This window comes from Triticum aestivum, chromosome 5B, assembly GCF_018294505.1.
Source record: "Triticum aestivum cultivar Chinese Spring chromosome 5B, IWGSC CS RefSeq v2.1, whole genome shotgun sequence".
NCBI classification, from domain to species: Eukaryota; Viridiplantae; Streptophyta; class Magnoliopsida; order Poales; family Poaceae; genus Triticum; species Triticum aestivum.
This window is the reverse complement of record NC_057807.1, coordinates 536,841,004-537,129,361: the sequence shown is the minus strand read 5'-3', so window position 1 is coordinate 537,129,361 and position 288,358 is coordinate 536,841,004. Positions and strand designations below refer to the sequence as shown.

Genomic DNA, 288,358 nt, shown 5'->3' with positions numbered 1-288,358 from the left:
TATCTATACCCCTCATCGTAAAATCCATCTAAGAACTATTTTGCATGTCCCTAGTGCCCACAAGAATATTCTTTCCGTTCATAGAATTGCCATTGATAACCATGTCTTCCTTGAGTTTCATCCTTTTTTCTTTATGATCAAGGATCAGGCCACGAAGAAAATAATCTATCGAGGTAGATGTGTTCAAGGGCTTTACCCATTGCTTCCGGAGTTTACAATATTCAATAAACGAGCTTATGGTGCCATCAAACTATCATCCACATGAGGGCACGATCGCTTAGGACATGCTTCTTTTTCTTTAGTTGCACGCTTGCTTAGAAAGAATAAGCTCCCCTTTGTTGGAGAGCGAAATATTGAAACTATTTGTGATTCTTGCCAACGAGCAAAATGTCATGAATTGTCGTACCCTATTTCTACTAGTGTTTCTACTCAACCTCTGCAATTAATCTTCTCGGATGTTCAGGGTCCTCCCCCTACTTCCGTTGGTAGCACACCTATTACGTCAGTTTCATTGATGACTCCAGTAAATTTTCTTGGATTTATCTTCTTAAGAAAAGATCCAATGTTTTCCAAGTTTTTTCAGAACTTTCAAGCATTAGTAGAACGCAAGTTTGATCGCATGATCCTTGCTATCTAATCGGAGTGGGGAGGGGAATACGAAAAGTTAAATTCCTTCTTCCAAACTCTTGGCATATCACACCACGTGTCATGTCCACATGCTCACCAACAAAACGGGTCGGCTGAACGTAAGCATCGACATATCGTTGAAGTTGGTCTCGCTCTCCTAGCTGGGGCTTCCATGCTCCTTAAGTTTTTGGATGAAGCTTTTCGCACTGTTGTGCACATCATTAACATGCTTCCTAGTCGTGTCATACAAAATGAAACTCCCATGGAACGGCTTTGAAAGGATCGATATGGTTGACTAGAGGGGGGGTGAATAGGCAACTAACAATTTTTTAGCTTTTTTTACCAAATTAAACTTTGCATCAAAGTAGGTTGTCTAGATATGCAACTAGGTGAACAACCTATATGATGCGACAACAACAAACACACGAGCAAGTAAGGGAAACAACACAAGTAAACTTGCAAAAGTAAAGGCGCGAGATAACCAAGAGTGGAGCCGGTGGAGACGAGGATGTGTTACCGAAGTTCCTTCCTTTTGAGGGGAAGTACGTCTCCGTTGGAGCGGTGTGGAGGCACGATGCTCCCCAAGAAGCCACTAGGGCCACCGTATTCTCCTCACGCCCTCACACAATGCGAGATGTCGTGATTCCACTATTGGTGCCCTTGAAGGCGGCGACCGAACCTTTACAAACAAGGTTGGGGCAATCTCCACAACAATTGGAGGCTCCCAACAACACCACGAAGCTTCACCACAATGGAGTATGGCTTCGAGGTGACCTCAACTGTCTAGGGTTCTCAAACACCCAAGAGTAACAAGATCCGCTAGGGATAAGTTGGGGGAATCGAATATCTCTTGGTGGAAGTGTAGATCGGGCCCTTGTCACCCAATCCCGAGCAAATCAACAAGTTTGATTGGCTAGGGAGAGAGATCGGGCGAAAATGGAGCTTGGAGCAACAATGGAGCTTAGAGGTGGAAGAGATAGTCAACTAGAGGTAGGAGACGCCCCTTATATAGTCATGGAAGAAATCCAACCGTTATCCACTTAGACCAGTCTGCGACATGCGGTACTACCGCTCCAGGGGCGCAGTACTACCGCAAGGCCACGCGGTACTACCGCGGGGGACCACGGTACAACCACGGCAGCTGCAGAGACTATACCATAGGCAGAACTACCGCGAGCGCGGTACTACCGCACCCACCCGCAGTACTACCGCGAGGCAGGTAAGGCAAAGTCTGGAAACGGCACGGATGAATAAAATTACATCCGTGCCTACTTCCGCGGTTAAAGAGCCGATGCAAACATCCGTCACGGTACTACCGTCTAGAAGGCGTGGTACTACCGTGTGGGTGCAGATGTAAAAAATTACATCCGCCCCTACTACCATGAAGCAACGGCACTAGGCCAAGGAACCACGGTACTACAGCTCTGGGGGAGCGGTACTACCGTGGGTACCCGGGTACTACCGCCCTTGGCATGCGGTACTACCGTGTGGGCGCGGATGTAAAAAATTACATCCGCGCCTACTACCGCGACGCAGCGGTACTTGGCCTAGGAGCCACGGTACTACGACTCTGAGGGAGCGGTACTATCGTGGGCTCCTGCGGTACTACCGCACATGGGCATGGTACTACCGCGAGTGCCTGCGGTACTACCGCTCCAGGGAGCAGTACTATCGCAAGCTCAGCAACAGTAGTCCAGACACTCACATAGAGGATAGACGGGGAGTGCTCCAAAGTGCAAGGGAAAGAAGGAGACAATGAAAGAAACGTGTACATGATGATTCCACCCAAACCTTTCCGACACGGACCCCCTCTTAATAGTACGGCTCTCCTACGACTCAAATCCACCAAAAAGAAACGTAGAATAATGCCGTCTTCATTAGTCTTCGAGGGGCACCGAATCGTCTCGTGCCTAGTGATGAAGCGTCTGAGAAACTCAAGGCACACGATTAGTCCGCAAAAGCATTGTCATCAATCACCAAAACACCTAAGGGATAAATATGCCCTTACAATCTCCCCCTTTTTGGTGGATTGATGACAATACGGGATTTGCACATAGATGAGATAATATTGAGCAAAGGCAAACCCCTCCTCTCTAGAATATAGACGGGCTCCCCCTAGATGTGTGCAATCTAGATGGATGCTTTGGACTGCATAGCACACAAACTAGGATCAACACTCCCCCTATATTTTAGAGACAAAGGCATGATAACTAACATCTAAGCAGAGCATAGCACAAAGGTAGCACAATATATCACAAGCTCGCTAAGATAGATAGAGTGCATATGTCTTACACCATATGAAGTAAAGCAACCCAAAGCAACTGAAACGAGGTTCAAACGAGAAAGCAGCAAACACACCGAACACGAACGACGACACCCGACTCGCAAATCCCTACACTCTCTCCCCCTTTGGCATCGAGACGCCAAAAAGGCAAAGAGGACACCTACACACAAGGGGTGGCTCAAGCAGGGAACTCATCCCAACGCTCCTTGTCAGACTCCTCGGTGGCAGGGATGGCCTCCTCGACGTCCTCCTCAGAATCAGTCCACCTGTAGCCTTGCTTCTCCATCCACTCGGCCTCTGGAGTGATGCGATCCTCAGAACCACCAGACACGTCCTCGCCATACAGCTGCAAGATCTTCTTGTCCCGGCGGCGACTCTCCTTAGATGCCACGTGAGTCCTGTACTGCCCCTTGGCTTGCATGCAGAAAAGAGTCTTCATCTTGTCCTTCAGCTTCTTGGCCCACGAAGGCATAGAGGAACTCTGGGAAGGCCTAGCAGCACGGCCCTCAGCAACATCCTCGGCGCCAGCATCCTCCTCATCAACAGCAGCCCTAGCAGCAGACGCCTCAGCACGAGTAGTAGTGTTGGCCCAGTTGGGCTTGACACGGAGACAGATGGGATCATGGCGAATCCAGTCTGGAGCAAGGAACTCCTCACCAGGGAACATCTTCTCCCAAGTCTTCGAGATCAGCAGAAACAGATAGGGCCCATAGATAGGCACCTTGCGGTTGAACACCGCAAACCGAAGCTCACACCACATGATGTGTGAGACATCAAGTGGCTGAGTCTGAGACAAACGAGCCTCCTCGCAAATGAGCATCATATCCACCATATAGGCATGAACCTTGTCCTTGTCACCAATGCGAGGGAACAAGGAGTTGCGGAAGATGCGATACATGATATCCAGAAAAGAGTTGAGCACCAACCCCGTCTTGCCATTGGGAAGCGCCTTCTCAACATAGTATGGCTGAAGCTTGTCCTTGTTAGCAGACTCAGGATTAGCATGGGGGCGAACACCCACGGGAGTGTTGAGCCCGTCATCAGGAACGTGGAGCAGGTCCATGAACTCCTTCCAAGTAGCAGTCATCTTACGGCCATTGGTCATCCAGGTCATCCTCGCTCCTCATCATGGTGAAAGTATACTGAGGCAAAGAACTGACAGATGAGCTCAGGGTCATAGTCAAGGTGAAAAGAGATCACATGTTCAATACCAAACTGCTCCACCAAGGTCCAGAGCTTCTCCAAAGTACTCACGATGCTTGTCCTTCCTCAGGTGATGCATTTCTATCCATTTGACATCCACATAGGTATTCTGCTTGTTCTTGATGACATCCAGATAAGTGAGAGTCTGTTGCTTGTTCCAAAACAGCTCACAACCTTTGACAGTAGCACGAGGGTTCACATACGGGTTGAGCTGCCTGAGACGGACAAACTCAGATTGGGGTATCTCGTCCATGCCCTTAGCGGGTTCCTTGTGCTTGCTAGCTGATGTCTTGACATGGCGCTTGGGGGCAGTGGAGCCCTCTGGTGCTTCACCTGGATTGCGCAGACGCTTGGAACCCGTGTCACGACTGGGATTGGAACGGCGAGAGCCACCACCTGAGACACAAAAGCAAAACACCCACGAAACGCAACAAGGATCAATGCAAAGACCACGGCAAAGCACAAGAAACACATAGAAAGTATACGTGAAAGCTGCCATGAGATAGATGTGATCCACGGTAGTACTGCCAGAGCCTGCGGTACTAAAATTTTAGTACCGCTCTAGGTCGCGGTAGTACCGTGCGAGGTCACAGTAGTACCATGGTGGGAGCGGTAGTAAAACTTTAGTGCCGCAGCGAGTGCGGTAGTATCGCGCCAGACGGGCGGTAGTACCGGACCAGCGGTAGTACCGCACCAGACGGGCGGTAGTACCGCGCCGCGTCAGATCCAAACGATAGTTCGAATCTGAAAAGAACCGCGAAACCACGGCGGTGCTACGGTGATCAAATCTAGCACAGGACAAAAGACAAGTATAATTCCTACGCAATACTACACTCCTTCATCCTACTCTTGCATAGATTGAGCCTAAGAATCTCTAGAACACACAAGTCTCCCCCAAAAACCTAGAGGCAAAGAACACAACATAAACGAGAAGGAGTTGGGGAAAGACCTTGGTCCATAGCAAGAGCATGTGGTGGGGAACGATCCCACAGGACGGAATCACAGGAGGGCAGCCGGAGGCGGAGATCCGGCGACGGACGCCAGCCCCGTTCTTGAGCGAGGGAGAGAGAGAGACGATGTGGGGGAACTGGTGAATGGGTATGGGGGAGTTAGAACTCCCCCTGCCCGTCCTTATCCCCATGCGTCTGTGACATCGCGGTAGTACCGCATGTCATCGCGGTAGTACCGCTTGGGCGGAAGTACCGCACCGAAGTGGTAGTACCTCTCTCCTAGGCGGCAGTAAAAAATTACTGCCACGTGGGGGCGGTAGTACCGTGCTCCCCTCATGCGGTAGTACCATAGCTGGCTGCGGTATTACCGTGAGCTCAAGAAAAAACAGGTTTCAACCAAAAGAAGAAGGTCTTTGCAAGGAAACTTTTAGCACAACGGACACCACAAGAACACGCACAACCCAAAGGCAGAAAGACAACAAGCAACCACCAGCGACACAACCTCTCAAAAGGAGAGGGCGGTGGCCGGAGCCACCTATATTTGAGTTAGTTGGTATGGCACCGCGAAGAATTATCCTTGGGACCATGACCAAAACTCTTCTTTGAAGCACAAGTACCATAAAAAATGGCTAACGTGAAAGAGTTGATCTATTTATGCATGATGGGGGGAGGGATAGTTCATTGAGAGAACAACACTCCCCCTATGTCCATGCCTACACCTAAACTAGACAACAAGTTGAGTGTGGTGGGGGGTGCAAGGGTTCAAGTCACATTGCTCGAATCAATGATATTTTGCTCATGCCTTAACTCGCGAAATCTTGCTTCATCCAAGGGCTTCGTGAAGATATCTGCAAGGTTATCATGAGTGTTGACATACTTGAGCTTGATCTCCCCTCGCCTAATGTGATCTCGGATGAAGTGATACCGAATCTCAATATGCTTCGTCTTGAAGTGTTGCACCGGGTTGAGAGAAATCTTGATGGCACTTTCATTATCACACCAAAGAGGCACTTTGTCACAAATGACACCGTACTTCTTTAAAGTTTGCCTCATCCATAAGAGTTGTGCACAACTACTACCGGCCGCCACATATTCCGCTTCGGTGGACGAGAGAGACACACAACTTTGCTTCTTGGAAGACCAACTCACCAAAGAGCAACCAAGAAATTGGCACCCTCCGGAGGTGGACTTCCTATCCACTTTGTCTCCAGCCCAATCGGAATCCGTATATCCTTCAAGCTTGAAGTTTGCCCCTCTTGGGTACCATAAGCCAAAGTTTGGGGTATGAGCCAAATATCGAAAGATTCGCTTGACCGCCACATAGTGACTTTCCTTCGGTGCGGCTTGAAACCGTGCACACATTCCCACACTCAACATGATATCCGGTCTAGATGCACAAAGGTAAAGCAAGGAGCCAATCATGGAGCGATATACCTTTTGATCCACCGCTTTACCATTGGGATCAATGTCAAGTTGGCACTTGGTAGGCATTGGAGTAGAAGCCGGCTTGACATCACTTAGCTTGAATCTTTTTAGCATGTCTTGAGTATATTTGGCTTGGTTGATGAAGGTTCCTTCTCTTCTTTGTTTGATATCAAAACCAAGGAAGAACTTCAACTCTCCCATCGAAGACATCTTGAACTTGGAGGTCATGAGAGCGGCAAATTCCTCATTGAAAGCTTTGTTAGGGGAACCAAAGATAATATCATCAACATATAGTTGGCATACAAACAACTCCCCTTTGACCTTCTTAGTAAAAAGAGTGGGATCGATTTGCCCCACCTCAAATCCACGATCTTGTAACAACTCGGTAAGGTGGTCATACCACGCACGTGGGGCTTGTTTAAGGCCATAGAGTGCCTTATCGAGTTGATACACATGATCCGGGAAGTAGGGGTCCTCGAACCCGGGGGGTTGCTTGACATAGACCAACTCATTAATAGGACCATTAAGAAAAGCACTTTTCACATCCATTTGTTGCAACTTAAAGTTGTGATGGGAAGCATAAGCAATCAACAAACGAATGGATTCAAGGCGAGCAACGGGAGCAAAGGTTTCACCGTAGTCGATACCCTCGACTTGGGAGTAGCCTTGTGCTACCAATCTTGCCTTGTTGCGAATGATGTTCCCATGAGCATCTTGCTTGTTCTTGAAAATCCACTTGGTTCCAATGACGTTGTGGTTCCCCGATGGCCTTGGCACCAATCTCCACACCTTGTTGTACTCGAAGTTGTTGAGTTCTTCATGCATGGCATTGAGCCAATCCGAGTCTTCGAGCGCCTCATAGACCTTTTGGGGTTCAACACAAGAGACAAACGCGTGATGTTCACAATAGTTTGCTAATTGTCTACGAGTGCTTACCCCCTTTCTTAGGCTTCCAACCACATTCTCCATGAGATGGCCTTTGGTGGTGAGTTTGGAAGCAATCTTCGCGGCACGACGCTCTAATTCCTCCTCGGATGTGGAAGGAGGAGGGTTAACTTGATTATCTTGAGCGCCGTCTTGAGCTTGTTCTTGATCTTGAGCTTCTCATGATCTTGAACTTGCTCGAGGGGAAGAACTTGACCTTGGGCATCATTTGGAGGTTCACCACCATCTTGAGATTGATCTTGCCCTTGGTCTTGTTCACGAGGTTGAGGGCCTTCACTTTGTTCTTCGGAAGCGTGTGGGTCTTGAGTAGGTGATGGCTCCACTTGAGTGGAGCATTGTCCTTCTCCTTCGGCCACAAGGGGTTCCTCAATGGGTAGAATATGACCAATACCCATTCTTCTTATGGCTTGGGGAGGAATTTCATCACCTACATCACAAGTACCACTTTGCTCCACTTGGGAGCCGTTATTTTCGTCAAACTCCACGTTACACGTCTCCTCAATGAGTCCGGTGGACTTGTTGAGAACACGGTAAGCATGAGAGTTTGTAGCATAACCAACAAATATGCCCTCATATGCTCTAGCCTCAAATTTAGACAAACGAACACCTTTCTTGAGAATGAAACACTTACACCCGAACACCCGGAAGTACTTGAGATTGGGCTTGTTGCCGGTGAGTATCTCATAAGGGGTCTTGTTCAAGCCTTTGCGGAGATAGAGCCGATTGGATGCATGACATGCGGTGTTGATGGCTTCGGCCCAAAAGTTGTATGGAGACTTGAACTCCGCCATCATGGTCCTTGCCGCATCCATCAACGTCCGGTTCTTCCTCTCCGCAACACCATTTTGTTGAGGGGTATATGGTGCAGCATATTGATGCTTGATCCCCTCATCACTAAGAAACTCATCCAAGGTGTAGTTCTTGAACTCGGTGCCGTTGTCACTTCTTATTGTCAAGATCTTTGCATTATGTTGACGTTGAGCTTCATTTGCAAAGTCGATGACGGTTTGTTGAGTCTCACTCTTCCTCTTGAAGAAGTATACCCAAGTGTATCTTGAATAATCATCCACAATCACCAAGCAATACTTTCTACCTCCAAGACTATCAAATGATGGGGGCCCAAAGAGATCCATGTGAAGGAGCTCCAAGGGTCTCTTCGAGTAGATGATGGTCGTGGGAGGGTGAGCCTTCTCATGAAGCTTTCCTTCAATACAAGCACTGCAAGCACGGTCTTTGGCAAAACTAACATTTGTTAGTCCACGGACATGGTCCCCCTTGAGAAGACTTTGCAAAGATCTCATATTGACGTGGGCTAAACGGCGATGCCAAAGCCATCCCACGTCAACTTTAGCCATTAGGCATGTCGCGGTCTTAGTGGGTCGCTCCGAAAAGTTTATCACATAGAGACCGTTCTCGACATGCCCAACAAAGGCTACTTTAAGAGTCTTGCTCCACAAGAGGGCCACGGTATCAATGTCAAAGAAAGTGGCAAAGCCCATGAGTGCAAGTTGACGAACGGAAAGTAAATTGTATGCAAGGGACTCAACAAGCATGACTTTCTCGATCGTTAGATCATGAGAAATGACAACCTTGCCAAGACCCAATACCTTAGAATGTGAGGCATCACCCCACTCGACATTGGTGGGCATAGATGGAATCTTTTGCACGTCCACCACCAAGTCCTTGCTTCCGGTCATATGATTTGTTGCTCCACTATCGAGCAACCATGATCCCCCACCGGAAGCAAACACCTACAAGAGATCAATGCTTGGTTTTAGGTACCCATTTAGTAATGGGTCCTTTGATGTTAGTAACAAGGGTCTTAGGAACCCAAATAGACCATTCAATATACTCATAAGGAGAACCAACAAATTTAGCATAAACATGTCCATCACTAGCACGGCACAACACATATGACAGGTTAAAGTCGCCGGCTTTGTTGGAGGAGATGGTTTTGCCCTTTTTGACATCAACCCCTTCACTTTTTCCTTCTTCTCCTTAGGAGCACCCTCTCCCTCTTTCACAAAAGTTTGCTTGAGAGGAGGAGGATGAAGGGTCTTGTCGTTCTTCTTCTTGTTCTTGGACTTGGGGGCAAACCCAATTCCCTTCTTGGCCACAACTTCCTTTCGATTACTCAAAAGGTCGTTGAGGTTATTCTCACCTTGAATGCAAGTCACAAGGCCTTTCTCAAGTTGATCCTTCAACTTGGCATTCTCCTCCACAAGATGCACATGCTCACAACACGGGTTAGTAGCATATGCATTATCAATTAATACCATATGAGGGAAGGTGGCCTTTTCCTTGGTTAGCTTAACTTGGAGTTGAGCATGAGACTCCTTGAGGTTAGCATGAGCACCCTTCAAGACCTTGTGGGCCTTGTCAAGTATCTCAAACTCCTCCTTGAGTCTAGCATGATCAAGCCCAAGTTTAGCCTTCTCGGAAGTTAGTACACGAGACACGACAAGAGCATGATCAAGATCTTTCTTTAACTTAGCATGGTCATCGTTGTGTGACTCCTCAAGAGTCAAACGATGCCCACGCTCTTCTCAAGAGCATTAGAGAGATCCGATATCTCATCGGCATAGTCACGACTATGACCTTCCATCTTAGAGATGGTTTCTTCGTGAGCCTCGATCATGTCATTGGCCTCACCAAGTTGTTCCAAGAGAGCAACAAAGTGCTTCTTGGATTTGCCCTTGAGCTTACTCATAAAAGACTCAAATTCATTCACTTCCTCATTAGACCCATCATGCATTAATGCAATCCTCCAAGGAGGGATTAGTAATGATGGTGGTTTTGATGTTGGGGGTTACCTTGTTGGAAGCTTTAGCCATGAGGCACTTGGCGGTGATGTTCTCGTTGGGTGAATCAAAGAGAGACACCCGGGGAGTGGTAGCAATGGCAACGGACGCCATGGCCGTTGCTTCTCCATTTTCATCATCATCATCATACTCATTGTATTCTTCTTGAACCACCAACCCACGAGTAGGAGTCTTCTTGGTGAAGTTGTTCTTGTTGGGGAAGGACTTGGCTTTGTCTTTTCGGATGAACTTGCCACCATTGTCTTCCCGCTTCTCGTAAGGACAATCCGCAACAAAGTGACTCACATTGCCACAGTTGAAGCAAGTTCTAACTCGTTGCTTGCCCTTGAAGCCACTTGAGTTGTTCTTGTTGAAGTTGGGTCTTGTATTCTTCTTGCTCCAAAATTGTCTTGAAGCAAGAGCCATGTGCTCATGATAATCATATTTGGTGTCTTCGGGGTTGCTCTCCTCATCTTCCTCTTCTTCCTCTTCTTCCACACTAACCTTGGCCTTCAAAGCAAGGTTGGGCTTCTTTGCCCTTTGAGAACGGAGCACCGCATTGTCGGCGGTCTTGTCCAAGATGCTCATTGCAACGAACTCATCCAACACTTCACTCGAGGTCATGGAGTGGAAGTCCGGTCTTTGACGAATGACGGAGGACATGGCCTTGTTGTAGGGCATCATGGCCTTGAGGAACTTGCGCTTGATCCAATTGTCATCCGTGTCCTTGCTCCCATGATCTCGGAGTGAGACCGCGAGTTTGGTCACTCTTCGAAAGAGCTCACGAGGTTCTTCATCTTCTTTCATTGCAAACTCATCGGCTTCATCTTGTACCACTTCATAGTTGGAGCGTTGAATGCTAGCACTTCCTCGATAGAGAGACACAACGCATTGCCATGCGTCTTTGGCCATGGCATGAGGTCGAAGATGAGGGAGATCTTCGGGAAGGATTGCATCTTGGATGATGAAGAGAGCACTCTCATTGAATTGATTATCCACGGCTTCTCGAGGGGTGAAGTTGCTTGGGTCATGTGGATAGAAACCTTCTTCAATGATTCTCCAAAGGTTAGTATTCACATGTTTTAAATGGCGCTTGAAACGATACACCCAAGAATCAAAATCCTCATTTTTCACAATCTTAGGAGGAGGACCGGCATGATTTAAATGAGTAGAGGGAATCGGTCCTCCATAAATTGGAGGTTCCACATGGGCAAAGATGCCGGTGCCATTTCTACCACTAGTAGAAGGACTCTTTTCACTGTTAGCTTCCCCCTTGTCGGAGGTAGCATCCGTCACCTTGTTAGTGGGATCACCCACTTTCACCGGCGAGGTGGATAGTTTAAGCCCTTCAAGAAATTTAGTAAACATGCTTTCAACCTTGGTCGTCATGGAGTCTTTCAATGTGTCTAGAGCCACATTGAATTCCTCACGAGAGACCGAGGTTCCCCCATCGGCCGTAGACGAGATGGATTCACACCGGAGTGCTCCTCCGCACCGTCTGTGGTGTCAACCATACTCTTCGGACGGCAAAGTCCTTAATAAAGAGACGAGGCTCTGATACCAATTGAAAGGATCGATATGGTTGACTAGAGGGGGGGGTGAATAGGCAACTAACAATTTTTAGCTTTTCTTTACCAAATTAAACTTTGCATCAAAGTAGGTTGTCTAGATATGCAACTAGGTGGACAACCTATATGATGCGACAACAACAAGCACACGAGCAAGTAAGGGAAACAACACAAGTAAGCTTGCAAAAGTAAAGGCGCGAGATAACCAAGAGTGGAGCCGGTGGAGACGAGGATGTGTTACCGAAGTTCCTTCCTTTTGAGGGAAGTACGTCTCCGTTGGAGCGGTGTGGAGGCACAATGCTCCCCAAGAAGCCACTAGGGCCACCGTATTCTCCTCACGCCCTCACACAATGCGAGATGCCGTGATTCCACTATTGGTGCCCTTGAAGGCGGCGACCGAACCTTTACAAACAAGGTTGGGGCAATCTCCACAACAATTGGAGGCTCCCAACAACACCACGAAGCTTCACCACAATGGAGTATGGCTTCGAGGTGACCTCAACCGTCTAGGGTGCTCAAACACCCAAGAGTAACAAGATCCGCTAGGGATAAGTGGGGGGAATCGAATATCTCTTGGTGGAAGTGTAGATCGGGCCCTTGTCACCCAATCCCGAGCAAATCAACAAGTTTGATTGGCTAGGGAGAGAGATCGGGCGAAAATGGAGCTTGGAGCAACAATGGAGCTTAGAGGTGGAAGAGGTAGTCAACTAGAGGTAGGAGACGCCCCTTTTATAGTCAAGGAAGAGATCCAACCGTTATCCACTTAGACCAGCCTGCGACATGCGGTACTACCTCTCCAGGGGCGCGGTACTACCGCAAGGCCACGCGGTACTACCGCGGGGGACCACGGTACTACCGCGGCAGCTGCAGAGACTATACCATAGGCAGAACTACCGCGAGCGTGGTACTACCGCACCCACCCGCGGTACTACCGCGAGGCAGGTAAGGCAAAGTCTGGAAATGGCACGGATGAATAAAATTACATCCGTGCCTACTTCCGCGGTTAAAGAGACGATGCAAATATCCGTCACGGTACTACCGTTCACAAGGCGCGGTACTACCGTGTGGGTGCGGATGTAAAAAATTACATCCGCCCCTACTACCGTGATGCAACGGCACTAGGCCAGGGAACCACGGTACTACAGCTCTGGGGAGCGGTACTACCGTGGGCACCCGCGGTACTACCGCCCTTGGCGTGCGGTACTACCGTGTGGGCGCGGATGTAAAAAATTATATCCGCACCTACTACCGCAACGCAGTGGTACCTGGCCTAGGAGCCACGGTACTACGACTCTGAGGGAGCGGTACTACCGTGGGCTCCTGCGGTACTACCGCGCATGGGCACGGTACTACCGCGAGTGCCTGCAGTACTACCGCTCCAGGGAGCAGTACTACCGCAAGCTCAGCAACAGTAGTCCAGACACTCACATAGAGGATAGACGAGGAGTGCTCCAAAGTGCAAGGGAAAGGAGGAGACAATGAAAGAAACGTGTACGTGATGATTCCACCGGAACCTTTCCGAGGCGGACCCCCTCTTAATAGTACGGCTCTCCTACGACTCAAATCCACCAAAAAGAAATGTAGAACAATGCCGTCTTCAATAGTCTTCGAGGGGCACCGAATCGTCTCGTGCCTAGTGATGAAGTGTCTGAGAAACCCAAGGCACACGATTAGTCCGCAAAAGCATTGTCATCAATCACCAAAACACCTAAGGGATAAATATGCCCTTATAGGCTTCTCCACATCAAACCATACTATAAGTCTCTTCGCGTTTTTGGTTATGCTTGCTGGCCCAATTTCCATCCCTACAATAATAGGAAGCTTATGTTCCGATCAAAACAATGCGTTTTTCTTGGGTATAGTGACCAGCACAAAGGTGTTAAATGCCTTGATATCGCCACCGATTGTGTCTACATATCCCATGATGTTGTCTTCGACAAGACAGAATTCCCTTTTTCTGATCTACATCCCAATGCCGGAGCCCTTCACTAGTAGAAAACGACCCATTTGTCCCGGTTCCAGAGGCCCATGAACCCCGGTTTTGGAATGGGGACTAAAGGATCAGGACTAAAGCCCACCACCTTTAGTCCCAATTTGCTTACGAACCGGGACTGACGGTGCTCCACCTGGCCGTTGCGGCGAGCCCAGGCAGGAGGGCCTTTAGTCCCGGTTGGTAACACCAACCGGGACCAAATGGCATCCACGCTTCAGCAGCACAAGGGCTGGGTTTTTTTTCGAGGGGGTGGGGGTGGGGGTTTTGGAGGGTTAATTTAGGTGTTTCATATATTGTGTTAGCTACCTAATAGAGAGAAGTGACATATCTTATCTCCATGCTTGATCGACGCTAGCTGCCATACGTATAGAGAGAAATCGACATGCTAGCTAATAAGCAAATGAAGGAACCATTAAGTACACAAGATCTTCATGAACATATACAGATAGAAGTGATCGACCTCTCTTTCTCCGCGAGATTGGTCGAACAACAAGTTTCTATACATCTATTTGACACTACTAGCTACATATATACAATATAAGATCTCTTATAAACCCTAACATCTAAGGTCTATATCAACTTCCACAAGGTATTCTTCGTCTCTATTTATGACGTGGTCAAGAAAGAATCTCGTCAATTCCTCTTGAATTTCTCATATGCGATCATGTGGTAGGAGTTCATCCTGCATCTCCCACATCTAATTTAAAGAAGTGGGTCAATACATGTATATGAATGAAACTCAACACAAATGATGGTAATAAAATAAAATTGTGAATTTTTTGTTTACGTACATCAAAATCTTCTTTAGAGTTGCCCCGCTTAGAGGTGGTTGAGTTGTAGATGAACTCGTAAACGTAGTATCCACAAAAATCATTCCCGGCTTCCTGCCACAAGCACTTTACGTGAAATAGATTTCAATCAAACTGATAATCAAGCATGCTTAATGGTTTTGATGAAACTATCTAGAATCAATGGGATATGCACGGAACTAGCTAGTAGCACTTACTTTCGGGTGTTTAAATCGCAGCTCCTTCGACAGTGCCAGAACAATGGTGGTGAACTTTTTCCAAACCCTGCCATATAAAGAGAATAATTACTTGATATCAGGAAATGAACAAATTTGCCAATATGGTGCGATAATGATCGATTGAACTTATTTCTGGAGCATATCAGTCATGTTCGCATACTCCTGGGGAATTTTTCGTCTAGAGTCTAAGACAGTTACTATTCCTCGTTCAAGCTTAATCTCTAGCAGAACAAAGTGAAAGATGCACACACGTGCATTACTCATCAATTACATTACTATAATTAACCTCGAGTAAGGGAAACCGAATATGCACAAGACAGTAACACTCACTTGAAGTTGTAAGGAAAGAGTATTGTATCTTTGTTTTGATTTTTAAGCAACGATTGTAGCATGTTGTCCTCGGTCTCTTTGACATTGTGTTTGACCGTCCATTCATGTATGATCTTTGGGTTAATGAACACAATGTCATAGATATCTGCTTTTTTGCTTTCGACGATCTTCAACCTGCATAATATAGTGAGAATAATTATATATACATGCAATGAAAGAGTTGAGCTATATATAGAGACTTAATTACAGAAGTAGTACTTACAGACAATATCAAGTCACGAGTGTTTTGTCGAGGGCCTTTTGATTGTATAACTGGAATAACTCGTCAAATTCAATATTCAAAATATCCATTCCAATGAGGTCGTGCTCCTCTTTAATTCTCATCGTAAAAGTATGCCTCCCAGACTGCTTACATCTTTCCATGTACCATTCATGGAGTCTTCGCATCATCATTGTTAGAGGAGGATGATCAGGTTGATGAGAGGCTGCCCGTACTGGAATCTGAATTTGTCCACCTCCATTATTTCAATGGGTACATAATCGGGCAGGTAATCAGCAAGATTGGTACCGGGCACCATCCCTAGATGATTAGCGATGATATCGCTAGACACCTTGAGCGGGGGGCACATTTGCTTTGCCTGTTTGCCGAGCTGGGGAATTTTTCCCACTTCTTCATTCTGCTAACCTTGCATCACTGCAAGTACTTCCCGACAGCTCTGCTTCCTTATATGCCTTTTTAATAGTGCGCACATAGTTGGAATCCGGCAGAGGTGGTAGTGGTCACTTCAGGGCATCGATAGTCCGCTTCACTTTCACTGGATCTACCATTTCCTTCGGGGGTGGAGGTTTCCATGCAAAAAAGTCCCTCACTTGGGCACGAATGATGTCATCGTTTTCCTTGTCGGTTCTCTCATAAGGCAACTTTTCCGGAGCCTTGAGAGATGGAACATATTTGAATTGCTTCCCTCTTCTGCTTGTACTACTGCTTGCTGCTGGAGCGGCGACCTCTCTCTTCCGCCATTGCTGACGCGGCGGAGTCGGCTGACGCGCTGGAGGAGGCGGAGTGCTCCGAGCACCGGAGGAGGCGGAGTGCCACTACTGCAGGATGCTACTAACGCGACACTATGATCAGAGACCCTTTGACGAAATGCATTAATCACAAATGGTGGTGTAAAAAAACCGTCAAAAAAGGTGCAAAACATTTGCGATGATGGATGCATAAAACACGGTTCAGATTTTAGTTCCATGTGTGATGTACGTCATACGGTTCAGTGCAATTAACTGTTTACGATGAGGAGCAACAAAATAAACGGGTAGCCAGATGAAGATGTGTGCGATAAACATCATACGGTTCACTAGGATGAACTGTTTGTGATTAGGCAACACAAAACAAACGGTCAGCCAAATAAAGGTGTGTGCGATATACAGCATGCGGTTCACGCGGATGAACTATTTGTGTTGAGACAAGAGAACATAAATGATTCAATATAACAAGATGTGTGTGATACGCGGCAAACGAATCTGTAATCAGAAATGTGTGCGAAGACCGATAATAACACAGACGATTGCTGCTAATAAGACGTGTGTGTTGTGCGATGGGATTGCATACAGAACAACAACATATATATACACACACACACTTATAAGGACATGGTTGCATAACCAAATTAAACATTCAATTACATAGGTGGCTACTACAACCATGGCATTTGCACACACCAAAGTAAACTATTACATGCATAATTTCATAGGTGGCTACTACACACATGACACTTCCACACACCAATAAAACTATATATTACATGCATGATTAAGTAGCATAAATGATCATCTGATCATCATCTACTTCTTGTGACGCTTGCTCTGCTTGTGGCTCGATCCTGGCTCGTCGATTTGGGTAATGAGACACTTCCTCATGTCAACGATCCACATGTGCATCTCGTAGCATGTGTGCACGCTCTTGGTCGCAAACCTGAGGTGAGGTTCATCCAGTCGCCGCATCCAGGCCCTGTGCCAGGATATGACACTTGTTCTCTAGGCTTCCTGCTTCATCTTTTCGTAGTAGGGGTCGATGATGGCCGAGGCGAGTTTGACCAGGGAGTCATTCATGCTGCCCTAGACCCTGTAGTGGTCACGGATTTCGACAAGGTTCTAACAGGCCAAGCCCGTAACACTGAGCGCTTTTACATCGTCGGTGGTCGCCACCGTGGCAAACTTGTAGTCGGTGTTGTTGACAAACCTGTTGAAACGGTCGCAAGGCTCTCTGGCCATGAAGTAGTGGTAGATGAGGACATGATGGAGCATGCACAACTGGACGACGGCACCTTCTAATCTATGTCGGGACTACCGGCGGTGTACTGGAGGTTGATGCCGACCACCTTGTACTTGTCTCCAGCAAGTAACTGCTTAACGATGTTGATGTAGTCGTCCAGCATGGCTGGGTCGATGGTGTACACCACCAAGAGATCTGTTTCCCTCGCGTGGGTCTCCACTATTTGCTCGCCGAACTCCGTTGGAGCACCGCTAGACATCCCCTCTCTATGTGTCGTCGTGGGTGTGCTTGTTGTGTTGTGGGGCGCGATCGAAAGGTTGAAGAGACTATGGTTATAAGGCCACGGGAATTAAATGGGAGGCCGGATGGCCTGTCCTGATGGCACTTCTAATTTGCAGTGCGTAACTCCATCGTGCCGCACGTAACTGCATCGCATGGCAACCCGCGCGGCGCAACCGCATGCATATGGGGCCCCTGACATGATCGTACGCAGGTCCAACCGCTAGTAGAGCGCACGCGGAGGGACGCGAGCAGAGCACTCCGCGGTCACCTCAACGACAAGCAACCATATATATGCATATAGCAGTTGAACACGCAAGAAAAAGATGTCCACAACCCGAGCGCGCCGACGGACGCGAGGAGAGCGCGCCGACGGACACAGGGAGAGCGCGTCGCGGCGCCTAACGGCGAGCAGAGTGCACCGTGGCGCCTAACGGTTGAATTGTTTGTATAGATTAAGCACGCCTGCTTAATCTATGAATGAAATCTATGCTTAATTACTGAATTGTAGTTGCAAAAATTAGATAGTGCTAGTGATTTATAGCTGCATATTTTGACCAATCGCCATTGGAACCGCTGGATGTCCTCTCTATAGGTATCGTCGTGGATGTTCTTATTGTGTCGTGCACCAGCCCCAAACACTGGCATCACAACTTATAAATTGACGGATGGAGTACTAGTTACAGTGATGCATATAGTTAAGCAAAGGGATCACACATGTCTGTATTGAGTGGAACGAGAATGCAATAGCACAATAAGAATTAAGGGGGCAAGAAGAAAGATGCATCCATCAACATACGACCTCCTCCTCCTCAACTCAGTACGCCGGGCTACCGACCAGCGGCTAAGGAGCGCCGACTTTTATGGCGAGGTTAAGGTGCTTCTCAACAAAGGCATCCAAGGCTTCCAGCCGGTTGAAGAAGGCCAACGTTGTAGCGTCCTCACTGTCCTTGTAGATAGCTTTGTACACGATTTGCTCGTACACGTGGATGTGTAGGTTGACGAACTCTTGCAGGGCGAGGCGCAGGGACACCAGTGCTTGTCGGCGGGAAGTCGCAGGGCCACCAGTGCTTGAAAGAGGTTCCGACCATGGAGGTCGATTAGGGTGGCAGGCAATGAGGAGCCCGGGCGCGCGGGCTGGAGGAGTACGGCGATGTCGTCCGCGAGCTTCTTGACAATGGTGAACTTGTTGGTGGTGGCAACGATCATCTGGTCCAACTGAGAGTCGTAGCTGGCGTCGACGGCGGCCATCCACCAACCGGTCGCCAACACCGTATGAAGGCGATCCTCGGTGCCATGCCGCAGGCCGGCGTCAAGGACCGTCTGGCACAACCACTGGACGCTCGCGCGCATCACCGCCATGTGTATGGAGTGAGCACTTTTGTGCTTAGTGTAGGTGCTTAGGCAAATGCTTAGGTTACTGCTACATCTTGAGCTTGCGTTGTTTTTCCTTGAAGAGGAAGGGGTGATGCAGTAATAGTAGCGTAAGTATTTCCCTCAGTTTTTGAGAACCAAGGTATCAATTCAGTAGGAGGCTCCTCAAAAGTCCCACGCACCTACACAAACAAACAAGAACTCGCAACCAACACAATAAAGGGGTTGTCAATCCCTTCACGGCCACTTGCAAAAGTGAGATCTGATGGAGATAATATGATAAGATAAATTTATTTTTGGTATTTTATAATATAGATTGGAAAAGTAAAGATGCAATAAAAGTAGATTGAAAGCTTATATGATAAAAGATAGACCCAGGGGCCATAGGTTTCACTAGTGGCTTCTCTCAAGATAGCATAAGTATTATGATAGGTGAACAAATTACTGTCAAGCAATTGATAGAAAAGCGAATAATTATGAGATTCTCTAGGCATGATCATGTATATAGGCATCACGTCCGTGACAAGTAGACCGACTCCTGCCTGCATCTACTACTATTACTCCACACATCGACCGCTATCCAGCATGCACCTAGAGTATTAAGTTCATAAAGAATAGAGTAACGCGTTAAGAAAGATGACATGATGTAGAGGGATAAACTCATGCAATATGATATAAACCCCATCTTTTTATCCTCGATGGCAACAATACAATATGTGCCTTGCTGCCCCTGCTGTCACCGGGAAAGGACACCGCAAGATTGAACCCAAAGCTAAGCACTTCTCCCATTGCAAGAAAGATCAATCTAGTAGGCCAAACCAAACTGATAATTTGAAGAGACTTGCAAAGATAACTTAATCACACATAAAAGAATTCAAAGGAGATTCAAATATTTCTCATAGATAAACTTGATCATAAACCCACAATTCATCAGATCTCGACAAACACACCGCAAAAAGAGTTACATCGAATAAATCTCCAAGAAGATCGAGGAGAACATGGTATTGAGATTCAAAGAGAGAGAAGAAGCCATCTAGCTAATAACTATGGACCCGAAGGTCTGTGGTAAACTACTCACAACTCATCGGAGAGGCTTTGGAGATGATGTAGAGGCCCTCCATGGTCGATTCCCCTTCCAGCGGAGGGCCGGCGAAGGCTCCAAGATGGGATATCGCGGATACAGAAGGTTACCGGAATTAGGTTTTTGTGGTCGCTTCTGATGTTTTTGGGGTACATGGGTATATATAGGAGGAAGAAGTAGGTCGGTGGATGCCCGAGGAGCGCACGAGACAGGGGGCGCGCCCAGTAGGGGGGGCGCCCTCCACCCTCGTGGCCGCCTCGATTGTTGCTTGACTTCCACTCCAAGTCCTGTGGATCACGTTCGTTCCAAAAATCACGCTCCCGAAGGTTTCATTCCGTTTGGACTCCGTTTGATATTCATTTTCTTTGAAACACTGAAATAGGCAAAAAAACAACAATATGGGCTGGGCCTCCGGTTAGTAGGTTAATCCCAAAAATGATATAAAAGTGTAAAGTAAAGCCCATAAACATCCAAAATGGGTAATATAATAGCATGGAACAATAAAAAATTATAGATACGTTGGAGACGTATCAAGCATCTCCAAGCTTAATTCCTGCTCGTCCTCGAGTAGGTAAATGGTAGGAACGGAATTTTTGATGTGGAATGCTACCTAGCATAATTCTCAATGTAATTTTCTTTATCGTGGCATGAATGTTCAGATCCAAATGATTCAAAATAAAAGTTCATGTTGACATAAGAAATAGTAATACTTCAAGCATATTAATCAAAGCAATCATGTCTTCTGAAAATAACATGGCTAAAGAAAGTTCATCCCTACAAAATCATATAGTTAGTTCATGCTTCATTTTCGTCACACAAAAATGCCCCCATCTTGTACATCCCCGATGACAAGACAAGCAATTGTTTTATACTTAAATAATCTCAAACTTTTTCAACTTTCATGCAATACATGAGCGTGAGCCATGGATATAGCACTATGGGTGGAAAAGAATATGATGATGGGGATTGTGTGGAGAAGACCAAAAAGGAGAAAGTCTCACATTAACGAGGATAATCAACGGGCTATGAAGATGCCCATCAATTGATGTCAACATGAGGAGTAGGGATTGCCATGCAACGGATGCACTAGAGCTATAAATGTATGAAAGCTCAACAAAAGAAACTAGTGGGTGTGCATCCAACTTGCTTTCTCACGAAGACCTAGGGTAATTTGAGGAAGACCATTGTAGGAATATACAAGCCAAGTTCTATAATGAAAATTTCCCACTAGTATATGAAAGTGACAACATATAATACTTTTTATATGAAGAACATGGTGCTACTTTGAAGCACAAGTGTGGAAATAAGATAGTAACATTGCCCCTTTTTTTATTTTCTTGTTTTGGGCTTTTTTTTCTTTGGCCTTTTTTATTTGGCTTTCTTTTTTATTTGGCCTTTCCTTTTTTTTATTTGGGGACAATGCTCTAATAATGATGATCATCACACTTCTATTTATTTACAACTCACGGATTACAACCCAAAACTAGAACAAGATATGACTCTATATGAATGCCTCTGGCGGTGTACCGGGATGAGCAATGAATCAAGAGTTACATGTATGAAAAATTATGCATGGTAGCTTTGCCACAAATACGATGTCAACTACATGATCATGCAAGGCAATATGACAATGATGATGCGTGTCATGATGATGAACAGAATGGTGGAAAGTTGCATGGCAATATATCTCGAAATGGCTATGGAAATGGCATAATAGGTAGGTATGGTGGCTGTTTTGAGGAAGATATAAGGAGGTTTATGTGTGATAGAGCGTATCGTATCAAGGGGTTTGGATGCACCGGTGAAGTTTGCACCAACTCTCAAGGTGAGAAAGGGCAATGCACGGTACCGAAGAGGCTAGCAATGATGTAAGGGTGAGAGTGTGTATAATCCATGGACTCAACATTAGTCATAAAGAACTCATATACTTATTGCAAAAATCTACAAGTCATCAAAAACCACGCACTACGCGCATGCTCCTAGGGGGATAGATTGGTAGGAAAAGACCATCGCTCGTCCCCGACCGCCACTCATAAGGATGACAATCTAAGAACACCTCATGTTTCAAATTTGTTACACAACTTTTACCATACGTGCATGCTACGGGATTTGCCAACTTAAACACAAACATTCTTTAAATTCACAATTACCCAACTAGCATGACTCTAATATCACCACCTCCATATCTCAAAACAATTATCAAGTATCAAATTGATCATAGCATCCAATTCACTTCCTATGATAGTTTTTATTATACCCAACTTGGATGGCCATCATTCTAGGACTAATTTTTTAACCATAGCAAATAACATGCTGTTCTAACAGACTCTCCAAATAATATAAGTGAAGCATGAGAGATTTAACAATTTCTACAAAATCAAGCCACCATCGTGCTCTAAAAGATTTAAGTGAAGCACTAGAGCAAAACTATCTAGCTCAAAACATAGAAGTGAAGCACATAGAGTATTCTAATAAATTCCAAACAAGTGGGTTTCTCCCAAAAGGTGTGTACAGCAAGGATGATTGTGGTAAACTGAAAAGAAAATACTAATATCATACAAGACGCTCCAAGCAAAACACATATCATGTGGCGAATAAAAATATAGCTCCAAGTAAAGTTACCGATGAACGAAGACGAAAGAGGGGATCCCGGGGCATCCCCAAGCTTAGGAATTTGGCTATTCTTGAATATCTTGGGGTGCCATGGGCATCCCCAATCTTAGTCTCTTGCCACTCCTTATTCCATAGTCCATCAAATCTTTACCCAAAACATGAAAACTTCACAACACAAAACTCAACAGGAAATCTCATAAGCTCCATTAGTGAAAGAAAGAAAAACTTCCACATAAGTTACTGTAATGAACTCATTCTTTATTTATATTGGTGTTAAACTTACTGTATTCCAACTTCTCTATGGTTCATACCCTACATACTAGCCACAGATGCATCAAAATAAGCAAACAACACACGAAAGACAGAATCTGTCAAAAACAGAACAATCTGTAGCAATCTGTAACTCTAGAATACTTCTGGCACTCTAAAAATCCTACCAAAATAGAAAGTCCTGGGCAATTTGCTTATTGATCTACATAAAAAATAATCAACACAAAATCACATTTCTGTGAATTACTAAAATTATTTTCGTACGTGCAAAGTTTCTGTTTTTCAGCAGAATCAAATTAACTATCACCATAAGTTACCCTATAGCTCCTACTTGGCACAAACACTAATTAAAACATGAAAACACATCTAAACAGAAGCTAGATGATTTATTTATTTAATAAAAGCTAGAAAAAATATTGGTTTGTCTCCCAACAAGCGCTTTTCTTTAAAGCCTTTTAGCTAGCATTGATAATTTTAATGATGATCACATGAAAGACAAGAATTGAAGCACAAAGAGAGCATCATGAAACACGTGACAAACACATCTAAGCCTAACATACTTCCTATGCGTAGGCATATTGTAAGCAAACAAATTTGCAAGGCAAGGAAAAACTAGCATATGCAAGGAAGAAGAAAGAGGCTTAGACGTGTTTTGCTTTATTTTCCTTTCTATGACCATATTTTCCTTTCTCATAATAATTACATGTAGGATCATAGGCAAATTCAACAAAATAGCTATCACATAACATATTCTCAACATGATCCACATGTATGCAAAGTTTACACTCTTCCAATATAGTGGGATTAACATTAACTAAAGTCATGACCTCTCCAAACCCACTTTTATCAAAAATATCATAAGATTGAACATACTCCAAATATGTGGGATCTAAAGTTGACACTCTTCCAAACCCACTTTAATATTATTGCAAACACTATTATCAATCTCATATTCATCATGGGACTTAAATAAATTTTTATAAGAAGAATCACCCCAATCATGATTATTGCAACAAGTAGTAGACATAGCAAAACTAGCATCCCCAAGCTTAGGGTTTTGCATCATATTAACACAATTGATATCAAGAGAATTTATAGTAAAATCATTGCAATCATGCTTTTTTTTCAAGGAGTTATCGTGAATCTCTTCATCAATTTCTTCATCATAATTTTTAGATTCATGAATTTCAAGCAAAGCTTCATAAAGATAATCTAGTGCACAAAAATCACTAGCAATTGGTTCATAATAATTGGATCTCTTAAAAATATTAGCAAGTGGATGAGGATCCATAGATCTTAGGTTCTCTGTTTAGCAATAAATAAACAACTATTCCAACCAAACGAGCAAACGAGCCATGTAAGACATCAAAGCAAACGAAGAGACTAACAGAAGAAGGGCGAATAAAACGGCAAGGGTGAAGTTGGGGAGAGGAAAATGAGAGCCAAATGTAAAATAATGTAATGCCAGGGAGATAAGTTTGTGATGGGTACTTGGCATGTCTTGACTTGAGCGAAGACCTCCCCGGCAACGGCGCCAGAAATCCTTCTTGCCATGTCTTGAGATTGTGTTGGTTTTCCTTGAAGAGGAAAGGGTAATGCAGCAATAGTAGCGTAAGTATTTCCCTCAGTTTTTGAGAACCAAGGTATCAATCCAGTAGGAGGCTCCTCAAAAGTCCCATGCACCTACACAAACAAACAAGAACTCACAACCAACACAATAAAGGGGTTGTCAATCCCTTCACGGCCACTTGCGAAAGTGAAATCTGATAGAGATAATATGATAATATAAATATATTTTTGGTATTTTATAATATAGATTGGAAAAGTAAAGATGCAAATAAAGTAGATTGAAAGCTTATATGATGAAAGATAGACCCGGGGGCCATAGGTTTCACTAGTGGCTTCTCACAAGATAGCATAAGTATTATGGTGGGAGAACAAATTACTGTCGAGCAATTGATAGAAAAGTGAATAATTATGAGATTATCTAGGCATGATCATGTATATAGGCATCACGCCCATGACAAGTAGACCGACTCTTACCTGCATCTACTACTATTACTCCGCACATCGACCGCTATCCAGCATGCATCTAGAGTATTAAGTTCATAAAGAACAGAATAACACATTAAGAAAGATGACATGATGTAGAGGGATAAACTCATGCAATATGATATAAACCCCATCTTTTTATACTCGATGGAAACAATACAATACGTGCCTTGCTGCCCCTGCTGTCACTGGGAAAAGACACCGCAAGATTGAACCCAAAGCTAAGCACTTCTCCCATTGCAAGAAAGATCAATCTAGTAGGCCAAACCAAACTGATAATTCGAAGAGACTTGCAAAGATAACTTAATCACACATAAAAGAATTCAGAGGAGATTCAAATATTTCTCATAGATAAACTTGATCATAAACCCATAATTCATCGGATCTCGACAAACACACCGCAAAAAGAGTTGCATCGAATAGATCTCCAAGAAGATCGAGGAGAACATGGTATTGAGATTCAAAGAGAGAGAAGAAGACATCTAGCTAATAACTATGGACCCGAAGGTCTGTGGTAAACTACTCACAACTCATCAGAGAGGCCTTGGAGATGATGTAGAGGCCCTCCGTGGTCGATTCCCCCTCCGGTGCAGCGTCGACGAAGGCTCCAAGATGGTATCTCGCGGATACAGAAGGTTACGGCGGTGGAATTAGGTTTTCGTGGTCACTTCTGATGTTTTCGGGGTACATGGGTATATATAGGAGGAAGAAGTAGGTCCACTACAATGAATATGTCAACTAGTGACCTTCTGTCAGTGACCCTGGAAGAATTGGTCATAGATCTATGACCATTTCAGACAAATTGGTCAAAAGCTGTTCGGGGGGCTCCAAACCCTAAACTATAATGACCATTTTGGTCAGAAAGGTCGTAATTTCCTTACACAAAATGGTCATAAAGCAGATAGCACTGGTCCGCTACCTTATTTTTAGCTGATCATGACCAATATAGATGGTCATAACCTTGTAAATTGTGGTGGGTTGCTATGACTAGGCGCCACCTCATCAGTTTTGCCTATGTGTCATGTCCATGTGGCAGTTTTTGCCCTAGGTTGTGAAGCAACCTATATTTATGTCATTCCCAAAAATCCCAAAAAAATCTCATAAATTCTTTGGGTCATATCTTCGTCAAATATGTAAAAGACCTTCCTTGCCTAGTTCAAAAATAATTCAAAAATATTCATTTTCCTATTCTTTTCAGAAAAACACTTTGTGAAGGAAGTACCACTTTGGCATGTCCAAATAGTATCCATTTTCTACAGTGCTTTCCTATGCCCAAATAACCATCCTCCACCAAATGCCAGCTCAATCCATTCATTATTTTGAGCCCAGCTTCAACATTTGTATTTATGTCCAGTGTGGTACTTTGTAAAGCAAGTACCACCTAGGCTCCTCCTTTTGAGCTGAAAATTTCTGAAGACGGTCTTCTTAGTAACTGATCATCCTCAGCCAAAACTCACGCCCATTAGCCATGTGCATTTCCCGTACCGCTAATCAAACACTTGATTGTTTATTCATGTTTGAGCATCGATCGGTCTCCTCATGAGAATCGTATGTTCTGATTTTCTTCCTAGCACCTATCAGGTGAGTGCCCAACCCACTAGACATTCCTAGGCCGCCCAGAACACATGGCAACGCCACGGTCACGCGGTGACCTCGCGGCGGGCATGCGAGTTTACGTGCTCTAGAGTTGGGGCCCTCGGCCACCGTCCAAACCTCAACGTATCACCACCAAACCATGTATTCCTGATTAAATAGGTACTTATGTAACTAGAAATGATTTAAAAAAAATAAATAGCAAACTATGAGGCAGTTGCAGTTCAAATTTGACCCGCTTCCAACTGAATCGGCGGGAATTTGTCTTTTTCACCAGAGGTGGATCAAAACTTTTGATACCCAACCATTTTGTCAGTTGTGCATTAAATATGTGCTAGTATTTTAGAAAATTGATTTGGTCCAATTTTGCAACAAATATATGGTAGGTCCTTCAAAAAAAACTCATTTCAAGCACTCGGAAAATGGAAAATGAATTTTTCATGCAAAGAAAATGAAAACTCCCTTAGGAAAAATTGTTTGGAATTTCAAGATGCACCCGTGTGCACAATATGAGATCATTTGAACAAACTATGCCATGAATGTGGCCATAAGATTGATCATTTGGCTTGAAAGCCATGAATCTTCACGCATGATAGCTCATTTCTGAGAACACTTTTTTAAAATAATTTCCGTATTACAAGTTTATTATTTTTCTTGGAAACTTGGCCACATATAATGACACAATGCGAAGTTTTTCCAATTTTTTGATTTTTTTTGAATTTTTTATGCCCATTTCAAAATGCGGTCAAAACAGCGGGAATGGCCGTTCGTAGCTAGTGGTTGAATCTTGAAATTTTTTTGGTGTTTCTCTGATTAAATAGATACTTATGTACCTAGAAATGATTTTTGAAAAAAATAAAGAGCAAACTACGAGGCAGCTGCAGTTCAAATTTGACACGCTTCCAGCTAAATCAGCGGGAATTTGTCTTTTTCACGAAAGGTGGATCGAAACTTTTTATACCTAACCATCTATACCTATACTAATTAGGCACTTCCTAGAAATTATCACCTTAATTAGAAATTAAGAGCCATTCATTTGCGTGGGGCCGAATTATTACGGTGTAGATTAACTCATATTTTAATGTACTCCACGATCAGTTTTCGAGGTTGAGAAAATAGAAAAAAACGCTTATCTCAATCATCTACAGAATAAAAAGAGCTTTTGCTCATGTGCATCAGATCCAATCTAATCCTCCATCTAAAAATAAATCATATCTATCCTCACCCGGTTCTAAAAAGAACTTTTCCGCACACGGGCACACCTATGGAGGGAACGGTTTGGTCTATTTCCATAGATTTGTTGCCGTCAAATGGAGTAGCTACTAAGGACTCGATCTGCCCCTTTCCCAATGACTCACGATACCTCCTCTTCTTTGGCCGAAAAGAATATCTCCCAAAATAAGTGCAGCACGCAAGTTTCTTTCCATCACATCTATCTGAAAATAAAACTCTAAAAATCGCTCTTGGCTCCTCTTCTTCATGTTAATCTGAAAGATCTACGCAGTACTCATGGAATCATGGGTGACTCCCGTGTTCCCTCTCTCTTATTCTTGAATTCCCAGCCGGCCGTCGCGTGCATCAGCCTCACGTACTCCCTGATCCTCGCATACACAATCTTCAAGGCCGCCGGTCGTCCCCGCGATGTTTGCTTCTCTTGATCACGATCTGGTGCATGTAAACACCATCATCACGTCGCTCCCGTCAGTGTGCTCAATGCGCTTAGACAAGTGGTAGGGAGGGACTGGAGCGGTCGAGCTAGCTGGATGGCATGCTGCTGGAGGTGCAGGACATGGACAGAGCGGCGCTGTCCTGGAGTTGGACGAGGCCAGATTTGAGACTGGGCGTACAGACTGCAGGATCCGTCCATGCAGTTCAGGGAGGCTGCATGTCTTGGTTCTTTTCTTAAGCCAATCAACTGCAGGATGGCAGAAGAACCATCGGATAGGATGGCTGCAGTATAATGAAAAAAGAGGAACAATTACAGTCTAAAGAACTAGATTGGATGGCTGCAGTATCATGAACCTACAGAAGAGTCCACCCAGTCGTCCTCTTCCAATCCTCTAATCAGTGAGGATCAGCGGATATGCACAAAACCAGCGACAAGTCATGTGTTTGGCTGTAGAAGCACATGGCGTATGGCCGTTATCCAATGAAGCACGACTGCACACCTGGTATCATCTTCTTCTTTCTCTTAAATTGCCAAAAAAAATGGTAGTCATGTTTTGTCGATATTTCGGCCTCAAAACAGGCCAGCTGCTGCTGCCAATGTCACTATCTATTCACCATCTAGCTGCTACATTTTATATCTTTATCACTCACGAATTCATGTTCAGTGCTATTGATTTTTGCCATGTTCGCATTTAGCCGAATTGGCATCAAATTTATTAATGCGGATATGCCATATGGGCATGCAGTAATAACAAATATAATGATCAATACTACTGGAAGTATTACCTATGCTTTGTGATATTTTCAGTTTATGCTGGTCAGGACTCTTTGCCTTCATGGTCATCAATCCGTTGTACAATTATTTATCAGGATGATAATTGGAATTAATTAATAGTTACTCAATCATCAACTTTGTATCTGCCTTGGGTTCTTATATTGATTTATTTGGATCAAATAAATTCTGTGGTGTCTGAATTGTATCCAGTGTATAGTATTGGGACTAGATTGTGATGTCATAAGCGTAAAAAAACTTGATACCGTGTGACGAGCAAAACATCTTCGATCTGTTAAGTTGTACTTATCAGGCAAACAGTTACGATTTTCATCTATGCTACATGCAGGGCCCTGGAGAATTGTTTTATTACTAACCTGTAGAAAAGAGTACTCCAGCATGAACGATCCGAGAGTACATAGCCGTCTAATGTACATAGCCGTCTAATGTATATAGTACTCCATCTCTCTATTCCAATGTACCGTATCTAAAATTTGGGACCTACATAGAACGATTTATTTCTCCATACTTTGTTTATGTTTGACTAAACAAATAGATTTATATTGCGAGGTTGTCTTCTTACTATGTCCACCAATGATAATAAGGTAAAGTTTTTGTTTACCTTTAAGCCATATTTCATATGCTCCAAAATATTTCAGATGGTTAACACGGAAGCTCCTTCTATCCTTGACCATTAGATTTTTCTAAAATTTTGCCCTATCTCAGACGGAAATTATCACACCTTTGCTGTATACCCCACCTTTTATCAAAAAAATATTGATTGTGGGTAGTGTCATCATAATCTTGATATTTTAGACATAAATTTGTCGATCTTCAATCGTTTGATTCGGTATGTTTGGCCTCTTTCTTTTTTTGTTAGATGCCTTAACATTTTATAGAAAACAACTTAGTTACAGAATAGTAGTTAGTTTTTCCAATAAGATCTTATTAACACGATTATATCCTCCCACAGTCCCACTGATTAGTAAAAGGAATAACTGCATGTAATTTATATGGAAATCTCAACAGTTCATGTACAGATAATATTTTTTACTCAATTAATACTATATAATTACGTTAATATTCTGGTCGGACCCCTTGCCCAGAATATTCAATACATGCGCTTCCCCCTAATATACATTCTTAAATTCCGTGGGCTGAATTATTTTTTGTGATCAGTTGCTAGAGACATTAAATTTCTTTTCAGATAAGTATACCTGTGTATACTAAGCTGATGGTGCTCAAATATGAAGTTGCTCAATGAAAACAGAACTGGAAGTCATAAGAATGTTATCTAGCATTGAAGAACATAAATACAAATTCTGTAATCAAGAACTGGTTGAGGACATATTTAAATTTCACTAATATGAATTAGGGTACATATATACTTTTATATGTACTGAAAGGCAATCTTTCAAAAGCATATGTCTGCACGAGCAGAAACTCCATGTCCTATTAATATATCGTCTTATACATGTTCCAGTTGGTGAAAAACATTAAGACATATGTGATGTTATCGTAAACTGGAAGTATCTGTGCTTTCTTCAATCAAGCCACACGTATTTTTTTTCTGAAATAAAGCGCACTTCATTCTCTTCTTAAACAGAACACAAAGGAGCCATTGGAGTTTTCGGCACTGTTCCATGATATAATATTATATCTAGGTTCTAGGAAGTGGATTTAGCAAGAAGAAAAGATTTAATAAAACTATTAATTGAAAGGAATATATATAGTCAAAAAATTGTGATGGAAAATATACATATCCTTGAGTAGACTATGTCACCTTACTATTCTTTTCTATGAATAAATTAGAACTTCCATTGACCCAGTTAGTAAATATACAAGGAACATGAGTGGACTTTTTCCTTAATTAATAGTGTGAGTATAGATCTACAAATAAGTACCAAAAACTAAGATAATATGATAAATATTGGTGTAACCTAATTTGTACACCATACATACATGTATATCAACTGATCAGAAAATTATTAAAAATATATTCCTTTTGCCACACCAAACCAATATACATTATCACATGTCATTACGTCCAGATTACATAATAGCACCTAAAATAGGCTAGCCCGTGCATCTGCACGGGTTGACGACTAGTTTTGTTAATTGTGCATTAAATATATCCTAGTATTTTAGAAAATTTATTTGGTCCAATTTTGCAACAAATATATGGTAGGTCCTTCACAAAAAAACCTCATTTCGGGCACTTGAAAAATGAAAAATGAATTTTCCGTGCAAAGAAAATGAAAACTCCCTTGGGCAACATTGTTTGGAATTCCAAGATGCACCCTTGTGCACAATATGAGATCATTTGAACAAAATATGCCATGAATGTGGCCATAAGATTGATCATTTGGCTTGAAAGCCATGAATCTTCACGCATGATAGCTCGTGTCTGAGAACACTTTTTTAAAGTAATTTCTGTATTACAAGTTTATTATTTTTTCTGGCTAGTTGGCCACATATAATGACACAATGCGAAGGTTTTCCAATTCTTTGATTTTTTTGAATTTTTTGTGCCCGTTTCAAAATGTGGTCAAAACGGCGGGAATAACCGTTCCTAGCTAGTGGTTGAATCTTGAATTTTTTTTGGTATTTCTCTGATTAAATAGATACTTATGTACCTAGAAATTATTTTTGGAAAAAATAAAAAGCAAACTACAAGGCAGCTACAGTTCAAATTTGACCCGCTTCCAATTGAATCAGCGGGAATTTGTCTTTTTCACGAGAGGTGGATCAAAACTTTTTACACCTAACCATTTGGTCAATTGTGCATTCAATATGTCCTTGTATTTTAGAAAATTGATTTGGTCCAATTTTGCAACAAATATATGGTAGGTCCTTCACAAAAAAACCTCATTTCGGGCACTCGAAAAATGAAAAATGAATTTTTCGTCCAAAGAAAATGAAAACTCCCTTAGGCAACATTGTTTGGAATTCCAAGATGCACCCTTGTTCACAATATGAGATCATTTGAACAAACTATGCCATGAATGTGGCCATAAGATTGATCATTTGGCTTGAAAGCCATGAATCTTCACGCATGATAGCTCGTTTCTGAGAACACTTTTTAAAAATAATTTCCAGATTAAAAGTTTATTACTTTTCCTGAAAACTGGGCCACGTATAATGACACAATGCGAAAGTTTTCCAATTTTTTGACTTTTTTGAATTTTTTATGTCCGTTTCAAAATGCGGTCAAAACGATGGGAATGACCGTTCCTAGCTAGTGGTTTAATCTTGAATTTTTTTTGGTGTTTCTCTGATTACGTAGATACTTATGTACCTAGTAATGAGTTTTGGAAAAAATAAAGAGCAAACTACGAGGCAACTACATTTCAAATTTGACCCGCTTCCAACTGAATCGGCGGGAATTTGTCTTTTTCATGAGAGGTGGATCAAAACTTTTTACACCCAACCATTTGGTCAATTGTGCATTAAATATGTCCTAGTATTTTAGAAAATTGATTCGGTCCAATTTTGCAACAAATATATGGTAGGTCCTTCACAAAAAACCCTCATTTCGGGCACTCGAAAAATGGAAAATGATTTTTTCATGCAAAGAAAATGAAAACTTCCTTAGGTAACATTGTTTGTCATTCAAATATGCACCCTTGTGCACATATGAGATCATTTCAAACAAATATATGGTAGGTCCTTTAAAAAAACTTATTTTGGGCACTCAACAAATGGAAAATTGATTTTTTGTGAAAATAAAATAAAAAATCCCTTTGGGAACATTGTTTGTAATTCCAAGGTGCAAACTTGTGTGAAATATGGAATCATTTGAACAAACTATGATGCATCTGTAGTTAAAATTTGACCCGCTTTGTAGTGAATCGATGAAAATCCCACCTAGTATGAAACTACCTCTAGTTCTCTGACGGAACTGTACTTAAACATTCTCATAAAAAGAGAAGGGAACTTACCGCCGGGTGTCGTGGTGCTGTGTTGGACCTCCCCGATGCTACAATGGAGCTTCGTCGGGCACCGTGGTGCTGCATTGGAGCTCTTAGCACGCCGTTGAGAGCTATAATGGAGCTTCGTGGGGGATGTCATCGGTGCTGCGTTGAAGCTTTTTCAGGCTCGGTGCTGTCATGACATATTGATGTGATTGAACGACCGCCAATGCGCAGATCGGACGGCTAGCTAGGCGGATGATTAGACAAAAATCATCTGACTGACTTGTAGTTCTTTGCTTATTATTAATCGATTAAGACCAATTTACATGGTCATAACATCATCAAAGACTATACTTCCTTCTAATTGGTCTATGGACATGTCACGCGGATCAAGCACCAGAGACCGTCGGATATTCCTAGATCCAACTGCCCACACCCCGTCACCCTCTCACCCCTCGTCCCAGCCGGAGCCTAACCACCCAAACCCTGACTCAGATCTCCTCCCACTCCAGCAGCCGCTGCCCCCTTCTCCCTCCCAGATCCAATCCAAGTCAGAGCCCCTCGCCCTCCCGCCCCTGGCCTCCATCTCCATTCCTCCGGCGGAGCTCGACCCCCACCCCCCAAGCGCCGCTGCTCCACCCTCTCCCAGATCCCCATCTCCAAGTCACCCTCTCCCTCGCTCAGATCTCGATCCGCCGTCGCCCACCATCAACGACCCTTACCATAGACGAGATCGAGCTCCTCCCTCCCTCCTGTTCTCCCCCAGCCTTATCCACTCCGAGTCAACCAACCACTCCGTCCTTGGGATTTTGTCGTGCCTCGTCTCGCCGGCTCGGCGACCACAGGAAGCCATTCCACGACCAGGATGGTGGCGTGCCCCGCCGCGACCATGTACGCGCACGACACTCCGTGCCTCCCCTTCCTCTCCTGCTATGACGCCTGGATAATTAAGCTACAGTAATCCCGTACTAATGGTGCCACGTCACCACGATTACTGTTGTTAACCTTGCGATGATTCGAAGCCATTTCAAAATTCAAATTCAAATCAATGTCAATAATAAAAGTTTTCAAAAATTCAAATAAAAATGTTCGGTTTGTACTAAATATTACATAGATAAATATGGTGTAGAAGACACAGTTTTATAAAATGCATAAATATTTTAAATTGAATTAAAACAGAAGAGAAAATAAATAAAAGAAAGAAAATACAAAAGAGACAAACAAACAAAAAAAAGGAAAAGGAACCCCCCCCCCCATCTGGGCCTCGGCCCAGCAGGCTGACGGACTGCCAGGCCGGCCGACCCCGGTCCCCCTTATCCCCCACGCGACCAAACCCTAAACCGCTACCGCCCCCACTTCCCTCGTTCCCCCACTCTCTCTCGCTCGATTCCCTTCCCATCTTCCTCGCGCCGCCACACACTCAGCGGCGAGGGCCCTCGTGCCCGAACCCCCCCTCACAACCTCTCCTCTCCAGTGCTCCCCCGCAGCTCTCCGGTGCTCCTTAGGCGGGACGCAGCTGCCAATCGTCGATGAGGCAACCACCGCGCCGGTGGTCTTCTTCTCCGCTCGTTCTGGATCGGGCACGACCCCCGTCGACGCCATGACGTCATCGTCGTCCCCGGTCGCCGGAGCCGCCCCTCGTCTACCTCCACCTCGTCGGACGCCTTCACCGACCTCCTCCCCGCTGGCGCCATCGCGCCTCACCGCCAAACTCCCCTACAACGGGGGTGAGAACCCCATCCCCCTGCTTCCCTCTCCCCATCGTCCCGCACGTCCATCGCCACGCTCAGCGCGCTGCCCGCCCCTGTTCCCCTGTCTCGCCCGTCGTTTCGTGCCTCCGCTGCCGCTACTCGCCCGTCCACAGGGCTACTACTGTGCCTGGACGTCGCGCATCGCCGCACGCCCCTTGTGCACTCCGCTGGCGCCGCCGCGCCCCTTCCCCCGCTCGCTCCATGCCCCGTGTCCGCCCCGCCCAGCACCCGCTGGCCGCCGGCCACCCGCCGACCAGGCTCCGGCCATGGCCTCGCCCATAGTCGTGGGTGCGTGTGCGTGTGTGTGGCCGGTTGTGCCCCTGACCACCGGGGCCTAGCCTCTGGATAAGAACGAAAAACAAATGAACAAAAATAAGTGTTAATTAAAATATTTAGTATGTTAATTAATTAGTTAATTAAGTAATTAGCATAATATAACCCAGTGACAGATGGGCCTCACTGTTAATTAAGCAAGTTTTCCTAAACTAATAGAGTTATGAGTCAATGACAGTGGAACCCACTTGTCAGGTTGACCAGGTCAACGGTCAATGCTGACTGGGCTGTTGACCTTGACTGGCCCCACCAGTCAGTCTTTGCTGACTGGGCAGTTGACCAAGTCAACGGGGCCTACTGGTCAGCCACACAAGTCCATCTCTGGGTACACTTCTGTGTACCCATAGCAATTTAGCATTTAATTTTTGAGTTAAAATAATTTAGGAAATGATTAAAACCTTAGAAAAATCATATAAAATAATCCGTAGCTCGGATCGAAAAACTTTCTACATGAAAGTTGCTCAGAACAACGAGACGAATCCGGATACACAGCCCGTTCGTCCGCCACACATCCCTAACCTATCAAACTCGCAACTTCCCCCCCCCCCCCCGGTTCATCTGTCTGAAAACGCGAAACACCGGGGATACTTTTCTGGATGTTTCCCCCCTTCACCGGTATCACCTACTACCGCGTTAGGGCACACCGAACACCACGTATTGTCTTGTTACGCTTTGTGATGCTTTGATTGCTCTGTTATTTATTGTGTTCCCTCTCCGTTACTTCTTTCCGATAGACCCCGAGACTGCCGGCGACCCCCAGTTCGACTACGGTGTTGGTGACTCGTCCTTCTTGCCAGAGCAACCAGGCAAGCCCCCCCCCCCTTGATCACCAGATATCGCCTATTCTCCTCTATGCTACTTGCATTAGAGTAGTGTAACATGTTACTGCTTTCTGTTAATCCTATTCTGATGCATAGCCTGACATTGTTGCTACATCTGTTGATACCTTACCTGCAATCCTAAATACTTAGTATAGGATGCTAGTTTATCATCATTGGCCCTACATTCCTGTCAGTCTGCCTTGCTATACTATTGGGCCGTGATCACTCGGGAGGTGATCACGGGTATATCCTATACTATACATACATACTATACAGATGGTGACTAAAGTCGGGTCAGCTCGTTGAGTACCCGCAAGTGATTCTGATGAGGGGGATGAAAGGACAGGTGGCTCCATCCCAGTAGAGGTGGGCCTGGGTTCACGACGGCCCCCGACTGTTACTTTGTGGCGGAGCGACAGGGCAGGTTGAGACCGCCTAGGAGAGAGGTGGGCCTGGCCCTGTTCGGCGTTCGCGGATACTTAACACGTTTAACGAGTTCTTGGTATTTGATCTGAGTCTGGCTACTGGCCTATACGCACTAACCAACTACTGGCCTATACGCATACGTAGTGTAGATCCTTGCTTGCGAGTACTTTGGATGAGTACTCACGGTTGCTTCTCTCCCTCTTTTCCCCCATTCCATTCTACCTGGTTGTCGCAACCAGATGCTGGAGCCCAGGAGCCAGACGTCATCGTCGACGACGACTCCTACTACACTGAAGGTGCCTACTACTACGTGCAGGCCACTGACGACGACCAGGAGTAGTTTAGTAGGATCCCAGGCAGGAGGCCTGCCCCTCTTTCGATCTGTATCCCAGTTTGTGCTAGCCTTCTTAAGGCAAACTTGTTTAACTTATGTCTGTACTCAGATATTGTTGCTTCCGCTGACTCGTCTATGATCGAGCACTTGTATTCGAGCCCTCGAGGCCCCTAGCTTGTATTATGATGCTTGTATGACTTATTTATGTTTTAGAGTTGTGTTGTGATATCTTCCCGTGAGTCCCTGATCTTGATCGTACACATTTGCGTGCATGATTAGTGTATGATTGAATCGGGGGCGTCACGCCTATGGTTCCTAACAGGCGCGCTCCTCTCCTCTCCTTGGGTGACATGCAGGGCTCGCAGCGGTGGTGCACTGGGTGATGAGCCTGCCGCGGTGGTCGTCGCTGTCAGCGTCCTTGGAGTTGGCGCAGGTGGGGTTGGCCAGCGTCCCCCGTCTACGTCCTCCTCCCTCTTCTCCTGCGTGACCCGGAGAGGGGACTACTCCCATGGGGAGGCCAATATCCATCTCTTTGTCTACCCCCGATTAGGATTTGCAGTTGCTTTGTTTGGTGATGAAATGGGGAACTCAGAGAGGGAGGGGCTCCTACCCCTGCACCCTGTTATTTATACTTGCATTTCAGAGAGTATTCATTTGTAATGCTTGTCTGAATAAAAATCAAAGATCCTGGAGTTTTCCATGTGTGGTTGAACTAATTGTGTCTGTCTGTTAGTTTGAGCCATTGTGCTGATAAGGTATCTGGTTATGCAGAACTGCAGATCATAGAAAAGATAGATTCAGACATGCTTGTGCTAATTAATTTTGAGAAACTTGCCAAGTGGACTAAAATCTACTACGAAGAACATGAATCACTGTGTGTTGTCGTAATTTGTTAACTCCCTTAGCTATTTTGGATGTCAGAGTGAACTGAGGAGAAAATCAACCAGAACTCAGGACAAGTATGGGCTGAGAAACCATCAAATTTCTTTCTCTTTTGTTGCCTCCACTATGTGTAGGAGTCAAGGATATCTGTTTCATAAAAGAAATCGCAGATCATCTATACACACTCCCTCCGTTCACTTTTGTAAGACTGTTTAGACATTTAAGACAACACCCAAAACAGTTCAATTTCAGCTGTCTAATACGTCTTATAAAAGTGAACAGAGGGAGTATTATAAATGCAGAATCATGTGTGGATAGGAATTATTATTACAAACTTATGTCATGCTTTGTGGCACTTGTAAGTGCATCTAGTGCCCCTTAGTGATTTTGGTGTATTGAAGACTTATAGGTTAAGAGACTGATGCGTGTGTGAGTGTACACAGGTCTATAAGTCTATGAGGAGTTTGATATTTACATAGAAAGTCGACCCCTAAAATAAAGTTCTTCGGCTGAAGACTTTGGATTTTTGAAGACTTTGTGAAGACTTTGAAAGTGAAGAAATTGGTGTGACCTTGAAGACTTGGTATTCATTCGAGGAACATGAAGCGCGAAGACTTTTGTTTTCATAGTTTCATTTTCTCTTTCTTCAGTCATAGGAAATACCGTACTGTTAAAGGGGGTCGAGGAGATACTAAGGAAAAATTTCCATGTGATGCTCAACTCAAAATCCTACACCTACCAATCCCTTCGAGTGAAGCCATTGGAAATCTCGCATAGTTCAGCCATATTCTTCAGTGACAGAGACGAAGTTCTTCTGGTCTCTAAGGAATTTGTTCTGACTGAAGAGTTAGGAATTCGCCAGTGCGGATTGCCTACCAAGTGAGGAACATGATAGCCCTGAGGAATTTGAACCTCAAATATTCCGATGGTTGCTGTGCGACGAGCCAAGTTGTCCCAAAATATTTACCCACCTAACGGTCATATCAGACAAGGGCATTTATGTCTTATCATGTCGGGCTGCTCCCTAGGCTATAAATAGCCGCCCCCTTCAACCACTAGCTGGTTGGCTGCTCCGAGAGAAACTGACACTTGTCATTTGAGAGCAACCCATCCTCCGAGGAGTTTGAGCGAAAATCATCAGGTGAGGAAAACCCAAACCCAAACCTACAAAAACCCCAAGTGATTGAGCATCACTGAAGAGATTGATCCTGCATGGATCCGACGCTTGTTTCCTTTGAAGACTGTGCTTCTTCCGGATGGTTAGGCTTCAAGGTCTAGAGCATCCGAGAGGAATTGTGGATCACCGAGTGACCGAGTTTGTGAAGGTTCGGAAGTCACCTGAAGACTTACCACGAGTGATTGGGCGAGGTCTGTGTGACCTTAGCTCAAGGAGAATACTGTGAGGACTGTGTGTCCGGGACTGGGTGTCCTCGAGTTTAAATACTCAGCTGCTCCAACCAGATGTACAACTAAGACAGCAGTTGGAACTAGTCTACCAAATCATTGTCTTCACCGAGCTTACTGGTTCTATTTCCTCAACTCTTTAAATTCCTCATGTATGTTGTTGTGTGCATGTTCATATCTATTTGAAGACTTTGACTGAAGACTTTCTCAATTTCCTCAGTTCTATTTCTTTAGTCTGATCGTCTTCTTCCTTGTGTTATCATGTGTTTATGCTTTCTGTACTCTGTGCTTGTCTTCATTTCATCATGATGACTATGGTTGTGTTCTGTTATGTTCCTTTCTGAGTACTTATTCAGCTGCAAGTATTTCTTCATTTAGGAATTTCCTCACCAGCAAATTCCTTAGTGAAGAATTCATAAAAATCGCCTATTCACCCCCCCCCCTCTAGTCGACATAACGCACTTTCAATTGGTATCAGAGCAAGGTACTCCCATGTTCTATGTGATTTTGGTTTAACCACCTAGAGTTCAAGTTATGTCGACTGCAGGATCGAGGAACGTTTCCTGCCCCATCTTTGACGGTCATGAGTATCCTTGATGGAAGGCCATGATGAAGAAGCGACTCATGGCTATGGACAGCAAACTATGGACCGTCACCAAGATTGGGCTTACCGATCTATGCAAGATGGTTGAGGCTGATGACATTCGCAAGTACACACTACTTAACCTCATAGCGAAGGATGTCATCTGCTCAAGTCTGTCCCGAAATCAGTAGGAACGTCATACATCTCAATCACGCGAAGCTAATCTGGGACCGTCTCTCTGAGGTCTATGAAGAACATCAAACTCGTCATGATCCTTGGTTTGAGGATTACAAGGAATCTCTCAAAGAGATGACATTTGAACCAGAATCATCATCGTCCACCCCCTGCCTTATGGCGAACGGTGCTAAGGTAACCGAATGCTACATATCTGAGTCTAGTGATGATGAATCTGGCGATGAATTTGGACCTAGCTATGTTAAACTTGCTTCCCTTGCCACTAAACAACAAAGAGCTTTGGAAAAAGTTCAATACATGCTAAATAAGAGCGATGATATATTGGGTGAAGAAATGGATCAGTCAAAAGCATTGGCTGAAAGTCTTCAGGGACTCCATTCCAAGTTTGACGTCCTCCAAGGTCATCATAACACTCTCTTATCTGATCACGAGAAGCTTTCTCTTGAACTTCTTCAAAGAAAGCAAGATCTTGAGAAGCTAAGAGTGTGTTATGAAGATCTTCAGAAGGAGCGCGATTCATTACTTGCTCAACAAATCAGCGCTACCCAGGAAGAATTTGTTCCTCCATGTCTTAAGTGCATTGAACGAGAATCTGCTAATTCTTCACCTGAATGTTCAAATGCTTCAGATGTTACAAATGCTTCACCTGTCTCTGCTATCACTAATTCCTCATCTGAGGACATTGCTAGTAGTACTAATGATGCAGGGCTGAAGGAATTGTACACAACAGGCATGTACAAAAACCTCAAAGGGCATCAGATTCTTTGTGATGTGCTCAAAAAGTAGATCCTCAACAGAAACCCTAGGAAAGAGGGTATTGCCTTTGAAAGGAAACTCAATGCTGATGGAATATATTGGAAGCCTGAGCAGTACCCCAAAAACTCATGGGTTGCTGCAAAGGGACCTCCAGTTGATCCATCCAACTTATCTGGCTTTACATGTGAATCTCCTCATTCTTCTGATGAGTCATTTGACTCCAACTATAAACTGTTCAAATATCAGAATAGTGAAGTATTTGCTAGATATATTGGTACTAACTGTAGGAATGGTTCTCCTATGAAGAAAATCTGGGTTCCCAAAAGTTATCTTGAAAGTCTTCAGGTGAATGTCCTCATGACACCACCTGTGAAGAACAGGAACCCCAGATCAAATTCTTCATATGGATCAAATTCCTCAAATGGATCAAAGTCCTCATATGATCATCATTGTGTTAACCCTTCTGTTTCGCAGGGTAAAGCTAAGGGCTATGAATATGCACATTATTCTTCAAATCATTATGTTCTTAAGTCCTTGAAGAATTTCACTGCTTATTCATATGCTTACCCTAACCCCTCTCATGTGAAACGAAGTGGACTAGATTCTATGCCACCTTTCTCATATAGTGCTCACAGAGTGATGAACTCTTTGCCACCCCTTCAGATGTGGGTGGTGAAGAAAAAGAACTAATCTCTTATGCAGGGTCAGGTCTCCAGTCGTGCTCAAAATGACTGAAGAGTTTGCTGGAGACCTGAGTATGCCTGAAAGGACGTAGGCTAAACATGAAGAAATGAATTTTCATTTCTCACGTCCTAATAATGTTTTATCTGTGCTATTGCTTGATGAAATTGAACTGATGATATTGATGTCATATTCTTCACTGATGAAGTATATGAGTTTGTAAGTTGCACTAATTCATTTGCAGGATGATCAGCCCAAAGCAAACGAGTGGGTCCTCGATATTGGATGTACAAATCACATGACGGGTGACAATAATCTATTGATGGATGCTCCTTTATCACCATCACATCTGAAGCATATCATCTTTGCTGACAAAAGCAAAAGTCAGGTATTGGGTCTAGGTAAGGTTGCGATCTCAAAGGATCGACACATGGACAAAGTCATGCTTGTCGAGTCCTTAGGATACAACCTCATGTCTGTCTCAATGCTTTGTGATCTTGATATGGTTGTTGTCTTTGGAAGATATCGTTGTGTTGTGATCATGGAAGCTGACCATTCCAAAGTCTTCGAAGGCTTTAGGAGAGGAGATCTGTATATTGTTGATTTCTCTACAGGACCTCAACCAACCGTGTGCTTACTTGCAAAAGCTTCAGAAGGCTGGCTATGGCATCGACGACTTGGTCATGCTGGCATGAGGAATCTGCATACGCTTGCGAAGAAGAAGCATGTCATTGGCATTGAGAATGTCAAATTCCTCAAGGATCACTTATGCGGAGCTTGTGAAGCTGGAAAGATGTCAAAGGCCAAGCATCCAGCAAAGACTGTCATGACTACCACTCGTCCATTTGAATTACTTCACATGGATCTCTTTGGTCCTAATCATTATTCTGCTGTTTCAAATGATGCATCTCTATATAGTTTTGTTATAGTTGATGACTATTCTCGTTACACATGGGTACACATTGTCACTTACAAACATGAAGTGCAGGAAGTCTTCAAACGATTTTCCTCGAGGGCTTCAACCAACTTTGGTGTGAAGATCAAGCACATCAAAACTGACAATGGGACCGAGTTCAAGAATTCCGGTCTTGACGGCTACCTTGATGAACTTGGTATTACTCATTAGTTATTTGCTCCTTATACTCCTCAGCAGAATGGCGTCGTGGAGCGCAAGAACAGAACCCTCGCTGAAATGGCTCACACTATGCTTGATGAATACAAGACGCCTTGTCGTTTGTAGATTGAGGCAATTGATACTGCGTGCCACGTCATCAATAGGGTATATCTTCACAAATTCTTCAAGAAAACTGCTTATGAACTCCTCACTGACAAAAAGCCAAATGTGAGTTATTTTAAAGTCTTCAGTGCTAAATGTTGGATTAGAGATCCTCATCACACATCTAAATTTTCACCGAAAGCACATGAAGGTTTTATGCTTGGTTATGGAAAGGACTCACGCACCTACAGAGTCTTCAACATCGTTCTTCACAAAATTGTTGAAACTGTAGATGTGCGGTTCGATGAAACTAATGGCTCGCAAAGAGAGCACCTACCTTCTGTGATAGATGAACCTACACCTGAAGATTCTATCAAGTCAAGGCTACTGAGGATGTCATTCCTATCGAAGAATCTGCTGAAGAATTCATTCCTGATCGTGATGATTACCGAGCTGGCACACCTAAAGAAAATGGTGCTGAAGAAAATGCTCCTGAAGGGAATACTGATCAAATTCCTCGAACACAACCCACTTATCCTCGCATCGCTAATGAAGTGCAAATTGAGAAGATCATTGATGACATTGAAGCACCATGTCCTCTCACTCGCTCAAAATCTTCACATTTATCTAACTTTTGTGGGCACTTTGAGCCCACTAAGGTAGATGAAGCATTTCTGGAGCCTGAGTAGATTCAGGCTATGCAAGAAGAATTACATCAGTTCGAGCTCAACAATGTCTGGGAACTGGTCAAACGTCCAGATCCTCGCAAGCACAATGTCATTGGCACAAAGTGGATCTACCACAACAAGCAAGATGAAAATGGCCTTGTGGTGAGGAATAAGGCACGACTTGTAGCTCAAGGCTACACACAAGTTGAAGGAATTGATTTCGATGAAACTTTTGCGCCTGTTGTTAGACTTGAGGCTATTCACATATTACTTGCTTACGCTAACCATCATGATATTATCTTACAACAAATGGATGTGAAAAGTGCATTCCTCAATGGTAAGATTGAGGAAGAAGTATATGTTGCTCAGCCCCCAGGTTTTGAAGATCCAAGGAATCCCGACAAAGTCTTCAGACTCAACAAGGCCCTATATGGCCTCAAGCAAGCCCCTCGGGCGTGGTATGACACTTTGAAGGAATTCTTCATGAAGAATGGCTTCAAACCCGGTTCACTCGACCCAACTCTTTTCACTAAATCTTATGATGGTGAATTGTTTGTGTGCCAAATATATGTTGATGATATTATCTTTGGCTGTACTGACCAATGTTATAGTGATGAATTTGCCTATATCATGAGTGAAGAATATCAAATGTCTATGATGGGAGAGTTGAAATTCTTTTTAGGTCTTCAAATTTGTCAACAGCGTAATGGTATATTCATATCGCAGGAGAAATACCTCAAAGAAGTATTGAGGAAATTCGGCATGCAAGATTGCAAAGGGGTCAAAATTCCAATGCCCACAAATGGCCATCTATGCACTGATGAAAATGGTCAAGACTTCGATCAAAAGGTATACCGCTCCATGATTGGCTCTTTATTGTACCTATGTGCATCTAGGCCAGATAATATGCTTAGTGTTTGCATGTGTGCCCGATTTCAAGCTACACCAAAGGAATCACACCATAAGGCTGTGAAGCATATTCTTCGATACTTAGCTCACACACCAACACTTGGATTATGGTATCCCAAGGGCTCTTCATTTGATCTCATTGGATATTCCGACTCTGACTATGCCGGTGATCGTGTGGACCGCAAGTCAACATCAGGCACTTGCCATTTCCTCGGATGATCTTTGGTCTGTTGGTCCTCGAAGAAACAGAACTGCGTATCTCTCTCCACTGCAGAAGCTGAGTACATTGCTGCCGGATCATGATGTGCTCAATTATTAAGGATGAAGCAAACACTCAAGGACTATGGCATCAACGTGAAGAATGTGCTTCTCTACTGCGACAATGAGAGTGCTATCAAAATTGCTCATAACCCGGTTCAGCACTTGAAGACAAAGCACATCCAGATTCGTCATCATTTTCTTCATGATCATGTGTTGAAGGGCGATATCTCCATCGACCACGCTAGCACTGAAGATCAGCTGGCCGATATCTTCACCTTTTATGAGAAGAGATTTAGCAAGTTGCGGTGTGAGCTAAATATCCTAGAATCTTCGAATGTTCTCTGAAATAGGACACTCATCCTAACACTTATGCTGACTTGATGACTTAGATGCGCAACACAAGAAGTAACGTTTTTCTTCAATCAATGAAGACTAACCCTCTAAGTGTGAAGAAACTAATGAAGAAATTGACTCTCAGAGCCCTACGATAATTGTACGCGGTGTCTGAAGCCAACTTTCTTATACGGTGGGTTACGCCACCACAAAACTTGAAAATCTTCAATTTGAGTTTTTCTTCGTTTTTGAAATTCCTCAAGTTTTTTCAAATTCTTCAACTTACAATGTCTTCACTATTTCCGTCGTTTGTCTTCAGTAGAATATATATATATATATATATATATATATATATATATATATATATATATATGAGTTTATGTCCTCTACAGCATTCACTTATTGCTAATTCTTCAAGTTGACTTTTTTCGCTAAGTGAATGTGATCGGACCCTTTCCCCCTCTATGTTGAACTCAATCCAATCTTTTCACAAATACTTCATGTGCGTTCTGATTTGAAACTCGTTCAAAATCTTCACTGTGTCCTTGACAGCTGAAGAAATTGCGAACGGTAACTTAAAACTTATCTTATCTAAATTTTCGACTTTGCCGCTCAATCCGTTCCGCTTCTCACGACAAATAATTATCTATTCACCCACGATCCAACACGATCGCCACCTCACAGTACGTGGGTGACACATGTCATGTGAACGGGAAAAGCCAGGGGCACGTTTGTCTGAAATCCTCGGGCGCACAGTTTTTCACTGCCACTATAAATACCCATGTCTTCTCCTCACTTCACTTTTACTCCGCTCGACCTCTCTCTCCTGCTCGAGCTTCCCAAACCCTAGCGCCGCGGCTACTTCATCATTGCCGGTGAGGAAGAGCTTCACTGCCTCGACCTCATCGCCGTCGTACTCGCGCCAGTTGCGGATTTCTTCACTCCGCCGCTGCCGTAGTCGTCTTCCTCTGCCGAGTTAGGGCGTGGAAGATCTGAATGGACAAACTTCACCTCAACACTTCTCAGTTCATCGTGTTCTTCACTTCGGGTAATTAAAAGTTACTTTTATTACCCACTTTGATTCATGTGTTTTCCTAAAAATCTTCAAAGGTGTTTATTCTTCAAATCTTCACACACTAAACACCTCACATGTTATCTGTTCTTGATTCATTTCTCTAAGCAATGATTTTCTTCAAGATTCCTCAATTGTGTGCATTTCCAAATCTGTACAACTCTGGAACCTAAGATAAAGAACACTTAGTGAAATTCTTCAAGACTCATCGGTCAAGTTCCTCAAACCTATTCTCTTTTAAAAAAATCTTCTGAGAACGCATATGACCTCTCCAAATTCCTCGCAACTATACTCTGTTCACAGGTACAAATGACCGCTGCTGAATCACTAGGTTCTCATCAACTTAACTCATTTGCAGCGTTCCTCAAAGAAAAGTTACATACATCTTCAGAAACTTCAGTTGTTACTCCTTAGCTGAAGAAAATGGCTGACAAGAAGCCACAGAAGGGAGGAAAAAGGCCTGAGGTCAACACAGCGTTTGAAATCCCTGAGGATATATATGCTGGATATTGCACTCCAGATGAGGCCATGTTTGGCAAGGAGGACAAGAATCAGCGCAAAGTAAGCATACAACAAATTGAGAGGAGATGGGCACAAGAATGGAGGGAGTACAAATATGTTACTCCCAAGTACATGAAGAAATTAGTGCTCAATCCTCCATGCTCAAGACCTCCATTGAGGCCTGGCCAACTAGCGGATCCCACCAGCCTCAAGCGCGGTGAGGACTATGCTACTGAATGGGCGCCAGGCCAAACTAGCCAAGCAAGCAAAAGAGGCAGTGAGGAAATTCAATGAAGATTCTGCTGCTGCTGCTAACGCTGCTGAGGCATCTGGCAGTAAGCCCAAGAAGGCCATGCCAAAGAAGCCTGCCCACAAATCCAGTGCTTCTCCTTCAATGCCCTCATGGCCAAGCTCCTCAGCAATGCCCTCATGGCCAGCATCTTCAAAGCCCTCACGGCCAATTCCTCAGTTTGTTCCTCCTCCTCCGACAAAGTCTTCGGCTGCTCCAACAAAATCTTCGGCACCTATGCATCTTGCCACGTGCCAAAGGACTCAAGGCTTCTCTATTGCCTCAGGAGCATCTGCAAGCTCCTCAGCTGCTCGACCTTCCTCAGCTGGTCCCTCACTGCTGAAGAAAAAGGCCACTACTAGACGAGGTATTCGACCAAGTCCTCACAAGAAGCAAGTCGCTTTCCAAGTGCCCTCTGATGATGAAGAAGCGGATGATGATGAACTTGCTGAAATCATCAGAGACAGGCAAGCAAGGGCCGCTAGAGCCAAAGGCAGCAATGTGCCACTACTTTTGGATCCCAAGTTGATCCTCGATTTCATCGACTTATGGCACAAGGACCCAGCTACACCTTTGCCGGAGATGAACCTCACTCCTGGTCAAAACCATGTTCTCACTCACTTCATTGAGGAAGAGAAATGGAAATATGAAGAAGGACGAAGGCAGAAGAAAGCGCAATACAAGAAACAGTGCTACCTCAAGGACAATGTCCTCACTCTTACCCCCGAACAACTCATTGCTGTACAAGCTGAAATCAAGCAACTGAGTGATGATTTCAATCGGTACCATGCTGATTGGAAGGGAGCAAAAGTACGTTTCGTCAATCTGACGAAGACTTTCTCTTCAACTGCCTCTGCACCAGTGCATGTTGAAATTCCTAAGGCTGAAGAATCTGCCCAGCCCACTGAAGAACATGCCAGCACCGCTGATGTCAGTATGGTTGCTGAAGAAAATGAGAGTACCAGGGCTGATGACTCCATTCCAGTCGCTGATGATATTGCCAGGGCATCCACTAGTGATGCGCCTGAGGAAAGTGAACAAGCCAGGGAAACTGCAACAGTTGTGCCTGAAGAAAATGCAACTCCTGCGCCTACACCAACTCCTATCCTTCAATCTGCTCTTTATGTGAAGAAGACCAAGGCTGCAGAACATGCAGCGATGAAGAAAAGGAAGGCATCAACTACTTCAAATTCTTCAGCTCCGAAGAAGATGAAGACGCTCATCAGTTCAATTGACAATCCAATTGATGTTGTTCTTGTCTTATCAATGCCATCAAAGGACCTCGTTCCTTATGGTGAAGAATATGAGATTCCCGAGGAATCTGATGAAGAAACTCCATCTGCTGCTTCAACAGAGCAGTGGGACGAAGAAATTGAAGTGGATGAGATCCCTTCAACCCCTGTCATTTCCTCACATGCGCCTTAGTTCACTGCCTAAGAGGCTGGTGTTGAAGAAATTGAAGATGAGGATGTGGACATGATTGGAAATTTTGGGACAGTCAATATCCAAACTCACCAATGTTCACTCCTCTCCAAGCTGTTCCTCCGTCCCCAACCACTACTGAAGTACAAGTGGGATCTGATGAACCTCGTGCAACCCCGTCTGTTCATGAAGATATTCCAGCCACTAGTGCTGATGAAACTGTGAATGAAGAAGTGATGACTCATGCTGCAACTGCGGAAGAAACTGAAATTCCTCAGCATGAGGAACCTGAAATTGCGATTCCTAAGGTGGTACTGCAAATCACTGACACTCCTCAGCCCAAGCCCAAGAATCCCTTCTCCAAGAAGCCAAAATTCAAGGTTGATGATTTCTTCGGTGAGCACGTATTCTTCACGGAATTCAACCCCTATGACAATGCTCGTCTTAGAAGAAAGAGTTTCTGGACAACCAGCCAGGCCAACTTCTATTCCTCAGTCCTTTTTGACAAGGACAAAGTCTTCGATCATGAGCACATTCCTCACGTGGACATGGAATCTATGCCATGCTTCACGCCGGTTCTCAGTATGCTTCACGATGCAGGCTTGCCGAATTTCTGCACTGACATCGTTGATTGGAATGAAGAGCTTATTCTTCAGTTCTACGCAACTTTGCATATCATAGGCGATGCTGCTGACGTTAACTCATGGGTGTTGGACTGGATGACAGAAAACACTCATTACAAGGCACCTGCTACTGAATTGCTTCGTGCCCTGCCAATTAGTCCTCCACCAGAAGGCGCTCGCTGTCTGTATGATGAACCTGAACTTACTGATCATTATATGCAAGTGCTCATGAAGCCGCTGAAGCCTGGACAACCCCAAGGGACCAAATTCCTCGTGAAGAATTTGTTGTATGCTCCAAGGACTATATATCGCATTCTGACGAAGACTATTAGCCCAATCAAAGGACATGATTCTTCAGATGAAGAAATTGTGGGGATGATGAAGAATATGCTCTTCAACATCATGCATGGGATTCCTATCAATTACCATGATTTCTTCATGAGGACTCTTGCAAATGTTGCCCTTTCACCGTTTGAGCTGAAGCCTTATGCACCATGGATCATGAGATTCCTCAGATCAAGGTCTTCACTCAACTACAAGGCTGATACACTTAACCATGGCAGCTACTTGCCCCCAATTGAAGTCCTCAAGCGGACAATTTCCTCATCCGATGAGAAGGGCAAGTCACCAGCTGTGATCGATGAAGGCATTCGTCCATTGGATGGTCAGTTCCGCAAAGCTGCATCTTATTCCACCAATGATGACTCTGCCACACATGATTCTGCTGCCAATGCTCCAAAGTCAAGTCCTCAAGCTACTGCTCCACGTGTGATGACTGACCATGAACTGCTCATAAGTCTTCACCAGAAGGTCGATCGGAATCACAAATGGGTTATGCGTCAGTTTGGCTCTATTCTTCACAACATGACTTCTACACATAATGCAGTGAAGAAAAACCACTACTACCTCCATGAAGTGTTTGTTCACACCTGGGCCATTATGTCACATCTATATGGTGAAGAAGATCTGAAGCAAATGGGCTTCAAGGAAGACTTTGACTGGTCTGCACCTCCACCGAAGAAATTCAAGAAGGTCAAGGTTCCTTCCTTGGTGGCCAGCTCTTATTATTCATCACGCACCACGGACGAGAATGAAGACTTGGATGACACTGCAGCAGGCCCTACAACGACTCAAGACCCTGACAACGTTGGCGCTCCTCCTTCATCATGATATTCTTCAGGGGCGTTAGTCCTCAGTTTCAACCCTTTTGGTCATTCGATGATAAAGGGGGAGAAATTTGAGTTAGTCTTCAAGCGGGTCTATATATGGGCGTTTTTTGCTAAGTTACAACTCTCGTTCTTCTGATGACTTTGCTGGATCGAGTTGTAATCTGAAACTCTATGGTGGCTTGATACTTTTGCTGTGTTCTTCTGCATGCTTATTCCTCATTAATGTTAATGCACGCATGCTGAATCACATCAGTCACCATATTTCATCATGCATTTCAAATTCTTCATATTATATGTCAAATGCGTGTATGAATTACAAGATATAGGGGGAGATCTCCATGATTATACTCTTCAAGCGTGCATTGGTTCAAAAGCAAATTCCTCACTATGCACATCTTCAGGGGGAGTTCTTCTATATCTTGAAATCAAATTCCTCAATATCAGTATTTACACTTCACATGTTTATCCCCGCTGAAAACTTAACCTATATTGTCATCAATCACCAAAAACGGGGAGATTGTAAGTGCATCTAGTGCCCCTTAGTGATTTTGGTGTATTGAAGACTTATAGGTTAAGAGACTGATGCATTTGTGAGTGTACACAGGTCTATAAGTCTATGAGGAGTTTGATATTTACAGAGAAAGTCGACCCCTAAAAATAAAGTTCTTTGGCTAAAACTTTGGATTTCTGAAGACTTTCTGAAGACTTTGAAAGTGAAGAAATTGGTGTGATCTTGAAGACTTGGTATTCATTTGAGGAACATGAAGTGCAAAGACTTTTCTTTTCATAGTTTCATTTTCTCTTTCTTGAGTCATAGGAAACACCATACTGTTAAAGGGGGTCGAGGAAATACTGAGGAAAAATTTCCATGTGATGCTCAACTCAAAATCCTACACCTACCAATCCCTTCGAGTGATGCCATTGGAAATCTCGCACAGTTCAGCCATATTCTTCAGTGATAGAGATGAAGTTCTTCTGGTCTCTAAGGAATTTGTTCTGACTGAAGAGTTAGGAATTCACCAATGCGGATTGCCTACCAAGTGAGGAACATGATAGCCCTGAGGAATTCGAACCTCAAATATTCCAACCGTTGCTGTGCTACGAGCCAGCTGTCCCAAGATATCTACCCACCTAACGGTCATATCAGACAAGGGCATTTATGTCTTATCATGTCAGGCTACTCCCTAGGCTATAAATAGTCGCCCCTTCAACCACTAGCTGGTTGGCTGCTCCGAGAGAAACTGACACTTGTCATTTGAGAGCAACCCAGCCTCCGAGGACTTTGAGCGAAAATCATCAAGTGAGGAAAACCCAAACCCAAACCTACAAAAACCCCAAGTGATTGAGCATCACTGAAGAGATTGATCCTGCGTGGATCCGACGCTTGTTTCCTTTGAAGACTGTGCTTCTTCCAGACGGTTAGGCATCAAGGTCTAGAGCATCCAAGAGGAATTTTGGATCGCTAAGTGACCAAGTTTGTGAAGGTTCGGAAGTCACCTGAAGACTTACCATGAGTGATTGGGCGAGGTCTGTGTGACCTTAGCTCAAGGAGAATACGGTGAGGACTGTGTGTCCGGGACTGGGTGTCCTCGAGTTTAAATACTCAGCCGCTCCAACCAGATGTACAACTGAGACAGCAGTGGGAACTGGTCTACCAAATCATTGTCTTTACCGAGCTTACTGGTTCTATTTCCTCAACTCTTTTAAATTCCTCATGTATGTTGTTGTGTGCCTGTTCATATCTGTTTGAAGACTTTGACTGAAGACTTTCTCAATTTCCTCAGTTCTATTTATTCAGTCTGATCGTCTTCTTCCTTGTGTTATCCTGTGTTTACGCTTTCTGTACTTTGTGCTTGTCTTCATTTCATCACAATGACTATGCTTGTGTTTTGTTATGTTCCTGTCTGAGTACTTATTCCGCTGCAAGTATTTCTTCATTTACGAATTTCCTCACCAGCAAATTCCTCAGTGAAGAATTCATAAAAATCGCCTATTCACCCCCCTCTAGTCGATATAACGCACTTTCAGCACTCAATCCTATCAGTGTGCCAAGCCCATATGTAGCAAAGTGTTAGGAAGTTCTGAAGAGGCATTTTTGTTTGCTTCAATCAGTAGACATGTCAAGTCCTTCTACACAATGTTGGTAAGTGCCTGATGCATACAACTTCAATCTGGAAGGAGGGGCTAATAGCATATACGTACTTACGGATGGTTGTTGCAGTTTGAAGATAGTTTCAGGGTGCAGATGTTTTAGGTTGTTAACTTGTTCCAGAGTACCAATCACTCTATATCTCTAGCCGTTCCTGATGTATGTCTCTATTTTTCTGGATACAGGAATTTTCCTTACAGTCCTGGGCGTAGTGATGTTCATCTCTGGGTTCCACTACACAAGAATAGCGTATTATGCTTACAAAGGGTACCAGGGATTCTCTTTTGCCAACATTCCTCCCATATGAAATGACCTGCTGTAGTGACGGGCACAGGCACAGCAGGCTTGAGGCAGGCGACGCCGGCGGTAATGACCTGTCGGCCCTCCATTCTTTCATTCTCGTCGCCACTTATGTTTTCTTCTTCTCCTTCTTCGCCTAACAAGACCTGCTGTGATTATCTGTCTGATTAGACGATGGGATTAGTTCTGAGATCATTCTAGTTGTGTAGTTTCGTCAGGTCAAGCGGTCGCATCCCACTTATTTGGAATCAATAATAACAAAGCAGATAATATTACATTACTTTACTGAGCTATTCTTTTTATCCTGTAGATTAAATCTCATTGTTTAAGAGGTCCTATTCTTTGCTTTTATCTATTCAACACACTCTATCATGTTGGTTTAATCAAATCCTCTACTGATGCACAGCTTGTCATGCATGTCGCATTTCCTTATTTTTGGGGAATTTTGATCAGTACCACCATTCTTTGTTTTGGGAATTTCGTTGCCATAATTATTATAGCCAACAGTTCAGACTTGATTTTGCGGGGAGCAAATCTGCATGTGCAAAGTGTGTGTGTGTGTGTGTGTGTGTGTGTGTGTGTGTGTGTGTGTGTGTGTGTGTGTGTGTGTGTGTCCAGTGTGCAAATCTGTAGTAAGTACTGAGTATACTATCTGCTTTCTTATAGTGTCTATTATCTGCTCAGTTCTCTTCTAACATATAGTTTATTCATCATACTTTTATGTGGTTGTTGTTCATGCAATAGAAAGCAACTTCAAATGCGATTTGAAAATTAATTTCCAACCAAATGAGCTATTCTTTCTTCTATATATTTTGTTGTCATTGAGTTTCTGAATTGCTTTATATTAGGATCGGGCTGAATCTTTGTGATGGCTGAGTCTTTGTGATGTTACTTTATGGTTACCAGCTCACCGGTGTACATGTTTGCTTTCTGTTGGATTCCTGGTGTGCTATGAAGCACTCTTTATACTTCCAGGGTGCATTTTTTATATGTGAGTATCTTATGTTGTTGTAAGCATTAACACAATATGTCATGTGCAGGGAGCTCCGTATTCGAGTCCCAGCCCACCCCTTGCCCTCACTCCGATCCCAAGGTACCACGCGGTTCCCGACCAGTTCATGATTTTGGCTTTTGCAGGCTCTGAATAGGTTGGCGTCCGGCTGCAGGATGAAGGCCAAAGTGATCTCCCGCGCCGGCAACTCTAGGTCAGTGCCCCAACCCGACCCCTCGCTCGTTATATGGTGTAAGTGCAATGGTACGCTAGCTATGTGGTGTAAGTATCTCCACAAGATTTCATTCAGCAAATCATCTCAGTTATCCAGTTTTGAAATATTTTGCCGATGCATCAACTCTATGTGCCAGAGTAGTAGCACTCTTTGTTTGTTGAGTAGATGTTCCTGAGCCATATAACTGCATAGCTGATAGTGTCAAACTACTCACCATATATTTATGTTCCGATATGACTGCTCTGGTCTAGTTGTGTGAACAGGAACAGGCAAGCTGATTTGCCGTTGTTTTTCTCCCCTTGAACGATCTGGTGAAGGACAAGTTGGTCCATAGGTCCTCCTGCCCTGCTATCTCTCTCTGCTGCATAGATAGGTTCAGTTTTCTTTTGTTCTCTTTCTAGTTTAAGCATGAGGATATTCCAGTGTCTATGTATTCCTCTCGTGCTCATAAGTCAGAACATGTAATCTAATTAGGGACTGCAGACTTGCTCATGTCATGTGCAAAACTTTCATGAATGTACATAAATATTTTCATGTCCAGAACCATGAATGTACATACTCGTATGAAAATCATTGACAACCTTTGTTCACTAGTTCCAACTAGTAATCCTGTATATATACGTAAGCTCCAAGCCTGATGTGCTTTAGGCATTAAATCAGTGTATATATACGATCTTCTTGATGCATGTATAACGCGACACACACATCAGGAAATCTGAATAACTTTGACATAGTTGATTTGTTATCTTGCACTGGGTTGATACTTGTCATTTTCCCTTTCCAAATATATCTCAGGCTTGCTGTTATGAGAATGTTATATGCATGGTTTCTTATTAGATCTAAAATTATGCAGCTATTTTTCATTGTTAGGAGAATGTTATATGCACGACTTCACTTGATTATATTCCTAACTTTTCTTATTTATAACACGCAGATTTTGGCCTTCATTCATCAAAAGTTGGTGTACAAGGAACTCCAGGAGAATAATCCCGAAGAAAAATCACACCCAACAATGTGTTTTAGCTCCCTGGAGTTGGCCATGTTAATATTTAGTTGTATTTTATAGTTGAATACCTGATTTATACTTCCATGATTGTAAAGTACTTTGGTTGCCGTTTAAAATTTTATGTGTTATTGGCTCTGTTTGAATCAAGTTATTTGTTGTTGCGCAAATAGAGAACTGACGTGGCGGCACCAAAACATCACACTTGGGTCCCATTTCACTAGTGGGTCCTTTAAAATGGGAAAGAAACAAAATAAAACTGACAAGTGGGACCTAATTGGATGACCTGACTAGTGGGACCTGGTTCAAAATGGATTGTAAAAAGGCCGAGGCCCAAATAAGAAATGGAAGCAAAAAGACTAAAGGCCTAGAAAGAAAAGGATGATTGTTGGTTGGCCCATGTAGTCGACCAGAATTAAAAAGAAAAAATATATAATAGATGGGCTGAATTATTGGGCTTGGCCCATATAGACACCTAATTGGACTTGGCTGATTCTTGTCAATGACCTTTTCATTTGGTTGCGATTTTGCCACGTCAGCTTGCCACGTCGGATCCGACGTGTCCTGGGCAGACAGCCAGTGACCAAAACAAAAGGTCATTGGTTCAACGACCTTTTGTTTTGGTCGTAAACGTCTACGACCTTATCCCGAAGAAGGTCGTTAATTTTAGTTTACGACGGACAACTTTTGACCATCTGTTTTTGGTCACAAAAAGGTCGCAAATGAACAACAATGACCATTCAGTGACCAATAGGGAGGGTCGCAAGTTGACATATTTCTTGTAGTGGTTGGTGGATGCGCGAGGGGCCCATGAGACAGGGGGGGCGCGCCCTCCACCCTCGTGGCCGCCTCGGTTGTTGCTTGACTTCCACTCGAAGTCCTTTGGATCACATTCGTTCCAAAAATCACGCTCCCGAAGGTTTCATTCCGTTTGGACACTGTTTGATATTCCTTTTCTTTGAAACACTGAAATAGGCAAAAAAACAGCAATACGGGATGGGCCTCCGGTTAGTAGGTTAGTCCCAAAAATGATATAAAAGTGTAAAGTAAAGCCCATAAACATCCAAAACGGGTAATATAATAGCATGGAACAATCAAAAATTATAGATACATTGGATACATATCAGTTACTCTTCCATGTCACATACATCTTGGTGGAGTGCTCAAAATGATAGAAAGAGGAACATGCACTCATCACCAAGGCAAAGTGAATGATCATACATAAGAGATAGAGAATATCATCATCCAAGCACAAGCATTAAGTATGATATGATCAAACACATGACCATACAAGTATCTCACACACATAACCATAAAGTATCAACCAAGCAAGCAAGCAAGCAAATAAGTAGCAAAAGAAGCAAAGCTCTCTCTCTCTCTTGAGGCCTATGATCTATACACTTTCTCCCCCTTTGGCAACAAGTTACCAAAAAGCTCGAAAACGCATAGTCCTATGCGGCTCTCTAAGCTTGATCTTCAGGAGGTGGCGTTGAGAGGACTCCAAGGACGAATGCATCTGTTGAAGTTGATGGAGCTGGTGGAGTTGAAACCGGAGGGGCAACTGAAGCTGTGGCTGCAGGTGCTGACGTAGTAGCTCTAGTGTATGTCACTGGCACTGCTGCAGATCTCTGTGCCCTAGGCACTCTCTGAAATACTTTTGTGGTTGCTTTCCATTTCCTTTCTCCAGCTTCTTCTTGGAGCTGCTCAACTGTTGTTTGCATTTCTATCACCTTCAAGTCAAGATCATAGAACTTTGTTTCAACAATCCTTTCCAGGCTCTTTTGATTCTGAGTCAGGGTGGCCAATCCTTTCTCGATCCTCAAAGTGGCTTGAATAAGATATCCAAGTTGATCTTGCTTTGACTTGACGAAACCCCATGAAGCCTTTTCAGGACTTGGCATCTTTACTGCCTTCTCATCTTTTGCTTTCTGCCTCTTCTCTTGAGCCTCTACTGATGTTGGATCTTCAGCATTCATGACAATTGTGTTGTCCTCCAAGTCAGGCCTCAAGGGAAGGTGCTCTTTGTCCAATAAATACACACATTTTCTCATCTTGGAGTTAATCAGCATCTGGATGTGTGGAGCATACCCACATGATCTCTTCTGATCAGCAGTTGTTCTCTTGATGGTCTCAACAATCAAACTCATCACTTTGAACTTCAGGGGCAAATCAAATAGCTAAAGCAAGTTGATGGAGTGGCCTCTCATCATCCTATGATCTCTTGATTTTGGCAACAAGGTGTGCCCCAAAATGGTGTTCATGGTGGCCAATCCTGACATCAGATAGTACACTGAGCCTAGCTTATGTGCCTCCAAGGCTTTGTCAGGTATTTCCTTGTACATGTTGTTCATGGAGTTGTGGTCTTTCTTGCGCTTAGCATAGACATCAATGTCTTCCTCAGCTTCTTCAGGGGAATTAATGAGCTTGGCCCACTCAGCAATAGACGACTGGTACCTAGTACCTTCAGACATCCAAACAATCTTGCCATCAGGGTAGAAGTGAGTTGTTGAATAGAGCTGCATAATAAGCTCATCATTCCACTTGGTCAATTTCTGACCCACAAAGGTGTTAACTCCATTGAGTTTAAAGCTCTCATGCACTCCTGGAAAATGATCTTCATTGGCATCAATGTATTTCCAGTCCACCCACTTCATGTCACACACAATGGGCTTCTTATCTAGGAGCACAGTCGCATAGAAGTCATGTTGTTCCTTTGTGTGAAACATGTAGTCCACAGCAGTTCTTCTCCTCACAGCATAGGGACCTGCTTGTCTCCATAGTCCGCGACCTGCATCCTTTCTCTCCTCCATGTTCTCAGCCACTAGATGGTTGTCATCATGCACTTGGGCTTCCTCTTCTTCTTCTTCAATCTCAGGCACTAGGGCCTTGTTCTTCTCTGTAGCAGGAATGTTTCTAGTGCTTCTCTTTGGTGCAGACTTGGAAGCTTGAGCTGGAGCTTTGGGGTAGTCTTGGGCTTTTAAGGAGCAGCCCCAGACTTGATGGCATCCCCCATCACCGTTTGAGACTTGGCAAGAGGTGCATCTTGCTCTTCCTCCCCCTCTTCTACAGAATCTCTCACAATTGATGGCTTTCCAATCACTCTGGCAATAGTTTTCCTGACCCTTTCCTTTCTTTTCTTTCCATCACCATCTTCTCTGGTCTCAAGAGTAAACTCCATAGTTTCTTGTGTTGATGCTCTAGCTTTTGACATTGGCACTCTTCTGGCAGGAGCTTTCTTCTTCATGCCTGGCTTGGTGGTGGTAGCAGCACCATATTCCTTCTTGAGCACTTTCTTCTTTGAGGTCACCTCCTCAACTTCAAAATCCTCATCCTCTGAATCTGAGGTTTTTTTCTTCCTCTCCCTTGTTGTTGCCTTAGGCAGGTTGCTGGGAGTGCTTTTGCTCCCCTCATCATAGCTGCCAGAGGGACTAGTGCCCTCACTCAAATTCACCTGCTCCTCAGACTTATTCCTGCTATCACTCTGATCAGACATTCTGGCACTGCAAGCTGACCTTGTGAATAGTTGTAGCTAAGGTAGAATGGATGAGCATCACAAAGTGTAGAATTTTTGCAAAACAATTGAGTCAAAAACTTAGTTTTAGTTTTCTACAGAAAGCATTTCGAAGCTACCGATTTGTTAAACTCGGTGACACCAAAGAAACAATCTGTGTCTAAACTAGTGATCTCAGTCAGACCGAGGCACAGTTCGCTGACACTGATATTGCTAGGGTTTCACAAAATTCTGAACTTGGTCACACCGATTTGTAAGTTTCGGTTAGACCAAAAATTACGAGTGCAATGGCCTAAGCCAAATCGGTGAGACCGATTTCCACAACTCGGTCGGTCTGAGATGAGTTCGGCGGAAACCTAACCCTAAATTTTGAACCAAAACTAATCTAAAGGAAGTTTTCTCTGGATAGATTGATCTCATACGTGGTAAGATTCATTGCATTGTCTTTTTGCTAAGAATCAGATGTAAAAGATTGAACAAAGAGTCAAAGTCATACCCTAACTCGGCGATCAGCTCGCTACGGTAGCAATGGTGGTGAAGATTTCCGTTCATGGTGACGGAGACCAGTGGTGGGAGGTCGCTAGTGACGGGAGGACAATCTGGAGACCCGAGTCGGCAGAGCAGGACACCCGCGGGTGAATAGGTTTCGAAGAAGTTTCGAAAATTTGACCCATCGGTATATATATCCTGGCCCTATTGGTGTGACCGAGTGGAACAACTCGGTGGTACCATGATGCAAAATCGCAAGCGGTTACTGCAACTCGGTGTGACTGAATGGTTATAATTGGTTGCACCGAGATTGAAAACCTAGATCAACTCAGTGAACTCGGTATGACCGAAAAGGATGAATCGGTCAGACCGAAATGCAAGAAGAGGTTTGATACGTCTCCAACGTATCTATAATTTATGAAGCATTCATGCTACTTTATTATCTGTTTTGAATGATTACGAGCTTTATTATACACTTTTATATTACTTTTGGACTAACCTACTAGCCGGAGGCCCAACCCATATTGTTGTTTTATTGCCTGTTTCAGTATTTCAAAGAAAAGGAATATCAAACGGAGTCCAAACGGAATGAAACCTTCGGGGTCATGATTTTCGGAAAGGATATGATCCGGGAGACTTGGAGTTCAAGCCAGGGAAGGTTCGAGGAAGCCAGGAGATAGGAGGGCGCACCCACCCCCTGGGCGCGCCCCTATCTCCTGGGCCCCTCGAGGCTCCCCCGACCGACTTCTTTCACCTATATAAGTCCATGTACCCTAAAACCATCGAATACGAAGATAGATCGGGAGTTCCGCCGCCACAAGCCTCTGTAGCCACCAAAAACCTCTCGGGGGCCCGTTCCAGCACCCTGCCAGAGGGGGGATCCCTCACCGATGGCCATCTTCATCATCCCGGCGCTCTCCATAACAAGGAGGGAGTAGTTCAACCTCGGGGCTGAGGGTATGTACCAGTAGCTATGTGTTTGATCTCTCTCTCTCGTGTTCTCTCTATGGCACGATCTTGATGTATCGCGATCTTTGCTATTATAGTTGGATCTTATGATGTTTCTCCCCCTCTACTCTCTTGTGATGAATTGAGTTTTCCCTTTGAAGTTATCTTATCGGATTGAGTCTTTAAGGATTTGAGAACACTTGATGTATGTGTTGCCGTGTTTATCTGTGGTGAGACAATGGGATATTCACGTGATCCACTTGATGTATGTTTTGGTGATAAACTTGCGGGGGGGTTGGCACACGTTTTCGTCTTGACTCTCCGGTACAAACTTTGGGGCACTCTTTGAAGTACTTTGTGTTGGTTGAATAAATGAATCTGAGATTGTGTGATGCATATTGTATAATCATGCCCACGGATACTTGAGGTGACAATGGAGTATCTAGGTGACATTAGGGTTTTGGTTGATTTGTGTCTTAACGTGTTATTCTAGTATGAACTCTATGATAGATTGAACGAAAAGAATAGCTCTATGTTATTTTACTACAACTCTTGAATAGATAGATCAAAAAGGATAACTTTGAGGTGGTTTCATACCCTACCATAATATCTTTGTTTGTTCTCTGCTATTGGTGGCTTTGGAGTGACTCTTTGTTGCATATTGAGGGATAGTTATATAATCTATCTATGTTATTATTGTTTAGAAAACTTGCACTAGTGAAAGTATGAACCCTAGGCCTTGTTTCTTATCATTGCAATACCGTTTGTGCTCACTTTTATCGTTAGTTGCCTTGCTGTTTTTATATTTTCAGATTACAAATACTCATATCTACCATCCATATTGCACTTGTATCACCATCTCTTCACCAAACTAGTGCACCTATACAATCTACCATTGTATTGGGTGTGTTGGGGACACAAGAGACTCTTTGTTATTTGGTTGCAGGGTTGATTGAGAGAGACCATCTTCATCCTACGCCTCCTACGGATTGATAAACCATAGGTCATCCACTTTAGGGAAATTTTCTACTGTCCTACAAACCTCTGCACTTGGAGGCCCAACAACGTCTACAAGAAGAAGGTTGTGTAGTAGATATCAAGCTCTTTTCTGGCGCCGTTGCCGGGGAGGTGAGTGCTTGAAGGTATATCCTTAGATCTTGCAATCGAATCTTTTTGTTTCTTATTTTATCACTAGTTTAGTTTATAAAATAAAACTACAAAAAAATGGAATTGAGTTTGTCTCATATGCTTCATCTTTTTAATATCTTTCGTGAGTATGATGAAAAGGAAAATTGTGCTCAAGTGCTAGAATAAGAACTACATAGAATGCTTGGCATGAAATATGTGAATGATGAGCATGATTGCAATGTTGTTAGTATGAATTCCTTGAATATCCATGATGCTAATGATATGCAAAGCCACAAGCTTGGGGATGCTATGTTTGATGAAGATGATATTTTTTGTCCCCCAAGTTTTGATGAGCAAATTTATTATGATGAAAGTATGCCTCCTATTTATGATGATTATATTAATGAAAGTGGGTTTGGAAGAGTGTCAACTTTAGGAAGTAGTGATCCCACTATTTTGGAGGATGTTGAATCTTATTGTGATGAACATGAAAGTGGATTTGGAAGAGTGTCAACTTTATTTAGTGATGATTCCACTATTTCAGAAGAGGTTCCAATTGATTATGAGAACAAATTTGCTATCTATGATGATTATTGTGATGACTTGTATGCTATTAGGAATAATGATAACCATGAAACTTGTCATCATGATTTTAGTTTCAATTGGATTATGCCTCACATGATAATTGTTGAGTTTGCTCCCACTACTATTCATGAGAAGAATTTTGCTTATGTGGAGAATAGTAAATTTTGTATGCTTGTAGATCATGAAAAGAATGCTTTAGGTGCTGGTTATATTGTTGAATTCATTCATGATTCTACTGAAAGTTATTATGAGGGAGGAACATATGCTTGTAGGAATTGCACTAATATCAAGTTCCCTCTCTATGTGTTGAAAATCTTGTAGATTTGCTTGTTTTATCTTCCTATGCTAGTTGATTGTTGTTCCCATAAGATGTTTGCTCACAAAATCCCTATGCATAGGAAGTGGGTTAGACTTAAATGTGCTAGTCACATGCTTCATGATGTTCCCGTTATGTTTCAATTCTTATCTTTTATGTGAGCATCATTGCCATCATCATGCCTAGCTAGAAAGGCATTAAAGAAAAGCGCTTGTTGCGAGGAAACCCAATTTAATTTTGTTCCTTGCTTTTTGTTCCTGTTTAGTAATAAATAATTCATCTAGCCTCTGGTTAGATGTTCTTTTATGTTTTAATTAGTGTTTGTGCCAAGTAGGACCATTGGGAAGACTTGGGTGAAGTCTTTATGATCTTGCTGTAAAAAACAGAAACTTTAGCGCTCACGAGAATAGCTGCCATTTTTTACTGAAGAGTGCTTTTAGGTTGATTCTTTTTCAAGATGATTAATAGACAAATTCCTCAGGTCCACCAATTTATTTAAGAATTGTTTGAGTTCCATAAGTATTCGAATGATACAGATTACTACAGACTGTTCTGTTTTTGACAGATTCTGTTTTCTATGTGTTGTTTGCTTATTTTGATGAATCTATGAGTAGTATCGGAGGGTATGAACCATAGATAAGTTGGAGTACAGTATATATAACACCAATATGAATTTAGAATGAGTTAACAACAGTACCTAAGTGGTGATTTATTTTCTTATACTAACGGAGCTTACGAGTTTTGTGTTAAGTTTTGTGTGGTTGAAGTTTTCAAGTTTTGGGTAAAAGATTCGATGCACTATGGAATAAGGAGTGGCAAGAGCCTAAGCTTGGGGATGCCCAAGGCACCCCAAGGTAATAGTCAAGGACAACCAAGAGCCTAAGCTTGGGGATGCCCCGGATGGCATCCCCTCTTTCATCTTTGTTCATCGGTAACTTTACTTGGAGCTATATTTTTATTCACTACATGATATGTGTTTTGCTTGGAGCATCATTTTATTTTGTTAGTATTTTCTTGCTGTTATTTAGAATAATTTTGTGTATTTAGTTTCAACAAAAATTTCAAGGATAGCCTTTACCATGCTTATTTTGCTAGTATACATGTTACTGTTTGAAAACAGAAAGTTTACCGCTGTTGCAAACATTCCCTAGAAAAGTCAGATAATGGTATAATGTTGAAACTTTTGGCATAATTATCTCTGATAAATCTTCTACAGCATAGTATTTTTCTCATAATTTTTGGAGTTAGGGAAGTATTGATACTCTTGCATTCTTTACAGACTATACTGTTTTGGCAGATTGCTGTTATGTTTGCATTGTTTGCATATGTTTGCTTGCTTAATGATTCTATTTGAGTATAGGAGTATTAAATATGCAGAGGAATTTAGTATTCAATGTTGAATAATAATTTTAGTGATTTGTTACAGTAGAAAATGATAAGGTTTTGCATTGGTTTGTACTAACCTATCTCACAAGTTCTTGTTGAGTTTGGTGTGGATGAAGCTTTTGAGAAATAGAGAAACCATGATATGAGAGGAATTAAGGAGACACAAAAGTTCAAGCTTGGGGATGACCAAGGCACCCCAAGATAATATTTCAAGAAGTCTCAAGCATCTAAGCTTGGGGATGCCCCGTTAGGCATCCCACCTTTCTTCTTCAACAACTATCGGTTAGTATCGGTTGAGCCTAAGTTTTTGCTTCTTCACATGAGTTGTGCTATCCTTGCAATGCCATTTTATTTTGTTTTGCTTGTTGTTTGAATAAAATACCAAGATCTGAAATTCTTAAATGAGAGAGATTCTTCACATAGTTACATAATTATTTAGCTACTCATAGATCTTCATTTATATCTTTTTGGAGCAGTTTGTCATTTACTCGTGTGCTTCACTTATATCCTATGAGTAAATGGTTGAATGCGTTGAATGTCATAAATCTGAAATTATATATGTCTCATTTGCTTATCCCATGGGGAGTATTGGCTTCACATCTAAGAAGTAGGAGGTTGTAAATTTATTGAAGGTTAGCAAGCATTGTATTGGTCATTTGAACAATTCATGAAAGAATATTGAAGGAAGAGAGATTCCACATATAAATATACTATCCTAGACATCCTTTATAACTGTGGGCACTCATTAAGTATGACATGCTAAAGAGTTGATGTTGGACAAGGAATACAACGTAATGGGTTGTGTTTTCTCACATCTCAGTTAAAGTATATTATCATGGATCATTCAAACATGTTGAGCTTGACTTTCCCCCTCTTGCTAGCCAAATTCTTTGCACCAAGTAGAGATACTACTTGTGCTTCCAAATATCCTTAAACCCAGTTTTGCCATGAGAATCCACTATACCTACCTATGGATTGAGTAAGATCCTTCAAATAAGTTGTCATCGGTGCAAGCAATAAAAATTGCTATCTAAATATGTATGATCTATTAGTGTGAAGAAAAAGCTTTATACGATCTTGTTATGGAAGCAATAAAAGCGACCGACTGCATAATAAAGGTCCATATACAAGTGGCAATATAAAGTGACGTTCTTTTGCATTAAGATTTTGTGCATCCAACCATAAAAGCGCATGACAACCTCTGCTTCCCTCTGCGAAGGGCCTATCTTTTACTTTATGTCTTTTACTTTATGCAAGAGTCAAGGTGATCTTCACCTTTCCCTTTTTCATTTTATCCTTTGGCAAGCACCTCGTATTGGAAAGATCCTGATATATATATATCCAATTGGATGTAAGTTAGCATGAACTATTATTGTTGACATCACCCAAAGGTGAATACGTTGGGAGGCAACACTATAAGCCCCTATCTTTCTCAGTGTCCGATTAAAACTCCATAACCATTAGTATTGCGTGAGTGTTAGCAATCATGGAAGACTACATGATAGTTGAGTATGTGGAGTTTGCTAAATCATAGCTCTAACATAGACCCTTCCTGAAAATAAGATGAATTGCAATTGTTTGATGACTAAGAATAAAGTTTGCTAGTTTTCAAGAAAGTTTATGGTCTATGCTTTAACATGTGAATAGCTTGTTACTTAATCATCAGAAGTTTTATGAGATGAACTACTGTTATGACATATAATCATGCTAGAAAAGGTGATTGAAATTATCATTGATCAAACTTGTGCACCTGCTAGCATTCACACTTCATAAATTCTTTTTTTATCATTTACCAACTCGAGGACGAGCAGGAATTAAGCTTGGGGATGGTGATATGTCTCCAACGTATCTATAATTTATGAAGCATTCATGCTATTTTATTATCTGTTTTGAATGATTATGGGCTTTATTATACACTTTTATATTACTTTTGGGACTAACCTACTAACCGGAGGCCCAGCCCATATTGTTGTTCTATTGCCTGTTTCAGTATTTTGAAGACAAGAAATATCAAACGAAGTCCAAACGGAATAAACCTTTGGGAGCGTGATTTTTGGAAAGGATATGATCTGGCAGACTTGGAGTTCAAGCCAGGGAAGGTTCGAGGAAGCCAGGAGATAGGAGGGCGTGCCCACCCCCCTGGGCGCCCCCTATCTCCTGGGCCCCTCGAGGCTCCCCCAACCGACTTCTTTCGCCTATATAAGTCCACGTACACTAAAACCATCGAATACGAAGATAGATCGGAAGTTCCGCCACCGCAAGCCTCTGTAGCCACCAAAAACCTCTCGGGAGCCCGTTCCGGCACCCTGCCGAAGGGGGGATCCCTCACCGGTGGCCATCTTCATCATTCCGGCGCTCTCCATGACAAGGAGGGAGTAGTTCACCCTCGGGGCTGAGGATATGTACCAGTAGCTATGTGTTTGATCTCTCTCTCTCTCTCTCTCTCTCTCTCGTGTTCTCTCTATGGCACGATCTTGATGTATCGCGAGCTTTGCTATTATAGTTGGATCTTATGATGTTTCTCCCCCTCTACTCTCTTGTGATGAATTGAGTTTTCCCTTTGAAGTTATCTTATCGGATTGAGTCTTTAAGGATTTGAGAACACTTGATGTATGTCTTGCCGTGTTTATCTGTGGTGACAATGGGATATTCACGTAATCCACTTGATGTATGTTTTGGTGATCAACTTGCGGGTTCCGCCCATGAACCTATGCATAGGGGTTGGCACACGTTTTCATCTTGACTCTCAAGTAGAAACTTTGGGGCACTCTTTGAAGTACTTTGTGTTGGTTGAATAGATGAATCTGAGATTGTGTGATGCATATCGTATAATCATGCCCACGGATACTTGAGGTGACAATGGAGTATCTAGGTGACATTAGGGTTTTGGTTGATTTGTGTCTTAAGGTGTTATTCTAGTATGAACTCTATGATAGACTGAACGAAAAGAATAGCTCTATGTTATTTTAGTATGAACTCTTCAATAGATAGATCAAAAAGGATAACTTTGAGGTGGTTTCGTACCCTACCATAATCTCTTCGTTTGTTCTCCGCTATTAGTGGCTTTGGAGTGACTCTTTGTTGCATATTGAGGGATTGTTATATGATCTATCTATGTTATTATTGTTGAGAGAACTTGCACTAGTGAAAGTATGAACCCTAGGCCTTGTTTCCTATCATTGCAATACCGCTTGTGCTCACTTTTATCGTTAGTTACCTTGCTGTTTTTATATTTTAAGATTACAAATACTCATATCTACCATCCATATTGCACTTGTATCACCATCTCTTCCTCGAACTAGTGCACCTATACAATCTACCATTGTATTGGGTGTGTTGGGGACACAAGGGACTCTTTGTTATTTGGTTGCAGGGTTGCTTGAGAGAGACCATCTTCATCATACGCCTCCTACGGATTGATAAACCTTAGGTCATCCACTTGAGGGAAATTTGCTACTGTCCTACAAACCTCTGCACTTGGAGGCCCAACAATGTCTACAAGAAGAAGGTTGTGTAGTATACATGAAGGTTTTGGAAGTTTAAGTCTATGACGAATCGGCGACTCTGAGTGCTCCTTGCCCAGAGGGTTCAAATCTGACTTGATCAAACTTTGTGATGTAGCATGAATAGAGTTTGAGATGAGAAAAGCATTGATATCTAGAAGAAGTTCTTAGGCATTCTTGTCCATCCTTTTGGCAAAAGAAGAAGAGCCAAACCATCAAGGCAACAAATGGATGTCCTCGAATGAGAAAAGTATGCAATCAACATGCTCACACAATAAAATGGCAAATGAAATATGTGGCAAAGCATGCACAATCACTCTAGCATCTATCAAGCAATTGGCGATGACTAGGTCATCTATATATGAGTATATTGACTTAGGAGTCAAATGAGAACATTTGATCATAGGTCATACTCATCGGTTAAGCACAAGTGGGGTTACCACTTTTACATAAAGTATCGTTGTGTTCACACCATTAGAGTTGCTTTAGCCAAATTCTTAGAGTAAAGCTCCCCTATATGTGATATCCCCCCTAAGAGGGATGAACCAACCTTGGGTTTTGTCGATTGTGACTTCATGTAGGTGTTGAAGATATGGATGCTCATTGTTGATGTAGATCATTTGGAGGAATCCATTGGAGTGAGTTGCACTTTCAATACTGCTGAAGGAAATATGCCCTAGAGGCAATAATAAAGTTATTATTTATTTCCTTATATCATGATAAATGTTCATTATTCATGCTAGAATTGTATTAACCGGAAACTTAGTACATGTGTGAATACATAGACAAAACTGAGTGTCACTAGTATGCCTCTACTTGACTAGCTCATTAATCAAATATGGTTATGTTTCCTAACCATGGACAAACAATTGTCATTTGATTAACGGGATCACATCATTAGAAGAATGATGTGATTGACTTGACCCATTCCGTTAGCTTAGCACTTGATCGTATAGTATGTTGCTATTGCTTTCTTCATGACTTATACATGTTCCTATGACTATGAGATTATGCAACTCCCGTTTATCGGAGGAACACTTTGTGTGCTACCAAACGTCACAACGTAACTGGGTGATTATAAAGGTGCTCTACAGGTGTCTCCGAAGATACATGTTGGGTTGGCGTATTTCGAGATTAGGATTTGTCACTCCGATTGTCGGAGAGGTATCTCTGGGCCCTCTCGGTAATACACATCACTTAAGCCTTGCAAGCATTGCAACTAATGAGTTAGTTGCGGGATGATGTATTACGGAACGAGTAAAGAGACTTGCCAATAACGAGATTGAACTAGGTATTGGATACCGACGATCGAACCTCGGGTAAGTAACATACCGATGACAAAGGGAACAACGTATGTTGTTACGCGGTTTGACCGATAAAGATCTTCCTAGAATATGTAGGAGCCAATATGAGCATCCAGGTTCCGCTATTGGTTATTGACCGGAAACAGTTCTAGGTGATGTCTACATAGTTCTCGAACCTGTAGGGTCCGCACGCTTAAAGTTACGATGATAGTATTATTATGAGTTTATATATTTTGATATACCGAAGGTTGTTCGGAGTCCCGGATGTGATCACGAAAATGGTCGAGACATAAAGATTGATATATTGGAAGCCTATATTTGGATAACGGAATCGTTTCGGGAGAAATCGGGATTTTTCTGGAGTACCGGGTGGTTACCGGAACCCCCCCGGGGGTTAATGGGCCTACATGGGCCATGAGGGAGAAGCGGAAGGGCCGGCCAGGGCAGGCCGCGCGCCCCCTCTCCCCTAGTCCGAATAGGACAAGGAGGGGGGGCCGCGCCCCCCTTTCCTCTTTCCCCTCCCCCCTTTCCTTCTCCACCAAGGCAAGAGGGGGGAGTCCTACTCCCGGTGGGAGTAGGGCTCCTCCAGGCACACCCCTAGGGGGCCGGCTGCACCTCCCCCTCCCTCCTTTATATACGGGGGCAGGGGGCACCTCTAGACACACAAGTTGATCTTCGTGATCGTTCCTTAGCCGTGTGCGATGCCCCCCTCCACCATATTCCACCTTGGTCATATCGTTGCAGTGTTTAGGCGAAGCCCTGCGTCGGTAGAACATCATCATCGTCACCACGCCGTCGTGCTGACGGAACTCATCCCCGACACCCTGCTGGGTTGGAGTCCGGAAATCGTGATCGAGATGAACGTGTGCTGAACATGGAGGTGTCGTACGTTCGGTGCTTGGATCGGTCGGATCGTGAAGACGTACGACTACATCAACCGTGTTGTGCTAACGCTTCCGCTTTCGGTCTACTAGGGTACGTGGACACACTCTCCCCTCTCGTTGCTATGCATCACCATGATCTTGCATGTGCGTAGGAAACTTTTGAAATTACTACGTTCCCCAACAGTGGCATCCGAGCCTAGGTTTTATGCGTTGATGTTATTTGCACGAGTAGAACACAAGTGAGTTGTGGGCGATACAAGTCATACTGCTTACCAGCATGTCATACTTTGGTTCAGCGGTATTGTTGGATGAAGCGGCCCGGACCGACATTATCCATACGCTTACGCGAGACTAGTTTTACCGCCGTGCTTCGCACACAGGTGACTAGCGGGTGTCTGTTTCTCCAACTTTAGTTGAACCGAGTGTGGCTACGCCCGGTCCTTGCGAAGGTTAAAATAGCACTAACTTGACGAACTATCATTGTGGTTTTGATGCGTAGGTAAGAACGGTTCTTTCTCGGCCCGTAGCAGCCACGTAAAATTTGCAACAACAAAGTAGAGGACGTTTAACTTGTTTTTGCAGGGCATGTTGTGATGTGATATGGTCAATACGTGATGCTATATTTTATTGTATGAGATGATCATGTTTTGTAACCGAAGTTATCGGCAATTGGCAGGAGCCATATGGTTGTCGCTTTATTGTATGAAATGCGAACGCCCTGTAATTGCTTTACTTTATCACTAAGTGGTAGCTATAGTCGTAGAAGCAATAGATGGCGTAACGACAACGATGCTACGATGAAGATCAAGGTGTCACGCCAGTGATGATGGTGATCACGACGGTGCTTCGCAGATGGAGATCACAAGCACAAGATGATGATAGCCATATCATATCACTAATATTGATTGCATGTGTTGTTTATCCTTTATGCATCTTATCTTGCTTTGATTGACGGTAGCATTTTAAGATGATCTCTCACTAAATTATCAAGAAGTGTTCTCCCTGAGTATGCACCGTTGTGAAAGTTCTTCGTGCTGAGACACCACGTGATGATCGGGTGTGATAAGCTCTACGTTCAAATACAACGGGTGCAAAACAGTTGCACATGCGAAATACTCAGGATAAACTTGACGAGCCTAGCATATACATATATGGCCTCGGAACACAGAGACCGAAAAGTCCAGCGTGAATCATATAGTAGATATGATCAACATAGTGATGTTCACCATTGAAAACTACTCCATCTCACGTGAAGATCGGACATGGTTTAGTTGATTTGGATCACGTGATCACTTAGATGACTAGAGAGATGTATGTCTAAGTGGGAGTTCTTAAGTAATATGATTAATTGAACTTTAATGTATCATGAACTTAGTCCTGGTAGTATTTTGCAAATTATGTTGTAGATCAATAGCTCGCGTTGTTGCTTCCCTATGTTTTTGCTTCCCTATATTTTTATATGTGTTCCAAGAGAAACTAAGTTGAAAAATGTTAGTAGCAATGATGCGGACTGGGTCCGTGATCTGAGGTTTATCCTCATTGCTGCATAGAAGAATTATGTCCGTGATGCACCGCTAGGTGACAAACCTATTGCATGAGCAGATGCAGACGTTATGAACGTTTGGCTAGTTCAATATGATGACTACTTGATAGTTTTGTGCACCATGCTTTATGGCTTAGAACCGGGACTACAAAAACGTTTTTGAAATGTTACGGAACATATGAGATGTTGCATGAGATGAAATTGGTATTTCAGACTCATGCCCGTGTCAAGAGGTATGAGACCTTTGACAAATACTTCGCCTAAAATATGGAGGAGAATTGCTCAACTAGTGAGCAAGTACTTAGATTGTCTGAGTACTACAATCGCTTGAATCAAGTGGGAGTTAATCTTCCAGATAAGATAGTGATTGGCAGAGTTCTCTAGTCACCATCACCAAGTTAGTATAACTTTGTGATGAACTATAGTATGCAAGGGATGACGAAAACGATTCCCGAGCTCTTCGTGATGTTGAAATCGACGAAGGTAGAAATCAAGAAAGAGCATCAAGTGTTGATGATTGAGAAGATCACTAGTTTCAAGAAAAGGGCAAAGGGAAAGAAAGGGAACTTCAAGTAGAATGACAAGCAAGTTGTCACTCCCGCGAAGAAGCCCAGAGCTGGACCAAAGCCTGAAACTGAGTGCTTACACTGCAAAGGAAATGGTCACTGGAAGCGGAAATGCCCCGAATATTTGGTGGATAAGAAGGATGGCAAAGTGAACAAGGGTATATTTGATATATAGGTTATTGATGTGTACCTTACTAGTGTTTATGGTAGCCCCTGAGTATTTGATACTTGTTCAGTTGATAAAAATTAGTAACTCGAAACAGGAGTTACAGAATAAACAAAGACTAGTTGAGGGTGAAGTGACGATGTGTGTCGGTGTCAAAACCGGCGGATCTCGGGTAGGGGGTCCCGAACTGTGCGTCTAGGCGGATGGTAACAGGAGACAAGGGACACGATGTTTTTACCCAGGTTCGGGCCCTCTCGATGGAGGTAAAACCCTACTCCTGCTTGATTAATATTGATGATATGGGTAGTACAAGAGTAGATCTACCACGAGATCGGAGTGGCTAAACCCTAGAATCTAGCCTATGGTATGATTGTTGTTCGTCCTACGGACTAAAACTCTCCGGTTTATATAGACACCGGAGAGGGCTAGGGTTACACAGAGTCGGTTACAATGGGAGGAGATCTTCATATCGTATCGCCCAACTTGCCTTCCACGCCAAGGAAAGTCCCATCCGGACACGGGACGGAGTCTTCAATCTTGTATCTTCATAGTCCGGGAGTCCGGCCAAAGGTCTTAGTCCAGCCATCTGGACACCCCCTAATCCAGGACTCCCTCAGTAGCCCCTGAACCAGGCTTCAATGACGACGAGTCCGGCGTGCAAGTTGTCTTCGGCATTGCAAGGCGGGTTCCTCCTCCGAATATTTCATAGAAGATGTTGAACACCAGGGTAGTGTCCGGCTCTGCAAAATAAGTTCCACATTCCTTCGTAGAGAGAATAATATTTGTATCAATCGGATCTGCTGACGTATTCTGTGGCGTGACATCATACCACAGCCAGGCTCTTTATTCATTTTATTGTTCCACCTCAGTGGTTTAGCGAGGCGGTTTCCTTGGCACGTCTTGTCAAAGCAGAGATCGTGTCCCCTTATTCCGGGATTCTCATCAATACGGGTGTGGGTAACCCAAGCGCGCCATTAACCGCGGCACTTGGGAGATAAGCGAGTTTTATTAGGCCGGTGGGGGGCTCGTAGTTTTAGCCGCCCATATAAGGGGATAAGAATCCGCCCTTTCCATTCACGCCTTCTTCCTCCTCTGCTTATCCGTCCCTGCGCGCTCAAGCTCCAGCGCCCAAGCCTGCACTTCCCACCTCAACCTTCTCCAACCATGTCTGGAGCGGGAGGTAGATGGATGGCCTCCTTCGTCATGGAGGGACAAATCAAAAACCTGAGGAAGGTCGGATACTTGTCTAACGACATCGCGCACCGGCTCCCAGATGCGGGGCAACTCATCCCCACCCCCAGGCCCCATGAGAGGGTTGTTTTTCTTCCCCATTTCCTCCGCGGACTGGGTTTTCCTCTTCACCCTTCGTCCGGGGGCTCATGTTCTACTACGGCCTGGACTTCCACGATCTGGCCCCGAACTTCATCCTCAATATCTCGGCATTTATCATCGTGTGCGAGGCCTTCTTCCGCATCCAGCCCCACTTTGGCCTATGGCTGAAGATCTTCAGCGTCAAGCCGAAGGTCGTGCAAGGCCGATAGGCGGAATGCGGAGGCGCCATGGTGGGCAAGATAGCCAACGTCACCTGGCTCGAGGGTGCCTTCGTGGAAACCATCAAAGTGTGGCAATTTGGGTGGTTTTATATCACCGAGCCGCGTGACCCTAAATGGGCAGCGGCTCCTGAATTTCGATCCGGCATCCCCACCCGGCTCACATCTTGGAAAGAGACGAGCCTGTCGTGGGGCAATCCGGAAGAGGTGACCGGACTCCAAACCTGCATCCGAGACCTGGTGACGAAGAAGGTCAAGCTTGTCAACGTGGTTCAGGTCATGCTCTTCCGCCGGATCCTCCCGTGTCAACGACGGGATTTCAATTTGTGGGAGTTCGACCCGGCCCGGCACCAGACTCTATCCCGGCTCTTCGAAACAAAGCACGAGGACGCCTGGAAGGTGTTTTTCAAGAGTTCCGAGGTCTCCCCTCCCGTCACCGAGGATCACGGGTTCTGCGCCAAACGGCAAGCCTCCGAAGTAAGCTTACCTTTAATCCCTTATGGGATACCCGAATTTCATAGTGTGACTTTATGTGGGATCTAAACTCCCGTTCCTTTGACAGGACTGGAAGAGGACATCCGGACAGTTCGACTGTCCGGCCCCTTTGCCCGAAGGCCCAGTAGATGCACACTTAGTGAAGCTACTGATTCCGGCATCCCACGTGGTGCCGGAGAAGAAGGCCAAGGAGAAGGCCACGGGGACCCGAAAGAGTTCCCGGCACCCAGTGTCGTCGGATTTGCCCGACGGCCCCAACGCACCCTCCGCCTCCGAAGACGAGGAGGAGGAGGAAGAAGAAGATGCCTCTCCCCCTCCAACGGGGGGAGGAAAGAAGAGAAAGGCCGCCCCAACTGGGGAAGCCGGAGGGTCCAAGAAGGGGAAGTCCCTTCTGCCGGACTACGCCCCCGACGCCGAAGACGGCGGGGAGGACTGGCCATCCAGGGTCAAGCCCCTGGCAAAATCGTAAGTGTCCGGCTACCCGAATGACTTATTGAACTCCTTTATTATTTGATAGCTTCTAACACCGAAGCTAATCATGCAGTCCGCCCAGAGCTCAGCTTGGCGATTCGTCGAGCGGATCTCTGAATTCGTTGGATGTGAATAGCGCTTCACTTCCGACGGCCTCCTCCCCTCTCCCTACAGACGATGCTGAGGTGGAGTCCCATAGGGGACAAAACCAGGAGGAGGTGGTCCTGGAAGCGCCACAAGGCGACCTTCCGGACTCCCAGCCCAAAGGGGGTAAAGCCCCGGAGGGATCTAAGTCCGGCCCTGGGCCGGACACTGCTCCGGAACCATCAGTGGTTCTAGAGCCCGACAGGCGGCGCCTTCATAAGAAGGGCAAGCCTGCGACGCCGGCGACTTCCGTCCACCCGGAGGCGCCGGAAAATTTGCTGGAGGCACTTAATGACGCCTCCATCGACGAAGAATACCGCACTATTATGAGTGTGGTGATTCAGAAGATTCAGTCCACCAAGAGCGGGCTGACGGAAGCCTGCACAAGCCTGTTAACGGGCTTTGAGGTATGTGTTCAAAAACATATATAAAAAATGTTACCGCATAGACAGTAGCCCCTGATGCTCAGTTCGGTGTTCGGAAACAAAAGCCGGACTGACGATCTCAAAAGATATACGCAGGAGTCTAATAGAAATATGTTAATATGGGAATGCAGGCTGCGCTACTGACCTCTGCCACACTGACTGCGGAGGTCAATGCCTTGAAGGAAAGCCTCGAGCGGTCCGAGAGCAAGCTCGGCCGTGCCAAGAAGCAGCTCGAGGATAAAGAGGGTACATAGTACCTCCTGTAAATGTATATAGAAATACTTGGTTGCATAATAATAACAGGACCAACGTTAATGTTGCAGGAGCCACGACCGAGGTGGCGACCCTGAAAGAGGCGGTTTCGAAGGCCGAGAAGAGTGCGGCCTTGGAGCGCACCGAGCGAGAGAAGCAGGAGGCGCGGGTGGCGGAGGTGCGGCAAGAGCTCCAGGCTCTCGTGGAAAAACACGAGAGTTTGGAGCGTGACTCGAAGACTCGAGAGTCCGAGCTTGCCTTGGCTCTTAAGAGTGCCAAGACTGCTAAGGCCGAAGCCCAGAAGGCCCTTCAGGAGATCGAGGCGATGAAGAAGATAGCGGCGGGTAAGGCATTCTTTATGCAAAGCAAAAATATAAAAGTTAATTATCTGCTACTTACCCGAATCCGGAGCTCTCGAGGAGCGTTCGCTGATCTGCCCCGTAGTGTGTATGATGCCGCCGCATACTACCGAGCCGAAGAGGGGAGCTCGATGGAAAAGGTGTTCTCGTCTCAGTATGCTGAGGCCGAACATCCGGTGCCCCTGAGCGACCAGTTGAAGCAGCTGGTTGAGCTCCACAAGGTGGCCGAACAGGCCATGAAGGGCCTCATAGCTCGGCTGTGGCCTGGAGAAGTCATGCCTGGGAGCTACTTCGATCTGGTGCGGCGGCTGGTGGACGCGTGTCCGTGGATTGAGGTCGTCAAGCGCTCTGTTTGTATTGAAGGTGCCCATCGGGCCCTTGCCCGTGCCAAGGTGCACTGGGGCAAGCTAGACGCGGAGAAGCTATTGACGGACGCACCACCGCCGGGCAAGGAGTATCGTACGCCCGAGATGTATTATAATGGCGTTCTGAAGGGTGCCCGCCGCATAGCGGATGAGTGCTCCAAAGATGTAATTCTTGAGTAAACTCGCATTTGTTATCCTGTACGCTGAAGCTTTGTTCATATGCGTTAAGCAACGCTTGTTAATATAAAATATTACCTTCTGTGCGGGCGTTTATCAAATCTGAGAGATGCAAGTCGTCAGCTTCGACCCCCATGCCACGAGTGCTGGGGTGTTCGGGGTAAACCTAAGCGCTCTTGTTCCCATTCTTGGGTCCATCTAGGGAGGCGTTCAGCACAACGAACCAGGCCGTTGGACTTATAATGCTTTATCACTCTCACTTAGCCATAGAATTCTACAATTTTAAATTTCGGCGAAGCCCCTAGTATTCGGAAGACCGAGTTCGGGGCGCTATCCACGCCTAGGCCGGATAAGTCCGGTTCCTCGCTTGAAGCGGCATAAGTCTTTAAGGACTCGAAGAAAACTCGCGAACAGCGACAGGTCTCTCGCACTATCATGACAGTCAGTTTTAGCTTTCTCTACTGAGGTGTTAACCCAGCTCTACTGGGGCACAATCGTAGTAGTTCTCCCAGCGCTACCTTAGCCAACAATGCGGAACTTAAGGTACCAAAACATGGGAGCCGGGCAAACCCAACTATTGACCAAAGACATGATTCGGAGCCGATGCATATAGTGCTATAAGTTCGGGGTGCCGCACTTGTTAGATTGTTCGGTCTTCTCACACCATGTTATGGGGTGTTGTAAGCCCCTGGTGTATTACCCGTACCAAAGTGTACGGTTGCATAGTGTCATGATTGTTCATTAAAAAAGGGCTTCTGCGAAAGCAGAATGATACACAAAATGCGGTAAGCAAGAGATGGGATTATTTGACATATTCCCCTTCAGGGGAAAGCTGCAGGATTGTAAGAGAAACAGGTATTAAACTCGTTATAGAGACCACCTGGGCTTTTGACGTGGCTTGCTTCCTCCCTGGCTATTGCATCGTCAGTTCGGCGAGAGTATTGCCGGACAGGCCTTCCGAATAGTTGGGTCCTGAAAGTGTGTGAAAAGGAAAACAGCGAAATAGGGAGCCCCTTAGTGCGGTTGAGCCGCATTCTGGGCGTGCCATTGTTGTGCCCCTCCCCTTATGCCCATGGTAACTCTAAGGCGTAATTATGTACGCGTGGTACCAGTATCGCTGTTTGACGGGGGCCGGGGTTGGGGCCGCACTGCTATGCTTGCTCGGAACGTGCCAGCCGGATTTGTTGTAGGTTACTTCGGGCTCGCTTGACGTTGTCCGGACATTTGGCACCTAGATTGGAGAACTGCCTTGAGAGGCTACTTTGTACTTCCGCTGCCAGGGCCGCCGTGTGCTCCTCCGTTCGGAGAGAGCGTTCAGTGTTTCCGTTTACCGTGATGACTCCGTGAGGTCCTGGCATCTTGAGCTGGAGATATGCGTAGTGCAGCACTGCATTGAATTTGGCAAATGCGGTTCGCCCGAGCAGGGCATGATAGCCGCTGCGGAATGGGACTATGTCGAAGATTAACTCCTCGCTCCGGAAGTTATCCGGGGATCCGAAGACCACCTCGAGTGTGACCGAGCCTGTACAGCTGGCTTCTACCCCTGGAATGACACCTTTGAAGGTTGTCTTTGTGGGTTTAATCCTTGAAGGATTGATGCCCATTTTTCGCACTGTGTCCTGGTAAAGCAGGTTCAGGCTACTGCCACCGTCCATTAGGACTCTGGTAAGGTGGAATCCATCGATAATTGGGTCTAGGACCAGTGCGGCGAATCCGCCGTGACGGATGCTGGTGGGATGGTCCCGTCGATCGAAGGTGATCGGGCAGGAGGACCATGGGTTGAACTTTGGGGCGACTGGCTCCAGCGCACAGACGTCCTTGAGAGCACGCTTCCGCTCCCTTTTGGGGATGTGGGTTGCGTATATCATATTCACCGTCCGAACTTGCGGGGGAAATCCCTTCTGTCCTTTGTTGTTCGGCGGCTGGGGCCCCTCCTCGTCATCGCTATGTAGCCCCTTGTCTCTGGTCTCGGCACTTAACTTGCCTGCCTGCTTGAACACCCAACAATCCCTGTTGGTGTGATTGGCTGGTTGTTCGGGTGTGCCGTGTATCTGGCACGAGCGATCGAGTATCCGGTCTAAGCTGGATGGGCCCTAGGGGTTTATTTTGAATGGCTTCTTCCGCTGACCCGGTTTAGAGCCTTTGAATCCGGCATTGACAGCCGTATCTTCAGTATTGTCACTGTTAATGCGGCGATTATGCTTGTTGCGATGTGACCTGCCGTTGTTATCCTTGGTATCCGAATTGCCGGGGCTCTTGGTTATGTTGTGGCTATGAGCTAGCCAGCTATCTTCTCCCGCGCAGAAGCGGGTCATGAGTGTCGTGAGGGCTGCCATAGACTTCGGCTTTTCCTGTCCTAGGTGCCGGGCAAGCCATTCGTCCGGGATGTTGTGCCTGAAGGCCGCGAGGGCCTCGGCGTCCGGACAATCGACTATTTGGTTTTTCTTGGTTAGGAACCGTGTCCAGAATTGTCTGGCCGATTCCTTTAGCTGCTGGATTATGTGTCTTAGGTCATCGGCGTCTCGCGGTCGCACATATGTGCCCTGGAAGTTGTCAAGGAATGCGGATTCTAGGTCCTCCCAACAACTAATTGACTCTGCTGGCAGGCTATTAAGCCAATGTCGAGCTGGTCCTTCAAGCTTGAGCGGGAGGTATTTGATGGCGTGTAGATCATCACCACGGGCCATTTGGATATGAAGGAGATAATCCTCGATCCATACCGCAGGATCTGTTGCGCCATCGTATGATTCGATGTTTACGGGTTTGAAGCCCTCAGGGATTTGATGATCCATTACTTCGTCTGTGAAGCATAGTGGGTGTGCGGCGCCCCTGTACTGGGCTATATCGCGACGCAGCTCGGACGAGCTTGGTCTGTTGTATTCGGCCGGGCCATACTTATTATGTCCGGCGTGACGGCTAGCGTCACGTGAAGCGGGGCGCCCATGTGATCCGTAGATCGATCTTGTTTGCCTTGCCTTATTCTCCAAGATGTCTCGCAAGTCTGTTGTGTCTCCCCGTACTCTAGTATGTTTTGAGCGGTGTCGGGGGGCGGCCTGGGTTGAGGGCCTGAAGGCCTCTCTATCGCGGCCACGGGGTGGCCGATCGGGCGCATCGTACGCTGGTGATGTAGGTTTAGTTGCTTCCTCCTCAAGTTGGGGTAGCAGCCTGCACTTCGGGTAGCTCTTGGATGGGCATTCTAGTTTATACTCTTCGGCCGCCAGGACTTCAGTCCATCTGTCGGCTAGCAAGTCTTGGTCAGCTCTAAGCTGCTGCTGTTTCTTCTTGAGGCTACTTGTCGTGGCTACGAGTCTGCGTTTGAAACGCTCTTGTTCGATGGGATCCTCTGGCACGACGAATTCGTTGTCGTCGAGGCTTGCCTCGTCTTCGGAGGGAGGCATGTAATTATCGTCCTCGTCTTATTTGTCAACCGCTCTCTCATGAGGGCTGGCTCCTTCGTCCTCCTGCACTGAATCCTGCTGGAGGGGGTTGTCCTCGGCACTGTCCAGCGTATTGTTATCTCCGGTGCCGGAATCGCTGTTTTTGCTTTGGCGGGACTTAGAGCAGCGCCGCTGACGTCGGCGCTTGGGTTGATTCTTGGAGGGATCATCCTCCATTTTCTCCTCCCCATCCCCCGCTTTAGGGGTGTCCACCATGTATATGTCATATGACGAGGTGGCTTTGTAGTTCCCTATAGGCACTGGTTCTTGATCGTCTCCTTCATCGGCGTCCATGCCGTCGATGTCTTCGGAGTCGAAGTCGAGCATGTCGGTTAAATCATCGACAGTGGCTACGAAGTGGGTGGTGGGTGGGCTACGAATTTCTTCGTCGTCCGCATCCCAACCGTGTTGGCCGTAGTCCGGCCAGGGCTCTCCTGACAAAGAGAGAGACTTTAACGAATTCAGGATGTTACCGAAAGGTGAGTGCTGAAAGACATCCGCGGCGGTGAACTCCATGACCGGAGCCCAATCGGGCTTAATCGGAAGAGGTGCGGGATTTACGGAGTCCGGACCGGAGTCCGGCACCTTGGAGTCACAGTCCTTGCAAGAGACTAGGCTGGTATCCGGCTCTATCGCCGTAGAGATTATAGTTTCCGGAGCGGCGTCCAACCGTCCGTCCCCGACTGGCGTAGTGGGCTCCAAGCTAATGGTCGGAGCGGACACCAGGGCGACGCTCTGGGCGTTGTCCGATGACAGAGCTAAATCATGCCCATCGAGACAGTGCGGCGCGCCCGATCGTGGCTCGAATCCGTTGAAGATCAAGTCCCCGCGGATGTCGGCCGTGTAGTTTAAGTTTCCAAACCTGACCTGATGGCCAGGGGCGTAGCTTTCGATCTGCTCCAGATGGTCGAACGAGTCGGCACGCGGTGCAAAGCCGCCGAATACGAAGATCTGTCTGGGGAGAAAAGTCTCATCCTGGACCGCATCGCGATTGATGAGTGAAGAAGCCAGCGGGCCTAAAGGCGACAACACAGAGGAACTCTCAATGAAAGCACCAATGTCGGTGTCAAAACCGGCGGATCTCGGGTAGGGGGTCCCGAACTGTGCGTCTAGGCGGATGGTAACAGGAGACAAGGGACACGATGTTTTTACCCAGGTTCGGGCCCTCTCGATGGAGGTAAAACCCTACTCCTGCTTGATTAATATTGATGATATGGGTAGTACAAGAGTAGATCTACCACCAGATTGGAGTGGCTAAACCCTAGAATCTAGCCTATGGTATGATTGTTGTTCGTCCTACGGACTAAAACTCTCCGGTTTATATAGACACCGGAGAGGGCTAGGGTTACACAGAGTCGGTTACAATGGGAGGAGATCTTCATATCGTATCGCCAAGCTTGCCTTCCACGCCAAGGAAAGTCCCATCCGGACACGAGACGGAGTCTTCAATCTTGTATCTTCATAGTCTGGGAGTCCAGCCAAAGGTCTTAGTCCGGCCATTCGAACACCCCCTAATCTAGGACTCCCTCAATGTGTGTTGGAAGTGGTTCCAAGATTGATATGATCATCATCGCACACTCCCTATACTTTCGGGATTAGTGTTAAACCTAAATAAATGTTATTTGGCGTTTGCGTGAGCATGAATATGATTTGATCATGTTTATTGCAATACGGTTATTCATTTAAAGTCAGAGAATAATTGTTGTTCTGTTTACATGAATAAAACCTTCAATGGTCATACACCCAATGAAAATAGTTTGTTGGATCTCGATCGTAGTGATACACATATTCATAATATTGATGCCAAAAGATGCAAAGTTGATAATGATAGTGCAACTTATTTGTGGCACTGCCGTTTGGGTCATATCGGTGTAAAGCGCATGAAGAAACTCCATGCTGATGGGTTTTTGGAATCACTTGATTATGAATCATTTGATGCTTGCGAACCGTGCCTTTTGGGCAAGATGACTAAACCTTCATTCTTCGGAACAAAGGAACGAGCTACTGATTTGTTGGAAATAATACATACCGATGTATGCAGTCCAATGAGTATTGATGCTCGTGGCGGGTATCGTTATTTTCTGACCTTCACAGGATGATTTGAGCAGAGATGAGTATATCTACTTAATGAAGCACAAGTCTGGAACATTTGAAAAGTTCAAAGAATTTCAGAGTGAAGTGGAGAATCATCGTAACCAGAAAATAAAGTTTTTGCGATTTGATCGCGGAGACAAATATTTGAGTTATGAGTTCGGTCTTCAATTAAAACAATTTGGAATAGTTTCACAGTTCACACCACCTAGAACACTATAGCGTTATGGTGTGTCCGAAAGTCGTAACCGCACTTTATTGGATATTGTGCAATCTATGATATCTCTTATCAGTTTACCACTATCGTTTTGGGGTTATGCATTAAAGACAGCTGCATTCACTTTAAATAGGGCACCATCGAAATCCGTTGAGACGACGCCTTATGAACTATGGTTTGGCAAGAAACCAAAGTTGTCGTTTCTTAAAGTTTGGGGCTGCGATGCTTATGTGAAAAAGTTTCAACCTGATAAGCTCGAACCCAAATCGGAGAAGTGCGTCTTCATAGAATACCCAAAGGAAATTGTTGGGTACACCTTCTACCACAAATCCGAAGGCAAAAGTCTTTGTTGCTAAATTCAGATCCTTTCTAGAGAAGGAGTTTCTCTCGAAAGAAGTGAGTGGGAGGAAAGTAGAACTTGATAAGGTAATTGTACCTTCTCCCTTATTGGAAAGAAGTTCATCACAGAAATTAGTTCTAGTGATTCCTACACCAATTAGTTAGGAAGTTAATGATGATGATCATGAAACTTCAGATCAAGTTGCTACCGAACCCCGTAGGTCTTCCAGAGTAAGATCCGCACTAGAGTGGTACGGTAATCATGTTCTGGAAGTCATGTTACTAGACCATGATGAACCTACGAACTATGAGGAAGTGATGATGAGCCCAGATTCCGCGAAATGGTTTGAGGCCATGAAATCTGAGATGGGATCCATGTATGAGAACAAAGTATGGACTTTGGTGGACTTGCCCGATGATCGGCAAGCCATAGAAAATAAATGGATCTTCAAGAGGAAGATGGACGTTGGTAGTAGTGTTACTATCTACAAAGCTCAACTTGTCGCGAAAGGTTTTTCAACAAGTTCAAGGTGTTGAATACGATGAGATTTTCTCACTCATAACGATGCTTAAGTCTGTCTGAATCATGTTAGCAATTGCCACATTTTATGAAATCTGGCAAATGGATGTAAAAACTGCATTCCTGAATGGATTTCTGGAAGAAGAGTTGTATATGATGCAACCAGAAGGTTTTGTCGATCCGAAAGGTGCTAACAAAATGTGCAAGCTCCAGCGATCCATCAATGGACTGGTACAAGCATCTCGGAGTAGGAATATACGCTTTGATGAGTTGATCAAAGCATATGGTTTTATGCAGACTTTTGGAAAGGCCTGCATTTACAAGAAAGTGAGTGGGAGCACTACAGCCTTTCTGATAAGTATATGTGAATGACATATTATTGATCGGAAATAATGTAGAATTTTCTGCAAAGCATAAAGAAGTGTTTGAAAGGAGTTTTTCAAAAAAAGACCTCGGTGAAGCTGCTTACACATTGAGCATCAAGATCTAAAGAGATAGATCAAGGCACTTGATAAGATTTTTCAATGAGTACATACCTTGATAAGATTTTGAAGTAGTTCAAAGTGGAACAATCAAAGAAGGAGTTCTTGCCTGTGTTGCAAGGTGTGAAGTTGAGTAAGACTCAAGACCCGACCATGGCAGAAAATAGAAAGAGAATGAAAAATCATTCCCTATGGCTCAGTCATAGGTTCTATAAAGTACGCTATGCTGTGAACCAGACTTATTGTATATCTTGCTCTGAGTTTGGCAAAGGAATACAATTTTGATCTAATAGTAGATCACTGGACAGTGATCAAGAATATCCTTAGTGAGGACTAAGGAGATGTTTCTCGATTATGGAGGTGATAAAAGAGTTCGTCGTAAAAGTTACATCGGTGCAAACTTTTACACTGATCCAGATGACTCTAAGTCGCAATCTGGATACATATTGAAAGTGGGAGCAATTAGCTAGAGTAGCTCCGTGCAGAGCATTGTAGACATAGAATATTTGCAAAATACATACGGCTCTGTATGTGACAGACCCGTTGACTAAACTTCTCTCACGAGCAAAAACATGATCATACCTTAGTACTCTTTGGGTGTTAATCACATAGCGATGTGAACTAGACTATTGACTGTAGTAAACCCTTTGGGTGTTGATCACATGACGATGTGAACTATGGGTGTCAATCACATGCAGATGTGAATATTAGTGTTAAATCACATGGTGATGTGAACTAGATTATTGAATCTAGTGCAAGTGGGAGACTGAAGGAAATATGCCCTAGAGGCAATAATAAAGTTATTATTTATTTCCTTATATCATGATAAATGTTTATTATTCATGCTAGAATTGTATTAACCGGAAACTTAGTGCATGTGTGAATACATAGACAAAACTGAGTGTCACTAGTATGCCTCTACTTGACTAGCTCATTAATCAAAGATGGTTATGTTTCCTAACCATGGACAAAGAGTTGTCATTTGATTAACGGGATCACATCATTAGAAGTATGATGTGATTGACTTGACCCATTCCGTTAGCTTAGCACTTGATCGTATAGTATGTTGCTATTGCTTTCTTCATGACTTATACATGTTCCTATGACTATGAGATTATGCAACTCCCTTTTACCGGAGGAACACTTTGTGTGCTACCAAACATCACAACGTAACTGGGTGATTATAAAGGTGCTCTACAGGTGTCTCCGAAGGTACATGTTGGGTTGGCGTATTTCGAGATTAGGATTTGTCACTCCGATTGTCGGAGAGGTATCTCTGGGCCCTCTCGGTAATACACATCACTTAAGCCTTGCAAGCATTGCAACTAATGAGTTAGTTGCGGGATGATGTATTATGGAACGAGTAAAGAGACTTGCCGATAACGAGATTGAAATAGGTATTGGATACCGACGATCGAACCTCGGGTAAGTAACATACTGATGACAAAGGGAACAAAGTATGTTATTATGTGGTTTGACCGATAAAGATCTTCGTAGAATATGTAGGAGCCAATATGAGCATCCAGGTTCCGCTATTGGTTATTGACCGGAAACAGTTCTAGGTCATGTCTACATAGTTCTCGAACCCGTAGGGTCCGCACGCTTAAAGTTACGATCACAGTTTTGTTATGAGTTTATATATTTTGATGTACCGAAGGTTGTTCGGAGTCCCGGATGTGATCACGGACATGACGAGGAGTCTCAAAATGGTCGAGACATAAAGATTGATATATTGGAAGACTATATTTGGATAACGGAATCGTTCCGGGAGAAATCGGGATTTTTCCGGAGTACCGGGGGGTTATCGGAACCCCCCCGGGGGTTAATGGGCCTACATGCGCCATGAGGGAGAAGAGGAAGGGCCGGCCAGGGCAGGCCGCGCGCCCCCTCTCCCCCTAGTCCGAATAGGACAAGTAGGGGGGCGCCCCCCTTTCCTCTTTCCCATCCCCCCTTTCCTTCTCCACCAAGGCAAGAGGGGGAGTCCTACTCCCGGTGGGAGTAGGACTCCTCCAGGCGCACCCCTAGGGGGCCAGCCGCACCTCCCCCTCCCTCCTTTATATACGGGGGCAGGGGGGCACCTCTAGACACACAAGTTGATCTTCGTGATCGTTCCTTAGCCGTGTGTGGTGCCCCCCTCCACCATATTCCACCTTGGTCATATCGTTGCAGTGTTTAGGCGAAGCCCTGCGTCGGTAGAACATCATCATCGTCACCACGCCGTCGTGCTGACAGAACTCATCCCCTACACCCTGCTGGATCGGAGTACGGGGATCATCATCGAGCTGAACGTGTGCTGAACACGGAGGTGTCGTATGTTCGGTGCTTGGATCGGTCGGATCGTGAAGACGTATGACTACATCAACCGCGTTGTGCTAACGCTTCCGCTTTCGGTCTATGAGGGTACGTGGACACACTCTCCCCTCTCCTTGCTATGCATCACCATGATCTTGCGTGTGCGTAGGAAATTTTTGAAATTACTTTCTTCCCCAACAGTGGCATCCGAGCCTAGGTTTTATGCGTTGATGTTATTTGCACGAGTAGAACACAAGTGAGTTGTGGGCGATACAAGTCATACTGCTTACCAGCATGTCATACTTCGGTTCAGCGGTATTGTTGGATGAAGCGGCCCGGACCGACATTACGCGTATGCTTACGCGAGACTGGTTTTACCACCGTGCTTCGCACACAGGTGACTAGCGGGTGTCTGTTTCTCCAACTTTAGTTGAACCGAGTGTGGCTACGCCCGATCCTTGCGAAGGTTAAAATAGCACTAACTTGACGAACTATCATTGTGGTTTTGATGCGTAGGTAAGAACGGTTCTTGCTCAGCCCGTAGCAGCCACGTAAAATTTGCAACAACAAAGTAGAGGACGTCTAACTTGTTTTTGCAGGGCATGTTGTGATGTGATATGGTCAAGACGTGATGCTATATTTTATTGTTTGAGATGATCATGTTTTGTAACCGAAGTTATCGGCAACTGGCAGGAGCCATATGGTTGTCGCTTTATTGTATGAAATGCAAACACCCTGTAATTGCTTTACTTTATCACTAAGCGGTAGCGATAGTCGTAGAAGCAATAGATGGCGTAACGACAACGATGCTATGATGAAGATCAAGGTGTCGCGCCGGTGACGATGGTGATCACGACGATGCTTCGGAGATGGAGATCACAAGCACAAGATGATGATGGCCATATCATATCACTTATATTGATTGCATGTGTTGTTTATCCTTTATGCATCTTATCTTGCTTTGATTGACGGTAGCATTTTAAGATGATCTCTCACTAAATTATCAAGAAGTGTTCTCCCAGAGTATGCACCGTTGTGAAAATTCTTCGTGCTGAGACACCACGTGATGATCGCGTGTGATAAGCTCTACGTTCAAATACAACGGGTGCAAAACAGTTGCACATGCGAAATACTCAGGATAAACTTGACGAGCCTAGCATATACAGATATGGCCTCGGAACACAGAGACTGAAAGGTCAAGCGTGAATCATATAGTAGATATGATAAACATAGTGATGTTCACCATTGAAAACTACTCCATCTGACGTGATGATCGGACATGGTTTAGTTGATTTGGATCACGTGATCACTTAGATGACTAGAGAGATGTCTGTCTAAGTGGGAGTTCTTAAGTAATATGATTAATTGAACTTTAATTTATCATGAACTTAGTCCTGGTAGTATTTTGCAAATTATGTTGTAGATCAATAGCTTGCGTTGTTGCTTCCCTATGTTTTTGCTTCCCTATATTTTTACGTGGACACACTCTCCCCTCTCGTTGCTATGCATCACCATGATCTTGCGTGTGCGTAGGAAATTTTTGAAATTACTACGTTCCCCAACAACTGCTACGTCTTGAGCTTGCGTTGGTTTTCCTTGAAGAGGAAAGGGTGATGCAGCAGTAGTAGCGTAAGTTTTTCCCTTAGTTTTTGAGAACCAAGGTATCAATCCAGTAGGAGGCTCCTCAAAAGTCCCACGCACCTACACAAACAAACAAAGAACTCGCAACCAACGCAATAAAGGAGTTGTCAATCCCTTCACGGCCACTTGCGAAAGTGAGATCTGATAGAGATAGTATGATAAGATAAATATATTTTTGGTATTTTATGATATAGATTGGAAAAGTAAAGATGCAAATAAAAGTAGATTGAAAGCTTATATGATAAAAGATAGACCCGGGGGCCATAGGTTTCACTAGAGGCTTCTCTCAAGATAGCATAAGTATTACGGTGGGTGAACAAATTACTGTCGAACAATTGATACAAAAGCGAATAATTATGAGATTATCTAGGCATGATCATGTATATAGGCATCATGTCCGCGACAAGTAGACCGACTCCTGCCTGCATCTACTACTATTACTCCACACATCGACCGCTACCCAGCATGCATCTAGAGTATTAAGTTCACAAGAACAGAGTAACGCATTTAGAAAGATGATATGATGTAGAGGGATAAACTCATGCAATATGATATAAACCCCATCTTTTTATCCTCGATGGCAACAATACAATACGTGCCTTGCTGCCCCTGCTGTCACTGGGAAAGGACACCGCAAGATTGAACCCAAAGCTAAGCGCTTCTCCCATTGCAAGAAAGATCAATCTAGTAGGCCAAACCAAACTGATAATTCAAAGAGACTTGCAAAGATAACTCAATCATACATAAAAGAATTCAGAGGAGATTCAAATATTTCTCATAGATAAACTTGATCATAAATCCACAATTCATCAGATCTCGATAAACACACCGCAAAAAGAGTTACATCGAATAGATCTCCAAGAAGATCGAGGAGAACATGGTATTGAGATCCAAAAAGAGAGAAGAAGCCATCTAGCTAATAACTATGGACCCGAAGGTCTGTGGTAAACTACTCACAACTCATCAGAGGGGCTATGGTGTTGATGTAGAAGCCCTCTCCATGGTCGATTCCCCCTCCGGCGAAGCGCTGGCGAAGGCTCCACGATGGGATCTTGCGGATACAGAAGGTTGTCGCGGTGGAATTAGGTTTTCGTGGCTTGTTCTGATGTTCTCGGGGTACGTGGGCATATATAGGAGGAAGAAGTAGGTCGGTGGCCGCCCGAGGGGCCCACGAGATAGGGGACGCGCCCTGTAGGGGTGGGCGCGCCCTCCACCCTCGTGGCCGCCTCGGCTGCTTCTTGACTTGCACTCCAAGTCCTCTAGATCACGTTCGTTCCAAAAACCACGCTCCCGAAGGTTTCATTGCATTTGGACTGCGTTTGATATTCCTTTTCTTCAAAATACTGAAATAGGCAAAAAAACATCAATACGGGTTGGGCCTCCGGTTAGTAGGTTAGTCCCAAAAATGGTATAAATGTGTAAAGTAAAGCCCATAAACATCCAAAACGGGTAATATAATAGCATGGAACAATCAAAAATTATAGATATGTTGGAGACGTATCAAATACCTACATGGGTTAGTCCCACAAGGAACAAACAAGGATATCCATAGACATATAGTGAAGCACACACACGATGATGTCCATGAAAGCATTAGATTACCTTGTCCCTTGTCTTACTAACAAGAGGGTTTGTGACTCCTTGAACTAGTGCAAGATGTGAAAGTTGTTTGCACTTGTCCTTGCCATAAATATGAGTGAAATATGTTGGCGGAGTCACACTCAAGAACTCTCTAGTTCTTATTCTTCGGGATCCACATCATCTTGATGGGAATCCTTGGGGTTGTAGGTGTACTTGATGAAGTAGAACTTGATGTAGACTTCGGAACCCACTTGACCAAGGCCTTTGGAGCATCTTCAAATGCATCAATCTCCTCTTGAACCTTGTCCTTGCCTTTTAGCTTGTGGTCTTGTGGTGGAAGATCATCTTGAGCTTGTGTCCCCTTGAAGGAAGTAGGATCATACTTGTCTTGTTGAGGAACAAACTTCATCTTGGGGTATTGATCTTCTTCCCACTCAACTCCATTGGCATTGAACTTTCGTTCAAAACCAATACCTTGATTCTTCCGATGCCTTCCTTGCTTGCGTACAATTTACTCAAATTGTTTACTTTCAGCAAGGCTCTTGTAAACTCCTTTTTCTATAATTCCCTTCAATGAGCTATTTTCTTGCTCAAGTGTAACTTGGCTAAGAGAATCATTAGTGGAATCAAGAGAACTACTAGAAGCAACAATATTGGACTTAGCGTGATTATTGTTACTACTAGAAGAAGAATCTTTCTTACTCTTGTTGCTAGATTTTACTTGTGGCATGTAAGTAGACAAGAGTAAACGCTTGGCAATGTAAGAAGAACTTTTCTTCCGAAGAGCATCATTGATGGCTTTTAAGAACCCATGTTCTTGCTCAAGATTGAGCTTCTCTAAGCGTAGCTTCTCATGAGTTTGTAAAAGTTCTCGATGATCTTCTAAAGTAGTTTCATGAGCTAACTTAAGAGTGTTTAGTTCTTTAGTTAGACGCTCAATCTTCTTCTTATCATTGTCATTGTTTCATCTTTATTAGCATGATTAATAGCATTTTCATCATAGTATTCATCACTAGAGTTGTCAACAAGTAAATCATCATCACCTAGCAAATCATCTTCATCACTATCGAAATCAACATACTTGGGGTGTGATACCTTGGGGCCTTTAGCCATGAAGCATCTTCCAATTCCTTCAATTGGTGACTCAAATATTTCATAGGAGTTGGTTGACACAAGTGCTAGACCGGCAACACCTTCATCTTGAGTATATTCGGAGTCGGAGTGATAACTTCTCTCGGAGTGGTGGTTGGAGTCGGAACCGGATACCCATTCACCAACATGAGCTTGATGTCTTTGTTTTGTGTAGATCCTTGATGACTTGTCCTTCCTTTCCGAATCCTTGCTTTTGCGAGAGGTTCTTCGTTTAGAGCGATCATCTCTACTCCTTATCTCCCTTGGAGGTGATTCTTCCCTTTTGTTTCTCCTTTTAGGTGAGTCATCTCTTCTTTTGTATGGAGTTGTACACTCACTGAAGTAGTGTCCGGGTCTTCCACAATTGTAGCAATTTCGCTCACGACTAGAAGATCTTTTGTCATTGTAGGACCCTGACTTGGAACTCCTTTCCTTTCTTCTACTCCTGTAGAATTTGTTGAAGTTCTTCACCATTAAACTCAATTCTTCATTAAAGGCACGTTTCTCACTTGATGATGTAGGAGCATCACATGAGGCTTTGTAAGCACCACTAGACTTGTTGTGAAGCTCATCTTTATCCTTGAGTGACATCTCATGAGCAACAATTCTTCCAATGACTTCGGTTGGCTTGAGATCTTTGTAATTTGGCATCATTTAAATAAAAGTGCACACGGTATCATATTTTCCATCCAAGGCTCTTAGGATCTTCTTAATGATGAATTTGCCGATCATCTCTTCACTTCCTAAGCCGGCAATCTCATTTTTGATGAGAGCAAGCCTAGAGTACATTTCAGCGGCACCTTCACCATCCTTCATTTTGAACTTGTCAAGTTGACTTTGAAGCACATCCAACTTGGATTCCTTGATGAAGTCGGTACCTTCGTGCATATCAATCAAAGTATCCCAAATTTCCTTTGCAATCTCAAGACGGCTGATTTTGTTGCATTCTTCAGGGCACAATCCGTTGAAGAGGATATCCAAGCTTGAGCAATGTATTGCACCATCTTCAATTCTTCTGCGGTAGCTTCACGATTCGGTTCTCTCCCATTGAAGAATTCACCTTGCAAACCAATACACACAACAGCCCAAACGGCGGAGTTATGTCCAAGAATATGCATTTTCATCTTATGTTTCAAATTAGCAAAATTAGTACCATCAAAGTAAGGACCTCTATGGTGGTAATTTCCCTCTCTAGACGCCATACTCTCCTAGGTTGTGAAACCAAGGCTATGATCGCCAAAGCTATGGAAATCAAGGCAAATGGAGATCAAAGCTCTGATACCACTTGTAGGATCGAAAGTATGTCTAAAGGGGGGGTGATTAGACTACTTGACCAAATAAAAACCTAGCCTTTTCCCAATTTTAATTCTTGGCAGATTTTAGCAACGTAGCACTAGTCAAGCAATCAACCTACACATGCAATTCTAAGAGTACAGTAGCGGAATGTAAATCATTGCATATGAAGGTAAAGGGGAGGAGTTTGGACGGAGCAAACACAATGTTGACACGGAGATTTTTGCCGTGGTTCTGATGGGTGGTGCTATCGTACATCGATGTTGATGGAGACTTCAACCCACGAAGGGTAACGGCTGCGCGAGTCTACAGAGGGCTCCACCCATGAAGGGTCCACGAAGAAGCAACCTTGTCTATACCACCATGGTCATCGCCCATGAAGGACTTGCCTCACTTGGGTGGATCTTCATGAAGTAGGCGATTTCCTTGCCCTTACAAACTCCTTGGTTCAACTCCACAATCTTGACGGAGGCTCCCAAGTGACACCTAACCAATCTAGGAGACGCCACTCTCCAAAAGGTAATAGATGGTGTGTTGATGATGAACTCCTTGCTCTTGTGCTTCAAATGATAGTCTCCCCAACACTCAACTCTCTCTCACAGAATTGGCTATGGTGAAAAGATGATTTGAGTGGAAAGCAACTTGGGGAAGGCTAGAGATCAAGATTCTTGTGGTTGGAATGGAATGTCTTGGTCTCAACACATGAGTAGCTGGTTCTCTCTCAGAAAATGAATGCTAGAAGTGTAGGCATGTTCTGATGGCTCTCTCCACGAATGAAGAGTGGGTGGAGGGGTATATATAGCCTCCACACAAAATCTAACCGTTACACACAGATTCCCAAACTCGGTGAGACCGAACGGTGAAACTCGGTCAGACGGATTCAGTTCAAAATGTGAATGTTAGGCTTTTCGGTGGGACTGACATAATCAACTTGATACGTCTCCAATGTATCTATAATTTTTGATTGTTCCATGCTATTATATTATCTGTTTTGGATATTTAACGGGCTTTATTATACACTTTTATACTATTTTTGGGACTAACCTATTAACCGGAGGCCCAGTCCAAATTGTTGTTTTTTGCCTATTTCAGTGTTTGGCAGAAAAGGAATATCAAACGGAGTCCAGACGGAATGTAACCTTCGGGAGAGACGTTTTTGGAACAAACGCAATCCAAGAACATGGAGTGGCCGTCAAGGAAGCAACTGCTACGTCTTGAGCTTGCGTTGGTTTTCCTTGAAGAGGAAAGGGTGATGCAGCAATAGTAGCGTAAGTATTCCCCTCAGTTTTTGATAACCGAGGTATCAATCCAGTAGGAGGCTCCTCAAAAGTCCCACGCACCTACAAACACAAACAAAGAACTCACAACCAACGCAATAAAGGGGTTGTCAATCCCTTCACGTCCACTTGCGAAAGTGAGATCTCATAGAGATAGTATGATAAGATAAATATATTTTTGGTATTTTGTGATATAGATTGGAAAAGTAAAGATGCAAATAAAAGTAGATTGAAAGCTTATATGATAAAAGATAGACCCGGGGGCCATAGGTTTCACTAGTGGCTTCTCTCAAGATAGCATAAGTATTATGGTGGGTGAACAAATTACTGTCGAGCAATTGATAGAAAAGTTAATAATTATGAGATAATCTAGGCATGATCATGTATATAGGCATCACGTCCGTGACAAGTAGACCGACTCCCGCCTGCATCTACTACTATTACTCACAACTCATCGGAGGGGCTATGGTGTTGATGTAGAATCCCTCCATGGTCGATTCCCCCTCCGACGGAGCGACGGCGAAGGCTCCAAGATGGGATCTTGTGGATACAGAAGGTTACGATGGTGGAAATAGTTTTCCGTGTTCGCCTTTTATGATCTCGGGGTACGTGGGTATATATAGGAGGAAGAAGTAGGTCGGTGGACGCCCGAGGGGCCAACGAGATAGGGGGCGCGCCCAATAGGGGTGGGCACGCCCTCCACCCTCGTGGCCGCCTCGACTACTTCTTGACTTGCAGTCCAAATCCTCTGGGTCACGTTCGTTCCAAAAATCACGCTCCCGAAGGTTTCATTCCGTTTGGACTCTGTTTGATATTCCTTTTCTTCGAAATACTCAAATAGGCAAAAAAAACAGCAATACGGGATGGGCCTCCGGTTAGTAGGTTAGTCCGAAAGATGATATAAATGTGTAAAGTAAAGCCCATAAACATCCAAAATGGGTAATACGATAGCATGGAACAATCAAAAATTATAGATACGTTGGAGACGTATCAAGCATCCCCAAGCTTACTTCCTGCTCGTCCTCGGGGTAAATGATAAAAACCGAATTTTTGATGTGGAATGCTACCTAGCATATTTCTCAATGTAATTTTCTTTATTCTGGCATGAATGTTCAAATCCAAATGATTCAAAATAAAAGTTCGTATTGATATAAGAAATAGTAATACTTCAAGCATACTAATCAAAGCAATCATGTCTTCTCAAAATAACATGGCTAAAGAAATTTCATCCCTACCAAAATCATATAGTTAGGTTCTGCTTCATTTTTGTCACACAAAAATGCTCCCAAATTATACACCCCCGATGACAAGCCAAGCAATTGTTTCATACTTAAATAATCTCAAACCTTTTCAATTTTCATGAAATACATGAGCGTGAGCCATGGATATAGCACTATGGGTGGAATAGAATATAATGATGGGGATTGTGTGGAGAAGACAAAAAAGGAGAAAGTCTCACATTAACGAGGATAATCAACGGGTTATGGAGATGCCCATCAATTGATGTCAACATGAGGAGTAGCGATTGCCATGCAACGGATGTACTAGAGCTAGAAATGTATGAAAGCTCAACAAAAGAAAACTAGTGGGTGTGCATCCAACTTGCTTGCTCACGAAGACCTAGGGCATTTTGAGGAAGCCCATCGTAGGAATATACAAGCCAAGTTCTATAATGAAAATTTTCCACTAGTATATGAAAGTGACAACATATGAGACTCTCTATATGAAGAACATGGTGCTACTTTGAAGCACAAGTGTGGAAAAATAGATAGTAACATTTCCCCCTTTTTATTTTCTTTTTTTATTTTTCTTTTTTTTTCTTTGGCCTTTCTTTTTTTTTCTTTTTTTTCTTTGGCCTTTCTTTTTTTCTTTTTGTTTGGGGACAATGCTCTAATAATGATGATCATCACACTTCTATTGATTTACATCTCATGAATTACAACTCAAAACTAGAACAACATATGACTCTATATGAATGCCTCCGGTGGTGTACCGGGATGGGCAATGAATCAAGAGTGACATGTATGAAAAATTATGCATGGTGGCTTTGCCACAAATACGTTGTCAACTACATGATCATGCAAGGCAATATGACAATAGTAATGTGTGTCATGATGATAAACGGAACGGTGGAAAGTTGCATGGCAATATATCTCGGAATGGCTATGGAAATGCCATAATAGGTAGGTATGGTGGCTGTTTTGAGGAACATATAAGGAGGTTTATGTGTGATAGAGCGTATCATATCACGGGGTTTGGATGCACCGGCGAAGTTTACACCAACTCTCATGGTGAGAAAGGGCAATGCACGGTACCGAAGAGGCTAGCAATGATGGAAAGGTGGAAGTGCGTATAATCCATGGACTCAACATTAGTCAAAAGAACTCATATACTTATTGCAAAAATATACAAATCATCAAAAACCAAGCACTATGCGCATGCTCCTAGAGGGATAGATTGGTAGGAAAAGACCATCGCTCGTCCCCGACTGCCACTCATAAGGATGCACAATATAAGAACACCTCATGTTTGAAATTTGTTACACAACTTTAACCATACATGCATGCTACGGGACTTGCTAACTTCAACACAAGCATTCTTTAAATTCAAAATCACCCAACTAGCATGACTTTAATATCACTACCTCCATATCTCAAAACAATTATCAAGTATCAAATTGATCATAGCATCCAATTCACTTCCTATGATAGTTTTTATTATACCCAACTTGGATGCCCACCATTCTAGGATCAATTTCATAACCATAGCAAATAACATGCTGTTCTAAGAGACTCTCCAAATAATATAAGTGAAGCATGAGAGACTAACAATTTCTACAAAATTAAGCCACTGCCATGCTCTAAAAGATATAAGTGAAGCACTAGAGCAAAAACTATCTAGCTCAAAAGATATAAGTGAAGCACATAGAGTATTCTAATAAATTCCAATCAAGTGGGCTTCTCCCAGAAGATGTGTACAGCAAGGATGATTGTGGAAAACTAAAAAGAAAAGACCAATATCATACAAGATGCTCCAAGAAAAACACATATCATGTGGCGAATAAAAATATAGCTCCATGTAAAGTTACCGATAAACGAAGACGAAAGAGGGGATGCCTTCCGGGGGCATCCCCAAGCTTAGGCTTTTGGCTATTATTGAATATCTTGGGGTGCCATGGGCATCCCCAAGCTTAGGCTCTTGCCACTCCTTATTCCATAGTTCATCAAATCTTTACACAAAACTTGAAAACTTCACAACACAAAACTCAACAGGAAATCTCATAAGCTCCGTTAGTGAAAGAAAGCAAAACCACCACATAAGGTGCTGTAATGAACTCATTCTTTATTTATATTGTTAAACCTACTGTATTTCAAGTTCTCTATGGTTCATACCACTTAATAGTAGCCATAGATGCATCAAAATAAGCAAACAACACACGAAAAATAGAATCTATCAAAAATAGAACAGTCTGTAGCAATCTGTAACCCTCGAATACTTCTGGAACTCTAAAAATACTACCAAAATAGGAAGTCTTGGGACATTTTGTCTATTGATCTACAGCAACAATAATCAACGCAAAATCATGTTTCTGTGAATTAACAAAACTAATTTCGTGCATGCAAAGTTTCTGTTTTTCAGCAGAATCAAATTAACTATCACCATAGGTTATCCTATAGGTTCTACTTGGCACAAACACTAATTAAAACATAAAAACACATATAAACAGATGGTAGATGCAAAAATTTATTACTAAATAGAAACAAAAACAAAAAACACAAATAAAATTTGGGTTGCCTCCCAACTAGCGCTATCGTTTAACGCCCCTTGCTAGGCATAAAAGCGAGGATAGATCTAAGTACTGCCATCTTTGGCACTCAATTCATAAGTAGCTTGCATGATAGATTCGTAAGGTAATTTAATTTTCTTTCTTGGAAAGTGCGCCATGCCTTTCCTTAACGGAAATTGGAATCTAATATTCCCTTCCTTCATATCAATAATCGCACCAATCATTCTAAGGAAAGGTCTACCAAGAATAATAGGGCAAGAAAGATTGCAATCTATATCAAGAACGATAAAATCTACGGGCACCAAATTTCTATTTGCAACAATGAGTACATCATTGATCCTTCCCATTGGCTTTTTAATGGTGGAATCCACAAGGTGCAAATTCAATGAGCAATCATCAAGATCATGGACACCTAGAATATCACATAATAAGTTTTCGGAATCATGGAAACATTAGCACCCAAATCACATAAAGCATAACACTCATGATCTTTAATTTTAATCTTTATAGTAGGTTCCCACTCATCATTGAGTTTTCTAGGTATAGAAATTTCCAAATTAAGTTTTTCATCATAAGATTGCATCAAGGCATCAACAATATGTTTGGCAAAAGCTTTATTTTAACTATAAGCATGAGGAGAATTCACAACGGATTGCAACAAGGAAATACAACCTTATAAAGAACAATTATCATAATTAAATTCCTTGAAATCCAAGATAGTGGGTTCAATTCTATTTTAAGTCTTGACCTCTCCAATCCCAATTTTACCAAATTTAGCATCAAGATCTAAAAACTCCGAATTATTGGGACGCCTTTTAAATAAAGTTGACTCATCTCCAGTCCATCATTATTAAGATTCATATTGCAAAACAAAGATCTAATAGGGGACACATCAATAACTTTAAGATCTTCATCATTACTTTCATGGAAACTAGAAGAACACGCCCTTATAAAGCAATCTTTCTTAGCACACAATCTAGCGGTTCTTTCTTTGCACTCGTCAATGGAAATTCTCATGGCTTTGAGAGACTCATTGATATCATGCTTAGGAGGAGTAGATCTAAGTTTTAGCAAATCAACATCAAGCAAAAGTCTATCAATGTTCCTAGCCAAATCATCAACTTTGAGTAATTTTTCTTCAAGCAAGGCATTAAAATTCTTTTGAGAGATCATAATTCTTTAACACTATTCTCAAAATCAGAGGGCATCTTATTAAAATTACCACAAGAATTATTGTAGGAATTTCCATAATTATTAGAGGAATTACTAGGGAACGGTCTAGGCCTAAAGTTTCCTCTATAAGCATTGTTTCCAAAACTATTCCTACCAACGAAATTCACATCCATAAATTCATTATTATTCTCAATAAAAGTAGACACAGGCATATCATTGGGATCAAGAGGAGCACTCTTAGTAGCAAACAATTTCATAAGTTCATCCATCTTTCCACTCAAAACATTAATTTCTTCTATAGCATGCACTTTTTTACTAGTATATCTTTTGGTGTGCCATTGAGAATAATTAGCCATAATATTATCGAGGAGTTTTGTAGCATCTCCTAAAGTGATTTGCATAAACGTGCCTCCCGCGGCCAAATCTAAAAGATTTCTAGAAGCAAAATTCAAGCCGGCATAAAAATTTTGTATGATCATCCATAAATTCAAACCATGAGTAGGGTAATTGCGAATCATCAATTTCATTCTTTCCCAAGATTGGGCAACATGCTCATGATCAAGTTGTTTAAAATTCATAATATTGTTCCTAAGAGTGATAATCTTAGCGGGAGGATAATACTTAGAGATAAAAGCACCTTTCCACTTGTTCCAAGAATCAATACTATTCTTAGGCAAAGATGAAAACCAAACTTTAGCACGATCTCTAAGTGAAAACGGAAATGACTTCAATTTAACAATATCATTGTCTGTATCTTTCTCCTTTTGCATCTCACACAAATCAACAAAGTTGTTTAGATGGGTAGCGGCATCTTCACTAGGAAGGCCGGTGAATTGATCTTTCATAACAAGATTCAGCAAAGCAGTATTGATTTCACAAGACTCAACATCATTAAGAGGAGCAATCGGAGTACTAAGGAAATCATTATTATTGGTATTGGAGAAATCACACAATTTGGTATTATCTTGCACCATGGCGACAAGTAAACCAACACACAAGCAAACAAAAAGGCAAGTGAAAGAGAGAGGAGAAGATTTGGAAAGAGAGGGCGAATAAAACGGCAAGGGTGAAGTGGGGAGAGGAAAACGAGAGGAAAATGGCAAATACTGTAATTGCGAGGGACATGAGTTTGTGATGGGTACTTGGTATGTCTTGACTTGAGCGAAGACCTCCCCGGGAACGGCGCCAGAAGTCCTTCTTGCTACGTCTTGATCTTGCGTTGGTTTTCCTTGAAGAGGAAAGGGTGATGCAGCAATAGTAGCGTAAGTATTTCCCTTAGTTTTTGAGAACCAAGGTATCAATCCAGTAGTAGGCTCCTCAAAAGTCCAATGCACCTACACAAACAAACAAAGAATTCGCAACCAACGCAATAAAGGGGTTGTCAATCCCTTCACGGCCACTTGCGAAAGTGAGATCTGATAGAGATAGTATGATAAGATAAATATATTTTTGGTATTTTATGATATAGATTGGAAAAGTAAAGATGCAAATAAAAGTAGATTGAAAGCTTATATGATAAAAGATAGACCCGAGGGCCATAGGTTTCACTAGTGGCTTCTCTCAAGATAGTATAAGTATTACGGTGGGTGAACAAATTACTGTCAAGCAATTGATAGAAAAGCGAATAATTATGAGATTATCTAGGCATGATCATGTATATAGGCATCACGTCTGTGACAAGTAGACCGACTCCTGCCTGCATCTACTACTATTACTCCACACATCGACCGCTATCCAGCATGCATCTAGAGTATTAAGTTCATAAGAACAGAGTAACGCATTAAGAAAGATGACATGATGTAGAGGGATAAACTCATGCAATATGATATAAACCCCTTTTTTTATCCTCGATGGCAACAATACAATACGTGCCTTGATGCCCCTGCTGTCACTGGGAAAGGACACCGCAAGATTGAACCCAAAGCTAAGAACTTCTCCCATTGCAAGAAAGATCAATCTAGTAGGCCAAACTAAACTGATAATTCGAAGAGACTTGCAAAGATAACTTAATCACACATAAAAGAATTCAAAGGAGATTCAAATATTTCTCATAGATAAACTTGATCATAAACCCACGATTCATCGGATCTCGACAAACACACCGCAAAAAGAGTTACATCAAATAGATCTCCAAGAAGATCGAGCAGAACATGGTATTGAGATCCAAAAAGAGAGAAGAAGCCATCTAGCTAATAACTATGGACCCGAAGGTCTGTGCTAAACTACTCAGAACTCATCGGAGGGGCTATGGTGTTGATGTAGAAGCCCTCCATGGTTGATTCCCCCTCCGGCGGAGCGGTGGCGAAGGCTCCAAGATGGGATCTTGCGGATACAGAAGGTTACGGTGGTGGAAATAGTTTTTCGTGGTCGCCTTTGATGATCTCGGGGTACGTGGGTATATATAGGAGGAAGAAGTAGGTCGGTGGATGTCCGAGGGGCCCACGAGATAGGGGGGCGTGCCCAGTACAGGTGGGCGCGCCCTCCACCCCTGTGGCCTCCTCGACTGCTTCTTGACTTGCACTCCAAGTCCTCTAGATCTTGTTCGTTCCAAAAATCACGCTCCTGAAGGTTTCATTCCGTTTGGACTCCGTTTGATGTTCCCTTTCTTCAAAATACTGAAATAGGCAAAAAAAAACAGCAATACGGGCTGGGCCTCCAGTTAGTAGGTTAGTCCCAAAAATGATATAAATATGTAAAGTAAAGAACATAAACATCCAAAACGGGTAATACAATAGCATGGAACAATCAAAAATTATAGATACGTTGGAGACGTATCAGCAACGAGGCGGCCACAAGGCAGGGAGGCGCGCCCCCCACCCTCATGGGCCCCTCGTGGCTCCACTGACCGACTTCTTTCGCCTATATATACTCATATACCCTGAGAACATCATAGAGCACCACGAAACCCTATTTCCACCGCCACAACCTTCTATACCCACGAGATCCCATGTTGGGGCCTTTTCCGGCGCTCCGCCGGAGGGGGAATAGATCACAGAGAGCTTCTACATCAACACCATAGCCTCTTTGATGATGTGTGAGTAGTTCACCTCAGACCTTCGGGTCCATAGTTATTAGCTAGATGCTTGTTCTCTCTCTTTGGATCTCAATACAAAGTTCTCCTCGATCTTCTTGGAGATCTATTCGATGTAATTCTTTTTGCGGTGTGTTTGTCGAGATCTGATGAGTTGTGGGTTTATGACCAAGATTGTCTATGAACAATACTTGAATCTCCTCTGAATTCTTTTATGTATGATTTGTTATCTTTGCAAGTATCTTTGAATTATTAGTTTGGTTTCGCCTACTAGATTGATCTTTCTTGCAATGGGAGAAGTGCTTAGCTTTGGGTTCAATCTTGTGGTGTCCTTTCCCAGTGACAGCAGGGGCAGCAAGGCATGTATTGTATTGTTGCCATCGAGGATAAAACGATGGGGTTTATATCATATTGCTTGAGTTTATCCCTCTACATCATGTCATCTTGCCTAATGCGTAACTCTGTTCTTATGAACTTAATACTCTAGATGCATGCTGGATAGCGGTCGATGTGTGGAGTAATATTAGTAGATGCAGAATCATTTCGATCTACTTGTCGCGGACGTGATGCCTATATACATGATCATGCCTAGATATTCTCATAACTATGCACTTTTCTATCAATTGCTCGACAGTAATTTCTTCACCCACCGTAATACTTATGCTATCTCGAGAGAAGCCACTAGTGAAACCTATGGCCCTCGGGTCTATTTTCCATCATATAAGTTTACGATCTATTTTATTTTTCAATCTTTACTTTCCAATCTATATCATAAAAATACCAAAAATATTTATCTTATTATCTCTATCAGATCTCACTTTTGCAAGTGGCCGTGAAGGGATTGACAACCCCTTTATCATGTTGGTTGCAAGGTTCTTACTTGTTTGTGCAGGTATGAGGGATTTGAGTGTAGCCTCCTACTGGATTGATACCTTGGTTCTCAAAAACTGAGGGAAATACTTACGCTACTTTGCTGCATCACCCTTTCCTCTTCAAGGGAAAACCAACGCATGCTCAAGAGGTAGCAAGAAGGATTCCTGGCGTCGTTTCTGGGGAGTCTACGCACAAGTCAAGACATACCAAGTATCCATCACAAACTCTTATCCCTCGCATTACATTGTTTTCCATTTGCCTCTCGTTTTCCTCTCCCACACTTCTAAAACGATTTTCGAAAACCTTTGCCTTTTCTTCGCATTCTTCCCGTATGTCTTTTTGTTTGTGTTTCCATGTGCCTTCTATTTGCTTGCATCTTTGCTTGCTAAAAATCTATTGATATGGATCCACTTAAAGTGTTCTAGTTGGATCATCTTCGATCTATTTGTGCTTGTGCTGAAACCCCAACTAGTTTAGTTGAGGGAAGATCTTTAGATGAGCATGCTCATTTTGTGCGTCATCGTTTGTCTGAAAAGGGGAACCTCTTATGGTATAAAATAAATAGTTTGCTATGCTATGCTTGGAATCTTTGTGAAATTTATGATTTTACTTGTTGCTCTAAGAACCCTAAAAACACCTTCCCTACCTATGTGAGTTTAATGATAATGAAATCTTATCTTCTTATGGAAAGGGTGTTTATAGTTACTATGATATCGAACAAATTAAAGAATTTGTCATTTTTAAGGGTGCTCATGAAGTTGCTTCTTTGATTGAAAAGTATGATATTACTCTCTACAAATCTGAAAATTCCGACATACTTAAATATTGCTATGAAAACTATGTTCATAATGCCTATGTTAAGGAATTTATTGAGAGAATGGCCGTTGCTTTGGAAGAAAATAATGATATGCATGAATCTATAGATAATTATGATTCCGATGATTTGATTGAAATATCCCTTGATGAACATGATGCTTGCTATTCTTGTGGCCATAATGCCAATATTTATGAAGATGAATTTGCTATAGTTCCTTATGTAAAACATGATATCATTGCTATTACACCCATACTTGATAGTTCCTTCAATGAAAAGCATGATTGCAATGATGTTAGTATAAATTCTCTTGATGTCAATTGTGCTAATAATATGCAAAACCCTAAGCTTGGGGATGCTACTTTTGTTATGTCTACTACTTGTTGCAATGATCATGATTGGGGTGATTCTTCTTATGATCTTGAAAATTTATTTAAGCCCCATGATGAATATGTGATTCATAATAATGTTTGAAATAATATTGAAAGTGGGTTTGGAAGAGTGTCAACTTTAGATCCCACATATTTGGAGAATGTTCAATCTTATGAAGTTTTTGATAAAAGTGGGTTTGGAGAGGTCATGACTTTAGTTAATGTTAATCCCACTATTTTGGAAGAGTGTCAACTTTGCATACATGTGGATCGTGTTAAGAATATGTTTTGTGATAGCTATATTGTTGAATTTTCTTATGATCCTACATGTAATTATTATGAGAGAGGAAAATATGGTTGTAGAAATTTGCATGTTACTAAATTACCTTTTGTTATGTTGAGATTGCTATTGTTTCTCTCTTCTTCCTTGCATATGGTAGTTTTTGCTTGCCTTGATAATTTGTTTGCTTATAAAATACCTATGCATAGGAAGTATGTTATACTTAAATGTGTTTGTCACATGTTTCATGATGCTCTCTCTGTGTTTCAATTATTATCTTTCCTGTGAGCATCATTGAAATCCTATGCCTAGCTAGGGCGTTAAACGATAGCGCTTGTTGGGAGGCAACCCAATTTTATTTTTGTTCTTTACATTTTGTTCTTGTTTAGTAATAAATAATTCATCTAGCCTCTGGTTAGATGTGGTTTTGTGTTTTAATTAGTGTTTGTGCCAAGTAAAACTTTTAGGATAACCTATGGTGATAGTTATTTTGATCTTGCTGAAAAACAGAAACTTTTGCACGCACTAGATTAGTTTTCATAAATCACACAAACGTGCCTTTCAGTTGATTCTTTTTGAAGAAGATTAATAAACAAATTACCTAGGACTTCCTAATGTGGTAGAATTTTTGGGGTTCCAGAAGTATTCGAGAGTTACAGATTGCTACAGACTGTTCTGTTTTTGACAAGGAGCAAGGGGGGAGGGGGCGGCCGGCCAGGGAGGAGGCGCGCCAAGGGGAGTCCTACTCCCACCGGGAGTAGGACTCCCTCCTTCCTTGTTAGATTAGGAGAAGGGGGAAAGAGGAGGGAGAGAGAGGAAGGAAAGGGGGGCGCCGCCCCCCTCTCCTTGTCCTATTCGAACTAGGGGGGAGGGGCGTGCGGCCCTGCCCTGGCCTCCTCTCCTCTTCTCCACTAAGGCCCACTATGGCCCATTAAGCCCCCGGGGGGGTCTGGTAACCTCCCGGTACTCCGGTAAAATCCCGATTTCACCCGGAACACTTCCGATATCCAAATATAGGCGTCCAATATATCAATATTCATGTCTCGACCATTTCGAGACTCCTCATCATGTCTGTGATCATATACGGGACTCTGAACAACCTTCGGTACATCTAAACTCATAAACTCATAATATAATCGTCATTGAAACTTTAAGCGTGCGGACCCTACGGGTTCAAGAACTATGTAGACATGACCGAGACACGTCACCGGTCAATAACCAATAGCGGAACCTGCATGCTCATATTGGCTCCTACATATTCTACGAAGATTGAGGGAGTCCTGGATTAGGGGGTGTCCGGATGGCCGGACTATGACCTTTGGCCGGACTCCCGGACTATGAAGATACAAGATTGAAGACTTCGTCCCGTGTCCGGATGGGACTTTCCTTGGCGTGGAAGGCAAGCTTGGCGATATGATATGAAGACTCCTCCCATTGTAACCGACTCTGTGTAACCCTAGCCCTCTCCGGTGTCTATATAAACCGGAGAGTTTTAGTCCGTAGGACGAACAACAATCATACCATAGGCTAGCTTCTAGGGTTTAGCCTCTCTGATCTCGTGGTAGATCATCTCGTGTACTACCCATATCATCAATATTAATCAAGCAGGAGTAGGGTTTTACCTCCATCGAGAGGGCCCGAACCTGGGTAAAAACATCGTGTCCCTTGTCTCTTGTTACCATCCGCCTAGACGCATAGTTCGGGACCCCCTACCTGAGATCCGCCGGTTTTGACACCGACATTGGTGCTTTCATTGAGAGTTCCTCTGTGTCGTCACTGACAGGAAGGATGCCGCACCCCGTCTTTAAAGACGGCGCTGTCGCTAAAGGAGCTTTGGCTGTCGGCCAAACTCTCCGGCTAGGCAGTTTTTTGATGACCGCCTGTTCGGCCGCCGCGCCGGCGATGACCTCTCGGGTCATGGAAAGCAATCTCCAGATCATCTCGGAACTTGCCGAGCAGTTAGATCCGATGGAGCTCTCTTCCCTAAACGAGCTCTTGGATCGCATCGCCGCCCTGGGAGTCGCTACAGATTACGGCCAGATTGGGCTTAAACCCGATCAGAGAGAGATCGACTCTCCCCAGGTCACTCACCACATTGAAGTGGTGGAAGAAAAATGCGGCGAGTCTTCGCCCATCCTAAGGACCAGATGTGTCCGGATTCCCAACCCCTCCAAGCCGGACATCCGCGGAGGGGAGGACGTCGCCCAAGCCCTGAACCTAAAGTCAGGCAGCAGGCCTGATTCATTGAATAACGTCCAAGAAAACAAGCTTCCGAATTCGGAAATTTCTTGGCCCCTGAGTCCTAGATCAGGCGAGGTTCCGGATTTAAATCCACCCGCCCACCCAAACATAAGGGATCTATCCCAAATACGGCAAGAGCCCGGGGAAATAGTACACCACTACTGGGCCAGATTCCTCCTGGTTATGAACAGGATAAAGGACTGCCATGAGAAGGACGCAATTTCATTCTTCTGTAACAACTGCACGGACATCGGAATCCTCAACACCATAAGTCGCCGCGAAATTACACGCTTCGCCGACTTGACATCCATAGTACGAAAATACTGTGCGACAGAAAGCGTTCGGAAAACCGAAACAAAATTCTGGGACAATACGACCCCGAATACAATCTCAGTCCAGAACAAAAGGTGCATTATCGCCAAGCACCTGGGCCAAACAGCAAAAAACAAAAACCCTCTATAGCGTATGGAACCGTACTGGAGGGATGGCTCAATGGACCCTGTAAAATTCATAGTACAGAGGAAGTCACACCAACCCATATCCTTAGAGCATGTTGGATACTCCGGCAGGTGGGTAGAAGTGGCGAGGAGCTCCTAAACCCAGAATCTGCAGAACACCACCCCAGAAACGCCAGTACGGTGTCAACAATCTTCAAGACTTTCGCATCAAACAATGTGAGGAAACGAACGCTCCGCAGCCTTACCGAAGTCTACCAAGTAGCAACAATAAACCCATGGAGTGACACGGCTATTACCTTTAATGCCGGTGACGAACCTAAATTCCGGACAGCACGAGCACCAGCTGCACTGGTCCTCAGTCCGATAGTGGACGGCTTCCGGCTTACAAAGGTACTCACGGATGGTGGTAGCGGACTAAACCTCATCTACGAGGAAACCCTGCGAAAAATGGAAATAGACTGGAGCCGCATTGAGCGAAGCAACACAACCTTTAGAGGAATAATCCCCAGCCGGGAAGCGTGCTGTTCAAGAAAAATCACACTGGATGTGGTGTTCGGCACGCCGGATAATTACAGATCCGAGGAGGTCACATTTCAAGTGGCCCCGTTCAGCAGCGGATACCACGCTCTGTTAGGGCGAGAAGCATTCACAATTTTTCAAGCTATACCCCATTACGGGTACATGAAGCTCAAAATGCCCGGACCCAACGGAATCATCACTCTTGCTAGTGATCCGGACACAGCGCTCCGCGCCAAAAACAAGACAGCCGCACTGGCCCTCCAGGCATTATCCGAAGCCCTGGCGGCCGAGGAACTAACTGTGTTGTGCTCCACGATGGAAGGGACGACGTGATACTCGACAAAAGATCCAAGTCCACCTCCTTCAAGCCGGCAGACGAAATAATCAAGTTCCAAGTCCATCCAACGGACACTACAAAAATGGCCTCCATCGGGGCACAACTAAAACCTGATGTAGACGCCGCACTCAGAGAATTCCTACGAGAAAATTGGGATATTTTTGCCTGGCACCCTTCAGACATGCCAGGAATCCCACGCAGGTTGGCCGAGCACAGCTTGAATATCCTAAAAGGATTCAAGCCTGTTAAGCAAACTCTTCGGTGTTTCTCCGAACCCAAGAGACAAGCCATGGGAGAGGAGCTAGCAAAACTACTGGAAGCCGGATTCATCAGAGATATAAAACATCTGGACTGGCTAGCAAACCTGGTGATGGTACCAAAGAAGGACAAATCCTGGCGCCTATGCGTCGATTTCAAAGACCTAAATAAGGCCTGCCCAAAGGATCCCTTCCCTCTCCCCCGCATTGATCAGATCATCGACGCCACTCCAGGACACGATTCATTGTGTTTCCTAGATGCATACTCTGGCTACCACCAAATCAAGATGGCAGAGTCAGACCAAGCCGCAACGGCATTCATCACCCCATACGGCCCATTTTGCTTCAACACGATGCCCTTCGGGCTCAAAAACGCCGACGCGACATATCTGCGCATGATTCAAACATGTCTGGCCAACCAGATCGGCAAAACAGTTGAAGCGTACGTGGATGACGTGGTCGTCAAAACCAAACACGTCGAAACTCTAATAGACGACTTGAGGCTCACGTTCAATAACCTCCGAACATATGACATTAGGCTCAACCCGGAAAAATGTGTTTTCGGCGTACCAGCCAGAAAGCTCTTGGGCTTCATTGTATCCGGTAGAGGAATTGAAGCAAACCCAGCCAAGATCCGAGCTCTGTCACAATTGGATATTCCAAAAGATCTCAAGCAAATACAAAAATTGACTGGATGTGTGGCGGCTCTAAGCCGCTTCATCTCCCGCTTGGGAGAAAAGGCATTACCCCTTTACCGCCTCCTCCGGCGCATCGAACACTTCGAGTGGACGGATGCCGCCACGGCCGGACTCGAAGAAATAAAAGCCATACTGGCAACAAACCCTGTCCTGGCCGCGCCAAACATCGGCGAACCAATGTTGTTATACATCGCGGCAACTCACCAAGTTGTAAGCGCAGTCCTCGTCGTCGAATGAGAAGCGGACGGACACAAATTCCCTGTACAGAAACCAGTGTACTACGTGTCCACTATCCTCACTCCATGCAAGTCCCGGTACCCGCATTACCAAAAAATAGCATACGCAGTGTTCATGGCATCCCGGAAGCTACGACACTACTTTCAAGAGTGTTCGATAACAGTAGCCTCCGAAGTACCTTTTAACGACATCATAAACAACCGCGACGCAACAGGCCGGATTGCCAAATGGTCCATTGAGCTCCTCCCGTTTGACATAGCATATAAGCCACGGCGAGCCATCAAGTCACAAGCCCTGGCCGACTTTGTCGCGGAATGGACTGAAGCCGAACTCCCTAAAGAGTATGGCACATATTCCAACTAGACCATGCACTTCGACGGCTCCAAAATGCTGGCAGGTCTGTGGGCTAGCGTCGTCCTGACGTCCCCAACAGGAGATACAGTCCAATATGTACTCCAGATAATGTATATGGACTCCAACAATGCAGCCGAATACGAGGCCCTCCTACATGGCCTCCGGATGGCAGTCTCCATGGGCATTCAATGCCTAGAGGTGCGTGGGGATTCGAACCTCGCGATATCCTAGATAAACGGAGACTTTGACGCCAAAGATCCGAAAATTGCAGCTTACCAAAACGTCGTCCTAAATATGTCAGCTCGGTTCGAAGGGATGGAATTCCACCATATAGCCCGGGAAAATAATCAGGCAGCAGACGTCCGGGCACGCATCGGCACAAAGCGCGATGCAGTCCCCCCAACATTTTCCTGGAAAGGTTATTGAAGCCATCCGTACAGTGGGAAGGGGAATCCGGAAATAACAAACCGGACCAGGCCGCATTACCTGACCCCGAACACCATGACACAATGGAAGACTCCGTCAATGAAGTCACACCCTCAGCCCACGTAATAATGGCAGTAATTGCCCCGTGGAAAGAACCATTCTTAGCCTACTTAACTAGGCAGGAACTCCCCACGGACCAAAATGAGGCACGCTGCATAGTGCGGCAATCTAAAGCCTATAAAGTTCACGAAGGAGAGTTTTATAAGAAAAGCACCACCGGAGTCCTTCAAAGGTGTATCTCCGGAGAGGAAGGGCGGAACCTTCTGGTGGAAATTCACGCCGGACTCGGCGGACACCACGCCGCAGCCCGCGCGCTTGTAAGCAAGGCCTTCTGTACCGGATTTTATTGGTCGATGGCCTGGGCAGACGCTCAGGACTTAGTGCAGTGATGCGTCGGTTTCCAATTATTCACTAATCAAAGCAACATGCCGCCTACCGCCGTACAAACCATACCCATTACCTGGCCTTTTGCGGTCTGGGGGCTTGACATGGTTGGACCCCTTAAAGGAGGAACCCACAAGCAAAAATATCTACTGGTCATGGTGGACAAATTCACCAAATGGATAGAGGCCAAGCCTGTAAAGACGGCCGAATCCGGACCGGTGATAGACTTCATATCCGGGGTTGTACACCGTTACGGCGTCCCCCACAGCATCATAACTGACAACGGCACAAACTTCACGGTCGACGAAGTTAAACTCTGGTGCAAAAACATGGGCATCAAGCTCGACTGCGCTTCAGTCTATCACCCACAAACTAACGGTCAAGTCGAGCGAGCCAACGGTCTCATCATGAGCGGCATCAAACCCAGACTAGTGCGATCCCTCAAGGAATCTAACACGCACTGGGTAGAGGAGCTTGACTCCGTACTCTGGGGGCTGCGGACCACGCCGAATTGCACTACCGGATTCACACCATTTTTTATGGTATACGGCGCAGAGGCAGTCCTGCCCTGCGACATAATTCATGACTCACCTCGCGTGTGCATGTACGAAGAAAGAGAAGCCGAGCTCGATCGGCAGGACAGCTTGGACGCATTGGAGGAGGAGCGCAACGTGGCAAAAGCCCGTTCCGCATTCTATCAACAGCAGGCTCGAAGATATCAAAGCAGAGAAGTACGGGCCAAAACTTATAACGTTGGCGAACTAGTTCTATGCCTGCCGGACAAGAAAAAGGACAAACTAAAGCCCAAATGGGAGGGTCCCTTCATAATCGACCAAGTCCTGACTGGTGGAGCGTACCGTCTGCGAAACGCATCGGACAACCGACTCGAGCCGAATCCATGGAACGCAGCACGCCTACGAAGATTCTACGCATAGCGCCCGACTCTGTGTTCGTCTCCTTCCTCTGTCCCCTTTTTTATCATTTATTTCAAATTAGCTGCCTGGTATTTCTCTCCTTCTCCCTCCCTTCTTTCTCCCAAGCCTTTAAGGGCTTGTCTGCGCGTTGTTCGCACATACTTGACGCGCCACCCGCGCTCATTATACCTGGGGGCTTCTTTATCAGAAGTTTATATAAACGGGCCTCATGCCCAAAACATGTGTGACACTTCCGCATGAACCTTTTATACACCATTATATGCATCGATATGACTTAAGTTTTGGCCAAGCTGGGTTGCCTGGCTCCTGTGCTTACCCCTACGTTCCCGTTTGTTCGGCTAGGTGGTAAAGGGAGCACCTCTGCGATTGTTACTACCGGGTCAGCCGGATGTGTACCTCAGACTGGGTGAAGCCGAAAGCTAGCGTTCTTAAGGGAATATTCGGTCGGTGAACTAAAAGATGATTTTTTTTCATTTGTCTATTTATCTGCCCCCAGATGCTTTTCTGCTTTCTTTTCGCAGTCCGGACATGCACTTTAGGGCATGCCTCCCAGGGAAAGGAACCCCTAACGGAACTATTCTCCCTGGAAGATGTTTCTTACTAACCATGTAATATAACATAACTAGTTGGGCACTTGTGTGCTAAAGCACTTATGACCCCTACGCCTGGTCTCCATGCATGCCCCGGTTCTTACATAACCGAGAGGGTATTCGGACACACTCCGGACTATCGGGTCCAGAGGTTGAAGCGAAAAGGTCCGCAATGACAAACGATCTACAATCCGGCTAGAAGGCACTTTACGTGTCATTTTAAATTACATAGTCAATTCGACTAGGTATATTCTTCTTCAATACCATCCAACAGGCTGTCTAATTTACAGTCCTATTGAGAATACTTGGCAGCCAGCTCTACCTGGCCATACACCAAACTGACAGGGATCTCCTTCCCATCGGGCCCCACAGGGCCGACCTTGGCCATGTGGTTCGGGTCAGCCTTCGTGTACCGAGTCTTCACCATGGCCCAGGCCTCCCTGGCACCTTGATGGCAGGCCGATATCTTCCATAACCAGAAGCGCTGCCGCACTCCCTTCAGCTTCTCTGCAAGGTCTCCAAGGCCTTCGGGCATGGAGAGGGATGGCCACATAGCCTGGACGATGCCTTGCATCGCCTGCCGAACTCGTTCGTGCAGTTGCAACAGCTCGGGAAGAAGGTCCCCCGCTGAACCGGGCATTTCCTCCGCAGGACGACCTGTCAGCATACATACAGACATAGATCTGTCAATCGACTTCCTCGCCGAACTCTTTTTTTGCAGATTCGTTCAAGCACTTACTAAAAATGTCGCGTCAAAGTCGCCGATTCTCCTTTACGGAATCAGACAGCTGAGCACAAACATCCTTTAGTTCCTCGCCCAGCTGGGTATTGGCGTCTTGAATTTTGTTCTTCTCTTGCCTCACCCTCGTCAGCACGCTCTCGCCAGCCTTTAGTTGGAGTAGAAGTTGTTGCTTGTCCAGATTCACTCCGGCCCCATCTGCACTGTTATCGTCAGAATTGCACACATGCCGCACTTCACAACGGAATTATCTTTCGAAGCATATATTACCTGAGGGGGTCCCCTTGGCACTATCTGAAGCGGTCAGTGCGGCCTCAAGTTGGGCCTTGCACTCTTCCAGCTCCTGGGATAGTTGCATGTTCTTTTTTGTAAGATCCTGCATAACATATGATCCTTAAATCGGTTATCTTAACTGTTTCAAGTCTCGGGGGCTACTGACATATATAACCATCAGATTTACTCACCCATATGTCTTTCACATACTGCTTTGTGGCTCTGGCTAGACCATTTTGAGCGACACAGAGGTACGCATCTCCCGTATTAAAGGCGTCCAACGCCTCTGGGGAAAAACATGCGTCACGAAGAACAGTCCGGCGATGCCTGTGGTTCATGGCACTCTCCACCTCTGAATTGGTGGTAGATAGCCCGTATGCATCCTCTGTCGGAGGAACGTCCGATGTGCGCCCCGTGTTCGCCTCCGCTTCCGGACCCGGCCTTGAAGCCTGGCCGGTGGATATAGTCCGGCGGGCTCTCTTCTTCCTGAGGAGAGCATGAGCGTTAGTGTGACTTGAGGGCATAAACCTTAGGCGTTAAATTTGCATGTCGTACCGTTGCGCCGGAATCTCGATCTGGTCCGCACTTCTTTTTAGCCCGCCTGGCTTCAGCGGCCCTTGTTGGCTGCCCACCGCGGGCTCGGCCCTCCGCCTCAAGGATTTCCCCTGCAAAATGAAACACTATTGGTTTACGGCATTCAACATGGATGGATCCTCTTGAAAGTACTGGGACTTCGGTCTCGGTTACCTTCGAGGCTGGGAGTAGTCCGGGATAGTCGGCCGTAATGGCCACTAAGGTATTGCCCTTACTCAGTTGATGAAACACCCCATCAATTAGCTCCACACATAAGTCCGGTTCCTCTTGGGAGTCCGGATCAAGGGACCGCTCCGGGTCCTCGGGTTGTGGAGGAGGGTTGCTTATCTCCTTCACAGTATGGCGCAGCTCCTGCGTTAGAATTACTAGACTGAGTACTCAATTATGGGAATTTGAAAATAGGTAGGCAGGTGAAAATGTTCGCTCACCCAGCTTGGAGGACTGTACATGGAGAATCCGCCCCGTGGGTTGACCCGGAGGAATTCCTCTTCTTCTCCCTTGTACAAAGCGGATAAGATCTTCGTTAGGGTGGCAGCCGAATTCGGCCCCTTGCGACCGCACCGGGTGGCGTCGTCCTCCCCGTTGAAATCCCACATGGGGTGGCCTCTGTACTGAAGTGGTTGCACCCCCCGCGTAATGCATGTGGCCATGACCTCGATCATGGTCAATCCGGAATGAGCCAACAATCTTATCCGGCTCATCAGGTAAAGAACGTCCCTGTCAACTTCCCTCTGAGGGTTCCGTGGGCGTCGGTTCAGGCGTTTCTTCAACGGAGCGTTATTAAACTCAGGGAGGCTGATCCGTACAGGGTCCGGTAGGGGGACGTCATCCATATAAAACCATTCCGAAGGCCAGTCCTCGGACACCTTCTTTGGGGTACCGGATAGATATCCGGTCCAGGCGACGCGCCATAGTTCGGCTCCGCCCACTTGATAAATTGACCCCTCCTGAGAGCGGGGCACAAGGCAGAACAACCTCTTCCACAGCGCGAAATGGGCCTCGATGCCCAAGAACAGCTCGCAGAGGGCCACGAAGCCCGCAACATGCAGTATGGAGGCGGGCGTGAGGTTTTGTAGCTGGAGGCCATAGAACTCCAGTAGACCTCGGAGAATCGGATGAATTGGAAATCCGAGTCCTCTTATTAAATAAGGAACTAGGCACACCCGCTCTCCTTGAGAGGGATTGGGGACACTCTCCGCCTGCTCTCCGCCGCTATAGGTGGCAATCCCGGATCAAACTGGGACCATATATGCTGGGAGGAGGAGCCCCTTGAACTGAAGCACTACTAGCTTGCTATATGGGACGGAACACCGCTCCCAGTCTCCGGGCCGAGGGCTGGAGAGGCGAGAGGAGGAGCTGCTTCGGCCGGCCATGGTGGAATGGATCTCTGTCGAAAGCGCTCTGATGAATACTCGCGGAGGGAAGGTGGTGTCAATTGGATCTAAATCCCCATCTCTTTTATGAGAGGCTCATTTACGCAGCCGGGGAGGTAAACGAAAAAAAAACCCTGGCTTTTCGCATTCGTTTGACACGTGGAAGATGGTCATTATTGGGCACAGAAGCCGAGGAGAGCGGCACACACTAGAAGCCGGACACTATCCGACAGGTACATGGATTTTGGAGAAGAACCCGCCTTGAAATGCCGAAGATAAACTTGCGCACCGGACTTACCATCATTGAAGCCTGGTTCGGGAGCTACTGAGGGAGTCCTGGATTAGGGGGTGTCCGGATGGTCGGACTATGACCTTTGGCCGGACTCCTAGACTATGAAGATACAAGATTGAAGACTTCGTCCCATGTCCAGAACTTTCCTTGGCGTGGAAGGCAAGCTTGGCGATACGATATGAAGATCTCCTCCCATTGTAACCGACTATGTGTAACACTAGCCCTCTCCGGTATCTATATAAACCGAAGAGTTTTAGTCCGTAGGACGAACAACAATCATACCATAGGCTAGCTTCTAGGGTTTAGCCTCACTGATCTCGTGGTAGATCAACTCTTGTACTACCCATATCATCAATATTAATCAAGCAGGAGTAGGGTTTTACCTCCATCGAGAGGGCCCGAACCTGGGTAAAAACATCGTGTCCCTTGTCTCCTGTTACCATCCGCCTAGACGCACAGTTCGGGACCCCCTACCCGAGATCCGCCGGTTTTGACACCGACAAAGATCTTTATCGGTCAAACCGCATAACAACATACGTTGTTCCCTTTGTCATCAGTATGTTACTTGTCCGAGATTCGATCGACGGTATCTCAATACCTAGTTCTATCTCGTTACCGGCAAGTCTCTTTACTCGTTAAGTAATGCATCATTCCGTAACTAACTCATTAGCTACATTGCTTGCAAGGCTTATAGTGATGTGCATTACCGAGAGGGCCTAGAGATACCTCTCCGACAATCGGAGTGACAAATCCTAATCTCAAAATACACCAACCCAACATGTACCTTCGGAGACACCTGTAGAGCTCCTTTATATCACCCAGTTACGTTGTGACGTTTGGTAGCACGCAAAGTGTTCCTCCGATAAACGGGAGTTGCATAATCTCATAGTTATAGGAACATGTATAAGTCATGAAGAAAGCAATAGCAACATACTAAACGATCAAGTGCTAAGCTAACGGAATGGGTCAAGTCAATCACATCATTCTCTAATGATGTGATCCCGTTAATCAAATGACAACTCATGTCTATGGCTAGGAAACTTAACCATCTTTGATTCAACGAGCTAGTCAAGTAGAGGCATACTAGTGACACTATGTTTGTCTATGTATTCACACATGTATTATGTTTCCGGTTAATACAATTCTAGCATGAATAATAAACATTTATCATGAAATAAGGAAATAAATAATAACTTTATTATTGCCTCTAGGGCATATTTCCTTCAGTCTCCCACTTGCACTAGAGTCATTAATCTAGTTCACGTCACCATGTCATTTAACACCAATGTTCACATCTCTATGTGATTAACACCCATAGTTCACATCGTCATGTGACCAACACCCAAGGGGTTTACTAGAGTCAATAATATAGTTCACATTGATGTGATTAACACCCAAAGAGTACTAAGGTATGATCATGTTTTGCTCGTGAGAGAAGTTTAGTCAACGGGTCTGTCATATTCAGAGTCGTATGTATTTTGCAAATATTCTATGTCTACAATGCTCTGCATGAAGCTACTCTAGCTAATTGCTCCCACTTTCAATATGTATCCAGATTGAGACTTATAGTCATCTGGATCAGTATACAAGCTTGCACCGATGTAATTCTTTATGACGGGCTCTTTTATCACCTCCATAATCGAGAAATATTTCCTTAGTCCTCACTAAGGATATTCTTGACCGTTGTCCAGTGATCTACTCTTAGATCAAAATTGTACTTCCTTTGCCAAACTCAGAGCAAGGTATACAATAGGTCTGGTACACACCATAGCATACTTTATTGAACCTATGACTGAGGCATAGGGAATGACTTTTCATTCTCTTTCTATTTTCTGCCATGGTCGGGTTTTTGAGTCTTACTCAACTTCACACCTTGCAACACAGGCAAGAACTCCTTCTTTGACTGTTCATTTTGAATTACTTCAAAATCTTATCAAGGTATGTACTCATTGAAAAAATCTTATCAAGCGTCTTGATCTATCTCTATAGATCTTGATGCTCATTGTGTAAGCAGCTTCACTGAGGTCTTTCTTTGAAAAACTCCTTTCAAACACTCCTTTATGCTTTCCAGAAAATTCTACATCATTTCCGATCAATAATATGTCATTCACATATACTTATCAGAAAAACTGTAGTGCTCCCACTCACTTTCTTGTAAATACAGGCCTTTCCAAAAGTCTGTATAAAACTATTTGCTTTGATCAACTCATCAAAGCGTATATTCCAACTCCGAGATGCTTGCACCAGTCCATTGATAGATCGCTGGAGCTTGCACATTTTGTTAGCACCTTTAGGATTGACAAAACCTTCTGGTTGCATCATATACAACTCTTCTTTAAAAAATCCATTAATGCAGTCTTGACATCCATTTGCCAGATTTCATAAAATGTGGCAATTTCTAACATGATTCGGATAGACTTAAGCATCGATACGAGTGAGAAAATCTCATCGTATTCAACACCTTGAACTTGTCAAAAACCTTTCGCAACAAGTCGAGCTTAGTAGATAGTAACACTACTATCAGTGTCCGTCTTCCTCTTGAAGATCCATTTATTTAACATGGCTTACTGATCATCGAGCAAGTCAACTAAAGTCCATACTTTGTTCTCATACATGGATCCTATCTCAGATTTTATGGCCTCAAGCCATTTCGCGGAATCTGGGCTCATCATCGCTTCCTCATAGTTCGTAGGTTCATCATGGTCTAGTAACATGACTTCCAGAACTGGATTACCGTACCACTCTGGTGCTGATCTTACTCTGGAAGACCTACAAGGTTTGGTAGCAACTTGATCTGAAGTTTCATGATCATCATCATTAATTTCCTCACTAATTGGTGTAGGAATCACTGGAATTGATTTCTGTGATGAACTACTTTCCAATAAGGGAGTCGGTACAGTTACCTCATCAAGTTCTACTTTCCTCCAACTCACTTCTTTCGAGAGAAACTCCTTCTCTAGAAAGGATCCATTCTTAGCAAAGAATATTGCTTTCGGATCTGTGATAGAAGGTGTACCCAATAGTTTCCTTTGGGTATCCTATGAAGACGTACTTCTCCGATTTGGGTTCGAGCTTATCAGGTTGAAATTTTTCACATAAGCATCATAGCCCCAAACTTTTATGAAACGACAACTTTGGTTTCTTGCCAAACCACAGCTCATAAGGCGTCGTCTCAACGGATTTTGATGGTGCCCTATTTAAAGTGAATGCAACTGTCTGTAATGCATAACCCCAAAACGATAGTGGTAAATTGGTAAGAGACATCATAGATTGCACTATATCCAATAAAGTACGGTTATGACGTTCGGACACACCATTAAGCTGTGGTGTTCCAGGTGGCATGAGTTTGTCAAACCATTCCACATTGTTTTAATTGAAGACCAAACTCGTAACTCAAATATTTGTCTCTGCGATCAAATCACAGAAACTTTATTTTCTTGTTACGATGATTCTCCACTTTACTCTGAAATTCTTTAAACTTTTCAAATGTTTCAGACTTGTGCTTCATTAAGTAGATATACTCATATCTGCTCAAATCATCTTGTGAAGGTCAGAAAATAATGATACCCGCCACGAGCATCAACACTCATTGGACTGCATACATCGGTATGTATTATTTCCAACAAGTCAGTAGCTCGTTCCATTGTTCTGGAGAACGGAGTTTTAGTCATCTTGCCCAAAAGGCATGGTTTGCAAGTATCAAATGATTCATAACCAAGTGATTCCAAAAATCCATCTTTATGGTGTTTGTTCATGTGCTTTACACCGATATGACCCAAATGGCAGTGCCAGAAATAAGTTGCACTATCATTATCAACTTTGCATCTTTTGGCATCAATATTATGAATATGTGTCTCACTATGATCGAGATCCAACAAACTATTTTCATTGGGTGTATGACCATCGAAGGTTTTATTCATGTAAATAGAACAACAATTATTCTCTGATTTTAAATCAATAACCGTCTACAATAAACATGATCAAATCATATTCATGCTCAATGCAAACGCCAAATAACATTTATTTAGGTTCAACACTAATCCCGAAAGTATAGGGAGCGTGTGATGATGATCATATCAATCTTGGAACCACCTCCAACACACGTCGTCACTTCCCCTTTAACTAGTCTCTGTTTATTCTGTAACTCCTGTTTCGAGTTACTAATCTTAGCAACCGAACAAGTATTAAATACTCAGGGGTAACTATAAACACTAGTAAGGAACACATCAATAACCTGTATATCAAATATACCCTTGTTCACTTTGCCATCCTTCTTTATCCACCAAATATTCAGGGCATTTCCACTTCCAGTGACCATTTCCTTTGCAGTGTAAGCACTTAGTTTCAAGCTTTGCTCCAGCTTCGGGCTTCTTCGCAGGAGTGACAACTTGCTTGCCATTCTGCTTGAAGTTCCCTTTCTTTCCCTTTGCTCTTTTCTTGAAACTAGTGGTCTGGTCAATCATCAACACTTGATGCTCTTTTCTTGATTTCTACCTTCGTCGATTTCAGCATCACAAAGAGCTTGGGAATCGTTGTTGTCATCCCTTGCATTATAGTTCATCACGAAGTTCCAGTAACTTGGTGATGGTGACTAGAGAACTCTGCCAATCACTATCTTATCTGGAAGATTAAATCCCACTTGATTCAAGTGATTGTAGTACTAAGACAATCTAAGCACTTGCTCACTAGTTGAGCAATTCTCCTCCATCTTTTAGGCGAAGTATTTGTCAGAGGTTTCATACCTCTTAACACGGGCATGAGTCTGAAATATCAATTTCATCTCATGGAACATCTCATATGTTCCGTGATGTTTCAAAAACATTTTTGTAGTCCCGGTTCTAAGCCATAAAGCATGGTGCACAAAACTATCAAGTAGTCATCATATTGAGCTAGCCAAACGTTCATAACGTCTGCATCTGCTCCTGCAATAGGTCTGTCACCTAGCGGTGCATCAAGGACATAATTCTTCTATGCAGCAATGAGGATAAACCTCAGATCATGGACCAAGTCCACATCATTGCTACTAACATCTTTCAACTTAGTTTTTCTCTAGGAACATATCAAAATAAACATAGGGAAGCAACAACGCGAGCTATTGATCTACAACATAATTTGCAAAATACTACCAGGATTAAGTTCATGATAAATTAAAGTTCAATTAATCATATTACTAAAGAACTCCCACTTATATAGACATCCCTCTAATCATCTAAGTGATCACGTGATCCAAATCAACTAAACCATGTCCGATCATCGCGTGAGATGGAGCAGTTTTCAATGGTGAACATCACTATGTTGATCATATCTACTATATGATTCATGCACGACCTTTCGGTCTCAGTGTTCCGAGGCCATATCTGTATATGCTAGGCTCGTCAAGTTTAAACTGAGTATTCCGTGTGTGCAACTGTTTTGCACCCGTTGTATTTGAACGTAGAGCCTATCACACCCGATCATCACGTGGTGTCTCAGCACGAAGAACTTTCGCAACGGTGCATACTCAGGGAGAACACTTCTTGAAATTTAGTGAGATATCATCTTATAATGCTACCGTCAATCAAAGCAAAATAAGATGCATAAAAGATAAATATCACATGCAATCAATATAAGTGATATGATATGGCCATCATTATCTTGTGCTTGTGATCTCCATCTCCGAAGCACCGTCATGATCACCATCGTCACCAGCGCGACACCTTGATCTCCATCGTAGCATCGTTGTCGTTTTGCCACCTATTGCTTCTACGACTATCGCTACCGCTTAGTGATAAAGTAAAGCAATCACAGGGCGTTTGCATTGCATACAATAAAGCGACAACCATATGGCTCCTGCCAGTTACCAATAACTCAGTTACAAAACATGATCATCTCATACAATAAAATATAGCATCATGTCTTGACCATATCACATCACAACATGCCCTGCACAAACAAGTTAGACGTCCTCTACTTTGTTGTTGCAAATTTTACGTGGCTGCTACGGGCTGAGCAAGAACCGTTCTTACCTATGCATCAAAACCACAATGATAGTTCATCAAGTTAGTGATGTTTTAACCTTCTCAAGGACTGGGCGTAGCCACACTCGGTTCAACTAAAGTTGGAGAAATTGACACCCGCCAGCCACCTATGTGCAAAGCACATTGGTAGAACCAATCTCGCGTAAGCGTATGCATAATGTCAGTCCGGGCCGCTTCATCCAACAATACCGCCGAACCAAAGTATGACATGCTGGTAAGCACTATGACTTGTATCACCCACAACTCACTTGTGTTCTACTCGTGCATATAACATCAACGCATAAAACCAGGCTCTGATACCACTGTTGGGGAACGTAGTAATTTCAAAAAAATTCCTACGCACACGCAAGATCATGGTGATGCATAGCAACGACAGGGGAGAGTGTTGTCCACGTACCCACGTAGACCGAAAGCGGAAGCGTTAGAACAACGCGGTTGATGTATTCGTACGTCTTCCCGGCCCGACCGATCAAGCATCGAAAGCACGGCACCTCTGAGTTCTAGTACACGTTCAGCTCGATGACGTCCCTCGAACTCCGATCCAGCCGAGTGTCGAGGGAGAGTTCCATCAGCACGACGGCGTGGTGATGATGATGATGTTCTACCGTCGCAGGGCTTCACCTAAGCACCACTACAATATTATCGAGGAGGACTATGTTGGAGGGGGGCACCGCACATGGCTAAGAGATCAATGATCTGTTGATGTGTCTAGAGGTGCCCCCCTGCCCCCGTATATAAAGGATCAAGGGGGGAGGTGTTGGGGAACGTTGCCGAAAATAAAAAAAATACGCTTCACCAAGATCAATCTATGGAGTCATCTACCAACGAGAGAGAGGAGTGCATCTACATACCCTTGTAGATCGCGAGCAGAAGCATTCAAGAGAACGGGGTTGAGGGAGTCGTACTCGTCGTGATCCAAATCACCGAAGATCCTACTGCCGAACGGACGGCACCTCCACGTTCAACACACGTACGGTTGGGGAAGACGTCTCCTCCTTCTTGATCTAGCAAGGGGGAACGAGAGGTTTATGGAGATCCAGCAGCACGACGGCGTGGTGGTGGAAGTAGCGGGGAATCTAGGCAGGGCTTCGCCAAGCTCAACGAGAGGGAGAGGTGTTTCGGGGGAGAGGGAGGCGCCAGGGACTAGGGTGCTCAGCCCTCCCTCCCCCCCTCTTTATATAGGGGCCCTGGGGGCGCCGGCCCCCTAGAGATCCAATCTCAAGGGGTTCGGCGGCCAAAGGGGGGACTTGCCCCCCAAGTCAGGTGGGGCGCCCCCACCCCTAGGGTTTCCAACCCTAGGCACATGGGGAGGCCCAAAGGGGGGCGCACCAGCCCACCATGGGTTGGTTCCCTTCCCACTTTACCCCATGGGGCCCTCCAGGATAGGTGGCCCCACCCGGTGGACCCCCGGGACCCTTCCGGTGGTCCCGATACAATACCGGTGACTCCCGAAACTTTCCCGGTGGCCGAAACTGGACTTCCTATATATATATCTTCACCTTCGGACCATTCCCGAACTCCTCGTGACGTCCGGGATCTCATCCGGGACTCCGAACAACTTTCGGGTTACCGCATACTAATATCTCTACAGCCCTAGCGTCACCGAACCTTAAGTGTGTAGACACTACGGGTTTGGGAATCACGCAGACATGACCGATGTAGCTCTCCGGCCAATAACCAACAGCGGGATCTGGATACCCATGTTGGCTCCCACATGTTCCACGATGATCTCGTCGAATGAACCACGATGTCGAGGATTCAAGTAATCCCGTATACAATTCCCTTTGTCAATCGGTACGTTACTTGCCCGAGATTCGATCGTCGGTATCCCAATACCTCGTTCAATCTCGTTACCGGCAAGTCACTTTACTCGTACCGTAATGCATGATCCCGTGACCAACCACTTGGTCGCATTGAGATCATTATGATGATGCATTACCGAGTGGGCCCAGAGATACCTCTCCGTCATACGGAGTGACAAATCCCAGTCTCGATCCATGTCAACCCAACAGATACTTTCGGGGATACCTGTAGTATACCTTTATAGTCACCCAGTTACGTTGTGACGTTTGGTACACCCAAATCACTCCTACGGTATCCGGGAGTTACACGATCTCATGGTCTAAGAAAATGATACTTGACATTGGAAAAAGCTCTAGCAAACGAACTACATGATCTTGTGCTATGCTTAGGATTGGGTCTTGTCCATCACATCATTCTCCTAATGATGTGATCCCGTTATCAATCATATCCAATGTCCATAGTCAGGAAACCATGACTATTTGTTGATCAACGAGCTAGTCAACTAGAGGCTCACTAGGGACATGTTGTGGTCTATGTATTCACACATGTATTACGATTTTCGGATAACACAATTATAGCATGAATAATAGACAATTATCATGAACAAGGAAATATAATAATAATCATTTTATTATTGCCTCTAGGACATATTTCCAACAGTCTCCCACTTGCACTAGATTCAATAATCTAGTTACATTGTGATGAATCGAACACCCATAGAGTTCTGGTGTTGATCATGTTTTGCTCGCGGAAGAGGTTTAGTCAATGGATCTGTGACATTCAGATCCGTATGCACTTTGCAAATATCTATGTCTCCGTCTTGAACATTTTCACGAATGGAGTTGAAGCGGCGCTTGATGTGCCTGGTCTTCTTGTGAAACCTGGGCTCCTTGGCAAGGGCAATAGCTCGAGTGTTGTCACAGAAGAGAGTGATCGGCCCCGATGCATTGGGTATGACTCCTAGGTCGGTGATGAACTCCTTCATCCAGATTGCTTCATGCGCTGCCTCTGAGGCTGCCATGTACTCCGCTTCACATGTAGATCCCGCCACGACACTTTGCTTGCAACTGCACCAGCTTACTGCCCCACCATTCAAAATATATACATATCCGGTTTGTGACTTAGAGTCATCCAGATCTGTGTTGAAGCTAGCGTCGACGTAACCCTTTACGACGAGCTCTTCGTCACCTCCATGAACGAGAAACATATCCTTAGTCCTTTTCAGGTACTTCAGGATATTCTTGACCGTTGTCCAGTGTTCCATGCCGGGATTACTTTGGTACCTTCCTACCAAACTTACGGCAAAGTTTACATCAGGTCTGGTACACAGCATGGCATACATAATAGACCCTATAGCCGAGGCATAGGGGATGACACTCATCTTTTCTCTATCTTCTACCGTGGCCGGGCATTGAGCCGAGCTCAATTTCACACCTTGCAACACAGGCAAGAACCCCTTCTTGGACTGATCCATATTGAACTTCTTCAATATCTTATCAAGGTATGTGCTTTGTGAAAGACCTATGAGGCGTCTCGATCTATCCCTATAGATCTTGATGCCTAATATGTAAGCAGCTTCTCCAAGGTCCTTCATTGAAAAACACTTATTCAAGTAGGCCTTAATGCTGTCCAAAAGTTCTATATCATTTCCCATCAGAAGTATGTCATCTACTTATAATATGAGAAATGCTATAGAGCTCCCACTCACTTTCTTGTAAACGCAGGCTTCTCCATAAGTCTGCATAAACCCAAACGCTTTGATCATCTCATCAAAGCGAATGTTCCAACTCCGAGATGCTTGCACCAGCCCATAAATGGATCGCTGGAGCTTGCACACCTTGTTAGCATTCTTAGGATCGACAAAACCTTCCGGGTGCATCATATAAAGTTCTTCCTTAAGATAGCCGTTAAGGAATGCCGTTTTGACGTCCATTTGCCATATCTCATAATCATAGTATGCGGCAATTGCTAACATGATTCGGACGGACTTCAGCTTCGCTACGGGAGAGAAAGTCTCATCGTAGTCAACCCCTTGAACTTGCTGATAACCCTTAGCGACAAGTCGAGCTTTATAGATGGTAACATTACCATCCGCGTCCGTCTTCTTCTTAAAGATCCATTTGTTTTCTATCGCTCGCTGATCATCGGGCAAGTCTGTCAAAGTCCATACTATGTTTTCATACATGGATCCTATCTCGGATTGCATGGCTTCAAGCCATTTGTTGGAATCTGGGCCCGCCATAGCTTCTTCATAGTTCGAAGGTTCACCATTGTCTAACAACATGATTTCTAGGACAGGGTTGCCATACCATTCTGGTGTGGAACGTGTCCTTGTGGACCTACGAAGTTCAGTAGCAACTTGATTCAAAGTACCTTGATCATCATCATTAACTTCCTCTCCAGTCAGTGCAGACACCACAGGAACATCTTACTGAGCTGCGCTACTTTCCGGTTCAAGAGGCAGTACTTCATAGAGTTGTACTTTCGTCCCACTTATTTCTTTTGAGAGAAACTCTTTCTCCAGAAAGGTCCCGGTCTTGGCAACAAAGATCTTGCCTTCGGATCTAAGGTAGAAGGTATACCCAATGGTTTCCTTAGGGTATCCTATAAAGACGTATTTTTCCGACTTGGCTTCGAGCTTTTCAGGTTGAAGTTTCTTGACATAAGCATCGCATCCCCAAACTTTTAGAAACGACAGCTTAGGTTTCTTCCCAAACCATAATTCATACGGTGTCGTCTCAACGGATTTAGATGGTGCCCTATTTAAAGTGAATGTAGTTGTCTCTAGAGCGTATCCCCAAAATGATAGCGGTAAATCGGTGAGTGACATCATAGATCGCACCATATCCAATAGAGTGCGCTTACGATGTTCGGACACACCGTTACGCTGAGGTGTTCCAGGTGGCGTGAATTGTGAAACGATTCCACATTTCCTTAAGTGCGTACCAAATTTGTGACTTAAATATTCTCCTCCACGATCTGATCGTAAGAACTTTATTTTTCGGTCACATTGATTCTCTACCTCATTTTGAAATTCCTTGAACTTTTCAAAGGTCTCAGACTTGTGTTTCATCAAGTAAACATACCCATATCTACTCAAGTCATCAGTGCGGGTGAGAACATAACGATAGCCACCGCGAGCCTCAACGCTCATTGGACCACACACATCAATATGTATAATTTCCAATAAGTTGGTTGCTCGCTCCATTGTTCCGGAGAACGGAGTCTTGGTCATTTTACCCATGAGGCATGGTTCGCACGTGTCAAATGATTCGAAATCAAGAGACTCCAAAAGTCCATCTGTATGGAGTTTCTTCATGCGTTTTGTTGGGGAACGTAGCAGAAATTCAAAATTTTCCTACGTGTCACCAAGATCTATCTATGGAGAAACCAGCAACGAGGGGAAGGAGAGTGCATCTACATACCCTTGTAGATCGCTAAGTGGAAGTGTTCAAGAGAACGGGGTTGAAGGAGTCGTACTCGTCGTGATCCAAATCACCGGAGATCCTAGTGCCGAACGGACGGCACCTCCGTGTTCAACACACGTACAGCCCGGTGACGTCTCCCATGCCTTGATCCAGCAAGGAGAGAGGGAGAGGTTGAGGAAGACTCCATCCAACAGCAGCACAACGGCGTGGTGGTGATGGAGGAGCGTGGCAATCCAGCAGGGCTTCGCCAAGCACCACGGGAGAGGAGGAGGAGGAGAGGCAGGGCTGCACCAAGAGAGGGAGAAGTTCTCATGTGTTTATGGGCAGCCCCAGGCCTCTATTTATATAGGGGAGAAGTTCTCATGTGTTTAGCAGCCCCAAACCTCAACTATATATAGGGGGAAGGGGGGGCTGCACCCCCTTTAGGGTTTCCCACCCCAAGGGGTGCGGCCAGCCCTAGATGGGACTTGGGGGGGCGGCCAAGAGGGGGAGAGAGGGGAGGCGCGCCTGGGGTGGGCCTTAGGGCCCATCTGCCCTAGGGTTTGCCCTCTCCCCTCCTAGTTGCGCCTTGGGCAAGGGTGGGAGGTGCACCAGCCCACTCTGGGGCTGGTCCCTTTCCACTCTAGGCCCATGCAAGCCTCCGGGGTTGGTGGCCCCACTTGGTGGACCCCCGGGACCCTCCCGGTGGTCCCGGTACGTTACCGATAAAACCCGAAACTTTTCCGGTGACCAAAACAGGACTTCCCAAATATAAATCTTTACCTCCGGACCATTCCGGAACTCCTCGTGACGTCCAGGATCTCATCCGGGACTCCGAACAACATTCAGTAACCACATACAAACTTCCTTTATAACCCTAGCGTCATCGAACCTTAAGTGTGTAGACCCTACGGGTTCGGGAACCATGCAGACATGACCGAGACGTTCTCTGGTTAATAACCAACAGCGGGATCTGGATACCCATGTTGGCTCCCACATGTTCCACGATGATCTCGTCGGATGAACCACGATGTCAAGGACTCAATCGATCCCGTATGCAATTCCCTTTGTCTAGCGGTATTGTACTTGCCCGAGATTCGATCGTCGGTATACCGATACCTTGTTCAATCTCGTTACATGCAAGTCTCTTTACTCGTTCCGTAACACATCATCCCGTGATCAACCCCTTGGTCACATTGTGCACATTATGATGATGTCCTACCGAGTGGGCCCAGAGATACCTCTCTGTTTACACGGAGTGACAAATCCCAGTCTCGATTCGTGCCAACCCAACAGACACTTTCGGAGATACCTGTAATGCACCTTTATAGCCACCCAGTTACGTTGTGACGTTTGGTACACCCAAAGCATTCCTACGGTATCCGGGAGTTGCACAATCTCATGGTCTAAGGAAAAGATACTTGACATTAGAAAAGCTTTAGCATACGAACTACACGATCTGTGCTAGGCTTAGGATTGGGTCTTGTCCATCACATCATTCTCCTAATGATTATATCTCGTTATCAACGACATCCAATGTCCATAGCCAGGAAACCATGACTATCTGTTGATCACAACGAGCTAGTCAACTAGAGGCTCACTAGGGACATATTGTTGTCTATGTATTCACACGTGTATTACGATTTCCGGATAATATAGTTATAGCATGAATAAAAGACCATTATCATGAACAAAGAAATATAATAATAACACTTTTATTATTGCCTCTAGGGCATATTTCCAACAGTCTCCCACTTGCACTAGAGTCAATAATCTAGTTCACATCGCCATGTGATTAACACTCATAGGTCACATCACCATGTGACCAACATCCAAAGAGTTTACTAGAGTCAATAATCTAGTTCACATCACTATGTGATTAACACTCAATGAGTTCTGGGTTTGATCATGTTGCTTGTGAGAGAGGTTTTAGTCAACGGGTCTGAATCTTTCAGATCCGTGTGTGCTTTACAAATCTCTATGTCATCTCCTAGATGCAGCTACCACGCTCTATTTGGAACTATTCCAAATAACTGTTCTACTATACGTATCCGGTTTGCTACTCAGAGTAACTCGGATAGGTGTTAAAGCTTGCATCGACGTAACCCTTTACGTCGAACTCTTTATCACCTCCATAACCGAGAAAATTCCTTAGTTCACTAGTTACTAAGGATAACTTTGACCGTTGTACTGTGATCTATTCTTAGATCACTCTTGTACCCCTTGACTGACTCATGGCAAGGCACACTTCAGGTGCGGTACACAGCATAGCATACTGTAGAGCCTACGTCTAAAGCATAGGAGACGACCTTCGTCCTTTCTCTCTATTCTGCCATGGTCGAGCTTTAAGTCTTAACTTCGTACCTTACTACTCAGGCAAGAACTCCTTCTTTGACTGATCCATCTTGATCACCTTCAAGATCATGTCAAGGTATGTGCTCATTTGAAAGTACTATTGAGCGTTTTTGATCTATCCTTGTAGATCTCGATGCTCAATGTTCAAGTAGCTTAATCCAGGTTTTCTATTGAAAATCACCTTTCAAATAACCCTATATGCTTTCTAGAAATTCTACATCATTTCTGATCATCAATATATCAACAACATATACTCATCAGAAATTCTATAGTGCTCCCACTCACTTCTTTGGAAATACAAGTTTCTCATAAACTTTGTATAGACCCAAAATCTTTGATCATCTTATCAAAGCGTACATTCCAACTCCGAGATGCTTACTCCAGTCCTTAGAAGGATCGCTGGAGCCAGCATACCTTTTAGCATTCTTAGGATCGACAAAACCTTTCTGATTGTATCACATACAACCTTTCCTTATGAAAACTGGTAAGGAAACTCGTCTTGACATCCATCTGCCAGATTTCATAAATGCAGCTAATGCTAACATGATTCCAACGGACTTAAGCATCGCTACGGATGAGAAAATCTCATCGTAGTCAACTCCTTGAACTTGTGAAAAACTCTTCGCCACAAGTCGAGCTTCATAGACGGTGACGTTACTTTCCACGTCCGTCTTCTTCTTAAAGATCCATTTATCTCAATGGCTTGCCGATCATCGGGCAAGTCCACCAAAGTCCATGCTTTGTTCTGATACATGGATCCTATCTCGGATTCCATGGTTTCTAACCATTTGTCGGAATTTGGGCCCACCATCGCTTCCCCATAGCTCGTAGGTTCATTGTTGTCTAGCAACATGACCTTCAAGACAGGATCACCGTACCACTCTGAAGTAGTACGCATCCTTGTCACCCTACGAGGTACGGTAGTGACTTGATCCAAAGTTTCATGATCACTATCATAAGCTTCTACTTCAATTGGTGTAGGTGCCATAGGAACAACTTCCTGTGCCCTGCTACACACTAGTTGAAGTGACGGTTTAATAACCTCATCAAGTCTCCACCATCCTCCCACTCAACTTTCCGAGAGAAACCTTTCCTCGAGAAAGAACCCGATTCAAGAAACAATCCATATTGCTTTCGGATCTGAATTAGGAGGTATACCCAGCTGTTTTGGGTGTCCTATGAAGATGCATTTTATCCGCTTTGGGTTCAAGCTTATCAACCTGAAACATTTTCACATAAGCGTCGCAGCCCCAAACTTTCAAGAAACGACAACTTAGGTTTCTCCAAACCATAGTTCAAACAGTGCCGTCTCAACGGAATTACGTGGTGCCCTATTAAAGTGAGTGCGGTTGTCTCTAATGCCTAACCCATGAACGATAGTGGTAATTTGATAAGAGACATCATGGTACCCACCATATCCAATAGGGTGCAACTATGATGTTCGGACACACCATCACACTATGGTGTTCCAGGCGCTATTAATTGTGAAACAATTTCCACAATGTCTTAATTGCGTGCCAAAGCTCGTAACTCAGATACTCATCTCTATGATCATATCATAGACATTTTATCCTCTTGTCACAATGATCTTCTACTTCACTCTGAAATTACTTGAACCATTCAATAATTCAGACTTGTGTTTCATCAAGTAAATATTCTCAACATCTACTCGAATCATCTGTGAAGTAAGAACATAATGATATTCACTGCATGCCTCAGCACTCATTGGACTGCACACATCAAAATGTGTTGCTTCCAACAAGTTGCTATCTTGTTCCATTTAACTGAAACCGAGGCTTTTCAGTCATCTTGCCTATGTGGTATGATTTGCATATCTCAAGTGATCCAAAATCAAGTGAGTCCAAACGATCCATCTGCATGGAGTTTCTTCATGCGTATACACCAATAGACATGGTTCGCATGTCTCAAACTTTTCAAAAACGAGTGAGTCCAAAGATCCATCAACATGGAGCTTCTTCATGCGTTTTATACCATTATGACTTACATGGCAGTGCCACAAGTAAGTGGTACTATCATTACTATCTTATATCTTTTGGCATGAAAATGTGTATCACTACGATTGAGATTCAATAAACCATTCCTTTAGGTGCAAGACCATTGAAGGTTTTATTCAAATAAATAGAGTAACCATTATTCTCTTTAAATGAATAATCGTATTGTGATAGACATAATCCAATCATGTTTATGCTCAACGCAAACACCAAATGACAATTATTCAGGTTTAATACTAATCTTGATGGTAGAGGGAGCGTGCGATGTTTGATCACATCAAACTTGGAGACACTTCCAACACATATCGTCAGCTCACCTTTAGCTAGTCTCCGTTTATTCTGTAGCTCTTTTATTTCGAGTTACCAACACTTAGCAACCGAACCAGTATCTTATACCCTGGTGCTACTAGGAGTACTAGTAAAGTACACATTAACATAATGTATATCCAATATACTTCTATTGACCTTGCCAGCCTTCTCATCTACCAAGTATCTAGGGTAATTCTTCTCTAGTGACTATTCCCCTTATCACAGAAGCACTTAGTCTCGGGTTTGGGTTCAACCTTGGGTTTCTTCACTGGAGCAGCAGCTGATTTGCCGTTTCATGAAGTATCCCTTCTTGCCCTTCTTGAAACTAGTGGTTTCACCAACCATCAACAATTGATGCTCCTTCTTGATTTCTACTTTCGCAGTGTCAAACATCACGAATATTTCAAGGATCATCATATCTATCCCTGATATGTTATAGTTCATCACGAAGCTCTAGCAGCTTGGTGGCAATGACTTTGGGGAAACATCACTATCTCATCTGGAAGATCAACTCCCACTCGATTCAAGTGATTGTTGCACTCAGACAATCTGAGCACAAGCTCAACGATTGAGCTTTTCTCCCTTAGTTTGCAGGCTAAGAAAATCGTCGGAGGTCTCATACCTCTTGACGTGGGCACGAGCCTGAAATCCCAATTTCAGCCCTTGAAACATCTCATATGTTCCGCGATGTTTCGAAAACGTCTTTAGTGCCTCAACTCTAAACCGTTTAACTGAACTATCACGTAGTTATCAAAACGTGTATGTCCGATGTTCGCAACATCCACAAACGACGTTTGGGGTTCGGCACACTGAGCAGTGCATTAAGGACATAAGCTTTCTATTGTCCGCATAATTGCTACTATCAACTTTCAACTAAATTTTCTCTAGGAACATATCTAAAACAGTAGAACTAAAGCGCGAGCTACGACATAATTTGCAAAATCCTTTTGACTATGTTCAGGATAATTAAGTTCATCTTATGAACTCCCACTCAGATAGACATCCCTCTGGTCATCTAAGTGATTACATGATCCGAGTCAACTAGGCCCGTGGCCGATCATCACGTGAGACGGAGTAGTCATCATCGGTGAACATCTTCATGTTGATCGTATCTACTATACGACTCATGCTCGACTTTCGGTCTCCGTGTTCCGAGGCCATGTATGTACATGCTAGGCTCGTCAAGTTAACAATAAGTGTTTTCGCTGTGTAAAACTGTCTTACACCCGTTGTATGTGAACGTAAGAATCCATCACACCCAATCATCACGTGGTGCTTAGAAGCGACGAACTGTAGCAACGGTGCACAGTTAGGGGAGAACACTTCTTGAAATTGTTGTAAGGGATCATCTTATTTACTACCATCGTTCTAAGTAAACAAGATGCATAAACATGATAAACATCACATGCAATCAAATAGTGACATGATATGGCCAATATCATTTTTTGCTCCTTTTGATCTCCATCTTCGGGGCTCCATGATCATCATCGTCACCGGCATGACACCATGATCTCCATCATCGTGTCTTCATGAAGTTGTCTCGCCAACTGTTACTTATACTACTATGGCTACCGGTTAGCAATAAAGTAAAGTAATTACATGGCGTTGTTCAATGACACGCAGGTCATACAATAAATAAAGACAACTCCTATGGCTCCTGCCGGTTGTCATACTCATCGACATGCAAGTCGTGAATCCTATTACAAGAACATGATCAATCTCATACATCACATATCATTCATCACATTCTTCTTGGCCATATCACATCACATAGCATACCCTGCAAAAACAAGTTAGACGTCCTCTAATTGTTGTTGCATGTTTTACGTGGCTGCTATGGGTTTCTAGCAAGAACCTTTCTTACCTACGCAAAACCACAATGTGATATGCCAATTGCTATTTACCCTTCATAAGGACCCTTTTCATCGAATCCGTTCCGACTAAAGTGGGAGAGACTGGCACCCGCTAGCCACCTTATGCAACAAGTGCATGTCAGTCGGTGGAACCTGTCTCACGTAAGAGTACGTGTAAGGTCGGTCCGGGCCGCTTCATCCCACAATACCGTCGAAACAAGATTGGACTAGTAACGGTAAGCATATTGAACAACATCAACGCCCACAACTTCTTTGTGTTCCACTCGTGCAAAGAATCTACGCAATAGACCTAGCTCATGATGCCACTGTTGGGGAACGTAGTAGAAATTCAAAATTTTCCTACATGTCACCAAGATCTATCTATGGAGAAACCAGCAACGAGGGGAAGGAGAGTGCATCTACATACCCTTGTAGATCGCTAAGCGGAAGCGTTCAAGAGAACGGGGTTGAAGGAGTCGTACTCGTCGTGATCCAAATCACCGGAGATCCTAGTGCCGAACGGATGGCACCTCCGCGTTCAACACACGTACAGCCCGGTGACGTCTCCCATGCCTTGATCCAGCAAGGAGAGAGGGAGAGGTTGAGGAAGACTCCATCCAACAGCAGCACAACGGCGTGGTGGTGATGGAGGAGCGTGGCAATCCAGCAGGGCTTCGCCAAGCACCACGGGAAAGGAGGAGGAGGAGAGGCAGGGCTGCACCAAGAGAGGGAGAAGTTCTCATGTGTTTATGGGCAACCCCAGGCCTCTATTTATATAGGGGAGAAGTTCTCATGTGTTTAGCAGCCCCAAACCTCAACTATATATAGGGGGAAGGGGGGCTGCGCCCCCTTTAGGGTTTCCCACCCCAAGGGGTGCGGCCAGCCCTAGATGGGACTTGGGGAGGCGGCCAAGAGGGGGAGAGAGGGGAGGCGCGCCTGGGGTGGGCCTTAGGGCCCATCTGCCCTAGGGTTTGCCCTCTCCCCTCCTAGTTGCGCCTTGGGCAAGGGTGGGAGGCGCACCAGCCCACTCTGGGGCTGGTCCCTTTCCACTCTAGGCCCATGCAAGCCTCCGGGGTTGGTGGCCCCACTTGGTGGACCCCCGGGACCCTCCCGGTGGTCCCGGTACGTTACCGATAAAACCCGAAACTTTTCCGGTGACCAAAACAGGACTTCCCATATATAAATCTTTACGTCCGGACCATTCCGGAACTCCTCGTGACGTCCAGGATCTCATCCGGGACTCCGAACAACATTCGGTAACCACATACAAACTTCCTTTATAACCCTAGCGTCATCGAACCTTAAGTGTGTAGACCCTACGGGTTCGGGAACCATGCAGACATGACCGAGACGTTCTCTGGTTAATAACCAACAGCAGGATCTGGATACCCATGTTGGCTCCCACATGTTCCACGATGATCTCATCGGATGAACCACGATGTCAAGGACTCAATCGATCCCGTATGCAATTCCCTTTGTCTAGCGGTATTGTACTTGCCCGAGATTCGATCGTCGGTATACCGATACCTTGTTCAATCTCGTTACCGGCAAGTCTCTTTACTCATTCCGTAACACATCATCTCGTGATCAACCCCTTGGTCACATTGTGCACATTATGATGATGTCCTACCGAGTGGGCCCAGAGATACCTCTCCGTTTACACGGAGTGACAAATCCCAGTCTCGATTCGTGCCAACCCAACAGACACTTTCGGAGATACCTGTAATGCACCTTTATAGCCACCCAGTTACGTTGTGACGTTTGGTACACCCAAAGCATTCCTACGGTATCCGGGAGTTGCACAATCTCATGGTCTAAGGAAAAGATACTTGACATTAGAAAAGCTTTAGCATACGAACTACACGATCTGTGCTAGGCTTAGGATTGGGTCTTGTCCATCACATCATTCTCCTAATGATGTGATCTCGTTATCAACGACATCCAATGTCCATAGCCAGGAAACCATGACTATCTGTTGATCACAACGAGCTAGTCAACTAGAGGCTCACTAGGGACATATTGTTGTCTATGTATTCACACGTGTATTACGATTTCCGGATAATACAGTTATAGCATGAATAAAAGACCATTATCATGAACAAAGAAATATAATAATAACACTTTTATTATTGCCTCTAGGGCATATTTCCAACACGTTTGACACCAATGTGACCAAGGCGGCAATGCCATATATATGTGGGACTATCATTATCAATCTTACATCTTTTGGTATTCACACTATGAATATGTGTAACATCACGTTCGAGATTCATTAAGAATAAACCATTGACCAACAGGGCATGACCATAAAACATATCTCACATATAAATAGAACAACCATTATTCTTGGATTTAAATGAGTAGCCATCTCGTATTAAACGAGATCCAGATACAATGTTCATGCTCAAAGTTGGCACTAAATAACATTTATTGAGGTTTAAAACTAATCTGGTAGGTAAATGTAGAGGTAGCATGCCAACGGCGATCACATCGACCTTGGAACCATTCCCGACGCGCATCGTCACCTCGTCCTTCGCCAGTCTCCGTTTATTCCACAGCTCCTATTTTGAGTTACAAATATGAGCAACAGCACCGGTATCAAATACCCAGGAGCTACTACGAGTACTGGTAAGGTACACATCAATTACATGTATATCACATATACTTTTAGTGTTGCCGGACTTCTTGTCTGCTAAGTACTTGGGGCAGTTCCACTTCTAGTGTCTGCTTCCCTTGCAATAAAAGCACTCAGTCTCAGGTTTGGGTCCATGCTTTGGCTTCTTCCAGGCAACTGGCTTACCGGGCGCGGCAACTCCCTTGTTGTCCTTCTTGAAGTTCTTTTTACCCTTGCCTTTCTTGAAACTAGTGGTTTTATTGACCATCAACACTTGATGTTCCTTTTTGATTTCCACCTCCGCTGATTTTAGCATTGAAAATACTTCAGGAATAGTTTTCACCATCCCCTGCATATTGTAGTTCTTCACAAAGCTCTTGTGGCTAGGTGGGAGCGACTGAAGGATTCTGTCAATGACCGCCTAGTCCGGGAGGTTAATGTCCAGCTGGGACAAGCGGTTGTGCAACCCAGACATTTTGAGTATGTGCTCACTGACAAAACTATTTTCCTCCATCTTACAATTGTAGAACTTGTCGGAGACTTCATATCTCTCGACCCGGGCATGAGCTTGGAAAACCATTTTCATCTCTTCGAACATCTCATATGCTCCGTGTTGCTCAAAATGCTTTTGGAGCCCCGGTTCTAAGCTGTAAAGCATGCCGCACTGAACGAGGGAGTAGTCATCAACACGCGACTGCCAGGCGTTCATAAAGTCTTGAGTTGCGTGGAAAATGGGTGCTTCACCTAGCGGTGCATCTAGGACATATGCTCTTTTGGCAGCTATGAGGATGATCCTCAAGTTCCGGACCCAGTCCGTATAGCTGCTGCCATCGTCTTTCAGCTTGGTTTTCTCTAGGAACGCGTTGAAGTTGAGGGCAACATTAGCATGGGCCATTTGATCTACAAGACATATTGAAAAAGTTTTAGACTAAGTTCATGATAATTAAGTTCATCTAATCAAATTATTAATGAACTCCCACCCAGATAGACATCCCTCTAATCATCTAAGTGATCCATGATCCGAGTCAACTAGGCCGTGTCCGATCATCACGTGAGACGGACTAGTCATCATCGGTGAACATCTTCATGTTGATTGTATCTTCTATACGACTCATGTTCGACCATTCGGTCTCTTGTGTTCTGAGGCCATGTCTGTACATGCTAGGCTCGTCAAGTCAACTTAAGTGTTTTGCATGTGTAAATCTGGCTTACACCCGTTGTATGTGAACGTTAGGATCTATCACACCCGATCATCACGTGGTGCTTCGAAACAACGAACTTTCGCAACGGCGCACAGTTAGGGGGAACACTTTCTTGAAATTGTTATGAGGGATCATCTTATTTATTACCATCGTTCTAAGCAAATAAGATGCAAAAACATGATAAACATCACATGCAATCAAATAGTGACATGATATGGCCAATATCATTTTGCTCCTTTTGATCTCCATCTTCGGGGCGCCATGATCATCATCGTTACCGGCATGACACCATGATCTCCATCATCATGATCTCCATCATCATGATCTCCATCATCGTGTCTCCATGAAGTTGTTCGTCAACTATTACTTCTACTACTATAGCTAACGGTTTAGCAAAGAAATAAAGTAATTACATGGCATTATTCAATGACACGCAGGTCATACAATAAATAAAGACAAATACTATGGCTCCTGCCGGTTCTCATACTCATCGACATGCAAGTCGTGATTCCTATTACAAGAACATGATCAATCTCATACATCAAATATAATTTATTCATCACATCCTTTTGGCCATATCACATCACAAGGCATATGCTGCAAAAACAAGTTAGACGTCCTCTAATTGTTGTTGCAAGTTTTACGTGGCTGTTATAGGGTTCTAGCAAGAACGATTCTTACCTACACCAAAACCACAATGTGATATGCCAATTTCTATTTACCCTTCATAACGACCCTTTTCATCGAATCCGACCGACTAAAATGGGAGAGACAGACACCCACTAGCCACCTTATGCAACTAGTGCATGTCAGTCGGTGGAACCTGTCTCACGTAAGCGTACGTGTAAGGTCGGTCCGGGCCGCTTCATCCCACGATGCCGTCGAAACAAGATAAGACTAGTAGTGGCAAGTAAATTGACAAAATCTACGCCGACAACAAAATTGTGTTCTACTCTCGTGCATAGAAACTACGCATAGACCTAGCTCTGATACCACTGTTGGGGAACGTTGTAGAAAATAAAAAAAATCTATGCTTCACCAAGATCAATCTATGGAGTCATCTAGCAACAAGAGAGAGAGGAGTGCATCTACATACCCTTGTAGATCGCGAGCGGAAGCGTTCAAGTGAACGGGGTTGAGGGAGTTGTACTCGTCGTGATCCAAATCACCGAAGATCCTAGTGTCGATCGGTCGGTACCTCCGCGTTCAACACACGTACGGTTGGGGAAGACGTCTCCTCCTTCTTGATCCATCAAGGGGGAAGGAGAGGTTGGTGGAGATCCAGTAGCACGACGGCGTGGTGGTGGAAGTAGCGGGGAATCCCGGCAGGGTTTCGCCAAGCTCAGCGAGAGGGAGAGGTGTTGCGGGCAGAGAGGGAGGCGCCAGGGACTAGGGTGCGCAGCCCTCCCTCCCCCCCTCTTTATATAGGGGCCCTGGTGGGGCGCCGGCCCCCTAGAGATCCAATCTCAAGGGGGGCGGCGGCCAAAGGGGGCACTTGCCCCCCAAGTCAGGTGGGGCGCCCCCCCCCCCCACCCCTAGGGTTTCCAACCCTATGCGCAAGGGGAGGCCCAAAGGGGGGTGCCCCAGCCCACCAGGGGCTAGTTCCCTTCCCACTTCAGCCCATGGGGCCCTCCGGGATAGGTGGCCCCACCCGGTGGACCCTCGGGACCCTTTCGGTGGTCCCGGTACAATATCGGTGACCCCTGAAACTTTCCCGATGGCCGAAACTAGACTTCCTATATACAAATCTTCACCTCCGAACCATTCTAGAACTCCTCCTGACATCCGAGGTCTCATCCGGGACTCCGAACAACTTTCGGGTTACCGCATACTAATATCTCTACAACCCTAGCATCACCGAACCTTAAGTGTGTAGACCCTATGGGTTCGGGAATCACGCAGACATGACCGAGATAGCTCTCCGGCCAATAACCAACAGAGGGATCTGGACACCCATGTTGGCTCCCACATGTTCCACGATGATCTCATCGAATGAACCACGATGTCGAGGATTCAAGTAATCCCGTATACAATTCCCTTTGTTAATCGATACGTTACTTTCCCGAGATTCGATCATCGGTATCCCAATACCTCGTTCAATCTTGTTACCGGCAAGTCACTTTACTCGTACCATAATGCATGATCCCGTGACCAACCACTTGGCCACATTGAGCTCATTCTGATGATGCATTACCGAGTGGGCCCAAAGATACCTGTCCGTCATACGGAGTGACAAATCCCAGTCTTAATCCATGGCAACCCAACAGATACTTTCGGGGATACCTGTAGTATACCTTTATAGTCACCCAGTTACATTGTGAAGTTTGGTAGACCCAAAGCACTCCTACGGTATCCGGGAGTTACACAATCTCATGGTCTAAGGAAATGATACTTGACATTGGAAAAAGCTCTAGCAAACGAACTACACGATCTTGTGCTATGCTTAGGATTGGGTCTTGTCCATCACATCATTCTCCTAATGATGTGATCCCGTTATCAATGAGACCCAATGTCCATAGTCAGGAAACCATGACTATCTGTTGATCAACAAGCTAGTCAACTAGAGGCTCACTAGGGACATGTTGTGGTCTATGTATTCACACATGTATTACGATTTCCGGATAACACAATTATAGCATGAATAATAGACAATTATCATGAACAAGGAAATATAATAATAATCATTTTATTATTGCCTCTAGGGCATATTTCCAACAGGAGGGGGCGGCCAGCCAGGGAGGAGGCGCACCAAGGGGAGTCCTACTCCCATCGGGAGTAGGACTCCCTCCTTCCTTGTTGGATTAGGAGAAGGGGGAAAGAGGAGGGAGAGAGAGGAAGGAAAGGGGGGGGCACCGCCCCCCTCTCCTTGTCCTATTCAAACTAAGGGGGAGGGGCGCGTGGCCCTGCCCTGGCCTCCTCTCCTCTTCTCCGCTAAGGCCCACTATGGCCCATTAAGCCCCCGGGGGGTTCCGGTAACCTCCCGGTACTCTCGTAACATCCCGATTTCACCCGGAACACTTCTGATATCCAAATATAGGCTTCCAATATATCAATCTTCATGTCTTGACCATTTCGAGACTCATCGTCATGTCCGTGATCATATCCGAGACTCCGAACAACCTTCGGTACATCAAAACTCATAAACTCATAATATAATCGTGATTTAAACTTTAAGCTTGCGGACCCTACGGGTTCGAGAACTACGTAGACATGACCGATACACGTCTCTGGTCAATAACCAATAGCGGAACCTGGATGCTCATATTGGCTCCTACATATTGTACGAAGATCTTTATCGGTCAAACCGCATAACAACATACCTTGTTCCCTTTGTCATCGGTATGTTACTTGTCCGAGATTCGATCATCGATATCTCAATACCTAGTTCAATCTCGTTACTGGCAAGTCTCTTTACTTGTTACGTAATGCATCATTCCGTAACTAACTCATTAGCTACATTACTTGCAAGGCATATAGTGATGTGCATTACCGAGAGGGCCCAAAGATACCTCTCTGACAATCGGAGTGACAAATCCTAATCTCGAAATACGCCAACCCAACATGTACCTTCGGAGACACCTGTAGAGATCCTTTATAATCACCCAGTTACGTTGTGACGTTTGGTAGCACACAAAGTGTTCCTCCGGTAAACGGGAGTTGCATAATCTCATAGTTATAGGAACATGTATAAGTCATGAAGAAAGCAATAGCAACATACTAAACGATCAAGTGCTAAGCTAACGGAATGGGTAAAGTCAATCACATCATTCTCTAATGATGTGATCACGTTAATCAAATGACAACTCATGTCTATGGCTAGGAAGCTTAACCATCTTTGATTCAATGAGCTAGTCAAGTAGAGGCATACTAGTGACACTATGTTTGTCTATGTATTCACACATGTATTACGTTTCCGGTTAATACAATTCTAGCATGAATAATAAACATTTATCATGAAATAAGGAAATAAATAATAACTTTATTATTTTCTCTAGGGCATATTTCCTTCAGTAATTGATTTGGTTAAAATTTTAGTCCTAATATGATGAGCATCCAAGATAGGTATAATAAAAGCTATCATATAAAGTGCATTGAATACTATGAGAAGTTTGATACTTGATGATTGTTTTGAGATATGAGGATGGTAATATTAGGGTCATGCTAGTTGAGTAGTTGTGAATTTGAGGAATACTTGTGTTAAAAGTTTGTGATTCCTGTAGCATGCACGTATGGTGAACCGTTATGTGATGAAGTTGGAGCATGATTTATTTATTGATTGTCTTCCTTATGTGTGGAGGTCGGGATCGCGCGATGGTTAACTCCTAGCAACCCTTCCCATAGGAGCATGCATGTAGTACCTTGTTTTGATAACTTGTAGATTTTTGCAATAAGTATGTGAGTTCTTCATGACTAATGTTGAGTCCATGGATTATACGCACTCTCGCCCTTCCACCATTGCTGGCCTCTCTTGTGCCGTGCAACTTTTGCCAGTATCCATATACCTTCCTCAAAACAGCCACCATACCTGCCTATTATGGCATTTCCATAGCCATCCCGAGATATATTTCCATGCAACTTTCCACTGTTACGTTTATTATGACACGCTCCACCATTGTCATATTGCTTTGCATGATCTAGTTGACATCATATTTGTGGCAAAGCCACCATTCATAATTATTTCAAGATGTCACTCTTGATTCATTATCCCGGTACACCGCCGGAGGCATCCACATAGAGTCATATTTTGTTCTAAGATTCTTGAGTTGTAAGTAGATAAAAGTGTGATGATCTTCATTATTAGAGCATTGTCCCATGTGAGGATAGGATGATGGAAGCAATGATTCTCTCACAAGTTGGGATGAGTCTCCGGACTTTACAAAAATAAAAGAGGCCAAAGAAGCCCAAATAAAAGAAAAGAGGCCAAAGAAGCCCACCAAAAAAATAAAAAAATGAGAGAAAAAGAGAGAAGGGACAATGTTACTATCCTTTTACCACACTTGTGCTTCAAATTAGCACCATGATCTTCGTGATAGAGAGTCTCCTATGTTGTCGCCTTCATATGCTAGTGGGAATTTTTCATTATAGAACTTGGCTTGTATATTCCAATGATGGGCTTCCTCAAATTGCCCTAGGTCTTCCTGAGCAAGCAAGTTGGATGCACACCCACTTAGTTTCTTTTGATGAGCTTTCATACACTTATAGCTCTAGTGCATCCGTTGCATGGCAATCCCTACTCACTCACATTGATATCTATTAATGGGCATCTCCATAGCCTGTTGATACGCCTAGTTGATGTGAGACTATCTTCTCCTTCTTTTTCTTCCCCGCAACTACCATCCCATTCCACTTATATTGCTATGTCAATGGCTCACGCTCATGTATTGCGTGAAGATTGAAAAAGTTTGAGAATACTAAAGTATGAAACAATTGCTTGGCTAAAATCGGGGTTGTGCATGATTTAAATATTTTGTGTGATGAAGATAGAGCATAGCCAGAATATATGATTTTGTAGGGATAACTTTCTTTGCCCATGTTATTTTGAGAAGACATGATTACTTTGTTACTATGCTTGAAGTATTATTACTCTTATGTCAATATTAAACTTTTGTCTTGAATCTTTCATATATGAACATTCATGCCACAATAAAGCAAATTACATTGAGAATTATGCTAGGTAGCATTCCACATCAAAAAATTTGTTTTTATTTACCTACTCGAGGACGAGCAGGAATTAAGCTTGGGGATCCTTGATACGTCTCCAACGTATCTATAATTTTTTATTGTTCCATGCTATTATATTATCTGCTTTGGATGTTTAATGGGCTTTATTATCCACTTTTATACTATTATTTGGACTAACCTATTAACCGGAGGCCCAGTCCAAATTGCTGTTTTTTTTGCCTATTTTAGTGTTTCGCAGAAAAGGAATATCAAACGGAGTCCAAACGGAATGAAACCTTTGGGAGAGTCGTTTTTGGAACAAAGGCAATCCAGGAGACTTGGAGTGGACATCAAGGAAGCAACGAGGTGGCCACGAGGCAGGGAGGCGTGCCCAGGGGGTAGGTGCCCCCCCCCCACCCTCGTGGGCCCCTCGTGTCACTCCTGACCGACTTCTTTCGCCTATATATACTCATATACCTGTTGGAAATATGCCCTAGAGGCAATAATAAAAGGATTATTCTTATATTTCCTTGTTCATGATAATTGTCCATTATTCATGTTATAATTGTGTTATCCGGAAATTGTAATACATGTGTGAATACATAGACCACAACATGTCCCTAGTAAGCCTCTAGTTGACTAGCTCGTTGATCGACATATAGTCATGGTTTCCTGACTATGGACATTGGATGTCGTTGATAACGGGATCACATCATTAGGAGAATGATGTGATGGACAGGACCCAATCCTAAGCATAGCACAAGATCGTGTAGTTCGTTTTCTAGAGCTTTTCCAATGTCAAGTATCATTACCTTAGACCATGAGATCATGTAACTCCCAGATGCCGTAGGAGTGCTTTGGGTGTACCAAACGTCACAATGTAACTGGGTGACTATAAAGGTATACTACGGGTATCCCCGAAAGTATCTGTTGGGTTGACACGGATCGAGACTGGGATTTGTCACTCCATATGATGGAGAGGTATCTCTGGGCCCACTCGGTAATGCATCATCATAATGAGCTCAATGTGACCAAGTGTTTCGTCACGGGATCATGCATTACGGTACGAGTAAAGTGACTTGCCGGTAACGAGATTGAACGAGGTATTGGGATACCGACGATCGAATCTCGGGCATGTAACGTATCGATTGACAAAGGGAATTGTATACGGGATTACTTGAATCCTCGACATCGTGGTTCATCCGATGAGATCATCGTGGAACATGTGGGAGCCAACATGGGTATCCAGATCCTGTTGTTGGTTATTGACCGGAGAGTCGTCTCGGTCATGTCTGTGTGTCTCCCGAACCCGTAGGGTCTACACACTTAAGGTTCGGTGACGCTAGGGTTGTAGAGATATTAGTATGCAGTAACCCGAAAGTTGTTCGGAGTCCCAGATGAGATCCTGGATGTCACGAGGAGTCTCGGAATGGTCCGGAGGTGAAGAATTGTATATAGGAAGTCTAGTTTCGGCCACCGAGAAAGTTTCGGGGGTCACCGGTATTGTACCGGGACCACTGGAAGGGTCCCGGGGGTCCACCGGGTGGGGAAAGCTATCCCGGAGGGCCACATGGGCTAAAGAGGGAGGGGAACCAGCCCCTGGTGGGCTGGTGCGCCCCCCTTGGGCCTCCCCTGCGCCTAGGGTTGGAAACCCTAGGGGTGGGGGGCGCCCCACTTGACTTGGGGGGCAAGTCCCCGCCTAGGCCACCGCCCCCCTTGAGATGGGATCTCTAGGGGGCTGGCGCACCCCCTAGGCCCCCTATATAAAGAGGGGGCAGGGGCAGCCGCACCCTAGTTCCTAGCACCTCCCTCTCCCCTCATACCACCTCTCCCTCTCGCTGAGCTTGGTGAAGCCCTACCGAGATTGCTGTTGCTTCCACCACCACGTCGTCGTGCTGCTGGATCTCCATCAACCTCTCTGAGGGAGTCCTGGACTAGGGGGTGTTCGGATAGCCGGACTATCATCATCGGCCGGACTCCAAGACTATGAAGATACAAGATTGAAGACTTCGTCCCATGTCCGGATGGGACTTTCCTTGGCGTGGAAGACAAGCTTGGTGATACGGATATGTAGATCTCCTACCATTGTAACTGACTCTGTGTAACCCTAGCCCTCTCCGGTGTCTATATAAACCGGATGGATTTAGTCCGTAGGACGAACAACAATCATACCATAGGCTAGCTTCTAGGGTTTAGCCTCCTTGATCTCGTGGTAGATCTACTCTTGTAATACCGACATCATCAATATCAATCAAGCAGGACGTAGGGTTTTACCTCCATCAAGAGGGCCCGAACCTGGGTAAAACATCGTGTCCCTTGTCTCCTGTTACCATCCGCCTAGACGCACAGTTCGGGACCCCCTACCCGAGATCCGCTGGTTTTGACACCGACAACCCGCCGAGTGTTCAAAGACAACGGCACACCTAAATATAGGGGCGCCGCACACCCACTATGTTTCACCGATGAGGTACTGGACCATGAATTTCCAGCGGGATTCATACCCGTCAACATAGAGGCATATGACGGAACAACAGACCCTGGAGTCTGGATTGAGGATTATATCCTACACATACATATGGCCAGAGGAGATGATCTCCATGCCATAAAATATCTACCCCTCAAGCTCAAAGGGCCAGCTCGGCATTGGCTCAAAAGCCTCCCAGAAAATACCATTGGAAGTTGGGAAGAGCTCGAGGATGCGTTTCGAGCAAATTTTCAGGGGACTTATGTCCGCCCTCCGGATGCAGACGATTTAAGTCACATAACTCAACAGCCTGAAGAGTCAGCACGAAAATTTTGGAACAGGTTCCTCACCAAAAAGAACCAAATAGTCGACTGTCCGGACGTTGAAGCCTTAGCAGCCTTCAAGCACAACGTCCGAGACGAATGGCTCGCCGGACACCTCGGCCAGGAAAAACCAAGAACAATGGCCGCACTAACAAGCCTCATGACCCGCTTTTGCGCGGGGAAGACAGCTGGCTGGCTAGATGCAGCACCAGCGACCCGAGTACATCCGAAGTCAGGCATGGAAATGGGAAATCACGACGCAGAAAAGATCAGCGCCGGAATAAGGAAAATGGCCCAAATAGCACGGCGGTCAACACCGGATTCAAAAGCTCTTGGCCGAATAATAAAACACTACCCCTCAAGGACAACAGTGATGAGCTATCCAACCTAAACAAAATTTTGGATAGGATATGTCAAATACATAGTACCCCCGGGAAGCCTGCAAACCATACCCACAGAGATTGTTGGGTCTTCAAGCAGTCCGGCCGACTTAACGCCGAACGCAAGGGGTCCGACACACCAAGCGAAGACGACGAACCCCACAAGCAGCACGCCGGAAAACAGAAGACTTTCCCACTAGAAGTCAAAACAGTGAACTCACTTCATGTGATAACACAGAAACATAGTGCGGCACCTGCTGTACCAGGACACCGTCCGCAGAATGGGGATAGACCCTACCGAAATTCACCATAGCAGCACTTCCTTCAAAGGAGTGACGCCTGGCCTTTACGCCAAATGTACAGGCTCTGTACTACTAGAGGTCGTGTTCGATTCATCCGACAACCTCTGTCGCGAAAAGCTCATTTTCCATATCGCCCCATTCAAAAGTAGCTATCAAGCACTACTGGGATGCGAAGCATTCGCCCGCTTTAACGCAATACCACATTACGCGTCTCCTACATTTAAAATGTCTGGTCCATACGGCATAATCTCAGCAAAGGGTAAATCTGAGTGTTCCTCGACCACTTAAAACGTGAGACTGCATTGACAGCCGCACACTAATCCGACCCTACTGGTCAAAAGCCCTAAAAACAGGTCATTCAGACCTTGGACACGGTTAGGCGAGTCCGGCATAAATAAACAAGGGGCTTCACCGCCGCATACCCCTTCACAAGGGGCTGCACGTATAAACAATGAGAGCCAATAAAGCTCAAATTCATCATACTTTATTTTAACTACACCTTTTTGCATGATATTTTTCCAAACTAAGTTCTTCTCCTTTACAGATGAAGCACGTGCTACACCCGTCCAGGATACAGCACAACGGAGACACAGGCGCAGACGTGCAGCAGGGACCCGTTACAAGGATTATTTTCAGATTAAGACCCTGCGTAAACCTTTCTTACTGTCTCCTGTTGATACACATCCCCCGGTTTGTTACCATAACCGAGGAGGAGGCTGGCGTTTTGGCATCGGCCACGTCAGAAGTTCCTGCCCGTACCTGGACACTAGGGGCTTAGGGCATTGTTCTGCCCGGTATCATAAAGACCGAACACCTCAGGGAGTGTTCAGCGTCTCGAGTTAGGCCTTATATGCATCAGCTCCGAATCATGTCTTTGGTCAAATGTTGGGTTTGCCCGGCTCCTGTGTTTTGCTGCCTTACGTTCCGCTCCATCGGCTAACGCGGCACCAGGAGAACTACTGCGATTGTGCCCCGGTTCGGCCGGGCGAGCACCTCAGTAGAGAAAGCCGAAAACTGACTGTCATGATATAGCGAGAGACTGGTCAACCACTCGATTGACTACTGGATTGTTTAGAATTCCTCCGCTTTGACGAAGGACTGCTTCCCGGTCAGGCACATACGCGCCCCGAGTTCGGAGAAGCGCGGTGCCTCTAGGGGCTATATAGTAAGCCCACCTTCGAGCTCCTATGGCTAAGTGAAAGTGATAAAGCATTATAGTCCGGTTGCCTAGTTTGCTACGCTATCACCTCCTTCAAAGGACCAAGATGTTGGATTAAGTGTGAAAAAGCGCTTTTCTTTTTGCAAACACCCCCGCACCACGTGCGTGGGGGCTGAAGCCAAAGACTGCCATCTTTCAGGTTATACATACACAGCCGCACAGGAAATAGTTCAATACTTGAACGCACAAGTATAAAAAGCTATTGCATTATAAACATGATCTCACAAATCATACACGTCATTTGAACATAACATCTTTCGAGCACTGCGACTCTATTAAACGAGCGCCCTGCAGGACTTCCTCAAAATAGTGCTCGGCGGGTAATCGGCCTTTGTTCGAACCCCGGGATGCAACAGTGGTGGCATCCATCTCCGCCCAGTATGTCTTAACACGAGCAAGAGCCATCCGTGCACCTTCTATGCATGCTGACCGCTTCATCGCCTTGATATGCGGCACCGCCCCAAGGAATCGCTGCAACAAGCCAAAATAACTCTCAGGCTTGGGCCTTCCCAGCCACAGATGAGCGGCCACATCCGTCATGGCAAGTCCGGACAATCTATTCAGCTCAGCCCACTCAGCCAGTCGATCAGTCAACGGAAGTGGACGCTCCGGACTATGGAATTGAGACCAGAAAAGCTCTTCCATTTTGTGATCCTTCTGGCTTCGGAAGTGCACGACCGCGTCCCCTGCACTCGCCGCCAAGTCCAGATAAGGATCCTCCGCACCACACAATTGGCCCAACTGAGCATACTTCAGATCCGTGAACTTCCTACGCAGCAGAAAGGTCTTTCCAGCCGCAATATCTCCGGCCTGACGCAGTTCCTCCTTCATAGCCCGCATCGCACTACGGGCATCCTTGACTTCGGCGGCGGCCTTCTTCAGGTCCTCTTGCCCCGCTCGGCGTTCTCTTTCAAGAACCTCATAGCGGTCGGTAGCATCTTTTAATTTCACGGCCATTCCGGCCATCTCCTCCCTGCTTCGGCAGTGAGCAGCCTTTTCGGCTTTTAGCTCTTCCGCTACCTTCGAGGCAGCCGCATCACTTCTCCTGGCTTGCTCCTTGGCTCGATCAAGCTCTGCTCGAGGGTCTTCCACAGCAGCGGCACCATCTGCATCAAGCATACAAATTGTAAGGAACAGGCATCAGCTCCCTTACTAGGTGACCGCGGAGCAACCACCTACCCTGTGACTCGTTAAGTCGTTTATTGACTAGCGCGATGTCCGCATCCGCAACGTCGAGTTGCCGCTTCAGCTCGGCAACTCCATCAGTCCGGCTGGCCATCGAACATTCCGCCACCTGCATAGGAAAGGCGACATCCTATAACTGAGATTATGATCCTCGGCACGTTGTCGCTTTCGACAGCATACCAAGTCTCAGGGGCTACTATCTATACAGGGTGCACTCCATGTGCAAAACTGTCAAAAGGTATGTCATTTTTTGTGTACCTCAAACCCCGTCAGCAAACTTCCGACGGCCTCATACAACCTGCTCTCAGCGGACGAGATCCTTTCAATCACCATACTCATTAATGTGCGGTGATCTTCTGAGATAGACGCCCTCTTGAGCAAACCCTGCAGCTCCACCGGCCGTACTCCAGTGGGTGCCGAACTCCCCGGCCCCGCCAGACTCGGGGAGACCCTCCGTGACGACACCTCAGGGTCGTCCGCCCCGCCCGACGGGGCGGCAGATGGAGGCGTTTCGCTCTCCATCATCTCCGGACGAAGGTCCCCCGAAGATGAGCTCTGCTGAGATGGGCTGAGATCCGAACTACAAGGTGAAAACTTCGGTTACCCTTAGAAATAAAGTAGGGGCGTCCCCTATTACAAAATTCCCCCTTTTTTACTTGAGGCTCGCTGGAGGGCTGATTCTTCTGGGGAGACTGTGCGGCCGGAGCTCTCCCCTGCACAGGACCTTCCGGTGCGGATTTCTTTCCCCGCTTTGAGGCCTTGGCCTTCGGGTCTTCGGAAGCGGTCCTCTTCTCCCCCTGGAAGGAGGGATTCTCGATTCCCCCCTTACTGAAAGCCTCCTTGGCAGAGGTGGTAGTTTCCCTGTGCCCCCCTTCGCCCTCCTTCGAAGGTGCAACCTCCAACATTCTGATCAACACGGGATCCGGCGTGATCTCAGGGAGGGGGGCCGGACACCGTATCAGTTTTGCTTGCGCTATCCACTCCTATCCAAGGGATAGCTGGTTAAAAGGCAAAACCCATGATAAATAAATGGACAATATGTTCAGACACAGGGCTACTTACTTGAGTATCCGGGCGGTTGCAGCTTAGGCCAGCGTCCTCGGTCAAGTCCGGACGCATCTCTTGCTGTCCAAAGAACAGTTTGTACATCTCCACAGGTGTCAAACCCATGAAGTGTTGGAGAGCCCGTGGCCCCTCCGGATTAAATTCCCACAAGCGGAGGGGGCGACGTTTGTAGGGCAGAAGGCGCCGAATCAGCATAACCTGTGCCACTACGACCAGATTGATCTCCCTTTCTTGGAGGCCTCGAATCCGGTCCTGCAACAGGGGTATGTCTTTGGACGGCCCCCAGTCAAGCCCCTTGTTGACCCATGATGTCAGCCGTTGTGGAGGGCCCGGGCGAAAGACGGGCGGCGGCCTCTGCCTGCTGCCCCTGGGAGCGGTGATATAGAACCACTCCCGTTGCCACAAGCCAAGCTCCTCCTGAAAAGAGCCCTCGGGCCATGGAGCATCGGCCCTCTTGCCTATAACCGCCCCTCCGCACTCGGCCTGACGCCCCTCAATCATCTTCGGCTCCACGTTGAAGGTTTTGAGCCACAAGCCGAAGTGAGGGGTAGTGCAGAGGAAGGCTTCACAGACGACAATAAATGATGAGATGTGGAGGATGGACTCCGGAGCCAAGTCATGGAATTCCAGCCCATATTAAAACATGAGCCCCCTCACGAAGGGATCCATCGGGAAGCCTAAACCCTGACGGAGGTGAGACACGAACACAACGCTCTCGCCGGGCTCGGGAGTAGGAATAACTTGCCCTCGGGCAGGCAACCTATGCGAAATCTCGTAGGTTAAGTACCTGGCGTCTCTCAGCTTTAGCACGTCCTCTTCTGTGACGGAGGAGGGCATCCACCGGCCTCGTAGGTCGAAGCCGGACATTGTTGAAGGTCGAAAGTACCCGAATCTGGAGCCCTATGTGTTGGAACTCGGGGCGAGGGGCGGATTCGATTGAGGATCAAAGAAAAAGAACGAGCCTTGGTCCCATTATAAAGAGGGAAAACACCAAGAGCCGTCCCCGTGACCGATTGGAACCCGCCTTTGATGGAGGAGGCATGGCGACGGGCGCGTTTGGGTTACCCACGTTTGTATTAATGAGAATCCCGGGATAAGGGGAACACGATCTCTGCTTCGACAAGACGTGCCAGGGAAACCGCTTCGCTAAACACGCTGAGGTGGTACAATAAAAACGATTCGAGTAAAGGCTTGGTAGTGGTGTGACGTCACGCCACGAAATACGTCAGCAGATTGAACTTGTGTAAATATTATTCTCTCTATGCTGGTATGTGGAATTTATTTTGCAGAGCCGGACACTATCCTGGTGTTCACAATCTTCTATAAATTATTCGGAGAAGGAACCCGCCTTGCAATGCCAAAGACAACATGCGCGCCGGACTCATCGTCATTGAAGCCTGGTTCAGGGGCTACTGAGGGAGTCCTGGACTAGGGGGTGTTCGGATAGCCGGACTATCATCATCGGCCGGACTCCAAGACTATGAAGATACAAGATTGAAGACTTCGTCCCGTGTCCGGATGGGACTTTCCTTGGCGTGGAAGACAAGCTTGGCAATACGGATATGTAGATCTCCTACCATTGTAACCGACTCTGTGTAACCCTAGCCCTCTCCGGTGTCTATATAAACCAGATGGCTTTAGTCCGTAGGACGAACAACAATCATACCATAGGCTAGCTTCTAGGGTTTAGCCTCCTTGATCTCGTGGTAGATCTACTATTGTAATACCCACATCATCAATATCAATCAAGCAGGACGTAGGGTTTTACCTCCATCAAGAGGGCCCGAACCTGGGTAAAACATCGTGTCCCTTGTCTCCTGTTACCATCCGCCTAGACACACAGTTCGGGACCCCCTACCCGAGATCCGCCGGTTTTGACACTGACACTCTCCCTCCCCCTTGTTGGATCAAGAAGGAGGAGATGTCTTCCCAACCGTACGTGTGTTAAACGCGGAGGTGCCGTCCGTTTGGCGCTAGGATCATCGGTGATTTGGATCACGACGAGTACGACTCCCTCAACACAGTTCTCTTGAACACTTCCGCTCGCGCTCTACAAGGGTATGTAGATGCACTCCTCTCTCTCGTTGCTAGATGACTCCATAGATTGATCTTGGTGAAGCGTAGAAACTTTTTATTTTCTGCAACGTTCCCCAACAGTGGCATCATGAGCCAGGTCTATGCGTAGTTTTCTTTGCACGAGTAGAACACAAATTTTTTGTGGGCGTAGATGTTGTCAATTTTCTTGCCACTACTAGTCTTATCTTGTTTCGGCGGCATCATGGGATGAAGCGGCCCGGACCGACCTTACACGTACACTTACGTGAGACAGGTTCCACCGACTGACATGCACTAGTTGCATAAGGTGGCTAGCGGGTGTTTGTCTCTCCCACTTTAGTCGGATCGGATTCGATGAAAAGGGTCCTTATGAAGGGTAAATAGAAATTGGCATATCACGTTGTGGCTTTTACGTAGGTAAGAAACGTTCTTGCTAGAACCCTATTGCAGCCACGTAAAAACATGCAACAACAATTAGAGGACGTCTAACTTGTTTTTGCAGCATATGCCTTGTGATGTGATATGGCCAAAAGGTTGTGATGAATGATATATATATGTGATGTATGAGGTCATGTTCTTGTAATAGGAATCATGACTTGCATGTCGATGAGTATGACAACCGGCAGGAGCCATAGGAGTTGTCTTAATTATTGTATGACCTGCGTGTCAATGAATAAATGCCATGTAATTACTTTACTTTATTGCTAAGCCATTGGCCGTAGTAGAAGTAATAGTTGGCGAACAACTTCATGGAGACACGATGATGGAGATCATGGTGTCATGCCGGTGACGAAGATGATCATGGCGCCCCGAAGATGGAGATCAAAGGAGCAATATGATATTGGCCATATCATGTCACTATTTGATTGCATGTGATGTTTATCATGTTTTTGCATCTTATTTGCTTAGGACGACGGTAGTAAAGAAGATGATCCCTCATAATAATTTCAAGAAAGTGTTCCCCCTAACTGTGCGCCATTGCGAAAGTTTGTTGTTTCGAAGCACCACGTGATGATCGGGTGTGATAGATTCCAACGTCCACATACAACGGGTGTAAGACAGATTTACACATGCAAAACACTTAGGTTGACTTGACGAGCCTAGCATGTACATACATGGCCTCGGAACACAAGAGATCGAAAGGTCGAACATGAGTCGTATGGAAGATACGATCAACATGGAGATGTTCACCGATGATGACTAGTTCGTCTCACGTGATGATCGGACACGGTCTAGTTGAGTCGGATCATGTATCACTTAGATGAATAGAGGGATGTCTAATCTGAGTGGGAGTTCATTAAATAATTTGATTAGATGAACTTAATTATCATGAACTTAGTCTAAAAACCTTTACAAAATGTCTTGTAGATCAAATGGCCAACACGCATGTCAACCTCAACTTCAACGCGTTCCTAGAGAAAACCAAGCTGAAAGATGATGGCAGCAATTATACGGACTGGGTCCGGAACCTGAGGATCATCCTCATAGCTGCCAAGAAAGCATATGTCCTAGAAGCACCGCTAGGTGATGCACCCATCCCAGAGAACCAAGACGTTATGAACGCTTGGCAGTCACGTGCTGATGATTACTCCCTCGTTCAGTGCGGCATGCTTTACAGCTTAGAACCGGGGCTCCAAAAGCGTTTTGAGCAACACGGAGCATATGAGATGTTCGAAGAGCTAAAAATGGTTTTCCAAGCTCATGCCCGGGTCGAGAGATATGAAGTCTCCGACAAGTTCTATAGTTGTAAGATGGAGGAAAATAGTTCTGTCAGTGAGCACATACTCAAAATGTCTGGATTGCACAACCGCCTGTCCCAGCTGGACATTAACCTCCCGGACGAGGCGGTCATTGACAGACTCCTTCAGTCGCTCCCACCGAGCTACAAGAGCTTTGTGATGAACTACAATATGCAGGGGATGGTGAAAACTATCCCTGAAGTATTTTCAATGCTGAAATCAGCGGAGATGGAAATCAAAAAGGAACATCAAGTGTTGATGGTCAATAAAGCCACTAAGTTCAAGAAAGACAAGGGTAAGAAGAACTTCAAGAAGGACGGCAAGGGAGTTGTCGCGCCCGGTAAGCCAGCTGCCGGGAAGAAGCCAAAGAATGGACCCAAACTTGAGACTGAGTGCTTTTATTGCAAGGGAAGCAGACACTGGAAGCGGAACTGCCCCAAATACTTAGCGGACAAGAAGGCCGGCAACACTAAAGGTATATGTGATATACATGTAATTGATGTGTACCCTACCAGTACTCGTAGTAGCTCATGGGTATTTGATACTGGTGCGGTTGCTCATATTTATAACTCAAAACAGGAGCTGCGGAATAAGCGGAGACTGGCGAAGGACGAGGTGACGATGCGCGTCGGGAATGGTTCCAAGGTCGGTGTGATCGCCGTCGGCACGCTACCTCTACATTTACCTACGGGATTAGTTTTAAACCTCAATAATTGTTATTTAGTGCCAGCTTTGAGCATGAACATTGTATCTGGATCTCGTTTAATACGAGATGGCTACTCATTTAAATCTGAGAATAATGGTTGTTCTATTTATATGAGAGATATGTTTTATGGTCATGCCCCGCTGGTCAATGGTTTATTCTTAATGAATCTCGAATGTGATGTTACACATATTCATAGTGTGAATACCAAAAGATGTAAGATTGATAATGATAGTCCCACATATCTGTGGCACTGCCGCCTTGGTCACATTGGTGTCAAACGCATGAAGAAGCTCCATACAGATGGACTTTTGGAGTCTCTTGATTTCGAATCATTAGACACGTGCGAACCATGCCTCATGGGTAAAATGACCAAGACTCCGTTCTCCGGAACAATCGAGCGAGCAACCAACTTATTGGAAATCATACATACTGATGTGTGCGGTCCAATGAGCGCTGAGGCTCGCGGTGGCTGTCGTTATGTTCTCACTCTCACTGATGACTTAAGTAGATATGGGTATGTCTACTTGATGAAACACAAGTCTAAGACCTTTGAAAAGTTCGAGGAATTTCAGAATGAGGTAGAGAATCAACGTGACCGAAAAATAAAGTTCTTACGATTAGATCGTGGAGGAGAATATTTAAGTCACGAATTTGCTACGCACTTAAGGAAATGTGGAATCGTTTCACAACTCACGCCGCCTGGAACACCTCAGCGTAACGGTGTGTCCGAACATTGTAATCGCACTTTATTGGATATGGTGCGGTCTATGATGTCTCTTACCGATTTACCGCTATCTTTTTGGGGATACGCTTTAGAGACAGCTACATTCACTTTAAATAGGGCACCGTCTAAATCCGTTGAGATGACACCGTATGAATTATGGTTTGGGAAGAAACCTAAGCTGTCGTTTCTAAAATTTTGAGGATGCGATGCTTATGTCAAGAAACTTCAACCTGAAAAGCTCGAACCCAAGTAGGAAAAATGTGTCTTTGTAGGATACCCTAAGGAAACCATTGGGTATACCTTCTACCTCAGATCCAAAGGCAAGATTTTTGTTGCCAAGAACGGGTCCTTTCTGGAGAAAGAGTTTCTCTCGAAAGAAGTAAGTGGGAGGAAAGTGGAACTTGATGAAGTACTACCTCTTGAACCGGTAAGTAGCGCAACTCAGGAAGATGTTCCTGTGGTGCCAGCACCGACTAGAGAGGAAATTAATGATGATGATCAAGGTACTTCGGATCAAGTTACTACTGAACTTCATAGGTCCACAAGGACACGTTCCACACCAGAGTGGTATGGCAACCTTGTCCTGGAAATCATGTTGTTAGACAACGGTGAACCTTCGAACTATGAAGAAGCGATGGCGGGCGAAGATTCCAACAAATGGCTTGAAGCCATGCAATCCGAGATAGGATCCATGTATGAAAACAAAGTATGGACTTTGACAGACTTGCCCGATGATCGGCGAGCAATAGAAAACAAATGGATCTTTAAGAAGAAGACGGACGCGGATGGTAATGTTACCATCTATAAAGTTTGACTTGTCGCTAAAGGTTATCGGCAAGTTCAATGGGTTGACTACGATGAGACTTTCTCTCCCGTAGTGAAGCTGAAGTCCGTCCGAATCATGTTAGCAATTGCCGCATACTATGATTATGAGATATGGCAAATGGACGTCAAAACGGCATTCCTTAACGGCTATCTTAAGGAAGAACTGTATATGATGCAGCCGAAAGGTTTTGTCGATCCTGAGAATACTAACAAGGTATGCAAACTCTAGCGATCCATTTATGGGCTGGTGCAAGCATCTCGGAGTTGGAACATTCGCTCTGATGAGATGATCAAAGCGTCTGGGTTTATGCAGACTTATGGAGAAGCCTGCGTTTACAAGAAAGTGAGTGGGAGCTCTGTAGCATTTCTCATATTATATGTAGATGACATACTTTTGATGGGAAATGATATAGAACTTTTGGACAGCATTAAGGCCTACTTGAATAACTGTTTTTCAATGAAGGACCTTGGAGAAGCTGCTTACATATTAGGCATCAAGATCTATAGGGATAGATCGAGATGCCTCATAGGTCTTTCACAAAGCACATATCTTGATAAGATATTGAAGAAGTTCAATATGGATCAGTCCAAGAAGGGGTTCTTGCCTGTGTTGCAAGGTGTGAAATTAAGCTCGGCTCAATGCCTGACCACGGCAGAAGATAGAGAAAAGATGAGTGTCATCCCTTATGCCTCGGCTATAGGGTCTATTATGTATGCCATGCTGTGTACCAGACTTGATGTAAACCTTGCCGTAAGTTTGGTAGGAAGGTACCAAAGTAATCCCGGCATGGAACACTGGACAGCAGTCAAGAACATCCTGAAGTACCTGAAAAGGACTAAGGATATGTTTCTCGTATATGGAGGTGACGAAGAGCTCGTCGTAAAGGGTTACGTCGACGCTAGCTTCGACACAGATCTGGATGACTCTAAGTCACAAACCGGATACGTGTATATTTTGAATGAAGGGGCAGTAAGCTGGTGCAGTTGCAAGCAAAGCGTCGTGGCGGGATCTACATCTGAAGCGGAGTACATGGCAGCCTCGGAGGCAGTGCATGAAGCAATCTGGATGAAGGAGCTCATCACCGACCTAGGAGTCATAACCAATGTGTCGGGGCCGATCACTATCTTCTGTGACAACACTGGGGCTATTGCCCTTGCCAAGGAGCCCAGGTTTCACAAGACCAGGCACATCAAGCGTCGCTTCAACTCCATTCATGAAAATGTTCAAGATGGAGACATAGATATTTGCAAAGTGCATACGGATCTGAATGTCGCAGATCCGTTGACTAAACCTCTTCCATGAGCAAAACATGATCAACACTAGAACTCTATGGGTGTTCGATTCATCACAATGTAACTAGATTATTGACTCTAGTGCAAGTGGGAGACTGTTGGAAATATGCCCTAGAGGCAATAATGAAAGGATTATTATTATATGTCCTTGTTCATGATAATTGTCCATTATTCATGCTATAATTGTGTTATCCAGAAGTCGTAATACATGTGTGAATACATAGACCACAACATGTCCCTAGTAAGCCTCTAGTTGACTAGCTCGTTGATCGACAGATAGTCATGGTTTCCTGACTATGGACATTGGATGTCGTTGATAACGGGATCACATCATTAGGAGAATGATGTGATGGAAAAAAACCCAATCCTAAGCATAGCACAAGATCGTGTAGTTCGTTTGCTAGAGCTTTTCCAATGTCAAGTATCATTTCCTTAGACCATGAGATCGTGTAACTCCCGGATGCCGTAGGAGTGCTTAGGGTGTACCAAACGTCACAACGTAACTGGGTGACTATAAAGGTATACTACGGGTATCCCCGAAATAATCTGTTGGGTTGACACAGATCGAGACTGGGATTTGTCACTCCGTATGACGAAGAGGTATCTCTGGGCCCACTCGGTAATGCATCATCATAATGAGCTCAATGTGACCAATTGTTTGGTCACGGATCATGCATTACAGTACGAGTAAAGTGACTTGCCGATAACGAGATTGAACGAGGTATTGGGATACCGACGATCGAATCTCGGGCATGTAACGTACCGATTGACAAAGGGAATTGTATACGGGATTACTTGAATCCTCAACATCGTGGTTCATCCGATGAGATCATCGTGGAACATGTGGGAGCCAACATGGGTATCCAGATCCCGCTGTTGGTTATTGAGCGGAGAGTCGTCTCGGTCATGTCTGCGTGTCTCTCGAACCTGTAGGGTCTACACACTTAAGGTTCGGTGACACTAGGGTTGTAGAGATATTAGTATGCGGTAACCCGAAAGTTGTTCGAAGTCCCGGATGAGATCCCGGACGTCACGAGGAGTTCTGAAATGGTCCAGAGGTGAAGAATTGTATATAGGAAGTCCAGTTTCGGCCACCGGGAAAGTTTCGGGGGTCACCGGTATTGTACCGGGACCACCGGAAGGGTCCCGGGGGTCCATCGGGTGGGGCCACCTATCCCGGAGGGCCACATGGGATGAAGAGGAAGGGGAACCAGACCCTGGTGGGCTGGTGCGCCCCCCATGACTTGGGGGGCAAGTCCCCCCCCCCTAGGCCGCTGCCCCCCTTGAGATGGGATCTCTAGGGGGCCGGCGCACCCCCTAGGACCCCTATATAAAGAGGGGGGAGGGAGGGCAGCCGCACCCTAGTCCCTGGCGCCTTCCTCTCCCCTCGTACTACCTCTCCCTCTCGCTGAGCTTGGCGAAGCCCTCCCGAGATCGCTGCTGCTTCCACCACCATGTCGTCGTGCTGGTGGATCTCCATAAACCTCTCCCTCCCCCTTGTTGGATCAAGGAGGAGACGTCTTCCCAACCGTATGTGTGTTGAACGTGGAGGTGCCGTTCGTTCGGCGCTAGGATCATCGGTGATTTGGATCACGACGAGTACGACTCCCTCAACCCCGTTCTCTTGAACGCTTCCGCTCGCGATCTACAAGGGTATTTAGATGCACTCCTCTCTCTCTCTCGTTGCTAGATGACTCCATAGATTGATCTTGGTGAAGCGTAGAAAAAATTTATTTTCTGCAATGTTCCCCAACAATACCCTGAGAACATCAAAGAGCACCACAAAACACTATTTCCACCGCTGCAACCTTCTATACCCGTGAGATCCCATCTTGGGGCCTTTTTCGGTGCTCCGCCGGAGGGGGGATCGATCACGGAGAGCTTCTACATCAACACCATAGCCTCTCCGATGATGTGTGAGTAGTTTACCTCAGACCTTCGGGTCCATAGTTATTAGCTAGATGGCTTCTTCTCTCTCTTTGGATCTCAATACAAAGTTCTCCTCGATCTTCTTGGAGATCTATTCGATGTAATTCTTTTTGCGGTGTGTTTGTCGAGATCCGATGAATTGTGGGTTTATGACCAATATTATTTATGAACAATACTTGAATCTCCTCTCACTACTAGGGAAAAGCTTATACACAGACGCTTACTAGCAGCGCGGGTTTATAACCCTCGCTACTGCTACTTACTAGTAGCGCAGGTTTTTAAACCTCGCTACTACTAAGTTGATAGCAGTAGCGCGGGTTTTTAACCCCCGCTACTACTAAGAGGTCTCTACCGTGCCCCCGGGACATGCCATAGTAGTAGCGCGGGTTTTTAACCCTCGCTACTACTAAGTTGATAGCAGTAGCGTTGGTTTTTAACCCTCGCTACTACTAAGTGGTCTCTACCGTGCCCCTGGGCCATGCCATAGTAGTAGCGAGGGTTATAAACCCACGCTACTACTAAGTTCATAGTAGTAGCGCGGGTACTTACCCCTTGCTACTACTAAGCGGTCTCAACCGTGCCCCTCGGGGACATGCCATAGTAGTAGCGAGGGGTAAAAACCCGCGCTACTACTAAGTAAAAGGTTTTCTAAACTCTACCCCCCCCCCCTGTGTGGATCGCCTTTTCAGTTTTGTAAAAAGCAAAAGAAAATGATAAAAACTTCAAAAATTAAAATCCTTCGAGATGTAGTTATGTTACTACATGTACTACTTAGGAAAATTTAAAAACTTAAATTTGGACATGTTTTGCAAAAAGTGTAGGGAAAATGTAAAACGGCTATAATTTTTGCATACGATGTCAGAAAAAATGTATAATATATCAAAATGTTCAGCACGAAAATCCGCATCCGATTTTGACGGCCTATGGCCTATTTGCAAATTTTTAGAATCCTCAAATTCTAAAAGAAAAAAAAGTTATGCTCAAATTTCAGTTTTTGTTGAATTTTGGTCAAATCTGGTCAAACTACTTATTCAAGAAGTATTAGTGTTACTAAATAATTATTCAAGATTATTAGTGTTACTAAATAATTATTTCAGCTTTTTGGAATTTTGGTCAAATCTGGTCAAACTGTGGTCAAATTGTGGTCAAACAATGGTCAAACTACTTATTCAAGAAATATTAGTGTTACTAAATAATTATTGTTTTTTAGAACAATAGTTTCAAACTCAAATAGTAAAATGTGTGACTTCATGCTCAAGCTAAACTCTTGAGGGTTAATAGGATTGACATCTTAATATTGTCAGGAAAACAACAAGTGCAGACTTGGAAACGAGGGAGAATAGAACCCGGAAGTTAAGCGTGCTTAGGCTGGAGTAGTGAGAGGATGGCTGACCGTCCGGGAAGTTAGATGATTTGGAATGACGACGGGTGATTAGAGATTAGAGACTAAATTGAGTAGCGATGAAGGGTGATTAGAGATTAGAGGTTAAAATAATTCAGAAATTTGAAAATTCGGGAAAAAATCAAAAAAAAATCGGAAAAATTCGAAAACAAAATTCAGAGATTAGAGATTAGTAGTAGCGCGGGTTTTTACCCACGCTACTACTAACAGACGTAGTAGTAGCGCGGGTGGCACCCGCGCTACTACTACCTATTAGTTGTAGCGTCGTATCAGTAGCGCGGGCACCCGCGCTACTAGTATACCTAAAACCCGCGCTACTGCTAGGCTTTTCCTAGTAGTGTCTGAATTCTTCAAGTCTCTTTGAATTATCAGTTTGGTTTGGCCTACTAGATTGATCTTTCTTGCAATGGGAGAAATGCTTAGCTTTGGGTTCAATCTTGTGGTGTCTTTTCCCAATGACAGCAGGGGCAGCAAGGCACGTATTGTATTGTTGTCATCGAGGATAAAAAGATGGGGTTTATATCATATTGCTTCAGTTTATCCCTCTACATCATGTCATCTTGCCTAATGCTTTACTCTGTTCTTATGAACTTAATACTCTAGATGCATGCTGGATAGCGGTCGATGTGTGGAGTAATAGTAGTAGATGCAGAATCGTTTCGATCTACTTGTCACGGACGTGATGCATATATACATGATCATGCCTAGATATTCTCATAACTATGCACTTTTCTATCAATTGCTCGACAGTAATTTTTTCACCCATCCTAATACTTATGCTATCTTGAGAGAAGCCACTAGAGATCTCACTTTTGCAAGTGGTCGTGAAGGGATTGACAACCCTTTTATCGTGTTGGTTGCAAGGTCCTTATTTGTTTGTGCAGGTACGAGGGATTTGAGTGTAGCCTCCTACTGGATTGATACCTTGGTTCCCAAAAACTAAGGGAAATACTTACGCTACTTTGTTGCATCACCTTTTCCTCTTCAAGGGAAAACCAACGCATGCTCAAGAGGTAGCACAACTCAGTGGGACCGATGTGCTAGGGTTAGGGCATAACTTGATCTCGATGAGACCGATCACATGAACTCGATGGGACCGATTTCAGTAATAGGAAAACAGAGAGTTAGTCAGGCAAGCTCGGTGGGACCGATTTGCTCATTTCGGTGAGACCGAGACGTTACAAAAAGGAAACAGGGAGTTTGCATTGCGAACTCGGTGGGACCGATCGCTCATTTCGGTGAGACCGAAATGTTACGAAAGGGAAACAGAGAGTTTGCGATCCCATCTCGGTGAGACCGAGATCCCTATCGGTGAAACCGAAGTGATTAGGGTTTGTGGCAGTGGCTATGCCAAATGAACTCGGTGGCGCCGGATAGATCAAATCGGTGGGCCGAGTTTGACTTTTAGGTTTAGGACATATGTGGAAATGAGAAAGTGGTTGAGGGTTTTGGAGCATATCACTAAGCATTTTGAGCAAGCAAGCCATTAAGCAACACTTCATCCCCTTTTAATAGTATTGGCTTTCCTATGGACTCAATGTGATCTTGCATCACTAAAATAAAAATGTAGAGTCTTGAGCTTCTTGCCAATATATGTCCTTAGCATTTTGAGGGGTCCACATCTCTAGTCCATGCCATGTCAATCATTGAACTTTCTGAAATGATCATCTTGAAAGAGTATTAGTTTAATGAGCTATATGTTGTTAAGAATTACCAAAACCACCCAGGGATTAGTTCCACTTTCAATAAGTATGCAAAGTGGCAAAAAATGATACAGGTAACCAAACACGCCATAATTTGTTCTAAGCAGTCCCTTCCAGACTTGAGCAACCACAGGACAATAGTGCCAACAATACAGTCTGCATAGCTTATTAGGGAATTACCTTTCCATCGACCCCGGCGGCTGCAGGTCATCCTTGACCGTTGACTGGTCCAAGTTGGTCGCCGACAAGCTCAAACCTATGTAAACGCCGTTCAGGTCCAGCAGTACTATCGCTGGCACATCGCCGAACTCCCTAATGTTGGACTCGTTGATCCTATCCAACAGATCTGGAACCAGCTGCACCGCCGACATGCAGTCACCATTCCAATCACCGGCACTGGAAATCTGTCCAAACCAGACCACACACCTAAGATACACACATGCAAAAGATTAAAACATCTCAACAGAGGGAGCCGGGCATACCTGTCGACCGGATCTGATAGGAACTTGAATTCATCCCCGACGGCCTCTGTCGTCGCCATAGGTTGACCCCCCCCCCCCCCCCCCCAACACGTGTGCGCGGAGCAAAGGACGCAAAGGGATGGAGCTTACGGGAAACTGCCGGTACATGTGCGGTGGATCCGGCATGTAAAACAAATCGCTCTGTCGTCACGAAGACACTGTTGTTCTAGCCCGGTAGGCCGATACGGTTGGAACGCAACCATCATGGACCAATGGAACATTTTCGATCAGTCATCACGGCGATGTATCTCTCCGTTGCACCGGCATACGGGCCTATTCCCATACGCTAAATTTCCACCGCGTATAATCTCCAGTATTTTCCAAACACAATAAATGTCGGACCCATCAACGAGCTCTGCTATTGGTCCATGTAACAGGTGCAGGCGAGCTTGTCCTGCTTATCGCCACACTCCTAGCTAGGGGTAATTGCAATGCTCCTTCATTCTAAGTTACAGACTAGATATTGTGTCCAACATAAGACTCCATGTTCATCTTATTTTCTAGATGCTTGCTTGTGGTGATATTGCAAAACTAGAAATTTAAATTTATAGGTTGTCCATCCACCTTTTTAAAGCTATTTATATATTTGTCACTTATCAGCAGGTTTGCATATGATGTTGAGAAATTCAACATAAGGACACGAAAAAGGTGCACTTTGAATATGGAAGAAACTCAATATCCAAAGAACAAATTAGTTGCTCTCTCTATCAATAAGCAAGTGCATATTCTTCTAAATAAGATACTAGCTATCTTGAGGCTGGAAATGCAAGCATCCTTCTAAATAAGATATTAGCTATCTTCAGGCTAGAAATGCAAGCATCCAAAATTAATAACAATATTTCTGAAAACGGAAGAAAAAACATGCAACCTTGACATAAGAATGGAATGTATGCAACATCACAAATTTTGCTATTCATCTCATATTGAAATCGACAAAAGTTATTTAAAAAAATATGAAAGGACCGCATGATTTATATTATTTCGTATATTATGTCAGCAAAAACACATTGCGGTGTTTGCCCTCGGCTATGATGATGTGCATTCCTTATAGCACTAAGAATCAGCTTGGGACACTGTGGATGGGTGAAGAGGGAGTGGGCGATACCGTGAAGGGAAGGGGAGACAGCAGTGAGAGGAAGGTGCATGATGAATGCTATGGCGCCAAGAGGAGGCGGCAATGAGAAGTTGTGGAGGGGGAAGATGACGGCGGCGATGCCCGTGGCAAGGAGAGCAAGCCAATGGAATGAGATGCGAGTGAGCGTTGTGTCATACTATAAGCGAGTGAATTGTACTTTCTAAGATGAGAAGAAAAGGCGTGTGTTTGCCTTTTTAGGGGAAATGGCCATTTGCTATAGAAGTCAATTTTGAAGAATAATTACCAGCAAATGATTTACTGGTGAGCTTACCGACTCACTCTACAAAGTATCATGATGCCACTAACTCCGACTAAAAATGATCACCTGCTTGCATCTAGGACCAAAGAATAGATATTGTCTTAATTTTTTAATATGTGTTTATATGTTCACTTTTGTAGATTAGAGATAACAATTGATGGCTTATTCTTTTAACATGTATATTTCTATATGTTTTTATTTGTGCAACATATGAGAGAGATGGAGATGCATTATGTCATCGTTCAAAAAGAATCCATCGACAAGGTATCGAGGCGATGTCATTGGAAGGGGCTAAAAATTAACCAAGTTTTATATAAAAATATAAGTATGTATATGCAATCAAAAAAAAAATGGCCCGTGGCGACACACGGGCATTTTACTAGTAATTGTTGGAACCATCTTAAAATCTCTCTAGGATGAAATATGAATCAACAACGGACGAGTCGGCCTGATGATTGTCCCGTATCAAATGTATGATCTGAAGTGTTACCCAAGAAAGAAATCGATCAGAGCAAAACAATCAGTGCCTGAAATTCCGGGGTGTTATTCTGCGGAAATAATTGATTGATTGACCCATCCAAGTTTGGAACCAAATTATCCAAGGGCGACGTCTATGCATGCATGGAGCAAATTAATTATCCTGCCTTAATTAACGTAGATCGTATATATATAGCACCTAATAATCATCAGAACTAATTGGCATATATCTCCTACTTAATTAAGAATTTAACCCTCTATATATTGATCGGTTCAACACAACCATGTGGTCATCGCACGTTCATCTCACATTAGCCGCCCTGCAGAGTTACCTCCATCGACTAAGCAAGTACTAGTAAAGAGTTGACGAAAATGAGAGGGATTTATGCCATGACCTTCTTGTTCCTGGGATGGCTCATGGTCACCGCAGAGTGTTAGTACTACTTCTTTCCTTGTTTTCTTTTCTATAAAGTTTTTACATGTATGAAATTAATTTGTACTAACAATTTAAACATTACATGCATGATTTTAGGTCGTCTCGAAGCAGGAAGAAGGAGCTATCTAGACGGTGGCGATAAGAATGCCATCGTAGCCAAATCGATATCATCCTTAGTTGATGGCAAGTTTAACCTGAATTTTTGCGGGGATTATGTCTGTGACTATGGTACCTGTTAATGTTGTGACAACCTGAGGGCTCGACCGTGCTTCAAGACGTTTGCTGAGTGCGACGCTAATTGCCCTACGTGCAATCCCAAGTGCCCAGTTGAATCGACGATAGAATTACAAGCATGAAAGAATGACATGCTCTCGTCTCTAGAAAAGCGAGCAATAACAGTAAATTCTTGTAATAAGCTGTTGTCGAACGGCTATTGTAATACCGGTTGACACCTTCTATGATATACTCGCTCCATTTCATAATATAAGGTGTATTGATTTCTATGTAAGTCAATCATTTAAATGTTTGATCAAGATTATAAAATAAAACAACAACATCTGCAATACTAGTGGTTTGTCAGCTACCTGGGCCTTGCTGCCTTCCAACCGGTACCTAGCACAGCCTAGAGGGGAGACAGGCGATTCCTATTCGGCGCCCGATAAAGGCAACGCTAAATCCTATTTGGCGCCTTTAGTGCCCGCTAAAGAGTTTTTTACAAACCGGCGCATACCCCTCGAACGTGCTGGGCCGGCCTAGTTTACCCCTTTTTTCCTAGTCAAACTCGCAAAAAAGGCGTGACACAGAGAATTGAACCCCCTACTTGATGGTTCGATACAAGCTGTACTACGAACTAGGCTAGCGAACCACTCGGTAAATCTTCACATCTATAGCCCTTCTTCACTCGTCCCAACCTGTTTTTTTTCTTTTCTTTATTTTCTTTTCCTTTTTGTTTTATCTTTTCTATTTATCTTTTTTCAATGTCTTTTTGTCGTTTTCGTTTTTATTTATTTTGCCGTTCTTTTTGTTTTCTTTTTTATTGTTTTCAAATTTGATGATCTTTTTCGGTTCTAATGAACTTTTTTCAAATTTGATGAACTTTTTTCAATTCGGTGAACGTTTTTTCAAATCTGATGAACTTTACTTGCAAATCGATGAACTTTTTCTCAAACTCGATGAACTTTTTTCAAGTTTCATAAACTATTTTCATATCTGATGAACTTTTCTTGAAATTCAGTGAAGTTTTTTCTGAAATTCGATGAGCTTTTTTCAAATTTGGTGAACTATTTTCAAAATCAATGAACTTTTTTAAATTTAATGAACCTTTTTTAAAAACTGATGAACAATTATATAAATTTGTATTTTTTTAAAATTCTATGAACTTTTTTCAAATTGGGTGAACATTTTTCAAAATTGACAAATTTTATTGAAGTTTGTGAAGTGTTTTTCAAAATCAATGAAGATTTTCAATTCACAAAATTTTCTAATTTTTGGGATTTTTAATTATCTCTTTTGTTTTTTCTCCAAATCCAATGGTTTGACCAGTCAACTGTGACTGGTTTAAACTCAATCTTTTTTAGGGAGGTCAACGTCGATCGAGAGAGACCACTGGAACCAGGGCGAGCACTGGCTCCTTGTTGGGCAGGCCCATAAGGGGGGACGTGCGAGCGCCAGCTACGATCCCTGGTGCTAAAGGCGCTGAGGAGGAGGGAAAATCCGAAATCACTAATTAAGGAGTACTCCTTACGGAGATCACTCCAACTTCCCCAGATTGCGACAAGTGGCGTGCTGCATGTGCGCCACTTGTCGCAACCTAGAAGTTTTCCCTTTTTTCGTAGATCCGTTTATTCAAAATGTTTTATCTCTTAAACCGTGCGTCCAAATCTCGAACCGCATTCACCATTGGATTTCTCGCGTCGAGATTTTCAAAACTAGATTCCATGTTGATAGGTTTTGATGAACTTTTTTTTCACGAAAAAATCGGACAAAAAAAACGACGAAAAAACCGATTCGGGAAAACGGGTTTTTTTCCTTTCCGAAAGAGGCACGCCCGTGCCTCTGACGAAATCACAACTGTGCCTCTCGCGGAAGCAAAACCGTGCCTCTCGCAAAAAAAAAAACCAGAAAATGTGTTTTTTTTCCTTTTCCGAAAAAGGCACGCGCGTGCCTCTCGCGTAAACACAACCGTGCCTTTGGCGGAAGCAAAACCGTGCCTCTCGTGAAAGAAAAAAAAATAGAAAACGCGTTTTTTTTCCTTTCCGAAAGAGGCACGCCCGTGCCTCTCGAGGAAGCACAACCGTGCCTCTCGCGAAAGAAAAAAAACAAAAAACGTGTTTTTTTTCCTTTTCGAAAGAGGCACGCCTGTGCCTCTTGCGAAAGCACAACCGTGCCTCCCGCGGAAGCAAAACCGTGCCTCTCACGAAAGAAAAAAACAGAAAACATGTTTTTTTTTCGTTTCCAAGAGGCACCGCCGTGCCTCTCGCTAAAGCACAACCGTGCCTCTCGCGAAAACAAAATCGTAACTCTCGCGAAAAAAATGCATTTTTTGCACAAAAAGATTATTTTTTTGAAAAAAAATTGGTCGAAAAGCTAGGAAAGACCGGTTGAAAACCAAAACGTCAAAAAACCGGAAAAAACCGTTTAAAAAACCGAAAAGGCGTGCGTAAAAATAAAAAAAATAAAATCCGGAGGAAGAGCCCAGAGCGCGACACGTGGCGAATGGCTGTGAGCGCGCCAAGTGACGCTGATTGTTGCGAGGCTCCCGAAGGAGCGCTCGTTAATTAGTTGCTCCCGGGAAAATCCTACTTGACGCACGTTGCGTCAAGTTGTCGGGCTTTCGCACAGACGTTTGCCAGCAAGGGAGGATTTGGGCCGGCCCGCCCACCACTTCTGTCATCCGTTTTTGGGAATCTTCCAGGAGGTTCCTGAACCGGTTTTTTCGGTTTTGGGAATTTTCTAGAAGGTTCCTAAACCGGTTTTTTACTGTCTCAATTTCCTTTTTTTTTGTTTATTTATTTATTTCTCTCCTTTTTCTGTTTCTTCTTCTTTTTTTCTTTTTCGTTTTTATTTCAAAAAATATTAGTGTTTCTTAAAATTCTTCAAATATTTATAAAAAGTTTGCATCTACAAAAAATTGGGAGTTCCGAAAAATTCTCGTTTTTCAAAAATGTTTGTCTTTACAAAAATTGTTCACATTTTCAAATTTCTTCCGTAGTTTTAGAAAATGTTTAGGTTTTTAAAAATACCTCTCTTTTCCCGTATTTCTGTTTCTTTACTTCATTTTTTCTTTTTCGTTGTAATTCTTTTTTGTTCTTGAGAATTTCAAAAAAAAAGATGTTCAGAAGTTAAAAAAATGTTTCTATTATTATCTTTTATTCGCAAATTCAAAAACCAATTCTCCATCTTTTATAAAAATGTTCGCATATTTAGAAAAAAAGTTCACCTTTCAAATATTCTCCATTTTTTTAACAAAATCTTCACGTTTTCAAATTTTGTTCAGGAGTTTCAAAAAATGTTCCTCTTTCAAATTTCATTCGTAATTTTAAGAAAATATTTGTATTTTCCAATTTTGTTTAGTAGTTTCAAAATTGGTTTGCAAACTTCAAAAGGTGTCAATTTCTAATTTTGTTTGGGAGTTTGAAAAAATGTTCGCGAATTCTAAATGTTTACACTTCCCAATTTTGTTCAGGAATTTCAATTTTTTTTCAATTTTTTAAAAAATATTCACGTACCGAAAATTTGTTTTGGAATTTGAAAAATGTTCATCTTCTTTTTTTTCGTTTTACTTCTTATTTTCTCCTGTTCCTTTTTGGTAATTTAAGAATATTGTGCAGTTTTCAAAAATGTTCTTGATTTCATAAAAAATGTTCATGTTTTTCAATAAATGTTCAAATAAATTAAAAATGTTTTCATTTCCACATTTTGTTCTTAGTTTGAAAAAATGTTCTTGGTTCAAAAACTGTTCACGGAATCCAAAAATATTTGCGTTTCCAAATTTTGGTTTAGAGTTTCAAAAAGTGCTCCCTTTAACAAAAATTTGTTCATATATTAAAAAAGTTCGTGATTTTCAAAAAAGTGTTCAGTTTATCAAAAAATATTTACATATTCAAAAAATGTTCAAGATTTTTATTTTCCTTCTCAAATTTGAAAAGTGTTCGCCTTTTTTTATAAAAACATCTTCTCAAAATAATTATCGCGTTCAGAATTTTACAGAATGTTCGGATCTACATTACCTGTAGCTTTTACTAAACCAAGAAGGCTTCACTATCCCGTTTGCTAGGCATGCGCGAGAGCAACACGAGGTCCCTAGTTCGATCCCTCCCACGAGTAGTATTTTTGTACTTTTTGGGATTTTTCACTGTATTATGCCAATGGGCCGGCCCAGATGGAGTCACGCCTGTGCGTCCGCTCGGCAATTCGCCGCACCGAGCGGCGCATAGGAACTCCCGGGGAGGAGCTCTCAAAGGCAACGACGCAAACGGGCGCACACCCCACCACGTCAGTCGATGTTGCATGGGCCGGCGCAGTTATCGTTTTTCTGTTAAACTCCAAAAAAAAATGCAGGCGACAAGCATCGAACCCAAGACGTCATCCTTCGGAGATACCCAGGTTACCTGGATACTTATTTGCCTCTTTATATTCTCATGTTAAGTTCGTTTCCCAACCGGGGTTTTTTCAAAAAAAATTCATACGTTTTCTTTCTGGAACGGATTTGGTTGATTTTTATTTTTTTTCTCTTTTCCTTTTTACTGTTTCTTTTTTCAAAATGTGCAAACTTTTTACAATATTGATTAAACTTTTTAAAAATTGATGACTTTTGCAGATTTGATGCACATTTTTTCAAAATCGACGAAATTTTTTTCAAATTTGTGAACTTTTTCTTCAAAGTTGATGATTTTTTTCCAAATTTGATGAACTTTTTTTCAAATTGATGAACTTTTTTCAAAATCGATGATTTTGTTCCAATATCGATGAACTTTATTCAAAATCGATGAACTTTTTTTTCAAATTCAATGAACTTTTTTCAAATTCAATGAACTTTTTTCAAAATGATGAACTCTTTTTCAAATTTGATGAACGTTTTTCAAGTTGATTAACTTTTTTCAAAATCGATGATTTTTTTCCAATATCAATGAACTTTTTCTTCATGGTATGTTTATTTTTCCCTTTTTTGATTCAATAACTCCACAGCATGGTCCCAAAATCTTGTTATGTGAAAGCTACTGCTGCCAAAAACAAGGAATCCCACAAAGATGGAAACCGCTCGACGTGAATGGAATGGAGAGGCAGCAGATTGTTCAGAGCTTGAGGCCGGGTGATAAGAAAACTTTGAGCAGAAAACGTCATGTGAAGATCTTTTAGAACCACGTCACTTGATACAGCGGTGATGGTGATCTTCAACAAACTTGAACAGAACCAAAAGTGATAGACAAAATCTCCAAAAAATCCACAGAGCGTCTGCTGCCAAACACATAGATAAGTATACTGAATCTTCTTCCTTGCAGATAAAACATTTAATGCCACACGTAAGTGGTCAAAGGCACCACAGATCACAATCAAGAATATACAAACTTATCAATCAACTGCTTAGAGCAACTCCAACGAGCCGACCCAAACATACACCGCTTTTGTCCGCTTTTCGTCCGTTTGGGGCGGCCAGGCGGACGTGCGCGTCCGCATTCTGAAATGGGTCGGCTTGGCCGCCCAACAGGGGGGCAGATCCAAATGTGAGGACGAGGCGCCGGGGGTGCACTTGCCCTTGGCCTTGCCATTGTTGCCGAAGATGCCCATGGCGGCCTAGGGTTTCCTGTCGCCCGCGAGGAAGCAAGGGGATGGTGGGGAGGCCAGATGTGGACGGGAGAAGTGGATGAGGCCGGCCCCCCGCCGCACGCGTGCTTAAAAAAGGACGCTTCATGAGACTGACAAGTGGGTCCGCTGTTGGTGGTCGTCATAAATAAGACGACCGGTGGCGGTTGGGTGGCCTACAGGTGGGGACGCGGCGGACGCCGAGGAGACGCGCGGCGCGTCCGCGCCGATGCATTCCAATCGAAATTTTGGGCCGGAAATGGGTCCGCGCGGACGCCAGGCGGACGCAATTTGTGTTTGGGTTGACGCGTTGCGCCTTCACTTTTGTCCGCACCGACCCAAACGGACGCAGGCGGATAAAATGGGTCGCCCCATTGGAGTTGCTCTTATCGACTATATACACTAGTTTGGATTGTCTAAGGTTCAAAAACATTCAGAAACTTGAAATCACAGGACAGAGCGTCATTCCAACAGACAGAATGAAACAGAGAAACATTTCAGAATGACAGGATCAAACAAGCATGTACCGAGACCATTTTCTTTCTTTCAACACCATATATATTGAGACCTCAGGTAGGATTCTTAAAACAGCCACAGGCACGACAGTAGGTACATTCGATAGAGACTGAATTAATTAAAACATAAAAACGAAGCAACAAAGGGTGGTCCGAGCACAGGACCCTACAGAAAGAAGACTAGGCTAGCAACTTCACCGCTCCGATCCAGGACAACTCCACCACTCCGAACGGATGTAAACATGGGACTCCCATAGGCCAAAACTAACCTTCCAATTTGATGAAACACGCCGTAGGGAAATGAAAACTCCGGACAACGCCAAGCATAACCAAATCGCAATTAATTTGTTGACGATGCAGGGCTTTAAATACAAATCACCCTGAGCCTTTGTTAGACTGTATTTACATGTGTATATTGTAACATTGTATACCACCTCATTATATATATGTGTGATAGGCCACCCCTAGAGGGTTGTGCCGGTTCCCCCCAAAGCCTATTGTCTTACATGATATCACACTAGGTTACGTCCGCTTCCGCCTAAAAACCCTAAACCGCCGCCGCCGCCGCCGCCGTCGCCCGACTGCTATGACGTCCGCCGCTGCGTCCGACTCCACCGCCACCGGTTTTCTGCCGGCCTCCCTCGCGGCACTTCTCTCGAGGCCGCTGGATGCCGCCTCCCTTCAGGCGCCGATCGGGACACGGAGCGTCGGCTCCCTCTTCGCGCTCCCGCCGGCTGCTACTTCGCCCGGGCAGGCGCTTGTGGCCCACACCACCGCCGCCCCGTCAACCGCGGCCATCGCGCCCTCTGTCACCGCGCCGGCTGCCCCTCCGACTGTCTCCACGGTGTTCTCACCTCAGCCAGTCTCCTCGATGGGATCGCAGCCGCCGCCGCCGTTTCACTTCGGCCATCTCATCACCATCAAGTTGTCGTCGGATAATTACATCTTCTGGCGCGCGCAGGTTCTTCCGCTTCTTGGGAGTCACTACCTGCTTGGCTATGTCGACGGCTCTCTCCCTTGCCCTCCTGCGCTGGTTGACAGCGTGCATGGTCCGGTCTATAATCCGGCTCACCGTGTCTGGACAGGGCAGGATCAGGCGAACCTCTCCTCCATCCAGGGGTCGCTCTCTCCGGCCGTTGCTGGGCTTGTTGTCTTCGCCAAGACGTCCCACGAGGCATGGACTATTCTTGAGCGCTCGTTTGCGCACAGTCGCAGGCTCGTGTATCTGGGCTCCGTCGCCAACTTGGGGAATGTCAGAAGCTTGACTCCACCGCCACTGAGTTCTACAACAAAGTCAAGAGTCTCGCCGACACGCTGGCCTCCATTGGACAGCCCCTCACCGACTCCGAGTTCAACTCGTTTATCGTCAATGGTCTTGATGAGGAGTATGACGCCCTAGTCGAGATCATCAATGAGAGGGGCAACTCCACGCCCATGCCAGCACACGAGGTCTTTTCACGCCTCCTGCTTACTGAGCAACGAGTCGAGACGCGCCGATCCAGGGGCAACGGCGCCCTCTCGGCAAACGCCGCCACCAAGGGTGGTCGCTCCTCTGCTTCATCCAGGGCTCCTTCGGGGCAGTCACCACCACCCGCCTCGGCCCCTCCTCCTACTGCGACGCTACCAGGGGCTGGCGGTCCACGTGTGTGCCAGCTTTGTGGTCGCGATGGGCACTGGGCCTCGAAGTGTCACAAGCGCTTCCAGCGGGGTTTTCTTGGTCTTGGCAATGACGGGAAGGATACACGCAACTTTGCTCGTCAGGTCGCCATGGCTGATCGTCCACCGCCGCAGAAGCCACAGGGACACACTCAGTCCTACTCCATTGATCCCCACTGGTACATGGACTCTGGGGCGACAGAGCACCTGACCAGTGAGATGGGGAAGCTTCACACTCGTGAACCCTACCATGGCTCCGACAAGATCCACACCGCCAATGGAGCAGGTATGCACATCTCTCATATTGGTCAAGCATCACTTCTCACTAGACATGCCAATAGGAGTCTTCAACTTCGCAATGTTCTTCGAGTTCCATCTGTGACACGTAATCTTCTTTCAGTTCCTAAACTCACTCGTGATAATAATGTGCTTTGTGAATTTCATCCTTTTGATCTTTTTATTAAGGATCGGGGCACGAGGGACATTCTTCTTAGTGGGCGGCTCTGCCAAGGTCTCTATCGTCTGGAGCATCCTGGCGTCGCTCGCGTCTTCAGTGGAGTTCGGGTATCTCCATCACAGTGGCATGCTCGTCTTGGTCACCCGGCCACACCTATTGTCCGGCATGTTTTGTGTCGTCATGAGCTTCCTAGTGTGTCTAGTAATAAAGATGTAGCAGTGTGTGATGCTTGTCAGCAGGGGAAGAGTCATCAACTTCCTTTTTCGGAGTCCAGTCGTGAGGTGAAACATCTTTTAGAACTTGTGTTTTCAGATGTATGGGGCCCTGCTCAGACTTCTGTTAGTGGTCATAATTATTATATCAGTTTTGTTGATGCTTACAGCCGCTTTACCTGGCTTTATCTTATCAAACGTAAATCTGATGTGTTTGACATTTTTGTTCAGTTCCAAAAACATGTTGAACGCCTTCTCAAGCACAAAATTGTTCATGTTCAGTCGGACTGGGGTGGCGAGTATCGCAACCTCAACTCCTTCTTTCAGTCGCTTGGGATCACTCACCGTTTAGCATGTCCACATACACATCAGCAGAATGGTTCAGTAGAACGTAAGCATCGTCACATTGTTGAAGCTGGTCTGACTCTTTTGGCCCATGCATCTGTTCCGTTTCGTTTTTGGAGTGATGCTTTCACCACTGCATGTTTTCTCATCAATCGTACTCCCACTCGTGTTTTGAATATGAAGACTCCCATTGAAGTTCTCCTTAATGAACAACCGGACTACACCTTTCTCAAGGTGTTTGGGTGTGCTTGCTGGCCCCATCTCCGTCCATATAACAAGCGTAAGCTCGAGTTTCGTTCCAAGAAGTGTGTTTTTCTTGGTTATAGCTCTCTTCATAAAGGATACAAATGTCTTCATGTTCCCACTAATCGTGTCTACATCTCTCGGGATGTTGTGTTTGATGAGCATGTTTTTCCCTTTGCCAACCTCCCTGTGTCCACTACCGAGCCACCTGTCATGCATTCATCCTCTGTTGCTTCTGACCAATTTGATGATGTTGCATATTCTCCTCTATTGTTGCCTAACCATGGTGCAGGCACTGGTCGTGGGGCTCGTTTGGAGATTCTGGAAGCGCCATCTTCCTCTTCGTCGCCATCGCCTTCATCCTCGGCACCTTCTGTTGTGCATGAGGAGCACATGGCGCCCCTGCATGGCCTCGGTTTCCGTGCTCATGCACGGCCGATCGACGTCCTGGCCCGGTCGCCTCTGGCTTCTGGGCTGCCTTCGCCATCGTCGCGCCCTGCAACCCCGCCGACTGGGCCGGCCTCCTCGGTCCCCGTCTCGCCCAGGGCGTCGGGGCAGTCATCACCAGGTCTGGCCTCGCCCGCCCCTGCCTCGCCCAGGGTGTCTGGGCCCTTCTCACCAGGGCCGGCCTCGCCTGCTCTCGCCTCGCCAAGGCCGTCTGGGCCGGTGTCACCGGAGCTGGCCTCGCCCACCCTCGGTTCGCCCATGGCCTCTGAGCCCCTGTCGTCGGGCCAGTCTTCGCCATGCAGCCCGGAGTCGTCTGTCCCGAGCTCGCCTGAGGTGATTCCTGCATCTCCGGCGACCGTCACGTCTCCGTCACCTTCGCCTCCGCCGGCTCCTGCTGCTGCTCTACGTCCACATACGCGCAGTCGGAGTGGCATTTTTCAGCCTAAGCAACGTCACGATGGCACAGTTGCTTGGTTAGCGGCGTGCATGTCTGCTGCTCTCACAGATCCATCCTCTGAGCCACGCACGTATCAAGCTGCTATGCGCATTCCTCATTGGAGAGAGGCCATGGAGCAGGAGTATCAAGCGCTTCTTCGCAATCAGACATGGACTCTTGTTCCTCCACAATCACGGGTAAATGTCATTGATTCCAAATGGGTTTTCAAAGTGAAGAGGCATTCTGATGGGTCCATTGAGCGCTATAAGGCTCGTCTGGTTGCTCGTGGTTTTCGACAGCGTTTTGGACTTGACTATGAAGACACCTTCAGTCCAGTGGTCAAGCCTACTACCATCAGACTTCTTCTCTCTCTGGCTGTTACTCGAGGTTGGTTTCTTCGTCAGCTTGATGTTCAAAATGCTTTTCTTCATGGTGTCTTGGCGGAGGAGGTTTACATGCGCCAGCCTCCGGGTTTCTCTGATCCGGATTGCCCTGATCATCTCTGTCGTCTGTCCAAGGCAATTTATGGTCTGAAGCAGGCTCCTCGTGCTTGGCATGCTCGTCTTGCAATGGCTCTTCGTGCTCATGGTTTTGCATCATCAACTGCTGACTCCTCATTGTTTCTTCTTCAAAGGCCTGAGGTTACTATGTACTTGTTGGTCTATGTAGATGATATCATTTTGGTCAGCTCCTCTCAGTCGACTGCTACTGCGCTTGTTCGCTCACTTGGTGCTGATTTTGCGGTCAAGGACCTTGGGAAGCTTCATTACTTTCTTGGTGTGGAGGTTACTTCTCGTGCTGCTGGCCTTGTTATGACGCAGAAGAAGTACTCTCTGGATTTGTTGCAGCGAGCTGGGATGCTTAAGTGCAAACTGACGACTACACCCATGTCTACCACTGATAAGCTCAATGCTGTTGATGGTGTGCTTCTTTCTTCTTCTGATGCGACCGAGTACCGGAGTATTGTTGGTGGGCTCCAGTACTTGACGATCACGCGACCAGACATTTCCTATGCTGTTAACTGAGTCTGCCAGTATCTGCAGTCACCCCGTGACACTCATTGGTCTGCTGTTAAGCGGATTTTGCGCTATATTCGTTTCACGGTGGCTCATGGTTTGCATATTCGACCGTCTGACTCTGGTTGTCTTTCAGCATATTCTGATGCAGACTGGGCTGGCAATCCGGATGACAGGCGATCCACGGGGGGTTATGCTGTCTTCTTTGGCTCTAACCTGATTGCCTGGAGTGCTCGGAAACAGGCTACTGTCTCGCGTAGCAGTACTGAGGCTGAGTATAAGGCTGTGGCCAATGCCACATCAGAGATTATCTGGGTACAGTCCTTGCTTCAGGAGTTAAGTATACCCCAATCACAGCCTCCTGTTCTTTGGTGTGATAACATCGGTGCTACATACCTTTCTGCAAATCCGGTATTCCATGCCCGAACGAAACACATTGAAGTTGACTATCACTTTGTGCGTGCGCGTGTCTCTCAGAAGCAACTACAGATCAAGTTTATTTCTTCCAAGGATCAACTTGCTGACATCTTCACCAAGCCATTGCCTTTGCCACAGTTTGAGACTTGCAGGCGCAATCTTACCCTTCTAGATTCATTAGAAAGTGGCTAAGATTGAGGGAGGGTGTTAGACTGTATTTACATGTGTATATTGTAACGTTGTATACCACCTCATTATATATATATGTGATAGGCCACCCCTAGAGGGTTGTGCCGGTTCCCCCCAAAGCCTATTGTCTTACAGCCTTTAAATGGTGACCATGTCCCTCTTCGCTTTCAACGTGAGTATATGCATGCATTCACTAGCACAACAACCAGAGCATTATCCCACTCCCACCACCACCATATGCCAATATAAAGGTCTTGGGATTTTGCGAATCACACCAGTTCATAGCAAGTTTGATTTGATATGTTGCTACAGTAGCTGGTTGCCTAGCCGTATTGATTGGTCTCATGGTTTAGTTGATCGCATGTTCATTTGGGCTTTTAGGATTTGTTCACAATTCTGTCTTGTTTGTATTGGTTCTATGTTTTTTTCTATTTTTTAATTTTGTACTTCTGTTTGTTGCTGGTAAGACTATCATCCAGCGAGTTCATTCTAAGATGGCAACCTCAAAATAGTCGCAAGTGTTTGGAGTTGGAACTCGGCAATACTAGGCGTTGGAGGCATGGATATATAAGCAATGAAGGCACGGGCAACCTTGATTGAGATCGTTGGATCGTTATGCCATGTGCACCAAGGGCCATTTCTGAAGTCGATGTAGACTCCATGAAGAACTGAACCAAGTTCCAAACGAAATCTCAGTACCATTTATTACAACGGGCAAGAATGAGAAAGTGACATTCTGAATCTCGCCTCTCTGTGTCTCTTTCTCACCTTCTTGTTCCTTAACTCAGACACAGATTTCCGAACCTTTCAAGATCGGGTTGTCATACTCACATAGAGATGCTTCAGATCTGGAACATTCAGAAATAAATTCATGAAAGAAACTTGCGGATAACTCTCACCACCTTCTTTTTTATCCAGCGGTGCATCCCACAAGTGAAAAAATAGTAGAGCATCACCTTCAATTGATTAAGATTCAGTCTGAACAATCACATGGACGACGCCGCGTGATCTTATCCATCAACTGCAAGGGGTCTGTTACTAACAGATACCTCAGAGTGTCGTTCCGAAAATTCAGAAACTTTCGCATGACGGTGCAGAGCACCGATCAGTCACATAAGCGGGATTAACACTGAAGCAAGACAACTATTAGCCTTATACCATTCCTTCAACAGTTTGAAAGAAGATATTGAGATCCAAGATCCCAACTACCGATAAAATACAAAGTCCCAAAGAACTAACATGACCAAAAGCAACTGCTGGCAAATAGGCAAAATCCCCAAAAAGACATAACATGACCAAGAGCAACTGCTATCAGAGGATGGCCATAACACTGAATTTGTCTGACACCTCCAACAATTGCTGCCAAGCCAAAATAATGGTCAAAAGCAGTGTGGATCACAACAAGAAATCGGATCCAGAAAGAGAATAAGACAATGTAGAAACTTATCCATCAACTTAATTAAGATTCCGATGTGAACAAATGAGAACAATCGTGGGAGGTGATAGACAAGTGAGCTCAATCATGGGACCACGCCCCCCACAGGGTCATGGTGACCGGGCAGTAGCAAGGCACGGGCTCTACCCAAGAGCACCGCGTTACCACCACCAGGGCTGCCGCTCTAGCATCCAAGACCTTGACTCCAACTCACCCGAGACCCGCCGCAACCCCAACGAAAGAGACGAGCAGAAAGGTCCCACCTTTCGCACCCCTTGGAAATCCCTGGTGGACTTGGCCTGAAAGACAAGTGTGTGTAGATTTCCACATCCTCATCTTTACTTTAAGACACAACTCTTCTCGGCGACCCCAGCGTCGAGACCCAATAGGCCGGCCAGAACTGGCATCCACCGATCCGTCCTGCTGCCCCGAGCGCGAGACGAGCTCAGTCCTGCAGCACCGAGAGAGGGACGAGGTCAGTCCTGCTACACCGTGCGCGAGACGAGCTCGGTCCTGCTGCACCGTGCGCGAGACAAGCTCGGTATTGCAGCATCGGGCGCGAGACGAGCGGTGGACCGCAACTGGGAGAGGACCAGCCCTTTGATGGGAGTAGCGCCTGGGCAACGAGGAGATGAGGCGAAGGTCGAGACGGTCCGAACGCAGACGAGCCGACGCCGGAGAAGCCGGACGTTGTCGTGGGCAGATCCGTCGAGCCACCGTGAAGCCACCACAACACCGGGAGGCCAACACCGCCGGACCTCCGCACGCTGCCGCCCATGGCCGGAGCAACGGCCATGCCCGGCCGCTGCCCTACCCGCGTCGCCCGGCGAGCTCCAAGCGCCGGAGCCGTCAGGCACGCACCACCGAAGCCACGCGCAGCCGGCCGGCCCCCAACGCCAGATCCGGCCGGATCCAGCAAGAGACCAGCCGCGCGCCACCTCCCGAGACGGGAGCACCGCAGCCGCCCCGCAGACGCAACAGAAAAACCAGGTGGAGGGCGAAGAGAATCTCCAACTTTTTGCCCCATCAAATCTAGCAAGGTTGAAGACTTGGACTGTCACCCCAAACTTTCAGAAGACCTCACGTCACGTCACCAGGAATGAACAGATTGGGCTACTCCAACAATCGCAGGCAGACAAGGAAAAAAGGATCACCCAGAATCAGCAACATAATCGTATCCAGTCAGACATCTTCCCCACAATATTGAAGTACTGCATCTTCCCAACATCTTGTAATATCACGCCCGAATCACACAAAGATGTATCCAACTCCAGGTGCAACGGAGAAGCACCAAATTGTTCATAATTGGAGGCACTTTCAGTCCCTTACAAACAACTCAAATCTTTCAGAAAACGTCATATAAAGAAGAGAGAAATTTTAGAAGCTCACATCACTTGATACAACGGCTCACATCACTGGACTGGTGGTCTGGGATGCCCCCCTAGCTGTTAGTTTTCCGGTTTTGTTCTCTTATTGCCCTAAACCTGATATCTCCATCGCGGAGGTGGCGGCTAATAACTGGGATCTGGCTTTTCGTCGTTCCCTGTCTCCTGAAGAGTTGGAAGACTGGCAAAGTCTCTCTGCCCTTTTCCCTGTGCTCTCGGAGTCTTCTGACACTGTGGTTTGGCCTCATTCGGCCTCTGGCAGGTTTTCGGTTAAGTCGTTGTACTCTAGGCTTATCGGTGGTACCCCTTCGAGCAGATTTTCTTGTGTCTGGAATTCCAAAGTCCCTCCTAAGATTAAAATCTTCCTTTGGCAAGCTTTTCGTGGCCGCCTCCCGGCGGCCGACCAGATTAAAAAGCGCAATGGGCCAGGCTCGGAGTTCTGTCATTTATGTGGTGCCTTGGAAAACTCGGAACGCATTTTTTTTCATTGCGTGCTGGCTAAGTTGGTTTGGAGTTGTGTCAGATCTTGGCTCCAGGTTTCTTGGAACCCTTCCTCATTCTCTGAGCTTAGAAACCTAGCCAAAGTTTTCGTTGGGGTTACCAAGAGGGTGTTCTGGGTCGGCCTGGGTGCCTTATGCTGGGCTCTTTGGACTATTAGGAATAAATTTACTATTGAACATATCTTCCCGTCTAAGCCGGCTGACGTTCTTTTCAAATCATGTATACTATTGCAGCAGTGGAGATCATTGACTAAGGATGAAGATCGGGATGCCCTGGACTTGCTCATCGCCAAAATCCGGGCTTCGGCATCCACATCTCCGGGTTGGACCCCGTCGTCTAATCAGGGTGTCGCTGTTATCGTAGTTTGTTTCTAGTCTTCTACCTCCCGGCCTGCGCGCCGTGTATGGCAGGTTGCCTGTACCCATCTATTTCGTTTGCTCGTCCGAAACTTCTGTTCGGTGTACTGCGATGTTTCGCCTGTTGGTTTCGTTCTTGTTCGGGTCTGTGACGCTGCCGTGTGGCTTTATTTATAAAGTCGGGCTATGGCCTTTACTCTACAACCACAAACAAAGAAAAGACAAAAACCTCAAAGTACTCGACAGATCCAAAAGCTATAAAAAAAAGGCCCAAAAAACTTGGCAGAACCAAGCAAGATCAACCTGCTGACAGACAAACACATGACAAGAATACTGAATATTCCCAAACATTTGCTGCCCCACAGCAAGATGGCAAATGGTAAACAGCACTACAGATCACAATTCACAGGACGAACCGGATACAGAACTAGAATCAAGACAGAACAATCTTATACATCATATGATTTAGATTCAGACAATCAACAAAACAGATTATTTTTTTTACACGGGATCATTCAGACTTGAACCAAACATCCCGGTTGCCCCAGAAACATTCAGACACTTCTCATCATCGGACAACGCACCATCCCAGCAAGGGTGTTAAGCACGGAAATTTTTGAAAGGGACAGGATTAAACAAGCATGTATCGATGCCCATTTCTTTCTTTTCAACACCATATATACTGAGATCTCGGTAGGATTCTTAGAAGTAGCACGTGGAGATTCCGCATGATCTTATCCATCAGCTGATAAGGCAAGGTTACTGACAGGCATCATAATGTTACTCAAAAAATTCAGAAACTTCCGCAAAACACCGCAGAGCACCGAGCAATCCGCAAGTTGACAGAGAACGCGTCCAGGAGCAAGGTTAACACGAAGGAAGACAACCGAGTCTAGTACCATTTCCTTTCAACATTTTTTATAGCTGATGTTGAGATCTAAAATCCTGAAGACAAAAATTTTTAAAAAAACGCAGAGAGCACATAATAGGGAAAGCACATCATGAAAACTACTCCCAAGCAAAACCAAATCCCAATCAACTGGTGGCGCTGCAATGCTTTAAATACCCATCTACCATAGTCTTTAAATGGTGTATGTGTCCCTCTTCACCTGCAATGCGAGTACGTGCACGTCTTCACTAACACAACAACCAAAGCATCATCCCACTCCCACCACCACCATATGCCAGTATGAAGGTCTTGGGAGTTTGCGATTTACACTAATTCATAGCCAGTTTCCTTTGATAAGTTGCTAGAGTGGGTGGGCTGCTTAATCATATTAACCGGTCTCATGGTTTAGGATCTGATTTGATCGTGTGTTCACTTGGTTTTTTAGGATTTGTTAACAATCAGTGTTTTATTTGTGGTGGCTCTAAGTCCTTATCTATTTATTTTTTTATGCTTCCTTGGTCGATGGTCAGAGATTTATGAGCAACTTTGCCCTTCTCATCCCGTACAATCAGGAGGAATTGCATGTAGAGATCTCTGCCGTTCCAAGCCTGAGAGAGGGACATAACACAAGCGGCAAAAAGCACTCCCCACATGTGACCAAGCAGAACAAGAAGGAATCGCATCTAGAAGGAGAATGAGACAATGTACTGACTAAAGATTCAGATAATGGAGAAATGAGATCAATCATGGGAGATGATATGCAAATGAGAACAATCGAGGGAGATGATGCGTAATAAATAATTCGGACTTGAAACAAATACAAAGACACTTCAGGGTTCCACCACAAAAAATCACTAATAGAATCATTTTTCAAGCAAAGCAATGGGTGCATTTCAATATCTACGCTTGATATTCTTCTATGAATTGCGTCCCAGTGTATTTTCTACGCTTGAAATTATGTTTTGCCTCTTAATGTGTTTTTATCATTCTGAAACAAAGAGTTAGCTCACTGTCACTGAAGAGCAAGCACAGCACAGTACATCACCAAAAGAACAACAGTCAAACTAGGTAAGCATAGAGAACCTCATGCCAGCTTCCAGATCAAACAAATTGCTGAAACAGCAACTCCAAAAGGATGGACAGGTCCGAACCCGAATCGCTGCTGGCAGAGACTTGTCTTCCTGAAATCTCAGTGAGTCACATCAGATATAGTTGTGCATTTTCCCAGCATCAAAATCTCCAGCTGTTGCTGCCAAAGCAAGGAATCAGAGCGCTGCCCCCATCAGATCTAGCAAGAGGGAGAGTTGCTCCAAAACCAAAACACAGGCACACCAAGACATCCGATCCAAACTTTGAGAAGACCTAAACAGATGCAGGAACGAATTGCAGCAAGCACACAAACTGGAGTAGAGCATCTCGAACAATCGCTGGCACAAGACAAAAAGGGATCACCCAGCAGCAGCAAGAGAATCATATCCAGCAGTAGGATCTTATCCGTAAACATCTCCACAGGAGTAGCTAGTGCTGCATCTTGACAACATTCCGTGATGTCAGACGACCATTGCTGCCAAAGAGTAGTCAGACTGATGTCACGCTCGGACCACAAAAATGATGTAACAAACGGAATTGGAGGCAGGTGACAAAACAACTTTCAGCAGAAGACGTCATGTAAAGATCTTTTACAAACTTCACATCACTAGATAGAGCCATGATGTTGATACTAGGAAGAGAAGAACCAACAAGCCAGCAAAAGACAAGATCGGAGAGTTGTTAGCAGAACCAAAAGCGACAGATAAATTCCCAAAAAGATAACCAAGACTGTACAATCTTATCCATCGACCGCTTGTGGGATCACTCAGATTTCAACAAAACATCAAGACCCCATCGTTACACCACAAACATCTTATTCAGAAAATCAAGAAACAGAAGCCATGGGATTACTCAGATTTTCAGCAAAATATCAAGACTGTAGGGCTCCACAACAAACATTCAGAAACCTGGCATCACAGGACAGAGCGACATTGCAGCAACAGAGTGAAACAGAGAAACATTTCAGAGTGACAGGATCGAACAAGCATGTATCAAGATGATTTTCTTCCTTTCAACACCATATATATTGAGATCTGGGGCAGGATTCTTAAAACAGCCACGGGCACGACACTAGGTACATACGACAGAGACTGAATTAAAACATAAAGCACGAAGCAACAGAGGGCGGTCCGAGCAGAGGACCCTGCAGAAAGGAAACTAGGCTAGCAATTTCACCACTCCGATCCAGGACAACGACTACATGGGACTAGAGCTACCATTTCTATCATCGCCATCAGCAGCAGCAACCTGAAAGAGAGGGAGGGACTACCAAGGGGCTAAACTAACAGCGAACATCCATCATCGATCGGTGACACCAGCAATGAGCGGCAGCGGCCACGTTCCAGAGACCCCCTCCCCCTGCTGCAGCTGCTTGGCGTGCCGCTTCACTCGTCGCCCTGCACACGGCAAAGTTCAGACACAGAAAGTTTCAGAAACCGGCGTCGCTGTTTGATGCGCCAGAAGTTCAGAACGGATCGACAAGTTCTCGGCAACGAAGGGAACGGACGGAGTGGGTGTTGACGGCCTCACCTCGCTGTCCTCGTCGTTCACCTCGGACTTGGACTTGTCAGAGTCGCCGGACGCCTCTCCTGCCTGCAACGGAGAAGGAGACGAGTCAACACGGTTCAGTATCACAATGTCTGCGCGAGACAGTTCCGACGGATGTTTTTGGAGGACGGGGGTGTGGAGATGGGGATTACCTGTGGGTTGTTGTAGGCGTTGATCTTCTTGGTGTACTCGGCCTTGAGCTTCTCGGCCTTGGCAGTGTAGGGAGCCTTCTCCTGCAATTCATTCAAACAGCAGAGGAATGTCAGTGTGGTGCAAGGCGTTAGTTCTAAGGGCAGCCATAAACAGGGTGTTAGCTCTAAAGGCAGAGGAATAATTTAACAAATTGTGTTGAATGGCAGGGCAGATATGCACATTGCACGAACGGGAACGGGCATCGGTTTAAATTGACGAGCACGGGCGAATCATAAATCTGAACAACCAAATTGAGCATAGGCAGTAGATCAGCATTTGCATACAGACTAAGTCGCACGAACGAGCACGGGCAGCAGTTTGAATCGATTGGCACAGGACGTATACAACTCTAAAGAGGCTGCACATTTGAAACACAGCGAATCATAATAGATTTGTACAACCAAATTGAGCATCGGCAGTAGATCAACAATTGCATATACAGAATAAATTGCACGACATTTCAACACTGCAGGCAGTAGATTTTAACGACCAAATTGAGCGCAGGCAGTACGTCAACAATTGCATAGCGACTGAATTCGAAATCTAACTGACACGGAAACAAGTAAACCAACAGACGGGCGACCAAATCTCCATCACATCACCGAGCAAGCACAGATATCAGACGGAACAGACCACCGAATGGAGCGGTAACAGAGAGGGGAGGGGAGACGGGCGACTTACAGCATCGCTCAGGGACTTCCACTTCTCACCACCGGCCTTGCCAACCTGCGATTCGGCCAACCCAAACGAGATCAGGACACGGAATTCACAAGGAAACCCATCTCGCAGCAGCAGTTCAAACGAACAGGAGACAGAGGCGGTAGCGAAGGGAACCGAGATGCTTACCACGGACACCTGCTTAACGTCGGGGTGCTTCTCCTTGTACTCCTTCCTGAAGGTGTCCCTGCGAAGACGAAACCGAAACGAGCCTCGTTCAGCACGCGACGCCACGCCACAGGAAAACAACGCGAATCGAAACAGCACAGGCAAGCACGAATGGAATCGAATTTGGGGGGACTCACATGAAGACGAAGAAGGCGCTCGGGGGGCGCTTGGGCTTGTTGGGGTCCTTCTCGGCCTTGCTCTTCTTCACCGTGAGCCTGCGCCACCACCGAAACAGCAGCAGCAAACGGAATCAGAACCCGACGCGAAACAGCAGCAGGAAAACCAGAGCAGAATCACCACGGAAAACGAAACGAGACGGGGAGAGGGGGGAGGGGCGAGAGGTCGGGGCACTGACCTGGAGTCGCCGGCGCGGGAGCCCGCCTTGGCCTTCATCCTGCCGCCGGCCGCCAACCTGCAGCAACAGCCACCACCAAGTCCGATCAGAACCACCAGCAGAAGCCGAAAACACGGGGAACCAACCGATCTAGAACCTCCGACGAACTGGCCGGGAACCGCACGGTACCTTGGGATCGGAGCGAGGGGTGGGTGGGGTGGGGAGGGGGCGGGCGCTGCGTCTGCTTGGGGCTTGCGTGGGTGGGTTCGCCGGGTGGGAGGGAGATGGGATGTGGGGAGGAGGGAGGGCGGCGGGATTTAAAGGCGGGAGGGTGCGGGGGCGGGAGCTTGCGCGGGATGCCTCGAAATTTTCCGGCCACGTCAGCGATCCGGACGCCCGCCTCCCATTGGCCGCGGGGTGCCTCCGCTTCGCCCGCGCGGTGAGAGGGGGAGCGTGGGCCCGGGGTGTCAGCGGGCGTGGTTGTGGCTGCGCGTGCTTTCCCTGCCCACCGGCCGGGCCTTGTGCGGTGCGTTCTGCCTGTGCTTTCTGATGGGCGGAGAGGGGCGGTTTGGGCATTTCCGGAAAGGCCAGGGGCGTAGAAGCTTCTTGTGCCGGCTTGTCGTTGGACGCGTCTCGTTTTGGGAGAGACGTACTCCATTCCTCGGAACGGCTGGTGGTGTGGAGTACGTCTTCTGTGCAGGAATGTGCTATTTCGGTTGGAACGCCCGTCGGTTTCGCTTCGCCCCACTTTATAAATGGAGCAATCATCACGGCCATACAGTAAGTTCAAGCGTCGCAAACGGAAATAAAATAAGTCAGTTGGGGCGTCAGCACAAACACGTCCAAAAAACAACCATAAAAGGAGGGGGAGACTACCAGGCAGCGGGTGAGAAGCAAGTTGGCATGCGGTCGCGGTCGGTGACGGGGTTACCTATTCGGGTGATAAAGGAAGTGGAACAGCCGGAAGCAGTAATCGAAGCGGCGCAATCATTACCTTGGCATATGTCATATAGTTAAGGTGTTTGTTGTGGCGTGGATTATGGGGTGCCGACGCACTCTTGACAAGCCATTCTCCTCCGCTTAAACAAGGGTTCACACACACTGTAACCTGACATCCATACGCAAAGAAAAAGCTCCCGAAGCACAGGACCTAGGGTTTTACCTCCGCCGAAAGGGGTCCACACGTGCAAAAACTTCTTTGTGTCACAGTTGTGCCTAGCGTGATTCAGCTACTTCCCTACCCCCTCACTCGTGCTGACAGGATTTCCCCACGACAGTTGGCGCCCATTTTGGGACTACACATCTCGCAGACGATGTTCCAAGTGGAGTTTTCGTCTTCTTCGACTTCTGGCATGGAGATGGTCCTGGACAGTTAGGTTCTCTCGGCTCGACCAGCTTCATCGTCAATGATTCTACATGGATCATGGAAGCCCCACAGGACGTTGAATCCATGCCCGTGCGTGCGTCGCGCACTTCCGCGCCGATGACTCTGATACTCTGCTCTGTCAACCGTATGTCATGTACCGCGCATTACAATGGTCTGCGGTTCCTCGTTGCCGCAAGCGCTCGGGCAAGCCGCATCTACACCGATGGACCCGGCATGCAGCGCGTTTGGTCTGTGCGCATGTGCTTTCTGATGGGTGGGAGGGGATGTTCGAGCATTTCTGGAAAGTCCATGGGCGTAGAAGCTTCTTGTGCCCACTTGCCATTAGACGCGTCTCGTTTTGGGAGAGGTGTATTCCTTGGAACGGTTGTGGCGTGCACATCTTCTGTGCAAGAACATGCTATTTTGATCGGAACATTCGTCGTGAACCCGCTTTTGCCCCGCTTTATAAATGGAGCAATCATCACAACCATACAGCAAGTTCAAACGTCGTAGCGCAAAAAAAGGTCTATTGAGGCATGAGCACAAACACGTCCAAAAAACAACCATAAAAATAAGGGGGAGACCGCCAAGTGGATGGTGAGAAGCAAGTCGGCACGTGGTCGCAGTTGGTGACGGGGTTACCTATTCGGGTGATAGAGGGAGTGGAACAACGGGAAGCAATAACCGAACCGACGCAATAATTACTTGGGCATACATCATATAGTTAATGTGTCTATTAGTAGTTCTCATAGTGGACACGGATAAACTCCATAATTAATCCCCTGTAACGTAGAAGATGGGGTCCTGGCGCACTCTTGACAAGCCATTCTCCTCCACTGAAACAAGGGTTCGGACATGTTGTAACCCCACATCCATACGCAAAGAAAAAGCTCCTGAAGCACAGGACGTAGGGTTTTACCTCCGCCAAAAGGGGCTCATACATGTAAAAACTTCTTCGTGTCACGCTTGTGACTAGCGTGATTCGGCTACTTCCCTGCCCCTTACTCGTATTGTCAGGATCTTCCCACGATAGTTCGTGCCCACCTTGGGACTTCACATCTCGCAATCGATGGTGCAATTGGAGTCTTTGTCTTCTTCGATTTTTGGCATGGAGTTGTCCCCCGATAGCGAGGTTCTCTTAGCTCGATTAGCTTCATCGTCAACGATACTAGGTGGATCATGGAAGCCCCGATGGATGTTGAATCCATGCATGTGTGCGGCACCGCACACTTCCGCGTTCAACACACGTATGGCTTGATGACGCCTTCACCTCCTCGATACAACGAGCGATGGTGAAATAGTAGCTCGAGTCCTCCGGCAGCACGACGACGTGGTGGCGGAATCTCAGCAGAGCTTCGCTAAACACTACGGAGAGGAAGAGGGATGCGAGGGAGAGGAGAGGCAGTGACGTGGCGTGGAGATGTGCTCTTGGGGTGCGGCTGTGAAAGTGCAATCATGCCCTTAATCATATATTGATGTTGATGACAACATGCATGTTGGGACTAATCATGTTTATCAAGTATATCTCAGGATTATGTCTCAAGGGCGGTGTGTGGATCATGACTACAGACATAAAAATATATATACATATATCTCTCGAGAGAAGAGACACAAGACAAAGACAGAAAGCTTCGGCTTCTTTACCTATTCACCCCCCCCCTCTAGGTCCATCTCGATTCTTTCAATTGGTATCAGAGCCTCGTGCTCTATTCTTGTGGCTTAACCGCCCTAGAGCGAGATGAACCCCGATGGGACTCCCCTTGTTGTAGATCCGAAGAATACGGGCGTGGCTTCCACGGAAGCCAAGTCCTTCACTTCAGAGGATCTGGAACGAGCTCTTGCTAAGCAAAAGGAGGAGCATGATGCCTTGGTCCAAATGAGGTTAGCCACACTAACCACAATGCTCGCACCACTTTCTGGTGGTGCGGCCTCGAGGCCAGCTGTGCCTACCTCTTCACTTGGCCAACAACCTCCTAGCAATGAACACTCCAGTGTTCCTTGGCTCTATGCAAGACCTCAAATAGAGAAACCTAAGTATAACCCTCAAGGCAAACCTCCTTTACTTATGCCACTTCCGATTTTGCCTTGTGGAGAGTTGCTATGCAGGATCATCTTCGATATGGAAATGATGAGATGTTGGAGATCTTGGAGTATGGTTACCATGTGGTTGATCCAAAGAACCCTACACCAAGAGAAATTTATGACAAGAATCTCAATGACACCACAACCATGTGTATAAGGAGAGGTATGGTTGAAAAGCAAAGGAGACCATTCATACACATCACAAGTGCCAAGGAACTATGGGAAAGTATTGTAAGATCCAAGACCGGTACCTCCACTCTCCGACTTGCTCAATATGAAATTGCCAAGGGGCAATTACAAAACTTTTGTATGGAGAAAGGTGAATCTCCCAATCAACTTATTGAGCGTCTCATGACTCTCACTTCTGACATTGAGTTGTGTGAGTGTGACAAGACACAAGATGGATTCAACATAACTAAGAAATTTCTTGTGGACAAACTGCTCCATGCTCTTGCTCCCTATCATCACCAAATGGTGTGGGACATAAGACAACATCATGCCTTCAAGTAAATGACCCCGGATGACATCATATCCACTTTCCAGCTATTTGAAGAGTCAAAGGCAAATGCTACAAAACATCTTGCCATGCATGGTACCTCAACATCAAAGATCAATCTTGCATTGAAGGCCAAGCATGTATGTGAAGATGAGCAAAGTGAAGAAGAAAAAGAAGATGATGAGGATGAAGATGGTGATGAGATTGAATCTGATGAGGGCCCTTCATATGAAGATATGGCCCTCTTTGTCAAGAAGTTTAGTGCGGGAAAATTCAAAGGAAGATTCCAAAAGAAGAAAGTGAGAAAATGCTACAACTGTGAAGAAACCAATCACTTCTCCAACGAGTGCCCTTATGAGAAGAGAGAAGATAAACCAAGGTTTCCCAAGACCTTTCCCAAGAAGAAGTTGCCAAATCCTTTGAACTCCAAGCTCAAGAAGAGAGATGGGAGAGCAATGGTTGCTCTTGAAAAATCCGATCTAGATGATGTTAGTGGTGTTGCCGGAGTTGCTCAAGATTCTCAAAACACGTTGAGGCTACTCAACAAGAGTGGTGATGTTGTCACCTACAACTACATGAAGGACTACAAGGGCAACTCTCACAAGTGCCTTATGGCAAAGGCTGTGGTGGAAGATGGAGAGGACCAAAGCTCTCCGGACAAGGTCAAGGTAACCCCACGATCAAATCCTCCTCTCTTCACTCCTTCTACTCCTAGTGATGAGTATCTTGATGCGGAGGATAGTTATGAGGATGATGATATAGATGATCCTATGCTTGCTAAACCTAATAAGTTCATGTGCTCCCTCAAAGGAAAGAAGCTCACTATGTTTCGTATGCTTATGGAGATGGTGAGTAAGCACACCATCACCATTAAGGAACTCGAAACCCTCGTCACCGAGGAAAAGGAAAAATATGAAATCCTTGAGTGGAAAGTCCAATACGAGGAAACACGAAATGATGAACTATGCTTGAAAATTGGTGCAAACATTGATGTTCATGCTAAAGATCTTGCCTCCTTGAAAAAGGCTAAGGACTCTTGTGTGGAGTTGATGAATGATAAAATTAAGCTTGTGAAGTCTCATGCTTCTCCCTCTAAGGATTGTGAGCTCCTATCCGTGTCCCTCAAGACTAAGGAAGAAGAACTCATCCTTCTTACAAAGAGTTTTGAGACACTCAAGCTTACTTATATTGAAACTCTAGCCAAGGCCTACTCTTATCCCATTATTAATGTTGACGCTTGTACTACTAACTATAGTAGTGATCTAGCATCTACTCTTGAGGAGAATTGCTTTCTCAAAGCTCAAATAGAGAAAGGTCTCATGACATGTGCTCAAGGACAAAAGAACCTTAATGAGGTGTTGAGCCAACACAATGAGGTGTTTGCCAAAGAGGGGCTCGGGCTTGACCCAAGCACAAGCAAGAAGAAGTCGCCCTCTCAAAAGTGCACAACCCCTCTAAAGGAAACATTTGTACGAGAAGGGCACAAGGAGAAAGGTAAGGTTGTTAGTGGGAAGGCCATAAGGGGCATGGCCACTCTCAACAAGGCAAAAGAGTTGATGCCTCCATCATATGTACTTCGTAAGACTAAGGATGGAGAAATTTATGCAAAATTTGTTGGTCCTCAAAATGCATTCCAATTCTATGCTATTTGGGTCCCTAAGAATCTTATGACTAACTTGAGAGGTCCCATTGCAAAATGGGTGCCTCTAACCAAGTCATAATTGTGTGTAGGTTCCCTTCTCCGGTGGAGTAAAATGGGTGATTGATGGTGGGCGTACCAATCATATGACCGAGAATAGCAAATTGCTCTACGATTTCATGGAAGCTATTCAACCACTCATGAGCATTATGTTTGGTGGAGGTTCAAAAGGACAGGTACTCGGGTTGGGTGATACGTCTCCAACGTATCTATAATTTTTGATTGCTCCATGCTACTTTATCTACTGTTTTGGACTATATTGGGCTTTATTTTCCACTTTTATATTATTTTTGCGACTAACCTATTAACCGGAGGCCCAACCCAGAATTGCTGTTTTTTTGCCTATTTCAGTGTTTCGAAGAAACATAATATCAAACGGAGTCCAAACGGAATGAAACCTTCGGGAACATGATTTTCTCACCGAACGTCATCCAGGAGACTTGGACCATGCTCCAAGGAACAAAAGAGGTGGTCACGAGGGTGGGGGGCACCCCCCTGGGCGTGCCCCCCTACCTCGTGGGCCCCCTGTTGCTCCACCGACGTACTCCTTCCTCCTATATATACCTACATACCCCCGACAGATCAAATACGGAGCCAAAAACCTAATTCCACCGCCGCAACTTTCTGTATCCACAAGATCCCATCTTGGGGCCTGTTCCGGAGCTCCGCCGGAGGGGGTATCCACCATGGAGGGCTTCTACATCAACACCATAGCCCCTCCGATGAAGTGTGAGTAGTTTACTTCAGACCTTCGGGTCCATAGCTAGTAGCTAGATGGCTTCTTCTCTCCTTTTGGATCTCAATACAATGTTCTCCCCCTCTCTTGTGGAGATCTATTCGATGTAATCTTCTTTTTGCGGCGTGTTTGTTGAGACCGGTGAATTGTGGGTTTATGATCCAGTTTATCTATGAATAATATTTGAATCTTCTCTGAATTCTTTTATGTATGATTGAGTTATCTTTGCAAGTCTCTTCGAATTATCCGTTTGGTTTGGCCAACTAGATTGGTAGTTCTTGCAATGGGAGAAGTGCTTAGCTTTGGGTTCAATCTTGCGGTGTCCTTTCCCAGTGACAGAAGGGGCAGCAAGGCACGTATTGTATTGTTGCCATTGAGTATAACAAGATGTTTTTTTTATCATATTGCATGAATTTATCCCTCTACATCATGTCATCTTGCTTAAGGCGTTACTCTGTTTTTAACTTAATACTCTAGATGCATGCTGGATAGCGGTCGATGAGTGGAGTAATAGTAGTAGATGCATAATCGTTTCAGTCTACTTGTCTTGGACGTGATGCCTATATACATGATCATACCTAGATATACTCATAACTATGCTCAGTTCTGTCAATTCCTCAACAGTAATTTGTTCACCCACCGTAGAATACTTATGCTCTTGAGAGACGCCACTAGTGAAACCTATGGCCCCCGAGTCTATTCTCATCATATCAATCTCCATTACTTTAATACTTGCTTTGTTTTTACTTTGCCTTTTACTTTTTACTTTGCATCTCTATATCGAAATACCAAAAATATTATTTATCATCTCTATCAGATCTCACCCTCGTAAGTGACCGTGAAGGGATTGACAACCCCTAATCGCGTTGATTGCGAGTAGCTATCGTTTTGTGCAGGTACGAGGGACTTGTGCGTGGCCTCCTACTGGATTGATACCTTGGTTCTCAAAACTGAGGGAAATACTTACGCTACTTTGCTGCATCATCCTCTCCTCTTCGAGGAAATCCAACGCAGTGCTCAAGAGGTAGCAAGAAGAATTTCTGGCGCCGTTGCTGGGGAGGCTCACGCAAGAGCAAGTCAACCATACCAAGTACCCATCACAATCCCTATCTCTCGCATTACATTATTTGCCATTTGCCTCTCGTTTTCCTCTCCCCCACTTCACCCTTGCCGTTTTATTCGCCCTCTCTTTCCCAATCTCCTCCTCTTTTTCCCGTTGCCTTTTTCCTCGTCCGTCTGTTTGCTTGTGTATTAGTTTGCTTGCTTGTCGTCATGTCTGAAATTGGGGAGATTATTGTCGACATGGGCGATAATAATATCATGAAAAATTCTGAAGCTCCTGCTGAAGAATCCCCTACCTATCATACAAAAAGATTTCGAATCGGTAGTGATAATATTATTGGAAAAGGAGTTATTCAAGATTTATTTACTTGTGCCGGTGCTTTGCCCTCTATGGGCAGTTCTATTCTTCATAGAACTAGTAGTCTTGCGGACGCCATTGCCATGCTTATCGTTGAACTTGAAAGGCAATTTATGCATATGCACCCTTCTATGCAAAGGATTTTCCTAGAATTTTCTAATATCGAACACTCCTCTGTTAAGCGTACCGCTACTATCTTTTTGGCTCATGAAATCAGATTTATAATAAAAGAGGCCAAAGAAATCTTTGTGCATTATAGGGTGGACGCCGACCGTCCTCCCATAGAATCTATCCACTTTGATCAAGAAGAAATTATGCGTTTTCAATCTCTTGACTATGTTGCTTTCAATGAAAATCTTAGGAAAAAGTGCCAACCAACATTTTAATTGATAGAATCTCTGAACTTAATGATGATTTGGCTATTAAAAATAATGAGTTAGGATACTCTCTTGAGTATAGACTCACAAGGTTCTGTCAAAAGAACGCTTATAATGATGAATTGGTTGTGCATTATGAAGGGCCGAAAGAGGAACCTATACCTCCTAAAATTGATCTTGGGGACTTTTGCCCTATTAAATTTAGCCCTTTTGATTACTTTTTCTTGCCTCAAAGAAAACTTGCTGCCGAACGTAGAGAATATGAAATGAGTTTCACCGATCTATCGTATTACTACGGCACTACCTAGATCTCTCCTTGCTTTTATGCCTAGCTAGGGGCGTTAAAGATAGCACTTGTTGGGAGGCAACCCAATTTTATTTTTTGTTTTTTGTTTTTGCTTCTGTTTAGGAATAAATAATCCATCTAACCTCTGTTTAGATGTGGTTTTATGTTTTAGTTAGTGTTTGTGCGAAGTAGAACCTATAGGATAACCTACGATGGTAGTTGATTTGATTCTGCTAAAAAACGGAAACTTTGCACGCACTAATATAATTTTTTTAAATCACAGGAACGTGCTTTTGCGTTGTTTCTTTTTGATGCTGTTCAATAGACAAATTTTCCAGGACTTCCTATTTTTGTAGGAGTTTTAGAGTTCAAGAAGTTTTCGTTAGTTACAGATTGCTACAGACTGTTCTGTTTTTGACAGATTCTGTTTTTCGTGTGTTGTTTGCTTATTTCAATGCATCTATGGCTAGTAACTTAGTTTATAAACCATAAAGAAGTTGGAATACAGTAGGTTTAACACCAATATAAATAAAGAATGAGTTCATTGCAGTACCTTAAAGTATTATTTTGTTTTCTTTCACTAACGGAGCTCACGAGATTTCTATTGAGTTTTGTGTTGTGAAGTTTTCAAGTTTTGGGTGAATTCTTTTGATGGATTATGGAACAAGGAGTGGCAAGAGCCTAAGCTTGGGGATGCCCATGGCACCCCAAGGTAATCCAAGGAAACCAAAAAGTCAAAGCTTGGGGATGCTCTGGAAGGCATCCCCTCTTTCGTCTACTTCCATCAGTAATTTACTTGGAGCTACATTTTTATTCACCACATGATATGTGTTTTGCTTGGAGCGTCTTGTATTATTTGCGTCTTTGCTTGTTAGTTTACCACAATCATTCTTGCTTTACACACCTTTGAGAGAGCCATACACAAATTGGAATTTGCTAGAATACTCTATGTGCTTCACTTATATCTTTTGAGCTTGATAGTTTTGCTCATAGTGCTTCACTTATATCTTTTGAGCGTGATAATTTTTGCTCTAGTGTTTCACTTGGATCTTTTAGAGCACGGTGGTGGATTTGTTTCAAAGAAACTATTGATCTCTCATGCTTCACTTAGATTATTTTGAGAGTCATTAATAGCATGGTAATTTGCTTAACATTAATATACTTGGTATTCAAGATATGTGAAACTTTCTTTTGAGTGCGTTGAATACTAAGATAAGTTTGATGCTTGATAATTGTTTTGAGATATGGAGGTGATAATATCAAAGTGATGCTAGTTGGGTGATTATGAATTTAAAGAATGCTTGTGTTGAAGTTTGTGATTCCCGTAGCATGCACGTATGGTGAACCGCTTTGTGATGAAGTTGGAGCACAATTTTATTTATTGATTGTCTTCCTTATGAGTGGCGGTCGGGGATGAGCGATGGTCTTTTCCTACCAATCTATCCCCCTAGGAGCATGCGCGTAGTGCTTTGGTTTTTGATGACTTCTAAATTTTTGCAACAAGTTCATGAGTTCTTTTGATTAATGTTGAGTCCATGGATTATACGCACTCTTTCAGCCTTCCATTATTGCTAGCCTCTCTTGTGCCGCGCAACTTTCGCCGGTACCATACACCCACCATATATCTTCCTCAAAACAGCCACCATACCTACCTATTATGGCATTACCATATTCATTCCGAGATATATTGCCATGCAACTTTCCACCGTTCCATTCATATGACACACATTACTTTTGTCATATTGCTTTTTGCATAAACATGTAGTTGACATTGTATTTGTGGCAAGGCCACCTTCATAATTTTCATACATGTCGCTCTTGATTCATTGCATATCCCGGTATTACCGCCGGAGGCATTCATATAGAGTCATATTTTGTTCTAAGTATCGAGTTGTAATTGTTGAGTTGTAAGAAAAATAAAAGTGTGATGATCATCATGATTAGAGCATTGTCCCAGTGAGGAAAGGATGATGGAGGCTGTGATTCCCCCACAAGTCGGGATGAGACTTCGGACTTTACAAAAAGAAAAAAAAAGAAAAAAAAGAGGCCATAAAAAAAGAGAAAAGGCCCAAAGAAAAAAAGAAGAGAAAAATAAAAAAAAGTTAAAAAAATGAGAGAAAAAGAGAGAAGGGACAATGCTACTATCTCTTTTTCCACACTTGTGCTTCAAAGTAGCACCGTGATCTTCATGATAGAGAGTCTCATATGTTGTCACTTTCATATACTAGTGGGAATTTTTCATTATAGAAGTTGGCTTGTATATTCCAATGATGGGCTTCCTCAAAAGTGCCCTAGGTCTTCGTGAGCAAGCAAGTTGGATGCACACCCATTTAGTTTCTTTCGTTGAGCTTTCATATATTTATAGCTCTAGTGCATCCGTTGCATGGCAATCCCTACTCACTCACATTGATATCTATTAATGGGCATCTCCATAGCCCGTTGATATGCCTAGTTGATGTGAGACTATCTTCTCCTTTTTTGTCTTCTCCACAACCACCATTCTATTCCACATATAGTGCTATGTCCATGGCTCACGCTCATGTATTGCGTGAAAGTTGAAAGAGTTTGAGATTATTAAAGTATGAAACAATTGCTTGGCTTGTCAACGGGGTTGTGCATGATTAAATATTTTGTGTGATGAAGATAGAGCAACAGCCAGACTATATGATTTTGTAGGGATAACTTTCTTTAGCCATGTTATTTTGAGAAGACACGATTGCTTTGATTAGTATGCTTGAAGTATTATTATTTTTATGTCAATATGAACTTTTGTCTTGAATCTTTCGAATCTGAATATTCATGCCACAATTAAGAAGATTTACATTGAAATTATGCCAAAGTATCACTCCGCATCAAAAATTCTCTTTTTATCATTTACCTACTCGAGGACGAGCAGGAATTAAGCTTGGGGATGTCTGATACGTCTCCAACGTATCTATAATTTTTTATTGCTCCATGCTACTTTATCTACTGTTTTGGACTATATTGGGCTTTATTTTCCACTTTTATATTATTTTTGGGACTAACCTATTAACCGGAGGCCCAACCCAGAATTGCTGTTTTTTTGCCTATTTCAGTGTTTCGAAGAAACATAATATCAAACGGAGTCCAAACGGAATGAAACCTTCGGGAACATGATTTTCTCACCGAACGTGATCCAGGAGACTTGGACCGTGCTCCAAGGAACAAAAGAGGTGGTCACGAGGGTGGGGGGCACCCCCCTGGGCGTGCCCCCCTACCTCGTGGGCCCCCTATTGCTCCACCGACGTACTCCTTCCTCCTATATATACCTACATACCCCCGACAGATCAAATACGGAGCCAAAAACCTAATTCCACCACCGCAACTTTCTGTATCCACAAGATCCCATCTTGGGGCCTGTTCCGGAGCTCCGCTGGAGGGGGTATCCACCATGGAGGGCTTCTACATCAACACCATAGCCCCTCCGATGAAGTGTGAGTAGTTTACTTCAGACCTTCGGGTCCATAGCTAGTAGCTAGATGGCTTCTTCTCTCCTTTTGGATCTCAATACAATGTTCTCCCCCTCTCTTGTGGAGATCTATTCGATGTAATCTTCTTTTTGCGGCGTGTTTGTTGAGACCGGTGAATTGTGGGTTTATGATCCAGTTTATCTATGAATAATATTTGAATCTTCTCTGAATTCTTTTATGTATGATTGAGTTATCTTTGCAAGTCTCTTTGAATTATCTGTTTGGTTTGACCAACTAGATTGGTAGTTCTTGCAATGGGAGAAGTGCTTAGCTTTGGGTTCAATCTTGCGGTGTCCTTTCCCAGTGACAGAAGGGGAAGCAAGGCACGTATTGTATTGTTGCAATCGAGGATAACAAGATGTGTTTTTTATCATATTGCATGAATTTATCCTTCTACATCATGTCATCTTGCTTAAGGCGTTACTCTGTTTTTAACTTAATACTCTAGATGCATGCTGGATAGCGGTCGATGAGTGGAGTAATAGTAGTAGATGCATAATCGTTTCGGTCTACTTATCTTGGATGTGATGCCTATATACATGATCATACCTAGATATACTCATAACTATGCTCAATTCTGTCAATTGCTCAACAGTAATTTGTTCACCCACCGTAGAATACTTATGCTCTTGAGAGAAGCCACTAGTGAAACCTATGGCCCCCGGGTCTATTCTCATCATATCAATCTCCATTACTTTAATACTTGCTTTGTTTTTACTTTGTCTTTTACTTTTTACTTTGCATCTCTATATCAAAAATACCAAAAATATTATTTATCATCTCTATCAAATCTCACCCTCGTAAGTGACCGTGAAGGGATTGACAACCCCTAATCGCGTTGGTTGTGAGTAGCTATTGTTTTGTGCAGGTACGAGGGACTTGTGCGTGGCCTCCTACTGGATTGATACCTTGGTTCTCAAAAACTGAGGGAAATACTTACGCTACTTTGCTGCATCATCCTCTCCTCTTCGGGGAAATCCGACGTAGTTCTCAAGAGGTAGCATTGGGCAAGGTGGCTATCACAAATGATATGTCTCTTGCAAATGACATGCTTGTCCAATCCCTTAAATACCATTTGCTTTCTGTTCGCCAATTGGCTTCTGTTGGTTATGATACATTCTTTGGACTAACGGATGTGAAAGTCTTTAAGAGAGATACTCTCGAAGTGGCCTTTGTTGGAGAGTTGGATGGCAACCTTTACACGGTTGATTTCTGGAAAGAGAGCACATTCCATGCAACTTGTCTAATGTCCAAGGCCGACAAGGGGTGGCTATGGCATCGCCGGCTAGCCCACGTCGGCATGAGAAATCTTCAAGATCTCTTAAAGGGGAATCACATCCTTGGACTAACTAATGTCTCTTTTGAGAAAGATCGTGTGTGTAGTGCATGCATAGCCAGGAAGCAACATCAATCAAAGCACCCACCCAAGAACACTGTGTCTACTTCAAGGCCCCTGGATCTCCTTCATGTGGATCTTTTTGGGCCTCCTTCATGGGATAGTCTTGGTGGGAAAAAGTATGGACTTGTTATTGTTGATGATTACTCAAGATATACATGGGTCTTCTTCCTCAAGTCCAAGGACGGGACGAAGATCGCCTTCATTGATTTTTCCAAGCAAGCACAATGCAAGTTTGACAAAGAAATCTTGGCAATAAGAAGTGATAATGGCTCCGAGTTCAAGAACTACACCTTGGATGAGGGGATTGAGAATCAATATTCAGCTCCATACACTCCCCAACAAAACGGTGTAGCAGAAAGGAAGTACCGAACACTTGTGGAGATGGCAAGGTCCATGTTGGATGAATACAAGTCGCCACATAGTTTTTGGGTCGAGGCTGTCAACACCGCATGCCATGCATCAAACCGGCTCTTCCTCCGCACTATATTGGAAAAGACTCCATATGAGCTTATAACTAGGAACAAGCCAAATGTCAAGTATTTTCGTGTATTTGGGTGCAAATGTTTCATCCTCAACAAAAGAGAATGTTTAGGAAAATTTCAATCCAACACCATTGAGGGCATATTTGTTGGCTATGGATCAAACTCTCACGCATATAGAGTCTACAACAAATCCAATGGATGTGTTGTAGAAACTTGTGACATGGTGTTTGATGAATTTAATGGCTCCCATGTGGAGCAAGTTGATCTAAGTGATGTAGGTGAAGAAGATTCTTCTCAAGATATCTTGACCATGGGTGTTGGGGCACTTCTTCCGATGGAACAAGAACCTCATGATGATGAAGAAGAAGATGGAAGCTTCACACATCATCAAACTACTTCAACACCCTCACAACCACAAGGACCTATCGCTCAACCAATGCCCTTAGACCAAGTACAAGAAGATGATCAAGTTCCTCTTCATGATATTCATCAAGAACAAGATCATCCTCAAGGGCAAGAACAAGAAAGTGCAATCATTGACGATGAACCTCAACAAATGCAAGATGAAGAAGAAGATCTTCCACCACATATTAATGATCCATATGTTGAGGATGTGGATGATGAACATGAAGTTGAACCTCATGAAACTCTTACCTCCATCATGCCTCGAGTCGCCGGTCGTGTTGACGTTGACAAAATTCTCACCGGCATATCGGAAGGTAGAGTCACTCGTAAACATTTGACAAACTTTTGTGCTCACTTCTCGTTTGTGTCTAGTGTTGAGCCCCTCAAGGTACAAGATGCATTGATGGAAAATGATTGGCTCGTTACTATGCAAGAAGATTTGAACAGTTTTGAACGCAACCAAGTGTGGTCATTAGTCAAGAGGCAACCTACCGAGCACAACGTCATTGGAACAAAATGGATTTTCAAGAACAAGCAAGATGAGAATGGTGTAATCATCTGTAACAAGGCAAGGTTAGTGGCACAAGGGTACTCACAAGTTGAAGGTTTGGACTTTGGTGGGACCTTTGCCCCCATTGCCCGTCTTGAATCCATTCGCATCTTACTTGCTTATGCCGCTTTAAATGGTTTTACATTACATCAAATGGATGTGAAGAGTGCTTTCCTTAACGGTCCTCTACAAGAAGAAGTATATGTGTCACAACCACCTGGGTTCGTTGATCCTGATCACAGAGACTATGTGTATAAACTTCATAAGGCTTTGTATGGCCTCAAACAAGCACCTCGTGTTTGGTATGATCATTTTAAGAAGTTTTTACTCGATGATGGTTTTGTGAGAGGGGTGATCGATCCCACTCTTTTTACTAAGAGGGACAAGGATGATTTGATATTATGCCAAATCTATGTAGATGACATCATTTTTGGTTCTCCTAACATTCATTTGTGCAAGAAGTTTGCGGCTTCAATGACCAAGAATTTTGAAATGTCACTCAATGCGGATTTGAAGTTCTTTCTCGGATTTCAAATTCAACAATTTCAAGAAGGAATTTTCTTGTCTCAAGGAAAATACCTCAAGTATATCCTAGAGAAGTTTGGCATGTCTGATGCTAGTCCATGCAAGACACCCATGCCAACCAAAATTGCACTCACTGAAGACACAAATGGTATTCCTTTCGACCCATCTATTTACCGCTCTATGATTGGTTCATTGCTTTATCTTTGTGCATCTAGACCAGACATCATGTTCAGTGTATGCATGTGTGCTAGATTTCAAGCTTCCCCTAGGGAAAGTCATCATAAGGCGGTTAAGCATATTTTTAGATACCTTGTTCACACCCCAAAGTTGGGTTTATGGTACGCCAAGGATGCTAAGTTCGATCTCATTGGGTACACGGATGCGGATTTGGCTGGAGACAAAGTGGATCGTAAGTCCACCTCCGGCGCATGTCGGTTTCTTGGACGCTCCTTGGTAAGTTGGTCCTCGAAGAAACAAAATTGTATTGCCCTCTCTACCGCAGAAGCTGAATACATTGCAACCGACAGTTATGCAACTCAATTACTATGGATGAGGCAAACTTTGAAGGATTACGGTATCACTTATAGACATGTGCCTCTTCTATGTGATAATGAAAGTGCCATCAATATTGCTGAGAACCCCAAAGATCATACCCGCACCAAGCACATTGATATTAGGTATCACTTCTTGAGAGATCATGTGGAAAAGGGTGATATTCACATAGATCATGTTGGCACAGATTTGCAACTTGCGGATATTTTCACCAAACCATTGGATGAAGCAAGGTTTTGTCGACTTAGGCGTGAACTTGGTATCTTGGAGCTTGACAATATTATGTGAAATCTAGTACCCATTCATGCATGAAATTAATGTCTTGTCTTGATGTAGGCATATATTTAGGGGAGACACTCAACTCATGAGTACTCTCACCATACGTAATGCATAAAAAGAACAACCACTCTCAAAGCTACCATGTTATTCTAACTATGGTGCTTTCCATGATGGAGTAGTGATTATGCACCCAAAGTTCAAATCTTTGGGAAGTCATGTAAAGTACACTCATACATGGTGGCCTTGGCCACCGCTCTTGTCATTAAAACAGATGCTCATTGCTCAATATATTGTGTCTTTACATCCTGCTATGTATTGAACTCATCATCTTCCCATCATTGTCATTTTCACCAACTATGACCCCCTAGTCTCACAAATCCATAAGTGCTTCCGGTCGTCCGCTATGTACCGGACGTCGGTAATATCCTCTCTGGTGCCACATTACCGGTCATCTGTTGAGACCAGACTTCTGCTAATTTTCCCCCTGGCCCAGGCACCGGACGTCCGTAGATCTCCGGTCCTCTGGACTTTTCTGGGGCACCGGACGTCCGTAGAACGCCGTTCGTCCGTAAAAAGCCCTCTGTTGTCCTCAGGCCGGTCGTCCGGTCTATCCAGTCTTTCGTTAATTCTTTCCCTGGCCCAGGCACCGAACGTCCGCAGATCTCCGGTCGTCCGAACTTTTCTCAGGCACACACACACACACACACACACACACACACACACATATATATATATATATATATATATAACGCGGGGTGCGGTTTGGGTCACTTTACCCTAATCCGTTCAGCCCCTCTCCTCCTTTTTGCCACCGCCGCCGCCCCTGTCTCGCGGCTCCTAGCCGCTGCCGCTCGCCGCCCGTGCCCCTCGCCAACGCCACACCGCTCGGGTCGCCCTGTTCCTGGCGCGGCCCACTACCTGATTCTCTCCTGTCGCCGTCTCCCTCCGTGTTCTTCACTCCAAGGTCGTGATGCCCAAGACCAAGCACTCCGCACGCAAGCAGGTCACCAGTGGGCCATCTCGAATGTCTTGTCGTGGTGGCTCCGATGACTCACAGGAGCGGCTCGTCCTCGGAAGCGTGTCGCCCGTCCTCACAATTCTTCTAGCAACTCCTCCTCAGAGGGATCCGACTATGAGGATGAACTGGATGATTTGGGGCAGCCCGAGTTTGTTGCTGTTCGCACCTCCGCACCCAAGCCAGGAACTCGTAGGCCTACCTTCAAGCCTCCTCCTCCTCCGGTGCAACCTCACGGTGATGCTCGTCATATCTCACTTGAACCTCCTTTACCACTCGGCCGCAACGTTAAGCGGTTCAATGAGGTTCCCATTGCATCCTATCTTAAGTTGCGTTGTGATGTTGATCAGTTTACGGTTGTTAGCGACTCCCAGGATAATTGTTTTCACACTAATGTCCAGGCAGACATTTTTACCACTGTCATTATTCCAAAGGGTCTATCCCTGCATTTATGCATTGACTTAGAGCATATTCGTGCACATCCGGGGGCTATTGAGCTCATTGAGTCATCCAATCTTGCTGCTCCATTTTCATTTCAGCATGATTTTAACCATGCTGCCATTCATCAATTCTATGCCACCTGTTACTTTGGTCCAAATAACACCGTCACTTGGATGACCTCTGACACCGTACTCACGCCATCTTATTCTCAGTTTGTTGATGCCCTTGGTTTCCCTGACACCGGGTTCAAAATCCATAAGGATGACCCAAACCATAGGCCCAAGGGCATTGCTGTTTGTGCGAATCTTCTCAAACCTTTGGGTGAACTGTCTAGGGATGAGGAACAAAAGGGCCTGAACCAAGTTGCCATCTGGCACTCACCTTTCTACATCATCTATCAGTGTGTCATTCGCACCGTTTATCCTAAGAAGGATGACAAGGGCTCTTGCAATAGCTACTGCATTGATCTCATGCATCGCCTCTATACGTCTCCAAAGGGGAAGATCAATGTCCCTCATTTTTTGTGGCATGAGATCCGTCTCACTTGTTTTTAGCACAAGCGGGCTTTTCCTCATGCTCCCTTTCTTCAGGCTTTCATTGATAGTGTTGCTCCATTTCCCATTGCTCGCACTCACTTGCATGAGCGATGGGTCATTCCACCTCACATGGCAGATGATTGGGTCCCCAAGGTCCCTTCTGCCCCTGCTCGTCGCACTGCAGCTAGTGTTCCTCCTCCTCCTGCTTGTTCTACTCCTTCCAGTTCTGCATCCTTTGGGCGCATTGCTCGCTTTCTTGGGAAGGCTCACTCTGTAATGATGAAGGTGTTCACCTTTCATTGCTCCCCAAATCACGACATTGTCACTCGCATGGTCACTTCCAAGAATGCTCTGAAGGCTCGTCTGAGAGACTCCGGAGTTTACGATGTGAGTGACGATGAACGTCTCTCTAACGAGCCACCTTCTGACTTTGGTTTTCCCTCGGGTCCTGAGTGGGCTGACTTCTTTGACGAGGCTGGTGGCAGTGGTGCTCATGATGATGATGATGCTCTCTGATGCTGTTATGACCCCCTTTTGGGTATTTGATGCCAAGGGGGAGTAGGCATTATGCGATTCTACGATATTAGCTTGTATCGAACTCATTGCTATGTTTTTATTAGCTTGTATTGAACACATGTTATGAGATTTTATAGACTTATGTTCTATGCTATGAGTGATGAACCTATATGGAGCCTATTTTAAAGCCTATGTTGTCTTGACTATCTTGTGTATGAGATTTGGTTGTGTTGGTATCCTATTGAGGGGGATCTCTCTTCATGTTTATTCTTTATGGTATCATATTGAGGGGGAGCTCCCTTGATACGTCTCCAATGTATCTATAATTTATGAAGCATTCATGCTATATTATTATCTGTTTTGGATGTTTATGGCTTTATTATACACTTTTATATTATTTTTGGGACTAACCTATTAACCGGAGGTGCAACCCATATTGTTGTTTTCTTGCCTATTTTAGTGTTTCAAAGAAAAGGAATATCAAACGGAGTCCAAACATAATGAAACCTTCGGGAGCGTGTTTTTTGGAACGAACGTGATCCAGGAGACTTGGAGTTGAAGTCAGGGAAGCTTCGAGGTGGCCACGGGGGTGGGGGGGGGGGCGCCCCCCTACTGGGCACGCCCCCTGCCTCGTGGGCCCCTCGAGGCTCCCCCAACCGACTTCTTTCGCCTTTATATTCCCATATACCCTAAAAACATCGAGGAACAGATAGATCGGGAGTTCCGCCGCCGCAAGCCTCTGTAGCCACCAAAACCCTCTCGGGAGCCCGTTCCGGCACCCTGCCGGAGGGGAGGATCCCTCACCGGTGGCCATCTTCATCATCCCGGCGCTCTCCATGACGAGGAGGGAGTAGTTCACCCTCGGGGCTGAGGGTATGTACGAGTAGCTATGTGTTTGATCTCTCTCTCTCATGTTCTCTCTATGGCACGATCTTAATGTATTGCGAGCTTTGCTATTATAGTTGGATCTTATGATGTTTCTCCCCCTCTACTCTCTTGTAATGGATTGAGTTTTCCCTTTGAAGTTATCTTATCGGATTGAGTCTTTAAGGATTTGAGAACACTTGATGTATGTCTTGCCGTGCTAATGTGTAGTGACAATGGGATATCACGTGATCCATTTGATGTATGTTTTGGTGATCAACTTGCGGGTTCCGCCCATGAACCTATGCATAGGGGTTGGCACACGTTTTCGTTTTGACTCTTTGGTAGAAACTTTGGGGCACTCTTTGATGTACTTTGTGTTGGTTGAATAGATGAATCTAAGATTGTGTGATGCATATCGTATAATCATGCCCACGGATACTTGAGGTGACAATGGAGTATCTAGGTGACATTAGGGTTTTGGTTGATTTGTGTCTTAAGGTGTTATTCTAGTATGAACTCTATGATAGAATGAACGGAAAGCATAGCTTCATGTTATTTTACTACAGACTCTTGAATAGATATAACAGAAAGGATAACTTTGAGGTGGTTTCGTACCCTACCATAATCTCTTCGTTTGTTCTCCGCTATTAGTGGCTTTGGAGTGACTCTTTGTTGCATGTTGAGGGATAGTTATATGATCCAATTATGTTATTATTGTTGAGAGAACTTGCACTAGTGAAAGTATGAACCCTATGCCTTGTTTCCTACCATTGCAATACCGTTTATGCTCACTTTTATTGCTTGCTTCCTTACTGTTTTTATATTTTCAGATTACAAAAACCTATATCTACTATCCATATTGCACTTGTATCACCATCTCTTCGCCGAACTAGTGCACCTATACAATTTACCATTGTATTGGGTGTGTTGGGGACACAAAAGACTCTTTGTTATTTGGTTGTAGGGTTGTTTGAGAGAGACCATCTTCATCCTACGCCTCCCATGGATTGATAAACCTTAGGTCATCCACTTGAGGGAAATTTGCTACTGTCCTACAAACCTCTGCACTTGGAGGCCCAACAATGTCTACAAGAAGAAGGTTGTGTAGTAGACATCAAGCTCTTTTCTGGCGCCGTTGCCGGGGAGGTGAGTGCTTGAAGGTATATCTTTAGATCTTGCAATCGAATCTTTTTGTTTCTTGTTTTATCACTAGTTTAGTTTATAAAAGAAAACTATAAAAAATGGAATTGAGTTTGTCTCGTACGCTTCATCTTTTTAATATCTTTCATGAGTGTGATGAAAAGGAAAATTGTGCTCAAGTGCTAGAAGAAGAAGTCTATAAAATGTTTAGTATTACATCTTTGAATGATGAGCATGATTGCAATGTTGTTAGTATGAATTCCTTAAATATCCATGATGCTAATGATATGCAAATCCACAAGCTTGGGGAAGCTATGTTTGATGAATATGATTTTTTTTGTCTCCCAAGTTTTGATGAGAATATTTATTATGATGAAAGCATGCCTCCTATTTATGATGATTATATTTATGAAAGTGGATTTGGAGAGGTCATGACTTTATTTAGCGATGAATCCACTATTTCGGAAGAGGTTCCAATTGATTATGAGAACAAAGTTGCTATCTATGATGATTATTGTGATGACTTGTATGCTATTAATAATAATGATAACCATGAAACTTGTCATCATGATTTTAATTTCAGTTGGATTATGCCTCACATGATAATTATTTTGTTGAGTTTGCTCCCACCACTATTCCGAATAAGAAGGATTTTGCTTGTGTGGAGAGTAGTAAATTTTCTATGCAAGTAGATCATGAAAAGAATGCTTTAGGTGCTGGTTATATTGTTGAATTTATTCATGATGCTACTAAAAATTATTATGAGAGAGGAACATATGCTTGTAGGAATTGCAATTATATCAAGTTTCCTCTCTATGTGTTGAAAATCTTGAAGTTATGCTTGCTTTGCCTTTCTATGCTAGTTGATTATTGTTCCCATAAGTTGTTTGATCACAAAATCCCTATGCATAGGAAGTGGGTTAGGCTTAAATGTGCTAATCATATGCTTCGTGATGCCCACGTTATGTTTCAATTCTTATCTTTTATGTGAGCATCATTGTCATCATCATGCCTAGCTAGAAAGGCATTAAAGAAAAGCACTTGCTGGGAGACAACCCAATATTTACCCTTACTGTTTTTGTGTGTCCACATGATTATGATACTGTAGTAATCATGTTTTATAGCTTTTGTTTCAATGAAGTGCCAAATAAGACCTTTAGGATAGCTTACGGTGATAGTTGTGTTGATCCTGCTGAAAATCAGAAACTTTTGCACCCAGTAAATTAGTTTTGATAATTCACAGAAACGTGATTTTGATCTGATTCTTTTTTATTTGGATTAGTACACAAATTTCTTAGGACTTCCTAACTTGGTCGGATTTTTTGAGTTCCAGAAGTATACGTTTGATACAGATTACTACAGACTGTTCTGTTTTTGATAGATTCTATTTTCTATGTGTTGTTTGCTTATTTTGATGAATCTATGAGTAGTATCAGAGGGTATAAACCATAGATAAGTTGGATTACAGTATATATTACACCAATATGAATTTATAATGAGTTCACTACAGTACCTAAGTGGTGGTTTTATTTTCTTATACTAACGGAGCTTACGAGTTTTCTGTTGTGTTTTGTATTGTGAACTTTTCAAGTTTTGGGTAAAGATTCGATGGACTACGGAATAAGCAGTGGCAAGAGCCTAATCTTGGTGATGCCCAAGGCACCCTAAGGTAATATTCAAGGACAACCAAGAGCCTAAGCTTGGGGATGCCCCGGATGGCATCCCCTCTTTCGTCTTTGTTCATCGGTAACTTTACTTGGAGCTATATTTTTATTCACCACATGATATGTGTTTTGCTTGGAGCGTCATTTTATTTTGTTAGTATTTTCTTGATGTTATTTAGAATAATGTTTTGCATCTATATTTTCAATAAAAATGTCAAGGATAGCCTTTACCATGCTTATTTTGCTAGTATACATGTTGCTGTTTGAAAACAGAAAGTTTACCGCTGTTGCAAAAATCCCCTAGAAAAGTCAGAGAATGGTATAATGTTGAAACTTTTTGCATATTGAGCTCTGATAAATATTCTACAGTGAGGTATTTTTCTCATAATTTTTGCAGTTAGGGAAGTATGATGAATCTTGCATTCTTTATAGACTATACTGTTTTGGCAGATTGCTGTTATGTTTGCATTGTTTGCATATGTTTGCTTGTTTAATGATTCTATTCGAGGATAGGAGTATTAAATATGCAGAGACATTTAGTATGCAATGTTGAATAATAATTTTTGTGATTTGTTATACTAGAAAATGATAAGGTTTTTGCATTGATTTATACTAACTTATCTCACGAGTTCTTGTTGAGTTTGTTGTGGATGTAGCTTGTGAGATTTAGGAAACCGAGGTATAAAAGGAATTAAGGAGACACAAAAGTTCAAGCTTGGGGATGCCCAAGGCACCCCAAGATAATATATCAAGAAGTCTCAAGCATCTAAGCTTGGGGATGCCCCGGTAGGCATCCCACCTTTCTTGTTCAACAACTATCGGTTAGTATCGGTTGAACCTAAGTTTTTGCTTCTGCACATGAATTGTGCTATCCTTGCAATGCCATTTTATTTTGTTTTGCTTACTATTTGAATAAGATACCAAGATATGAAATTCTTAAATGAGAGAGAGAGAGTCTTCACAAAGTTACATAATTATTTAGCTACTCATTGATCTTCACTTATATCTTTTTGGAGTAGTTTGTCATTTACTCGTGTGCTTTACTTATACCCTATGAGTAAATGGTTGAATGAGTTAAATGTCATAAATCTGAAATTATATATGTTTCATTTGCTTATCCCATGGGTAGTAATGACTTCACATCTAAGAAGTAGAGGTTGTAAATTTATTGAAGGTTAGCAAGCATTGTATTGGTCATTTGAACAATTCATGAAAGAATATTGAAGGAAGAGAAATTTCACATATAAATATACTATCTTGGACATCTTTTATAATTGTGGGCACTCATTAAGTATGACATGCTAAAGAGTTGATGTTGGACAAGGAAGACAACGTAATGGGTTATGTTTTCTCACATCTCAGTTAAAGTATATTGTCATGGATCATTCAAACATGTTGAGCTTGCATTTCCCCCTCGTGCTAGCCAAATTCCTTGCACCAAGTAGAGATACTACTTGTGCTTCCAAATATCCTTAAACCCAGTTTTGCCATGAGAGTCCACCATACCTACCCATGGATTGAGTAAGATCCTTCAAGTAAGTTGTCATGTTGCAAGCAATAAAAAAATTGCTCTATAAATATGTATGACTTATTAGTGCGGAGAAAATAAGCTTTATACGATCGTGTGATATGGAAGTAATAAAAGCGACGGACTGCATAATAAAGGTTCATATCACAAGTGGCAATATAAAGTGACATTCTTTTGCATTAAGATTTTGTGCATCCAACCCTAAAAGCGCATGATAACCTCTGCTTCCCTCTACGAAGGGCCTATCTTTTACTTTATGTCTTTTACTTTATGCAAGAGTCAAGGTGATCTTCACCTTTTCCTTTTTCATTTTATCCTTTGGCAAGCACCCCGTGTTGGAAAGATCTTGATATATATATCCAACTGGATGTAAGTTAGCATAAACTATTATTGTTGACATCACGCAAAGTTGAATACGTTGGGAGGCGATATTGTAAGCCCCTATCTTTCTCAGTGTCCGATTAAAACTCCATAACCATAAGTATTGCGTGAGTGTTAGCAATTATGGAAGACTATATGATAGTTGAGTATGTGGAGTTTGCTAAATCAAAGCTCTGACATAGACCCTTCCTGAAAATAAGATGAATTGTAATTGTTTGATGACTAAGAACGAAGTTTGCTAGTTTTCAAGGAAGTTTATGGTCTATGCTTTAACATGTGAATAGCTTGTTACTTGATCTTGAGAAGTTTTATGAGATGAACTACTGTTATGACATATAATCATGCTAGAAAAAGTGATTGAAATTATTATTGGTCAAACTTGTGCACCTTCTAGCATTCACACTTCATAAATTCTTTCTTTTATCATTTACCTACTCGAGGACGAGTAGGAATTAAGCTTGGGGATGTTGACACGTCTCCAACGTATCTATAATTTATGAAGCATTCATGCTATATTATTATCTGTTTTGGATGTTTATGGGCGCGCCCCCCTGTCTCATGGGCCCCTCGAGGCTCCCCCGACCGACTTCTTTCGCTTATATATTCCCATATACCCTAAAAACATCGAGGAACAAGATAGATCGGGAGTTCCGCCGCCGCAAGCCTCTGTAGCCACCAAAACCCTCTCGGGAGCCCGTTCCAGCACCCTGCTGGAGGGGGGATCCCTCACTGGTGGCCATCTTCATCATCCATGCGCTCTTCATGACGAGGAGGGAGTAGTTCACCCTCGGGGCTGAGGGTATGTACCAGTAGCTATGTGTTTGATCTCTCTCTCTCTCTCTCGTGTTCCCTCTATGGCACGATCTTGATGTATCACGAGCTTTGCTATTATAGTTGGATCTTATGATGTTTCTCCCCCTCTACTCTCTTGTAATGGATTGAGTTTTCCCTTTGAAGTTATCTTATCGGTTTGAGTCTTTAAGGATTTGAGAACACTTGATGTATGTCTTGCCGTGCTTATCTGTGGTGATAATGGGATATCACGTGATCCACTTGATGTATGTTTTGATGATCAACTTGCGGGTTCCGCCCATGAACCTATGCATAGGGGTTGGCACACATTTTCGTTTTGACTCTCCGGTAGAAACTTTGGGGCACTCTTTGATGTACTTTGTGTTGGTTGAATAGATGAATCTGAGATTGTGTGATGCATATCGTATAATCATGCCCACGGATACTTGAGGTGACAATGGAGTATCTAGGTGACATTAGGGTTTTGGTTGATTTGTGTCTTAAGGTGTTATTCTAGTATGAACTCTATGATAGATTGAACGGAAAGCATAGCTTCATGTTATTTTACTACAGACTCTTGAATAGATATAACAGAAAGGATAACTTTGAGGTGGTTTCGTACCCTACCATAATCTCTTCGTTTGTTCTCCGCTATTAGTGGCTTTGGAGTGACTCTTTGTTGCATGTTGAGGGATAGTTATATGATCCAATTATGTTATTATTGTTGAGAGAACTTGCACTAGTGAAAGTATGAACCCTATGCCTTGTTTCCTACCATTGCAATACCGTTTACGCTCACTTTTATCGCTTGCTTCGTTGCTGTTTTTATATTTTCAGATTACAAAAACCTATATCTACTATCCATATTGCACTTGTATCACCATCTCTTCGCCGAACTATTGCACCTATACAATTTACCATTGTATTGGGTGTGTTGGGGACACAAAATACTCTCTGTTATTTGGTTGCAGGGTTGTTTGAGAGATACCATCTTCATCCTACGCCTCCCACGGATTGACAAACCTTAGGCCATCCACTTGAGGGAAATTTGCTACTGTCCTACAAACCTCTGCACTTGGAGGCCCAACAACATCTACAAGAAGAAGGTTGTGTAGTAGACATCATCCCTCCATGCTTATTCTTTATTTATTGAGATTCACAACAAATCCTTTCGATATTTTTTGTGTGTTCATATATGTTGTCATCAACTACCAAAAAGGGGGAGATTGAAAGTGCAATCATGCCCTTAATCATATTTTGATGTTGATGACAACATGCATGTTGGGACTAATCATGTTCATCAAGTATATCTCAGGATTATGTCTCAAGGGCGGTGTGTGGATCATGACTACGGACATAAAAATATATATACATATATCACTCGAGAGCAGAGACACAAGACAAAGACAGAAAGCTTCAGCTTCTTTTTCGGTTTGTTCTTGAGTATAGGGATCCCGCACTATTAAGAGGGGATCATTGGATTTCATGAAAGAACTTGCTCAAACCCACTAAATTCACTCACATATCATCTCTAGATTCTTCCTCTAACTTATGGACAAATATTGGTATATTTCTAAGAGGCTCAGCTATCAACGGACGTCCGAAAGTTTACGGACGTCCGGCCTCTCTCAGCCGATTGGGCTTCCGGCTCTCACCGGTTGTTCGGTGCATCTCCACAGAACTGATATTAGCGGAAGACCGGTCCCACCGGACGTCCGCTCACCTCCGGATATCCGTTGCACTTCAACAGAATGTTATTTGCGGATTTCCGATCACTTCGGATGTCCGGCCTCCGGACGACCGGTGCCTTTCGAGCGTCCGCTGACTATGAAGTCCCATACCTCGTGTGTGCCCCTGGTAGATGTTCCAGCGACCGGACGACCGGCATCCCGGGCGGACGTCTGGTGTAATCTGTGGCACCGGTCGTCCAGTACCCACCGGACGTCCGTCAGATCCTGTGCACTAAGTGGCTCAACGGTCTGTTTTACACTCACACTATATATAGCCTTCTCCCTCTCACGGGACAAGGTTGACCATTCACTTTGAGCTTTCTGAGAACACATCTCACTCCCTCTCTTGACACCCTACACCAAATCCTAGATCCCCAAGGGATTTGGGAACATTTGAGAGAAGTTCTACAACCAAGTGATAGATCCACTCCTTCTCCTTCTACTCACCCAAGGAATTCCTGATTTGAGCAAGTTCTTGAGCATTCCCCAATGTTTTTGTTACTCTTGGAGGTTGGAGACTCCTAGGTGGTAGGAGTCCTTCGGAGGGGAATCGACCATTGTGATTACCCTCGGAAAAGTTTGTGAGGGTTTGGAGACCACCCCAAGGTCTACCACTAGTGGTTGAGAAACGCCTCCATGGTGTTGTCTCAAAGAGATAATAGGGTGAGCCTTCGTGGCATTGGTGTGCCTTCGTGGTAACATCCACCTCTCTAAACGGTGACGTAGCTTCCCTCCAAGGAAGTGAACATCGGCATACATCCTCGTCTCTCGGAGTTGTGGTTATCCCTAACCCTAACTCCCTTCTTGTGGTTTCTTGTCTCTTCGTCTTACTTATATCATATTGTACTTGCTTACTTTCTTACTTGTGGTACTTGGTTACCTTGCTTAGCTCATAACATCATACTTGCAATTGTTAGGATAAACTTCATATTCCGCATTATTGCCTAAAATTGCTAAGTAATAATTAAAACTGTAATTGTACCTATTCACCCCCCTCTAGTTCCATCTCAATCCTTTCAGGCTTCCCTCTCTCACTACAAAAAATACACTTCCGTGATGCTACGTGTTTGTCACAGTAGGTCGCGTTTTCTGTCATGCATGTACATCCATGACAATTTTATGACAGAATCAAGATAGTCATACTGTGCTGTCGTAGAAGTGTTCCATGACATTACCAAAATTATCATCACGGAAGTGTCCACTTCCATGATGATAAATCGCGCGTCACAGAAGTGCTTTCGTCAAGGGTGACCGACACGTGGCATTTGATACGTCTCTAGCGTATCTACTTTTCCAAACACTTTTGCCCTTGTTTTGGACTCTAACTTGCATGATTTGAATGAAACTAACCAGGACTAATGCTGTTTTCAGCAGAACTGCCATGATGTTGTTTTATGTGTAGAAAAGAAAAGTTCTCGGAATGTCATGAAAATCCATGGAGGCACTTTTTGGAATTAATAAGAATTTCTGGGCGAAAGAAATACATCAGGGGGCCCAGGGCCTGTCCACGAGACAAGGGGGCGCCCCCCCTAGGGCGCGCCCCTATCTCATGGGCCCCCTAGACCTCCACCGACCTCAACTCCAACTCCATATATTCCGTCTCGGGGAGAAAAAATCAGAGAGAAAGTTTCATCGCGTTTTATGACACGGAGCCGCCGCCAAGCCCTAATCTCTCTCGGGAGGGCTGATCTGGAGTCCGTTCGGGGCTCCGGAGAGGGGGATTCGTCGCCGCCGTCATCATCAACCACCCTCCATCACCAATTTCATGATGCTCACCGCCGTGCGTGAGTAATTCCATCGTAGGCTTGCTGGACGGTGATGGGTTGGATGAGATTTACCATGTAATCAAGTTAGTTTTGTTAGGGTTTGATCCCTAGTATCCACTATGTTCTGAGATTGATGTTGCTATGACTTTGCTATGCTTAATGCTTGTCACTAGGGCCCGAGTGCCATGATTTCAGATCTGAACCTAATGAATATATGTGTGTTCTTGATCCTATCTTGCAAGTCTATAGTCACCTATTATATGTTATGATCCGACAACCCCGAAGTGACAATAATCGGGATACTTCTCGGTGATGATCGTAGTTTGAGGAGTTCATGTATTCACTATGTGTTAATGCTTTGGTCTGGTTCTCTATTAAAGGGAGGCCTTAATATCCCTTAGTTTCTACTAGGACCCCGCTGCCATGGGAGGGTAGGACAAAAGATGTCATGCAAGTTCTTTTCCATAAGCACGTATGACTATTTACGGAATACATGCCCACATTACATTGATGAACTGGAGCTAGTTCTGTGTCACCCTATGTTATAACTATTACATGAGGAATCACATCCGGCATAATTATCCATCACTGATCCATTGCCTACGAGCTTTTCATATATTGTTCTTCGCTTATTTACTTTTCCGTTGCTACTGTCACAATTACTACAAAAACCCAAAAACACTTATCTTTACTTTTGCTACTGTTACCATTATTATCATACCACCTTTGCTACTAAATACTTTGCTGCAGATATTAAGTTATCCAGGTGTGGTTGAATTGACAACTCAACTGCTAATACTCAAGAATATTCTTTGGCTCCCCTTGTGTCGAATCAATAAATTTGGGTTGTACTTCACCCTCGAAAGCTGTTGCGATCCCCTACACTTGTGGGTTATCAGCATCCACCATAACGGAACGCCGTTAAGCTATCAGGTCGGGGTTTGGATCCGATAACCCGTTAACAGCCCCGACCAATGGGGATTTTCCACGTGTAAAATCATCATTGGCTAGAGGAAACACATGTCGGCTTATCGCTAGGACAGATGTCATTTACTCATAGACAGAAGGCGCCTATGATACATCGACACGTGGCACGACCCAACAGAGGCCCATTCCTGTGAAATGGCCAGCCCGTTTGACTTGGTCAAAAGGTGGCGGGCCGGCCCATGGAAAGCATGTTAACGGCCTGTTCGCATATAGCCCATTTACAACCCGCTAACCTAAGGCCCGTTTCGCCCTATTCGAATTAGGCCCAGTAGCGTCATCTGGGCCATCCAATATGATTCCAGCCCGTTTTCACTTCTGGCCCATGTATGGACCATGTCGTCTTTTGGCCCATATGAGGCCCTATGTAACTCTTGGCCTATTAACGGCCCGTGGTGAAACTGGCCCATAATGAACAGTGTACCACTCTACACCCATTAACGACCTGTGGTGAAACTGGCCCGTAAAGAACAGTGTATCACTTTATACCCATTAACGGCCCGTTATTCCGTTGGGCCGTTTCCAGCCCATGTTATCTTTTGGCCTTCTCAGAGCCCATTTATTCTTGGGCTCATTTCCAACATTCGTTTACTTACGGCCCGTTACTGTCATTTTCTGCTTGTGGGCCAAATTCAGCCCGTGGTTACAGTCGGCCCGTTTGTGGTCCGTTAATACGTTGGGCCGTTTTCATAGCGTCATCAAATACGGCCTATTAACGATGGCTCGTTATGGTCGGACCATGAACGGACGATTCCAACTCTAGCCCGTTTTATGACCAGAATGCGGTCTATTTGGCCCACGTTTGGCCAATCTATCATACATCCCATATAAGGCCCATTGATGATACGACCCGTAGAAGGCCCATTGTTTCTATGACCCGTAGAAGCCCCACTGTTTCTATGGCCCATAGAAGGCCCACTGTTTCTACGGCCCATAGAAGGCCCACTGTTTCTACGGCCCGTAGAAGGCCCACTGTTTCTACGACCCGTAGGAGGCCCAGTGTCACTACAGTAAATATTAGCCCATGGTTATTGTGGCCTAGTTTTAAAAAATAGGTTATTGCAGCCACTAGCAAACCGCGGAAAAAGAACTGCACTGACTACAAGCAAACAAATAAACAAGACAACAAGGAAATAAATAAGCAAGCAACTTACACTAGGCTATCATGGCTATTACACATATTACATCCACTGGGCATCAAAGTTCGCCACCATTGCAAATATAGGGAACACGGCAGCATATAAACGCCGCAGCAAAACAAGTCCATAACTGAAACCACTTCAGAAGAGCTCAAGAAACAATATCCTGGGTACCCATAATGCTGGCAAGATGCTTAGCAAGCTTATTAACCTTCTCTTGTTTAGCGCTTAAGTCCTCCAGCACTTGATGTTGCACTAGAAAGTATGCATCTGAATTCTGTAGGGACTTCCTCACTCCTTCGGCTTCCTGTCGCATAACATTTGATCGATGCCTTTCAACTTGAAGTTGAGACTCAAGAAGCCGAACTGATTCAGGCAACGAGTTCGAAGAGCTGGTGCCAGCAGTGGTAGCCAGTAACTCGAACACTACATCAAGACATGACTTTGGGGTTGTCTCAGTGTCTTCAATATAGTTTTTATCAGCTTTCTTGGAGACCAACAGGGATGTCTCACTATCTTGAACCTTATCTGCATTACTTCCTTTACCATTGCATAACAGGGTACTCTTCTCCAATATTTTATCCGCGTTCTAAAAGAGAAACAAACAAACACATCTCAGGTTTACAATGTAGTATATGAAACTCATTTTGGTAAACCAGTTCAGTAGTAAGGTGTACAGGATAACAGCATGAAACAAACATATATCTATGTAGTATGGTCATTGTATGGTCTATATCATTCTAGTTTATGTTGCCAAATCAAGATAGATACAGTTTGAATCATATCTATTTAAGACAAAGTAGCATAGACAGAATATAAGTGTGGGAAACTACACAGCAATAACAACACTTGTAATGTGCATGGCATGAGAACATAACTGTTTATTCAATTGAAACTGAAATCAACATAGAGCAAGTTATAATAGCAAACAACCAAACACGTTGAAGAAACAGGTTTAAAACATACCTGTTGCGCCATTGGAGTTTCAATTGCATCCTTCAAATTTGAAATTAGTTGGTATCAATAAATACAGTGATGCAAGAGCAAAGTAGTATGAACCATAGCTACGGAACCTGACCTGAGAACAATTCTTCTTCTGCTTTAAGCGTTGACTTCAGGTTCAGAGTGGTGGTCCTCGTGATTTGGGCACTGCAGTTGCCTTACTAACTGCTCGTGCTTGGGTGCTCTGTGGTGGAGACGGTGCTATGTCAACAGGAACTGGGTGTCTATCTGCTGGGGTTGGGGTTAGAAGGGGTGTAGCTGGTTCTCTGTCCAACTAGGTTGGGGTACAATCTGCATGAGTGTGGGTTATGTGTGGTGGGGCTGGTTGTTGGGCAAGTACAACTGTAGTTCTATCTGCATCGACAGGTAGCACGATCTTATCTGAAGACCGTGTTTTTACTCCCACAGATACTACCATCACTCCCTCCAATTGAAATGGATGATAAACAAGAAAAGTAATTGAATGTACAGACATTGTAAGATAGAAAGGTGCAATGGATAGTAGGGAAGAAAACAGGGCATGAAATAATTCACATTTATGTTGTCTAAGCAAACAGAATAGCATGGCATAATTTCACATATATGATGGCTAATTAAACAGGATAGCATGACACAATTTCACATGTATGATGGCTAACTAAACATGATAGAATGACATACTTCAAAATATGATGACTATGTAAACAGGATGACATGATATAACTATACGATGTGTGTATTAAAGTGGTTGGCATGCCATAAATCACAAACATGCCGTTGATGGAAACATGATGGCATGATATAATTCATGGATAGAATGACATAATTTAAAATATGATGACTATGTAAACAAAATGAGATGACGTAACTATATTATGTCTTTAGAAAATGGGTTGGCATGCCATAATTCAGATACATGCTGTCTATGTAAACATCATGGCATGACATAATTCAAATATATGATTTATATACTAAGGAAGTGAGCAGAGGACAATCGCATATATGATGTGTCAACTAAGGAGATGGCATTCAATATTGTGTATATGATGTAAAAACAAAGCATTGCAATATAACATATGCATTATATGAGTAATATAACCCTGCCAAGTTTGAGCATACACCTCAAGGGGATAATAGGACTGGTCATCTGCCTCTGAATCCTCCTCTGAAGAGCTATCTGTAACCAGCAAGATATCTGCTTCAGCAGGTAGCATTGTCTGCTCTGAAGACCTTGTTTTCACTCCAGATTTCTCCATCACCAACTCAAATGGCTGATGCACAGGAAGAGCAGTTGAATATACAAAGCAATGAGAAATACAAAAAAGGATGGCATGATATAATTCACATATAGGACGCTTGCCTAAACAGCATGGCATTGCATAATTCACATACATAATGCCTTGCAACAAGATAACATTGCATAATTCACATATATAATGTCTTGCAACAAGATGGCATTGCATAATTCACATATATGGTAATTAGACACTAAACAGGTGGCATTCACACAAAGCATGTCTAAACTAAGCAAATGACATAGCAATGCAAGATACCATACGCACGATATGAGCAACATAACCCTGCCAAGTTAGGGCATGCACCTCGGGGGGGGGGATATGACTGGTCATCTATCTCTGAATCCTCCTCTAAGGAGCTATCGGTAACCAGCAAGACATGCGCTTCGTCAGATAGCATTGTCTTCTCTGAAGACCTTGTTTCCACTCCAGATGTTTCCATGACCGTGCCGAATGGCTGATGCATAGGAAGAGTAATTGAATGTACTAAAATTGTTGAAAAATTTAACACGTAATAAAAAAAATGATGGCATGATATAATTCACATATAAGATGACTGGCTAACCAGGGTGGCATTGCAAAATTCACATATATGATGCCTGGCTAGACAAGATGGCATTGCATGATTCACATATACGATAAAGAAACTAAACAGATGTCATTGACACAAAGCATGTCTAAACTAAGCAGATTACATCTTTAATGTATACAATAAGCAATGCAAGGCACCATATGCATGATATTACCAACATCAGCATGCCAAGTTAGAGCGAAGAACACATGGGGTAAATAGGAGTGGTCTTCTCCTTCTGAATCCCCCTCAGAACAGTTATCTTCCTCTTGATTACAATCCGAAATGGGTGGAGGGGGGGCTGCCTTTGCGCCCACCATGGAACGACGTCTGCATGAAATTTTATTGCCATGCAAGGCTCGTCTCTTTTGCTCTACACGATCAGTTCCATTGTGTACAATACTGGCATGCATAGGAATAAAACATAGTGAGATTATGTAAGGAGTGCATGCACAAATCCAGAGTGATGGTAGCAAACTTTGGATAGACCCAAAACCAATGATAGCAGGCAGATAATAGCTTTAGTTAAAAAATACAGATAATGGCTCCTTTAATGTTTGTTTGCACCCAACATGAAACTCATAGTAGACACCGGAGATTAACCAGATAGTAGACAGACAGTACTGATTGCTGCCCCAATATGTACCCCAGAACCATTTAAAAACTCAAGTTTCAGCATTAGTTTGGACCTGACTCGGAGTCTAATAGGTGAACACGATGATAATGTAGCATGTCATCATATTAAGCTACGCATAACATAAGCAGACACAGAAGAGTGCGACCTCTCTTGCGGACCCGTGTAGTCCTCAAGGTCATCTGCTCAGTTGATGATGGTAATGCAGTTATCGTGGCTGCCGACGACGGGGAAGAAGATCTGAGGCGGTGAAAGACAGTCTCGAGAGCGGATCCCTTCTATGGTGAACCCTTCCGTCATTGGAGCAGCTAAGCTGGGGTGGAACACAGCGCCGCAGGAGCAGGACAAACCACACAAGGTTTTCTTTGACACATATCTATAACAGAAGTAATTGAGTAAGTGCTTGTTTGAATTTGAGGATTCTAACAATGCAGGGATAGGAAATAGACAGGAATAGGATAGGAATGCACGTGCAAAACAGAGAATTTAAAAACACATAATTTCTGCCAATCTGGGTGTTTGATTCACAACAATTGGAAGATCACAGGATGCAAAAAAGCATGGTGAGATTGAGTCAAACCACAAGAAAATGTACAGTTATAATGCTATTATGCTACTATCTCTTAGTCTTATGCTTGATGAATAGGAATATGAAAAGGAGGAGAAGTGGAAATTAGAATTCCTATGTTTTTTCTTTCAAGGAGACACTAAAGGAACAAATCCTACAGTTTTCCTTTGCTCCATTCCTTTGCACCAAATTCATGAAAAGTAGTACCATAGGAAACTTTCCAATTCCTATGTTTTTCATTCACTTTTCCTTTCAAGCACTGGCGATTCTAGTAGGCAGGCTTGAGCAAGGAAAATCCTACACTAAAAAAATGTTTTTGTGCTACTTCTATTACTTTGGACCCATGCCACTGCCATACTAGCTCAACTCCCAGGCCCATCGACAAATGCACAACTCAAACACGCAGAGATAAATAATGATGGCGTTCAAGAGAGACCATCACAGATAGCTAAGTTGCCTGGCACCTCACTGCTTGTCATATAGTAGGATAAAATAATCATATTTCCCGTTACTACGAGTGCTCAGTGGACAATATATATAACATGTAGAGTAAAAAATAGATGCAACAGGTGTACAACCTCTTTGGCGAAGCCATGTCGATCTCAGCATGATTGGGTTGGCCGATGAGGATGCTCCGGCTGACTTGGCTGTCGGAGCAGGGGAAGAAGATCTTAGGCATCTGGAGATGGAGCCCGAGGTACTCCTCCGTTGTGATGGAGGGTTTCATCGTTGGAGCAGCTCCGGTGAGTTGTACGACGCCGAGGCTGAAGCAGGATAAGAGAGACAATGAACAACGTTAACTTGAGTAGAATTCTAATAACATCTCCAATACACGACGTAAAATACATAACCACAAAGTGCTAGATGTAAAATACATCAGCCGCTCATCTCTAAACTTAACTGTCGAAACTGAATTTAACTGTCGAAACTGAACTTAATTGTCGAAACTGAACTTAACTGTTGAAACTGAATTTTGCTGTCGAAACTGAATTTTGCTGTCGAAACTGAATGCACTAGCAAGGTGAGGCTACACATCGGTCGACTAACTTTTTCATCTCTGGTCAGTCGATTTTGCAGCCGTTGGATACGAAATCAAGGGCCTGCGGTTCATCTTCAACCTCCACCCTTCTGAGCTGCCAGCCACCACCGGCCAAATAGCAGCCCCCCGCCGCCCACGGCCGAGGGTGCACCGCCCTGCCTGCCCCGAAAACACTCCCCACCACCGGTCCACTGCCGCCCCGGCCATCCCTCTAGGCCCCCCTATGCCGAGTTTTTTCTCCAGCGATCCCCACGCCACCGCCCTGCCAACGCCCCGCCATCGCCGCCGACCACCGCCCCCACCCTGAACCCTAAGATAGATAGTGGGGTACCTCTCCGGCGAGCCCCCCTCCCCGTTGCGGCTGGTTCTTACTTCACCCCGGCGAGCCCCCCCTAAAAATCGACTAACCCAAAAGTCCATTCAGTCGACTACAGTGTAGCTAAATTGGAGCAGCATCGCAAGCAAGAGCAAGAGCGAGAGCAGCAGTGCGAGCAAGAGCAATAGCAAGAGCATACCAGGCAGGGGACTGAGAGCAAGAGCAGAGCAGCAGCGCGAGCGAGAGCTAAAGCAATAACAGCTCCTACTGATGTGGACGTCGCCACCGAGGGAGCGACGCCGTGGAGGAAGTGGCCGGCGATGCCGCTGTGGATGGAACCGCGCCGTGTCGGCTCAGGACCGAGCGCCGGCAGCATCGTGAGATCGAATCAAGAAGAAAATACGGTGATTAGTGTACAACCTCTTTGGTGGCGCCGATTAGGCCGCAACTTCATCCGAGGAAACGGTGATGATGATGCTCTTCCGGTGGTGCAGGTGAAGACGTCAGTGTGGGAATGGAGGTGGCGTGAAAGACGAGGGGAACGTCGGGGCAGCTCCTTGGAGGTGGAGGACGGGGTGGCTGAACCGGCGGGACAACGAGATCGACGACAGATCCTCATCCAGTACGGTGGATGAGGGACGTCGAGGTGTTGCTGTGGACGATGTCGTCGGGGAAGAGGCTCCAGCTGGGTGGCGGACGGAGCAGGGTGTGGGGCTTCGTCGCAGGTTTTCGTGGCCTCGGTGTACGAATGGGTGAGCGGATGGGATGGCAGTGGGGAACCATGGCTTAGGGACGCGCTTGTCCAAAATGTGGGGTAAGTTACGAAAGTACCCCCACCGATTTGAGGCACTTCTTTTGATTCATGGGTACCACGGGCATTTCATGTTTTGGGATTTCACAGGAGGTGGGAGTTTTCACGCGCGTTGTAATTTTGGAATAGCAAGGCACGGGTTGAGATGGAGGGAGTTGTCGGAGCACGATGAGACAAAGATATATCTTAAATATTTCAGGCTAACAAGGCGCGAGTTGAAGAGGCGGGAGTTTTGCAGCACGATAGACAGAGACACTAGCTTGAATTTTCGACATAACAAGGCGCGGCTTGAAATTTCGGAAGAACAAGCTTAACGTGTACCAAAAAAGACAATTTGCACCTCAACACGCACAACACACACACACACAAACACCATTTAGACTAGAGTAAGGTACATGTGCATTGCACGCATGAGATTTGGCAACCAAATTATGAATAAATAACACATTATAGCATGTAAGCTTTGAGTCATATATGCATGATGTAGATGTTCGTTTAATTCTTATAGTTCATTTCATTCAAAATCATCTAGTTTTTATAAGAAAGCTAATCTATTTTAAGATTCATGGAATTGTGCGTTGTAAGACATAAAGTAAAAACAAATAATGGCAAATCATGTAGAAAAACATTTGGGCAATTCTGATACGGAAGATTCTAGAACAAATAAGAAGTGCTTGTGTTTTGATGTTTGTGCATTATGCTTAAGTTCAACCATGGAGTCTTCTAGATTATACATGTGGCGAAATCTGGTGGAATCTAGATGATATCCAACGGCCAGTAGTGCTCAAATTTGCCATCTTTGGACCATCGGATTCGCCTCATCCAACGACCATCTTTCAAAGTTAAAGTTACCCGCACACAATATAAAAAATATAAAATATAATATATATATATATATATATATATAGGGGTATAGATATAGATATGTGATGCGAAAGCCGCCCATCATCTCCAATTAGAATAGTGTGTCCATGCACGGATGCGACGTGGCCAAATGATGTCTGCCATCGGTATCTCAAATTCAAATCAGTCTGACCTTGTTCAATGTGTATACATTACAACATGCTCGTTTCCAAACCACACCGCGCAGATCTCCGTTATATTCATGCATGCATGGGTTTCAAACATCAGGATCTCTTATTCAAATATTTGAATTCAACTTTACATTGATTATGACCTCACCTAGTCTTTTACACCCACACAGTCGTCTTCTCTTTATAATTGTACCACTAACTTTCTCTCGTGCATGCATGCACACACACTACCAGTCGGCATTATCCATCGCACACATGCAATCTTTTTCTTCAGGTCGGTCTCCCATGAAGGCACACACCCACACACATCCCCCTCTCCATCATATCGGGCATTCTTTATCTCTCACGCGTGCATGCGCAACGATCGATGTTCCTCTATGTATGTGTGTATATAGCTAGGTCTTTCATAGTTTTCCACACAAACCGATCAATCGATATATCCAGTGAGGTCTCACCCTCTTTCCCATGTCCACATCGATCAATCTATACCTCTCTATATAGGATTAACATATATAGCTAATACACCCACGTTAATTATATATCCAACGTCCCCCTCTCATCATCCATGCCTTCCACTTCATCTCTCAGACGCGTGCACGATGGCGAAGACAGGGGGCAGTAAGGGCCCTGCCCCCCCCTAACATCACTATATATCCAGGCTAATATGAATGTGATCATTAGACAATTGCTGCAAAAAATGGTTTAAGTTCATGAATTGACCCTCCTCGTAAAGGATTAGCAATGCTTGGCCCCCTAGCTCATTTATTTTTCATGGCTCCGCCACTGCGTGCAACAGTGCACGTTCTCGCCCCCTCTCTCTAAATATCGATCTCGCACTTGTGCATTCCTTCATAGTCTCCCTCCACTCGGCCCCTCACACCATCTTCTAGCCCCCACCGGATTTTGCCACATGTACAATCTAGCAGACTCCATGGTTGAACTTAATCATAATGCACAAACCTCAAAACAACAGTGGTTCTCTTTTGTTCTAGAATCTTCCGTATCATAACTGCCCAAACTTTTTTTCTAGTTGAATTCCCATTATTTGTTTTTACTTTATGCTTTACAACGCACAATTCCATGAATCATAAAATAGATTAAGGGCTTCTTTGATTCAAAGGATTCTCAAAGGAATTTTGGAGGATTCTAATCATTAGGAATTTTTCCTATCTTGGTTGTTTGATTTGTAGGATTGTAAATCATAGGAAATTTTTCCATATGATTCATTTGCACTAGATTTCATAGGAAACATCCCATCCACTCAAACCTCTTTGAAATAATTGTGCATTTTTTCTATGCACAATCAAACACTCGTACAATCCTGTAGGATTCAAGATGACATTCCACTATAATCCCATGTTTTTCCTATTCCCGCGTTCTTAGCTTTTTTATAAAAACTAATTGATTTTGAATGAGATGAACTATAAGAATTAAACGGAGGGCTACATCAGGCATATATGACTCAGAGCTTACATGCTATAGTGTGGTATTTATTCATAATTTGGTTGCAAAATCTGATGCGTGCAATGCACGTGTACCTTATTAGTACTTCGAGTATGTGCAAAACACATAAATTAGAATACCAATGGCACGCTACACAGTGTCTCTCTTACAGTTCATGAAGCCACATGGCACATGTGAGGCGTTGTTGCGACCTCCTTGCGTGGATTGATCACAGTGACGTGCTGCTGGTTCCAGAAGAATGTACTCGTCCTCCCTGAGCCATACTGGCGATACATGCATGAAGCGAAGATGTGCACGCACGCCACACACACACTCATTCCCTCACAAGCACACGCGGGTACACGGGCAGATGCAATTTTGTACCAAGATCCACCCCATGTGATAATTTGACGCGTGTAAAGTCGTTCACTTCATTGATGGTCAATTAATACAGTGCATGCAAATTGAGTGGACGTGAGGGCGGAAAAGAAATACATTATTACTCCACTGCGCATGCGAGTAGTTAAATCGTGGGTTGCTAGTAGTACTTCCATTGGTCTCCTTTGTATTTTGTGCCAATTTTTGACAGTAACATAATATTTATGCATTTGAGCAGTGTAGTACTTGAAATTTATGTTCCGCTAAACTCATCGGGAGCCGTTTCGGGCCTCGAAACCAAAACCATCAATTAATCTTTACCTTGTTCCCATCACATTCGAAAGCCTGCTCACACCTACTAGTACGTATGAAACCTGAACGTGTTCCCACTATGCAGGTATTAGTACTAGTGCTAGTACTTAGGTTATAAAAAGGGGAACTACCTAACCGAAAATTACTCTACCTTTCCTCCTCATAAGTGCTTCTTCTTCGTCCGTCGTTGCCATGGCCGGTGAGCAGAGCTCTAGGTCGAGAACTACTCGTAACAAGGGAGCGACAACCAAGGCTACGAAAAAAAAGAGAGGGCTCGCCTCCACGCAGAGACCTCAAAAGATCTCTCACGGGCAGGCGATGGCTCCCAGGAGCGCCCTAGCCGCGGAGGCGAACATGCCGAGCCGGCGGAGCTGGAGTCGTTATCCCTCGACGGCATGCCCGATCAGCTCAATAAGCACCTCAATAGGCAGAAGAAGTTCATCCAAGGCTTGATGGAGTTGCTGAAGGAGAGCCTCGACGACATGCCCGCTAAGCTCAATAAGCAGGGGGAGTTAACCGCCGGCTTGGTGATGTTGCTGAAGAAGAGCATTGCCTTGGAGAAGAAGGCGACCGGCGAAATCCTGCGACTTCAGGAGGACAGGGCGAAGCTCTGCCACGATATCGACCTGTTGAAGGAGAAGAACACCGGCTGGAAGAAGCTGCATGAGAATAGTAGTTCCTCGATGAGATGCTGCAGGCCCTCGTCATGGAACAGAAGGAGGAGTTGGCGACCGCATCGAGCACCCGACTGCTATCAAGGTACGTAATGCGGCCGTGGAACAGATGATGAAGGCTCGTGTCGAGAAATCCCGCGTCATGGACAGAATGAAGAAGATGGCGGAGGAGATGCGCAAGGAGATGGAGGTCGTGGAGGCGATGAAGAAGCAGTTATGACTCCGCGGCGAATTAGATCATTTGGGGTGATAATCTTCCTTCTTCTTTTGCTCCTGTGTTTCATCTTTTGCTTCGGGTGTTTCGCCGCACGTGTCACGTTCTCTGCGAGGCATGAATAGAACAATGCTTTTTTTGAGGGAATGAATAGAACAATGCTAACAATGAGATGACTAGCAAATTAGATCATTTTTTTATCGCCATATGGCACTGGGCTGCCGTGTTTTGTGCTCCTCCGTCGCAGTACTACTCCAGTGGAAAACTTGAGTATACCGCACGGTTCTTTGCTCCTCCTCAGGTTGTCGGCGCATTTATACGAGCAGTCAAATCACAAGGCCCCACCTTCCAGCAGTAATGAGCCATCAAATCACAAAGGCCCTCGCCTCTCGTGAAACCGACCAAGCTAGACTGCCCCGCCCTCTAGCCTTTTAAAAATGTATACTTTTGTACAACAGTAGTATCGATGGATTGCGCCATGGAGCAAAACTTGAAATTAAAAAAAAGGTGGTACATATAGAGAGCTCTCATCGCCAAATTATGCATATAGTACTATTAAAAAGGTTAGTCACAATAATGGTGTCCAGCGCAACCCACCCCTCAAATAAAGTGCCGACGTGGAGCAACTCGCCACTCCTCATCGAGCTGAACTGGAGCGGCGAGTTGCTGAACCACGCGCCTGCTTGGGGCGGTGACTGGCTCCGTCGGGCCAAGCAAGGTTGGTGAAGCACCGAGCAGCCTCGCCTGTAACCGGAGGGCTCAGCGGGCCACCCAGCCGGGTAATATGCCGGAGAACGGCTCATCGGAAGGCATCGGAAGAGTGGAGAAAATGGTGAAGGAGGCGATGGGGGAGCGGCGGAGGGGTGCGATTCTTGCCCGATGTCTGTCTAGCCTTGTGTAAATAGAGGGCAGACGGTAGGAGCTTGGCCGCGTCTGGCCTTGTTTAAACTGAGTGCGGACGGGAGGAGCTCGACCGGTGTTGCGTTTAATTCCGGCCCGCTCATGAACGGACGTGTGGCCGGAGTAGGATTCTCGGTTTGCATGCGGGTTTAACGGAGGGGTTTAATGGAGGCGCCGACATGCAGCGGGCGGCGCAGTACTATTCAATTTGACAACAATAATGAGTTGTCAAATCACAAAGGCCCTCGCCTCTCATGAAACCGACCGAGCTAGACTGCCCCGCCCTCTAGCCTTTTAAAAAATGTATATACTCCACTTTTGTACAGTAGTAGTATCGATGGATTGCGCCATGGAGCAAAACTTGAAATTAAAAAAAAGGTGGTACATATAGAGAGCGCTTGTCGCCAAATTATGCATATAGTACTATTAAAAAGGCTTGTCACAATAATGGTGTCCAGCATAAGTGCACAACCCATCCCTCAAATAAAACTAAGCACCCTGGAATTCTTTGACAAAACTAAGCACCCTGAAATTCTTTGACAACTAAACTGCTGGCTATATGATGTTGGCCATATATATTGTACGTATATAATGTGAAGAAACGAGTGGTAGTACTATACCAACTAAAAGATGAAATGTAAGAAATACTAGTATGTACGTACTGAAGAGTTAAAGTAACGAGAAGAAACATAACATAGTTCTGCTGGGGGCTCAGCATAACACACCCTTCAAATTAAATTAAGCACACCTGAAATTAAACTTTGCAACTATTCCGGTAGACACTGCATTAGAACCACCATGAGCAACGACACTGCCACCTTACTCGGAGTCCTCATCCACGTCCTCGACTTCGTCCTTGTCCCTCTTCCTCTTGGCCGATACTTCTTTGCTTGAACCGCACACTTGGCTGTTGCTCTTCATCCAACCCTTGTAGATATTGAAACAAAGGTAGCCATCCATTGCAGCATAGTGGATGTGGTCTATATCTAGTACATTCCGCTGCCATGCATAACGATGAAACGTGTATGGAGGTTTCTCCAGTTTACCGTACGAAGGATGAACCATGGCTCCTGCCAGGGTCAGCATTGAAGGCTGACGAGAGAACACCAGCCGATTCTTCTGGAGGTCGAAGGTGTTGCCTACAACGAGGCCTATCCGACCCAGGACTTCTTTGTCGTTACCAAAGTCTACAGTAACGAATTTGACTAGGTTGCTCTTGAGGAAGTCCTTAAAATCCAGGCACTCAACGTCGGCATGGCATATGTGGTAGACCAAGCATAAGTCATGCACGCAAACCTGGATCACGGCAGGCTTCTTCCTCTCTTCGTCCTTTAGATCCTTCTCTCGTCCCAGGACTGTGGTGTACTCAACATCTAGCCCAGTGACCCACTCATCATCTGAGTCTTCGAACATGCGTCTGAAGCGAGAAAGGCATCCTTTCACCGTCGCGGAAGAACGGGTGTAGATGACGTCGAACTCATCGCCGGTGATGGTTCTAACCTTGTACTCACCGCCGATCGTGGAGATTTGGGACGCCATGGATTTGGGAGGAGGGTTAGGATTAGTGGAACTGCCATAATGTGAATGGACGGGACGACTAGGAGCGAACCGCCGTAGTATTAAAGGACGTGCGGGGACGAGTAGGAGCGAACTGCCAGCGTGCGAACGGCAGGGTAGTGGCTTTCCATTCTCCCATGATACGGGCTTCCGAGAGCCCTTGGATCTGAGATCGAACGGTTGCATGGCGTGATTCTAGACCTATGGGTGAATATCCTATCCTGGAGGGTTATTCTGCAAATTTTCAGCAACTTAGCATGCGACCGTTTGATCTCAGATCCAAGGGCTGCCAGCAGCCCGTATCATGGTCGCGCCTACCACGACCGTCGCGTCGCTCGCGCGGTCGCGCCCTTGGAGATTTAACACGGTGCGTTAGGCTATCTGATGTTGGCATGTCATACATAGTCATCACTTAGTCACTCATACTACAACAAGGTTGGCTATAAGTGTATTTTTTTACTTCTCTCTATCTCTTTCTTCGTACTCCCTCCGTCCCATAATATAAGAACGTTTTTGACACTAGTGTAGTGCCAAAAATGTTCTTATATTATGGGACACAGGGAGTACTAGTATTTATTGCATTTGCCAAGGAGTGACCTCTTCCAATGAAATGGTGTTGCTAAGTTTGCTTCATTTAATTAGCTATAGACTCAAAATTATCTTTTCACATAGGTACACGCGCTTAGTACCGTTTCTTCCTTGGGTCACCAAACTAGTCTCTCTCTTCTTGATTAACTTGCCACATCAGACTTTATGCCTATGTGGCAAGCTTAGCACCTGTAGGAGCAAGTAAGGCTGCTTGTAATGGGAGTAGTATCATTCATGCCAACTATGCAATCTTGATGAGGTGACGTCGAATTAAATGAAGAAAAGAGAGAGTTGAGTATCATAATATGATACTGTAGTATCATATTAAATGATGTGCTACTATGTGTCATGCATGACAATAAATAAACTATCCTATGATACCAACACATGATACTATGCATTACGGATGTAGTATCATACAAAAGTATCATATGCATGATACTAGTATATGATACTCTCCATTACGACCAACCTAAGTACAATAGTGCGCTTTACATGGCATTTTTGCATATATGGAGGAGAGAGAGGCAAGGAAAAAGTGGAGAAGTGGGCTCTCATGCAAGAGCCAGCCTCTACTACATGGTGGAGCATTGGGAGAGGCACCTGTATGGAGGTGGTCAGGAATCAGGAGACTCACGCCGGTCGTAGCACCGCAGTTAAAATGATAATGGCAAGTCAAATCACGGGGCCCCACCTGTCCAGCAGTAACTCGCTGTCAAATCACACAGCCCTACGTTTGCAGCAGCCTACTCCCTCGTCTTCTCGCATCTCTGTCGAACCGACTAGGCGGAACTGCCCCGCCGCCTACCACGCAGGAAAAGCCCCGCCCTCGACTTTTAAATAGTATACAGTATACTAATTTTGTATCCATCGATTGCGCCATGGAGCAAAGCCTCTAGAAAACGGCGGTACACATGTACGGAGTATACAGCACGCCCGTCGCGTTCGCGTCGCACCCCAGACGGTCGGTCGGTCTGGCACGCTGCTCTCCGAATGGAACACGCGTCATATTGCGTTTGCACACACATGTGGGACGGCAATTGAGAACCGACCATAGGCACACTCCCCGGCCCCGCAAGTCGGGTGACTTAATAGAAGAGGGAGACGAGCGATAGTACTAGAGAAGTGTTGTACCACGTTGGTGCCTGGACGATCCCTGCAAGACATGAAAGATCAGTTCGTCCATGCATGTGACCAGACTCCAGCAGACACGCCTGGATTGGCTATCGTCTACATATCTTGCAAGCTGTGTTGTACATGGCTGTAGTTGTGGTGAGAAACCTAAAAAAAGGTTTCTTGTCATCTCGCAAAATTAGGTGTCATGTGCTTCGGATCACTGCGAGGGTTAAACAGCGACAACTGAGTTGGGCTAGTCATTGGGGGCACATGCACGAAGACTACTCGACTGCCATCTAGGTCAAGCCGGCTATGTTAATTAGGACATCTATCGACGGACCCCTTTTCTACGAGTTTATCTTTAATTTGAGCTTTGTTCCTCGTCTAGTTTGTCCGTCGGGATTCATGTTGTCTCCTTTGGGCAGTGAGGTTATGATTTCTTGTCATGTGGCATTTTTTCGTGTTATATGTTATAATCCGGCGCTTCAGACCAAAATGACGACAACTGCGCCTCCGGGCCACGTGCATGAAGACTTCTTGACAGTCATTGACGAGGTCAAGCCGGCTCCGGTAGACAAAAGAAAACTAGTACTACTCCACTATATAGGCAGAAGCCTCCGCGCTTGCTTGCTAGTGTTGCTCTCTTCACACTCTCCAGACCTAACACGACAGCGGTGGCCACACACACTCTCTCTCTCTCTGCTCACCACTGGTCATAGATCCAGCCGGATCCTCTCCGCCGGGGAAGGTGAGAAGGTGCGACATTCACACGGTCATCCTCGGCGATGGCTCTTACCCACTGTTGGGCGCGTCCCGATCAGCCTGCCTTGCCGTTCTCTCCCAAGCACCGCTAGCGAGGGAGGGCCTCCGACCCCTTCTTCCTCGCTGCCATAGTGTGGGCAGATCCGGCCTCCCGCCGCCCACCTAGCGACATCTCGGCGACCATCAGGTATAACTTCCTTCGAAACCGGCCTTGCTCTACTTCCCGAGCTCCGACGTCGCTGCATTTGTATCTTTTACTATTTCTCAGCCCCCTCATAGATAGGATCGATCGGCTGTTCGAAAACCACCTAATTTTTTTATGTTTAAGAGGTAAAACTAGTTCATGCACTCGAATCTAGTACTACTTGGTTCAAACAAGGAAGAAAGGGGGTGGGGGTGGGGGCGGATTTGTTATCTGAATCTAGGACTTGGTCGAAAGAGGAAATAATGGGGGCGAAAAGTAGCAGAGACTGGCTATCCAACTGGTCTCTAGGTCTAATAGGGAAATAAAGGGAAACGCAGTACAAACTCAATATAAACCCGATCTATTGGTTGAAAAAGGAAAGAAAGTGGGGACTGGGGGACAAGTCAACACAGTAAGTCCAGCACTAGATTTGCTAGCCTCACACAATATAAGGTGGCTATACCGAACAAAAATGGGACCAACCCAGATATCCTGTTCTGATGTTTGTTGCCCCGAGCCACTCTTATGTAATGCCACTGGTAAAATGTAGCAGTCACACTGTTAAAAGTAAGGACACGTTAAACCAATGTTGTTTTCAATGTAATGCCTCCAGTAATATGAATCAATGGCACTTTTTTACATGTCCTGCTAAATTTCCCATTAAGATAAGTTGGTTCTTTTCATTAGAAATGCAACTGTCCTAGTCCGCCTACTCTCCCGTGCCCAAAGTAATGTCGTATTTAATGGTTGTCATAGTTAATCCTAATGCCCACACTAATATCTAGCAATGCCACTACTTTAGAAATTGCTACTGTCCTTGTAGGATTGCCATTCAGATAAGGAGCATGCTTCTTTTCATTTGATGCATGTTTCATCACTTGCTAGTCACCCTCCTTTCCACCTTTTTTGTGCAAACAGAGATATACATTTCACGCTCGATCTTAGTTGACTGCACAAATGATATCCAAATTATAGTTGAGCATTCCAGGAGCTTCGCAACCAACCTTGATGTTGCTCAATTTTATTGCAACTAATGAAGAAGAAGCTCTGTGGGTTTCGTTTTCTGATGGAAATGGAACCGGGGCTGGAGCCCTTTTCTTAATTTTTTTGAAGAAGCTGCTAGCTCATGAGACATTGCTTCATTTTAGGTGAACTGCACCAATAGGTCCCATGAATTGAATCATCCATGGTGGTGACTGAAAGAGCCAGCTTCAACATCCTAGTCTAAGCACCCCCGGCCTCCATCCTTGCGACGCACGGTACACCTCATTTGCCACCTGCTCAACCCTAGTGTCACTGATAAAATGAAGTAATAATACAGTTAAAATAGAGCGAGTGTCATCTCTATCATTTCATTTCCAATGTAGATAAAGAAAGTGCTTCTCTTTGTTAATGTATGTTTCATCAACTAGTCCCATTGTTAATTTTAAGCATTTCTGCAAACTGGGGTGCTTAATTTTAGTTGATATGTACAAAATAGAGATTTGAATGTCTCTAGGTGCCTCCTTGTACTACCGCTGTACACTGATGTTCATCACTGGCAGAAGGTGTATCTGGGAGACTTGGGACGATGTCCAGTATGAGGCGTACCGTATGAGGCGTCGCAGGGCCCATCTCGCCCTCGCAGCATGGCATACTATGGTACTATCGCAATATTTTCTTCTATTTATTTTGTGTGTTTCATCAACTAGTGCCACTATAATGTAATCATGCTTTTTCATTATCTGTGCAAACAGGGTTATTCAGTTGCATTTTTGTGGAACTGCACAAATGTACGTATGGAACCGACATATATGCAGAGCGCGAGGTGTGCCAAGTAAAAATTACCGACACCAACCATGCTGCATGCACGCATTGGCATCCATCACCACCAGTGGGATGTGTGGCGCTCTCTGTGGACGGATCTTTCTCGGCAGCAAATCCTCTAACCAAATACTAGTAGCTTATATTGGCAGTTTTCTAGGGAGTACTCTTTTCTGAAAGAAGCACCAATCTATTTTTCTTTATTTGTACACTGTGTCACAACTTTGACCCAAAGGTCCAGAGCTATTTTAGGGCGATTGGCGTAGTACTCGGAGACTGATTGTAAGCATGATTTTCATCAGCTGTCTCACTGATTGTAAGCATGAGCAGGTGGAAGATTAGGTTAGTGTGAAGCTTACCTTAAACCCTACCGCCGCCATTGAAACGAGGCAAGCGTCGAGGGAACCATGGAGAATGGCGGGAAAGCGACGTCGCGCCATCCGGCCTCCTCTTGCGGTGGGAGAACGAATACTCCTGTGGCTCCGGCTGGCTCTGCACCCTCACGAACGGCACACCATACTCGATCGATTCGTTATCCTCTGGGTGCTCGACCTTCGACCTGTATGCCCACCACCTCTGCCTGACTGTCACCTTGGGCGAATCTGTCTACTCCATCGCCCAGAGGAGATACTCGACGAACTCAGAGGACTGCGGCGTGACTGCCGCCGAGGAGTACATGTACATCGCCGCCCTCATCGCCGCCGTCTCGCTCTTTCGCATACATTGCCACATGGCCCGCACCGTCCTCGAAATCTCCCACTCATTGTCAAACCAACTAAGGATCTCCTTCAACCTAGCTAACTTTGCCTGGTTGCCGCCGGCGATCTGCCTGATTCGCTGCTGCATCCTCTCCATAGATGTCCTTTTGAGTGGTCCGGTGCTAGCTTTGGAAGATGGGAGGAGAGACGATGGTCTTGCAATAGAGAAGAGGGAGAGGAGAGACGGTGCTTTTGGAATGGAGATGATGAAGAGGAGAGGAGGTGGTTTTGCAATGGAGAAGATCAGAAGAGGGAGAGGCGAGACGGTGGTTTTGGAATGGAGGTGATGGAGAGGAGAGGAGGTGGTTTTGCAATGGAGAAGATCAGAAGAGGGAGAGGCGAGATGGTGGTTTTGGAATGGAGATGATGGAGAGGAGAGGTGGTGGTTTTGCAATGGAGAAGAGGGAGAGGAGCGTGCGACAGTGATTTAGGATTGGACGAGAGGACCGGCGCGCTGTGACTGGATCAAAATCAAAATCAATTTGCCCTTCAATTAAGAAAGCGACCCCACATTAGTTAGTCTCCCTTTTATTCTGGGTCATAATTGACCATCATTTTCGCACATAAAATATATGTTATACATTGCAAAAATAATATAATTTGAAAGTACATTCAGATAAGAACCAAACGATACAATTTTTGGTGACATGCACTCACATTTTGCTTGTCAAATACAATACGTGGTCAAACTTTGACCCAAAATACGCAAAACAACAAAAAAATACTTCCAAGACCAGCACCGCTCTTCCGCTCTTCCCCTCTTAAACCACCGCCACTCCTCTCCTGTTCCAATCTAAATCCAGCGCCGCTCCTCTCCTCTCCATTTCAAAACCACCGCCCCTCCTCTCCTGTTCCAGTCCAAAACCAGCGTCGCTCCTCTCCCGTTCTAATCCAAAACCAGCGCTGCTCCTCTCCTCTTCCATTCAAAAACCACCGCCGACGAGTGAAGGTGCTATGGAGAAGTAGATCGATGGAGGAGTACAACCGATACATGATGATCATAGACGGCGACCCTGTGAAGCTAGCTAGGATGTTGGAGATACAGTCTTGGTTTGACAACAAGGACCAACTAGCGGCGACGACGACATCGATGGCCAAATATCTGCAACAGAGCAAAAAGGCGGCGATACTCCCGGAGGGATTCGCGCTGGAGTACATAGAGCTGCTCCTCTGGGCCATGGAGCAAACAGATTCACCGAATCCGATCGTGAGGGAGCGGTGGTGGGAGTATCGATCCCAGATGGAGCATCCGGCAGAGATTGAAGGATCGAGGATCTACAGGGTGCCGTTTGTGAGGGTGTCCTGCCAGAGCGAGCCGGGGGAGTCTTCATCGACCGAACTCAACTGCAAGAGGAGAAAAGCAGTTGGCCCGACAATGCTTCCCCGCCATCGTCTCCCTCGCCGTTCACATCGTCTCACGGGGCGGCTGTCTGCCGCCGAGGAATAGGAGGGGACTACCCACCCCCCCAGCCCAATAGTCGGGCAGGTTGTGAATGTCAGGAGGAGCTTAGGGTTGTCAGTATTTGCAGGTTGTGAATTGTGTTTTGTGTTGTGTATTTTGAGAGTACTTTCAAATATGAATGCCTTTTGAATTTCAGATTTGCAGTATTGACCATATGAAGTATTTTATGAATTCTAGAGATCTATTTTTAGCACTTAAAAAATGTAGTTTCATAGGAGTATAAAAGTGCAGACAATGTGATTCTCAAAGAAGAAACTGCAAGTTTCAGTTTCAGATAAGAAACTGCAACTTTCAGAGGCAGAGCATTTATATTAACACGGCCTTTTCAAACAGGGTTAACATCATGTTGGAAGTTTTATTCATGGTCGAAAATGGAACTACCAGCCAGTTAACATCATGTTGATCAACATTCATGCATAGCACATCTTCATATGATGCACAGTCAAAATGCCCACACAATGTCGAGTGTGCGAAACACAGAGAAAACGAGGGACGAAGTTTTGGCAAGTGTTGGACGTGGTTTTGGGCTGCCCCGTCTAGGCTTTCATTTTTAACATGGGCAGTCCACGACCTCGGATGGGAGGTCCTTAGGCCTGTTTGTATTTTCTTGAGGGCCGTCATGTATCGACCGGCCTATGGACCTCCCATCCGAGGTTTTATTTTTACTGAATATCGACAGCCCAATTTATGTATTTTTTTGAAGAAAACGCAGAGGCCTGTTCTATTTTTCTATATAAGAATAGGAACGCCAGGTCGAACTTATGTTTCCCTTATAACTATATTATATATATTTAAATTATTTTATATGTTATTATATATTATTTTTATTGTCATCATATATTTAACAGATACTTACATATGTAAGAAAACAATATCCCACATCTTATTAACTTATAAAAATAATTTCTTAACAAATAAAATCCTGGATTGTTTTGGCACGAAAATCCTAGTGATTGTGTACAAAAGCTTGGTAAGATTTAAGGACGAATGTAATGATATCACTTATTATTTAAATATATTTATAACAAAATGCTCAGCCCCTTTTTCTTTTTTGATAACATTGCTGGCCCAACCCAACATTATAATTAGAATCAGCCCAGCAAAATCGTGTATTTCGAGAAAGTGCAAATGGCCTGTAATTTTTTAGGAAATAAAATAAATGGGCCGCATAGACGCTACATAATTTGTTCACCCAGCCCAGCTAATGGCTGTAATTCAAAAATATATATCAAATTGACTGTAAATTCTATTGCGCAAAAAAGACTATAAATTCTGAAAAATGGGTTGAATACGTGCCACATTTTTGGAGGCTGAAATGTGGGCCAATAGGTTGAAGCCAACGCAAGTCGTTGTCAAGTTAGTCAACAAATGATTCTGACATGTTAGCCGTTGGATTTACATCCAACGACCGGCATCCATCTTCAATCTCTCGTCTTCTTCCTCCAGCGCCGCCGGGACTACCTCCCGCCTCCTGCTGCTAGCAGCTCTGCTTAGCACGCTTCGCTATGAAGCGCTACTCCACCGTTGGCCAGGCCATCCCTCCACCCCTCCACACCTCCTGTTCTTCTCCACCGACTGCCGAACCACACCGCACTAGAACCAGTTAACCCTTGTACACCTCTCCGTCTGCGACTCTACTCCCGTGACTTCCCATCTTCGGCTCATTGTTGTCCGGGGCCTCGCCATCGTCCACCACCTTGGATGCGCTCGGCGCGGCATGGTCAATGTGGTCAACGAACGACACCATCGGAAGTAGACTGTGCGTGGAGAGGCTGACAGCTGGGTCCACGGCCGCACACAAGGAAATGCCTCCTAATTACGCGCAAAATAATGATTCCTCCACCTGACATCTTAGACCCACCGTAAGGGCCTCTGTATTTCGCGAAAAAAACATGCCCCCCGCTGACAGGTCGGACCCACCAGCTATCTTCGCACACAAGGAAGTGCCTGCTTATTACGCACAAAAAAAATGAATACTCCCCCTGCCAGCTGGAACCCAGCATAGTGGGAGGCTGACTGGTGGGCTTACCAAGTTGACGGGGACGGAGGGCTTTGTCAACTTAGTCAATATGAACGATTCTAGCTCCTGTTACCGTACGATGTTCATCCAACAGCCGTAGTGCTTCTTCAACCTCTGGTCTTCTTGCTCCAGCCGTCCAAACCAGCGCCGGTCGTGCCGCATGCTCCTGCCTCCCGTGGCCGGATATGATGCCGCGGAGGCCTCACTACCCCCTACTATTCCCATCGCTAGCCAGGCCATCCCTCTACTCACCCACACCCCCTGTTATTCTGCGGCGACAACAGCCTCACACCGTAGCCGAACCAGTGAACCCTCGTACTCCTCTTCGCGTGGGCATCCATTGCTGCGTCTTCCCCGGCTCCGAGTCATCCCCTTCCCAGGCCTCGCCATCGTCCACCGCCGTGGTGCTCTCGGCGCGGCGTGGTCAACGTGGTCAAGGAACGACTTCCATCGGACGTGGACTGTACATGGAGAGGCTGACAGCTGGGTCCACGGCCGCAGAAAGGAAGTGCCTCCTTATTATGCGGAAAATAATGATTCCTCCACCTGACAGCAGGTACCCACCGAACGGGCCACCGTATTTCGTGAAAAAACATTTCCCCCTGACTGCTGGGACCCACCAGCTACATCTTTGCACGCAAGGAAGTGCGTCTGGGCAAACAAAAAAATGATTCGCCCCCCTGACTGCTGGGACCCACCAGCTACATCTTTGCACGCAAGGAAGTGCGTCCAGGCAGAAAAAAAAACGATTCGCCCCCTGACTGTTGGGACCCACCAGCTACATCTTCACACGCAAGGAAGTGCATCCGGGCAAAAAAAAACGATTCGTCCCCCTGACTGCTGGGACCCACCAGCTACATCTTCGCACACAAGGAAGTTCCTGACAGTCGGGACCCACCTAGTCGAAGCGTACGTAGCGTTGTAATTCTGGTCGTGAACGTGTACGTACATACTGGTCGATGTAGAAGCGCGCACGTGTCATAGTAGAGGCGCGCACGTGTCGTAGTAGAGGCGCGCATGTAGCATGTACACGTACGTATAACGGCCAAGGTGCAAGAAAGAAAATACAGCCACGTACGTACATACGGGCGGGATCTCGAACGCCTACTCGCACATACGTACGGCCAGGGCTCGTGTACATGGCTGGGTCGGAACGGAGAAACATCATCGTCGTCGTGTTCATGGGGAGGCAATGGAATGCGTCGTGTTCATGGGGAGGCAACGGAATGCGTCTTGTTCATGGGGAGGCAACTGGAATGTGTCGTGTTCATGGGGAGGCAACTGGAATGCGTCGTGTTCATGGGGAGGCAACGGAATGCGTCGTGTTCATCGGGAGGCAACGGAACGCGTGGGAGCCAACCGGCTGGGTTGGAACGGAATGCGTGGTCGTGTTCATCGGGAGGGCTTGGATGGAACGGGCGATGGAAACGAGGCATGGCATACCGCAGAATGGAGGAAGCGGCCTTGTGTTCGACCAGCCATGTTCGAAACGGGATCCTGTTCATCGGGAGGGGTGTGGGGTACCGCAAAACGGAGGAAACAGACCTCCTACGGTTGAAACGGGGGCCCTGTTGATCGGGAGGGGTGTGGCGTACCGCAAAACGGACGAAACGGACTTGTGTTGGAGCGCTACGGTCGAAACAGTGGTCCTGTTCATTGGGAGGGGTGTGGCGTACCGCAAAACGGACGAAATGGACTTGTGTTGGAGCACTACGGTCAAAATGGGGGTCCTGTTCATTGGGAGGGGTGTGGCATACCGCAAAATGGGACTCCACGGGATACTGTTCATCTCCACCATCGACCTCCTCCAGCCTCCATGGGCTACCGTCGACCTCCTCCAGCCTCCACGGGCTCCTGTTCATCCAGCCTCCACCGCGCACTACTCCACCCGCTACTGTTCAACCACCACTCCATGGGCACCCCTCCACCGTCTACTGTTCATCCAGCCCTCCACACCACGGGGTCTTGCTCATCCAGAGGCAACGCCACCGCTCACTGTTCATCCAAACCCCCCCGCAACGATCACTGTTCATCCTAGAGGCAGCATCGATCGGCTTCAGTTAGCAGCAGTAGCGAAGGAATCGCTCGATCGGGTTCAGTTAACAGCCATCGACCGACCGCTCGGGTTCTGTAACGCGTATCCTGTAGTGCAATCACTCGAGTTCAGTTAGAGCCCAACAAGTCGCTCGGGTTCAGTTAGAGCCAACGCCTCGCACACAGGCGCGTACGTGTACGAGATAAACACGCATCGCTCGGTCCCCGACCTCCCACCGTAACCGGGAACTCCCCAAAATTTTCCTCGCCCTCGCTTCTACCACGGTTTTTTCTGTCATGGACGGCCCAAAGAATGTCATGCAGCTGCATCTCCAGCCCGCCCAGGATGAAAAACCCATTTTCTGTCATGATTTTTTGTCATAGAAGTAGGAGCCCACCACATCTATGATGATACCGGGTTTGGTCACAATTATCGTCATAGAAGTGTCATATGTATGACAGATTTTTTTTTGTTCGTCCCAAAATGTCATGGATGTGTCTTTTTTTTGTAGTGTCTCTACCTCTATATATAGGGGAAGGGAGGAGGGGTGGTGCCCCTAGGGTTTCCCCTAGGGGGGCGGTGGCCAGGGCAGATGGGATCTCCCCTAGGGTGACTTGCCCCCCAAGCTGGGAGATGGGAAGCCCTAGGGGCGCCCCCAACCCTACTAGTTACGTGATATGGGGTGTGGGGGGCGCTCAACCCCTTAGTGGGCTGGTTCGCCCCCTCCCCTTGGCCCATGGGCCCCCCAACACTTGCCGGGACCCCCCGAAACCCCTTCCGGTGACGCTGGTCATCACACAGTACCCCCGGAACAATTCTGGACTCCAATACCCTTCATCCAATATATCGATCTTCACCTCCGGACCATTATGGAGTTCCTCATCACGTCTGGGATATCATCCGGGACTCCTAACAACCTTCGGTAACCACCATAATGACTCAACTATACTTATATTGTCACCAAACTTTAAGTATGTAGACCCTGCGGGTTCGAGAACTATGCAAACATGACCGAGACACCTCTATGGTCAATAACCAATAGCGGGACCTAGATGCCCATATTGGTTCCTACATATTCTACAAAGATCTTATCGGTCGAACCTCGATGTCAAGGATTCAGCTAATCCCGTATGCAGTTTCCTTTGTCTATCGGTATGTTACTTGCCCGAGATTCGATGGTCGGTATCTCCATACCTAGTTCAATCTCGTTACCGGCAAGTCTCTTTACTTGTTCCGTAATACAAAATCCCGTGACTAACTCATTGGTCACATTCACTAAAAAAAAGACACATCCGTGACATTTTGGGCCGAACGAAACTTTTTTCTATCATACATATGACACTTCTATGACGATAATTGTGACAAAACCCGGTATCATCATAGATATGGTGGGCTCCTACTTCTATGCCAAAAAATCATGACAGAAAATGGGCTTTTCGTCCTGGGCCGGCCGGAGACGCAGCTGCATGACATTCTTTGGGCCGTCCATGATGGAAAAAACCATGGTAGAAGTGAGGGCGAGGAAAATTTCGGGGAGTTCCCGGTTACGGTGGGAGGTCGGGGGCCGAGCGATGCACGTTTCTCTCGTACACATACGCGCGAACCCGAGCGATTGCACTGCAGGCTACGCATTACTGAACCCGAGTGATCTATCGATGGCTGTTAACTGAACCCGATCGAGCGATTCCTTCACTACTGCTGCTAACTGAAGCTAATCGATGCTGCCTCTGGGACGAACAGTGAGCGTTGCGAGGGGGGCGGGGTTGGATGAACAGTGAGCGGTGGCGTTGCCCCTGGATGAACAGGACCCCGTGGTGTGGAGAGCTGGATGAACAGTAGACGGTGGAGGGGTGCCCATGGAGGGGTGGTTGAACAGTAGCCGGTGGAGCAGCGCACGGTGGAGGCTGGATGAACAGGAGCCCGTGGAGGCTGGAGGAGGTCGACGGTAGCCCGCGGAGGCTGGAGGAGGTCGACAGTGGAGATGAACAGTATCCCGTGGAGTCCCGTTTTGCGGTACGCCACACCCCTCCCAATGAACATGACCCCCGTTTTGACCGTAGCGCTCCAACACAAGTCCGTTTCGTCCGTTTTGCGGTACGCCACACCCCTCCCGATGAATAGGACCCCCGTTTCGACCGTAGCGCTCCAACACAAGTCCTTTTCGTCCGTTTTGCGGTACGCCACACCCCTCCCGATCAACAGGACCCCCGTTTCGACCGTAGGAGGTCCGTTTCCTCTGTTTTGCGGTACGCCAGACCCCTCCCGATGAACAGGATCCCGTTTCGAACATGGCTGGTCGAACACAAGGCCGTTTCCTCTGTTCCGCGATAAGCCATGCCTCGTTTCCATCGCCTGTTCCGTCCAAGCCGGTTGGCTCCCGCGCATTTCGTTGCCTCCCGATGAACACGACGCATTCCGTTGCCTCCCCATGAACACGACGCATTCCGTTGCCTCCCCATGAACACGATGATGCCGCTGTTTCTTCCTTCCGTCCTAGCCATGTACACGAGCCCTGGCCGTACGTATGCGCGAGTAGGCGTTGGAGACCCCACCCGTATGTACACATATGTGGCCATATTTTCTTTCTTGCACACTGGTCGCTGTACGTACGTGTACATGCTACGTGCGTGCCTCTACATCGACACGTGCGCGCCTCTACATCCACCAGTATATATGTACGTACACATTCGCGACCAGAATGACAACGCTACATACGCTTCGACCAGGTGGGTCCCGACTGTCAAGCACTTCCTTGCGTGCGAAGATGTTGCTGGTGGGTCCCAACAGTCAGGGGGCGAATCGTTTTTTTGCCCGGACGCACTTCCTTGCGTGCGAAGGTGTAGCTGGTGGGTCCCAGCAGTCAGGGGGAAAACATTTTTTTCACGAAATATGGTGGCCCGTCCGGTGGGTCGCTGCTGTCAGGTGGAGGAATAATTATTTTGCGTGTAATAAGGAGGCACTTCCTTGCGGCTGCCGTGGACCCAGCTGTCAGCCTCTCCACGTACAGTACTCTTCCGATGGAAGTCGGTCATTGACCACATTGACCACGCCGCGCCGAGAGCACCACGGCGGTGGACGACGGCGAGGCCTAGGAAGGGGACGATGCAGAGCCGGGGAAGACGTGGCAATGGATGCCCACGCGTAGAGGAGTATGAGGGTTCACTCGTTCGGCTGCAGTGTGAGGCTACCATCGCCGCAGAATAACAGGGGGTGTGGGTGAGTGGAGGGATGGCCTGGCCAGCGGCTGGAGTAGTAGGGGGCGGCGAGGCCTCCGCGGCATCACAGCCGGCCACGGGAGGCAGGAGCAGGCGGCACGATCGGCACTGCTTTGGGCGGCTGGAGCAAGAAGACCAAAGGTTGAAGAAGCACGATGGCCGTTGGATGGACATCGTACGATCACTGCAGCTAGAATCGTTCATATTGACTAAGTTGACAAAGCCCTCCATCCCCGTCAACTTAGTGGGCCCACAAGTCAGCCTCCCACCAAGGTGGGTCCCAGCTAGCAGGGGGAGTATTCATTTTTTCTGCTTAATAAGGAGGCACTTCTAGTGGGTCCGAGCTGACAGCAGGGGGAACGTTTTTTTCGCGAAATACGGTGGCCCGTCAGGTGGGTCCCAACAGTCAGGGGGCAAACATTTTTTTTGCAAGATACGGTGGCCCGTCCAGTGGGTCCCTGCTGTCAGTTGGAGGAATCATTATTTTCTGCGTAATAAGGAGGCACTTCCTTGCTGCGGCCGTGGACCCAGCTGTCAGACTCTCCACATACAGTATACTTTCGATGGAAGTCGTTCCTTGACCATGTTGACCATGCCGCGTTTTGTTGCATGCATGCATCCATGGGTGTGGTGCGTCCCACTGTCAGCCTCTCACGTATAGTCATCTTCCAATGACTCTCGGTTGTTGACCACGTTGACCACACCGTGCCGAGCGCACCCAGACTGGAATGACCCGGAGATGGGGAAGACGGGGCAGTGGAGTCGCAGATGGAGAGGAGTGAGAAACTTCACTGGTTTGGGTGCGTGGCAGCACAACCGCGGTGCCACCCACGGGAGACAGGAGCAAAGAACAGAGGTTGATGAAGGAGCACGTCTGTTGGATTAACATCCAACGGTCTAGCTGCTATAATCATTTGTTGATTAAGTTGACAAAGCCGTGCGTACATGTCCGCTTAGTAGGCCCACAAGTCAGCCACCAAATCTGACGGGTCCCAGCTGTCAACGGGATGAATAATTTTTTTCACAAAACAAGGAGGCACTTCCTTCCGTGCGAAGATACAAACGGTGGGTCCCAGCTGTCGGGTGGAGGAAACATTTTTTTTCAGCTTAATAAGGAGGAACTTTCCTTGCGTGCGACCATGGACCTTGTGGGTCCCAGCCGTCAGGCTCTCCATGTACAGTCCTCTTCTGATGACTCTCATTTGTTAACCACGCCGCACCGAGCGCAGCGAGGCGGTGGACGACGGCGAGGCCCCGGACGGGAATGACTCGGAGATGGGAAGACACGGCAGTGGAGTCATAGATTGAGAGGAGGAGAAGGGTTATAACTGGTTCTGTTGCGGCGTGGGGCTGCAGTCTGTGGAGAATAACAGGAGGTGTCGAGGGGTGAAGGGATAGCCTGGCCGACGGTGGTGTAGCGCTTCACAGCGATGCGTGCTAAGCAGAGCCGCTAGCCGCCGGAGGCCGGACCAGGCGGTCCCGATGATGCTGGAGGAAGAAGACGAGAGATTGAAGGTGCATGCTGGCCGTTGGATATAAATCCAATGACTGTGGATGACACAATCATTTGTTAACCAAGTTGACAACGCCCTGCGTAGGCTTCGACCTATTGGCCCACATGTCAGCCTGCAAAAATGTGGCATATATTTAACCCATGTTTTCTAGAATGTATAGTCCATTTGCTGGGCTGGGTGAACAAATAATTTTGCGTCAATCAGGCCCATTTATAGTTTCTAAGAAATCCCAACCCATTTGCACTTCCTTGAAATAGACGTATTAGGTGGGCTCGTTATATATATAATGTTATGTTAGAAGGAGCAATTAATATCGAAGAATAAACCGGAGAGGCACATTATATATATATATAATTAACAAATTAGCGAATTATTGCTCAAAATAAAAATGAGCGCATTATTATTAAATTGGTCCTTAAAATCTTCGCAAGCTTTTGTATGCAATCACCAGGATTTTCCTTGCCCGTGAGTCAAAAACAACCAGGATTTTCCTTGCCAACTTCCGTTAAACATTTACTTTTATAAGTTAATAACACATAGGATGTTTTTATAATGTATATATAAGTCTCTATAAAATATACGATAATAGTAATAATATAAATATATATAATGTGGTTAGAAGGGAAAGCATAAATTGGATTATTATTCTTATATATAGATATATAGAACAGAGACCTACGTTTTATTAAAAAATACATTGGGCTGCCGATCTTTTAGAAAAAGCCCATAGGCCGGTATGGACCTCAAAAAATAAGTTGAAACCATTGTCTCCGTATTTCGTGGGCTACGCATGTTAAAATACAAAACCTAGGCCTAGCTGATACTTGTTCGCCCTCTGAAAAAAAATGATACCAGATCCCCGAGCGAACTGGATTAAAGAGGGGGCCGACGACACGACTGAAGAAGCACATCATGAGCGATTTTTTTCTTCAGTGGATGGCTCTCGATAGTGTTTTTTACTTGCCTCTGCACCATAGAACTTGTATTTTTAGCCTCCCACTCCGTCGTGGTGGACCAGTAGCCCATTTGCTGGGCGGGCCAACCTACAGAAACCAGCACTCGATTTTTCATCAAGCCCCAAAAACAACGCAGTACTATGTTTGTTTTGAGGCCGAAAACATTATGACAGGGGTTGAGCGGGGGAGAGGGGAAGACATAGTAATAAAAAGATTAAAAAGAGCTGATGCACCGTTGCTACCCTAACAAAGCAGGTGCAATTCTTCTCGGGAAGAAGGTGTGCCGTTGACACCCACACATCACATACCCCACAGTAGGCATACTAACAAGTTCACACACAAATACAACAGAAAAGGTAAACATTCGTATCAAACTCAGGTTCGCATGACACGTTCATATTCATAGCCAACATTCACTATCAACAACTCAAAAGATTCATATATACACAAGCTCAGCATATCTATGCATCCAAATGATTGATAGATCACACGACAATATTCATACATAATTCACAAAAAGATTCAGATATACACATGTTCAGTATGTTTATGCATCCAAATGATTGAGATCACATCCAATATGATCCATGGACGAACTTTAATTACCTAGGGTACAGACTGGTAAATGGTGTTCAATTGGAGGTACTTCTTGCTAAAATTAGTTCTTGTACGAGTAAACTTTCGAGTACATAAGAGGTAGCACAGACAATTTGAACTTTGCTTGTAGGTTTATCCCCAAATAGTGGCCTCGTGCCGAGGGAGGTTTGAGCAACTTGGCCAGTACTTTCATCCAACTAGTTTACTGGCCCATCTTGGTCCTGTATCTCGCCAAAATTCTACATTGCAGACGAGAAAGGAGGCGGTTGAGAAAATGAACCACCCAATTTTTTTGTGTAGATCAACTGTAATGGAGCATCCTTGGCATGCAGACTAATTAAGTGCCAGATGAATATACGCGTCAACTAACTTGTCTGGAATCTTTAGACTCCATGCCATATAGTTCGGTACCATATGTGCCGATAACCAAAAGGCACAAGTTGGGACCAAAGACTGGACTGCATTTTTCTGGGCTATGCACCAAGCAATATTTTTGGCGTTCACTCTCCTAATACTTGGAGATTGACAATTGGTTGACGCCCGTTGATACTCAAATGAATATAGGCACTTCTTCTTGTCAACATCGATGCTTGTCTGAGTGAACTTTGGAGTACATAGCAGCAGCATAAGTACCTGTCCATCTGATCATTTTGTGCAGTTCTACTGAAATCACCTGATGTAATGATTTGCCCGTGAGTTCAGGCTCCAAATTACTCCTTTATGAAATCGGCAAACAATAGCACAATACCAAATTACCAATACATATGAAAAGTATAATAATCAGGATAAAGACCAGTACCAACTTGGGTGAGGTAGCATATCAATTACTATTTCCTTTGACTGGAAGCCGAGATAAGCGAAGCGACTGAGAGCGAAGGAAGAAAGCAAGCCGAGATTAGCGACTGAGAGGAAAGGACGAAAGCTATCGAGGTAATGAAGCACCCAAAGTTTTTGTGCAGTTCCACCAAAATCGAGCATCCTTGTTGGCACATATATTGAGAGAATGAGATTACTGTAATAGTGGGACTAGTTGATGAAACATACACTAACAAATAGAAGCACCGTCATTATCTTAATGGGTAAAGTTAGCAACCTAGTAGTCTTGCTTAAAGAGAGGTATTAGTTTATTTAATCAGTGCCAATTAGCTCAACACTCAAAGCATTGCCATTTATCATAGGTTGCAAAACTTTAACGTAGAAAGATAAAGGAGTTTCTCATGACAGTAGCACGATACAAACAGAGATGACAGCAAACTAATATGGATGAAGGCCTTAGGCCCATACCAACCTGAGAAAAAAAGCTTATTCATGTAGTCCCATAAGAGATGATAAAGCACTCACTGGAATCACACAATAGTATATATTTTGTGCACTTCAAATGTATGGTTGAAATCACTCTTGTTTACCAGTGCTGAGATTATATCGAAAGATTATCAAGAACTTCCAGCAGAGTTAAAGCACTGGCTGGGGTATAGTTCATTGTATTGTCTTGTGTAGTTCCACTAAAATGTATGATTGGCACAACATGATCCCTGTTTGCACAAGTAGGAACAAGGTGAAACCTTCATTAGCTTAGTGAGAAAGGATAGGAAGACATTAGCATATTACTCAAACAGTAGCATCAAATTCATGATGGACAATATGCAAAACATTGCCCTCATTGAACCCAATGGCAATAAATTGACATGCAAAAAAATAGCACTATTATGTCATGACACTAATAATATTCCCTCCTTGCTCCACCACATGATTCACCTCCATAGACAAACATACACATGTACATGATTCAGCATAGGGTCCTACTAAAGATTTGTTTAACTCCGATAGGAAAATTAGGCAGTAATAAATTAGTGGTACTTAAGTACTCCTAATTAATTAAGTGAGACAACAGAAGTGGAAGGGCTCCCTGGAGGATCGTCTCACATGTAAGGTAGTCGTTGCCGGAGCCCTTGAATGGCCTCGATTGAGGCCCCTGGCTTCAGCAAGATCGCCTTCGCACTGTTTATTCTTCTTCTTCTTCCTCTTCATGCTATATTTCTCTTTCCCCTCACCAGTTGGTGAAACCAAGTACATTATTGGCCTTCTAATTCAGAATTGGTTTTGTCAGTGAGGGAGTACAAGTGTACTAGTAAAAAATAGCATTATTTTCTCATGGTAGTCAGAAAATAGAGATGAACACATGCATTAAATATCATTCTTACCTAAAGGAAGGTTATGGCACCAATATGGATGATGAGGATTGGAACACAGATCTCCCTTTGTGCAGTCCTACCGAAATGAACCAACTGTTCCATTCTCACATTCTAGTTAAACAACACAAAAGTCACTTCTTTTAAGAAGAGTTTTGTGCAGTGCACCAAAAGGTCACAATAGCAACCAGGTGAATTGGATATCCCTGTTTGCACAAAAAGGTACAGAGGAAACAAGGAGAGTGTCAAAAGATTACAGGCAAAAACATTTGGCTAAACTTTTCATGGCTTCATTTTTACCAGGGACATTAGATTAAGAACAAATAAATATTTGGTATAAGGGCATGGGATAGTGGGTGCACCAGCAGTCCAGCACCATGTACGTAAACAGGGGCATAAAGTGGTGATTCATAGTTTGTTGCCCCGAGAAACAAACATCCAAGAAACATATCCGGGTTGGTCCCATTTTTGTTCACTGTAGCCACCTACTCCTATGTGTGGATAGCAAATCTAGTCCTGGTCATACCACTGTGTACATCGTTACCCCTATATTTCCCTTTTCTACCAAGAGACCGGTTGGATGACCAGTCTGTACTACTTTCACCCCTTTCCTTCCTGTTTGTATCAAGTCCGATGTACATACTAAATTCCCCCACCCCCACTTTATTTCTTGTTTTAACCAAGTACTCCCTCCGTCCGGAATTACTTGTCATCAAAATGGATGTGTCTAGAACTAAAATACATCTAGATACATCCATTTCAATGACAAGTATTTTCGGACGGAGGGAGTACAAGATTCGACTCCATGAAGTAGCTTTACCTCTAACAATAGAAGAAAACAAATCAGTGACGTTGGGCCATCCGATCTAGAGGGGCTAAGAGGTAGAAAATGATGCACATGCAGCGACATAGCGAGATGGGGAAGTAGAGCTAAGGCGGTTTCGAAAGAAGATATACCTGAAGGTCGTCAGGATGTGGATAGGTGGGCGGCGGGAGGCCGGATCCGCCCACAGGCAATGATGAAGGGATCGGAGGACCTCCCGCGCCGGCGCTCGGCCAGAGATAATGGTGCGGCCGGCAGTGGGTCTCCTCCCTCGCTGTCGACGACGGCCTAAACGCTGCCCCTCCCCCCCTTCACTGGCGGAGGGGGATACGTCCGGATCTGTAACCAGCGGTGATGATAGAAAGCCAGTGTTTTTTGAAGGGAGAAAGACAGTGTTACTACCCCTATCTTGTTTAGATCTGGAGAGGATGAGAGTGTGTGAATAGAGCAACCCTAGCAAGTAAGCGCGGAGGCTCCGGCCTATATATACATAGTGCGGTAGTTTTCCTTTTTCACTCCATCAAAACAATCGTTTAAAATTGTGTACTACTACATGCCAGGTCACGGTTTTTTTAGTTGTTGATTGTTTTTTGAGATAGCTACCCGCTTGTTCCAAGTGGTGTTATGGTGTGCCAGGTCGCACTTTGTATCGTTCAAGTCTTGTACTACAAGTCCCTCCATTAAATGAATAACCACCCCCTCGTAAAAATTATGAACAAGCCCACGGCTAAAATTAGCAGAAACGTGGGTTGCCCCAACATGCATTATTATTTATATTTTCTACTCCACATGTCATAGACACAAAAATAATGTGTGATAGACACAAAAATTGTGGCAAGATTCCCTTAGGCAAGCCAAAGTGTGTCTAACAATTTGAGCAACTCAAGTTAGGCAAGTGTGGGAAAAATAATGTGGCAACATAAGACAAACATAGTCACAATCCAAACAGCCCCGTAATTTTTTGTGACATGCATGAAATTTGGTCAGTTAAATTTATAGTCAAATTTGGCAAGGTGCATCAAATCAACACATGCAAGTATCAAAAGGAAGTCATGGCATGCATGCATGCGTTGTACACCCTCCGTTTCCAAAATATAAGTCTTTTTAGAGATTGCAACAAGTGACTACATATGAAAGCGATATGTCTACATACATCCGTATTTGTAGTCCATTTGAAATTGTAAAAAGACTTATATCGAGTGTAGTGCTTTGATGTGTCGCGTCAACTCGTACAAGACTGAGAAATTTGATTACTACAACGCCCTCTCCCTCGCGGAACTGAGCTCCGGTGCCTTAATGCACCTGCCTTTGGCTGCATGACAGGAGGTCCAACCACCTGTTGGGCCCACCTGTCATAGACGCAAAGGCATGAGCAGTAAGTAGAAGCTTTCGTTACACGCTATCCCTCCCGCACGAGGTGGACGGACATGCAGCAAGTGGATTCGATACTGTAGAAGTAGGAGTAACGTCATTGTTTGTCTTCTCGAAGGGCGAAGAGCCAAGCGTAACCCGAACGTGGCAGTTGCGAACGCTCGCGTGGTGCGGTGCCTGGAGCACGGATATATACTAGCCAGGCTCTTGCATGAGACAAAATTGCTAATTGTTTAACAATTAAACTCCATCATCCATTGGTTGATACTCATTCTGCATAGGTCCACGCGCTTAGCATCGTTTCCTCCTGGGGTCACCAGTGTTTATTTGCTAATTAATAGCATTGCTTGCAATGAACTAGCCATTGGAAGTCACTAAAAGCATGCACACCTCTCATCTCTTATTGGTTTGATATGTCAAGAAAAAGAAACAAGGTACTCCCTCCTTTCCGGTTTAAAGTGCTCAATTCAAAAATCTCACCATCAAGGTAGATGGTGAGTGGTGGAATACTTTTTGTAGTTTTGCAAAAAGCACCTAATTAATGCTCTTGTTATCCTCAAAAAATTATGTTTATCAATGCATTAATTGCAATGCATGCATGCATAAAGTACATGCATAGGTCAAATTTCTCTTAATACTTACATGCAATGATTTAATGCACCTCGAAATCTGAACATGTGATGGAAAACAACCAAATTTGAGCCTTATAAAATGGAAAAACTAAAATTTTGAGATAAGCCCTATAAACCGGAAAGGAGGGAGCCTCCCTTCCGGTTTATAGGGATCAAATCTCAAACCTCATGAACTAAGGCATTTTGCGATTGGAGGAATGTATCTCATACTAATTTACAAAACTACCCTAATTAAACTCATTCATTAATTACGTAGTTCTCTCGTTTTCCTCTCTGCCTTGGTCGCGGTGCACAATATTGAGCACTCCTATATGACTAGCCGCTCTATCTACATGTGGGACATTTCAAAGCATCCGGGTCCGCGTGCCATCCACCAAATCACAGCGAGGTGCTACAGTCAAGACTCACCTGTCACCCCGGTGTGGCCGTCATGACCCGTCATATCACAAAACCCACACCTTTACCAGCAGTGGTAAGGTGGCCTCCAAGTTGGACTAGACGAAGCTGTTGGAAATATGCCCTAGAGGCAATAATAAAAGTGTTATTATTATATTTCTTTGTTCATGATAATAGTCTTTTATTCATGCTATAACTGTATTATCCAGAAATCGTAATACACGTGTGAATACATAGACCACAATATGTCCCTAGTGAGCCTCTAGTTGACTAGCTCGTTGTGATCAACAAATAGTCATGGGTTTCCTGGCTATGGACATTGGATGTCGTTGATAACGGGATCACATCATTAGGAGAATGATGTGCATGACAAGACCCAATCCTAAGCCTAGCAACAAAGATCATGTAGTTCGTTTGCTAAGCTTTGCCAATGTCAAGTATCTCTCTTCCTTCGACCATGAGAGCGTGTAACTCCTGGATACCGTAGGAGTGCTTTGGGTGTATCAAACGTCACAACGTAAACTGGGTGGCACTATAAAGGTGCACTACAGGTATCTCCGAAAGATCTATTTGTTTTATGCGGATCGAGACTGGGATTTGTCACTCCGTGTAAACGGGAGAGGTATCTCTGGGCCCACTCGGTAGGACATCATCATATGCGCAATGTGACCAAGGAGTGATCACGGGATGATGTGTTACAGAAACGAGTAAGTGACTTGCCGGTAACGAGATTGAACAAGGTATTGGATACCGACGATCGAGTCTCGGGCAAGTAACATACCGATAGACAAAGGGAATTGAATACGGGATTGATTAAGTCCTTGACATCGTGGTTCATCGATGAGATCATCGTGGAACATGTGGGAGCCATCATGGGTATCCAGATCCCGCTGTTGGTTATGACCGGAGAACGTCTCGGTCATGTCTACATGTCTCCCGAACCCGTAGGGTCTACACACTTAAGGTTCGATGACGCTAGGGTTATAAAGGAAGCTTGTATGTGGTTATCGAATGTTGTTCGGAGTCCCGGATGAGATCCCGGACGTCACGAGGAGTTCCGGAATGGTCCGGAGGTAAAGATTTATATATGGGAAGTCCTGTTTTGGTCACCGGAAAAGTTTCGGGCGATATCGGTATTGTACCGGGACCACCGGGAGGGTCCCGGGGGTCCACCAAGTGGGGCCACCTGCCCCAGAAGGCTGCGTGGGCCATGTGTGGGAGGGGACCAGCCCCTAGGTGGGCTGGTGCGCCCCCCACAAGGGGCCAAGGCGCAAGGGAGAGTGGGAGGGGGCAAACCCTAGTCCAGATGGGCCTTAAGGCCCACCTAGTGGGCGCCTCCCCTCTCTCCCCCTCTTGGCCGCCTCCCCAAGTCCCATCTAGGGCTGGCCGCACCCCTTGGGGTGGTAAACCCTAAAGGGGGCGCAGCCCCCTTCTCCCCTATATAAATAGAGGCCTGGGGCTGCCCATAACACATGAGAACTTCTCCTCTTGGTGCAGCCCTGCCTCTCTTCCTCCTCCTCCTCTCCCATGGTGCTTGGCGAAGCCCTGCTGGATTGCCACGCTCCTCCATCACCACCACGCCGTTGTGCTGCTGTTGGATGGAGTCTTCCTCAACCTCTCCCTCTCTCCTTGCTGGATCAAGGCGTGGGAGACGTCATCGGGCTGTACGTGTGTTGAACGCGGAGGTGCTGTGCGTTTGGCACTTGATCATCGGTGATTTGAATCACGACGAGTACGACTCCTTCAACCCCGTTCTCTTGAACGCTTCCGCTTAGCGATCTACAAGGGTATGTAGATGCACTCTCCTTCCCCTCGTTGCTGGTTTCTCCATAGATAGATCTTGGTGACACGTAGGAAATTTTTTGAATTTCTGCTACGTTCCCCAACAGTGGCATCATGAGCTAGGTCTATTGCGTAGATTCTTTGCACGAGTAGAACACAAAGTAGTTGTGGGCGTTGATTTTGTTCAATATGCTTACCGTTACTAGTCCAATCTTGTTTCGACGGTATTGTGGGATGAAGCGGCCTGGACCGACCTTACACGTACTCTTACGTGAGACAGGTTCCACCGATTGACATGCACTTGGTGCATAAGGTGGCTAGCGGGTGCCAGTCTCTCCCACTTTAGTCGGAACGGATTCGATGAAAAGGGTCCTTATGAAGGGTAAATAGCAATTGACATATCACGTTGTGGTTTTGCGTAGGTAAGAAACGTTCTTGCTAGAAACCCATAGCAGCCACGTAAAACATGCAAACAACAATTAGAGGACGTCTAACTTGTTTTTGCAGGGTATGCTTTGTGATGTGATATGGCCAAGAAGAATGTGATGAATGATATGTGATGTATGAGATTGATCATGTTCTTGTAATAGGATTCACGACTTGCATGTCGATGAGTATGACAACCGGCAGGAGCCATAGGAGTTGTCTTTATTTATTGTATGACCTACGTGTCATTGAAGAACGCCATGTAACTTACTTTACTTTATTGCTAAACGCGTTAGCCATAGAAGTAGAAGTAGTCGTTGGCATGACAACTTCATGAAGACACGATGATGGAGATCATGGTGTCAAGCCGGTGACAAGATGATCATGGAGCCCCGAAGATGAAGATCAATGGAGCTATATGATATTGGCCATATCATGTCACAACTATATAATTGCATGTGATGTTTATTATGATTATGCATCTTGTTTACTTAGGACGACGGTAGTAAATAAGATGATCCCTTACAAAATTTCAAGAAGTGTTCTCCCCTAACTGTGCACTGTTGCTACAGTTCGTCGCTTCTAAGCACCACGTGATGATCGGGTGTGATGGATTCTTACGTTCACATACAACGGGTGTAAGACAGTTTTACACAGCGAAAACACTTAGGGTTAACTTGACGAGCCTAGCATGTGCAGACATGGCCTCGGAACACGGAGACCGAAAGGTCGAGCATGAGTCATATAGCAGATACGATCAACATGAAGATGTTCACCGATGATGACTAGTCCGTCTCACGTGATGATCGGGCACGGCCTAGTTGACTCGGATCATGTAATCACTTAGATGACCAGAGGGATGTCTATCTAAGTGGGAGTTCATAAGATGAACTTAATTATCCTGAACATAGTCAAAAGACCTTTTGCAAATTATGTCGTAAGCTCGCGCTTTAGTTCCACTGTTTAGATATGTTCCTAGAGAAAATATAGTTGAAAGTTGATAGTAGCAATTATGCGGACAGTAGAAAGCTTATGTCCTTAATGCACTGCTCAGTGTGCTGAACCCCAAACGTCGTTTGTGGATGTTGCGAACATCGGACATACATGTTTTGATAACTACATGATAGTTCAGTTAAACGGTTTAGAGTTGAGGCACCAAAGACGTTTTTCGAAACGTCGCGGAACATATGAGATGTTTCGAGGGATGAAATTGGGATTTCAGGCTCATGCCCACGTCAAGAGGTATGAGACCTCCGACGATTTTCTTAGCCTGCAAACTAAGGGAGAAAAGCTCAATCGTTGAGCTTGTGCTCAGATTGTCTGAGTGCAACAATCACTTGAATCGAGTGGGAGTTGATCTTCCAGATGAGATAGTGATGTTTCTCCAAAGTCATTGCCACCAAGCTGCTAGAGCTTCGTGATGAACTATAACATATCAGGGATAGATATGATGATCCTAGAGGTATTCACGATGTTTGACACCGCGAAAGTAGAAATCAAGAAGGAGCATCAATTGTTGATGGTTGGTGAAACCACTAGTTTCAAGAAGGGCAAGGGCAAGAAGGGATACTTCATGAAACGGCAAATCAGCTGCTGCTTCAGTGAAGAAACCCAAGGTTGAACCCAAACCCGAGACTAAGTGCTTCTGTAATAAGGGGAACAGTCACTAGAGCAGAATTACCCTAGATACTTGGTAGATAAGAAGGCTGGCAAAGTCGATAGAAGTATATTGGATATACATTATGTTAATGTGTACTTTACTAGTACTCCTAGTAGCACCAGGGTATTAGATACCGGTTCAGTTGCTAAGTGTTAGTAACTCGAAATAAAAGAGCTACGGAATAAATGGAGACTAGCTAAAGGTGAGCTGACGATATATGTTGGAAGTGTTTCCAAGTTTGATGTGATCAAACATCGCACGCTCCCTCTACCATCAAGATTATTATTAAACCTGAATAACTGTCATTGTGTGTTTGCGTTGAGCATAGACATGATTGTATTATGTCTATCGCAATACGGTTATTCATTTAAGGAGTATAATGGTTACTCTATTTATTTGAATAATACCTTCAATGGTCTTGCACCTAAAATGAATGGTTTATTGAATCTCGATCGTAGTGATACACATTTTCATGCCAAAAGATATAAGATAGTAATGATAGTACCACTTACTTGTGGCACTGCCATGTAAGTCATATTGGTATAAAACGCATGAAGAAGCTCCATGTTGATGGATCTTTGGACTCACTCGTTTTTGAAAAGTTTGAGACATGCGAACCATGTCTATTGGTGTATACGCATGAAGAAACTCCATGCAGATGGATCATTTGGACTCACTTGATTTTGAATCACTTGAGATATGCAAATCATACCACATGGGCAAGATGACTGAAGAGCCTCGTTTTCAGTAAGATGGAACAAGATAGCAACTTGTTGGAAGTAACACATTTTGATGTGTGCAGTCCAATGAGTGCTGATGCATGCAGTGAATATCGTTATGTTCTTACTTCATAGATGATTCGAGTAAATGTTGAGTATATTTACTTGATGAAACACAAGTCTGAATTATTGAATGGTTCAAGTAATTTCAGAGTGAAGTTGAAGATCATTGTGACAAGAGGATAAAATGTCTATGATATGATCATAGAGATGAATATCTGAGTCACGAGTTTTGGCACACAATTAAGACATTGTGGAAATTGTTTCGCAATTAATACCACCTGGAACACCATAGTGTGATGGTGTGTCCGAACATCATATTTGCACCCTATTGGATATGATGCATACCATGATGTCTCTTATCGAACTGCCATGATAGTTTATGGGTTAGGCATTAAAGACAACCACATTCACTTTAAATAGGGCACCACGTAATTCCGATGAGATGACACCGTATGAATTATGGTTTAGAGAAACCTAAGTTGTCGTTTCTTAAAGGTTTGGGGCTGCGACGCTTATGTGAAAAAGTTTCAGGATTAAGCTTGAACCCAAAGCGGATAAAGTACATCTTCATAGGACACCCAAAACAGTTGGGTATACCTCCTAATTCAGATCCGAAAGCAATATGAATTGTTTCTAGAATCGGGTCCTTTCTCGAGGAAAGGTTTCTCTCGAAAGAATTGAGTGGGAGGATGGTGGAGACTTGATGAGGTTATTGAACCATCAACCAGTGTGTAGCAGGGCACAGGAAGTTGTTCCTGTGGCACCTACACCAATTGAAGTAGAAGCTTATGATAGTGATCATGAAACTTCAGATCAAGTCACTCCCAAACCTCGTAGGGTGACAAGGATACATACTACTTCAGAGTGGTACAGTAATCTTGTCTTGAAGGTCATGTTGCTACACAACAATGAACCTACGAGCTATGGAGAAGCGATTGTGGGCCCAAATTCCGACAAATGGTTAGAAGCCATGAAATCCGAGATAGGATCCATGTATCAGAACAAAGCATGGACTTTGGTGGACTTGCCCGATGATCGGCAAGCCATTGAGATAAATGGATCTTTAAGAAGAAGATGGACGTGGATGGTGATGTCACCATCTATGAAGCTCGACTTGTGGCGAAGAGTTTTTTCACAAGTTCAAGGAGTTGACTACAATGAGATTTTCTCATCCGTAGCGATGCTTAAAGTCCGTCGGATTCATGTTAGCATTAGCTGCATTTATGAAATCTGGCAGATGGATGACAAAACGAGTTTCCTTACCAGTCTTCATATGGAAAGGTTGTATGCAATACAATCAGAAAGGTTTTGTCGATCCCGAGGATGCTAAAAGGTATGCTAGCACCAGCGATCCTTCTAAGGACTGGAGTAAGCATCTCGGAGGTGGAATGTACACTTTGATTAGATGATCAAAGATTTTGGGTTTGTACAAAGTTTTATGAAAAACTTGTATTTCCAAAGAAGTGAGTGGGAGCACTATAGAATTTCTGATGAGTATATGTTGATCAGAAATGATGTAGAATTTCTAGAAAGCATATAGGGTTATTTGAAAGGTGTTTTTCAATAGAAAACCTGGATTAAGCTACTTGAACATTGAGCATCGAGATCTATAAGGATAGATCAAAATACTTAATAATACTTTCAAATGAGCACATACCTTGACATGATCTTGAAGGTATTCAAGATGGATCAGTCAAAGAAGAAGTTCTTGCCTGAGTTGTAAGGTACGAAGTTAAGACTTAAAGCTCGACCATGGCAGCATAGAAAGGACGAAGGTCGTCTCCTATGCTTAAGACATAGGCTCTATAGTATGCTATGCTGTGTACCGCACCTGAAGTGTGCCTTGCCATGAGTTAGTCAAGGGGTACAAGAGTGATCCAAGAATGGATCACAGACAGCGGTCAAAGTTATCCTTAGTAACTAGTGGACTAAGGAATTTTCTCGATTATGGAGGTGGTAAAAGAGTTCGTCGTAAAGGTTACGTCGATGCAAGCTTAACACCTATCCGGATAGCTCTAAGTAGAGATACCGGATACGTATACTGGAGCAACAATTAGAATAGCTCCAAGTAGAACAGTTATTTGGAATAGCTCCAAATAGAGCGTGGTAGCTGCATCTAGGAGATGACATAAAGATTTGTCAAGCACACATGGATCTGAAAGGTTCAGACCCGTTGACTAAAAAACCTCTCTCACAAGCAACATGATCAAACCCAAGACTCTTTGGATGTTGGTCACATGGTGATGTGACCTGTCAGTGTTAATCACATGGTGATGTGAACTAGATTATTGACTCTAGTGCAAGTGGGAGACTGTTGGAAATATGCCCTAGAGGCAATAATAAAAGTGTTATTATTATATTTCTTTGTTCATGATAATAGTCTTTTATTCATGCTATAACTGTATTATCCGGAAATCGTAATACACGTGTGAATACATAGACCACAATATGTCCCTAGTGAGCCTCTAGTTGACTAGCTCGTTGTGATCAACAGATAGTCATGGTTTCCTGGCTATGGACATTGGATGTCGTTGATAACGGGATCACATCATTAGGAGAATGATGTGATGGACAAGACCCAATCCTAAGCCTAGCACAAAGATCGTGTAGTTCGTTTGCTAGAGCTTTGCCAATGTCAAGTATCTCTTCCTTCGACCATGAGAGTGTGTAACTCCTGGATACCATAGGAGTGCTTTGGGTGTATCAAACGTCACAACGTAACTGGGTGACTATAAAGGTGCACTATAGGTATCTCCGAAAGTATCTATTGTTTTATGCGGATCGAGACTGGGATTTGTCATTCCGTGTAAACGGAGAGGTATCTCTGGGCCCACTCGGTAGGACATCATCATATGCGCAATGTGACCAAGGAGTTGATCACGGGATGATGTGTTACGGAACGAGTAAAGTGACTTGCCGGTAACGAGATTGAACAAGGTATTGGATACAGACGATCCAGTCTCGGGCAAGTAACATACCGATAGACAAAGGGAATTGAATACGGGATTGATTAAGTCCTTGACATCGTGGTTCATCCGATGAGATCATCGTGGAACATGTGGGAGCCATCATGGGTATCCAGATCCCGCTGTTGGTTATTGACCGGAGAACGTCTCGGTCATGTCTACATGTCTCCCGAACCCGTAGGGTCTACACACTTAAGGTTCGATGACGCTAGGGTTATAAAGGAAGCTTGTATGTGGTTACCGAATGTTGTTCGGAGTCCCGGATGAGATCCCGGACGTCACGAGGAGTTCCGGAATGGTCCGGAGGTAAAGATTTATATATGGGAAGTCCTGTTTTGGTCACCGGAAAAGTTTCGGGCGATATCGGTATTGTACTGGGACCAGCGGGAGGGTCCCGGGGGTCCACCAAGTGGGGCCACCTGCCCCAGAAGGCTGCGTGGGCCATGTGTGGGAGGGGACCAGCCCCTAGGTGGGCTGGTGCGCCCCCCACAAGGGGCCAAGGCGCAAGGGAGAGTGGGAGGGGGCAAACCCTAGTCCAGATGGGCCTTAAGGCCCACCTAGTGGGCGCCTCCCCTCTCTCCCCCTCTTGGCCGCCTCCCCAAGTCCCATCTAGGGCTGGCCGCACCCCTTGGGGTGGGAAACCCTAAAGGGGGCGCAGCCCCCTTCTCCCCTATATAAATAGAGGCCTGGGGCTGCCCATAACACATGAGAACTTCTCCTCTTGGTGCAGCCCTGCCTCTCTTCCTCCTCCTCCTCTCCCATGGTGCTTGGCGAAGCCCTGCTGGATTGCCACGCTCCTCCATCACCACCACGCCGTTGTGCTGCTGTTGGATGGAGTCTTCCTCAACCTCTCCCTCTCTCCTTGCTGGATCAAGGCGTGGGAGACGTCATCGGGCTGTACGTGTGTTGAACGCGGAGGTGCTGTGCGTTCGGCACTTGATCATCGGTGATTTGAATCACGACGAGTACGACTCCTTCAACCCCGTTCTCTTGAACGCTTCTGCTTAGCGATCTACAAGGGTATGTAGATGCACTCTCCTTCCCCTCGTTGCTGGTTTCTCCATAGATAGATCTTGGTGACACGTAGGAAATTTTTTGAATTTCTGCTACGTTCCCCAACAGTGGCATCATGAGCTAGGTCTATTGCGTAGATTCTTTGCACGAGTAGAACACAAAGTAGTTGTGGGCATTGATTTTGTTCAATATGCTTACCGTTACTAGTCCAATCTTGTTTCGACGGTATTGTGGGATGAAGCGGCCCGGACCGACCTTACACGTACTCTTACGTGAGTTGACCATGTTGTCGGGCCAACCCATGGAGACGAACAACTCCAAGAAACAAGCACTGGCCAAAGAGTTGACGACGTTGGCGGACGAACTCCTCAAAGAAAGTTGGAAGAACAGCAAGGGCCCCATTGTGCCTACCCCAGGAACTCTGATTGCCACCTATGTGAGGCTCAAGACCGAGTTTGAGGAGATAGTCAGCGTTGAGAAGCAGTATTCCCCTGGAAAGGTGATGGCCCTCATCGAGGATGAGGAGATGGCCCCCGGAGGGATGAGATCCCCCGGTGAGCTGCACAAGGTAAAAAATAATGGCTTATTACCATAGTTGTGGTTTTTGATTATTTGCAATGTGCTTGCTAATATGTTAGGGTTGTGCAGGTGCTGGTGGACGTCCTTGATGATTCTGATGTCATGGCCCGTCCTGTTGGCATCGCCCTAGAGATCGATTCTGATGCCGCTGTCCATCCCGTGGACATCGCCCCAGAGACCGATTCCGATGTCTTGGTCAGTCCTGTGGATATCGCCCCAGAAATTGATTCCCATGCCGCTGTCCGTGCTGTGGTCATTGCCCAAGAGATCGATGACAAAAAATAGTTGGTCGCGCCGATCCTTCAGGGTAGTTTGCATTGCCCTGTGTTTAATTACCAGAACGATGCGTGTTATCAAACCATCTTAGGGCTAGTGCACTGTCTTGTGTGAGAAGATCTTGCTACTTTTGTTTGATAGTGAATCATGCGATGAATCATGCAAACCCTCTCCGAGTTATGGAAACAGATGTATCCTCACCGGCTTTTGATGTAATATATGGCATGCTTAGATGTAAGTTTGAACTATTTATCATATCAGCAGGGCTTGTTTGATGATTCTTGGTGTTAGTAGGCTAGCTACTGTGCGAGCTATAGTACTTGCAAAACACTCACCGAAGAGAAACATTGGGGCTGATGAGCTCGTGGTACGCTTATACTTATCCCCGTCGATCGACCAATAGCCCTTGCTCCTAAAATTGTAGGCTTAGCGATCGATCAGATAATAGTCGACACGGATACATTCAGGCCTCATTTGGTTCATAGGGTAGGAAAATCGTAGCAAAAGTACAGAGAACGTGCAACACAAAATCATAGCAGTGCACAGACGTACTCCCTCTGTTCCAAAATAGATGACCTAGGCGGGCTAGTTTAGCCTAGTGGGTTTCAGTGATATGACGTGGTACAGTGCCGTCCAGTCTTCACGTGTGGTAGCAGTATTGCGGGTACAGTAAGTTTTCTTGAAGAAGCAGAATTCAACGAAGTCATGATGGTTCCTTCGCCCGAACAACTTATAGTGGGAAAGGTTGGGCCTGCGATACGACCGGGGTAGACCAGGATAATTTTGTGCATGGCAGGTGGACCAGGATGGTCGACGTCCCACATATCAGCGAATGAAAGTATTCTTTCCGATATAGAGGACGAGCAACGAGTATTCATTATTTATTTTTTATGAAAGCTATTGTCTCCACTGTTACTCCTTGACTTTGTCAATGCCTCTCTCTCCTCCACATAAGCGGGGACTACTTGCTATGCATGCGACGGGCAGCTGGCGTCTTGAGGGGCCAGGGCGGTCAGAGCGGGCTCCGGAAGCGGTCCGGACTCCAGCATGGCCCACCTCACATTATCACCATATATTTCTTGGAGTCCGTGCGTGGTGGGCGGGCGATCTCTTCTCCCTCCCCCGCTTCTCTCTTCTCAGCCGACACCAGTCGAGCGATTAGATTTCGGCTATCGATGGTTTATTCAATTACAGTCCCACATGTCAGTGAAATTGCAAGACAACGCATGTTCCCTCTGGTTAGCGCGTGCGAGCCGGACTGTCGGGGTGCGATGTGTACGAGTCTTAAGTGTGCCGCCTTTTCCTTTAGAACTTGCGAAGCGTAACATTTTCGCACGATCGATCGATAGAAATCCAGAACAAAATGACGAGGGCGGTGCTTTCCCGCTTGTTAGGCAGGCTAGTTCGAGTGATATGATGTGCTATAGTGCCGTCCACTTGCTCCATTTTTATGTAAGCAAGAGTTTACACTCTTACACGGGAGGAGTGCGAAACACCGCGGATCGGATTTTGATCGAGGGATAACTGTTCCCTGCCAAATAATGGAGGACTGTTAGCGATTATAGCATGATAGTTAGGGCATCTCCAGCGCTGGCCCATAAATTTACACCAGCATCTGTCTGAGGACACTGATGGATGCCATCCGATACTGCCCGCATACCTTTTGACAACTATATGAACTAACCGGACGAAATTCATGCAAACAAAGCAACTTTCAAATTAACCGGATGAAATTCATTACATTTCGAAAACTTTTCCTACAAACAGGCCGGAATTCATTACATATTTCGAACAAACCGTACTAAAACCTACAGTAAACCTAATCTAAACGATCGCCGGCGCCCGACCACCATGTCCGGCCATGAACCCGAGAAAGCCGGCCATTGCCTTTGCCTCCTCCTCATCCGCCTCGATAACCTCCTCCTCTGGAGCACAAGCTTCTAAAGATTTCCGCCTCCACGTCGCCGTCAAGCGGCTAATCGGCCGCCGAGGTTTACCCCACCAAGCTTGGCATCGACTGAGTGGAGTAGCGGTGGCCTTCCTGGGACCAGAGCGGCGGCGACCTACCATGTACTACTCTTCCTCGCTGCCGGCTGCGCCCGCGCATGCGTGCCGACTTCGTGGTCGTGGCGGCGGAGGGCGGCCGGTGGGTGCCGGCGATCTCCTTCGTTTGCTCCTGCGACCGTATGTCGAAGAGAGCTTTGGAGCGTGATACGTCTCCAACGTATCTATAATTTTTGATTGTTCCATGCTATTATATTACCCCTTTTGGATGTTTATGGGCTTTATTCTACACATTTATATCATTTTTGGGACTAACCTACTAACGGGAGGTGTAACACCCCGAATTCGATGCGCCAGGTGTCTGCCAGTTATTCGCTGTTGTTGCCATGTCATTTGCTTGTGTGTTGCATATTGTCATGTCATCATGTGCATTTCATTTTGCATACGTGTTCGCCTCATGCATCCGAGCCTTTTCCCCGTTGTCCGTTTTGCAATCCGGCGCTCCTATGCCCTCCGGCGTCCCCCTTTTGTCTCTCGTTGTGAGCGGGTGTTAAACGTTCTTGGAATGGACCGAGTCTTGCAAAGCGGCCTTGGTATAGTACCGGTAGACCGCCTGTCAAGTTTCGTGCCATTTGGAGGTCGTTTGATACTCCAACGGTTAACCGCATAGCCCGAAACTCCCTTTCTCTTTGCAGCCCAACACCCTTCCAAACTGGCCCAAAACCCATCTAACTCCCCTCCATGCTCTCGGTCGTTCGATCACGATCGCGTGGCCGAAAACCGTGGTCCATTTGGACTCTCCTAGCTCCCTCTACCTATAAAACTAGACCTCCCCCAAAATTTTCAGGTCATTCTACCCCAACCCTAGCAAAATCGCCCTCCGCCGCCACCGGACGCGTCCGCCCGCGCCGGACACGTCCGCCGATGCGCCCCGTCCACTCGTCGTCTGCCACGTGTCGCGCCGCCGCCCTCCTCTCTCTCCTCGCACCGCGCCGGCCCACTCGGCCCGCCCCCGGCCCCCGCGGGCCCGGTCGCCGCCGCCGCCAGGCCCGAGGCTCCCGCATGAGCTGGCCGGCCCTCTCCGCGCCCTCCGGCCGCCCTCGCCGGACTGCCCCTCCGCCTCGCCTCCCGCGGCTCCGTCACTGGCCGGCCCCTCGCCGGAGGCCGTGCCCGGCCCCGAGCACCGCCGCCTCGCCTCCTCCCGTGCCTGCCGTGGCCGCCGCTCGCTGGCGCCGCCCGCGCCCGGAGCGCGCCGCCCCGCCCCGGTCCGGCCCGCCCCTCGCCCTGCTCACCGGCCTCCGCCTTCCCGCGCCGTCCCACGCAGGGATCCGGCCGGATCCGGCGAGATCCGACCCGGATCCGCCCTTCTCCGACCATCTCCATCCTTCTCCGGCGACATCTCCGACGTGCCTCGATTTCCGTGCAAGGTTGACCCCCTGAAATTTCCACCAAGTCCCTAAATTCATACATAATCATGCCATGTTCATCGCATTGAATCTCTGCATCCGTAGCTCCGTTTTGCACATGTAATATGTCAAATTGTTCGTCTCAACGAGTACATCATTTCATTCCATTGCATCATGTTCATTTGAGTTCTTCTTGCTGCCTAAATCCTTTCAGTCTTATTCCTTTCTTAGCTTGTTCTAACCGGAGTGGTTTCATAGTCTATCTGATTCCGTGAGCTTTTGATTCTCGTCATTCTCGTCGTTCCTCTCCTCTTCTCGAGTGCTCTCGATTCTTTGCTTCTTCTCTTGAGTTCTTGTTTCCCTCATCCTTTTCCCTTCCGTCTCGGTCCTAAGGTCTCGGGACGAGATCTCTTGTTAGTGGAGGAGTGTTGTAACGCCCTGAATTCGATGCGCCAGGTGTCTGCCAGTTATTCGCTGTTGTTGCCATGTCATTTGCTTGCGTGTTGCATATTGTCATGTCATCATGTGCATTTCATTTTGCATACGTGTTCGCCTCATGCATCCGAGCCTTTTTCCCATTGTCCGTTTTGCAATCCGGCGCTCCTATGCCCTCCGGCGTCCCCCTTTTGTCTCTCGTTGTGAGCGGGTGTTAAACGTTCTCGGAATGGACCGAGTCTTGCCAAGCGGCCTTGGTATAGTACCGGTAGACCGCCTGTCAAGTTTCGTGCCATTTGGAGGTCGTTTGATACTCCAACGGTTAACCGCATAGCCCGAAACCCCCCTTTCTCTTTGCAGCCCAACACCCTTCCAAACTGGCCCAAAACCCATCTAACTCCCCTCCATGCTCTCGTTCGTTCGATCACGATCGCGTGGCCAAAAACCGTGCTCCATTTGGACTCTCCTAGCTCCCTCTACCTATAAAACTAGACCTCCCCCGAAATTTTCGGGTCATTCTACCCTAACCCTAGCAAAATCGCCCTCTGCCGCCACCGGACGCGTCCGCTCGCGCCGGACACGTCCGCCGCCGCGCCCCGTCCACTCGCCGCCTGCCACGTGTCGCGCCGCCGCCCTCCTCTCTCTCCTCGCGCCGCGTCGGCCCGCCCCCGGCCCCCGCGGGCCCGGCCGCCGCCGCCGCCAGGCCTGAGGCTCCCGCGCGAGCGGGCCGCCCCTCGCCACGCCCTCCGGCCGCCCTCGCCGGACTGCCCCTCCACCTCGCCTCCCGCGGCTCCGCCGCTGGCCGGCCCCTCGCCGGAGGCCGTGCCCGGCCCCGAGCGCCGCCGCCTCGCCTCTTCCCGTGCCTGCCGCGGCCGCCGCTCGCTGGCGCCGCCCGCGCTCGGAGCGCGCCGCCCCGCCCCGGTCCGGCCCGCCCCTCGCCCTGCTCGCTGGCCTCCGCCTTCTCGCGCCGTCCCACGCCGGGATCCGGCCGGATGCAGCGAGATCCGACCCGGATCCGCCCTTCTCCGGCCATCTCCATCCTTCTCCGGCGACATCTCCGACATGCCTTGATTTCCGTGCAAGGTTGACCCCCCTGAAGTTTCCACCAAGTCCCTAAATTCATACATAATCATGCCATGTTCATCGCATTGTATCTCTGCATCCGTACCTCCGTTTTGCGTGTGTAATATGTCAAATTGTTCGTCTCAACGAGTACATCATTTCATTCCATTGCATCATGTTCATTTGAGTTCATCTTGATGTCTGAATCTTCATTGCAAGAGTGCTTCATGATGTTGTCTGCTGTCTGTTAACAGAACAAGCTCTTTTGTCATTTTTGCCATGATTGATGTGTGCATCCTATGAGGTTGATGTCGACATGTGTTTTGATCTATGCCATGCCATCTTTACAGAGGTGCTTACCATGTATTTTTGTGATCAATGTGGTAACTAGCACAAGCATGCAAACTAGGCATCGTGATGTTGCTGATTTTAGTCCCTGTTCTGCTGTTATTTTGATGCCATGTAAACTTGTTGCTACAGAGAGATCCATGCATATTTTGAGATACTTCAGTAAGGATGTTTTGAACATATGTTTATTGTCTATCCATTAATGCCCTTGTTTGAAATTATGGAGTAGTCTAGCATGTCATTTTCGTCCTCTACTTTTGCTTCAAAATGTTTCCTGGCAGATTGTTTACGTGTTATTCAATTTTGTCAAGGTTGTTGTAGTTGATCCTTGCATGCTATGAACTTGTTCTTGACTTGGTTAGCTTCATAAACATGTCTTCTTGATGATGCTATGCTTATCTTGTCATGCAATGACTTGTGGTGAGTGAATCGAGCTTGTTAAGTAGGGTACTTGCTGTTGCTGTTTTGCTAGGCTGAATCTGTTATTTCGTGATGCTATGTAAACCTGCTTCTACTAATCATTCTATGCATAATCTGGAGATGTCCACTAAATATGTTTTGTTCTACATGTCATGATCTATCCATCCATGCCCCTGGTTGCATTTATAACTTGCGTTAGCTTGTTCATATCTTGCCCCAAAGTTGCTTGATAATGTTGCTGTCAGCCTGTTAACATTAAGTTCAGTTGTTGCCATATGTTTTGCTAGTGATCAATGCACCCTATGACCTTTCTCTTGCCATGCTTAACTTCACAAATATGCCTTCTCACTATTGGTTTCCTTGCCTTGCCATGTATTGCTCTGTAGTGAGTTGCACAAGCTCATCTACATGCCTTCATAATTCTGTTCCTGCCATGTTTGAATCTGTATTATAACTTGCCATGTTTACGTGGGTGCCATCATATTTTCTGATCCTTTATGGCTTATGGTCAGTAAGGGACTCTTGGTCTATGAATTTAGTAGTATCATGACATGCCTTTGTTTGCCATGATAAGTTCCTGTAACATGTTGTTTGATAGCTCTAAACATTGCAACCTGATATTATTTCTGCAAAGTCTGAACTGTTATTATTTGCAATCTTGCCATGTGTGTTTGAGCATGTTCTAGTGATTTCTGGAGATAGCTCAGTGTTCATGTTTTGTTATGCTTTACCTGTACATCATGCCCATGTCTTTTGTTTTCATATTGTGGTACTGTAGCATGTGGTTTTGATGCTTGCAATATGCCTAGTTGCTGTTTTGGACAACTTGTCCTTTAAACTTATATAGTGTGCATGTGTTGAACCGTTGCTCCGTTTTGAGTGTGCTCAATATGAAACTTGCTTGATTTTGCATGTAGTTTCATATTATCATGTTGCATCCATGTTTTGAGGTGTTTGCTTGATGTTTGGGTGCATTTCGCATCAATGCCATGTTTAACTTGTTTTGCTCATATCTTCTAGGCCGTAGCTCCGAACTAAATGAACTTTATATGTAACTTGACTAGAATCTCGTGTAGATCATCTTGGTGCATCTTAACTTGCTGTTTAACAACTTGAACATAAGGTTTATTCAGATCTGGACCAATTTCGAAATATGCATATGAGGACTTACCGGAATTGTTATATGTTGATCCCGGCCTCATTTAAACTTGCCTTGATGTGTTGCTCCTGTTTGCATCATCTCTTGCCATGAGTAGCTTCATGTAGTCTTGTCTTGCATCATGCTTGTTCGTGCATCATGCCTTGTTCATGTGTGGTGTGTATACCATGTTGTGTGCTTCTTTTCGATAGTTCCCGTTTCGTTGCGATCGTGAGGATTCATTCGTCTACGCTTGGTTCGTCTTTGTGGCTTCATCTTCTTCATGGACTCGTTCTTTTTCCTAGCGGGATTTCAGGCAAGATGACCGCTACCCTGGATCTCACTACTATCATTGCTATGCTAGTTGTTTCGTTCTTTCGCTATGCTGCGCTACCTATCACCTGTTTATCAAGCCTCCCATATTGCCATGAACCTCTAACCTTTGACACCTTTCCTATGCAAACCGTTGTTGCTATGTTATCGCTTTGCTCAGCCCCTCTTATAGCATTGCTAGTTGCAGGTGAAGTTGAAGATTTCTCCATGGTGGACAGGATTTTGGTTGGGATATCACAATATCTCTTATATTATTAATGCATCTATATACTTGGTAAAGGGTGGAAGACTCGGCCTTATGCCTGGTGTTTTGTTCCACTCTTGCTGCCCTAGTTTCCGTCATACCGGTGTTATGTTCCCGAATTTTGCGTTCCTTACATGGTCGGGTGATTTATGGGACCCCCTTGACAGTTCGCTTTGAATAAAACTCCTCCAGCAAGGCCCAACATTGGTTTTACCATTTGCCTCACCACCACCTACTTTTCCCTTGGGAGTCACGCTCTCGAGGGTCATCTTTATTATAGCCCCCCGGGCCAGTGCTTGTCTAAGTGTTGGTCCGAACTAGAGCCCTTTGCAGCGCCCCCTCAGGGAAACTTGAGGTCTGGTTTTAGTTGTACGGATTGCTCATCCGGTGTTGCCCTAAGAACGAGATATGTGTAGCTCCTATCGGAATTGTCGGCGCATCAGGGTCTTGCTGGTCTTGTTTTACCATTGTCGAAATGTCTTGTAAACCAGGATTCCAAGTCTGATCGGGTCTTCCTGGGAGAAGGTATATCCTTTGTTGATTGCGAGAGCTTATCATGGGCTAAGTTGGGACACCCTTGCAGGGTATAATCTTTCGAAAGCCGTGCCTGCGGTTATAGGCAGATGGGAATTTGTTAATGTCCGGTTGTAGATAACTTGACACCAGATCCGAATTAAAACGCATCAACCGTGTGTGTAGCCGTGATGGTCTATTTTCGGCGGAATCCGGGAAGTGAACACGGTTTCTGGGTTATGTTTGACGTAAGTAGGAGTTCAGGATCACTTCTTGATCATTGCTAGTTGACGACCGTTCCTTTGCTCTCTTCTCGCTCTTATTTGCGTATGTTAGCCACCATATATGCTTAGTCGCTGCTGCAACCTCAGCACTTTACCCCTTCCTTTCCTATTAAGCTTTGCTAGTCTTGATACCCATGGTAATGGGATTGCTGAGTCCTCGTGGCTCACAGATTACTACAACAACAGTTGCAGGTACAGGTTACGCGATGATCATGACACGAGAGCGTTGTTTGCTTGTTTTGGAGTTCGTCTTCTGCTTCTTCTTCGATCAGGGGATAGGTTCCAGGTCGGCAGCCTGGGCTAGCAGGGTGGATGTCGTTTGAATTTCTGTTTGTGTTTCATCCGTAGTCGGATGATGCCCTAATGTATTGTGATGTTGTATTCGTGTGGCATTGTATGCCTTATGTATGTATCCCCTTCTATTATGAAATGTTGATGTAATGATATCCACCTTGCAAAAGCATTTCAATATGCGGGTCTATCCTTGGTGGGACCTTCGAGTTCCTTTTGGATAGGGTCGCATATTGGGCGTGACAGAGGCCCAGCCCGTATTGCTGTTTTTTGTGTGCCTATTTCAGTATTTCAAAGAAAAGGAATATCAAACAGAGTCCAAACGGAATGAAACCTTCGGGGGCGTGATTTTTGGAACGAACGTGATCCAGAGGACTTGGAGTGCAAGTCAAGAAGCAGCCGAGGCGGCCACGAGATAGGAGGGCGCCCCCCTGTAGGGCGCGCCCCCTGTCTTGTGGGCCCCTCAAGCGGCCACCGACGTACTTCTTCCTCCTATATATACCTACGTACCCCGAAAACATCCAGCGAGCACCTGAAACACAATTTCCATCGCCGTATCCTTCTGTATCCGCGAGATCCCATCTTGGAGCCTTCGCCGGCGCTCCGCCGGAGGGGGAATCGACCATGGAGGGATTCTACATCAACATCCTTGCCCTTTCGATGAGTTGTGAGTAGTTTACCACAGACCTACGGGTCCATAGTTATTAGCTAGATGGCTTCTTCTCTCTTTTTGGATCTCAATACAATGTTCTCCCCCTCTCTTGTGGAGATCTATTCGATGTAATCTCTTTTTGCGGTGTGTTTGTTGAGATCCGATGAATTGTGGGTTTAAGATCAAGTTTATCTATGAATAACATTTGAATCTTCTCTGAATTCTTTTATGTATGATTGAGTTATCTTTGCAAGTCTCTTTGAATTATCGGTTTGGTTTGGCCTACTAGATTGATCTTTCTTGCCATGGGAGAAGTGCTTAGCTTTGGGTTCAATCTAGCGGTGTTCTTACCCAGTGACAGAAAGGGTTGCAAGACACATATTGTATTGTTGCCGTCGAGGATAACAAGATGGGGTTTATATCATATTGCATGAGTTTATCCCTCTACATCATGTCATCTTGCTTAATGCGTTACTCTGTTCTTATGAACTTAATACTCTAGATGCAGGCAGGAGTCGGTCGATGTGTGGAGTAATAGTAGTAGATGCAGGCAGGAGTCGGTCTACTTGTTATGGACGTGATGCCTATATACATGATCATGCCTAGATAATCTCATAATTATTCGTTTTTCTATCAATTGCTTGACAGTAATTTGTTCACCCATTGTAATACTTTAGCTATCTTGAGAGAAGCCTCTAGTGAAACCTATGGCCCCCGGGTCTATCTCTTATCATATTTGCTTCCAATCTACTTTTATTTGGATCTTTACTTTTTGCATCTATATTATAAAATATAAAAATATATGTATCTTATCATACTATCTCTATCAGATCTCACTTTCGCAAGTGGCTGTGAAGGGATTGACAACCCCTTTATTGCGTTGGTTGCGAGTTCTCAGTTTGTTTGTGTAGGTGCATGGGACTTTTGAGGAGCCTCCTACTGGATTGATTCCTTGGTTCTCAAAAACTGAGGGAAATACTTACGCTACACTTGCTGCATCACCCTGTCCTCTTCGAGGAAAACCAACGCAAGCTCAAGACGTAGCAAGAAGGATTTCTGGCGCCGTTGCCGGGGAGGTCTTCGCTCAAGTCAAGACCTACCAAGTACCCATCACAAACCCATCTCCCTTGCATTTACATTATTTGCCATTTGCCTCTTGTTTTCCTCTCCCCCACTTCACCCTTGTTGTTTTATTCGCCCTCTCTTTCCCAATCTTCTCCTCCTCTCTTTCGCTTGCCCTTTTGTTTGCTCGTTTGGTTGGATTATGTGCTTATTTATTGCTAAACAGAGAACCTAAGATCTATGGATCCTCATCCGCTTGCTAATCTTTTTAAGAGATCCAATTATGATGAACCAATTGCTAGTGAGTTTTTTGCACTAGATTATCTTTATGAAGCTTTGCTCAAAATTTGTGAATCTGAAAACTATGATGAAGAAATTCATGAAGAGTTCACGATAACTCCTTGAATAAAAAGAATGATTGCAATGATTTTCCTATAAATTCTCTTGATGTCAATTGTGCTAATAATATGCAAAACCCTAAGCTTGGAGATGCTAGTTTTGCTATGTCTCCTACTTGTTTCAATGATTATGATTGGGGTGATTCTTCTTACAACCTTGAAAATTTATTTAAGCCCCATGATGAATATGAGATTGATAATAGTGTTTGCAATAATATAGAAAGTGGGTTTGGAAGAGTGTCAACTTTAGATCCCACATATTTGGACTATGTTAAATCTTATGATATTTTTGATAAAAGTGGGTTCGGAAAGGTCATGACTATAGTTAATGTTAATCCCACTATCTTGGAAGAGTGTCAACTTTGCATGCATGTGGATCATGTTGAGAATATGTTTTGTGATAGTTATTTTGTTGAATTTTCCTATGATCCTACATGTAATTATTATGAGAGAGGAAAATATGGTCATAGAAATTTTTATCTTATTAAATTACCTCTCGTCATGTTGAGATTGCTATCGTCTCTTTCTTCTTCCTTGCGTATACTAGTTTTTGCTTGCCTTGCAAATTTGTTTCCTTATAATATGCCTATGAATAGGAAGTATGTTATACTTATATGTGTTTGTCACGTGTTTTATGATGCTCTCTTTGTGCTTCAATTCTTGTCTTTCATGTGAGCATCATTGAAATTAGTAATGCCTAGCTAAAAGGCTTTACAGAAAAGCGCTTGTTGGGAGACAACCCAATATTTTTCCTTGCTGTTATTCAATAAATATTGCATCTACCTTCTGTTTAGATGTGTTTTAATCTTTTAATTAGTGTTTGTGCCAAGTAGAACCTATAGGATAACCTATGATGATAGTTGATTTGATTCTGCTGAAAAACAGAAACTTTGCGTGCACCACTTTAATGTTGTTAAATCAAAGAAACGTGATTTTGCATTGATTCTTTTTGCTGCTGATCAATAAACAAATTTTCCAGGACTTCCTATTTTTTTAGGATTTTTAAAGTTCCAGAAGTTTGCGTTAGTTACAGATTGCTACAGACTATTCTATTTTTGACAGATTCTATTTTTCGTGTGTTGTTTGCTTATTTTGATGCATCTATGACTAGTAAAATAGTTTATAAACCATAGAGAAGTTGGAATACAGTAGGTTTAACACCAAATTAAATAAATAATGAGTTCATTACAGTACCTTATGTGGTGGTTTTGTTTTGTTTCACTAACAGAGCTTATAAGATTTCCTGTTGAGTTTTGTGTTGTGAAGTTTTCAAGTTTTGGGTAAAGCTTTTATGGACTTTGGAATAAGGAGTGGCAAGAGAATAAGCTTGGGGATGCCCAAGACACCCCAATATATTCAAGGATAGCCAAAAGCCTAAGCTTGGGGATGCCCCGGGAAGGCATCCCCTCTTTCGTCTTTGTTCATTGGTAACTTTACTTGGAGCTATATTTTTATTCGCTACATGATATGTGTTTTGCTTGGAGCGTTGTGTATTATATTAGTCTTTGCTTTTTAGTTTACCACAATCATCCTTGATGTACACACCTTTTTGGAGAAGCCTATTTGATTAGAATTTTTTTAGAATACTCTATGTGCTTCACTTATATCTTTTGAGCTTGATAGTTTTTGCTCTAGCGCTTCACTTATATATTTTAGAGCACGGCGGTGGATTAATTTTGAAGAAATTGCTAGTCTCTCATGCTTCACTTATATTATTTTGAGAGTCTTTTAGAACAACATGGTATTTGCTATGGTTACAAAATTGGTCCTAGAATGATGAGCATCCAAGTTGGGTATAATAAAAACTATCATAGGAAGTGAATTGGATGCTATGATCAATTTGATACTTGATAATTGTTTTGAGATATGGAGGTAGTGATATTAAAGTCATGCTAGTTGGGTGATTATGAATTTAAAGAATACTTGTGTTGAAGTTAGCAAGTCCTGTAGCACGCACGTATGGTTATAGTTGTGTAACAATTTTGAAACATGAAGTGTACCTGGCTTGTGCATCCTTATGAGTGGCGGTCGGGGACGAGCGATGGTCTTTTCCTACCAATCTATCCCCCTAGGAGCATGCGCTTAGTACTTGATTTTTGATGACTTCTAAATTTTTGCAATAAGTATATGAGTTCTTTTGACTAATGTTGAGTCCATGGATTATACACACTTTTACCTTTCCACCATTGCTAGCCTCTTCGGTACCGTGCATTGCCCTTTCTCACCTTGAGAGTTGGTGCAAACTTCGCCGGTGCATCCAAACCCGTGATACGATACACTCTATCACACATAAACCTCCTTATATCTTCCTCAAAACAGCCACCATACCTACCTATTATGGCATTTCCATAGCCATTCCGAGATATATTGCCATGCAACTTTCCACCGTTTCGTTTATCATCATGACATACTTTACTTTTGTCATATTGCCATTGCATGATCATGTAGTTGACATCGTATTTGTGGCAAAGCCACCATGCATTATTTTTCATACATGTCACTTTTGATTCATTGCACCATCCCGGTACACTGCCGGAGGCATTCATATAGAGTCATATCTTGTTCTAGTTTCGAGTTGTAATTCATATGTTGTAATCAATGAAAGTGTGATGATCATCATTGTCGGTGTCAAAACCGGCGGATCTCGGGTAAGGGGTCCCGAACTGTGCGTCTAGGCGGATGGTAACAGGAGACAAGGGACACGATGTTTTACCCAGGTTCGGGCCCTCTTGATGGAGGTAAAACCCTACGTCCTGCTTGATTGATATTGATATTGTGGATGTTTACAAGAGTGGATCTACCACGAGATCAAGGAGGCTAAACCCTAGAAGCTACCCTATGGTATGATTGTAATGGTTGTTGTTATTGTCCTACGGACTAGAGCCATCCGGTTTATATAGACACCGGAGAGGGCTAGGGTTACATAGAGTCGGTTACAATAGTAGGAGATCTACGTATCCATATCGCCAAGCTTGCCTTCCACGCCAAGGAAAGTCCCATCCGGACACGGGACGAAGTCTTCAATCTTTTATCTTCATAGTCTTGGAGTCCGGTCGATGATGATGATGGTCCGACCGATGATAGTTCGGCCGATGATGGTAGTCCGGCTATCTGGACACCCCCTAATTCGGGACTCCCTCAGTAGCCCCCGAACCAGGCTTCAATGACGATAAGTCCAGCGTGTGTGTAGTCTTCGGCGTTGCAAGGCGGGTTCTCCTTCAAGTTCTACGTACCTGCCGAACAGTGTCCGGCTTCCTCATCAATGTTGCGCGTCTTGGCTTCCACACCCAATAATGGCCTTCCTCCACGCGTCGCGCGAATGTGAAAAGCCAGGGTGTCTTTTATGTTTTACCCCCTAATTGTGTGAATAATCTGCCTATAAGGGAGGCAAGAATCCAGATCCAGATCGCCATCTTCCTCCCACAAATACTCATCGGAGCGCTTTCGACCAAGAATCCATTCCATCATGGACCGTCAACGCGGATCCTCTTCTCGCGCTCCCAGCCCTTTGCCAGGAGATTGGAGGAGATGCTCTGTTCCGCACAACGAGCTGGTGAAGCTCCAAGCGGGGGGATATCTCCCTCCGGCCTTTATGGTTCCGGTTCGAGCCGGGCTGGCCACCTACAAAGGTGGGAAGCAAGCGGAGGTTACCCCAAGTCCCAACAAAGGGGAGCGGGTATGCTTCGTCCCCTATCTGATAAGGGGGCTCGGATTTCCTGTACATCCATTCCTCCACGGGCTCCTGGAGTTCTACGGACTCCAGCTTCATCACCTCACGCCCGCCTCAATCCTGCACATTGCGGGTTACGTAGCTCTTTGCGAGCTATTCCTGGGCGTCGAGCCCCATTTCACGCTGTGGAAGAGGTTGTTCTGCCTTGTACCCCACTCTCACGAGGGGTCCATATATCAAGTGGGCGGCGCCGAAATATGACGTATTGCCGGGACCGGATATCCATCCGGAACCCCTAAGAAGGCGTCCGAAGACTGGCCTTCAGGATGGTTTTATATAGAAGACGCTCCGCTGCCGGACCCTGTTCGGATCGGCCTCCCGGAGTTCAGCAATGCTCCTCTGAAGAAACGCCTTAGTTGGCGTCCGCGGAGCCCCCAACTGGAGGAAGACAAGAGCGTCCATTATTTGATGGGCCGAATAAGGTTACTGGCCCATTCCGGGTTGACCATGATTGGAGTCATGGCAACATGCATTATGCGGGGGTGCAGCCACTACAATACAGGGGCCACCCCATGCGGGATTTCAACGGGGAGGACGATGCCACCCGTTATGGCCGTAAAGGGCCGGATTCGGTCGAAGACCTGGTGACGATCCTGTCCGGCCTGTATAAGGGGGAGAAGGAGGATTTCCTTTGGACAAACCCGTTAAATGGGTTCTCCATGAATAATCCCCGGCCTTGGGTAAGCGAACACTCTGCGTGCCCGACCCATGCTTTTTGAAACTTAAGTTTCTTATATTGTGTTCTTCCTTCGATGCAGGAACTGCGCCGGATCGTGGAGGACATGCTAAGTCCAGCTCCGCAACCCGAGGATCCAGAGAGATCCCGGGATCCGGCCTCCGAAGAGGATCCAGACATAAAGGTGGAGCTAATCGACGGGGTGTTCCACCAGCTCAGCATGGACAATGCCTTAGTCGCCATCACGGCCGACTATCCCGGACTATATCCGGCTTCCCAGGTGATTGCGACCGAAGTCCTGACACCGTCATTCCTTCCTTGCTTATTTCTGACCATGGTATATGATGGCGCCGTGCAGGAGGCGCCCCTAGGGCGAGAAGCCGAGCCCGCGGTGGCTGACCAACAAAGGCCAGTCCGGACCAGTAGGCGGAAGAGGAGCGCGGCGCGGACTAAAACGTCGCCGCAAGGGTGTAGCTCACAATTCATTATTTAGAGCAACGTTCCTAGGAAGCGTTTGAGTGCTCATGACTTTTGTAGGGAAAAAAGCGCCCGCCGGACTGCGGGCGTGGAGGTTGCCAATCCAACCTCTACCAGCCAGGCTCCAGCACCTGGTCTGGAGGGGGAGGCGTGCGCAAGGCGCGAGCCGGACGTTCCTCCGATGGAGGATGCCGACAGACTGTCCGCCACCAAGTATGAGGTGGAGAGTGCCATGAATCACAGGCGCCACCGGACAATATTTCGTGACGCGTGCTTCTCCCCCGAGGCGTTGAATGCCTTTAACGCGGGGGACGCGCACCTTCGTGCTGCTCAAGATGGTTTTACCAGAGCCACGGAGCAGTATGTAAAAGACATACGGGTAAGAGAATTTAATAGTTGTATATGCCAGTAGCCCCCGAGACTTAAAGTAGTTATATTAACTGATTTAAGGATCATATGAAACGTAGGATCTTACCGAGAAGAATACCCAACTGTGTCAGGAGCTGCAGGAGTGCAAGGCCCAACTTGAGGCCGCACTCTCTGGCGCAGGAGGAAACACAGGGACCTCTCCTGGTAACGCATTATTTTAGAAAGATAAGTAGCGTTTGGCCTTTGCGCAAGTCTAAAAAATGACGTTGCAGGTGCTGCCGGACAAGATCCGGACAGGCAAGAACTTCTGCGCCAACTGAAGGCCGGCGAGAGGGTGCTGCATAAGGTGCAGCATGAAAGGAACAAGCTCCAGGATGCCCATGCCCAGCTTGGAGAAGAGCTGAAAGGCGTTCGGGCCGAGCTATCGGGCTCCGTTAAGGAGAATCAGCGGCTTCGTCGCGGCATCTATAGTAAGTGCTTGAGCGAACTCCTTTGAAAAGAAGAGTTCGGCGAGGAAGTCGATTTGACAGAATATGTCTGCAGGTATACTCACAGGTCGCCCTGCGGAGGAGATGCCCGTATCAACGGGTGATCAACTTCCCGAATTGTTGCAACTGATTGAACGAGTTCGGCAGGCAATGAGCGGCGTCATACAGGCTTTATGGCCAGCCTTCTCCTTACCCGAGGGTCTTGGGGAGCTTGCGGAGAAGCTTCAGGGAGTGCAGCAGTGCTTCCATTTATGGAAGATTTCGGCCTGCCGCCAAGGTGCCAGGGAGGCCTGGGCCATGGTAAAGATGCAGTACAAGAAGGCGGATCCCAACCACATGGCCGAAGTCGGACCTGTGGGGCCCGATGGGAAGGAGATCCCTGTGAGTTTAGTATATGGCCAAGTAGAGTTGGCCGCTAAATTTTCCCAACAGGACTGTAAATTAGACAACCTGTTAGACGGGATTGAGGAAGAATACAATCAGTCGATTTGACAACGTATTATAAAATGACATATAAAATGCCTTCTAGCCGGATTGTAGATCGTTTGTCTTTGCCGACCCTAGAGTCCGGAGTGTGTCCGAATACCTTCTCGATTATGAAACAACCGGGGTATGCATGGAGACCAGGCGTAGGGGTCATTAGTGCTTTATCAGACAAGTGCCCAACTAGTTAGGTTATATTACATGGGTAGTAAGAAACATCTTCCAGGGAGAATAGTTCCATTAAGGGTTCCTTTCCTCTGGGGGTGGCATGCCCTAAAGTGCATGTCCGGACTGCGAAAAAAGCAGAAAAACATCTGGGGGCAGATAAATAAGTGGATAAAAAACCATCTTTGAAGTCACCGACCGAATATTCCCTTAAGAACGCTAGCTTTCGGCTTCACCCAGTCTGAGGTACACATCCGGCTGACTCGGCAGTAACAATCGCAGAGGTGCTCCCTTTACCTCCTAGCCAAACAATCGGGAATGTAGGGGTAAGCACAGGAGCCAAGCAACCCAGCTTGGCCAAAACTTAAGTCATATCGATACATATAATGGTGAATGAAAGGTACATGTGGAGGCTTGACACATGCGCTGGGCATGAAGCCCTTATAATTAAGCTTCTGGTAAAGAAGCCCCCAGGTATAATGAGTGCGGATAGCACGTCAATTGCGCGCGAACGATGCGCAAGTAGGCCTTTTAAGGCTTTGATGAATAGGGTTGAGAAGAAAAAGATAAACAAAAGGCAGCTGAAGTAAAAAAAAAATTTTGGACGGGGGGAAAGGGATGAACTCTTAGTCCGGCGCTAGGCATAGAATCTTCGGAGGCGGGTTGCGTTCCATGGGTTCGGCTTGAGTCGGTTATCCGACGTATTTCATAGACGGTACGCTCCGCCGGTTAAGACTTTATCGATGATGAAGGGGCCTTCCCATTTGGGCTTGAGCTTGTCCTTTTTCTTGTCCGGCAGGCGTAGAACCAGTTCGCCAACGTTGTAAGTCTTGGCCCGTACTTCTCTGCTTTGGTATCTTCGAGCCTGCTGCTGATAAAATGCGGAACGAGCCTTGGCGACATCGCGTTCTTCCTCCAATGCGTCCAAGCTGTCCTGCCGATCCAACTCGGCTTCTCTTTCTTCGTACATGCGCACTCGAGGTGAGTCATGAATTATGTCGCAGGGCAAAATTGCTTCTGCGCCGTATACCATAAAAAATGGTGTGAATCCGGTAGTACGGTTAGGCGTTGTCCGCAGCGCCCAGAGTACGGAGTCGAGCTCCTCTACCCAGTGCGTGTCAGATTTCGTAAGGGACCGCACTAGTCTGGGTTTGATGCCGCTCATTATTAGACCATTTGCTCGTTCCACTTGACCGTTGGTTTGAGGATGATAGACTGAAGCGTAATCGAGCTTGATGCCCCTATTTTTGCACCATGATTTAACCTCATCGGCCATGAAGTTCGTGCCGTTATCGGTGATGATGCTGTGTGGGACACCATAATGGTGTACTACCCCAGATATAAAGTCTATCACTGGTCCGGACTCTGCCGTTTTAATTGGCTTGGCCTCTATCCATTTGGTGAATTTATCCACCATGACCAATAGGTACCTTTGCTTGTGGGTTCCCCCTTTAAGTGGTCCAACCATGTCAAGCCCCCAGACCGCGAACGGCCAGGTAATGGGTATAGTTTTGAGGGCGGTGGGTGGCATGTGGCTGTGATTAGCAAAGAGCTGACAACCGACACATCTTCGGACTAAGTCCTGAGCATCTGCCCGGGCCGTCGGCCAATAAAATCCTGTACGCAATGCCTTTCCTACAAGGGCCCGGGCTGCGGCATGGTGTCCGCCTAGTCCGGCGTGAATTTCAGCCAAAAGGTCTCGCCCTTCCTCTTCGGAGATACACCTTTGAAGGACTCCGGTTGTGCTTTTCTTATAGAGTTCTCCCTCATGGACCTTGTAGGCTTTAGATCGCCGGACTATGCAGCGGGCCTCATTATGGTCTTCAAGGAGTTCCTGCCTAAGCAAGTAGGCTAGGAACGGCTCTGTCCATGGGGCGATTACTGCCATTATGTCGTGAGCTGAGGGTGTTGCTTCGTCGGCTGGATCGCCGGTTATGTCAGATTGTTCTGTGGCTGCCTCCGGTTTGTTATTTCCGGACTCCTCTTCCCATAGTACGGATGGCTTGAATAGCCGTTCCAGGAAGATATTTGGAGGGACAGCGTCACGTTTTGCGCCGATGGGTGCCAATATGTCGGCCGTTTGGTTATTGTCTCTGGCTACGTGGTGGAATTCAAGTCCTTCGAACGGAGCTGACATTTTAAGGACGGCGTTGCGATAGGCTGCCATTTTTGGATCCTTGGTGTCAAAGTCTCCATTTACTTGGGATATTGCGAGGTTTGAGTCCCCGCGCACCTCTAGGCGTTGGATGCCCATGGAGATTGCCATCCGGAGGCCATGTAAGAGGGCCTCGTATTCGGCTGCGTTGTTGGAGTTCGTGTACATTATCTGGAGTACGTATTGGACTCTGTCCCCGGTTGGGGACGTAAGTACGATGCCAGCCCCCAATCCGGCCAACATTTTGGAGCCGTCGAAATGCTTAATCCAATTGGAGTATGCGCCGTACTCTTTAGGGAGTTCGGCTTCAGTCCACTCAGCGACAAAGTCAGCCAAAACTTGCGACTTTATAGCTCGCCGGGGTTTGTAAGTTATGTCGAATGGTAAGAGCTCAATGGCCCATTTTGCAATCCTGCCCGTTGCGTCGCGGTTATTTATAATGTCATTTAGGGGTACTTCGGAGGCCACTGTTATCGAACACTCTTGAAAGTAGTGTCGGAGCTTCTGGGATGCCATGAACACCGCATACGCTATCTTTTGATAGTGCGGGTAACGGGACTTGCAGGGGGTTAAAACAATGGATACGTAGTACACTGGTTTTTGAAGAGGGAATTTATGCCCTTCTGTCTCTCGTTCTACGACGAGCACCGAGCTTACTACTTGATGTGTTGCCGCGATGTATAACAACATAGGTTCGCCCAGGTTTGGCGCAGCCAAGACCGGATTCGTTGCCAATATGGCCTTTATTTCTTCGAGTCCGGCAGTGGCAGCATCCGTCCACTCGAAGTGTTCGGTGTGCCTGAGGAGGCGATAGAGGGGCAATGCCTTTTCTCCTAGGCGGGAGATAAAGCGGCTGAGAGCCGCCACGCATCCAGTCAATTTCTGGATCTGTTTGAGGTTTTTTGGAATATCCAACTATGATAGGGCTCGGATCTTGGCCGGATTTGCTTCAATTCCTCTACCGGATACAATGAAGCCCAAGAGCTTTCCGGCTGGTACGCCAAAAACGCATTTTTCCGGATTCAGCTTGATGTCATATGCTCGGAGGTTGTCGAGTGTGACCCTCAAGTCATCTACTAGAGTTTCGACGTGTTTGGTTTTGACGACTACGTCGTCTACGTATGCCTCTACTGTTTTGCCGATCTGGGTAGCCAGACATGTCTGAATCATGCGCTGATATGTTGCGCCGGCGTTTTTAAGTCCGAAGGGCATCGTGTTGAAGCAGAATGGTCCATATGGAGTAATGAACGCCGTTGCGGCTTGATCCGCTTCTGCCATCTTGATTTGATGATAGCCGGAGTATGTGTCCAGGAAGCACAATGAATCGTGCCCTGCAGTGGCATCGATGATTTGGTCGATGCGGGGAAGGGGAAAGGGATCCTTTGGGCAGGCTTTATTTAGGTCTTTGAAATCGACACATAGGCGCCAGGATCTGTCCTTCTTTGGTACCATTACCAGGTTTGCTAGCCAATCCGGATGTTTGATATCTCTGATGAATCCGGCTTCCAATAGTTTGGCTAGTTTTTCTCCCATTGCCTGTCTTTTGGGTTCGGAAAATCGTTGAAGAGCCTGTTTGACTGGCTTGAACCCTTTTAGGATGTTTAGGCTATGCTCTGCCAGCCTGCGAGGGACTCCTGGCATATCTGAAGGATGCCAGGCGAAAATGTCCCAATTTTCCCGAAGGAATTCTCGCAGCGCGGCATCTACATCAGGGTTCAACTGTGCCCCGATGGAGGCCGTCTTTGTCGGGTCCGTTGGGTGGACCTGGAATTTTATAATTTTGTCCGCTGGTTTAAAGGAGGTGGACTTGGATCGCTTATCGAGTATCTCGTCGTCTCTGTGCACCGTAGCGCGCAGCGCGGTGAGTTCCTCTGCCGCTAGGGCTTCGGATAGTGCCTCCAGGGCTAATGCGGCTGTTTTGTTTTCGGCGCGGAGTGCTATGTCTGGATCACTAACGAGAGTGATTATCCCACCGGGCCCAGGCATTTTGAGCTTCATGTACCCGTAATGGGGTACGGCTTGGAAAATCGTGAACGCCTCTCGTCCTAATATAGCGTGGTATCCGCTGCTGAGCGGGGCCACTTGGAACGTGATTTCTTCGGACCTGTAATTGTCCAGCGAGCCGAACACCACATCGAGTGTGATTTCTCCGGTGCAGCGTGCTTCCCGGCTAGGGATTATTCCTCTAAAGGTTGTGCTGCTTCGCTCAATGCGGCTCCAGTCTATTTCCATTTTTTGAAGAGTTTCCTCGTAAATGAGGTTCAATCCGCTGCTGCCATCCATGAGTACCTTGGTAAGTCGAAAGCCGTCCACTATTGGACTGAGGACCAATGCGGCTAGTGCCGGGCTGTTCGGAATTTAGGTTCGTCGCTGGCGTTGAAGGTGACGGCCGCGTCGCTCCAAGGATTTGTTGTTGCTACTTGGTAGACTTCGGCAAGGCTGTGGATCGTTCGTTTCCGCATATTGTTTGATGTGAAAGTCTCGAAGACGGTTGATACCGTACCGGTATTGTTGGTGTGGTTTCGCGGGGCTAGAAGCTCCTCGCCACTTTTGGCCACCTGCCGTAATATCCAACATGCACGAAGGCTATGTGTTGGGGTGGCGCCCTTGGTACTGTGAATTGTACAGGGTTTGCTGAGCCATCCCTCCAGTATGGTTCCGTTCCCTTTAAGGGGCTTCTGTTTTTTGGTTCTTGTACTTGGTGCTTGAGTGTAATGCACCCTTTTGTTGCGGACTGGGGCTATGTTTGGGGCCGGATTATCCCAAAACCTATCTTCGGTTTTCCAGAAACTTTCTATGGCACAGTACTTTCGCACTATGGATGCCAAGTCGGCGAAACGTGTGATTTCACGATGGCTGACGGTGTTCAAGATTCCCCTGTCCGTGCAATTGTTGCAAAAGATCGAGATTGCGTTTTCCTCTCAGCAGTCCTTTATCCGGTCCATGACCAGGAGGAATCTGGCCCAGTAATGATGTACTGTTTCGGCTGGCTCTTGCCGGATTAGAGATAGATCGCATATATCTGGACGGGTGGGCCTAACTGAGTCCGGGACCCTGCCCATCTCGAGGCTCAAGGGCCGAGAAGTTTCCGAATTTGGAAGCTTGGAAAGTGGAACATTGTCCAACGAGTCCGGTCCGATGCCTGACTTTATGTTCAGTGCTTGATCGGAATCCGCTCCTCCGCGGGAATCCGGCATGGAGGGTTCGGTAGCCCGGACACGACTAGTTTTCAATATGGGAGAAGGATCGTCGCGATGTTCCTCTACCACCGTGACGTGGTGGGTAACCTGGGGAGAGTTAATCTCTCTCAGATTGGTTTTAAGCCTGACCCGATTGTAGTCTGTAGCGGCTCCCAAGGACGGCGATCCGATCCAAGAGTTCGTTTACAGACGAGAGCTCTGCTGGATCTAACTGCTTGGCGAATTCCGAGTTGACGTGAAGATTGCTCTCGATGACACGAGAGGTCATCGTTGAAGCAGTGGCCGGACAGGCGGTCATAAGAAAACCTCCTAGCCGGATAGTTTGGCCGGCGGCCAAGGCTCCATCGGCGAAGATGCCGTCCTTGAAGACGGGAAGAGGCATCCTTCCTATCGGTGACGGCACAGAGGAACTCTCAATGAAAGCACCAATGTCGGTGTCAAAACCGGCGGATCTCGGGTAAGGGGTCCCAAACTGTGCGTCTAGGCGGATGGTAACAGGAGACAAGGGACACGATGTTTTACCCAGGTTCGGGCCCTCTTGATGGAGGTAAAACCCTACGTCCTGCTTGATTGATATTGATATTGTGGATGTTTACAAGAGTGGATCTACCACGAGATCAAGGAGGCTAAACCCTAGAAGCTAGCCTATGGTATGATTGTAATGGTTGTTGTTATTGTCCTACGGACTAGAGCCATCCGGTTTATATAGACACCGGAGAGGGCTAGGGTTACATAGAGTCGGTTACAATAGTAGGAGATCTACGTATCCATATCGCCAAGCTTGCCTTCCACGCCAAGGAAAGTCCCATCCGGACACGGGACGGAGTCTTCAATCTTGTATCTTCATAGTCTTGGAGTCCGGTCGATGATGATGATAGTCCGGCCGATGATAGTTTGGCCGATGATGGTAGTCCGGCTATCCGGACACCCCCTAATCCGGGACTCCCTCAGTCATTATTAGAGTATTGCCCAAAAAGAAAAAAAAGGAAAAAAAAAGAATAAAGGCAAAAAGAAAAAAAAAGAAAGGCCCAAAAAAAGAAAAAGAAAAAAAAAGAAAAAAAAGAAAAAGAAAAAAAGAAAATAAATGAAAGGGCAATGTTACTATCTCTTTTTCCACACTTGTGCTTCAAAGTAGCACCTTGTTCTTCATGTAGTGAGTCTCATATATTGTGCTTCAAAGTAGCACCATGTTTTTCATGTAGTGAGTCTCATAAGTTGTCTTTTTCATACTAGTGGGAATTTTTCATTATAGAACTTTCCTTGTATATTCCTACGATGGGCTTCCTCAAATGCCCTAGGTCTTCGTGAGCAAGCAAGTTGGATGCACACCCACTAGTTTTCTTTTGTTGAACATTCATTTATAGCTCTAGTGCATCCGTTGCATGGCAATCCCTACTCCTCATGTTGACATCAATTGATGGGCATCTCCATAGCCCGTTGATTATCCTCATCAATATGAGACTTTCTCCTTTTTTGTCTTCTCCACACAATCCCCATCATCATATTCTATTCCACCCATAGTGCTATATCCATGGCTCACGCTCATGTATTGCGTGAAGGTTGAAAAAGTTTGAGATTATTTAAGTATGAAACAATTGCTTGGCTTGTCATCGGGGGTATAGAAGTTGGGAACATCTTTGTGTGACGAAAATGAAGCATAGCCTAACTATATGATTTTGTAGGGATGAACTTTCTTTTGCCATGTTATTTTGAGAAGACATGATTACTTTGATTAGTATGCTTGAAGTATTACTATTTCTTTTGTCAATATGAACTTTTATTTTGAATCATTTGGATCTGAACATTCATGCCACAATAAAGAAAATTACATTGAGAATTATGCTAGGTAGCATTCCACATCAAAAAATCTCTTTTTATCATTTACCTACTCGAGGACGAGCATGAATTAAGCTTGGGGATGCTTGATACGTCTCCAACGTATCTATAATTTTTGATTGTTCCATGGTATTATATTACCCCTTTTGGATGTTTATGGGCTTTATTTTACACATTTATATCATTTTTGGGACTAACCTACTAACCAGAGGCCCAGCCCGTATTGCTGTTTTTTTGCCTATTTCAGTATTTCGAAGAAAAGGAATATCAAACGGAGTCCAAACGGAATGAAACCTTCGGGGGCGTGATTTTTGGAACGAACGTGATCCAGAGTACTTGGAGTGCAAGCCAAGAAGCAGCTGAGGCAGCCACAAGATAGGAGGGCGCGCCCCCTGTCTCGTGGGCCCCTCGGGCGGCCACCGACGTACTTCTTCCTCCTATATATACCTACGTACCCCGAAAACATCTAGGGAGCACCCGAAACACAATTTCCACCGCCGTAACCTTCTGTATCTGCAAGATCCCATCTTGGAGCCTTCGCCGGCGTTCTGCCGGAGGGGGAATCGACCATGGAGGGCTTCTACATCAACACCATAGCCCTTCCGATGAGTTATGAGTAGTTTACCACAGACCTACGGGTCCATATTTATTAGCTAGATGGCTTCTTATCTCTTTTTGGATCTCAATAAAATGTTCTCCCCCTCTCTTGTGGAGATCTGTTCGATGTAATCTCTTTTTGCGGTGTGTTTGTCGAGATTTCATGAATTGTGGGTTTATGATCAAGTTTATTTATGAATAATATATGAATCTTCTCTGAATTCTTTTATGTATGATTGAGTTATCTTTGCAAGTCTCTTCGAATTATCGGTTTGGTTTGGCCCACTAGATTGATCTTTATTGCCATGGGAGAAGTGCTTAGCTTTGGGTTCAATCTTGCGGTGTTCTTACCCAGTGACAGAAAGGGTTGAAAGACACGTACTGTATTATTGCCATCGAGGATAAAAAGATGGGGTTTATATCATATTGCATGAGTTTATCCCTCTACATCATGTCATCTTGCTTAATGCGTTACTCTGTTCTTATGAACTTAATACTCTAGATGCAGGCAGGAGTCGGTCGATGTGTGGAGTAATAGTATTAGATGCAGGCAGGAGTCGGTCTACTTGTTATGGACGTGATGCCTATATACATGATCATGCCTAGATAATCTCATAATTATTCACTTTTCTATCAATTGCTCGACAGTAATTTGTTCACCCACCATAATACTTATGCTATCTTGAGAGAAGCCTCTAGTGAAACCTATGGCCCCCGGGTCTATCTCTTATCATATTTGCTTCCAATCTACTTTTATTTGCATCTTTACTTTTTGCATCTATATTATAAAATACCAAAAATATATTTATCTTATCATACTATCTCTATTAGATCTCACTTTCGCAAATGGCCGTGAAGGGATTGACAACCCCTTTATTGCGTTGGTTGCGAGTTCTCAGTTTGTTTGTGTAGGTGTGTGGGACTTTTGAGGAGCCTCCTACTGGATTGATACCTTGGTTCTCAAAAACTAAGGTAAATACTTACGCTACACTTGCTGCATCACCCTCTCCTCTTCGAGGAAAACCAATGCAAGCTCAAGACGTAGCAGAGCGCGCCCGGAGCGGAGCCGCTGGTTTCCCTCGTCTGCTCCTGCGACAGTACGTCCAAGAGAGCTTCGGAGCACCAGGAGGCCATGGTTGGAGTGGTGCCGACAGAAGGAAGGGACCGGAGGAGAATAAGTGTGGGTATTTTGCTATGGTTGTGAGCTGGGGCTCAAGTTAATATAGCGGTCTAATGGCAATGAGCCATGGTAGACGGATGGACAACTGGCACCGGAGTAGGTTCTTCGGGCGTGAATGCGGACGCTGCTTTAGTGACTTAACTGCAGATGCGTTGGGTTACTGACATGTGGGCCCAACGGGCATCTGGCTCGCATGTCAGTGAAACACCAATTGCACCTGCAGTTAAGTCCGGTGAATGCGGCATTGCCATTCTGGAGAGACGGTGAACATTTCAGGTGGGAAACGCGCGCTAGTGATGGAAGGGGTTTCGATGTGCAGTGGCACTAAGATCGATCGCTCATGATACACTACAAAAAAAAGACACATCTATGACATTTTGGGCCGAATGAATTTTTTTTCTGTCATACATATGACACTTCTATGACGATAATTGTGACAAAACCCGGTATCATCATAGATGTGGTGGGCTCCTACTTCTATGACAAAAAATCATGACAGAAAATGGGCTTTTCATCCTGGGCGGGCCGGAGACGCAACTGCATGACATTCTTTGGGCCGTCCATGACGGAAAAAACCATGGTAGAAGCGAGGGCGAGGAAAATTTCGGGGAGTTCCTGGTTACGATGGGTGGTCGGGGGCCGAGTGATGCGCGTTTCTCTCGTACACGTACGCGTGTGTGTGCGAGGCATTGGCTCTAACTGAACCCGATCGAGGCGTTGGGCTCTAACCGAACCCGAGCGATCGATTCCTTCGCTACTGCTGCTAACTGAAGCCGATCGATGCTGCCTCTCTGGATGAACAATGAGCGTTGCGGGGGGGGGGTGGATGAACAGTGAGCGGTGGGAGTGGATGAACAGGCCCCGTGGCGTTGCCTCTGGATGAACAGGACCCCGATTGATCGAGCCGGTTGGGGCTGGATGAATAGGACCCCGTGGAGGGCTGGATGAACAAGACGCCCCCGTGGAGGGCTGGATGAACAGTAGACGGTGGAGGGGTGGATGAATAGTAGCCCGTGGATGGGTGGTTGAACAGGAGCCCGTGGAGAGGGGTGGTTGAGCAGTAGCCGGTGGAATAGCGCGCGGTGGAGGCTGGATGAACAGGAGCCCGTGGATGAACAGTCGTAGGTGGAGGCTGGAGGAGGTCGACGGTGGATGAACAGTAGCCCGTGGAGGCTGGAGGAGGTCGACGGTGGAGATGAACAGTATCCCGTGGAGTCCCATTTTGCGGTACGCCACACCCCTCCCGATGAACAGGACCCCCATTTCGACTGTAGGAGGTCCGTTTCGTCCATTTTGCGGTACGCCACACCCCTCCCGATCAACAGGACCCCCGTTTCGACCATAGGAGGTCCGTTTCCTCTGTTTTGCGGTACGCCACACCCCTCCTGATGAATAGGATCCCATTTCGAATGTGGCCGGTCGAATATAAGGCCGTTTCCTTCGTTCTGCGGTACGCCATGCCTCGTTTCCATAGCCTGTTCCGTCCAAGCCCTCCCGATGAACACGACCACGCATTCCGTTCCGACCCAGCCGGTTGGCTCCCCATTAACAAGACGACGACGCTGTTTCCCCGTTCTGACCCAGCCAATGTACACGAGCCCTGGCCGTACGTATATATGCGTGAGTAGGCATTCGAGACCCCGCCCATATGTACACATGCGTGGTCGTATTTTCTTTCTTGCGCACTGGCCACTGTACGTACGTGTACATGCTACGTGCGCGCCTCTACTACGGCATGTGCGCGCCTCTACTACGACAGTATGTACGTACACATTCGAGACCAGAATGACAACGCTACGTACGCTTCGACCAGGTGGGTCCCGACTGTCAGGCACTTCCTTGCGTGCGAAGATGTAGCTGGTGGGTCCCAGCAGTCAGGGGGAAATGTTTTTTTCGCAAAATACAGTGGCCCGTCCGGTGGGTCCCCACTGTCAGGTGGAGGAATAATTATTTTGCATGTAATAAGGAGGCACTTCCTTGCTGCGGCCGTGGACCCAGCTGTCAGCCTCTCCATGTACAGTCCATGTCCGATGGAAGCCGTTCCTCGACCATGTTGACCACGCCGCGCCGAGAGCACCAGGGCGGTGGACGACAGAGAGGCCTAGGAAGGGGACGACGCGGAGCCGGGGAAGATGCGGCAATGGATGCCCACGCGTAGAGGAGTACGAGGGTTCACTGGTTCGCTGTGGTGTGAGGCTGCCGTCGCCGCAGAATAACATGGGGTGTGGGTGAGTAGAGGGATGGCCTGGCCAGCGGTGGGAGTAGTAGGCGGCGGTGAGGCCTCCACCGCATCACAGCTGGCCACGGGAGGCAGGAGCACGAGCCACGACCGGCGCTGGTTTGGGCGGCTGGAGCAAGAAGACCAGAGGTTGAAGAAGCACTACAGCCGTTGGATTGACATCGTATGGTCACTAGAGCTAGAATCGTGCATATTGACTAAGTTGACAAAGCGCTCCATCCCCGTCAACTTAGTAGGCCCACAAGTCAGCCTGCCACTATACTGGGTCCCAGCTAACAGGGGGAGTATTCATTTTTTATGTGCGTAATAAGGAGGCACTTCCTTGCGTGCGAAGATATAGCTGGTGGGTCCGAGCTGTCAGCGGCAGTAACGTTTTTTTCGCGAAATACGGAGGCCCTTTTAGTGGGTCCCTGATGTCAGGTGGAGGAATCATTATTTTGCGCGTAATAAGGAGGCATTTCCTTGCATGCGGCCGTGGACTCAGCTGTCGGCCTCTCCACATACAGTCCACTTCAGATGCATGTGGGTCGTTGACCACGTTGACTAGGCCGCGCCGAGAGCACCAGGGCGGTGGACGACAGCGAGGCCTAGGAAGGGAACGACACGGAGGCAGGGAAGACTCGGCAGTTGTTTCCCACACGGAGAGGAGTACGACTATCCGAGGGTTTACTGGTTCGTCTGCTGTCGCCGGAGAATAACAGCAGGTGTGGGTGAGTAGAGGGATGGCTAGGCCAGCGACGGGAGTACGGCGGGGCGGTGAGGCCTGCGCGGCAGCACAACCGGCCGCGGGGAGGAGGGAGCAGGCAGTCCCGCCGATGCTTGTTTGAGCGGCTGGAGCAGGAAGGGCAGAGATTGAAGAAGCACGACGGCCGTTCGATGGACATCCAACAGTCACTGCTTGTGCGTCAACCTTTTTTTAGGAAAGCCTCAAATATGTTAAAATAGCATACAACCCATCTGCCATTATTTCTAATAATTTACAGCCCATTTCCTAATTCTTAAGGTTTTTTTGGAGCCCATATTCTTTTTGTTAGCATTACAGCCCATATTGTGGCAACGGTTAAAAAATTATACGAAAATTTTCATATTTCGGTGCGGTCCGAATTGTTTTAATCCTGAAATTTCGACTCACATTCAAACTAATTTTAAAAATAAATGTATATCAATATAAAATCCAACAAATTCTCCACGCATAAAAATTAATGTAATTTAAAATCTCGAAATGAAAAAAAAGATATTTGAAACTAATTGTCGGTTTGATGTGTTTTAAAAATGTATAGCCCATTTCTCATTACTGATAGGCCATTTTCTCGACCAGCCGAATGAAGCTCTCGTCATCTTGAAAGATTCGCAGCCCAACAGGCCTGACAAAGCGACTTACTTGGCAAAGCACAAAAAAACTGGGCTGTGGCCGTGGACCCAGCTGTCAGCCTCTCCACGTACAGTACTCTTCCGATGGAAGTCGGTCGTTGACCACATTGACCACGCCGCGCCGAGAGCACCAAGGCGGTGGACGACGACGAGGCCTAGGAAGGGGACGACACGGAGCCGGGGAAGACGCGGCAGTGGATGCCCACGTGGAGAGGAGTACGAGGGTTCATTGGTTCGACTGCGGTGTGAGGCTGCCGCCGCCGCAGAATAACAGGGGGTGTGGGTGAGTAGAGGGATACCCTGGGCCAGCGGTGGGAGTAGTAGGGGGCGGTGAGGCCTCCGTGACATCACAGTCGGCCACAAGAGTCAGGAGCATGCGGCACGACCGGCGCTGCTTTGGGCGGCTGGAGTAAGAAGACCAGAGGTTGAAGAAGCACTATCGCCGTTAGATGGACATCGCACGGTCACTGGAGCTAGAATCGTTCATATTGACTAAGTTGACAAAGCCCTCCGTCCTTGTCAACTTAGTAGGCCCACAAGTCAGCCAGCCACTATGGTGGGTCCCAGCTAGCAGGGGGTATTCATTTTTTGGTGCGTAATAAGGAGGCACTTCCTTGCGTGCGAAGATATAGCTGGTGGGTCCGACCTGTCAGTGGGGGGAACGTTTTTTTCGCGAAATACAGAAGCCCTTCCCATGTACAGTGCATGTACAGTGCGTAATAAGGAGGAACTTTCCTTGCGTGCGACCATGGCCCTTGTGGGTCCCAGCCGTCAGGCTCTGCACATACAGTCCTCTTCCGATGACTCTCGTATGTTGACCACGCCACGCCGAGCGCACCGAGGCGATGGACGAAGGCGAGGCCCCAGACTGGAACGACCCGGAGATGGAGAAGACGCGACAGTGGAGTCGCAGACGGAGAGAAGTGGGAAACTTGACTGGTTCGGGTGCAGGGTGGGCCTACACTCGGCAGAGAATAACATGAGGTGCGGAGTGGAGGGATGGCCTGGCCGTCGGCGGGGTCGCGTTTCGCTGAGGAGCGCAAAAAAACGCCGCTGGACGCCGAAGGCTGGAGCAGGCAATTTTGGCAGCACTGGGGGAAGAAGACGAGAGATTGAAGAAGAATGCCGGCCGTTGGATGTAAATCCAACGCCTTCTTAAGCTTCGAAAAACTGGCCCACATGTCAACCATTCCATTTGTTTTTTAGTCCATTTGGTGGGCTGGGTGAAACACTGATGTAGCATCTATGCAGCCCATTTAAATCCCATTCGCATTTTTCTCAAAATCCGCGGACTTGCTGGGCTGGGTGAAAATATCATGTTGGGCTAGACGGAGAAATGTTATAAAGACATAAACACATGATTGCACGTCTGTAAAATCTTTGCAAGCTTATGTACGCAATCACTAGGAGTTAACTTGCCAAGTTATATATAAACAATTATTATTATTATTATTATTTTGTAAGAACTTTCAACTTACGAAATAAAATA

General features: G+C 45.3%; 1 protein-coding gene across 1 annotated transcript; it reads right to left on the bottom strand.

Annotated features, from left to right (window-relative positions):
* Positions 1 to 180,067: 180,067 nt before the first annotated feature.
* Positions 180,068 to 182,321, bottom strand: LOC123113020 (HMG1/2-like protein). Its single transcript, XM_044534123.1, has 8 exons — positions 182,226 to 182,321; positions 182,058 to 182,114; positions 181,840 to 181,917; positions 181,664 to 181,721; positions 181,499 to 181,543; positions 180,778 to 180,858; positions 180,608 to 180,670; positions 180,068 to 180,474 (listed from the first exon to the last, which is right to left on the bottom strand). Exons 2-8 carry the CDS (start codon positions 182,093 to 182,095, stop codon positions 180,463 to 180,465), a joined length of 375 nt encoding a protein of 124 aa, XP_044390058.1. The 5' UTR covers positions 182,096 to 182,114; positions 182,226 to 182,321; the 3' UTR covers positions 180,068 to 180,462.
* Between the last annotated feature and the right edge of the window lie 106,037 nt (positions 182,322 to 288,358).

Coding starts and splice junctions, on each gene's coding strand:
- LOC123113020 (XM_044534123.1), bottom strand. CDS start 182,095: ATGAAGGCCAAGGCGGGCTCCCGCGCCGGCGACTCCAG. Junction 181,918..182,057: donor TCCCGCGCCGGCGACTCCAG/GTCAGTGCCCCG, acceptor GTGGTGGCGCAG/GCTCACGGTGAAGAAGAGCA. Junction 180,671..180,777: donor ACGCCTACAACAACCCACAG/GTAATCCCCATC, acceptor TCTCCGTTGCAG/GCAGGAGAGGCGTCCGGCGA.